At 40.1% G+C, this 288,358-nt stretch overlaps 3 protein-coding genes and 1 long non-coding RNA gene across 9 annotated transcripts; 3 read left to right on the forward strand and 1 right to left on the reverse strand.

Moving 5' to 3' along the window:
- The first annotated feature begins 26,208 nt into the window (after positions 1–26,208).
- On the forward strand, positions 26,209–30,334 carry pcdh20 (protocadherin 20). The gene is made up of 2 exons (XM_079339699.1): positions 26,209–26,340; positions 26,674–30,334. Exons 1-2 carry the CDS (start codon positions 26,293–26,295, stop codon positions 29,293–29,295), a joined length of 2,670 nt encoding a protein of 889 aa, XP_079195825.1. The 5' UTR covers positions 26,209–26,292; the 3' UTR covers positions 29,296–30,334.
- A 17,260-nt stretch (positions 30,335–47,594) lies between these two features.
- tdrd3 (tudor domain containing 3) lies at positions 47,595–59,876 on the reverse strand. 3 transcript variants are annotated; one of them, XM_079339354.1, is made up of 14 exons: positions 59,643–59,876; positions 58,848–58,932; positions 57,868–57,933; positions 56,354–56,514; positions 55,148–55,289; positions 54,922–54,993; positions 52,307–52,456; positions 51,826–51,978; positions 51,103–51,280; positions 50,332–50,457; positions 48,974–49,902; positions 48,522–48,647; positions 48,218–48,347; positions 47,595–47,934 (listed from the first exon to the last, which is right to left on the reverse strand). In XM_079339354.1, exons 1-13 carry the CDS (start codon positions 59,678–59,680, stop codon positions 48,231–48,233), a joined length of 2,343 nt encoding a protein of 780 aa, XP_079195480.1. In that variant the 5' UTR covers positions 59,681–59,876; the 3' UTR covers positions 47,595–47,934; positions 48,218–48,230. The 3 variants fall into 3 exon arrangements, with proteins under 3 accessions (XP_079195480.1, XP_079195479.1, XP_079195481.1); XM_079339353.1 differs by having other exon boundaries at positions 48,214–48,347; XM_079339355.1 differs by lacking the exon at positions 47,595–47,934 and having other exon boundaries at positions 48,344–48,381.
- A 2,807-nt stretch (positions 59,877–62,683) lies between these two features.
- LOC306821186 (protein diaphanous homolog 3-like) lies at positions 62,684–225,626 on the forward strand. Of its 4 annotated transcripts, none has more exons than XM_079339459.1 (28): positions 62,684–62,786; positions 63,202–63,319; positions 71,679–71,861; positions 72,471–72,575; positions 89,120–89,250; positions 101,153–101,227; positions 101,404–101,473; positions 104,333–104,469; positions 105,217–105,322; positions 107,719–107,829; positions 108,312–108,430; positions 108,682–108,798; positions 112,372–112,490; positions 112,583–112,647; positions 114,121–114,225; positions 115,704–116,030; positions 117,712–117,826; positions 137,598–137,693; positions 139,548–139,642; positions 142,026–142,127; positions 144,892–145,131; positions 148,863–148,992; positions 155,228–155,352; positions 160,153–160,317; positions 170,164–170,299; positions 178,535–178,630; positions 179,293–179,355; positions 224,161–225,626. In XM_079339459.1, exons 2-28 carry the CDS (start codon positions 63,221–63,223, stop codon positions 224,529–224,531), a joined length of 3,603 nt encoding a protein of 1,200 aa, XP_079195585.1. In that variant the 5' UTR covers positions 62,684–62,786; positions 63,202–63,220; the 3' UTR covers positions 224,532–225,626. The 4 variants fall into 4 exon arrangements, with proteins under 4 accessions (XP_079195585.1, XP_079195584.1, XP_079195583.1 ...); XM_079339457.1 differs by having other exon boundaries at positions 62,685–62,996; XM_079339458.1 differs by having other exon boundaries at positions 62,684–63,319.
- LOC306821187 lies at positions 156,014–159,426 on the forward strand. Its single transcript, XR_013778752.1, has 2 exons — positions 156,014–156,811; positions 158,171–159,426. It is a non-coding gene; the product is annotated as an uncharacterized lncRNA (long non-coding RNA).
- Positions 225,627–288,358: the final 62,732 nt, after the last annotated feature.

The raw sequence follows: 288,358 nt of genomic DNA on the forward strand, positions 1-288,358 counted from the left end.
TGTTAATCTAAAAAAATATGCCTTGAAAACATTTTAAGTTGATGAGCTCTTTTAATTTAAAAACTTTTTCAGTCAGAGCAAATGTTTCATTTAAGGGGAAAGCAAGTAACAGTGTGCGTGTGCATCTTTGTTTGTGTATGTGTATTTTATGTCACACAGTGAACGTGAAAAACAACTTCATGTGTACTTCTCCTACACAGACTGAGTCATATGATGCTTATGTTTTAGGCTTAAAGTGATACATCCTTTAAAGAATATTATATTGGTGTACCAAAGTACATGTCAGGCACATTGTTGGTTAAGTTTACTGTATGAAACCCCATAGATATGATAAAGCAACAAAAAACAATGTTTCAATCGGCCCCTACTTTTTAGTTTGTGCATTCAAATTTGTAATATTGCCTCAGGGCATCGAGGAAAACAAGGCCTGTTAAGAGACTGTGTCCAGACGGCCTTCTGACTCTGCAGGAAAGCAGATGGTTTTTAATAATGCCCTACTCTCAGCTTCATGCCCCCCAGCTAGCCAGCCGCACAAATGCACAAACATTACGTACGAGCCCTCTCTCTTCCTCCCTCTATTTTTCACATACACACACATGGACACACACACAAATCCTTTACTAGTGTTGCCAGGTTTACAGCTTTCCTGCCAAATTAGGCTTAAGGAGAAAAATTCCATCATGGATAAAAGTAGTATAGGTATTGCCATGTTTCCTAGAGCTTAAAAGAAAAAAGGTCAAGCTGAAACATCATAACTAACATGGCACTTTGACTCAGGAGTTAGGTATCTGGTAACCCAAGGACGGTGCAAACAGGGCCTGTTCCACGAGGGCATCACAGTGCTGAAAGAATCTGCAGTCACAACATGCAGTCAGACACAGAATAAGAGAAAGAGAGGACATGAGAGAACAAGTGAGTAGTTGACATCATCTCTGTCAGAAAATGCCTACCAGATCTAAGTTTCTAAATACAGCAAATGTATTTTAACATAGAATGTTGTTGTTGTTTATTAATGAATAACTATTTGATAGAAAGCATATTTTATAGTAAACATAATGTGTAAAACATTGACATTGTCTTAATGACGTCACCTATTGGTTTCTGAAGAGGGGTTATGAAGACCAATAATTATTGATACGATTTGTATTGGTAATGCTATATCATTCTTACTTTTGGCCTCCACAACAGCCATATTTTTAACAACAGAGGTTGCTGCTTCTTTGTTTTCCTGATTAACAAATGCAGTGCTGTGCAAACAGAATGGCTCTTGAACTTCTCTTTTTTTTTTACTTTGTTTTTCGACGCAAGTGTCCTGTTTACTTTTTTGGTGCATGTGTGACAAACCCAATTTTAGTGTCTAAAGTCCATGTGGACCCTTGCAGATGATAACATTTAGGCTACATCATGCACCCATTCAGAAGCAGAAACCATGGATTGGCCTAAATGTGTCATTTTTTTGACACCATTTTCAAGATTACTAAAGGTATGAATGTGTCAAGTTTGAAACAAGTGCTCAAGGGAGTTTGAGCTTTCAACCTTGCAATGTATTTTTGGCTGAATGTCATAGTTTCTGACTGCTACTTCATCTTGTTTTACCTGCTAAATAAACAATTAAAACCTGTGCATTGTGCATACTTGGATTTAGCTGTGAAGAAAATACGTTTTATTTGGAGATAAGAATATCTAAGCTGGAGAACATAATTGGTGAAGATTGGTTAATTCAATATCATTATCTGCAGTGCAGTTTGTACTTAACTCTTATCTGAATGAAAGAGTGAATAACATGTCTTCTGTGCCATCTCCTTGGTATTTGTTAATAAAAGTAAATGAGAAAATACAGTTTGAAGTGGCAAGTGAATACAATCAGCACCATGCAGAGTTTTAATAGCAGCACTTAGAACACCAAGGACGACATCAAGTAGTCCAGGCCCAACAAAACACCAAGAAACGAAGGCTGACATGGGATACTGCTTTGAAGAAATAAATACTCCCGTGTCTACCTCCCACATTCATTTACATACAGAACCTTGTCTCTACCTATCTAGATGACAGCCAAATGTTGTCCCAGGCGATAGACGGCTCCCATGTGTTGATCCTAAAATAAGCGAATCCATCATCATGGCTGCTGGAGAAGGACGTTTCAAAATGCTCTTGAGATGACTCCTCTCCTAAATTAAAACTCTTTGACTAATGTTTCTGTTAATTGCTTTACCTCACCAGGATGACATTTAGACTTATGAGGACATGCTGATCATTCATGTGAGAGCAATACGTTTATTAAAGATTAAAATCAAGGATATATAAGAGAAAATCATTCTTCAACATAATCTTCCTCAAGCTTGTCTGCTTGCTGTCCTGAGGGGAAGGGTGTGAACATGTAATGAATATAGTCCTGTTAGGCTGTGAAGTCTTTTGTGCAAAAATGTCTCCTGCTTAAGTTTAAAAAAAAAAAAAGTCAAACTTCTCTGTGAGTGATGGCTCCAAAAGTGTTGGCTTCACAAGTTTGGTCACGAACAGCCAGCGTACGGTCACTGTCACAACCATATGAAAGTATTTCATTTTGTTTTTGAGGGCAGAAATTTTCTAGAGTCATCGCAGAAAAAGCACAGGTGTAATTAATAGCTCAATTTAGTTCAGATGTTCCAGTTTCCTAGCATGCTGGCTCAGTGGCATTACTTACTGGGACACTTTCATTGGATAGAACCATCATCAACGTTATTACTTACACCTGTGCTGTCCCTGCACAGTCAAACCGTTTTTATTGTGGGAAATAGGCCTATTGTATGGTGATAAATCAGGGGCTGGGCCTGCCAAAAGCAAACTTACCAAAGCATCCAAAGTAACCACAGTACTAAAATTCTTTTTTGGGTCAGCAAAGCTTTTTACTGCTTGGAAAACATGTTTCTCAAATACAAAATGCTACTGCAGGGATTCAGCCTTTCAACATCAGAGATAGAACAGCATAGGTCTCATTATACCATATACATAATGAGTCCTAAGTGCTACAAATCCTGTACTGGACTACTACACAGTTCTTGCACAACATGTATCCAATTATTTGGAAAATTTACTTTAAGTCATCCTGTCTTCTCACACTAAAACTCTCCTGTCAACAGTCAATAACCAAAGCCGGTCGAATAAACTAGCGACGGACACGACATACTGGAGACAGTATAGCAGTTTGTGTTGAAGTAACTTCAGTCCAATCACAAACCAGAGCATGGGCATGCCCTCTCCGGTTTGTGAAATATATTTCGCAGCAGGTGAAATATATTTGCTGCAAGTGAAATAATAGGACAGTTGACCTTCAGGGCCACTGTACCAAAGCACACAACAGCATCATGATAAATAATATAAATGACAAAAATGCTCATGTTGCTTTGTGATCTCAAACAGATCTGTCTATATTTCCATAGCTGAACTACAGACTATGTACCCCCACATACAAAGCTACAGAGATAGCAATCACTTTCATCTGTTGTGTGAACAAAGTGTCATCCTCTAAACAATGACGACAGCAACCACCGCAGAGTGCTTTGAAATAAAAGAGTGTCATAAACTCAGGAGGTCGACCATTTAGTGAAATCCTTCTCGTTGATTTGATACTCACTGACAATGACTGTTTTTATGCCCTTTAACCGCAACTTACAAAGATGTCAGAATAATGTCACCATCATCTATGAGCTTTTACTAAGTAAATTGTAGTTTTCCGAGCAGGTTTTCATTCATTCTCGAGGTAGAAGACATTTCCTCTGCCATAGCGACTCAGTGTCAGGCTGGAATTTGGCAGAACCTGGTGATTCTTTTCAGCCTGCATCTGCTGCAATGTTTGTTGTCAAACAGCCAATCAGACGAGACAGAGCATTCAAAAGATGAAAGTGGGGAGAAAACAGCCATTCTTTGTCACTGCCCCTGACTTCTCAAAACTCCACTTGACTACACTATGGAAGTAGAAGCGCCTGGGTGGCAACAATTGTTGCCTGTCCAAACATGCCTTTTTTACTTCTTTTTTTTCAGCTGGAGATGACTGACAACCCTCACCACCCACTCTGCACAGTTTCAGCACATAATGATGTGACTGATGTGTGTGGATGAGTGGAGAACGATGTCTGGTGCTGGGCTGTCAATCATGCACAGATGAGCTAAACCCAGAATGGAATGGGCAGTTCTTTGCCTCCGAGTTACATTTGATGTTCTTATTATTAACAATTCTAACCTGTTGATTGCTACATATGCACATATTTTTACACATGTTAAGATAGAAAGTTATAAGTTTAGATGCATTGAGAGCATAGGCCCACTTTGCAGGTGTAACATTAAAAAAATCATAAATGGTGAAAATGAAGTTTGTCTTGTGATCTTGTTTCCAATAGTTATACTTGACAAATAGACAAAAATGATTCTTCAATTAAATGCATTCTGAATTGATATTATAAATGGATATATTTGATATGTGTGTTATTCTTAAAGATTACTGTTACAAACCAAATATTCATGAATAAAGGCAAACATTACTGGACGAGGAGGGATGACTGGAATGAGCTGAATGAAAAAGAAAAGGAACTCAGGAGAGAACATGCAGTAAAAGAATAATGCGAGCGCTGAGCCTTTAGCGTGTTGAGGGTGGGGACAGTGAAGTTGATGAAGGCAGTAAACAGACAGACAGATTCAAAGTAAAATAAGAGAGAACAGAAACTGAAAAAAAAAATGAAGGAGGAAGGAAGGAACAGCTTAAACCCATCTGCTGTCTGCCGCCTTGTCATTTCTAATCGGTAAACCAGTACCACAGGTGGCGAATGGAGGACTGCAACATTTAAGCATTCATCAGAAAGAGTCCTCAACTATCACCAAACGCAAATGCACACCCATGCATGCACACGGTAAAACACAAAGAATAACACAAAGATGCACATAACTTGAGAGTTTATAGCCTTTCATTTCATTAAATACGCAATAGAAGTGTTGTAAGTTATATGAGATGAAAAGTACAAATCTTCATTAAAAAAAAATCTGCATGATTAATTTGCATCATGTTATGAAACTAACATTGCATAAATGTCTCGTGAGGGGCTTTTACCTCATTAAAATGAATGACTTCATGCAACATTCTCTTAAACACCTTCATTATCCACAACATTAACATCCTTTATAAGGGTCTTAAAGCCACCATAAATAACAAGAGAAACAGCACTGACATTCAGCAGTAATGTTGCTTACAATATCAAGTGGCTTGCTCTTGTGAATCGACTTGAATTGCTGTGGCTAGTGGCCATGTGGACACAGAGACAGTCCGTTAACCAGATCATCTTGGTTCAAGCTCTTTGCGTTGGCAGGTAGACTCTTGGCTAAAGGATGGCCCAAAGGAGCCATAATTTCACTGATGCCTGCCTCCACCAGCCTCTTGTCTGGTGATTCAAGCCATTACTCTGCCATTCTTAATCAGCATATTCCTGCTGGCCACAGACTTGAACAAGTTATAGCCCATTGTATTTCTGTGTTACTCACACACACAAATTATTAAGAGGAACATCTTGTATCCTGGAGCTAGAAGGATGTCTAAGTAGGAATCTTTCTAATCAACAGTGGCAAAAGCATTTGTCCAGAAGGCCATTTGACTTAACTCTCATGTTATAATGAGAAATGGAGGACACAGAGAGGTCTCCTGCTATGTCCCGTAGGGGCAGCAGTACCACCAGTCAGGCTTCGAATTTTAACAAGAGAGTACACCAGAAATAAAATTAGGTTGGGATGCCAAAAGTCTGGTAATGGCTTGGATTCATTTCACTTGGAGCAGTGTGGAGACATGGTTAACTATGTGTCACAACAGGATATCAATAAAAAAGTAGGAAACATTTGGGTCCACCTGGGCTTTGTTTTGGATGGAAACATGATCCTCTTTTTGAGCAAGAAAGTGTTGGACCCTTTCTCATCCTTAAGGAAAAGGCTTAAGTCTGCCAGTGCTTTGCTGGAGGGATTTGGACAGCAACAAGATTCTCAGAGTCCTGTCTCCATGGACCGGACGTTTTTAGCTACCGTTAAACAAACATTTCAGTGTCTAATTTAAGGTGAGACTCGTTTTTTAACCCAACAGCCACTAACTTACTCTTCAAATGTTCAACTTTGGTCAAGGAATTGTTAAAAACAAGCACTGGTAAAACAGACAAGGAGGAATGTAAAACTTTAAAACTAGTTGGTGAAGCTGGGTTTCCTCCATACATCATTCATTATCATTAGATAAAGTTAATTTAGTTTTAAGTATTGACCCTAACATTCTGAAAAGGCATGTCGAGTCAGCTATTTTCCTCGATTTCTGTCAAAGCATGGCATTATGCAAAATCAGGTTCATCAGCTTCATGGGTTCACTTAGGGGTACTGCAATACAAACGTAAGTACCAGCCATCTGTGAGGCTGTAGAGGAGCTTGGTGTCCTCTAAAGTGTTGAGCTTCAGTTGTAAGACAAAGGGAGGGGGAACGGGGAGATGTGAGGGAGCAGAACCTCGGTGCTCCGTCCAACTGGTCAACACAGCTGGAGTGCTGGCTGGTGGTGGCCAAAGACTTTTCTTCATACGACCTTTAACCAGGTGGCCACTGAAATAAACATCTCTTTGAAGAGGTATCTCAAAATGTAAATGAAAATACAGCACTTTAAATACTAGCTGCAAAGTAAATCATGCCAAAGAGTCCATTTTTTTTATTTCAAGTAGCCTAATTCAATTCAACCAAATAACAATATAACAAATAAACTATAATGTATTATTCCTTACTAGATTTTCTGGACCTCCCTTTCAGGAAAACAGGCATTCTGTTAAATTCTTAGTCGATATCAATTTCTGTGTGTTTCCTTCTTTGCATGGTTTACCTCTTATATGTTCTCACTTCCCTACTAATGGGTGCTTATATGGCTTTGCCATGCAACAAATGGAAAATAACATTGATGTTACTTGCTGTCGCTCTGAGTTATTAAAAACGGAAAGTGACGTATACTATGTGGAAGAAGATCAAATGTATGTAACCCATACTAAAACACTGGATAAGAAAAAAATGCAATTTTGTTACAATGACCTATCTTCATCATCTTTTTTTCAAACAAAAGAATGAAAGGGAGTGGAAAAAGAGACAGAAAAGAAAGCATTGGGGGGCACAGTGATAATGGGCTGCATTAGCCACATCTGCTGGGAATAGGCCTGCAGAGAGGCTACTTGCTCAGTGAAGTGTAATCTTCAGTGGCCTGGCCGGGCCGGTGACAGGCGGCACAGTGAGTGGTTTGGGTGGGGCCAGTGGGGCCTTACACAAAGCAATGAGTTTTACTATGGCAGGTGGGGGATACAAATAACACACATACAGCATAAACACAGGGGGAGGGCATCGGAGCATGTAGGAGCCCAGCATGAAAGGTAGATCAGCGGTGATATAGAGAGAAAACTAGATGTTGGAAAGGGGACTGTGGGGAAATTGGCTAGAGGGCGTGAAGGGATGAGAGGGAGAAGATAGAAACTCGGCAGCGCTGGTAAATAGAACAGAGCTGTGGATGCGGAAATGCAATACGAAAAAAAAGGTTGGGCAGAATGATGACGAGGATAACGATAGTTTAAGGAGAGAGAATTGTAAGGACAAAAAAACGACACAAGTCAATGGGGGGATGTATGGTATAGATAAAAATAGAGAGATCCTGGGAAATGGGGTATAACACAGGCACACAGATGTACATGCCATAGGGTTCTAACTGCTGAGAAGTATTTACATTGTCTAAGTGACAGCAAAAAGGGACACATATTACTAATACATGTTGATTTTGGTGTTATTGTCTCATTGATTTGACAACAAACACTATCGAACAATAGAGTGCCAGTTCCATCTCTTTGTTTTGAGTGACGCGTTGGTCTAGCACTTGTGCCATCTCTTTTTAGTGATCAGCTCTTGTTTGAAATTCCTTTTACTTTTTTTCTCCATCTTTCATTCTTTAATACACAGCAGGCTTGGCCACAGGCAGACCTAGTGCTTGGTCGAATAACATTCATGTTAAAATAGTGTTATTCTGGGAATTACAGTTTACAGTATAGTAATACTATTAATTATTCCAACTAATTACTTGTGCAAGTATCAATCATAGGTTCAAACACTGCTAATTTTGGCTGATTCCATGAAGCCAAAATTATAAGAAATGAATAACTGTTTGGGGGCTAAAATGAGCTGGATCACTTTTATCACTGAGCTGAGATAAAGGCTCTGGATTACTAAACAGCCGTAATTACTTCGATATCTCTTACATTCTCATTTCAATGGACAAAGTAACTACTGTATGTTTCGTCTCATACAAAGGCATATGATAGCCTCTCTAGTGCTTCCTGTCTGGTTACCATTAGTTAAGTAAGGTTTAACCAAAAAACTAAGGCTATAAGGGTCATAAAATTATGTTACAACAATGGCATTTATTTAAGATTCTCCCAAGCAAAGTTACGCTGTTGTTTAGAGCATTCACTGGTCTTAACCTTTGTTTCTAGCAGCTTTTGTTGGCCTTTGTACTTAGTCAAGTCAATAGACTTTGCCTAGCATCAAATACTTTCTCTGATGGACTTACATTACAAGTAGCTTCTGACATTTTCTGGCCCTTTCAAACATCCCAGACAGCGGGGTATTGTTTGCATCTGGCACTTTCTCAACTACTGGATATACTCTTTGATTTATTTGCAACCATGGTGCAGCATGCTGAGTGTTTGAGGATTCTTCCATTGTGGTGAGTTTGTTTGGGTATGTATTAGACCAACATGTATGGGGGTGTATCTGCAATACAAATACAGCTGTTGAAAGCTACATAACCAAGTTCTCATTGTTCGCTGTCCTCACAGTTATTTTCTGCAGTAACACATCAACTCACTTGGACAATACGTAATGTTGTTTTTGGGGTCTTGCAAGTCAAACTATGTTATATGTCTGGATAAAGGGAGACATTTCAGTCCTCACACGCAGCCCTCCTGCTGCCAGGGGAATGCCAGGTCGTTGTCAGGATTGCAGTGCACATTTAAAAGAAGGATACTAAACAGAGTTTCCTCCAACAAATGTCAGTTGAACATTGAACTAAAGATGATGTCTGAAAAATGTTACATAAGGTGAGATTACCTGTACAGTGATTGTATTGCATTTCTCTCCATTTTATATACATTTCTATTTTAGTACAAATTATTGTCATGTCCTTTGTACAGAAATAGTACTCAGTGTACAACATATATGCATCACAAGTTGAGCCAATCATTCATCCCATGCATGCATGCTGCTGTAAATGTATTTTAGTCGATGAAAGCCATGCTAAACGTATTTAACCCATTGGCTTGACCGTAATATCATTTGTCCTTCATGTGGCAATTGGGCTGTTTACGAGTTGCAGGTACGACTTCATCCCTCTTTTCACCTCCCTCAATCTTTACGGCCCCGTAGGTATCTGACCTTTAAGAAAGTGTCTGCTGAAACGAAACAGGGAGAGGAATAGAGAGAGGCTGGGGAGATGTGCGTACACCCCCTAGGGAGATGGACAGACTCGTAGACATAGGACGTAGTGGCACTTGAAAGCAAATGGGAGTCTAGATGGAAATAGAAACACATCAGCAACTGTTTCCTGCAGGGTAGGGAGAAGTTGTTTGGTGTGCACCACTGAGGTGGAAATGTGAGGATGGCTCTGACATGGTGGGTGGGTTATCGCTTCTTTTTTCAATGGAATGAATTAGAAAATTGCCATGGCGATTGGCTTTTAAGTCCTGAATGGCACTCTTATTTGTCTCGACTCACAAGGACTTACGGCCATAAGGAAATAAAAGGACATACAGTAATTACACTTTGAAAGGCATGTATATTGGGACTGTATTCACGCTAAATAAAAGTTATTAAATTACTTTTTTTTTGTAATAGGGCTACTATCAAAAGAACGTGAAAAAAAGAAATACCAAAGGGAGGTGTTTCTTTCTATCTGGTAGAGATGTCTGCTACACTGTTTCTGTGTAGCTCATATGCAGAGGAGTTCACAAGGTATCCTCATCAGTAACTGGAATCTTAATTGTTGTATGTTCTAACATTCCTTTTCTCTACCATTGTAAAAAGCGTTACATGTAAATCAATATGTTAATATGTGACTGGATGGCTCAGTGATGTACATATGAAAGATTCATACCATGTAAACTTCTTATCTAAATAAATTAAAAATAAATCAAACAAAATAAATCTTAAACTGCCCAACAAGGTAAAACATGTGATGAAAGATTTTGAGAGAAATTTTCTGCAGCAACAATGGAAACATGCTTCAAAAGATAGGTGCAGAAATAAATGCTTTTAGAGCACACACACACATAGCAAATGAATAGAAGATGTAATGTCAAAACACACAGAAACCTAAAAAAAACCAAATGTGACGGATAAACATTTCTGTTTTTTCCTTGTTTTGGATTATTGTTTGTTTTAACTTCCATTGTTTCAAACTTGCAAGCAATTTCTAGGTTTGAAAATCCTTAGGGCTGTTGCAGCACGTTTGCCCTTGTTGGTCACTATAAATATTTTTGAAAAATAGTGGCTATTTAAAGAAGTGTTTCGCTCTGTTCTCACAGGCTCATGCCTATATGCTTAGCCTGAACCAACATAGACATTTAATATGTATTGCTTGTAAACATCTGATTAACACTGCTTGGCCTCTACCAAAACCGCAATAGGAGACAAATTTGCATACAACCAAATACATCATGTGAGTAAGAAACAATCCTTTCCCGAGAAGGCAGTGCACAAACAGCAACAATTGTACGGCTGTAGGTAATAGAGCGAGGAAGGCGACAGCTGAAAAAGCACTCTAACTACACACATGGCCGGATACCCAGCAGAGAGGAGTATACATCTTCAGCAGTAGGTGACACACACATTAAGCACACACTCTGTGTTTTTCACCTGGTCATGTGTAGTATATCTCTGTCTGTCTCTGAAGCACACACTTTCACAGGCACATAATGACAAAAGCTGATGACAGTGGAGTTGGTGTAAAAAGATGGGGGAGGGGGGGGGGGGGCTGTTTTCCTTGTTGAGGAAATCTAAAGTTGTCGTTATTAAATTCTAATTTCAGCACAGCCTGTTCCCATCAGCAGCATTACTCTCCATCTCCAAAGGGGTTATTGATTTTGGGCCCTAATCTACAAATAAATATATTGTCTGAGTTTATTTTTTCCAGGCTGTCAGCAATGTTAAAAAGGACACAGCTCATCTGGCTGATGGATGGGAGCAAATGTAGCCAAGGGCCTAAGGGTGCACTGCAAGAGAAATGTACCTTATAACAAACACAAACATACACACATAGACATCCCCTCCAGATGGGTCCCCCCTTGTGAGCAGTGTGTAGGATCCAATTATATGAGTGTGCCTGTGTTTGTGTGAATGTGTGTGTGTGGGTTGGGGTTAGAACAATGTGAATCTTAACAGTTTTTTGTGCTGCTTTTTTTACAGCTTTTTTTGTGATTGCTTTGGCCTAATTTTTTTCTATTAAAGTTATAAAAGCCTTTTTGTCAAAGTGTGTTTGGCTTGTAAGAACAAATTGTTTCAATACTACTTTTTAAAATTACAACACAATGTGAAGCATTGGCCTGTCCATTTAACTCAAATGTTTATGTGCGGGCATACATATTACCAATAACGCAGCTTTACATGAAAGGGGAAATCACTGTAACAGCCAATGAAGGTGTAGGTCAAGGCTGCAGGATATTGGTACCATAAAACAGCCTACAGTCCAGCCTTATGACATCACATTACAGTTGTTTTATATTGTACATTTATTTTGATGTTTTTTACTTATGATTTTTAATGCTCTGATTTTAATTGCAGCCCTAAAATGTTCACATCTTGGTTCAAGCATGACGCTGTCTTTTGAGAAATGTTGTATAAATAAACTGTATTAGCAGTCTTATTGTATTACATGTAACCACAGGTTTATAGTCAGGTAGATGAAGAGCAGAGAGCGGGTTGGCCGTTGCTATAAATGAAGGCCATAAAGCACGAACCACCAAATACGTCCCCTGCTTTTATCTGCAGAGCTTTTAGTGTCGTTCTTGCATCGCAGAGGACACCGCTGCATTTATGATGCCTGCTAGTGCTGTTTGCTGCAAGTTTGCTGGGGTTTGATGTAAACCATTTTAGCCTCTATGGTGAAAGCTTATAGTTCAGAGGACGGCTATATCAGTCGCTCAGTTGGTTCAAACCAGTTGGGTACAGAGCTGCAGGACAACAGAATAAGGCCAGCAGTCAAGCTTTCAGACTCCAATTTTTAATTCTTTGGGAACACTGGGAAGATAAAACCTGAAAGTCATTGAATATTGGGGAAAAACTATAAATATTTGATCCCAAAAGTGTAAAACAAAAAGAGTCATTAGTCAAATTAATGAGCAACACTAAATAAATAATCAACAATATTTTTCTGCTGCCTTGTTGAGCGCCTTCTCCCGGCAGCCACACTGCCACGAAGCACACAGCGGTCAAAACAGAGCAGAAGTCCCTGTGGGAGCTTTCTTTGCTCTTCGACCTTTAGGTGCTCATCCCTGATGTTCAATTCCCAAGAGGTGTCAGATGAAGACTAACCCAAGTGGTGTTGTATGCAAAGGCGAGAAAGGAGAAGTGTGTGGGAAGGCAGGGACGAGGAACTTGAGAAGGTGAAAAAGGACAGAAAGTGCTGCGAAGAGTGTTGGGAAAGGAGAGAGTCAAGGAGAAGAAAGGGGGGGGCAGAGTATGACCAGAGTGGAGGTATATTGGGTGAGCAGACAGGAGAGAAAGGGGGAGGAGAAGTAGTGCTTGAAGAAAGAATACAATGAAGATGAGGCTGCATTAGCGGCACGTCTCGGGCCAATTACTCTGCTGCTGCTGCCCTCTCTCTTCTCCTCTGCCTTCTCTCTCTCCTCTGTCCTCTACTCTCACTTTCCTCTTCTCTCACTTTCTCTATCTGTGCTCTAACTATCCTTGTGCTGTCAGCAGCAACAGATCCCTAAATGATACCGGTCTCCACTGGCGGGTTTTATCTTCCTGTGCTACAATGGGAAAGAAGGATCTGAGGGAAGATAAGATAGGACCAACCAACAGTGACAACAGCAAACACATAATGGGCGATGTAAATACAGTGCTTCACTGCCATCTAGTGGTGGATGGCTCAGCAGGAGCTCCAGAAAAGGAGGCTGATCATTCGTTACAGGCAATTGCATTACAGCAATGTGATGAAAAAAAAAGCACATCTGAGAAGATGTTTCACAGATGAGTGCAATGAAAGGTGTAAGGTTGTGAAATATGCAGTGCACCTGTGCTCTGCAGGAGTTTCTGTGCGGGTTGTTTGATTTCACCACTCTTTCTGAATTGTGGAAAACCGTCTCTGCTCTGACGCTAAGTGAGACCCATTAGAAATCTGGAAGAGTCTTGGTGATGTTATCCTGATTAGGGCTGTCAGTGTAACCACAAAAATGAGTTATTGTGATATCAACAAGCCACCCGAGGAGCATGGAGGCAACTGTCACAACAGCACATGATGTCGCCTCAACCTATCTTATGTTCAGACGGAAACAATAGAAACTGCAATGGTACATTAACTGAATGTAACTTTGTCACATTCATTTGGCTATCAGCTGTTTACAAATCTTTTCACTCAAAAAGGAAGGTCTGGACATTATCAATTTCCTTGAAGTGCATCAACTTTCTTTATCTGTCTCTCTCACATGATGTATTCTGTATCCAAATCATACCTACACGTAAAGTGAATTGAGCACCAGAATTTGTCAAACTTGGATTTCGAGGTGGTTTGTGGTTTATTTGTGCACTGATATGCAGATACACTTCTTGTTTAACTTTTACGTTGACAACCCATTTCTTCAATTCTCTTTTTTTTTTGTGTCATTAGTGACCTTAAAACGTTTTAAGCTGGATTTAAATGTATTACATTTTAATGCTATGACCTTTCCACTTACCAAAAATTATACAAATTTAACTTTCAAAATCTTCAAGCAAAGAATTCAATTGTCTATTCAATTTAAGGGGGAAATCAATATATAAGGGCATCATGCTTTCAACAAGTTTTTGCTTAGTTTGTTTCTTGTCATTTACTGAACAGCCTGGATCAAAATGAAAATGCATGCCCATAATGTTACACAAAAAATTTTGGCATTTCATCCCATTGAAGTGAAGGAAAAGACATTTTTGGGTCATATTGTCCATTCTTGCAAAAAGCATACAATGCTGAAAAACCGACAACACTGAGGGATTTTAAGACATGAGAATATTTTTCTACAGGTATAGCACAGATTGTTGACAGAAGGCTGCAGGAATTAGACACCAATCTCTATAGTGATGCATAGACTTTTGCTTGGACATTGAGTCCACAAGCTGGTGGCTTATCAGACAAAAGTGACACTGCACGCAGCATCGATGACAAAAATAAGTTTTCAAACTACCAAAACACACAAAATAACTTTTTATTGGTATTTTATTTGTATATTGTTTGTTATGGTTTAATTTTCACCAACACAGTTTAACTCAATCAAAACCAAGTTCACTGACATTTACTGGACAGTGAGTTTATGTCAGAGCACCAGTGTTGCTGCTGGGGGAGTCAAAAATAGTACCGCATGTGCAAAAGGATTTGTTGCCCCAATAGAACAGGTATACTCCATATTAAGCAATAAATGTTAAATGTAACTGAAAGTATTGATTACTGATAAACACATCTGATGTTGCCTCAGGTTTTCATCAAGCTTGAAGTGAATAGGGTATAATTACTCACTTAACTTAAAGTTTAGAAAAGAACATATTGGGAAATAAGCTGGTCAATAATGTGAACACTGCTTTCCCTTGTTCACTTTTAATTAGATGGGTTTTTCATCAACACTTAATCGTGGGATAATCCCAAAAGGATGTTTTAGTCATTGAAACTATTTGCATACCTTTGTATCCAGCACTATTCTGGTATGTGTTTGTGTGAGGGTAGGTGTGCACGTGTGCGCGTGGAAGCCGGGGTTAGTAAAAGGTGCAAAGAGCTGGAAACAGATAAAAATAAAATCACAGGACCAGTGCAGAAATAATGGGACATCTGGTACAGACATCTGGAGCCAGAGGACTTATAGGAGCTTCCCTGCACCGTCTCACCTTGCGGGCAAATTAGCAAAGTGAGAAAATATGGCAGGGGTAAACGATGCTGACAATCACACAGAGGGAGGACAGTTGAGACAGGTGACTGGGGAATTCATCATTTGGAGGTCTTTTTTTGTCTCACATTTACAAAGGGTAATAAAGGAATGACAGTTTGGGAGAAGAAAGAGGAATTTGAGTGATGTTTGGATAAAGATGAAGATGTCTATCATGTATTTCTTTGGCAAGAATTTATTCTAACTCTTAATATCATATCATATAGAAATATAGATTTCTGTACTGAATTAAGTGATCATGTAACCTATTAATATTAGGTTGTTTTTTGTTGCAACAGGTTTGGAAAATGTATGTCACACATTAGTGTCCTAAAAACCCCAGGGTCACTTTTACTAATATGCACTTGCTTGCCACAGAAATTTTTGAAGATACAATAAATGGTTGACATCTCCTCTCTGCACTGAGACATCAATGGACATTTTTCCTACACCTGACAGGCAGAAATAATCACTCACTGCCACTGGCCTTTAACAATTGTCTCTTGAATTAGAGAGATACGTTTATGAAATGACGCTGAGGGTAGTGTGCATTTAGTGCCATGCAGTTGCTGCCTCGTGGTTCATTTTATAGATTTAACACGTGGTAGTGCATGAGGCTGTGAAGTCGAAGAGCCCAATCAGACAGAGAGAGAGACAGAGAGAGATGGTGTCAGATGTGATATTGATGACAAGCCTGTGTACTCGTCTCTTGTTTCCCCTTGGCTTAATGTAAGGTCACAGTGGAAAGGTGGGACAACAAATGCCACCAAGTCGCAGTGACAGCCTGACCCTTGGGAGAGAAAAAATACCCTTTTAAATCAGATTCCCCCCCCCCCCCCCCCCCCCTCCTCCCAAGTGCCTCATTCCTACCTGGCTCCTTTTTCCTCTTCCTTTCTGCCTTCTTTCTTTTCGTCATGTCCAATTTATCTTTACTTAACCTTTGCTTTTCTCCATATATCGTCTCTGGTACCACCAACTGCTTTGCACTCTTCGTTCCCTTTCTCCTTAGAATCATACACATAGACACAGACACACATAAAGACACTGAAACGGACGCTCAGACTTCTCATCCCTGGCAGTTTCCTTGGGCTTTCGATCTGATGTCACAAATAGGTAATAAAGATGCCATCAAAAGGACACCAGAGGATCCACATTGTGCCTCGGTTCCATCCCACTCGTAACTCTCCAGAGGTTTGAAGGACATACATCACCTGGAGAGCCTTCTGGCATAGAATTGTGTTTCTGAAGGCAGGCTGTTCGCATTCTGATCCAAATGCATAACAACCGTGTGCAAGGAGGATGACCAGGAAGCATACTGTGCAAATACAGATGCCAGCTTACTGAGGCGCAAATGTTTGCCAGTAAGTGCAGACCATTAAGTAATCAGAAATATAAAGAAAAATGTATCTCAGAAGGCCCTACTCAGCATGCTTACCACAGAGGAGGTGGAATAAACGAGGCAGGAATGAGGACGGGATGCACATACTGTATTTATTCCACTCTGTGCCTCCATCGACCCCCCTCCTCAGACAGTCAGATGGGTTGTGCCCATAATGTCTCGTCTGATATGACCTTGAGCGAGTCCATTGTCTCCCAGGATCTTCACTCATACTGTCACATCAGACCACTTCAGCGTTCTCAATAAAAACAACACAACAACGGCATTCCAATGATGTATTGCTGCACATCAGCAGCATTAGCAAACAGCTGGGGCAGCTTTGTCATTTCCAATTATCAGAACAGCGCAGTAAAGTGGCCTCAAATGTCTTCCCTGTGAAATCTTTATGATTCAGCCTGTATTGTTCTTGTCTTTGGTTTTACTGGAAATGACATTATACAACAACTGTCTCTATAAACCCATTAACCCATGAATCCCTGAGACAGGCAGATAACAATGCCTGTACGTGTATCATTAAATGGCAGCTTACAGGATTTTTGTATCAATTTGTTTTAGAAGAACAGTCTTATGCGCCCTGATTTTAAAACATTCACACATAATACACAATGCAGGACTTGAATATATTCCTTTTATCTATTGTCGAAGCCCAGCTAGTATTATCCACACCAAAAATATGTGAGGAATTGCAGTGATGACCTTTGGCACGTGTGTGCAGTGCGCATTATGTGGCTTTTACCTGACAACTTTAGTTCTGTGCCTGCAGGAATTATCTCACCTCCAGGAGTGCAGTTTGTTCCACAGCACATGATGGGACCTGGTTCTGCCTCAGCAAAGAGGCACACACTCTGTCTTCATCTTTGGCCTTTTGGTATTTCAGTGAGTCACTCACTGAGAGACTCAGTTGGCTGCACCTTTAAGTGAAGAGGGGCTCGACAGCAGTGTGAAACAGTTCAAGTTGTGATAATCCTGAACAATTTAGTGTGTGCAATGTCCTTGTATTATTCATCATAGTCAAATACTTACTCTATGCTCCAGAAAGATATTTAATGATCCCACTTTTATTGTTTGGTAGATCTTATTTTTCCATTTTACATTGCAAAGGAGTGATTAGGATTGGTGTGGTTTTCCCCAATGAGTCCGGGATAATTGGCGTAAAAAACTGTAATTGAAATATTTGAAAAGTACACACAAACTATAATACAAAAGCTTGTTACGTACAAATATCTATAGTCTCCATATATAAATGAATGTAATCTACACCTCATATATTCAGAAAATAAGTAAAATTGAAAGACACCATTGGAAAAATTGTCAATTTTGTTCACAGATATATTTTTTGGATGGGGTTTTAGTTTTGTCAAAGTTGCAAAGCTGTGAAATAGAAGCAGAATGTCCTGTGCACGAGGGCATGACAAGTTCCAGGTCTCCAAATTGTTGCTGTAACTGGGGTCTGAATCCCTGATTGGTTTTTCACTGTCATAAGAAGAGACCCATAGGATCAAATGGATGTCACATGTGACATGTTACAGGAATGGAAGAGCCAACAGAGACTCCCAGGGTAAGATTTGAAACCCCTGGAAACCTCTGAATATGTACCTAGGAAGAGATTGTATGACTGTATTTCATTTTACTCTTGTTGTTTCATGTTTTAAACATCGTTTCCAAAAAGCCATTCATGGGTGTCAAGGAGGGTAAATGCTCATAAATGCTGTTTACCCACCTTTCAACATCTGAAGTAGCATTTATGCAGATCCCCCGGTGCGTTTATGCATAGCTTACATGGGTTAGTACACTCTTTCACACTTTGTCTCTTGTGATCTCTTATTTTGTCCTTCTTTAGATATTTTCACACCAGAGCAGAGCTGCCATTAACCCACTATCTTCCCACAGTGGGTGGTGATTTCAAGCAAAAACCCATCTCAGCACTGCAGCACACCAGAATCGAGAAAAAAAATGTGTTTTGGGTGGCAAACGAGACTGACAGTGTCACATATGCTTACATTGAACACTGATATCACTGAAATATATGGGTAACAGATATTCATTAAATGTACAGTATCTGAAAGTGATATAATCCCCATTATTAACTTACATTATTTTCATCTGTTGTTTGATTTTTGGGCGAATTGGAGCCGTCTGTGTTTATATTTGAGTCAGGTTTTGTTGTTTTGACAAGATCCCCTTTCTGTTCTGGCGTGGATCGAACCAATGTGTATTTTACAGCTCCCTGTTTTTACACTTGAATAGATTTTATTTGTCACTGCTGTTTGAATTCATTCACCTTGTCTGGTGGAGACTTCTTTTCTTGTTGCAGGAATTCAATACAACATTTCAGTGTTCCTGCTCAGTGTTCTTGTGAGGTGAACTTATCCAGCAGACATTGTTCAGGGCTGATAAACCCAAAAGACCAGAGACAGAATGAACATCAGACTGAAGGAGGGAAAAAAATTCAATTCAATTTAATTAATCTGTAGAGACACAACTTTTCAAAAAGCCAAAAAAAAATCCCTCCAAACTTTACTGTCGGCCTACAGTGGGTGGGAAAGGTTTGTGGAAAAATGCATACACTCATTTCCACGCAGTTTAAACCAACTTTACCATGCACACTGTGGTTTATGCTGAAACTATCACAAAGCATGTTGCGGTCTCAGTGCCTCTATCAGGGTATGTGCCTTTCAGGGCCATCAAGTGCCACTAGTCCATCAACCACACCATGAAAGCCACACAAGTGGGTCTGTGCCCACTGTCTCTTTCATCACTGCAATTCATCATTATTTGAAGGTCCAAGTTCTTCCTCGACCTCTGACACACTCTTCTTTATATGACAACTAAGAGTGCCACATCATTAATCATTTCGCAGTAGTGTAGCGTCATCTTTCTCAGTTATGGCTGGTGCAATATCAACGATTATTTGTTTAGTTAAAGGTTTATTAAATTTATGTTAACGATATAACTGATTCGCCTCAAGTTGCCCTGCCCACCTCTGCTGCTAACTTGTTTTCATTAATTACATAGTTTCCGATAAACCCAGCACTCCTCAAGGTTTATCTAGTTAACAGTAATCCTTGTTTACTCTTAATGCGTGATTGACCTAATAAGGGATAAAAGCTGTTATAAAGTCATGCTGCCAGCCTGGTATTATTACCATGCATCCCAGCAAGCTTTGCTCAGAGATGCACAATAAATGGGGCAGATTTTCTGGTCACATATAGTGGGTGATTGTGGTGGCTCATCGGACGCAGCCATCTTTTTTAGATGAAAACAAATGTATAAAAAGTGCGTCTTAAGGAAGGGACAACCTCTAGCATTGAGAAATGAAGCCAATGTGGTTGTGCAAAAACTGCAGTTCCTCGAGTGTCTACTTGAGACTGGCTCTAAAAGCCTTGGAAGTCACATAGCCACCCCATGTTTCAATGTTCATTTTGGCAGCAGAAATAAGTTTAATGTTTTAAGCACACCCTGAACAGAGAAAATAAATTATCTGTTTTGATTTTATGAAGGACAAGCGTTATACATAATTAGAAGTGTGACTGACATGATTGCAAGCTGGTGCATTGTACTTCTTTGCTCAACGCCCATGTCAGTTTAGATTGACCGAAAGTTAAGTTGAGACATCATTTTCAAAAAGTCAAACGACATCGTTGAGCTTCAAAATACCATTTAAGAAACCAATGAGTGCAACACTGAGACTACAACCATGTTTTTGGATGGTCTATGTTTCCACACACTGGATTTTTACAGTAAACAGTTTGCTTATAAATATAATATGAGGCTGTTTAAGGCCATCTCCAGCTAGTTTGTAATGATTTTTTTTACTGACAAAATAGTTCCCCCAATATGATGTCCCACCCATTCTCAAATATACTAATAAGAATCATCTTCTTGCTGTATTACACACATTTGCTTTTCTTTTTCTTCTTCATTAAATCCACCTTTTGATGTTGTTGCAGCATGCAAGGAATATCTATAGTTCATTCGAAACAAATGTGAGTCTTGTTCCTTTTTCCTTTTTTCTGTTCTTAATTTCACTCTAATTTCCATAGACATCCTCAATAATCCTTGTGCATGATCATAGGGGAAATTAATATAATTACTGCCACATAAATTAAAATTGATGCTCACTGGGGCCTATCCCCTCTTATGTGAAGTGTATATTTGTTGTAACATTTGTGTTCATTACTATGCTCTTTTTTTGTTTGGCATCACCTTGATGTTGTTTCTTTCCACCGCTATGGTTTAGAAATACTTTGCAGTAAATCTATGATAATGCATGTTGATATACTTGAATGAAAGAATTTACTGCATTTAGGTGTTGGGGTTTTTTTTGTTGTTTTTTTTTATATCAAAAAACACATTTTGTGTGTCTTCACAAGGAGGTGTTTGCACCACTCGTCACAGATACAAGAACACAGAAGGGAAAAACATCAATGTGAAGTGTTGCTTGTGAGGAATTCAAGAGCAAAAATTGATTTTCTCTAACACTGATGGAGCACAATTTCAGTGAAGTTTTGAGTTATGGAAGCGGAAGAAGTTGCTATAAGATTATTCTCCATTTTCCAGCACATCTTTCCCTCCTGGAAACCTCATTTTATACCCTAATTGATGTACTCAAAAAACCTCAAATTGAGGCTTTGAAATAGTCACACTGTTAGCAGGCTGAAACAAGAACCTGTGGTGGGCCAATCGATAGAAACTTCATTACTGGGAAGCCAGACTAGTAATCTCCTTGGCTGCAGCTGTGAGGGGCATACATTCTAGCACAGCACCTGTTCTCAATGATATATCCAGCCTGCACCTGCAGAGGTATTAAAGCAACACTCACCACACTGAGCTTTAACGCTCTCGTTCTATTTTATCATCTCTTTCTTGGTAGGTCTGTCGATCAAGTTCAAGCTCACAAGGTTTTCATGTTATTTTAAGCTCTGTGCCTGATTCCGTTTTACCCCTCCAGATGAGCTTTCTTGCGTTCATGCCAGGACGCATCTTTAGCAGCTGATACAAGCAGGAGGGGATACAAATCTGAAGGGAGAAAACAGTGGGGGAGAACTAGTATGGGAGGAGGGAGGAAGAGGGAAAAAAAGAGAGAGTTGAGTGTTTCTTTAGTTGATAAAAAGAGACCTTTTGGGGTTTAGAAAGTGTATTATGTTAGGACAGCTCCAATTTGCACTCAAATTGGTTTCATGATGGGTAGCCATGGAGACATTTTTAAGCATTTTTTTTTTCCTTTGTACCCTTTCCTCTTTTTGAAAATTGGGTCTCCACAGGAAACATGACAAACCAGGTACCTATCATGTATAAGTACTCTTACAAGTTTCTAGCCTTGGACTGAACTCACCCATTTGCACTAATCTAATCCTGCAGAACAAAAGGCCAATGGGAACAAAACCAATGTTGTCCTGAATTTCATTTTGGAACCAACCAGAAACAGGAAGGAATAGCAGTCTAGATATGGATGAGTAATGTGACACACTGACACAGCACTATATTGTACTTGCTGCGTGTCTTTTGTGGCAATTCATCCAGTAGATGGCAGTGACAGAGCAAGAACACCCATGGCTGACTTCACAGATTACAGTAAACCAGTACACACATTAAACTGAGAAAAGTGCATTATTTCTGTTCAGAGATGTAGAAAATACTGGCCCTGTAACACACTGTCACATTTTTTTATTTGCCTTACTTTAAAATCCTTCTTTGCCCCCTTTATACTGAGGGGTGCAGCTACAGTGTGGCTCATGCACAGCAAAGTGCAACGGGCTGGAAAATGTTGTTCCAAAGCCAGAGTAAAGAAGGTGGATCAGTTATTTATAGTCTTATATCCTCTTATATAAGTGCATCTTGGTGCTAAAAGTAAATACTGGGATTTTTCAAGATAGAATATATTTTTGTAAAATAATGCCTCTTGTGCAGGTACTGCAAGGCCTAACTTAAAAGTGGTTAAAGAAAAACATTTAACATTGCGCACACAATAATAGGCATATTCAAACACTGGAATTAAGTGTATTTGTGCGCATTTTTATTTACAAAGAGCCACACACACATGCACTGTTGGAGTCTTGTGCAAATTTACATTTTAATGATTGTTTTACACATAATTTTAAAATAACAATTTATACCGTAACAATAATAAGTATAAAAGAAATCTATAAATTCTATTTTTTGGAAGGCATCTGTCGACCACGGTCTCAGTGTCTTACGAACCCTCACGGGGTCCCAACCCCCACCTTGGGAACCACTGCCTAAGTCTACTCTCAATAATCTGAGAATCAAATGAGGTTTCTGCTCTGAAAAGCCTCACTGAACAGTGTGCTGTGTAGTACCCCATTAAATCGAAATCTGTGGCTGATTTGAGGCAATTATTGTTTGTGATAAACAGGAAATGCAGGTTTGATTAATTAGATTCTATAAAACAAGAATTTCTGATTGAACTACATTGATTTGCCAAAAAGGCAATTCTACAGACATTTCATTAAGACTAATAACACAGCTGCAATGAATATTTCTGGAACTGTAAAGATTCCAGCTGGCTCGATAACTGACTGTAATTTTGAAAATGCCAAAACCACGAGCCATTAAATTCAGTTAAAGGAGAGTGCATTTTTTAGAACATTTTGCTCATTTGTACTGAATGTCACATACAATTGATCACATATCCGGCTTTTAAAAATTAAGAGAACAGAGCAGCTCCCCAGTGTTCTGAAACATTTACATAATTATATTAATGGGCAGATTTGAGAGTGACCAAGGCCAAGTCAAAAAAGCTTCCCAAAATTCTCACACATTTATTTAAAGCTGTTAAGCAAACTCTACTGATAAATGAGTAATCACATTGTTTTTGCCTATTGTTTTTTTTTTTTGCAATTTTGAAAAAAAAGTTTAAGGCCATTATGTTGAAAACATGACCCCCCCCCCCCCACCAAGTCAGGTTTTTCTTTATTTTCTTGGAAAAATCTGATGTTCAATATGTAAAATTAGCATATTTCCACAAAAAGTACATTGTACCACGTCTGTTAAGGCAACAACTAATCAGAGGAAACACAGGCTAACTGGTTAGTCAGTGGTGTCAAACTACAGTTTTCTACTGTGTCTCTTGACACGACACTTCTGTGTAGAAATATCGCTCTTACATAACGGCTCTGGAGCTGTTTCACAGCTATCAAGACAGCTTAGAAGCACTTTGATTAAAAGAAAAAACGGAGGTTAACAGTACATCTGTTAGGAGATCTGGGCATGGATTACCCAGCATCATCTCACACACACTCAGAGGAGCAAATGATGTAATAAAGAACAAAGTGATCCTGCCTCTTGTCCTCATCCAACCTTTGTATGGCCTTCTTGTCCTGCAAAGACAATTTACACATACTAATGTATCAAAATGAAGAATTCAAAACAAAATAACAAATTAAGCAATTTTATACATTTTGACAAGTTACAGAGCTGTTAAAGGAGCAATATATCACGTATGTTTTTAAAATTGGTGATTTACTTGGCATTTCCTTCATTGCAACACCTGTTGATTTGCTGTAATAACTGGTCTCATATCTGGTTAACTGAGGGTAATCCAAAACGACCGTATGGGGGTACCTTCAATCAGGCTACCTTCTCCGGTCAAAACAAAGACCGCCTCTGAATGGTCATCAAATGTATAGACATACTAGTTTAGGGAGATAAACACATTTGTCAGATTTGCAAGAAAAAGGTCACATTAAATATTTAAAACGCAGAAAAGGAAAATCATGTTGTACAAGAAATAAGTTTATATTTGACAAATAATATTATCAACGCATTTGTTTCTGACCTCCAGCATAATGTGGATGACACTTTAACATGTTGGGAGTTCGCAATTTGATACTGAATAGACATAGAACTCCTGGGGACTTAGCAGACAAAGAGGTCATGGTATCAGGTGGACAAAACATGACATCACTGGCCTTTATGTTAAAACTCCTTGTAAAGGAACTGCTGCCGAATTAATAATGTAGAGCAAAAAATATCCTGTAACATTTGACATGGGCAAAAGTTCTAGACCCCTATAAAACTAAATCAGCAACTTTACATAATTACTTGTTGGTAATTATGACACATTTACCCAATCAAAATAAAAGAAACTTAAATCATGTGCGGGGAGATTTTTAAGGCCTTAAAGTTTTGAACGGCAATGACATCAGAAAACACAATCAATTAACATATTGTAACAACAACAATCATTTTCAACAACATAGTAATGAACTTACATATAATGCCTTTCAGACGTATTCCTAAAATGCTTATTTTGTGTATTCTGAAGCAATGGTCTTCAACTGGTCTCATCTCAGGACCCATTACCAACAGTTTTTTTTTCCACGCAGACATTCGTGACCTACTGTAACCAAGTCCTCAACCCACCAGTTGAGAACACCTGATCTAAACTTTCTGGCCAAATTCTCACTGATGATCTATAGACGAACACTTCAGACTCTGCACCTGAAGGCAGCTCTCAAATGACTCTCATTCCACTCATCTCCCACGCTCGCCAACTTTCAAGCCCATTCTCACTGATGTCTGTTGTCAGAAAATATTTCTGAACCAAGAACATACATTAAAAACTCTAAATAATGTATGCATAACAGGTTTAGGGATGATCCAAAGTAAAATATTGTTTAGCTCTGTCACTAAAAAATACAGTTCACACGTTACGGTAGTCTATCATATAAAATAGGGATTTTGTCTGTTAATATGATCTGACCATGAGTTAAAGGAAAGGCATAATGCTCCGATGCTGTTATCTTTTCCAACAGGCACTTGTTATGCAGTGTGAGACAAAATGAGAGAATTTGAGCGACTCAATCCGCCCTTTACCAGAGAACTTCAATCACTCAATTTCTCTGAGCAGTATGCTTCCAATCCCCACAAACAGCTGGCCCGGCATTTAGAACACATGAGGATTAGGGGGTTGATTTAGTTAAAGGCTCAATCCAGAACCAGACCATCGCACCACTTATGATGCCAAGATCACCTCTGTGCCACGTTTATTATATTTTCACACATTTTCAATTATTGTTATGCATTTAAACAACTGTATGCAGAGACTAAACATAAAATGAATTTCAGTTTTGTTAGTGTTACAATGACTGCAAACTGAGTAAAACCTGATTTGAACTGCACTGAAACAACTAATCAACCCATGCATTACAAAAATTTAAATACAAAAAAGGCAATGTTTATCATCATCATTATATCATAACATATTTGCTTTAATTCATTATGCACTGTTTTTTTTCCAGCAGTGTTTTTTAACTAATGCTGGATTAAAGTAATCCCTCTGCTGTGGATATTTAACATCTTGCTTAGTCTCTCGTGTCATCATAAGCTCAGTTGGTAATCATATGTTTTCACTCTGCTGCAGGAATAGAAGGAATGCAGCTGCTCGAGAAAACATGGGTGTGAAAGAAAGATGCAGGTGTGGGTAGATGTGTACATGGGCACGTGCAAAAAAGGAACCTGTTAACTAAAGTAGATTTCCCTGTGGCCAAGGGCTCTTATTGGTTAACATGAGGAGCTCATTTGCATATGGTGGGAGTGTCCTGAGCCAGCACTGGGATGAATGACTTGCTCAAGTCAGATAGCAATAAGGCATAGCACTCAGCAGAGGTCTGCGCTGCTCAACTCTCAAAATGCCTGCGTTACTTAGGCTGCTGTTCTTCCTGCTCTGAGTGGAAAGTGCCTGACTCGGACATAAACATGTTCAACAGCAAACACCCCAGTCTTAGACAAAAAGGAGGAATTTGGGTAAGTTTTATGAAAAATTTATTTTCCAGACACAATTTACTTTAACTTTAAATCAGGTGGGGGGGGGTTGTTTTGTTTTTTTGTGCAGAAATATTATAAGGCCCTTTTTCTATACTTTCTTGTTTTTTCTCTGAAACTGTTATCATCTTGTTTTTATAGTCTAAAGTGAAAATGGTGGTAGTAAAGTGTAATTATAGTTCAAATCAGTGGTGCAGATTTAAAGGAGATCTTGTAGCTAACTTGACAAGTAAATAACTTGTAAAACTACATTTGTAATATTTAGTATACTATCATGCAACTCTTTAATTAAACTTTAATCATCTTGTATTACAGGGATTGTGCATCCTCTTGCTTTACACCAGCCCTCTTTCCTGTTTTGCAAATTTCAGCCAAGCAAAAGAGCTCATCTATAAAATAAAGGAGGGATTACCGAGGGGGACCTTCATAGGGGCCATTGCAGTAGACCTAAATTTGGACTTCACTGTTGAGCCCCCCTTTATATTCAATCTGCCGCAAAAGAAGGTCAGTGATCAGTACGTGAACCTGAATAATACCACGGGAGAGCTTTACACATCTGCCACTGAAATTGACAGGGAGACGCTCTGTCCTGATAACTCTGGGGGAAGGGGATGTATCCTCTCACTGGATGTGTTTCTTTTGCCTCAGCAGTACTTCCAGCTTATCAAAGTTAAAATATACGTTGAGGATGTCAATGACAACAGGCCAAAGTTTCCCGTTGATGAGATTTGTATATCTGTTCCAGAAAATACACCCATCAATGCTCGTTATGCTGTGGAGCACTCAGCAGTTGATCCAGACCTGGGTCTTCATGGAGTGCAGACATACTGGCTTGTTAATGACTTTGGCATGTTCACACTGGATGTTGAAGAGAATGAGGGGGGTGAGCGGACACCCTTCCTTATCGTCACAGAGGCTTTGGACAGGGAGACCCAGGCTGAATACATCACAGATATCATCGCAGAGGATGGAGGGACCCCTCCGCTGCTTGGTGCAGCTACTTTAAAAATTGTAATCACAGATGTAAACGATAACTGCCCCCGATTCACGGAGTCACAAACTAATGTCACTCTGCATGGGAATACAACCAAAGGGGCACATTTGGCACGTCTGCATGCTTTTGACCCTGACCTTGGTGCTAATGCTCAGATCAGCTATGCTTACAGCGAACGTGTGCCAAGGGAGACCAGGACCTTGTTCCATTTGGACAGAATCACAGGGGTGATCAAGCTAGCCGGGAAAATAGACACTGGCACAAACACATTTTACAAACTCACCATTCTAGCAAATGGACCTGGTTGTATCCCTGCTGTTGCCACTGTTGCTGTCCATATCATCAAAGTTGTCACAGGACCCCCTGCAGTCATGCCAAGGTACATTGCATCAGAAAAGGATGGTGTGGTGACTATAAAAGAGTCTGAGCCAGCGTTTTCTCCTATTGCTTTTTTTACTGTCAAAAACATTGACATGAACCAGAGGGTGGACTGTCATTTGGAAGGGACTGGTCCATTCAGACTTGTCCCCTACCAGCTTTTCAAAAATGAATACCTGCTGGAGACCACAGAGCCCTTGGATTATGAGAAAACACAGGAGTATGAGCTTATCGTGGTTGTAAAGAATCAAGGAGACCTTGTCATTAAGACTTTTGTCAAGGTGCAAATATTGGATGAGAATGACAATGCACCAGTGTTTCAGCAGTCTTTGGTGAAATTGTCTTTGGAGGAGAACAATTCACCAAACACCTTTCTGATCCAGCTCCAAGCCTTAGACCCAGACAGTGAAAGCCGAGGAGATGTCATCTATCTCCTTGGAGGAGACGCACCAGGGATATTTGATGTTGATCGTGTGACTGGTGTCCTGACTGTGACCACATCACTGGACCGAGAGGAGAAGGAGACATACCGCTTCATTGTAAGAGCAGTTGACCAGGGAACACCAAGAAGAGAGTCGATTGCAACTGTGGTACTGACTGTGGAGGACCGCAATGACAACAGTCCACGCTTCATCAACAAAGACTTCACATTCTTTGTTCCAGAGAACTTCCCAGGGTACGGTGAGATTGGGGTTCTTTCTGTAATGGATGCTGATGCTGGGGAAAACGGTTGGGTGGCCCTTTCAATTCTCAACGGCAGTGACATTTTTATGATAGATACAGGCAGAGGGGCACTAAGGGCCAAGACTTCTCTGGACCGAGAGCAACAAGGGACATACCAGCTGTGGATTGAGGCCATCGATGGTGGGGAGCCTGCACTTTCGAGTGTTACTATGGTAACTGTACTATTGTTGGATGTAAATGACAACCCACCTATTGTCCTCTTTCCCCAGTCAAATCAATCTTACATGCTAGTACTTCCAAACACAGTACCAGGAACATCAATCACAGAGGTTTATGCTGTAGATAAGGATACAGGCATGAATGCTGTGATTGCTTACAGTATCATTAAGAGGAAAGGTGGCGAACCAGGGTCGTTTGCCATTGACTCCGAAACAGGAAATATCACCTTAAAGAGGGAGCTTATCAACCGGGGTCTATACAGCCTTTTGGTGAAAGTCAGTGATCATGGTCAGCCTGAGCCCCTTTATTCAACAGTTATGGTTAACTTCTTTGTCAATGAAACTGTGAGCAATGAGAGCTATATCCAGAGTCTTCTGACCAGAGAGGCTGACATAGAGGTAGAGGAAAGGCCCTGGTATGTTGGACAGATGACAGATGGACCTGAGCGGTATGAGTTGTTCCCATGTCAGCCTGTACTCATTGCTCTTTCAGTGACATGTCTAGGGCTTTTCTTCTCAGTTGTCACACTGACATCTTACATATGCTGTAAGAGATATAAAAAGCAGCGAAAGAAAAGATCAGAAGTGGAGATACCATTAAAAATGAAGAATGACTCAATGCAGGTTGTAAACAAGAGGCTCAGGCAGATCTCAAATATCTGATTTCGAGTTGTCCACACATCAAACATCACTGTTTACATGAATGTTTACAAGACTCACTGTGAGAACTGTAATTCTCAAATGAAGTTGCTTTTTCTGCCTTTGTCATATGATTGTTGTTACTGCAATATAAACAAAGGCAAAACATGTCCAATTCTACCTTTGATTATTTTTACGGCCCATGACACATGATATTTGGCATCAAAAGACCAAAGTAAAGAAGTTTTTGATACTGCTTCAAGGTAATAACAGCTTTATTACATGGTCATAGAAGCAACTCATTGACGATTACTCAATCTAAGGTCCTATGTATAAATATATTTTATTGAATGTTTTACAAGTTTATATAAAATGTTTTGCATTGGTATGAATTACAACAAACAACAGTTTAAGGCACAACAAATATTTCTTTCCTCTTATTTTTTAATTAATGTGCATCTCTATACTATCTGCCACAGTAACAGTATGGAAAGTGATTGCATACGTAGTCAGTTCACACTTAGCAATATTTATTTAAAGTATTTCTAAAATTCATATGGAGAGTTCACTGCATCAATACCCTTCCCTTTCTAGACTTGTGTTGTATATATGCTAACATATTATGCACAGATGCCCTGTGTTCTGTTTAAGGAGTATGACAATCTTTTTTATATATGGAAAACAACAGACCAGCCTTAAAAAACGTACTGTTTGCTTCAAAGCTTTTGATTGCTTATTGTTGTCTTTTGTAGCTTGGTTTTAAAGGACTGAAATGAGTGTAATACAATCGATGAGATAAAGAACCATGGAAAAGCCAATAAATGAGCCCATGGTTCACTTCTTTTCAAAGTATTGCACGATGTGTGAAAGCCATGTTTAATATCCAGATGTAATACGCTCTGTTAAGGCTTTTAGTAGTTACATATCACGTTTGTGAAGCCTTTCAAGGCCATGTTGCTCAGCAAAAAGATTCTTACACTACAAACAAGTCACATTTTGTCCAAACTTCTGTCTCATAAAACTGCTTCAGGATGATGCATCACACACTTTTATACAACCATGCAACTCTCAATGTGTCTGTGAAATTCTGTTTGTGAAAGAAATCAAAGTAACTATTAAAGATGTTTTATTTTTTTAACATTTCTCTTGTACAACTGTGTTAGTTAAAGAATAGTTGTAGTTCATGAGGATTGAAGGGGATGATTCTTAGACTGAGTCGAAGTTATACATTACAGAACCAAACAAGACATAGAGGTGTATATAATTACCGAAATTCTATTTATATCAACAACAGCCGACGAACAGACCAATATGAGACAGTGATGGCCTGGTGGTTGTGTTTAATGCCCTATATGTGCAGGGTCTGTAATCCTACTGTGTGTGGGTCCCTACTGCCTCCTCCCTGCACTTCCTGCCTCTCCTCAGCTGTCCTGTCAAATACAAGCAAAAACGCCCCAAAACAGGCCAATATTTTAAACTTAAAACCTGACAACCCCCCAAGAACAGATTTCATGTGATTCAAACTCAACAATAATGGCCATGAGTAAACCTCAAATGTGCTGTGTCTGACCAAGGGAGAAGCGATGAATTGACATTAATAGAAAAAAAACCAATCAGGGCCTTTTTTTTCAAGTGCATGATTATGTATCATTTAGTCAAATCAAGTCTAGTTTTGATTAGATCATCTTTAGACAAGATTAAATGTGTTGTTATAAATGAACAGCTGCATTGTACCTCAGAGATGAAAGAGTTACAGATGAAAAGCCTGAGAGCCTGTTTGGTTGTTGTGATCGCCCACACAGGCCAGAGCTGGTGAGGTAACACCTGAGAGTCACACTTTGAAGGAAACACACTGTGCTGACTCGTAGCTACAGCTGCTCCTGTCTGTAACATTTGAAGATCAATCAATTTAGTCCAAGTGACATCTCTCACTTTACTTGAGTATTATTAGCAATCACTGCACGATCAAACCACCCCACTACAACACTGCAAAGTAACGCCTAAGAAACGTAACAGCAGTTTTTTTAACAACAATGTACTGTTGTGCCCTCTGTTTGACATAGCTGTTGTTGTTGTTGGAATGCTCAATATGAAGGTTGTATGGACAGTATGCTTTCAGGAATGTTATGGTTTGTTTTCTTGTTAACAATGCACACTCCCATATGAGGAACTCAGTTGTATTATGTACCCTCCTAAACCTGTTTGGGTGAGGTCTTGACGAAATAGGAAACATGCAAACAAACCTGCTGACAATGTATTCACACAGGCGTCTTAAGTTATAATCAGCATTTCAGGACGGAAGCCCGTCGTGTAAGCACAGAGCACATCAGGGCCTATAAACAGCTCAGTGTAATCCTCAGTAATCACCGCTGGCCAAACAGTGCATTCTACAAATAAGCAGGAAGATCATCATTTACACATACTGTACATGCACACATAATGTTCTCAAGACAAGTGACAAAATAGGATTCAGAAGTATAAATGCATTGTATCTGCCTTATATAATAGAACAAGTGTCACTTGATTTTGATTTTGTTGTTGATTTAGGATTGCTAACAGAACTAACTTTGAAAAACAGATGGCCATGCAATATGGTTAACATCTTGAGTAGGTTCAAAAGGGCTCTGTTTTGTCAAAATGTTTCAGATCAATAGAAGAAGCCAAGTAAGTATGCTCATGCCTACAATATGTGTGATTGGGAGAGAGGCTTGCCTGAATTGTCATGATTAGATACCTTGAATATGCAGCATGAAATACAGAAATACTTTGCTTTATATAATGAAATCGCAATAGAATTTCTCAAAGTGAAAATGGGACTTTAGGCTCATAAGCTTCACCATTAGTAAGCCATAAACAATGTTGTGATCAAACTTTTCAGGCAGAATTAGTATTGAATCAATAATATGTTGGTGCATTCCCTATCTGCCAACTTTGAATAACTCGGCTGTCCAGGCAATGGTCCTTTGCCAAGTGACACAAAATTTAAGACTTTTTCTGTACAATTCTACCTTTTTTTTTTACTCTAAGCAAACAATGGAAGTTTAAGATTAATGGCTGCAATAACAGTGCATGGTTCATTTCACTGTATTACCTTTCTCACTTTTAAATGAGTCATCTCCCTTAGCTTGTTGAAATAAAAAACAAACAAAAAATGGGTCATATTACAGGCCCTTAAGGTCTATTACAGCTTTGACTCTGTTATGAAGATATGGTACACTCATATGGGCAATAACAAACACTAGTTCTGGTTTACATATGAACTAGCAACCCAGCCCTCCAGCCATCTGCTATGTTTCTCATTCATTGTAGGGATTAGGCAATTTGGTGTGCGCCTACTTTTTAACACCAGTTGTAATCCAAATCGAACGGAGAGGATTAATGTGCTAGACTAGATACAACATCATAAACTATACACCTTCAAAATAACACAACACTAAGCAGCGCTTATACACGTGACCACAAGCAGTTGGGAAGTAACTCTGTCAAATGGTAATTGAGGCAATTTTCGGGTGTCATTTAGCAAACAATCAAAATGTTAACACATGTATGTTTATCAGGTTTGTTGACATATTTATTGTCTTAGTTTAATGAGTTGACATCATAACATTTCTACTGGGCCATTGAAACAAAAGGGAGTGTTACCATTTTTGTTCAAATTTAAATGCTGACCATATTGATGGTAGCCTACCAGAGGTTCAAACAAGGGATTACTCAAGTGAAAACAAATGTATAAAATAAAATGAGAAGACGAACAATGGAATGGCAATCTATGAAATTGTTTCGAAGGTAAACGAGTCAAACTTTAATATCATGGTTTTATTGGAGCAAAATTCAGTGGTTCCCAAAATGCATTAGATGATCAATTTTGTAATTCAAAGCAACCATGACCAAAAACTTCCTGCTATTGATGGTTGTGCAAGGAGATGAGACCGATCCAATAAAATATCAGTATCGGGTCAGATGTTGACTTAATTTATGGATTCTTGTCATACTGACAGTGCCAAGCCATTTCACTGATAAAGAAAGATAGTTTTGTAGGGGCACCAGTAGCCCATTGGCTAGTGAGTGGGCCCCATGTACAGGGGCCATAGTCTTTCAAGCGAGTGGCCTGGGTTCAAACCCAAACTTTGGCTTCTTTCCCACATATCATTCACACTGACTGTCTCTCTCTGATTTCCACTTCTGTCCACTGTACCATCTCCACAATATAGGCAAAAAAATCCATAAAACAAATCTTAAGAGAAAGAAAGATCATTGGACACTTTAAAACATTCTCAACATGCACACGTTTGCTTTAGAGCCATTCAAACTAAACTGCAAGTGCTCAGAAATCATCTAAATCAAGACATTCAGACAAGACAATGTATTTTAGAAATGCTCTGCTGGGTTTATCACAGATTTGTGTATCCTTGTGCATAATGCTGAAATTAAAATAATAATAATCAGGATAAAAAATTTGGATTCAATATTGGTTTTGTTACAAATGTCAATCAGATCAGAACTAAAAACAGCAGATCGGTGCATCTCTAAATCAAATGATTAGATATAAAATCATGTTTATGGCATGAATACAATCCAGATATAGTATCTGAAATACAAATCAAACGATTGTGTCAGCATCATCAGCAATCTGTTCTACATTTGGTGAATCAAGATCCCTCTGTACAGTATCCAGTGGCTCTTGGTTCTGTACAGCCTACTCCTTGACATTATCCTCCCTATGAACTTCAACCCAGACATTAATTGTTTTTAACCTTCAATGGTTTCATTAAGTTATCTCTGTCTCCTAGTCAGGGTTAAACTTGGCTGGAAACAGCTGGAGAGGAGGCCGAGACAGCCCATAGCTTTTCCACATGACTGATCAACTCATGTTGCTGTAATCCTGCTCACAGCCAGGCTGTCTTCTTCACAACAGGGCAGAATGGACAGTGTAGGGGTGACCTGGCTTAAATCAGGTTCTTGAACTCTTTGTGACCCATGGGGGATTAGTATTCTGTCATTTGAACTATATTTAAAGAGTGATCATTTCAGAGACAGATAAACTTGTTAAGACCGCCTGGTCAGAAAGAAAGGGCTACACACATTTAGTGGTTAGTAAAACTTACAAGTACATTATTGTTGTCTTCTATGTTTTCTAAAATGTACCATAAACATCTAAAACGCAGATAAACCTACAGTATGCCGCTATAAACTCTCTCTCTCTCTCTCTCTCTCTCTCTCTCTCTCTCTCTCTCTCTCTCTCTCTCTCTCTCTCTCTCTCTCTCTCTAGGAAAGTCTATCTGAAATTACATTAAATTCTTAATGGTGTAGACAGCAAGTAATTACCATCAGTCACAGCCCGATCCCATTTCCAGATTGGCTTTATTGTAATGTCCTGGCCTTGAAATCAAACAAATAAAGACACAATGAAAGGCCCAGGTCAGGTTACGCAGTACTGCTGAATAGGAGAGGGTACATTTCCCAAGTTATGACATCAAATACACCCACACACAACACACACACACACACACACACACACACACACACACACTTTGTTCACCGACTTCAATAATGCATCTCCATATTTTCCTGCTGAAAATCTCTGCCTTTGATCTTAAAACATAATTTTTTTTCAAAATACAATCGAATAGCACTCTTTTGATCTTGCTTTGGATTACTAATTTGCTTCATTCCTTTGTCACTTTTTCTCTCAGTACCATCTCTGCAAAATACAGACGGCTTTCAAGGGAATTAACAGCTGCAAAGTCTTTGTGAGCGACACATTCTTCCCCACTACTGCTAACAGTTTAAAAGCATCATATCCCGTCACTGTATTTATCCCTGAATTCAACCCGAAGGAAATTCAGTGGGACTTTGAGCAAGAAATCTAAAGGTTTTGAATGACATATATCAATCGATAATTGAAATTTTTGAATTTGCAGCAAAGAACAGTAAAGACTTCATGGAGTAGTGAAATACTGCCTGGAATGTCTGTTGCTGATCTTAGTGCAGACAGCCTTCACTCTACAGAATCGTTTGGATTAACAGCCACTTCATCCAAATGCCATCATTAAACATCTTCAAAGACTTGTTTCTGACAGTGACATTAAGCAGGAACCCAATCATTTACAATACAGCACTGTTCAAAGACCTCTCCATCAACTACGGCTTCCAGCAACATGCTTACTGAGCGATGCCACTGTGGGTCTGACGTCACTGTGACACTTAGAGGTGTTCTATGATTAAAGATGACAGTCATGTTATTAGATCAGATATAGTTTATCCCAAGCTTGGGTTCAAATCAACATCATTTTAAGCGTCATTTGATTCAAAAACAACTCTAGGAGAAAATGTAAAGGACTTAATGCTTGATCATTAGCAATAAGTGTACATCTTAGACCAAAGTACTGATTGTGAGAATGCCATTTTCACAGCTTATCCGCAACTAGACCTTGATTTACAGTCAGGGGGAGTGTCTTTAATGGCTATAATGGATTGTGGCTGTAGTAAAAGCTCTTACGTCTTTAATTGTCTAACATTTATGATTTGATTTAGAGTTGAAATAAAAGTCACTTAACTGTTGAAAGCTTCTTTGTTTTGAACAAAGTTGAAATGGAATGCAGCCGATGTGGAATGCTGCTCTTCTGCATCTGTTTTGGCATCTTATGGATGGGCCATGGCCTAGTTAGCAGATGCAGTAGTATCAGTTTATTTTGAGCTCTGTGTTGTGTTAAACAACATAAGAACAACAACTCTGAGACAAACTTGTTTTGACTTTATTTTTTATAAACGTGCTGAAATGTGCCAACCAGATTCTCTGCATGATACAATGTTTCACCTGCAACATCGAGGACCTCATCCACAGGGGAGTTTTTTTTTTTTTTTTTTACAAATGTATTTAAGATTTGCACTGATATACATATTTAACTGTTACACCTGCAGGCTGCACAAATACTATGATGAAAGTCTAATGCAATTGCTTGAATTAACACAAACGTTGTACGTTAACACTAATCTAAAAATGGCCCAAGTGACCACAGGATATGACTAACCTCTAGATTCATGTTGGAGTCATGAAAAAAAAAGTCTTATAATGGAAGATTTGAACAGGCCTTGTGCCATTATCAGTTACAAAATATTTCTTCCTAGTGCATTTTTCCTTCTTTCTCCAAGCATTTTTAGCAACAGACATAAACATATTGCCCCAATAGTAAGAAGAACTGTCACTCTATTTTTAAAATGAGCATTTTAGGAAAAAAATAATCTTTAATCTGAAAGAAGTGTTTGGTTTAAATTTTGGAAAAATGAGACCTGGAAGTTGAAAATCTTCTATTTAAAGTTCGTCGAGGAGTATGAATGTAATAAGGATGATGAAACAGTCTGGAAATCCCCCCTTCGACATATTGCATGCACAAATGTGCACAAATCCTCAGCAAGTCAGGCAATTCGCTGCAAGCCGTTATGCCCTTATACATCCTCAACACTAATAAATCCCTCATTTTCACAAACAGGGACACAGAAAACTGGTATGGCCAATATTTTGTTTTTGCAAGCCTTGAATGTCTAAACTTTTTATCAAATGACATGAAAACAAGAGTCTTTCTACTTCTTGGGGTTTAAATGTTATTCAGTCAAAAATGACAAGTTTATTACAGACAGTTTCACCATTTGCACAGCAAATATTACCTTTATGGTCATAGTGCATTCTGAAAGGCGAGAAACTTATGAAGCAACCCTCATTTTGTCAAATTCTATGGTTTTGTGTATGCCCAAGCTGCTTTAAATATAACTCCAACAGCATTAGACAATAAAAAAAGAAAAGCACTGTACAAGCTTAAGTCCCTTTACCATTGTCTAGATTTAGAGACCACTGAGAACCTCTCGTCTTGCTTGCTCTATCCCAGCTGACTTATATTCCTCTATTGTCTCTTGGGGCCACATTGATGGAAAAATAAGAGCCACAGTCCAAAATTAATTTCCCCTCTAAAAACAGTAAACATTTTTTGAAATAGAAACCATAGTTTTGCTTTATTAAGCGATGAAAAGCAATGGAGCAGTGACACATCACAACTGTCATCATAAACTAAAAGTGCATGATATATTGGCCGCACTGCAAGTGGCTGCAGAGAAATCTGGAAACAAAGGATATGATAAGCTTCAGTTTCAACAAGAGGCATCCACACCTCAATCAGTGCATTTAGTGGAGTGACAAACAAGTGGATTTTTTTCCTCAATCTTTCTCTTGAAAACAGATTGATGTGCTTTGCAATTATTCCTGCTTATTCCTACAATGTTTCCCTTTTTGAATTTTTAAAAGTATATAAAGCCACAACAAGTCACAAAAGAGGGGGCTCAGCTTTTCTTTGATTAAAGTATGGGTGCTTCAAGAGAAAAGAATGTTCAGAACCACTGCTTTATCTCATACCTTATGTTTCTCTTTCACTCTCTATCTTCTTCTGCCAGGATGGAATCAAGAAGGGAAAGTAATTATTAAATCATGTTTGAATTGCACAGTAATTATCTTTGGGTCTATCAAAAGTAAATAAGAAACATCAAATAGCTTCATGTTATTCATATGAATCATATTTCTCCCGTTTATTACTTTGTTTCATGGACTTCATTTTGTGGAAGTCATAGTTTTAATATCCGCAAAAGTAGAAAATACAAGAAATCAAAATGAGACTTTGACTCCTCATGCAAAGTCAAGAAATGAGTGTCTTATCGGTTTGTAGGTTTGCCCAAGTAAAGTGTCTCTTGGAAGTATAAAAGGCTTTAAAGGGAGCTGCCCTACATGGTCTGACAGCCTAGCTGCCTGTCCGAGCTGCGGCATCACACTGAGTTAATGAAGTGCCAGTTGAGCGCTCCTTGTTAATATCAGCCACTGATGCATTTTAGGAAGCTGTTCCTTCTTTCAAGAGGAACTAAGTCTGCTAACCAAATTTGGAGAAGAAATTGTGCAACAGTTTTCTTGGAGGAAAAAAAATTAAATATGGCTCATCATTTCTCTCATTTGCGCTCTTTGATCGATTACTGATCTACTATATGGTAATTTAACGGCCTCCCAGAATTATGCACTCCCACCAACACTATGCATTACCTTTTCTCCCTGTGTTAATTCGGCATACTTTAAATCTCATGGTAATCTTTCATCATTTTAAGAAGTAAAAAGAGAGAAAAGAGGCCTTACAGACAGTTGCAATGAAAGGGCAATGGGAAAAGAACGCATTAATCTCTATGCACTCTACTTGTGGTTTTGAACCTGACAGATACAGAAAGACAGGTAGAAAGGTGTGGAAGTATAGAGAGGGCTTTGATTAAAGGGCACAGAGACACAAATAGGAACAGGTGGGCAGAAAGATAAGGGCACATGACGTGGCTCATTTGGTGTAACGTTTTCCTATTAGCAAGAGCCAACACTCATCTGCCTATGGTACTAGTTCATCCAACTCTGTGTTCAATGGTGAAATATAAAAAAGCTGTAAGGATTTGTTTAATCTTTGTTTTCCTCAAAGGGGAAAAAAAAGGAAAATGTAAAATATTTCACCTTTTTATCTGAGCATGTCCTTGTCAAATCCCTGAAATTTAAAGTCAAACTATTCTGTTGTTTTCCCTGCACAGTTAAAAGCACTTTGATTCAGTGTTTTGTGAGGGTGCACGCACAAAATTGGGGCAATTACTTTCTGTTAGGATTCCCAGTGCAGGCAAAACTGGGTGCAGCAAAAAAGAAAATCTCCGGAATAACTACAAACTCATTGGCTAGAGGCAGTATGAACAGTACTAACATGATGTCACTTGCTTTGTATGCAAACCCATAACCCTTCCTCATCTCTAACCTTTCATGTGTCAGTTTAATACTAGCTGACATGGCCCCAACCTTGGAAATCGTGAAAGAACAATCACTACCCACAGATCCACAAGAGGTGCTTGTCCAGACAACTTAAGTCCTTCAAAGTATTCAATAAAACTACAAACACTGCTTTTTCCTCTCGGGAAGACAATCCTGCTCTCATGCATTTCAATCTTCGTTTTGCATTTTACTCTCTCGGTGTTAAAGCATTTGCCTTTTAATCTACAAGACAAATGTTTAACTGTATGCTTCTTAGATTGTAAAATAAGGATATCTTAAGCACAACCTCATCCTGCAGCATATCAACAATCCGATCAGACCAAACAAAATGTTGAAAGAACAAACAATATTAAAGGCCTGACTGTGTACAAACTTGGGCAGCACATATTCACTTTCGAAGAATACAGTATGACAGGAGCATCGCACACTGTGCATATTACTTTATAATAACATGACAAGAGCACCACACACTGCTGTATTCTCATATCACAGCAGCTTCATAACAGGCTATAAAAAAGAGCACTTTGCACAGACAAGGCACATAATGGGAGAAAATGAAAAGTGCAATGCCAAACAGTTACAGAGCATAGCACAGTAACTTTATAAGAATGAGACAGAACAAGACAGAGCTGCAGTGCTTCTTACAAGAACTTAGAAATAGGACAGAGCAATGCACACAGTGATATTACATTCACCTCCAAATATGAGAAGAGAAAAGAGTTAAACAGTTACATTTACTAATCAGCTTTCCCTTTACCAAAATAATAAACAGCACTGCACATAGGAACAATGTGTTACGCCTTGGAAGAAGAAGGAAGAAAACAAATAGAGCATGTGTACACAGCCAGGTGCACATAAACACTTCTTCAGAATATCAATGTACATACTGTTCTTATAATGGTTAGGCCTACTTCATAAGAATAATGCATTACACAGCCACGGTAATAATAGATTGATAGATCTTATTTTTATGTGTAAGACAAGTTGGAAGGCTGCAAACCTTGTCAAGCACATCATTCCAGTATTAGAGCCCAGTTGTTTGAGGATTTGTTTCTCTCTCCTCATCATGATTAGAGCCTCTGAATCAGGGAAAATTCTCCTCTCGAGGCAATGCTTGCAACATTTCAGCATGGAAAAAGTTTTCACAAGCCATTTGGGTGAAAGACGGGATCTTAAGGTTGTGTTTCTGTTTTTATGCACTGCCTGTAAAGCACTTTGATCAGCTAAACCTGCTTATAAATGTGTTAAACAAATGCATTTGAAACATTATCAGCTATGCTCTGTCTGGTTACAATAGAATCTCTGGAAGCAACAGCTAACTTTTCAGGGCCATTAAAGACTTCTGGCTTTACCTGTGCATTGGTTATTGTTTTATGCTAAGTGACAAGTAATAAACATGGGAGCAAGAATGGAGTTGGATTTGAAGGCGACATAAGAGCAGATTACGAGCTGTGTTTCATTGTGAATATATTTTTTGTAGAAATTAGCCTACTAAAAGCTTTATTGTCGATGACTGTTAGTTAAGGCTGTTGCCTTGTTAGCTCTCCACCTCCATTCTTTCCCAGTACAAAGCCAACTTCCAATGAAGGCTTGTGCACACAGCGCACACTCGGACTGCAATGATATGCACATAAATGCACTTTAAAATATTTACTTTTCTTGAGTTACAACAATATTTTCCCTACATTTATGCAAACAGCCTACAGGAAACTGATTTCGATTTCATGTCACTTATAGAATTAATGTAAAATTATTGCAAACCATTAGTTAGAAAAACTTTCTTTTCCCTTAAATTAGCATGTAAGAGGCATTGCACTCATCTTCACCTTTTGTCTCTGTTTAACAATCTTACACATTCCTGATTAGCAAAAAAAGGTTAAGTGACCTTTTAGGCTTGAGTGTAAACATGTGCCCAAGGTCTGAAGAACATGTGACAGTTTTAAACTCATTGCTGTCACTAATTAGACTGTTGGTCTGCAGAAAGTCACTTTTTGCTGACAATTTCCAAAGCCAAAGTGTTTTGATCTCTGAGTTATTTTTATTTATCCCGTTTTATAGTTTTTATGCCTCCATACTCATGTGTAAGATAGGCTGCTGCCAAAAATATGTTTCAAATATATTTCAATTTGAATGGCTTTATAATACATTATCCCTAACATGTGCTTTGCTTTTTTTTCATCAGAAATACTGTAATAAAACTGTAAGTCCCACATTACAATTTTCTATTTGCCCACTAAAAACCTTTGCCCTTCACCAAATGCTTTACACTGTAATATATATATATATCCAGACTGATGAAGAAATGAATAACCTGCATGATATACAGTATAAGCCTCTTAGAGGGGGGAGAAGACTTATAGCACTCATCATCTCAGTTGATCATGGATGTTTTGCTGCAATGCAAATCTCAATTGTCCACAGGTTAATCCCTGGATTTGAGGGATTTGAGGTATTTCATCGGACAAATTAAGCGGCAATGAGCACCAATGACAAACTTGCTGCTCATGCATGTGTTATGCTGGAAGGGTTAAATGTATTTAAGTTAAACAGATTCCTTTTCTTTTAAACTTGGTTTTTGGGTTCTGTGTTTTGGAGGTGGAATCATGGGACAAAAGAGAAATTGTAGATGTTAGAGCTACAACTTGCTTGCAGTATCTGAATCTGAATAAATTGCACAGACCGCAGTTGTGTTCTTTGTTGATTGTTTTTATGTCCAGTCAATTCTCACACAAATTAACTCAACACCTCTCAAAAACAATATAACAGCCTTCATGCAAGTTTAGGTGCATAAATGTTACAAAAGCATATCAGAAATACCTGGAACACCATAAATAAATCCTAAAAAATTATGTGGAATTGTCACCTCTATTATAGATCAATGAGGGATATTGATGAAGGACTGATACATTATGTTGCATGACGAATCTACTGTATGTGGTCAGTTTTAAGTATCATCTTTGTACTGTCTTACTCCTTACAGGATCAAATGTTATCTGTGCCCTTAATGCAGTACATTTAGGAAAAGGGCATCTGAACAAAGCTCAATGATCATTGATTTATTTTCAAACTGAAAACCAATATTGACAAAGTTTTTGCACTTTGACCTTTCAGAGTTGATTAGTCAGCCATTTAGACTCCCTCTTTTAAAATGTCAGAAAGCTTATCAGTAAAGACAGGCCTGCTACTGATGTCTAAGTGTCTCTTTATTGATTGAGGTATGTCTGTGTCATTTATTCTGCTTCGTTGCCTTGTGAAGTATTTTGAACAAAGGCACTACGTAAATAAACTTCAACACAAGACAAACAAACGGCTTGATTGATTAAATCTTTCTCCTGTGATCTGTTAAAGAACTTTGAGGCTGAGACACATTGTATCCTAAATAAGAAGTGACATGCCTGTGCTAAATTGGCTCAAAGCTTATGGAACTCAATCTAATCATTTTTTAGGTTTTATGTGGTTTACGGCCCTCTTTTTCTGTATTTCTTCAAAAAAGGAGCTTTCCTGATAGAAGATCCTTCAAAAATGAAGTTTCTAGCAGTGAAAATAACATCACAGATGACGTGCAGGTTAGAGACTTTTGCTAAGCAGGAGGCACATAGCCAAACACTTCCTTTACCCTCAGGGTCAAAAGGAGATCTGAGCTTCACATCTCAGTGCCTTCACAACATACAGTAATTGCCTAATTAGGAAAGTTATGGAACCAGAGGCTTAAGACATAACTCAAGGCCAAGGAGCAGTTTGGCATCAGCCCAGTCTGACAGACTGGACAGTGTTCTGTTACACGGTAAATATATAGACATTTTTTAAATCTCTTGATATAAGTCCAATTTCAAGGGCAACTGACTAGAAGGTGGAAAGATTAATCCGTACTGAGTTTATGTTTTAATGAATACCATTGAGTTTTAAGTTGGTCAAAGTCTTTTTTTGGGGGGGCGACCTTCCTAAATTCTTAAATGTTACACAGCTCATATAACCTTAGTAGATGAGTTGATAATCCTGCTGAGTGGATGATTTGTGTTTATGGCCATTTATTTGGCCTGACACAAAAGTGACAAACCCTGCTCTTTGCAAAACCAAGAACTAAATTCCAAAGTGCTTTTTATCAGAAAATGCAGTCTCCAGCCAGTGAAGCCTTGTATGTAGCTCTGTGGTGTTTACCAGGCCAGATTCGAATATTGGAAGCTCTATTCTTTGAAGTGTGTTGCTTTGTGGACAGCGTAACCAAAACTATTAGCCCTGGATGAAGCAGAAATCCGGTCAAGGCGTGAACCTTGTACCCATTAAAGAAGCTCACATGTGGAAACAATCATACATGAAGACTCACTGCTCTTGTAGCCTGCAGTCGCCTGCTGAAATAATTACTGACTTTACGGTCCACTTTAGCCGAAGAGAAAACATGTACAAACTAGTGAATGCCAAAAGGCGTAGGTTTGCATTTATTATCCAAGGAACACATATGACCTAAAGAAAACATGAACCTTCAGGTCTTGCTTTTAAGTGGCAATCGAAAAGCTAGAATACAAGAAAAAGAAAGAAAGGCTGCCTCACTAAGCTCAGCTCTTCCTCGTGTTGCATGTAGCCATTAAGTGCAACTGGACAAGGTCCATAAAAGTGACTGAGAGGTACTTTGGTCCACGTTTGCTCTGCTGTGTAAACCCATCTGTGGTAATGGTAAGGATCAATAACCAGCCGCTGATTCATCATACACCCTCAGTCCATACTGTCTTTGGTCAAGCTAACTGGCCCCATTTGACCATCACTGTGTCATGGGTTATGAGTAACACATTGGGTGCTTGGCAACAAATGTTGGCAGGATGTTTGAAGAATGGCCCGAGTAGACCACGGTCTACTGCACAGTGAAAACAGCCATTACCACTGACAAGCAGCACCTATCTCGCTCATTAAGTGTTGAGCCTCTCAGCTGCACTTCAAGTAATAACGCTGAACGTTGAGCTTTTGCAACAACAACCATGTGTCATACGCTGGAAAAAGAGATGCACATTCACAACTCAATAAAATTGAGGCAACCGATTGCACACCTTCTTATTAATTAAATCTAACTTTGTTGAAATTTGATAACGTCTGTCTTTTTGGAAAACCTTTCAACAAGATCAACATATGTAATTTTCTCGGGCGACCTCACGTGAGTCCCGACTGCTTCCCACTCTCACCATCAGAGAGCCAGGAGGGATGATACAAGAGGCCACGAGGAGAGACGTGAACCCAAAATACACGGACATATACTGTTAATCATCCTTCTGTAAAATGAAGGTAAAGAGCTGGCAGCAGAGACGCCACAAATATATCATGCAATATGGAAAAAGATGTCAACCGGTTGATGGATGATTGTGGCAATAATGATGTTACCCCTCTGACGACGGAGGGTCGGCGGGGGAGGTCAGAGGTCACGGCGACCTCCGCTGTAAGAAATAGAAACTATAAATATGTATGTTTTTAAAACACAAAGACTACCAAGTCTTAAACAAATTTCTGATTCAGTATGCTGAACCGCTCCGTGTCGAGCAACAGGGTGGTGGATTGTATGCAAAGTCTGAAAGGGTCTGTTCCAACACAACGGCTGTCGTGATTTCACCCGAGTGAGTAGGTGCTATGCTTTGCATTTCAAATTATATTTTCCTACAGATCACAACAAAGCATGCATATGATGGCACTAGTTTTGAATGTTAGTGGTGTTGCCATCTACCAGATGATGGTTTGACTTTAAATTCTTTGATTCACATGCAAACATCAACCCAAAACCTTCAACATCTTCAAAAAAAGAGAGAACAATCATCATGCACAAACATCCATTGAAGGAACTTGAACTCCTTCGGTGTCCATTGTTGACAATTTTATGAGATTTAATCTTTTTAAGGGATGATAAAGCTGCCATTTCCTCTATTTGTTTGTTTTGTGAGGCAACCAAGCACTTGAATCAAGAGAGACTTGGAGTTCTTTCATTCACAGAGATTACAAAAAAAAGAATACAAGAGTATGCATTTTACCTCAACCAACTATGAACTTGCTTAAATTACTCTATATAATGGGTAGAGCTGAAACATGAAATACAAAGGCTCTTTTTTACTTAAAAGTAGTTTTATTTCTGCAGCATCCCTTTCGCTCTGTGCAAGCAATGACTAAATGCACAAGCAAGGAAATTCATTCTTACTCATGTTGTTTTTGTCCCTCATTCAAGTTCTCCTTTTTCACCAGTCTACAACAGGTAGAGAAAGGATTTCGTTGTTGAGGCTGATGACAAAATTATGTAAGAAAGGATGCATTTAACAGGATCACAGGGTTCAGGTGTCACTGCCACAAAGGTACCATGGAGGAAAGATGGAGGTTGAGGGGTCAGGTACGCAAAAAGAGAATGGCAAACAGCTGTGAATCGGGATACGAAGGAGAGGCAAGCATGTGGGAAATGAACGGGCAGTGCAAAAGGGACGTTAATGTGGGAGAGAGGGTTGTTCCCCGTAGTCGACATAAAAGCATTCTTCTGTTGCTAAAGGTTATCAAGTTGCAGTTTTGGAGAGGCCTAGACGAGGCACTGCAGAAAGAAGTAAGCTTGTTTTCAATGATTCAGTTACATTGCTTATTCTAACATGCTGGCTGCATGGTTCCTGCTATGTCAGATTGGCCGTCTGTCAACTGCTGAACAGTTGAAGCTAGCCCACCTTTTTAACTCCGGATTGCAAAATAATTGTGAATAAATTCTCATTGTACCCAGGAGGAAAACACTGACTTTGGTTTGGCTTTCGCTTAAAATGGCCTTTTTCTTTAAATCCATAGACTCGTACTAACAAATCATTTGAGACCACATAGGTGATTGTAGTCTAATCAGGCCGAGTTATCCAGTTCTTTATTTTTCAGACATCAGCTTAACAAAACTGATGATGTTCTCAGCAATAGCTGTGCTTAGTGTGTTTACTGTTGCATTATGTTAGCATGCCTACCCAAATAAGACAAAGTGTTCAAATTATGCTAGCATCAGCAAGGGCGAGTTCTTATTGTTAGCATGTTCTGAACTTTACGTGTTCAACCAAAACACTGGTATATTAAACCAGATGAACCTGTTTCAGTAAGATACCCAGTTGGCTGAAGCACAGAAATACAAGAGGAGGAGACATCAAGAAGCCATAAATTATTTTTGAGTCATCGCTGAAGAGTCTCCTGGGTATTTGTGATTATGTTTTTGTTGAGTAAACTTGTTCTGACCTTTCTAAACTAACTTACCGTCCTAATGCATTTTATAAAAGAGATTACTTATCACAAAGGTGATATAAATACTGCAGATCGCAGTATTTCAGGATTCTGATTCATTCTGAGCATCACGTCACCAACATTGCATCGACACTAAAGTTGCATTAACCTGGAAAAACAAGATCTTATCCTTAGTTAACCCAGTCCTCAACCATCCACCAAATTTATGTGGGAACCAAAAAAGCATCTAGATTCATTTTAATTCATTCATTTTAAATCTTGATCAACATGTTGAAAAAAATTTAATATTTTCTCAAGAAAAACCGCATAAAGGGGTATTGTATACATTGAATGCTTATTATTCTTAAACTTTAACATATTCCTAAAGCCACGTTGTAGGGAGAATTGATGTCTTTCATGCAACAGCTACACAAGCTTTTTCTATGGATCAGTTAACACTTTTCCAATAATAATTATCTAAGTGAATACAAAAACACGTTCTCACATAATGACAGAGTCTGGTGTGTGCCTCATATTTGTCATGCCTGACATTTCCCAGGCCGGAGGGAAATATTCAATATGAAACGGGTTTCTTTCTCTACCAAAATAACAAGTTTATCTGATTGAAAATCAATCTTTATGATTGTCTTGCCAATGTGTCACAGTCAGCTCCAGAGAACACTTCCAAGAGCTTCACTTTCAGTTCCTCTCTAATGGATAGGTTTCCATATTACCAGTTGTTAATTATTCATCTCTGCTCGCTGGCGTCTCAGTTGGAAAATAAAGCAAATCCTTTGCACCAATGATACAGAATAGCTCTGTGACCTCTCCAATGAACCCTGCAGCATTGTCCATTTGTCTCCTGCTGTTGGTACGAGTGAAACTGGAGCCAAAGTGGACATTATTTCCTGATGTGTAAAACTTGTCCCTCACACAGCAGTAGTCCATGAACGGCCAGCTCTGCGGTGTGTATGCAATGCTTCAAGAGCTGGGTACAGTCCCTTTTGTAATGTGCAAAATGATATCTCTGCAATGTAATCTTCTCTATTACAGGGGGGAGAGATTGTCTTACCCTTTGGTTTTGCTTCACAGAACAGGACAAATGAGCTTAAGCTACCTGCTGTAGAGTCCTGTGCTAGTGCCTATCTAAAAGAGGAGAAATGACAGAGGTGGGCTAGAAGACAAGAATGAGTAATAAGGTAGAGAAGATCTTAAAACATTGCCATTTCATATAAGTTCTGATTGAATTGTGATGACGTTAAAACTACTGTCATGAATCGTTCAATAAGACCAAGCCTTCTGTTCCTTCTTTTGATTTCTTTATCATTTCAATCATCTGGTTCACAATAAAACCCCTTTAAAACAACAAATCCGCTACATATCATAATAACTGTTTATTTTTATGCATCCATTTAATAAATCTACACAACATATACAGTAGATATGTTCTTAACAAAATCCACAGGTGGTCATGTCAGGTTTTTTTTTCCCGTTCAGTTTTGCATCATGTCCGAGCCCTTTGAAACGGTATGCTGTGTCCTGACAAATTGGACACGCAGAAATTGAGGAAGCACTCTGGATTGTTGCAGAAAGTGATGAAATCTCTGTCATGGGTAGGAGGAGGAGAGCCAAGCACACTGATTGATGGAGAAAAGAGAAAAAAATAAATAAAAATTAACCACTTTTTTATAGACTTGAAACATTTGAAATTGTTTGAAAACAAGACATTCAGCCAAATAGACCAGCAAAACTTGAAATATGGATTTAAAATTGTTTACAATATAAAACAGATTGCTGGGGCTAGATGCACATTATGTATAATCTCCAGTAAATAAGATGCAAAAGAGTCTTAGCACAGTGATTAAAAAAAAAGTAGAAACATGGCTGTTTACTGATAAGAAATGATAACCATTTACCTACAAACACAGACACATCAATCCCGTGCCCTGGGAGGTTGGTAATACTGCTGTGTTGGTCTTGTGCGTCTTGGCTGTCCATCTCCCCCACGACGAAACTCTAATGAACTGTCGTAGTAACCGTCATCTTCCTCCTGCCATTGTACATTTGATATGGTTGTGATGTTACTGTGGGTAATCAGATTAGATGTCATTCATATTTCATCACTTCCGTCAGCCCACTTAATGACAATTCAAACCAGTAACTTTCACAAAGTATCAACAATGTACTGTGATGTTACGAAGAATGACTCAAATGTTTTTCTTACCAAAAAATCAGTGGGAACAGGTTTGATGTTGTGCAGCAGGACTTCTTCACAGTTTCCATAATCACTGAAAACAACCACAGCCGTGGAGCCCGATGAATGCACAGCGTCTATTCTGGCGTGGTAAAACTTTGTGGGAAGGCACACACAAACAAACACAGGAACAAATGAAAATCTCATCATCTAAATACAAACATTTTCACGTGTCAGATCAAGACAATTAATTATAACAAGACAATCATATCTAAGACTCTGTCGACAGCATGACAGAGATTTGTTGGCACTAAACATGCATGTAAAATACGATGGGACTCTTAAGAAATAACTATTGACATTTCCATAATCACACAGACTGTGTCAGAATAATCAGTGGAACAAATTTAGTTCATTTCAAATGTCAGAACCGATTGTGTGTGTTTTTTAAGACAATAATCAACAATCTAAAAGTGACATACCTTGCTGTCTTCCCAGTACAGTGCCAGGCACTGGTCTCCAGGTTTCCAAGCCTGTTCCACAAAGTGACTCTTCTCTGGCCCTCGAGGACCTTGGCCCCTGCCCTGTCCTGCCCTCCTTTTAGATCCCGGGTTATTAGAGGGGTTTTTCTTTGGATGCTGCTCCCTGTTGGGGGGGCAAGATGAATTTGATGGCTTGATAGGCCCAGTTCTTTTATGTTCCACGTCTCCATTTTGGAAAAGAGTAGGATCCCCCATCATGATTCGAGAATCCTGTGGTAGCCCTTCTTGGGACCTTAAGTTAAAGTCTGCTGGTCCACCATCCCTTTGTCGCTCAAAGTGGCCCGAGTTTGGCCGCTCAGTTTTCCCCATCCTCCGGCTGTTGTTGGGTTCTTCAGTTCTGTCTGTACGTTTATTATTTCCTCTTCCATCCTGTTCACCGCCTGTAGAATTACTAAATTTAGAAGTGGGGCCATTATCTTTTGGCCCTCTCTTATTAGACTGCCCAGGAATGTTCCCCCCACCACCATCTCCATTTCTGGATTGTTGGTGGTACGATGCACTCGAATCCATCAGCTGATCTTTTGAACGTGTGAAAGTACTTCGGAAGGATGAGGGGAAGTTCTGCTCGTCCCGCATCTCTCTCCTGTCAGTTTGGGATCTATCTGGTGCGCCTCGCGACCATCTCTCCTGGCCCTTCCAATGCTGGCCTTGAGCCGACGTTTGGGAGGTTGTACAGTTAGAAAGAGGCTCCTGGCCAGGTTTGGGGAAATCAGTGTCCCTGTGAAAGCGAGGTGGTCTGTCGTTCCTTTGTTGCCTATGCTCATTATGAGATGAATACTTCGTGTGAGATGCGTCTTTGGAGTGATACTCTGAGTTGGAGAAGTTTGCTTTGCTCTCATTATGTCGCTGAGGAGCCTGACTCTTTGGCTCTGAGAAAACAAATTGGAAAAAGGACCATGAGATGTTGGCAAAACAATCAAGGGGGGACTTTAAACTGCACATTTGTCGGAGTTCATCAAAGAAACCACTAAACCATTTCATTGTTGGTCAGACAAAATCAAATATCCTGTAAAGTCTGCCTCCTTTCAACTATAACCCAGTGCGGCAAAAGTTTTGAACACTCGAGCTCCTTTCAGGCGTTTGGAAAACACTTTACTCCCCTGATGCACGATAGCCAGCTAGCCATCTGTTTTTATTCAACCATGACGCTTCTTTAGTCAAAGTACAGCTCTTAACACCAAGAACGAGCACATTCAAAAGCATCTTCTTAAACATTCTGTAATGTGCGTTTCTTAAATCTAAAAGATAAGAGCATTTTGGGTATGTTTTTAAGATGAAATCCACACCAGGACACTGACCATCAATGGAGAAAACTCCCATCTTGGATTCCAGAAAATCAAACAGAGTACTTGGTCCGGATGGCCTTCCTCCAGCTCCCTCCTCCTCGTCCTCATTTCTGGACCTGCCTCTTCCCCGTCCTCTGGCTGATGGAAACAGAGAGATGAGACTGAAGTTGACCCAATGAAGAACATTTGGATCAATGGAACTGGGTTTCCTCATCAAGACATTTGGGACATGCTCTTTGTGACTGGCCATGTGCACAAGTCTGTTGTTTTTAATTGAAAACCATGAGGAATCAGAAATGTACCTTTTGCATGACAAGGACTTAAGTAAGTGAATGCTCAAGCTGACTTAGTGGATCCATGTATGCATCAGCAAAAAAAAAAAAAAAAGTCCCTGCTCCTGCTGTAACTGTGGTAACAATATCTTACACATGCAGGATGCATCATTTCAGAATGATGGAACAAGTTTAAAGTTACTGCATGTGGATTTTTAAGAACATAACAATACAACAAACACAATAAAAACAAAAATATGACTGCGGGTATCAGTATCCATCTACAACCTAAAAAGGTATACTTGGAAAAATAGCCAACAGTAGAGTCTGTGTACAATTTGATGTAAATAGAATCAAACAAGCTAAACCGCCACTGTGGACCTTCACTTAGCTTGAGGCAATCCTTACTCTCCCAATCTCAATCTTACTCGAAACAAATGAGGTGTCAGGCTTTGGGGAGTTCTTTGAAGCAGCAGCTGTGTTTCTGTGTTTGAGTGAGTGTGTTATGGACCTCTGGGTGGGGGCCGGCTGGATTCAGCTATCACAGGACCAGGTCTGCTTCCTGAAGATCCAGTCAGCAGGCAGTTTAGTGCTACTTCAAGGTTGTTGTTATTATCCATCAAAGCCTGCCGGGCGGCCTCTCTGTTGAAGCCCATCTCCATGATGTCTCTCAGAGCACGTTCATCCACCTACAGACGAGACAAAACAAGACTGTATAGAGAACAGACGTGGATAAGGAATGAAAATATGACCATAGATCAACTGGATGGAAAATGGCGAGAGAGAAAAAAAAAAAAAAAAAAGGTACTCCTCCCGTTTTAAGTGGGCCGGACATGGGCAACACTGAGTTTTGGTTTAGGTTGGATTAATAGGCATTCAAGTTTCAAACAATGATTAACATATTCCCAAGCCAACGCTGTAATATCCTGTTCCATCCAATTAATGAGCTCAGCCAAAAGCTGGCCGAGTTCTGCTGGAAACTGGTGTGTCACTACATAAAAGCCAGACAAATGAACGGCCACTTGATTGGAAAACCTGACCAAGCCTCGAATTCATTTAGATTTCTAAAATATCATAATCAATGCCTCATGCAGTCCATGAGCCATGAAATAAGACTCTAATCCAGACCGAAGAAAGAACACAGAACAAGCTCCAGCCTTTAAATTGCTTTGTTACAGTGAATGGTGGCTTCAGTAATGAGAGGTCTGAGTTTGGACCAAGTTTGTCTCCTCACCAGCTCTCGATAGTTTCCATCCTGTCTGCTGTCTGGTCGTTCCGCCCTGTCTTCTCGTCTCCTCTGCTGGTATGAGTCTCGGCTCCGGAAGGAGGAAGCGGTGCTGGATAAATTACTCCCGGCATTTCCTCCACCACCAAACGCGCGAGGACCCTAACAGGCAGAGAAATGGATGACAAATAGAGCGGCACAGATGGACAAAACAAAGCCGACACACCAAAGAAAACATAGCATGTTAAAATAAGAAATTTAAGGAGTTACTTTAACATTAAAGTCAGTCATAACAACTTTTAAATGTGGGGAAATCAAACCATTTACACATACGTAATGTAATCAATAGCAGAAACAAAATGAGTAGTTAACACAACTAAAGAAGTGATACTGAAAGCCGAATGTCAAGCTCCTCCAGCTCTTAAAAATGATTACACACCGTTTATACAACAACTGTAGGATGTAATGAGGATATACGTAGAGTACATACCTCCTTGTTCTTAGCCACCTCAGCGATAGCTGCAGTCCGCTGCTTCTCAAACTCATCATTCTCCTCAGAACTTTTGATCACATTCTGAGTCTGCAGGGTCTTCCTCTGGTCTAGTTCTCTGCTGTCTACTTCATCCCTCCTTGCACACTTCTACAGGGAGCAAATTGAGAGAGAATATATTATCAAAGATCTTCATCAATCATGTATAGCTCCTTAAGAAAAGAATCAATGCGCCTGACAATCTCCACATTTTTATTTTTATTTTTTTTTTTTGGGGGGGGGGGGGGATATCAGATCCAGACTGTAAGTAACCTGCAGTGTTTGAGTTATAACTCAAAGTTTTTTTTTGAGGCACCCAAAAGTAACAAATCCCATCGCCGCCTCCAAGCTCACTCCTATTTGGGAAATGAAAACACGAAGTCAAGTCTTGGAAAGGAAGGAGACGGAAACTAAGCACTTTCTGTAGCTGCATGAAGACTACAGGAAGTAAGAGGATGGATCGTTGACCAGTGCTTGCAGGTAGGTTAGTAAGTTGCAGGCAGTCTGACTATAAATCCAAAGATGACATGTTTTCAAAGAAAGAAAGCCGATGGTTAGAAAAGTTAACAATAAAGAGAATTTGCCCAGCTTTGAGAAAGTGCACCAACCTGCACTAACTACATTGACCTAGATATTTTCAAACAGGTTCTTTAAGACGCAAAGATGTTTTGCTATTACATAGATTCAGAATCTTTGTCTCAAGCATAATGTATTGCATCTGACTATCAAATATAGCCTCATTTTTTTTCTATCAGTTTCAATGCCCTGTGCAACATAAAAAGTGTTTATTTGAATTGAGTGGAAATTCTTCTGCATTAAAGACACACTTAACGTGATTGGTTGTGACTTTCACTGTTTCCACAGCTGCTTTGCACTGTATGGAAAGCTTCCTCTAGTTCATTAAACCCTTGCAGCCGTCTGACAGCAGCAGGACAGATAAGTTGATAAATCTGCAGCCTCCGCTTTGAGAAGTGCCGAGCCCGATGCCATCATGCGTGACTGTCTTCACATATAAACCTTCATTTAATCACATGCACATCGCGCCAGGCGGCTAGAAAACTGACCAAATAGAGTTCAGCACTGAGCAGACGCTCAAGCTTCACATGACGTTGTTTTTAATTGGTTCATGTTTTAATCTTGAAAGAAATGACGGTACATGAACACAACTGTACCTCATGATAAGATCAGTGACATTATTGGATACTATACAGTTATGTATAGATACTAATGGTAGTATACAGTACTGGATTGATGCAATCGAAGTAAGGCTAGCCAAGGCATTAGCACAAGGATGAACGCAGATACAACGTCTGCATGCCCAAAGGTTAATAGGTAATTAAAGTAAAAAAAATAATGACCCACTCTTGCGGAATGCTAAATTATTTCATTGCTGTGAAGCATGTCAATGTGAAAATGTTGAAAACTCAACGGATGTGGCAAATACTTCTGAGGTGTAAATGAGTTTAATCATTCAGGTGAAACACATATCACAATGTGGATTCGTGAAAACCTACCGAGCCTATGCATCTCCCCTTTAAAGCGCTGCAGTGAAGCGTGGTGACAGCGTCATACTGTAACAACGCCTCTCAGAAGCTGTAAATTGGAGATGTAGAACGGGCTGACTGAATATGCAGCCAGTCAAAGTGCTGCCACAGAATAGAAGACTATCTTTTCCTCAGGGTGCACATTTTCCTTGGAGCGAGATCATGTTTGTATTTAACAACGAGAAGAAGAAACAGAAGGTGACGCGGTGACCCTGCACTAACAGGAAATCGAAAGAATGCTGAATGATAAATCTCAAGTGCTTCTCATCCAACTTCACAAAGCCTGATCAGATCTGGAATGAAGAGTGGGTGAAAATCCCACAATCCCTGTGTCAAGCTGATACAGCTGTATCCCAGACTGAAGCTGTGATCCTTATAAGGCAGGACTGACTCAGGCTCAGTGGTTTTAAAAAGAGACATGTCTGAATAGAACACTCTAAAGACCAGATCTGCAGAATCAAAACATTAGGTAATATTTAAGTAAAAAAAACAAACAAACCTAAACTGTAATATTGTGTAAAGACACCTCTGTGATGGCAGTGCATGTGTGCTGAATTTTCTTAAAGGCGCACTTTTCCGCCTTTCTTCTACAACAAAATAAATCTGTTTTCCTTTACTAAAAAAAAAGAGAGACCATTGTGCCTTTATTTGAATACAAATGCAACACCAGCCCCATGTGCATTTTTAGAAAGGGGAAAACTGTCATTGTTTTTTTTTAAATATGTAGGTAGGAAAACAAAAGCACATTTAAAATTCAGTCATACATTTTAAAGATTCATGAAGACTCTGATTAGTTAAAAATAAAGATCACAGCACACGAAACCAAAAGAAATGGACATCAAGGCCAACTCCTGGAGCCAGGCCCCTCTGATCTCTTTTAAATGAATGCTGTATTCATCCTTTGTTAGAAATGTGCATCTGCCGATTGTGCTGTTTTGCAATGGTTTAAAATGTTTTTGTTTGTTTCAGTGTTACAGATTATGTCTTGAAATAAATATTTTCTCTAATAGTCTAATTCACTTTCAGCCTCACCTGACCGAATGGCACAAAGGGAGGAGGTCCACCTTCTGCTCCGATGTTACTCCTGCTGTGTTTGGCCAGACTCTGCAGGTTGAACAGTAAAAAGGGAGACAAAATAAATAAATACAATCCTCTGGAGAGTAATGCCATACTGAAAGGTTTAAAAGGATCACTGATGTATGAGTTCAATATTTTTGAGTTTAAAGTAGCTGAGTCATCATTATAAATTCAACCTCACCCTTTGTAGTTCCCACTTCTCCACCATGTGGTCAACCTCGCCTCCAAGGACAGAGATCTTTGAGTCATCGAGCAGCAAAAGACCATTTTTAACCTGGACTGTACCGAGGAGCTTCACCTTTGTTCCAGGGGGAGTATTGAGACTGAAACACAACAACAAACACGTTCACATGAATAAATGCTTCATTTATTAAATGGTTGACCAGCAGATTCAGTCCAATACGTTCAAATGTTTAAGATATTATAACTACTTTTCCCAAGCCCTGCACCCAACTGCCACCACTTTATAAATGACATGGAGCAGTGCCAGGGGAGGGGTGGCGAGGCTAGGAGAGACTATCAATAATCCCAGCTGCTCACCCGTCCTCATGGTAAATTAAAAGCCCCTCTATCTCATCAGGCCTGATAAGGCCTCTGCCTCTCTCATTAAAAAAAGCACTGGGACTTAGAGGGATTTCCAGCTACTGATGCCGGATGCAGAAGCAACAATTAGGGATTTCACTCCAAACCTCTGGGACGGATGCTGTTCTCATGATAGTGGCCGGCACAGAACGAGGCCCTGTCTATCCTCGATTTAATCACATACACAAAAATCCCACGTACACACTATTAACCCGCTGATTTATGTTGCTCATAATGCTTAATTGTCATCGCTCTGTATCACTTCCTCGCACACTGAACAGTCCTGTAATCCATCCCATTCTCTTTGACACCTACTTATAGCCTCACGTACATTAAAGTGAGCACTTTCATCGGACACACTAACCACCGCTGTTGGTGGCCACTGTGTGTGTGTGTGTGTGTGTGTGGCTCATAAAGAGGGATTTGTTCTGTTTTCTCCTCCCTCCCATCAGGAAGTCAAGGCCCACATTCTGGCCACTCCACCTGTACAGACTGGCTAGTCACCATGGCAGCCGTCACCAAGGCCACTGTTGCTGGGATGGAGATGTAATTAAGGCTGGATATTGTTAGATTGCCGCTGCCTCATGGAAAATGCAGATAAAGGGAAAACGTAGACGTGCTGAAGTGAGAGTGTTGACAAGGGGATGATGGAGAGAGAGTGTGTGCAGAATTGTACACATTTGCTTTGAATAAAAAGAAAATCTAGTTCATTGAGATCCTTCTTTTTATTTTACAGTCATCTATTTCACTTCATTTGCTATGAGGCCAACAGATTTCTCAAGACACAAAACCAAAAATATGGTACCTGATCTTGGACAGGTGTTTAAACTCCAATCCAACACAGGTGGTATGTCCATCTGTCATTTGAAGTCGCAGCATTCGCGGCGCACCCTGGGACTCCTCGTGGTCTTTAGATGCAGAGATGTTCCTCACCTTCTGCACCTGGAGAACACATGGTCCTTCCAACTGTGCAGCAGACAAATTAAAAAGCAAATCAGCGGCATGCGGGGAAGGATTTACAAAAGCATATACAAGCCAAAGACTGGAGGTATACAGGTCTATATTGACGGCTTGTCAATGCAAGCAAAGTTTATTTGTCGAGCACATTTAAGCAACAAGGAAATTCAAAGCGCGACTAATTTCTCAAGTATAATGAATATAACATCATTTTAGCACATAAGTGTATTTCTACAGACACACTGCATTTCCATTCAGATTGGCATTAACCGTTTAATGTTACACAATACTGAACAAGGCTGAGTGTCAAAGTGACCAGGGCGACATAACTGCTCCTCTTTTTCTTAAGAGATAGTTAAAAGAGGATTTAATCGCTCTGAACTACATGTTTTATTCTTTTCATAATACTTTGAACATTTTTTATTTCTAGACTTGCAGGAGATGCAGCAGTGTTTTGCATCTTGATTGTTGGTGTGTTGGGGCCATCTAGTGGCACACATGAAACCTGCAACAGGGCCTGCACTGACTTTGAGCGCATGAGCACTTTTTCTATAACATTGTTTCATGTCTAATCAGTGTAAGGTTAAATTTGCCGTTTAAGGCCCTGTGTCCACCTAGCATTTTTTTTCCTCAGCGCCAGCGTCTTTTTTTGTCTTTAATGGGTAGAGAGCGTTTTCAGCAGAAAGCAGCCGTCTGGATGAAAAGCGCAGTGCCCAGCGTCTTTGTAAAAAGCGCTCAGCCATTTTCGTGCGGCTGCTTCAAGCGCTCGAGTTAAAAATCGTTCAACCTTTCAAAAAGGCACCGCTGACGTCACCAGTGCTTTTCTTAACAAACCAATCACAAGGTTGAAAGGCAGGTACTCGTTACCTGGACAACCAATAAACAATGGAAGGAGAGGTTGCTCTTGGCCATTTCAGTTTATCCTGAACAGTATGATATGTCAGTCAGATAAAAATGATCATGACAAAGATAGAATGTTCCATTTGGGGGAGCAGATTGGGCAGACACTTGATGTTGCTGGTTAATGTTTCGGTGATATTCTCTGTATTTTGGTCTCCTACGTATCGTGTTGTACCCACATCATCTGCGTGTCTGACCTGAGCCGTCCTTATGAAGCTCATCATCCGGACAAAGTAGGAGGGCAAGAATATTCTGATTAAAGCTCATAGTTAAGGGAAAAAAACAATCCCAATATAATGAAACTTGCAGTAAAAAGTAACAGAGCCGTGTCGTTCATACAGCGGCCGCTGCGCTTTTTCTCTCAGCACACAAAATGCTCATGTGAGCGCTTCTGAGCACACAGCCAGCGCTTTTCTGCCTGCAAAGGTGGAAATGGGGCCTAAGACATTCACTGTCACTCACCTTCTCAGTCCTTCCACTGTTGATATCAGCTGGTAGATATTTCCTCCCAATAGGCCTGAGGTCACTCTGCAATTAAGAATGTATATGAATAGAAAATAAAGAGCAAGTAGAACTAAACATGAATTACTCAAAGTCAATACAATCTACATTATCTGGAAACCTTGTTCACAGTCGTGGTAGCAGTTTTACAGTACCTCCAGTATCACCAGGTAAATCACACGGTATAATAAAACATTGAGTACAATCTACTTCAAATAAAGTAATCATTTACCGGTAATTGATTCCAATGTAACACATTTTTAAAGACTAAATCACCTCTATTACATTATGTATTAACATGTATTAGAAACATCTTCCCATTGTCAGCCATCCTTTTTTTTTTCTTCAACACTGCTGACAGCCTTTTACTGCTGCATTCAGTTTTTTTATCCAGGTCGACAGCAACGAGTCAAAAAGCAGCCTAAGACCGTCACCGTCATCATCTCCAGGCCAAACTGTTAAAGTCAAGGCCTTTGCTGTAAATGCAAACACTGGATATTCCGGTCAGATAAAGAGGATCATTGTATTATACTAAAACCTATTGAAAAAAACCCTTTATATCTCACCCTTGTTCCTCTTTTTATGTTTGACTTAATTTTTTCTTTTTTTTTGTCTAACTTTATTTATTATTTAATTAGCCTGTCATTGTAGGTCACCATGCCTCAGATATGAATAGATCAAATTTCTAGTGAACAATAGACTGGCGTTTACAAGTTCATCAGAGAGAGAACAGGTGAATGTGAAAGTGAAAGATAATCTCGTACTAAGAGCAACTGTAGACGGACAAAGCCATCGCCGTCTGCCAACAGCAGGGTTAATCTTTCAAATGAAATAATCCTCAACATCTTCTTTAAAACTCCTTCAACTATATTTTAAAACACTTAGGAAGTAATACATGTTTAATAAATGACACAGCACTCTATAGCCAGTTTCACACTTACATTGAGTGCAATACGAATGATGTCACTATGCGTTACTTTCTCTGCAGATCCTTTTAGTTCTGCTATGCCTTCATCGGTAAGGTACCTGAGGAAGGACAGACGACATGATGAGGGAGCGGGAGGTGGATCGAGATGCTATAGTTTCATGAAGGGGAAAGCCAAACTACATTCATGAGAAGGCAGTAACATCTTCAAAAGATAATCTCCTAAAACAACATGCGTTGATTTCTTTAAGTTTAAAACAGATCAGTAGCATTGCCTCTGCCTATTGAGACGGAAACATATATTATTGATGATTAGTTTTCAGGTAGGATGCATCATACTGGTATAACAGATTTTAACATTGCAATAAGGAAACATAATTCACAAAAATACAAATCAGGAAAGTAGTACGTGTTAATTAGCTAACGCTCTTGCACTATCAGGTGTTTTGTATGCCAATGTGAAATCATATGTCAGGTTGATCTGCGCTCTAATAGATAAGGTTACATCAAAGCGAAGCGTCAACAGTGTCTCAGCGTGACGTTAATGCTAACGACAAGTGTAACAGCTAGCTAACCTTTTAGTGTTTACCTCACTGCTACCTCTTCGTTCAGTTAAGTGTATTCATCTTCACACGAACGAATAGTGCTACCATAATGTACACAATTTTAAAACAACGCGTGATAGGACAAACTTGGTTTCTCTCCCACACAACTTTAATGAGGAGATATTGCTAATGTAGCTATTTGTGTGAGCTATCTGTCACCTCAGTTTGTTAGCAGGCTAACTAGGGTTAGCTGCCGTGCTACCTACCAGCCCTCTTTGGTCAGGGACTCTGCCAAGTCGGTCATTTTCGTCCAAAAGGGAGCTGTGCAAGAAGCGATACCAGTTGATTTTTAAAGTAAGCACAATAAAATAACGACTATCTTATTTGGCTAAGCATTATTCTTCTCCTAGCGGTGACCAAGCTCGCTAACGTGAGTGTTGAACGACTCTACGTAACATACGTCATCGACCATGACGCGTTCCACGAGTACGGAGTACCGCGAGGGCACAAAATATTTCGCATAATGCTCATTTGAAATCGTTGGTTACCAGTAAGTGGAAGTGCACTTGAATGATTATCGCAGATAATGTCCGTCGTCTTCTTTACTCGACGTGTATTATTTAATTACATTAATTAATAGCCATATCACACAATGCGTAAAACGTGAAGTTAAAGAGCGCCTCTGATGTGTAGGCTGTTACAGAAGTCAGGTCAAGCACCTAAAATGGTCGGTTATTTGATGAAACATCACGATTCACCCACATTTATCAATGAACATGCACGAAATCACAAGCTCAACTCTCCATTATTTTCGATGTTCTGCCCCTCTTGTGTTGGGAGTTGACTCGTTGACTTGAAATAGCGGTGGCTGTTTTAAAACAAGTAACACTCAGGTTGGGAACCGGAGAGCATAGTGGTTCAAGTCCCGTTGTGGACCAAAATATGGAAGTTGGTCTGGTAGCTGGAGGATATGAATATTTTCAAATAGAACTGATTCTCGAGCACTGCCGCGGTGCCCTTCAGCAAGGCATCAACCCCCCACCAGCTCAGAAGGCGCCTCCAGTGGAGGGCAGGGCAGCCATCCCAACTGACATCTGCATTTCCACAGGCCCTGCTTGTGAATGTGTGTGATTCAGGCCTGTGTGTGTGTGAGAAGCATGTCTCAAACCAGAATTCCCCCCAAGGATTAAGAAAGTATAATAAAAACACAAAATAGGATTCAGTTATACCATTTCAGCCAGGGCCACAAGATGGCAGTACATGTACACTGAATAGTTAGAGAAAGTTCCTGTTACCAATAGATATGGACCCTGACGTCATGTAAGCTTCACTGTGAGCCTATCAGTTTTATTCTAACCCTTTTCAAATATACTATAAAATAGGTGTTTTAATCAATATTTGTGCATGCTAAGTCAGTCCTGACTGAAGATATTTATCTGAATCCAAGGTGAAAAAATAGTAGACCCTATTCACTGCTCCACATGTGGACATACACAATACAGGAAAACTGAAATAATTTTATGTGAATGTTTCTGTGTTTTTTGTGTTTCCCTTGTGTTATTACTTTACTGATTTTCAAAGGAAGATAATTAATTGCCTGAGAGCATTCACTAGGCTGTTATTTGGCTCAAGGATAAAATTGAATATAAAGCTGGCATGCCATGCAGGCCTTCAAGGGACTGGAGAAATAAAGGGTTTTTGTAAAGATAACAAGAGATGAAGGCTGAAGAATTAAACTTTTTTTTTTATTTCATAACTCAAGCTTTTACTGATAGTGAAATTATATGTATAGTTTTGCTTTGAAATACAACAAGAGTCAACTGAAACAGTGTTTAAAAAGTAGATGCCACATGTTTTATAACAATACACAGTAATCCGTGTACACATGTTTATTGAATGCCAGTTTACAATTCAAACATATCCTATGCAATATTCCATGCAATGCTATTTTTTTTTAGTATCAATGGACGCAAACATATGAAACCACAAAGACTGTTGCTGAAGATAAAACTATTAAGCAAATTATTCCTGCTCAAGGTGAGTTGGAATCAGGGGCTCTGTACCTGTTGCCTGTTACCAAGTGGACCCACTTTCTTTTTTGGCAGAAAACAAATCAATCAAACTTACAACCAACTGTTATTAAAGTTGTAACTGTCAGCTATACCTACACATGTCTAATTATCATTTGACATGTGTGCCCTGGTTCCTGAAGGGATTGGCATGATCCCAACTTTCTAAAAGCACAAAGGCCACAGAAGGTTAGTACTACTTTTGGCTTTCTATCCTATCATAGGTTACGTAAACTTCATTGTCCTCAAGAGAGGGACAACAACATCAACTCTTGCTCAGGTAACAGTACCCACCTGTAGAAATCACTTATAGTATCAACTTTATCATCAATGTATTATCCTATAATTTTTTATCATATAGGTTTTGTTATCTTTTTCATTTTCTGTAGTCCAATATCTTTTGGAAGCAGAGCAGGTTTTGAGCACATCAGAAGGATCTTCCTCAGGTTTCATTTTGTTGCATCACATGGACTTGTTGGTGTTTGTATCAGGCAAGGTGTTTGGGATTTTACATAGATTGCAGCTTCAGGCTACCTTTTTAATGGCCAAACAAAGCTTAAAAAACAGTTTCAAGTACTTTCAGTACAACAATCTGATCTAAATAGGGGGACAGCATCATCATCTTGCGTTTCCTTAAGCTTCACATGACATCCTACCTGAAAAGAAAAGGTCTCGTCAGGTCATGTAACAGGATGGGACCAATACTTTTACAGTGGACACAGGTTATAATATGCATATTGATAAGTGATTAACATCTTTTTGGTAAAATTACCTATAAATTATGTGACTGAAAATTTTAAAAGATTAGTGCAAAGTTCATTATAGCTAACATGAGTCATGCAAAAACATTTCACCTTTGAGGGAAACATGTTGGTTTCGTTTCCCACATGTTTGATCAGTGCAAAATTCAACGTTTTTAAGGGCTTGAGGCACGATTGGACTACTACAGCCTACTCCGATATAGCTAAATGGTGCATTTATTATTGCCAACTTGTAAGGTAAGTCATTTACTCGTTGGTGGTTCATACGGTTAAAATTACAGCGTTAAAAATATAATACGGTGAATGAAACAAACTGTGTAACTTCATCCAATAAGACATGAATATTGAAGAGGTGGCAACATATCTTCAATAAAATAACCTTGTTCCGAAATGAGATTCGGATCTTCTATAAATAACACCCCCAGACGAAGTACAACTGATTGGCAGCACAGTTTGACCAATCAAATGTATTTCTAGCTGTAAACATAGGGAGCTGAACCAATCACGATCCAGTTGTGTACCGCTTAGTTGCTACTATTGGTTGGATTAAACATGCGGAACTGATATCATCATTGCGCGGGTCTGTCAAAAAGTATCTGCCGTTTACATTTATGTTGCCAGACTTCAACTCCTGCTTTAAAAAAACAACTGTGTATATTTCAAGTGACGGCTGGTTATTATACGCATCTGAAGAAGTCGTGAAGTTGTTTGCCGTATTGCTTTTGTCAGCGGAAACCTGCAGTGTTACGTGACAGTCCACAAATTGGATTAGCGCTTGGTAAAGCCAACAGTGAGTGATAGTTTAGCAAAGTTGCTAGCTAGCAAAACGCTCTGTCGAGATTGAAGCCTGGAAAATATTTGTTTTGACACCTTTAGTTTGAACGAACCATTAAATGCTTTAACCAGCACCAGCGGCGAATTTGAAACAAATGGTAATGTAAATATTCAGCTCGTGTCTTCATCGGATGTGCCTGCTGCGATTCACTCATTAGTAGGTTAACGTGGTTAGCTGACATGGAGAGTTATGTTCAGTCCGGACGAGACGGCAAACCCCAGAAGAAGAAAGGTGTGAGCACTTCAAGTTATGAAGAAGGAGAGCGTAAGCCAAAGTTTGTAAGTATTACACGTTTTTCTAAATTATTTTTTAGTTGTATTGTGCAAAAAAAAAAAAAAATCAACAACAGTTTACAATTTGGCTACATGTTATTCTATTTAATTTTTCCTAATGTCCCTTTTTCAAGTTCCTGTCAAAGTGAGTCTCTCTCTCTCTCTCTCTCTCTCTCTCTCTCTCTCTCCCTCCCACTCTCTCTCTCTCTCACTCTCTCTCTCTCTCTCTCTCTCTCTCTCTCTCTCTCTCTCTCAATTAAATTAAATTCAAAAGGCTTTATTATCATGGAAAACATACATTAACATTGCTAAAGCTCATTAAAAAATACTCACAAAAGTAAGGACAATATAAGAGATTATAAAAGATAGCTCTCTCTCTCTGTCACTCTCTCTCTCTCTCTCTCTCTCTCTCTCTCATACAGACATGGAAGTGGAAAAATCCCATCAGGAAACGTGTCAACGTAACCTTTTCCATATTTTTTGTGTGTGAACAAGAACATATATGGAAAATGTTATGCTGATGTTTTCTTATTCCATTTCCACGTTTGTGCACTTACCTCTACCTCTCTTGGAAGATGTGTTAATGCACCATTGGTTGAATTAACTCTATTCTTACAGTAACTAAGACTGTTTTAAAGTGGCTTTTCAGACTTATCACACCTTACACAGCAGTTTACTTACTCTACACATTTTCAGTTTTTTTTGTATGTGCTGAAAAATACCCTTTCCTTATCTCCCTCATGGTTAAGAAAGCTCTTACACATTAACATGTTGTAGGTTTTTTTTGTGAACTGTGACCTTGACAAGTTGTTTGTTTGCAAGAAGGAAATCAAAAGGTTAAAATTAGCACAGGGGTTTAGCCCTTAACCTAATCCATGAGCTTTCTACGAAGCAACCGACATTGTGTCTGCCTTCAATTTATCTGCTGTATTGTTCCCAGAATCTAAACTTCAGTCAAAAAAGTAGCATCATAGTTTTTCTCAATCAGAGGTCAAATCTTCAAAACACTCGGGTGTCTGTAAATACCACACACACACACACACACACACACACACACACACACACACACACACACACACACACACACACACACACACACACAGACTAGCACATCCTCCTTTCAGACAGGAGACGTGTGTGACACAGATCTTCTTAAGGAATCCTCAACCTGCATTTAACCCCATTTTTATGGGACTTCTCTTCCCAGTTGTTTCCTAGTTGGTGACTTTCAACTATACTCGTCGACTACTCGGTACATTTCTGGGTAGAAATGATTCCAAGACTGAACCTTTCCCCGATGAGCTGTTGTCTAAATGTCAAACATTTAATAACCAAAACAGAAACACCTTTCACCTACTAAGATGGGTGTTAAGTACTTGGCTTCATCAGAGCACAGTGTCATTCTGAAAGGATTAAGACACACACTCACAGATTATATACAAAGTAAACAATCTAATGAGCTTTTGATCATACAAATTAAGAGAATGATAGCATTTATTTGGTAAATGTTTTCATTATTTCTTTCTGATAACAAACCTGTATTATTTGATACTTTTGCTTGACAAACTTGTAAAACATTACTCATCCCTTCCCTTGAAAAAAATCCCAAATTTATTGAAAATGACGTTGTAATAGTAATGTTAAAATGCTTGTTTTATGGTAATGTGAGTTGATAAAGTACTTAAGATGCAAACCAGTTTGAAATGACGATGACAAATAACGGGTGACACGAGAGTAGATGCAGTTTGTCAAGAGTCTCGTGCTAAAAAACAGACATCCGAGTACTGATCAGGGGATGATGTCTGTGCTGCTGCCGTGCTCATTGTTCAGTCGGTGTCATGAACCTGATAAGAGGATGTTAAATGTTGGGAGCATCACCCCTCTCCATTTATAAGTATCGTCTATGTATGCAGTCCATGCACATATCCTCCCCAAATCCCTCCTCCTTCATTTGTAAGAGCCCATATATGAGATTCAAGTTCAGCATGTCTGCACTGATACGAGAGTGGTGCATGATAATAAAATGCAGTTTTCTTATTGTGATTAGGGAGGCTTTTGCTTTGGGTTTTATCTCGCATGGTCTGAAATGTGATGACAGTGAAAATACAATTAATTGTGCAGCCTAGTAAATGAACCTCAAGTTTAGAGATGGGCTGTAACACTGATAAATAAGGCCCGACTGATATGAGATTCTTGGGTCCAAAATCAGATACGATATATTAGCCAATCCCTTTAGATGTGTACAGATCAATATATAGATATACGTACACGTTATTGTATTGATCCCTCAAATGCCCTTCCCAAACGCTTCAGATATACAATGAAGAAAAGGGTTTGAAACTGGAAAGTAACAATGACACTGTGGAGTGATGATGCTTGTTGTATTCCACAGAACTTCTGATGACAAACTACAAGTGGGAAACTGAAATAGCGTGCTTTGACTGGTCAATAAATCTAGCAATAGGAACATATCTGCGCTAACAGTAGCTGATACCGATAGGCTCATATTGGCAGATTTTGTCATCTGGCTCTTTAATTGGTTGGACTCTAGTGATATGTCATCGTCTCACATCCAACACTGGTCTCGGGTCATGTGGACCTCGCTGAGAGTATTTCTAAAATCCAACCTTTTTTAATACCTAGTCATCTAAACTGAGGTACTTTTAGTAGCAGACACTCAGGACTTGTTTTCTTGGTTCAAAATAAATGTTTTACAATCATTTTTAGTTACGATAGCGATGAAGGAATGGAAATTACAGAAGTAACCTTTTTTTTCTGCTGACTTTTCTTAGTGTTATGAACATCTAAAATGTTTCTTTACATGAGCTGAACATTTTCATTTTTTTTTTTCTTTAATACGATGTGTTTAAAAGACAGCAAAGTACACTGAGGGCATCATGCCTCCAGAAAAAAACAAACTGTGAATTGAAAAAAAAAAAAGCTCTACTAACACTTTTGTTTAACAGTCAGAGAAGGAAAAGAACATCTTGTTATTTATTCAGGCTGAGAGATCCTGTGACAGTAGCCTCGTCTTGACACCTTCAGTCCCACTCTTTCATCAGAGCATATTTAAAAAAAAAAAAAAAACATTTATTACATGTAACAGGAAAAAAAGCAGTGAATAGCACTAGTATAATATGTGACCTTAACTTTCTGCTCAGTAGGTGGCACTGTAATACCACAATACGGTAAAGGCCATTTTTTATTTCTGAGGCTTTTTAGAGCTGAACTCTTCAATGAAATAATGGAAGGGAAGATGTTCATGCACTGTCCTACCTTCTGTTCAGAGTCCAACATATAGGTTGGTAATAAGATAAAAGGGATGCACTTTTTCACTTCCCCAACTCATTTGGTTGTCTGTGTAAGCTCTAAATAGGTTTTTTAGGATCTCATTAATGTAATGGATGTTTAATTTCTTCTCTTTTGAATCCCTGATTGTGTACAGTGTCTTAGTGTTAATGGGCAAGGAAACTAAATGAGGAACTGTGAATGAGTTGAGGATAAATAAGCATTTCATTTATCTGCCATATAAACCTCAAAGCCTTTAGGCTGCCAGGAACCCCCCCCCCCCCCCCAAACCAACACAAACAAAAAAACAACCACACTGCAACACTTAAATTCCCTAGAAGCTTGACTAAAATAAAAAAGAAACAAAATCCACCAGAACTGTCAGGAAAAAATCTGTCATTTCAGAGCTGCAATTTCAAATCAAGACTGATGTAATACGCAGAGCTGGCGGGGGCGGTGTCAATCATTAATGAAGGGTATTTTATTAGCATCAAATCTGGTTGACATCTGTTTTTTTTCTTTGGCATGACAAATACTTATTCTTAAGTTTGAACTGTTGAAGTTACTTTGCTTGGTGGCTTTTCAGTCGGGGCCTGTGATACTCTCTGTGAGGTAGAGCTGAAATGAGAAGGTGATGATTTCTGCGGGACATGTTTATGTCGCAGTAAAAGAAAATCTGACATACAAAAACAAAAACAAATTAGCTTTCATACAAACCTCTCATTAAGAAGTCTGAAAAAAAAAAATCAGCCTTCATTAGTTAAGGTGATCTCTGTGTAAGAGTTAATTTTCTGTCAGGCTTATTCAGGTGCTGTGTGTCCGAAAAGAAAAAGAAATATGCAAAACAGTTAGGAGCTGTGTTCATGGATGACATTTCCTAATCTGATGCTTTCTTGGTTTGGGCTGGGTCTTAAAGTATTCAACTGATGCTTTTCCTCACCTCCATGACGCAGTCTCTTTCATTGTTTACCCCACACATTTATTTCTGTTGTTGATTATGTGTGCAGTGTTTTACAAATCAACCGCCCCTCCGAGTTGTGGGTTACTTGTCTCAGTTAATTGAAAAAGATGTTATCAGAGTTTAATTAAATGAGCAGAGTGATAGCGGAAAGTAAAATGAATCCCCCAACATTGACAAATGACTATTGTCAGGGCTTCTATTTTGTCCATTCAAACGAAAGATTTGTATTAGTGAGATCCTGAAAGAAACACAAAGCTTCACTGGGTGACATACCTCAGCTTGATGGCAGACAGTGTTGTTGTTTGTCGTTTAGTCAACAATAGAGGCAACCAGCTATCCCAACACTCGTGAGTCGAGAGGATAATGCGTTTGATTCAGCACAAAAACAGCATTGAAAAGTGAAAAAGGCGAATGAACAAGAAAGACTGTGTACATGTTATTTTAGTCAAGGAACTACACATCCCACAACCCAACGATATCGCTTCTTCTTAGATGTAACTTTTGTCATTGTTATAGAGTTTACATCACAAGGGTTGTTATATCTTGTAGTTTGTGTCACTGCAGCATAACAAGGCTATCAGCTCACTTATTAGCTAGCCTGTTAGCATAACTATCCATTCACATGCGACACTGTAGGGAAAACGTTGCCATGATTACAGCAAGCTCCACCAGTCAGAGACGTTGACGGACACTCCATGCTCATGGGCAGTGTAGTTCTTTTGTTATTCTGAAAACGAGGTTGATATCATACACAGTTGGGTGTTCTAACCCCAGTTTCACACTCGCATAGTTTGCGGTTATGACGATAGATAGATAGATAGATAGATAGATAGATAGATAGACAGATAGACAGATAGATAGATACTGTATTAATCCCGAGGGAAATGTAAGCACTCTACATAACGGCCTATAATTAAATCTGCTTTACTAGTCCACTTTACTAGCCCCATGACTTGCGTCTTGTCTGAAGCACTTTGAGGGCCCTTTATCAAACTTCATCCTGTGCAGTTAATAGCTGTGCCCGTCTTCTTTTATTCAGTTATCTTTGTCGCCTTGAAAATGTACTGAACAGTGGTGAGGCCGTGTCCTCGCCTACATTTCTAATTGAGAATAGATGGCTCGTCAGAGACAACCTTGAATAGTTACTGCTTACGACTTTTCTGCCCAAATCTCCATTTTCTAAGGCGCAGGGCTTTAGATCATGCATTTTTTAATCATTGCTTAATTTGATAGTAATTTTCTTGAGCAATGTGTTAGCTGTTTAATTAATAGATGTCCAACATCCTGACGTTTATCTTCAGATTCACTCCTGGTCCAACACAGTCATGCAAAGAACAAATTCACTTCTGAACAGTCTTAATGATAACATTTGTTTTCAGATTGACTTATTGATTTAACATATAACATTCCCCACTCCTCCTTGGTGCCCACATTTAATTGGTATTCAAACACTATAAGTAATTCTTATACAGCTGCGAGGCTTTTTTCATGTTGACATTATCAGTTTATTATTATTTTTTTATTCCAGCAAGCTGCTCACAGTATGAATCTCTTGCAAAACAGGATGTGTTCTCAGCATGCTTTTTTTATTTTGCCTCTAGCTGAGCCCAATCTCGTCTGTAGACGTGTCATGTGTACACGCTGTCCTGTTTTGGAGGTTTTCTCTCGCGCTCCGACAGTGTAAGCGCTATCAACAATTACGCTGCATGCATCCTGCTAAAGCCACCTGTGGATTTGTTCTCTTTGGAGGCAGCAGTGAGACTTAGTGGATACAGTCTGAACATCTTGGTGTTTGTTTTAGCCTTTATAATATGTCCTATATTAGGCCCACACTGGGAACAAGCTGCTCAGGCATACTTAATTCCTGAGATGTGTTATTGCTGTGCATTAGAGTGCAACAGCTGGGACAAAGAGCTGCTATAAGGTCCTGCTGGATGGGATAAAACATGCAGTAACATTTTAGAATGTCAGATTTAATAAATGATGAAAAAGAGCAGGAGGTGGCATAATGTCTATTCATTCATTTTATATTTGCCATTTTGGTTGTTTCATTCCATTAATTCTGCAGGGACGAAGCAGGAGGACTCGGCTGCTGCTGGATCTCTTCTTCTGCTGTTCAGGGCGAATAGTGTGCAGAAGAAGAACCGTACATCAGAGAACTAGATCACAAGTAGCAATTATTTCCCTCCTCTTTAAGTGGGATTTTGTTCACAATGGTTTTGACTATTAATTATTAAACACGATGACTCAATGATTTAGGGTTGAGTCACATTTGTTTATTAAATGTAAACTCTTTTAACACCGTGTCCTAAAGGTGCAGAACTGTTAGATATCACATTACACTTTTTTTTTTCTTTGATGACTGAAAGTCATCAATAGGGATATTGAATTATTATTACTTCACTACTATATCCATGCTGAGTGAAGAAAAGAGAGGGACGGTGCTTTGTAAAGCTCCTTCCTTTCTCATTCTTTGTCCATCAGCACGATCGACGGGAAGGCGTCGGGGTAAAAAAGGCGCACGGCGGCGAGCAGCAAGGACACAGCGATAGGGAACGATGGAATCGAGCTGATTTAGACAGATGTACTTTATTGATCCCAAGCTGGGAATTTTTTTTTTTTTAATAGATAGAATAGAATAGAATAGTCACTTTGTGTGCTGTAAGGACAAGCTGTAACACTGTTACATTCTTTGAAAAACAACAATAAAATGAAAGGAAACAAGTGACAAAATACAAATAGATGAACTAATATTGTGTTTTGAACTCCATCAGAATAAAAATAAATGTTTTTTAGGTAGTGATGATGTACTTTTGTTGCCAAAGTACAACAACACTTTGAATTGTTTCCCACTCATGACAAACAGCACGGGGATCAGTTCTCATTTCACCTCGATGATGGTTCTTTGAAAGGTGAATCTACTTCATTCCAGGGGATTCAGATTTTAACACTGACGCGTGTTCAATTATTCATCTAAATATCTGTACAGGCGAACCACTTTGAGCGTGAACATAATCTGAACTTTAATCTGAACTTTTCATGTGCTGACTTCTCATTCCATATTTGGGTCACATTTCTTTCGGACCTTTTGTGAAGTACACATGGCAACTTCCCCCCCCAAAAAAACCCAACAAAAAAAAACAAAAACAAAAGATCCGCTAGAGCAGGAGACCAAACTTAGTCAGCAGACATCGAATGAGGTAGCTGGAAGTGGCAGATAATACCAGGCAGACTGCCAGTGTCCTCTCTCACTGCACAAGTGGATCCTTTATAATTTATAGAGGGGGCTTTCTGGATGAGATGTATTCTTTAGGCGCAAGTTTATTGCTTAAAGGGTGCTGTCGATGTCAACTGAAACACCCCTTATGTTTTAACTTTTTATTATGGGCTTAATAATCAGTTGAACTGCACCACGGGGTGCCCCAAAAAAAGGATTTCCTGGTTGGAGAGAAAGTCTGTTAGCACCCAGCGACTGTGCTTGGTCAAACTGTAAATGAGTTCATTCAGCTAACGCACACATGCTATGTTTTTACCTCAGGTCCATGATAGCCGCTGCATAGCTCAACATAGGCTGCTCTAGGGTTAACAGATATCATCATAGGCGTTGTTGCTTCATATTTCCTGATTTATTTTCTTTGTTTCCCTCATGTAGCACTTTAAAACCATGACAGATGATGTGGTAAGATTCCGGGACGTTCCGTGTTCTCTCTTTTTTCTTTTTTTTCCTGGTTGTTGATCTCTGCAACATCTAATACCTCTTCACTTTAAGTCGTCCCATCTTCTTATTTGGATTTCAAGGCGTCGTGTTCATTCACATCGCAGAGCATGACACCTCTCTTTCCTGACTAATGTCTTTGTCCCTTCATGTTTCCTACATAGTGAAACAGATAGAATGTCTTTGCACTTTGTTAACATTAGTTTTCTCACTAATGGTAGTGTGTTTCTAACCCATTAACAGGCTAATTCTGTGTTTGAACTGTTTATATGTAGACTCATAATCTAACTCATCACTTTTGTATTTCAACTTGTTCGGCTTTGATCTTGAGAATGTGTCTCTGTTTTTAAGGTGCTTCTTTCTGTCTCTCTTTTTTCTTTTGTGTGTGTGTGTGTGTACAGCTGGACAGATTCGCCAGTATTCGGATCCCGGGTAGTAAAAAGGAGCGACCGCCCTTGTTGCAGTCGAAACATAACACCAATGATTGGTCCATTTCTTCATCGTCCTCGTCGAATCAGTTGGAAGAGGTTTCTTCGAAGATCACCTCGGAAAAAGAGATCCTGGCTCTCTTTGAAAAGATGATGGTACGGTCGTGAACATGGAAAGATTTTCTATGACAAAAAAATCATTACATCATACTGTTCAGCTGCTTGATGTATGACTGTGTTCACTTGGATTTACCTTCCATGGAAGCAAAACACTTAACACGAGCTGGTTCATGAGTACATCATGTTGGCGCTGACTACCAGCAGACATTCTTTATGAGGATGGGTAGACTGACGGCTATCTTGCTTCAAAAAGCCATTTTAAGCATCACTCTTAAAGCAACAGGCTTACTTTCTAACACAATTGATTTCTATCTAAGTGAGAAAAAAAAAAGCCTTTAATTATGAGTTCAATACTGTCAATTCTTGTAGAATTGGGATCCCATTGATCCCGAGTTTTCAGAATTAAATGTGTTGAATACGGCAAATAAATAATTCAAACTAAGTTAAAGGTTAATGGGGGAAAGATAAATCTGGTGAAAGATTACAACCGTCTGTGCAAACAAGACTAACAACCCCAAAGTATTGTATTGATTAATACAGTGAGAGAAACGCAGCAAAGCCAGAGGTTGAATCAAAGAAACAAGAATATGAAGGATTACATTCTGAACACGAGTTCTCCTCTGTTGTCTTTGTTTGTTTGAACAGGAGGATATGAACCTGAGTGAAGAGAAAAAGACTCCTTTGAGAGAAAAGGACCTCAACACCAAGAGAGAAATGGTCATCCAGTATATTTTCACAGCCTCTAAAACCGTAAGTGTTTGAATGCATACATTGCTTCTTATGTTATGCTGTGTGTGTTTTTATACGACTTAAGGTTTCAAATTGAATTTTAACGGCATGTATTTTTAGGAGCTCGTCATTTTGCACACCCTGAGGTCATGCTTGATAATATTCCACGTATTTGTTGATGACAATTCATGTCTCACACGGGACCTGGCCTGAGAAAGAATGGGGAGTGTTATTGGATTACAAACCAGTGCAATCTCATTTATTTAGACATCTCCATATCTCTGGGCGATATTGTTACACTTGCACATGGGGCACATTTGTAAAACTACTGTTTGAGTATTGAAATATTTTACTGAGGTTGTGCGTATTTAGCCCCGACTATACACTCATAATCTCTCTCCGGTTTGTTTAGCCTATCCCACAAGGTGACTCAAACATATTTCTATGCTATATAACCTGCCGTGCCTTGTCTTTTATTCATTTTTACAATTCTGAATCTATTCATAGTGTAAGTCAATTTTCACCAGCAACCAGTTGCATTTTCAGTAACGTGTGGATGTGCCCGACATACTTATGTTTTGCTGTTGAGTTGTAAGGCATTCAGTCGGTCCTCTTTTCCATTGATTCCATTTATTAGAGCACCCTGAGCGAAGGGAGACCGTTCCATTTTGAAATCAAATTTCGAAACATTTGCAAACGCCGTCGTCCTACGTAGCCGTACTCTTTGCTGATTTCTCATCTTCCTTTAACACTGTTCTTGCACATCGATTGGCTGTGAGGCAGTATCGGAGTTCAACCACACTCTGATACAGTGAATTTAATTTCCCTCCTCAGAGGCAGCACTTTGTTAACAACCATCACTACTCAGCACTTGCATTGGTGTGCCACAAGGTTGCGTCCTTTCACCTTTATTGTTCAGTGGACGTCAATGACTGTATTAGTCGTCAGAATAACTGAACACTATCTGAAAGATGTCGCTCTGTAAGGGCTCCTAATCAAATCAGACACGTGTCCTAAAAACACATTGACTTTAAACACAAAGAAAACAACAGAAATGATTATTGATTTCAGAAGACATTCACTCTCTTCCGTCATTATGAACAACACTGCTTTTGAAACAGTACAGGACTTAAAGTACCTCGGCATGATTACTGACGACAAATGTACTCTCAACAACGTCTTATTCCTTTTATAAGGAAGCTGAGAAGTGTAATCGTTGACGGCACCATGCTTACATTGTTGTTTTACAAAAGCTTTATTGAAAGTGTTTAAACCTGTATTCAGTGCGAGGACGGAGCGTTGTCTTTACATAATAAGAACCAAGTGCACATGGTTGGTAAACTAGGGAGCAAGATTATTGGAAAGCACATTTGCAGAATTTCTTAGCTGACTGACTGGTACACTGACTCTAGTGAAGTACATCACAGCAGACCCGCTGGGCCCAGGTTCAGAAGGCTCGGATGAGGACACTCTGCACTTTATTGTAACCTATTTGTATAGCCTACTAATTATGCATGTGCACACACACACCTCTGCACTTCTCATAGGGTCTCCGCAATATTTTGTAGCTTAATTTCTTTGTGTGTCTAAGTTCGTTTGAGCTCATCCATTAGTAGAAGGCTCACATAGGATTGCTCGCGTTTTGAAAGGTTTCACTCGATATTCCGTTATCTCATGAGGTGATCCCAGTAGGAGGAGGCTTATTGATGATGACACGTATCACAACAAGCATCCTAAACTAAGACTGCATGACAGCATTGTCAACGAGCAGCTGCAGAAAAATATTGAAACTAGTCATGGGAAGCTTCAGTTTTGACACAAGCATTGCATCTCAATCAGTGCTTTTACGGGAGGGACATACTCTCATGTCTTCTCTGGCTCGCTCTCGCTGTCACTCTGCTGTCTCTTACTCGCTATTTCTCTTGTGCATGGGATAATGTATGAATAAAAAAAAAAAAAAAAAAAAATGGTCGGAAATACATTTTGGCAGCCATAAATAGACCTGGGCGGACCCCGTCCATGTATTGTCTGTGTGTCAAGCACTGATTTTGTGTCCATTTTTCAAAACTATTTCAGGTCCGAGAAGATAATTGATTAGATTTAGTGTATCCAGGGTCATTATCATGGTTGATTCGTCCTCCTTCAAAGTTTCAGCAACGAGCCCTGAGCTTTTCCTTTCCTCTGAATTTTGATAGAGGGTGATAAAACCGACAGTGTTCAGAGAAAAACGATTAAATCTCCAAAGAAACGGAAGCTATGGATCGCTCTTTCTCTCTGCGATCAAACCAGGCCATGCTATACATTGATTTCTCTTACCCTCGAGAAAAAGTCCCAGTGTGAGACTACAATTTACAGGTAAGGCTCCATTAAAATCTACCCAGGAGCATGGTCATACTTCATATGAATTCAGTCTGTGTACTTAGTTTGAAAAATGATGAATATGCAGCACGCCTGAGGTGTTTTTTGTTGATTTCATATTAAACGCTCATTCTAATGACACCTTCTGCTTTAATTTAACTATGGAAAATATCATTGATATTAACAGTGCTAGATTTACTTAACAGTGCACTGCAGACAGCTCACATTTTCCTTTACATATTTGTAATTTAAAGGTGCTCTGATTTACAAGTTTGCACCGTGTCTGGAAAAAGAAGTGTTGCATTATTTAACTTTGCTTTAACCAGACATCCCTCCAAATTTGCCTCAGGCTGGGAATGTTAAGCTACCGAGGGGGCCAGCTTGTTTATATGCCTGTCTTTTTTTTCTCTTTTTTTTTACCTGCATGTTAAGATAATGCAGCCACTGGCTAAACCGCAACAAATCTAAAATACTTCAAAAGGCGAGTTTTATCAAACACCACATTTACATAAGGTGTGGTAAATTGCATCTTTAGAGAGTGGTGTGCGCATGTTGATGTGTAGTGATGCTTTCATGCCTGTAATTATTGTGTTACGATTTATGGGAAGTGATGTAAGAGACTCAGTAGGCTGGATTTAATTCTGCGTTCAGTTCTTAAATCACCCTCTAGACCATGATGTGTTCACATTATGACCGTTATTTTACGAGTCTGGTCAGGCTCTCTTGTCATCATTTGCCCTCTCAGACCAATACCAGGCCCTTAAGCAATAATGCACTCAAGGTAATGATATACTGTAGTGGTGTGTGGATAAAAGCTGCATGATGCTTCGGACCTTCACTGTCAATAAAAAAAAAAAGGAAAGCTTTTGGCTTCAAATTCAACAAGTAGAGTGACGTGTAGGCCAAAGCATGAAAGCATCTCTGTAATATTTAGTCTCAGTGGCATGCTTGCAAGAAAGGTGGAGTAAAGCTTCGTGATACTCCAGAAGTGATCAGAGGCCATTCGAGTTTCGACGTGTACTACTTTTACAATCCAAATTAAGACTGACTCTGTAAGTACCTTGATCATGTTAAGAATATATCACGGCGGTCAGCCAAACTTCCAGCTCAGCAGCATTTAGCACAACCATGATGTAGTAGTAGATTGTAATTAGGTTGTCATTAGGATGTCACTGAGCAATACAGGCTCATTTAGTTTGTTCAGCCAGTTATGTAATATACTTACCATGTGTGCTGAGCAAACAAGCTGCATTCAAACATCCTTTCAGAGAAGTGTGCGCACTGCATACAAAGGTTGTTTTTGTGCATTTATTATCTCTCGACTTAATTAAAAACAATTGAATTCACTGTGCAACTCGAAGGCTTGCTGCAACTTTACTTGTTGAGAGTTTGGAGTGTTTGCTAAATAAATGTATAACTAACACATGTTAAGATGATTGACATTGACAATTCCATTTGTTTCATGTGATCAATGGATCAATAAGCGTTCACAAGCATCGAATTATCGATTAAGTACAAACATCCTCTGAGATCGGAGTGTCATTTCCTGTGTGCTTCAGAAGCACCCCAAACACACTTTCCTGTGATTTAGGCAGAGTTGCTGGATGCACGGCGAGTGACCCACACCATTACACTGTCTATTCAAAACTTGAACGTCCCATACAGTCGATGCAGGAAGCAAACCTGACAACAGCGCTGCAACATTACAAACTGCATTTGGTTGATCTATCTGTATTTGCTGCTGAGAAACCATTTCCTGTTGAAGCTGATATAAGGCTGCAACAGTGCAATTTTGCCCAACCAAATGGGTGTCTTTCAAACTTTCTTTATCTTGAAAAATGTAATGGGAACCTTTCAGTTGGGTTCTGGGTTCACCTCTCACTGCGTCAGGGGAAACGGGTCAGTAACCTTCCTTCGCCAGACTCTAAATTTAAAGAGGTAGGCACAGGGATCACTGTCCGAACATTGATCAAACACAAACTGTGGGCTACCAGTTTTCTTCTTCCAATTGTAGCTAAGACCTCAATTAAAGTGATGGATTGTTGAAGACACGGATCATTAAAAGAGAAAACAAACATTCTGTTCGGTAAATGTATGTGCAATGAACTTACACGTGTAAAGTAAACGGAGCATGTTCAACACAAAGTTATTACATGTCATTAGGGTGAAGTCATCCTCACCCTGTTTAACATCAGGAAGATCAGACGCTATGGCTTTATACAGACTGCCGTCCAAATCTTTTTCTTTTTTTTTCTTTTTCCCCCAAATCTGATCAGAATCCGGTCTAACTGACTTGATTGTCCACATTACAAATTTTAAGCGACCATATCCGATCTGCCTGTTCATATTGACTTGGTCTGATCCACATTGATTTCTATGGTAACAGCTTACGCCCAGCAAAAACAACAGCAAAGACCCTACAGATGTTCCCAAACGCAGCTGCATGACTCGTTTTCAACCTTCCCCAAAAACAGCACGTCTCTCTGCTGTTCATATCCCTCACTGGATCCTTGCTGCCCCCCCCCCCTCCCCCCCCCCCCCCCCCCCCCCCCCCCCCACACACACACACACACACACACACACACATTTACAACCCTGCTGTTCACTTACAAAACAGTGACAAAAACTGCTCCTCCTTCACCCACCTGTTTTTTTGCAAGGGAGCGCCACAGTGTGTGACCAAGCAGCCTCGCGTTCAGAAGGCTGTTAAACTGAATCGCCTTTCTGGAACCTGAACTCTCCCATCAAGGTGTAGACTCCCTCCTGCCCCCTCCTCTCTGCCAATGAAGGGTCCAACCTTCACATCAGGGCCTTGAGTCTCGAGCTAGACTCTTCTCTTAATGTCACCCTGCGATGATGGAATAAATTACCAACCTCTGTTCCATATGAATCCTTTTCCACCTTCAAGAAAAAGTTCTTCCATGAACACCTACACAGGTATTGAAAAAAAAAAAGCTTAATCTTTTCTGCCTTTATTCTCATTGTGTCATTATTTACCATGCAGATATCAGCTGGTGGCTGTGTATAATAATCAGAAAGCTAATGTTAGTGATGTTACAGCCTGTTGTACACTGCAGCTGTCAACTTGGCAAAACTAACCACCCCCCCCCCCCCCCCCCATCCCACCTGTGTGTGTTTTGTCTGACTCCCGCACGCAGCCAGTGCAGACAAACAAACAATCACTAAATGAAGGAAATGTGCCTGTTGCGTCTTGAAAGCTGTCAAGAACACAAAAAGGGGGGTTCTGTAGATTACAGCAATCTTGTTCTTCACAGAGAGATTTCTATCTTGTGTTCAGGTAGATGTCCCTGATGGGGATAACAAATACTGTTATTCAAATGATGCAGCTTTTTGTATTGCAGTCTGGCGTTCTCCGATTCTTAAAGCACTCTGTAAATAAAAAAAAGAGACGGCAGTGACATTCATTCACAAGAAGATTTTTGGTTGGAAAAACATGCGGAATGCTCCACTGACGATGGCGTGGAATCTGTCTAATGGTTTTTTGTTGTGGACTGCAGGGACAGCCAAATATTCAGACCATGCTGGATTTTGCAAGGGCACAAGGAAAAGACATATGTCGCTTGTTGTTGGACTGGCTGCAGAGTTAGTTATCACTGTCGGCTGCCATCTCCGAATCCTCATCCCAGTGTCTGATCTAGCAGAGAGGAGGGGCGGGGGCTCCGAACTTAGCACATGCAGTGTAAGTGCTCTGAGAGTGAATGCGCAGTCAGATGGGGATAGAGGCATTGCGGCTCTGCTCTAATCCTCTGTCCTGTTGTGAAGACTTAGAGAGCCCCGATGAGAGGGGAGTTGAGATAGGGAAGCAATGGGTGAAAATATCTGAACTATTAGATTGTGTGAAAATCACTGTGGCTGAATGAAGAGACAGGATTCCTCCCACGGGGTTGCAGATGGACATGATGAGAGGACAGAGATTTTGTTCAAGAATCCTCTTTGACCAGATCCCACTGCTGTCGACAACAATGGTGCAATGCAGTGCAAGTTTGTTTTTTTTCACCTTTTGTAAAGAGTTCTGTTGGATACAAAGTGTGGAGGGGGGAGACACACAATCGATTTCATTGCAGGCCTCATTAGATTTTTAAAATAATCCCAAATTAAAAAGTAAATCTACCGCACTGCACTCTAAAGCTAGAAACAAGTGGCTTTGTCTGATTCGATTTAATCCCCATTGGTTGGCGCTGAATTGAGTTGCATAGCGATTCTGAAGTATTGAGATACAACAGGTTTTGCAGTTCTGTCGTATTAATTATTCCAACATTGTTTTCCTTTTTTAAGAAAGAATGCAATCATATAAAAGAAGAGGAAGTAGGATATATCATGAGTTGCATTTCCCCTAAAAAGGAAACCTCATGTTAGGAAATCAGTCTTTTATCATGTACCGTAAATTCCGTACTATTGAGCGCACCTGGATATTAGCCGCACCGGCTAAAAATAAGTAAATAAATGTATTTGTACATATATAAGCCGCACTTGATTATAAGCCGCAGGTGTCCACGCTATAACAAGAGCTATTTACACAGACGTAGGCTACCGGTAACATCCGCAAATACTGTAGCGTCCGTACGGACGTTAAAGGACGACGAGAGCGTTCAAATAATAACTTTTAATAACCCGATCACTGTCGGCCGTGACCACGCCGTTTACAGCAGAGAGCAACACATAACTTGCCGTAACAATCCAACTCTCTCCCCCAGCGTTCTCTCATACAGCCACTCAACACGTTCTCGCTGGTGCATTCACTGACTCTCCACATAATCGGAATTATGAACACATTATCAACTACTGACTTTACAACATGAACCGTTACAATACGAAGCCTAGCCGACGGTGTCTGTAACACGGCTGATGAAAAAGATGACCGTAATATATTTCACAAGAAAAAGTCCATCCATTCACTGCCTCAGAATGACTTCATTACTCACTTCCTCAGTCTCTGTTGTCGCTGTCAGTGTCATCTTAACGTGCAGCAGCTCTGTTAGCTTCTTTTACAGCCAGGTGGATCGCCTTTAACTTGAAAGCTGCATCATATGTATTTCTCCGTGTGTTTTCCATGATGAGGGTGTGTGCATGAAGCGCAAAATGACTGATATTAAGATCCGACGTGACGAAGTCAAATGTTTTTGCGGCAGAAGCTCATTGTCCCCCATAAAAAATCCATGCATTAGCCGCACCGGAGTAGAAGCCGCAGTGCTCGAAGTGTGAGAAAAAGTAGCGGCTTATAGTCCGGAATTTACGGTAGTTTTTTGTTCCCATCTATCAAATACTGAACCCTCAGGCAACTCCCTCTCCTGTCGCTGCGTTATAGCGACTTGGGGAGCACACCGAGTTATAGCTTCATGAACAACCTGAAAGACTTTTGAGAAAATAAGGCATGCGCTTTTCTGCATATTTTTTCTCTTTCGGCAGCTCTCGGTTCATGACAGCTGTTTTTCTGTGAAAGGATATGACATCACAATTATTGATCCCAGGGGCAGCACTTTTTTTTTTTATATATATCATCCAATAAAATATCTCTGTACTTTAGTGATTACATCTTATTTGTCTCACCCCTACATTACACTACGTAACTTGAACATTGACAGCTTTGTGAAATGAAAGGGCCAAAGGGTCACACGGGGAATCCTCCTGGGCTGCTCCTACTGCAAATGATGGCGCTGGGGTTGCAGGTCCACAGCTCCTCTGATACCAGCAGCGGGAAAACATGCTGTCACAACTCCTCCGTTAGCAGAGAGAGAGAGAGATAGAGAGAGAGAGAGAGAGAGAGGCCCAGCAAGATGTTGCCGGTTGCTGTCATGAGCAGCACTCATGGTTCTCTGGACTGCTTAATGCCTTAGAGATCCCAGGAAACAAACAGGCTTGTCATCATCTTGTCTCTCCAGGACAGAAGAGGCGTTTGACCATTGAGCCAAAAGAGGAAAAAGGCACAGAGGCACACACTCGCTGTATCGCTGATGGGCTGTTGTGCTGCCAGTGAGTGGGTGGAATTGGTGAAATTGGGCCTGTTGTTCCAGTTACTCACGACAGGGCAAGAGACAAAAGAGGCAGGAATCAGTGAAGGCTGACAAAGGACGAGTCACAGCCTTTTTTTTTCTTTTTTTTTTTTTTCTTTCTTTATAGCCATGATGATAACAACCGTGAAGGGTATTGTTGTCGTCGTTGCAAAGTGCAAGATTCATAGGACTGGTTGATAGGGAGGGAGTGAATTGATATTTCTCGTGGTGTTGAGGCACAGTCCTGTTTGGGTAAACCTTTTGGAGATTCAATAGAGGTTGGAGCACTTACTGAATGGAACGACTTATTAAAGAAGATAGAGAGTGGATACATATGAACCTATTCAGTTGTGACTTTGTCTTCAAATCTTCATGATGCCTCTGTTTTGTACTGTGGGTGTATGTGGGTTTTCTTCTGGATTTATTGGATTGGTAGGTTTCCCTTTACGTTGAATATAAAACACATCATTGATTCAAATTCACCCACACCTATTACCTGTATTTGATATATAAATAATTATTGACTTGATGGTTGGAGATTAGCAGTTTTTTTTAAAGAGTTGTTGATGCCATTTTTTAATTTTTAAAAAAATATATAATAAATGGAGACTAATATTGTAGAGCGAGGCAGGAAGTGTTCAGGGAGAGACCGACTGGCTGCTTTCACGGGTGAGGGATTACTTACTCCTGCTGCTCGTGGAAGAGGCTCATTTCTGAAGGCTTTTGATGACTCAAAATATTACCCAAGGATGTGCGATGGTTTGGCTCAAGTGCAGTCTCGATAAACCAAATGTAGCTTTTTTCTCTTTTTTTTTTCTCCACACCACCTCATCCACGCACAAACCCAGCAAAGCTTTCCAAGGCTTTACACACTTTACAACAACTCTATGTGGGTCTAGTTGTGACGGAGCGGCTCCATCACGGAGTGTAGACGCACACACCAACACACACGCGGACACGTACACTGCCACACACACACGCGCACCAAACTTTCCCCTCTGCCAATGCTCCTTATCACGCAATTAAACATATCATCTTCCTCCTTTCCCTTCCCGTTCCATAGCGCGACCAAGGGTCTCATACATTTAAATCACCATTCAGGGCGTTGGATGCACGCTCCGTGGCGTCCCGTTCGGATGAAACAGAGGCGGTACATTTCCGCCAGGTAAATAGGTGGACGTGGCGCCCAATCACAACCACGTGATTTAGAAATATACGAATCATAATGCCCGGTGGGAGGGGTTTTTTCCTTTAAAAGGAAGGCTGTGTGGGACCTTCAGGACAGAGAAGGCAAGTTACAGAGAAGGTAACATCTCGTGGACGAATGTTTTTTTTTGAACTACTCATGTTGGAGATTTGTGCTGTAAATATTGTTTTTGTAAATATTTTTTTTTCTATTTTTTTTTGTTTTGGATTTTTCACATTTTTTTGTAAATATTGTGCACTTGTGGAGGCCGGTGAAGAATAAATCCACCAAACACAGTCTTCGACTACGCCTGTGTGTTTTTTCAAACTTTCTTTTCGGGTGTGTAATAAGAGAACCCCGCCACATATGGTGTCAGAAGTGGGATGGCTAGTCGCAAGAAGCTTGTCCGGCCCCAAAAACAGCGCACAGGACTGCGGTCCCAGCGGCGAGAGCAGTTTGAAGAGGTAACTGCCAAGACAGACCCGGCTTGGGACACAGTGCCAACGTCCTCAGAGGAGGACAGTGAGGAGTACCGGTCCTGGAAGGCTCCAGCAGCTCCTAAAGGACCTGCAGATGCAGGGGGTGAACTGGTGGCGATGATGAGAGACTTTTTGGCAGCACAGCAAAGGAGAGAGGAGGGTCTGTTGACAGAGATCCAAGGTCTAAGGGCTTCTCTCCCAGGGGCTGAGCAGCCATGTCGACCTGTGCCCCAGACCCGACAGACGGTGGCACCACAGGGGCAGAGCAGGCCGGCCCAGGTCACTTCTCCAAATACGGCCATGGCGAGCAGTCCAAGATTTGAACTGCCCACCCCAGCACCCCGCCGAGGACAGCGAGATTCAACATCGGAGGCTCCCACTTTTCAGTCTCAGGAGGCCAGTAGTAGACCTGACCAGCCGAGGCCAGAGTGGAGGCACTACCAAGACCCCAAAATTCCACAATATCAGATGGGGGAAGACATTGAGAACTTTTTACTGAGATTTGAACGAATAGCCAAGACCTGGAAATGGCCAGAGTGTGAATGGGCCTGTCGTCTCGTGCCACTGCTAACTGGTAAGGCACTGGAGGCCTACATAGCGATGGATGAAGAGAGGGCTCACTGCTACACTGACCTGAGAGCAGCTCTGCTCTTAAAATTCGACATCTCTCCAGAGACGTACCGGCAGCAGTTCCGTTCCACCGCTGTTCCCCCTGGTGAGAACCCCACCGAGACCTACCATCGACTGAAGGGGCTCTACCGACGCTGGATCCGGCCCGAGCAGCACACCAAGGAGGAGATTGGGGAAGCCATCGTCTTGGAGCAGCTACTCCGGGTACTTCCAACGGAGGTGAGGACCTGGGTGAAGGAGCACGAACCAGTTGAGGGACTCTCAGCTGCCAGGCTTGCGCTACAGTACCTCAACGCCCGGAGAGGTGGACCAGTGTCACGTCCTACCAGTGCTACACACCGACCAGCTTTCCAACAGCAACCATCACGGCCTGCAAGGGGGGAGAGATACCAGGAACCTGCACGTGACCCCATCTCTGCCCCAAACCAGCAAGAGTTGGGTAAGGACTTTGTTTGCTTTTATTGCCAGCAGCCAGGCCACAAAGCTTCTGTGTGTCCCGTACGCAAAGCTAAGGTCACCGGCGCTTGTTACGCACCCCGGTCAGAAGTGGGCCCTGAGGCTGACATGGAGGTGAAGACGCAACACAAAACTGTTACCATCAGTGGTCAAAAGGTGACAGCCCTGTTAGACTCCGGTAGTTACATGTCCCTGGTTAAAAGTACTCTGGTGCCAGTCGGTGCGGTGGACTACCGCAGACAGGCGGACATCACGTGTATTCATGGAGACAGACATTTGTACCCAAAAACGGATGTAATTGTGATTATTGATGAACAATCTTACCTGCTGACTGTTGGGGTGGTAGAGAACTTACCTGTTGACGCCATCTTGGGTTGGGATTTACCTGTGCTAACAGACTTGTTGCAGAAGAAAGAACTGTCCGAGCAAAGTGACTCTGGGAAGGTGGGAGATATGAATGTAAATGTTTCTTGTCCGGTAATCACCAGAGCCCAAGCAAAAGCTGGTGTCCAACCGCTACCAGACCTCGACAGTAGTCTGTGTGAGGGTGGCACTAAGGGGCCGAGAAAATCACGTCGACAACGACGCTTTGAGAAGCAGCTAAGGCTCGATTCTCCAAACAAACCAAGTTTGGTGGGGGATGATATTTGGGATGTGCCTGACAATATTTCAGGATTGCAAAAGGAAGATGCTACTTTGAAGCCATTGTTCTCCAAAGTAGTGAAGGACACCAGTGGGGATTGTGTGGGGAAAGAGATGTTCATTGTTGACAATGATGTGCTTTATGGTGTGTGTAATGAAGACAAACGCCTTGTTATCCCAGCTAGTTGTAGAGCCCTTGTCATGCACCTAGCACACACACTCCCATGGGCTGGACACCTTGGCCGCCATAAAACCTACCTTCGTGTTAGTTCCCGGTTTTATTGGCCTTCTATGTACACTGACATTCAGAAATATTGCGCCACATGCCCTACATGCCAGAAAACATGCACTGCCCGCAAATCTGACCGAGCTTTTCTGCAGCCTCTTCCTGTAATCTCCACACCATTTCGCAGGATCGCCATGGACATCGTGGGCCCTCTGGTGAGAAGCAGCGGAGGTCATCAGTATATCCTAGTTATCTGCGACTATGCAACACGGTTTCCAGAGGCTTTTCCCCTGCGCACCATCACTGCTCCAGCAGTAGTGCGTGCGTTGGTCCAGCTATTCTCCAGGGTGGGGATACCAGACGAGATACTCACCGATCAGGGAACCAACTTTACCTCCAGACTCATGCAGCTCCTCTATAAGCAGTTGGGCATCAAGGCTATCAAGACCACCCCATACCACCCACAAACTGACGGTCTGGTCGAGCGGTTTAACCAAACACTGAAGAGGATGCTCCAGAAGTTTGTGGATGATACTGGAAAGGACTGGGATCGCTGGTTGCCATTCCTGCTGTTTGCCTACAGGGAGGTACCTCAAGCTTCAACAGGCTTCTCTCCATTTGAGCTCCTGTATGGTTGGGATGTACAGGGACCATTGGATCTGCTCCGTAAGGGTTGGGAAACTCCGTCAACCACTGCTGACGACAGAGGGGTGATCCAGTTTGTGCTGGAGATGAGGAATCGGCTTGTTAAGTACCAGGAGGAGGCAGAGGTCAACCTGCGAGAGGCCCAGAAGAGCCAGAAGACGTGGTACGACCAACAGGCTCGACATCGGGAGTTCCAGCCTGACCAGAAAGTCCTACTGCTTCTTCCTTCCTCCAACAGCAAGCTCCTAGCAAAATGGCAAGGCCCATACACCATCACCCGGAAAATGGGCCCAGTCACCTATGAGGTTTACCATCCGGAGAAGAAACGGCAAAAACAGACCTACCATGTAAACCTTCTCAAAGAGTGGAAGGAGCGCCAAGTGGATTCTCCAGGGATGGCTCTGCTGGCAAGAAAGGTGAATCTTGAGGAAGAAGAGGAGATGGGTCCAACGCTTCCAGTAACGTCTGTTTCTCCTGTGTTGGTACATCTGACTCCCGAACGAGCATCAGAGCTTCTGAAGGTCTTCAAGGAGACGTCTTCACTTTTCACTGCTAATCCAGGGAAAACCACAGTGGTTGAGCACGTCATTCGGCTGAAAGAGGGACAAGCCATTCGTCAACGTCCCTACAGAGTCCCGCAAAATCTGGTGACAAAACTGAAGCAGGAGGTAGAGGAAATGTTACGACTGGGAGTGATTGAGCCATCCAACTCAGAGTGGTGCAGTCCGGTGGTCATTGTTTTCAAAAAGGACGGGTCTCTCCGCATCTGCATTGACTTCAGGAAACTCAATGCAATTTCCCAGTTTGATGCCTACCCAATGCCAAGGATCGATGATCTGCTGGAACAAATTGGAGCAGCAAAGTTCATCACCACCTTGGACTTGTGTAAAGGATACTGGCAAGTGCCCCTTGAAGAGTCAAGCCGACCCTACACCGCATTCCGAACACCAGCTGGTCTCTTCCAATTCACTGTGATGCCCTTTGGTCTTCATGGAGCTCCAGCCACGTTCCAGAGACTGATGGACCGAGTCCTCCAGGATTGTGGACACTGCAGCGCTGCCTATCTAGACGACGTGGTCATCTACAGCCATACTTGGGAGGATCATATGCAACATTTGTCGTTGGTTCTTGGGAAAATCCAGCAGGCTGGGCTGACCCTCAACCCCGCAAAGTGTGAGTGGGCACAGCAAGAAACAAGGTACCTTGGTTACCTACTGGGTCGAGGGGAGGTGCGGCCGCAAGTGGATAAGGTTGAAGCTATCCAGAATTGCCCTCGACCTCGCACCAAGAAGGAGGTACGGTCTTTTCTTGGACTGGTTGGCTGGTACAGGAGGTTTGTGCCCCAGTTCGCAACAATCGCTGCACCAATCACAGCACTGACCAGAAAGGACCAGAGGAATCCGGTTACGTGGACGGATGATTGTGAGACAGCATTCAACACCCTCAAAGCCCACCTGTGCTCGTCCCCTGTCCTCAAAAGCCCCGACTTCAATCGACGATTTCTGGTACAGGTGGATGCCTCTGCAGTCGGCCTTGGAGCAGTTCTGGCTCAGGGAGATCTGGGAGAAGAGCATCCAATTCTGTATCTGAGCCGCAAGTTACAGCCACGTGAGACCAGGTATTCCACGGTGGAGAAGGAGGGCCTGGCCATTAAGTGGGCACTGGAGAGCCTACGATACTACCTACTTGGACGGGAGTTTGATCTTGAAACAGACCACAGAGCTCTAACATGGATCAACTCAATGAAGGACCACAACAGTCGCCTGACCAGATGGTATCTTTCACTCCAGCCATTCAAGTTCACCATCCGACACCGATCAGGAAAATCCAATGTGGTGGCTGACTACCTTTCCAGGTTGCCGCACATCGTCAACCTCCAGGAGGAGGGGGATGATGTGACGGAGCGGCTCCATCACGGAGTGTAGACGCACACACCAACACACACGCGGACACGTACACTGCCACACACACACGCGCACCAAACTTTCCCCTCTGCCAATGCTCCTTATCACGCAATTAAACATATCATCTTCCTCCTTTCCCTTCCCGTTCCATAGCGCGACCAAGGGTCTCATACATTTAAATCACCATTCAGGGCGTTGGATGCACGCTCCGTGGCGTCCCGTTCGGATGAAACAGAGGCGGTACATTTCCGCCAGGTAAATAGGTGGACGTGGCGCCCAATCACAACCACGTGATTTAGAAATATACGAATCATAATGCCCGGTGGGAGGGGTTTTTTCCTTTAAAAGGAAGGCTGTGTGGGACCTTCAGGACAGAGAAGGCAAGTTACAGAGAAGGTAACATCTCGTGGACGAATGTTTTTTTTTGAACTACTCATGTTGGAGATTTGTGCTGTAAATATTGTTTTTGTAAATATTTTTTTTTCTATTTTTTTTTGTTTTGGATTTTTCACATTTTTTTGTAAATATTGTGCACTTGTGGAGGCCGGTGAAGAATAAATCCACCAAACACAGTCTTCGACTACGCCTGTGTGTTTTTTCAAACTTTCTTTTCGGGTGTGTAATAAGAGAACCCCGCCACACTAGTATTCACTAATGTACAGATGCATGCACCCACAGATTGTTATTAGACCTCTGGGATACATTGGCTGGTTGAGAGACTGGGCCTTATGTTGACGGCGTGTAGTGTGTTGTCTAAAACTCGTTGTGCAGAACTATTTGTGGCGTGTCTGTCTGTGTTGGATATTTATGCAGTGAACATTCTGGGCTCAGAGCCAATTAAGTCTGTTAATTATACTGAAGGTGTGTTTTGGGTGCGACTTAAATCTAACCAATCAGAGTGTCAGCTCTCATTCCCTCTCAGAGGGTGCTTTGCCTGCAGGTAGGTGTGTTGCTTGTTACCTGGCTGTGTTATGTCTGTATTCTTCAATAGAGCCAGATCATTTCCTTCCTTTCATCATCCACCTGAACAAATTAAACACACAGGACACTGAATGAAATACTGAGGTCATGTTTCTCTGAATTATTAACTCGACATGGGAAACGATCAGAAAGACTCGGTGAATATTTCCACATGAGGCACAAAAGCCTATCTCCCTTAATTATTCAAATCCAATGACACTCGGACACGATCTATGGGAATCACATTTCTGATTAAAAATACACAAGCTACTGTTTAGTCCACGCCCCTCTCAAATTAAGAGAACAGATGCCATTAAAAGTCTGGGCTTGCTTTATTAGCAGCCATTGATCTCATTTGTCAGTGGATGAATGAAGGCGCACAGTCCAAGTATTGACGAGAGTTTTTCCTCTTCACTGCCTTTAAACTAAAGTTTAAAAAAAGCTTAGGCAGTTTGAACTCATACAGCATCTATATGACATGCTGGCCTCTAGTATGTATTCATATACTGTATTGTACTTGAGTTACAATTGATGAACTCAATCAACATCAACATCCTCTTCTTCAAATGTAAAGCAATGTGAAGTTTGCATCTAATCTAATGAACTGAAACCCCCCCCCAAAAAAAACAGTTTCTTCTTCTGCCTGATACAATATACATCCCATCATAGACTCACTGATCTTTGTGTTTTTCTTTTTGTATTTTAAAACATATATTATCCGCCTTGTTTTTTTACTTACTGTATTGTTAAGATGCTGTGAGTTTCCGTTTGGAATGTGAGGGGGAAACGGGTTCAAAGGAGACATTCTTGGAAAGGTTTCGTCTTTTTTTTCTTCTTTTTTTCTTCTCCTTTGGCAGCACTTTGTTATCTTTACAAAGTGCTCTTTGAGTGAATTGAACAGAATGCTGCACCTCTAATGAAGAAAACAAATTAGAGCGAAGGGAAAAGTGCACCGACGGAGAAACAGTACTTTCCTTCTTTTAGTGAGCAAACTTCTTCTTCAGTATCTGATTTTATTTTGATCACTTTTTTTCCCCTGACAATGTTTTCTTCTTCTCTTCTTTCCAGGGTAACTTGAGAAGCAGCCATCAAATATCTCCCCAGGAATTCCTGGGAGAGCTGAAGTGCGGGGTGATGGACGAACGCCTGGTTGCCTGTCTAGACTCTTTGCGAGTGTCCCTAACCAGCAACCCAGTCAGGTACACAACACAATTCTGACAGTGGTTATCTATTTGAATGATTCATTTTAGCTGCACACTAGATGGCCTGTTCTTTACATAACAAGCTCCTTCATTCATATCATAAATAAGAATCATTTTAAGCTTTCCGGTGACATGGCTTTAATATTATACAGTGAGAGGGTTAATAAATGCTATTATCATAAACTTTGATAATATTGAGTCTACTCAGAATAGAGCGAGACGCAGAGTGTTTCAAACGGATCAACCTACACACAGTTTAATTTCACATTTTGCTTCAGCAGACAAAACGGTGAGTTTGTGATTCTCTTGGTCTTCTTTCTTTGGATTTTTTTATTTATTTATTTTTTTCTAAAAGTCTTTGGTTGTGTTTATATTTTGCAGTTAACGTTTCGTACATTTCAACACAGATCTGCATGATTTGTCCAGATCATTGAATGAAATGTTCTGTTTAAGCCTCAGAGGGGCTCCAGCTGTCCGCTACTTGAGTTGTGTGTGAGAATAAATGAACAGATCTTCCAGAACTCTGGATACTACTATAACCCATTAAACTTCCCCACGGTTCTACACAGGCAAGTAGTTTAAATGAAAACATAATGAGGGGTGCGAACATTATCATGAACTTTGATTGACCGTAATAAAATCAAATGCTGGAGCTCAGTAATAAGCACTGCCTTTTTAAAGTCTCAAATGTGGCACTTTTGATCTGTCTGTCGGTGAGGTGTTATGCTTTTTCAGTTAAGGGTGTTCCTGAGATAAAATGACATTCTCAAATGCCCAATAAGATCTGATGATAATGTGATTTAAATGTAACATTCTTAATGTCTCTTTGTAAAGTAACTTAGCTCCCCGATCAGTTTTAAAGCCATGAATGCTGTCAGCTTCCCCCGGCTCATAGTGATTGGCTATTAACCTGGGTGGGGGTGGTGGTTCATATTTCAGCTCATGAATCCACAGCCACACACAACCAAAGCCAGTAGAGAGAAACACATTGCATTGAACCGCAATTCACAAGCGTGTTTATGGTATAAACCTGGTAGCCGTACTGAACGCTTTCATATTATACAAAAGGTCAAACGACCTCGGAGGAAATTGAATTTTCTTTTTCTTTTTCTTTTTAAAAAAAAAAAACGATTCTCAAACAATTCCATCTTTGTCGATTATCAATACCTTTTGAAAAGTAGTGAATGCGTTAGTCATATATATATATATATACTTTTCTTCAAAATCCCAGATGTATTCCTGATAAACATTTCATAGCCACATGCTGTTGTTCTTGGTAGTTGTATGCATGAGTCCTGAGTAATCAATCGTCTTTTTGGATGGCAAATTTCATTTCCAAAATTTTGAATCACAGCATGTTTTGCCAACACACAGTGAATTTGAATCTGAGAGAAGGGAGGGAGGGGGAGGGGGGTATTCCTGGGGTTCTTTCTAAGCCCCATTGACAGGCAGATCCCTGGCAGTCTCGTCCTGGTTGTCGTCCTCGCTTAGACTTTGATTGCCGCTTTGGGCTCTCTGGCTAAGGTTGGGGATAAGCAAATTTGTTTCAGATTAGCACACATTGTGCCAGAACCATTTAAGACAACAGAAAAACCTAAGCGTTGCATAAAGTCTTCACTGGTTTTCTTTCCCTCTATGTCACACACAGACACACTAACATATATGATAACTGTAAGCTTAGGCAGAAAACAATTCACCCCTGCAAATTATGGAAATTAGAATTCATTGTCAAGCCCAGACACATGGATAAAATAAATAAATAGGTTTCACAATAACATACACCATATTTTATTCAATTAAGATGGTATGCGGAAAGCTTTTATTGTTAAGAGTCTCAACAGTAAATCCTCTTTGTTATTGAAAATCCCTTTAGCGCTGGAAGTGTAAGCACTTAAGTTTGTTAACTGCTGTAGTTCGAGCACAGGTAGTGTTGCTATATACGAGCCAGCTGTTTCAAGTCTTTTTCCCCTGAAGCCAGATGGCAGACAGATTCTCACTGCAGTGCTCATACAGAATATATACAGAACAGTGAGGCATTTTATCGAAAGAAAGTCCAACACACTACAGAAGGCCAAAAAAGATAAACAGGCAGAAGAGTATAAAGGGCAACAAGGCCATTTGGAAAATGAGAAGAACTTGATCTCAGGGTTGGATTATTTGAATTCAGGTCTGCTGTACTGAAAGACGTATTGAAATACTCCATGGATGAAAGCAGCTGGATGCAGTATTGCATATGCTTTAGTTCTGCAGATACCTATGGATTAACGATGTTTGGGTACTATTCTTCCAGCTGAAGCCACCTTTAAAGGTGCACTATTTATCCAACTCAGGTCATCCACAAAATGTCAAAACATTTCAGAGAGCTAGACACTGAAGATGAAGATTGTCTGCAACATACTCTTGATCACACTACTTGAGATGTTTGCTAAAAAAAGAAGCAAGTGCATCACCCATTAGTCAAGTCAACTTTATTTAGTGAGAAGCGTGCAGTGCTTCAATCACAGATCCTTGGCTGAGTATTCGCTATGATTGCCTCTAATTAAAAATTTTGCACATATTTTTTTCCAAGCCAAACATTAAAATAGGGCAGTGTGTAATCATTCTCGGGTTCAGGGAGTTTTGTTAATTGGCTTCTTCAAAGGGCAAATTCAGAGAATGTGACAAAGCTAGCCAAATAAAAATTTCCAGAGTGGGAGCCATGGTGATGATTCTCATGGACATGCCAGTTGGTAGGAGGATTTTTCTCGAATAGAAGTAAAGACTGAAGAAAGCCGAGAAGCTCAGGGACTCCTTGTTGACTATGTCAGGTCTGTTGGGGGGCAAGACCAGGGTAGGCATCACCAAAAAGCTACTCCATTTTTCCCGCAGACTTCAGGAACCGTTGCTACCTGGATGATGGGACGAGAAAGCAAGAACAGCAAGTTGTTGACCTGTAGAGAAAGGCCTTCACAGATGAGCTGTATAATTTGAAATAGCAGAAGGCTAGGACGGAGGCTGACATTTATGCCCTGGAGAACTCTGTGGATGAAAACGCTCAGAAATCAGAAGCTGCGAGCAAGCTGACCTTCATCACTACATTCTCCACACTAGAAAAGAATGAGTCTTTTAGAGATTGAAAGTATGATTTATGAGATGCTTTTAGAGATGGGAAATATAAACTGTTATTATTTCCACAGGTTCATATAGGATCGGCTCTTTTCTGGTAGATACACTCCGGAAGATAATTAGTTTCTACCTGATAGTGCTGCTGCAAATGCTTTGCTGATGCAACATGTGTCATGTGCTACTACTGTACTATTACCTTTACATACTAAGGAGTATCTGTTGATTAAAGATGTAATTACTTTTAAATCAAACAACATTGCTCAAGATAAAAATAAAGAAACTTATTTTGGTTAATTTCAATGATGCTTCATTTTGGTATCTCATGGCAGAGTGTAATGGTCCTAAACTATTTAGCTCCAGTGTTATGGAAAGTTATTGTTAAAATCTGTATGGATCCTGATAACAAAGCTCTCTCTTTACACTCCCACACAATTCCCTTCTTTTTGTAAAACAGATCTGGCATGCATCCGTCTCAGTTCATCGAGGATGACAGTGGTCTTGCATCATCTTCTGGAACCTTGCTTTGTAGTGTATACCTAATCGTTTCTGTTGGCACTCGGCGATGAGTCATATAAGGTGTGTGTGTTTTTTTAAAAGAATGCTGCTCTCCAGTCTGATCACATAATGAACTGAAAAGGGCAACATTGTTCTTTAACACATGCACAAGGAGCAAATTCTCCGATTATCCACTGTCACAAAGCTCCAACAGAGAATTGGATTGCACACCATGTTGCGTCATATTTCCATTCAAAGCAGAAAGCATCAACTGGAAAACGTACACCATAGACAGACTCGTTCGTTTATGGCTCAAGACATTAACAGATATTCACACAAATAGGTTTTGCATTAGCCGTTGTTTCTCTTTAGTTTGGTCAATGATGGTTCCTGTGAGGTATCATTTCATCACAATTTTATTGAAAGAATGGACCTGGACTGTACAACTACCTGTCTTACTTCTCTCCCACCTTGCCTCTTAACTGAAGCAGCATCAGTGATTGAATAACACGTTTGATGTTAAAGCAGCTGGAATCTCCCATTGGATAAAGACGGTTTCAGCACTTTCATAGCTCCTAAAAGTTTCTTTCAGCCCAGCTCACAGTTTGGTGTTCACATGTGAGTACTGAGTAGCACTCACTCCCACCAGTGCTCTCTCCCACCCACTTACACTATAATGCATGAGTGATGGTGAATGGGTGGAGTATAGGAACATGGATTTAGCCTAACAGTTTTTTGTTGAACCTCTTGAGCATGAAAGGCTTTTTAAGATGGCCATGAAGAGATGATCAGTTTGAAGAGCTTTAAACCACGAAGGAGCCACTTTTTGTGGATTTTTGTGCAACTGATGAGAATTATTCATTTGATTAAAAAAAAAAGAAAAAAAATGATGCAAAATAACTATTGTGGATAATTCAATTAAACAACTTATGAACTAACTGACCAAGTGTTACATATTCATAAAAACAAGGAAAGCAGAAAATTAAATGGCTATTTGGAATGTTTTATTTTCTAAATAGTTGTATTATTATTGTATTAGAAATGGTGGTGCTGTGTGACTAAATGGTTGTCTTAGAGTTATTCAAAAACACAGACTCGGTTTTATTCTGCTCAAACACATATGCTGTATACAGGAAAGGTGTAGATAAAGTAAATATGTGGATTGTTTAGCTGTCGTAAATGCACAGTATGTAAAATACGCTGCAGGGGACTCTCAATTGAAACAATAAAAGATGACATCGAGGCTGGTGGGGAATCATGGGAGTGATTCTCTCTGCTATACCAGTCCCATGAACTGTAGTACTTCCAGTGCTTACTTAGAGATGTTACTGGGATCATCACCAGTTTGATCCTCAAGGAAAATGTGTCCTACAATAACACACTTTTATTGAAGTCCTCATTATGAGACTGAAAGTCATGGCTTGTGTATGATGACACATTTCTTGTTAAGAAACGGCAATCGCGTCACAGCACATCATCTTGTACCACCGTCACAACCTTGAGTTTTGTGACAGATTTAGCAGTGAAGTACTTAGTCTGACACTGTTTTTGGATGCGTCTCACCTTCACTTTCTTGGCACTGTTGTTGCAAAATGTCTGATTCTAAGCCTCCATCCAGTTTCAGGTGTTTTTTTTTTATTCTGCAGGTATAGGCTGATAGGATTATATGCTCCCTCATCAGGTTTCTTCTGGCAATGCAGACAGACTTAGAAGTAATTTTCTTCTTCCCGAAGCTCCATAGTTTCACCCTCTGACTTGCCTCTGACCCCTGTATGCACTACTTACCTCAGCTATTTTCTCTCTCCCTCCCCCCTTCTGAATAGACAGACCACAGTTCTAACCCACAGGACCATCAAGGCTACAGGAAGTAATCGTGTTAAAGAATTTGATAAATGGATCTGACAAACGAGTGGAAATTGTTTTTTTTTATATTATATTAAAACTGACCCTCGGGTTTGAGAGTGCAGATTTATTGTTTTTCAGTTTAGCTCTGAAGTTTAGCATCCCTCCTCTTCTTCTTCTTTTTTGTTTTTAACACCGCATTTTATAAACCTTGGATGATTCTCTGGCTCTCGTAAATCAGTTCCCCAAGTATTGCACACAAAGATACACAACTCCTTGAAGTGATCAGTGCTCATGTTGTGTTCTACTTTAGACATTTTTATCTTCTCATACACTCAAGTGGTCACTTGATTAGGAAATGAAAAATGTGTAAATTGTAACGCATCAAATGCAACATCCTCATGAATTCTATCTGAAGAAACATAATCATTTCCGACTGACACTGTCACAGAGGTTTTTATTTTAGCAGTAAATACTGTATATCATTGAGGTTGTAATTTAGAGTGGGGTCGAGCTGCTGGTAGAAAGGGGGAGTATTCCAACATTAATATTTGAAGTCACAGAAAATGTGAATTGTATTCTAATTCAAGCAGAATTAGAGCAGTATATGAATGACAGTGCAGCTATACTAAGAAGCAAAAAGTAAATTTTAAAGGTTCCATGTGAAATTTAAACATGATAAAGACATTTTAAATGTTATTGTAGCTATTGATTGTTTTTGAATTCTTAGTGTTTACTCATTATTATTTGGATGATTCTGGAAGATGTCTTCACTGCACATGTTTTCGTCAAACAAGAAGTGCTATGCACAGTGTTACCCCTCTTCCAAACTCAAATCTGCATATAAACACCCCGAGTATCATGCTTCCTGGTTTAATAAACCTTCCTTTTGAGACACAGTGTAGAAACTGTGGCTTTTTCACAAGCGCTGTTGTTCATGGCAGTCTGCCACAGTGATGTCGCTTAATCCCAACTGAATAAAAAGACCGTCTATTATTTCACATGTTCCACATTTCTGTGACTTCAGTCTCCTTCCCTCCGTCCCTGGAGAAGCCTCTTACAGTATAGTCGGTTAACTCGCGCTGCTCGGGACAACGTTGTGAAGTTAATTTATTTGTGGTTGGTATCCGCCTTGGTGTGCTGCACTGTCTGGAAACCTTGGAGGCACTCTCCTGAGACTCTGTTAGAAGTCAAGCTACCTTAGCTGTGAAGTTAGCCAGATAAGGAGCCTCATTTTTCTCTTTGATTTATGACTGTTTTTGTTTCCCAGGGATTGGGATGATGAATTTGTTTTCCTTTTATTTCTTTAATGCTATCTCCCTCAGTGTGGTTCGTGGTGTCTTTCTGAAACGATAGCCTTCAATCCAGTTTCTGTTCTCGATGATGAGGTGTGGTGACAGTATGCGTCTGGTCACGTTGAGGAACTAAATGACTGCATACAGTATCAGAAAGTAAACTTTAAAGTACCCCAGTTATTTTGAGAGACTGAAAAATGACATCAGATAATTTCCCTATCGAGTCCTACTAAATGTGTTTTATACTCTACTCAATGTGTTAGGATTCATATAATAACCTGTGCTCTTATGTAAATACAAATGAAGAAGACTTCCTCCTGTCATATTGACTCAGGAGCTCGAGCTGATTGTCCAATTTTGAAAGATCGGTGCTTTGAAGCCTGACTCTGACACTCCTCGTCCTAGAAACTGAACCCCATATTTATGTTCTGCCTTCTGTGTTAGTTTGGGAATTGCAATAAGTCTGAGAACGTGAAGAGCCTCCGTCATCCCCTTTTGTACGTTGTTGTGTAAATCATTGAGCTTTGACACCCTGTAAAGCCTTTTGAGTGTGCGGCAGACGAGAAAAAGAACCATAAAGAAGAAGTTTATCTACCATTCAGCATAAAGCTGTGGAAAATGTTTTCAAATGATTTTTTTTTTTAGCAAAACAACTGCTGCTGATGCAGAGGACATGCAGGCAGAGAGAATGATTGAAGTTTCTCATTTGGGAAGTGGGAGGGGTGCCAGATGTTTGGAACTAATGAAACCCAAGGGCTGCCAGAGCAGGCTAGATTAGCAAACAGAATTTAAAATACTAATTACTTTAGAGGCCAGACAGATAACATGTCAAATACAAACTACGTGAAGGGGGAAAAAGGAGGAAAACTATGTGAATTTCACCTCAGATCCCCTTGAATAAAAAACACCTGGTAACCATAGTCATGAGGACGACGTGGATAAAAGACAGCTGACAGGGCATTTATTAAAGGACAAATGCCCCCAACGCTGTGGGTACCTCCACTGGAAATGTGAAAGTTGGCCGGCACGTTAAGGATTTGACCTCTATTGATCAGCCCCGAGAGTTTTCAAATCGGGCTGAATTTATTGCAGATCCTCAACAGTTTGACGTACACTCTGAGGGAGGTCAAAATACCAGATCGAATGAGAATCGATCGGCCTCGTCGGCCATCATGGATCCCTGGTAATTTTAATTTGAGGTTCCGTGTTGTGATTTCTGACACAACTGCTGTGCTGTTGAGAAATCTGTTGTTAACTGGAGTGAGCTTTTTAAAGGATAAGCCACATTTAGCAGAATTACATTCCTTGGGCTTTAGTCTTGAGACTGCTGGAAAAAACTGGAAGTAAAATCCAGCATGTTTTAAGTTTGCTGCAGTGCACGTTGTGAGTGCAGGCTCTGGCTGTGCAATATCTGTAAAATCCTCCCCAATTCAAAGAAAAGAATTTCAGCTGAATACGGAAGAATAAGGTGTGAGATAAGACAACAGACGAGATCCTCTCCCACTCCCTGACCTTCAACTATGACACTAAGACACACCCCTCTGATACATTCTTGCCTCAGCCTGATTGTTCTTGCTCTGGAGATGAGACTTTGCTCGAGCTGTTATGGAAAGCCATTAGATTGTCTCTCTCTGGTCTCTGAGATGTCTGCTTTTGCCCCGTCCTGTATTAGAGGCATTTCAAAGCTGACACATGTCACTAGTATCCGCTTCCACCCTTCCCTCGTGTTTCATAGCACATGTCTGTCAAATTTGTTGCAGCAGACCTTGACTGACAGAGCAGCCCTGTTGGCTTCTTGTACAATAATTCCTGCTATAGATCAAATGATGCTTTTTTTTTTTTTGGGCTCAGTGCTTTGTCTGCCGATGACGAGAAACTAGCATGCAATCATCCTACGCTCCTTCTTCAACTTTCTGTCCTGCTTTTTGAAATGTGACATTTTCTAGAAATGTCACATCTAGAGAGAATCAACAATAAAATGAAATCCACTTTTATTGCATGTGCTTAAATCACCGTCTGTAATTCAGTACAGTTTATACTTTGATTGATGGTTAATATTGGAGCCGATGAATACATGTAACTTGTTATTTTTACATTACAGAGCACAGATTATGGAAGGTTTTTTAAACAATTTACACAATTGGAGGCTGGAATTCATAAAAAGGGATGTCCCCTCCAAGATGGCTTGCATTGTCATATTTTATTGATCCCCCAATGGGGGAAATTCGGGTGTTACAGCAGCCCCAAAAAACAGTAAAACAGGTCATATAAACAACATCAATAACATTTTTTTTTTTAAAAAAGCAGCTATGAGCAAGTTTACATTAATTAAATATAGGAGTTAAAAATATAACTCACATGGTATAGTTCAGAAAGCAAAATGCTACCTTCCAGTATGAGCTTGTTTGTATAAGACGGATCAACAAGAGGTAATCTAGACTTCTAAACAAAGAAGGAGTAAATTCAGCGTACTGAAAGTGCAGGCATAGTAACACACCAAGCTTTACATGCTAAGTTAGCTGACTGAAGCTAACAGTCTGCAGTGGTCCTTTGGTGAATTCTCAATCTAAATTAAGAAACTTCCCTCCAAATGTATTCCATGCACATTCAGAGTTGCTGCTGTACCTTTTTGAAACCGCTACCAGTACGCATAGATTGAGTCAACCAAAGCAAGGACACTGAAATCATGACTAGAACAACTATTTTATTTATGTTTTCCAAAAAGGTTGATTTGAAAATCACCCGTCATCAGTCGGCTATCAAAGTCTGCCAAGTGTGCTAGTAAGTTCAAAAACCAGAAAATTAAACATCTACTGTTTGTTAGAGGTGTCCACTCCACCCGCCAAATACAGAGCATGTCACTCTTTTCTTTTCCATGGCAATAGATAAATGAGCTCCCGTCATCTCCCCACTTCCACATGCGACCATTCAAGAAATTAAATTCAGATAACAGCATCCCATTTCATGTTGTCACCCTGAGAATTTCTGTCGACTTGATGCTGAGAGGCACGCAGTTTGTTGATGAGAAGTGTACAAACACTGAATGCTAATGTTCATAGAAGAGTTTTTCAGTTCCAATCAGGAGGGAAAATACGCTTTCTCACATTTCACTCTTGCTGTCTTTTCCTCTCTCACCGAAAGGCTTTTGCCTAAACATGGAAGAACTCCTCTGTTCTTTTCAAGTCGTCGCTGCTCTTTGTCTCGTTCCCTACTGTCACTCGTGGGTGAAAACCTTGGATCTCGAGTATAGGGTTTGTCAGTAACAAGGAAAAGTAACACTGTTTTCATCCTGATTGTCACCCTGTTTTGATCAGATCACAGAAGCCTGTGTTCTATAGAGCACGTTGCGTCTGTAATGCTATACACCTCTGTTACACACACACACACAGGCTTGTTCCTTCATCCGAGTTAAATGCAGGGTTAACAATGATTGTTATCCAGTAGAGGAAACAAAAAAGAAAGTCTTCAGTGTTCTTAAATAAATGCTCTATTTCTGCATCGTTTGAAAAGTTCTCCCACAAAATATGACTCCCTCCAGCTGTGAAGCCATATTTGTTCACGTTTTTTATTAACTCAAAATCACCTGAAATAAGTAAAAGCCTACTTATTAAGATGTAAATAAGTGTTAACAGAAAATAGACATTTCTTGTGGATTGTTTTTATTTTACAGTGCGCACCGTTACGACCGCAAGAAGCTTGAGTCAGACCAACGGCCGATGATCTCCTCTGTGTGTCAGGGCATGTCGAGGACTATCGCCTCCGTACACGGAGTGCAGACACTAATCACTTTCCCTGCACCATTATTTGAGATTTCAATCCAGAAATTCAGAGTGGGAATAACTTAATTGGTGTGATGTCTTTTTTTTTTCACTTTATTAACAGAATTGTGCCTGAATAATGTAAAATAAATCTATATAATGTGCTCGTCCCAGGAGAAACACCCAGTTATCCATCAAAAGCCCCTTTTCTTTAAAGTCAGAAAATTAGCTTTCAAACAAAGAGCAGCAGGAACATTTCGATCCGTCTGTAACGGATCTGCCGAAGCCGCGTGAACTCGCTTCACCTCCTCCTTCGCTGAAAAATGTCACTTGCTTCATAAAAATATAACTTCAATAACAATCAAATTGTGTCCCCCCTGCCCTCAAGCTCCTCCTTCTGCATTGTGATTGCTTTTTTGTTTCTCTCGTGTTTGTTTCTCCCCTCAGAAGATCAATGGCAGTGTATCAAGACCTTTAACAAGTTTTTTTTTTTTTGTTCACTTGAGCTTTTCTGCATCGTTTTCACTGAGTGGACTGTACACGTGCGTCTCTGAAGCCCTCTGATGTTTTCAGTCTGAAACTTTTGGAAGTCTTTACAGATTGAGCCAAGTGCTGCCTTTATGAGAGACAACGTGTTCTCTTTTTTTTATCTGTCCAGTCACTTTCAGGGACAGACTTGAATTTACATTTCACTGGCTGTGTTGAGGATTGGTCTCATTTGGTCTCTTGTAAACAAGATGGAAAATACCGATTAAATGGAGAAAGCTGCAAGAGTTGTGGAAAGAACGACACATGGCTTGGTTCAGAAGGACTTTGACTGAAACGAATCCGAACTGATGATTATCATCTTAAACGGCAGAAAGTTGGACTTTAATAAAGACATAATAATAGTCGATCCATCAAAGCTTATTCCAGATTTCTTGATACTTCATGTCAAAGCTAGTCGCAGTTAATCAAACATGTATCTTAGTTTAGTCTGATTCTGTGAAGAAGTCAATGACTTCTTTCTATTAATCATCTGAAGTTCACCTAAGACGTAACTGGGAGCCACCTCACTCTGAAATAATGAATAAAGTATATTTTGTGTTTTATCAGCTTTTTGTAATGTCAACAGATTTGAGTTCTTCAGAGTGTTTGTATTTAAATCAACATCATGTGTAGAAATATGTGATGTTATACTGTAGTGGCGCTCCCTAAGTACTTTCATGTACTGCAGGTCAAGCAGAAATTCAGAATGAAATTTTTCCATTGTTTCCTACTGCAGCCTGTCTCCTGTTGCATACTGAAGTACTGAATTCTACATGTGTTTTTTTTTTCTTTCTGTCTGCACACAATACCTGATGAGTATGGAAGTGCTGTCAGTCGTCCTCTGTTGGGATATTGATTTCTTGTGTTTTGTTGCAGTTGGGTACAGAGCTTCGGGCATGAAGGTCTTGGATTGCTGCTGGACATTCTGGAAAGGTTGCTGTTCAAGAAACAGTAAGCATGTGCATTTATGTATTCATTTTCAAATTATGCATTCATACAATCAAGACTAACACACACACACACACACAAAACAAACAAAAAGTTTTCAGACACTGTGTTAACCAGTTGTAATTTTAGTGTTGTATGTGTGAGATGAACTGCTTCTCATCACTCTCTCGTGTCCCCAGGCAAGAGAAGATTGACAAAAAGAACCAACATAAAGTCGTCCAGTGTCTCAAAGCCTTCATGAACAATAAGGTAATGAGAACTGACATTTTTTTTCTTCGGTGTTGTCTTGTTTGCTTTATGACGCATCATTTTTGTCGAACCTCATATCTCTCATTTTATTCCACCTCAACAAGGCGTGTCATTCTTTACAAGTGAAAGGAGATACGGATTTCAATCAATCACTCAGTTTAAACAACAATAAAAGACTCACAATCCTCAGAGTAAAGTGTGTCTCTTGGCTTGACTGCCAAGTTGATCTTTGTTTTGAGATTTCATGGTGTGGCTGTCACAGACGTTGACAGGGACAAAGGGACAATAAAGGGACAGATATGTTGGAGAGTGCCCAGCCCCACTGCGTCAGTGTTGAACTCTTCTCATGTGAATAGCTTTAGAAAATCCATCCAAAAATGCACATGCCAGTTGTCCTCTTAACACGGGGGGGGGGGGGGGAGTATATATGAAACAACGTCCTGCATTTCATGTTGTGTCAGCTCTCCAAGGTTAATTATAATCTCATCCACATCGACATCTGGTGTTTTCATTCAATTACCAAATTAGACATTTGGGGTTTCAATTAGAAGGGGCTTATCACCAGTGAAGGAGAATAGCAACATCACAACAATATGGAGCACATTGAGTGGAGTTATACTAATCTCCTGATGCAATCTGCAACACTCTGTTAGAAACTTTTCCTGATTTAGGGACTAAAAATCTTCCCCTCTAGAGGTTGTGGATGGTACTGCCCCTAGAGGACAGTGTAAAATAATGTATTAAAAAAAAAATAAAACAATCGGTCCAAATTACAGAACAGTGGCTTGTTCCCAGCTTCGTGGCTCTTCAGACATAAAGCGATAAACGTGCTCAGGACACGGTAAATTACAGATTTTAGTTCTCTGTGTCTTTTCTTCGCGTCGCGTCTCTCACACACCACATTTCAGTCGTTATGTCTCTTAGTAAATACATTTCCCTCTGAAAAGCTGTCAGCTGACAATCTGAGGAATCACTGTCAGTCAGTGTGTAAGTTTAGTTCTTCCTTAAACTTGATTATTTCGTCTCAGTTTGCCTTCTTACAAAAGTAAGTATTACATTAAGCAAAACCATACCCCCGTGATTACTGTGGGAGGAAATGATTCTACCTAAGGTTCATCGTAATATTGAAGTTTGGTCATTTGCCAAGGCCGAAGGAATTTTCACTATAAAAATGTGATGTTAAATTTGTTTTCTTCCACAATGCCTCGGCTTCCCTCTTTGTGTGCTGTTAGCTTACCGTAGAGACAGAGGAAAGAAAAGGATCTTGCCACATGGAGCTAAAACCCAGCGGAGACAGATATACAGCCACTCTGGCACAAAGTGTGCTGTAAGGTCTCATGTAATCCTGCGTCTCGACAGGCGCCAGACGCCAGCATTTACCCGTAGGCCTCTCTGTCAGCCCAGACCTTTCCCTGGCTAGAGAGGCATCTTGGGATGGGATGTACCCACAATGCCAAGAAGACAGGTGTTCTCTGCCAGCTGTCATAGCAGCCTTTTTTTTTTTGTCTCTTCTGCCTTCTTGCATCAAGTCACACAGTTTCAAATGTTCTATTGTCTCTCACCAATGGTTTTGAAAATGTCATACAAAAATGTAGCACACACTGAAACTTTGCTAAAAGTTTTTCCTTGATACAGTTGAGATTTTTAAAGCATTTTGACTTGCATGTCTGATAACTTGAGGGCCAAGCTTTTATGTCAAACTATGAGATTTTCATTTCTGGTAATAAATTATAATTTGTCCAACCTGCTTTAAAGGTGCGGCGTGGACAAACAGCCCATCCTTTAATTGGTTGTTGAGTTTGTTCTTAAGTAAGTAAGTTAACGCAACCCTGACCCCGATGAAGGCCACAAGCCGAAAACACGTAACTTTTTAATAAAGTCGATCTTCTTACGACAAGCAAACCTGGAGCATTTTGACCTCTTCAGAGCCTTTCTCTCTTCATGAACCTTGAAATTCCTCTCCCTCTTCATGAAGTCTGTTTGTAAAGGAAATGGTTGAAGGAAAGAAAGACTTCAGGCGTCTTCACACCTTGTATTCAAAGAAAAGCATGCATTTAGCAACGATGTTCACACACTTGTTGAGACACAAGAACATAATCTGTATGTTAAAACACTTTGTTAACCGTCTCCCTCTTCAAATGCACATAGCCTACATTATTCAGACAAAGAGAAAAACAAGCTGTTAGTGCTCTCAGTGATGGTTGGTATTTGTTCCAGGTCGACAAAAGTGTGCCTGAAATTGTTTCTCAGAATCTCTCAAGAAAAGCTGAAAAAACAGGGGGGGGGGAACAGCCTTCCTTGGTCACATTAGAGCTCCTTTCTTTGGTGCACAAAGGATGTCTTCATGTTAATGTTTTAATTTGAATGAAATGTAATTTTCTAACAATAGGACATCAATGAATTGACTTGTTTTACACGTGCCACAAGCAATACATGTCCCTGAGTGAACTGTCATTGTTCAGGAATAATTGCAGTTCTGAGTACTGCACATAAACTTTTCTTCATTGTACTTACGAGGTTTCTATTGACATTGACACATAAAATATTGTTTTATATAACAATGGTGTTTTTGCAGTTATTTGTGTGGACATGGAGGAGTAAAACAAATCACTTCTTTAAAGTCAGTTTACCTTGCCTTATGATTTCTCTATAGTATTATAGAACATTCTGCTACTGTACCTTTCACTCACTTTTGAGTTGAATATAAATTAATCTGGGGGGTGGCGGGGGGGGGGGGGGGGTTGTTTTTCACAAGACTTTGCTTTGCAGATTCACATGAAATGGTATGCATGTTATTCTGAATGGGCAGAATTACAGAGAATCTGGGTAATCATGCTTTGTCTTCGTGTTTCCCCGCAGTATGGCTTGGATCGAATCCTGGGGGAGGAGAAAAGTCTTGCCTTACTGGCAAGAGCCATTGATCCCAGCCAGTCTGCCATGATGACTGACGTGGTAAAGCTGCTTTCAGCCATCTGCATTGTGGGCGAAGAGAACACGTACGTTCTGCCTGCAGTCATTCTGTCAAAATATCTGTGTTACTGCTCCTCTTTTGTCCAATGTTGAGTTAACGCAATTTAGAATCTCCCTCAGCTCGGGCTGTAAATTCAATTATACTCCAGTTGCTAACTTTATTTACTTGTTGTTGTTTATTATTGAAAAGCACAGGTGCAGTTTAGGGCTTTTGGTGGTCAGCTTAAAACATTAAACGGCCATTTGCGAAAAGCTGGCCTGTCACATTTCCTCTGAAAAACTGTGATGGGATCTAGCCAATTGTGGGAGCCATTTTCAGGCTCAATATGGGAGCTAGCGTGTTTTGAAGTGAGGCTGTGTCGTAGCGAGTCGTGCCTTTAAGTAGGTAAGGTATTCGGATTGTTTTACGAGAGGTATCGGCAGGGAAACGGGTTCAGACATTTCAAGTGAGTGTCGAGTGGTATTTTATAACAGGTGAGAGAGAGAACATGTGAGGAACACAATCCGTTTGCATTTTGAAGTCCAGGCTTTGAGTATGAAAGGCATTTTTAAAAATGTCTTAAAAAATGGGATTGATATCATGAAGTCATTTCTTCTAGTGAAGGTGATGCAATCCCCAGGAAAAGCCCATCCATTTTGGTGAAATTGAGGAGAATAAGAAGCCCTGATGCAGTAAAATAGGAGAGGCCTCATGTTCAAAATCCCCTTCAAATGAATGTATTTCCTCATTTCTTCCTCCAATTGTCACTCATGCATTTCATGTTCTCATTTAGTTTGGAAAAGGTCCTTGAAGCCATCACCACAGCAGGGGAGTGGCGAGCCATCGAGAGGTTCAGTCCCATTGTGCAGGGACTACGAGTTCGCTCGGTTCAATTACAGGTAAGTACAGCCGCTGACACCGTGTTATTTCCCTCCGAATTCTCTGAAATGAAATGGAAAAAAGCCTCTGGGAAGGCCATTTTGACAGATCCCGACCACCTGTTCTGAGGGTTTGTTAATCACCTCCACGTTATTCACTCTGCCTTTGATCTTATTACGTATTTTATTTTTACTTATACTCTTCATTTCTGTCCAAACTGGCTGAGGGTTGTAAATCCAAGAAGCAGCCACACAGGAGCCATGACGCCCCTTCATACTGCTTGTATTTATCACAGCTCCCAAAAGAAGTACTATGTTTTCTCTAAACATTGTATTCTGCTGTTTTACTGATTCTAACATGGATTCATGAAGTGATGCTGGTCAAGTTTCTAGTTCAGATCGTTTAACTTCAAATCTGCAGGTTATCAAGAACTTGTTTCCAGGATTATTATTTGGATCATCGGCTGGTGTTCTTCATTGTTCTAATTCAATAATTATCCTCCCGAGATGTTTGCATTAAAACCATGACTAATGTTACTGTTAGCAATATATCTATTAAGAAGCTGTATTGAAAGTCCACTCGAGGAAAAACCCATCCGATGTCTTCTGTGAAGATTGAGAACCATCTGACCATTAACAGAAGCTCTCTTTGTGGACTAAATGGTCCAGATGCATATTCATCTCCCCGCTGACACCGACACTTGAGATAGTTCAGACTCTTTTAAACAGAGACAACATCGCTCGGTTTGAATGAATGCAACTCATGATGAAAATATGTTGTCTGCATTTTTAATTGGTAGCTGAGGGATGTGAAGAGAGTGATCATTCATCCAAGACCTACCACACACAATATGAAAATCCTATGTGTATTATCATTTGCTCCTCGGGTTCTTTCCTATTGACCAATGGTTAACTTAATTAAAAGAACCCCCCCCAGTACTATCTGTTGCATTTTGCATTCAGTTCTCTGTTGCCATGTTTGACAGTTGTAAAACTGCAGGGACAATCATAGCAAGCGAGTTTTCTTTTTATTATAAATGACAACAATTATTTCTTGTTGCACAGAACACTTCTGGGGATATACAGGCATCACATTTCTAACTGTTTCATCGGCCTTAGTTGTGTTTAATTGATGCTTTGTTCCAACTTCTGCGCAACACAGTTTCCTTTGAACCCTCTGCATTATTAAAAAAGTTAGCAGCTCTTATCGTGACTGTGGCGGTGTGCAGCCAGAGTCTCTCCGTCCTCCTGGACTACATTTATACTCGCTCTCCCCTGGCACCCTTTGGCTGAGGAAAAGGGTCCACTTCCTCTCAGTGTAAATAGACACACAGGGGACCAACCACAATCAAAGCAGCCCAGATTCTTTTCTTCAACAGTGTCTTAATGTCTCGCTAATAGGCCGACAGACTATTCTGAATAAAAGGCTGGCTTGAATGTGGATCATCTTTTTGTGATTTATGAACTTTTTTTGCGATGAGCTGCAATCTAATCGCAGGCTTGAAAAACACGTCATCTGTTTGAGATGTTTTAATAACTTCAAATGATGAACAGCATTGCAGTAATCCCACCATTTGACTTGTTTATCTTCTACAGGTTTCATCTCTCTTGCTGTTGATTTGAGTTAAAAAAAAAAAAAAAGAGAGTCATGTTTATGCAGGCAAAGAGGATGAGAAGGAAAGAAACCATTCCAGAAATGATCAAAGAGTCATAAGAAGGATATTAGCAAGAACGATTACGTCCCAATAACATTTCTCAAACCCAGATTTGGTGACTCGTTGTTATGCTAACTACCTGTGTGGAATGATCTAAATGGTTCTCTCAAGAAAAGTAATTAAAAGTTTGAGTGTCAAGGCAAGAGAAAAGAGCGTGCAATCAAATTGGAAATGGACTGTACCGACATCTGAATATCCTCCTGGAACTCTAGCATTGCTGTACCCTCTTTTCACACATGAGTGGATCGCTTTACTGATCAATAATAGATTTCTGTGTCTGTGTTTGCCTGCCGAGTTGAAGAGTCACAGAATGCGGCGGTCCCTGAGCAGTAAACCAAACTCAGAGGGGAATAAAAAAAAAAAAAAAAACAGCTTCCAAAAGAACGAGTTTGCCCTTAAATTGACTGTTAGTTAGTTTTGTGTGTATGGGTCTGCAGTTGTTGCATTAATATTAAAATCAGCCCACCCCCCAAGTTGGTGACTGAAGAAAATAGACATGCATTAGTTATGGTCCTCTGCTTCCAAGGGACAGAGCTCATTTAGAATGCATGCCGGCATGCTTTTCATCAACTTCTAGAGGAAGTCCATCCTCACTCACTCACTCACTTCTCTCTCTCTCTCTCTCTCTCTCTCTCTCTCTCTCTCTCTCTTTCTCTCTATGTTTCTTTGTTCTGTCAACCCTCTCCGCCAACCCTGTTTTAGGTGGCATGCATGCAGCTCATCAATGCACTTGTAACGTCTCCTGATGAGTTGGACTTCAGGCTGCACATCAGAAATGAATTTGTGCGCTGTGGCCTGAAAGAGATATTGCCGGTAAGCACACACACACACACACGTAGACACACAATGTAAAGTCACACTCACCTTGTATTAATATTTAAATGAGTTGCCCACTTCAGTGAAATATTGTAGGTTTGCTGCGGCAAATTCATGAAACACAGCAGAGAGATTGCACGTCCTCTGCCAGCTCCCAGAAACCAATAAAACGTGGAGTGCCCAGGCTAATAATCTTCCTACTGGCTTTTATACCCTCCACCTAACGTGTTTATCTCTTGTAAACAATGTTGCTGTGGCTGCCAAGACAACACATTTAGAGTCGGTCTCCACACCTGTTAATCACGTTGAGTAATAGCGTTTAGAATATGCCCCCTGTTTTAATTTGAGCCCGATTCTTCCCTCACGCCAAAGACAGTTTCAACACGCTGTGATTTATTCTGTTTAATTAATCATCCACGAATGAAGTTTTACCTCTTTGCTCTTTTTTTTTTTTTTTTCCTACCGTAATCCATCTCCAGCAACTGACAGCCATCAGGAATGAGGCGCTTGATATTCAGCTGAAGGTATTCGAGGAGCACAAAGAAGAGGACATGATCGAGTTCTCTCATCGGCTGGAAGACATCAGAAGCGAGTTGGAATATCCTTTACCTCGTTAACTCAGAGGTCTACTTCAAGTGTCTGTATCTGTAAACATGACTACGACAAGTTAGACACACTAAGTGAATGATTATGAACAATGTGTTGACTCCAGTTTGGGTTAATTGTTCCTAAAGTCACTCCTTCTTGATTCATTTTTTTTGAACTTCCAGTAGCTGCTTCTTTTTTTTTTTTTTTTTAATGTGATCATGCAGTGTCTTGTGTTACGTGTGAGTCCTTGACTCTCTGCACTGATGCGGGGGACGTGTTCAGTATTGTGCAGAGCATGGTGAAGGACAGCAATGCAGAGCCCTATTTCCTGTCCATACTTCAGCACCTGATGCTTATACGCAATGACTACTTGGTCAGGTAAAAATGAACAGCGCAATTATCTTCAGCCCCTCAAATTTAGTATACCCACAATGCCTTCCTCTTTTCACTTTCTGCGAATCCTTTTACTTTCTACAAGCTCTATTCACCAGATTTATAATTTTCCTTTCAGAACAGCTCTTTGGCTTTTGTCAGAAGTGTCAAAAGCGCTAAATCATCAAGTCCCAGTGAGGATGACGGACGTATAGTGTTTTAATCTCACATCTTAGCTGAATACGCACACAAGCAAAGGCCCTTACCTCCTTTCGAAAACTGCTAATGATGTACACTAGTGGAGAGCTCATGTTTTGTGGAGGTCTCACTCTTTTCGCCTTAAATCCTTTCAATGACATTGGCTAACAAAGAGAATGCCGTCTCTTTCATCTCAAAGCCATGTATAGCAGCCGCGGCTCCAGAGAGTTTCTCATCTCCTTTTAATGGTATTTTTTCAAAGGCTTATTTTATGTTGGTTCTCTCACAGCTGGGTGTTGAGTTAAACCTCGGCTTGATCAAAAGATAGAGCTTTAATCCGAAGAATATCTAATGCATCACCTGTAGATTCTCCCACCTCTAAATCAACACCTGAAGTGTCACTCTGTTCTCACTCTGTCTGATGAATTTCCTTCATTGAAGATTATTATGAAATATTGACTTTTTAGTTGAAATCACTTCTGGATTAGCATGGTGCATACTGTCCACTTTATGCGTAATCTGACAGAAACCCACAGGAGTATGAGTTTGAGTCATGTATTTAATCTTGTCGTTTATGTGTGGAACGTGTAAAAAAAGAAGTTTATTGACCATTCAGTGCCTGTGCCCTACAGAAAACCTAACACTAGCTATTAAACAACAGACTATCAATCTTAACTAGGCTTGGCAGGCCTGGCCAGCTTGTAATTCCTTTTCATGTCGAGGCGGTGTGCATGGAGCCCTGTGCTGGTGGAGCCAGTGATTTTCCCCCCCCTCCAATGTGTGAAGAGATTTTCAGGAATGAATTCCAGAGTGTTTGTCTGATGTCATGGTGCGAACCAAAGCAACAAATACATATTTATAACCAAAACAGCATCACAGACACCAGACGTGTTGTTTGTCCTAAAGGAAAGCCCGTTTTGGGGAAAAAAAAAAAAAAAAAAGAGTCCAATACAAAAGTCAAACCCTTTGTCTTGTTTGTCCCAGTTAATCTGCTCAACAGACTTCTATTAAAAGATATTTATCTAACCTTGTCCTCCATCATTCGAAGGATACTTGGACTGCCTTATTCTAAATTGCTGCACTTATGCTTTGTTTTGTTTTTTCCGTCTTCAGCCCGAGACGTGCAGCATGAAATCGGGGAGGTTTGACTTCTAGAAGCGTATAACCTCTTATTAAACGGAGCTGAGCTCAGAGTGTGAGGACGCAGGCCGATAGCTTTGATCTACGACAGTTTTCAGGCTTTAGGTTGTTTTTGGTCACTTCCTCCTTCTGTTATGTGGAACTCTTTGATTCAGAGCTGAATGTGGGCCTGAGATTGTAATGGCCTCAGCCACAGTCCGGGGACTATTAGCTAGTATTTGTTCACATAAACTTATAATGAAAGCTTCATTACATCACCATGAAACATACTCAGTTTGTATTTGTTCTGCATGTCAAAGGCACGACATGAGAACTCTTCACAATCTACATCCATCAGTTGGTATTAAAAATGGGTAGACTTCAATTAATGGTGTGATTGATTGCATGTTTTTCCCTTTCATACCCCGACCATATGGTGTTGCTCTTTAGAGTGTTTTTGTTGGCTTCAGATTTATTTTTAGAATTTTCCCTCCGGCAGTTCCAAACTCTTGATTTGATTAATTTCCATCATTAATACATAGGGCATATGAATGTGATCCTTTTAATGCCCTGCATCTCTCATAGCTGACTGCTGTAGTGATCCTCAGTCCTTTCGTTTTTAGGTTCCTTCGATAGCAGGATTTAAGAGTCCTCGTTTACAAAGGAGGGCTGAAAAGTCAAAAGAGTAATTAGAGTGACACGAGACACTTAAACGACAGCCGACTCGATCGGATTGTTGACACATTGTCTTTCAAACTGTGACTCCATCCTGCTTCTAATCCGTTTAATGATTAAAAAAAAAAATGGTATTGATACTATCAGACTGAGTCCCTTTATTGTTTTAAGAAGAGGTGGGAGGTTTATCTCGGCCCATCAGAGCTTTAGTAAAGATTCAGTGTAGAGAGGATTTGAACTCTCGGTGGCGTTGTTGTAAGATAATGAGCAGATCAAACAGACACTTGTGATTGTGATAGCTTTGTGGCTCCAAGGCTCGACTGACTGTCATCTGTTGTTGCGTCCTTTTATCTCCTCTGTTATCGTGCTTTAAATGCATTCAATGAAACCATTTGTAACAACTTGACTCCAGAACTGAGAAAATGCTAATAGGTTGGTGTTAATTTACTCATTATTCAGTGCCATCAAAGCAGTTCTTTTATCAGAATCAGCTTTATGGGGATGTGAGGGGGGGTGGAGGTCGACACGATGGTCTTTTCTGCAGTCCTGATTGTACATCCTCTGCTGTGCCTTCTTTCTGATTGCGTCTATGTGGGAGGTCCACTTCAGGTCCCGTGAGATTGTGGATCCCAGGAACCTGTACGAGACCACAGTAGACACTGTGTTGTTCAGAGTTTGGGGGGGGGGGGGGGGTGAGGTACTGAGGTACTGAGGTACTGAAACCCCCGTCATCTCCACAGTCTCCAGCTGATTATCCGGATGCTGGATGTGATGCTCCCCAGCCTCACCTGCTGCCTCCTGTCAGTCAGGAAGTTGGTGACCCACTGACAGGTGTGCTGGGTGAGTTTCTGGTGAAGGATATCCGGGCTGATGGTGTTAAACGCAGAGCTGAAGTCCACAAACTGGATCCCCGCGTAGGTCCCTGAGGAGTCGAGGTGATGCAGGGTGTAGTTCAGTCCCATGTTGACTGCATCCTCCACTGACCTGTTTGCCTGGTAGGCAAACTGCAGGGGGCCTGTGATGTCCTTCAGCTGGCTCAACACCAGTCTCTCAAAGGACTTCATGTTTATCAAGGTGTAAATTGTGATTTAGCATCTTTACATTTCAAATGAAGAAAAAGACCCTTCACTGAAGTAACAACATAATGTGTCTCATTATTATAAAACAATCCAGAAAGTTCCATTTTCTATGCATCTGTTTATTTCAACTTGCTACATTCTCCCCGGAAGGACATTTTTACTGTCCTGCAGTTACAAGATTAAACCCCCCCCCCCCCCCCCCAAAAAAAAAAAAACCCATTACAAACCCTGTCATGTCAAAGGTGTCAGCTTTTTCTTCTTCTGCTTGGTTGGCATTGTGGTGGCGTAAGATAAGGTGTGCAGGTTGTATCGTCATGTTTTTGTTTGGACCAGATTAATGCGTTTACTTTTTCAGCATATCAAATGTTTCCATATGCTGTGAGCTTCAGGTTCCCTCATATAAGATTTTTTTTTATTTTTTGCCTTTTGTGGTTTGCTCACTGGATCTTTTGACTTTCTTGTCCGACTCATCTTGATATTTTTTTTTTACATGTTTTTTTTTTTTTAGGCCTCAGTACTTTAAGGTCATCGAGGAGTGTGTGTCTCAGATTGTGCTCCACCGTAGTGGCACAGATCCAGACTTCAGTTACCGCAAGCGCCTCGACGTGGACTTCAGCCACCTCTTGGGCAAGTCTCACACTCCTCACATTTGATTCGCATTGCAGGTTTTTGTAATAATTCGGCAGTGAATTGAGTTTTGTGTTTGTTTTTGTTTTCAGAGGTGTGTGTAGATAAAGCTCGCAGTGATGAGTATGAACAGAGAGCCTCCGAACTGGCACAGAAGGCAAGTATAGACAAAGACAGCAACTGACATTTTAATCCTCCTTCATATCACCTACACCAAGTGGCAAAACAACAACACCCGCTTTCCTTATTTATTCTATACAATAACATCTGCTAAGATAATAAAACTAACACTTTAGAGCAAACAAAACACTGGCAATCCCGGAGAGTGTGTATAATAAAAACATATTAGAGCGAGATCATAGCAGGGAATTGAAAGCCAAGTATAACGTAAAAACTGCTGCTATCAGGGAGCAAATTTCGGATTCTTTTTCCAGGAGTAAAAAGGGATCCTTCTGGAAGTGAGCATGAAAGGATTGTCACTGACTGCAGGCATTGCAGACACAGCGATATGACAGCTTGCGATGACATAACTATGAGACGGATAACTTCAAAATGCTCCCATCTGGTTTTTAAATCCAAGAAAGCAAACATGAAGTAAACGGAGGTACTGCTGTCAATAAAACATAATATCCCAGAGGACAGGAAACAGACAGGAAGTTTTGAAGGTCCCATTTTATACCCCTTTTTGGGGTTCATGTATCAAATGTATGTGCCTCATAAAGTACGTTCACAATCGCTTTTGTTTGACAAAAGTGTCTGTTGTCATGTACTGCCACTCCATGATCTCATCTGTCTGCGTTTCTGACGCTCAGAATATTCCACGGAGGAGAAAAAAAAAAGGCAGGCTTCCCACGTTTGTCAGGTCCGGTCTACTCTCTCGTTATTGGTCAGTCGTTCGGCCATGTTCTCTGATTTTCCCCCGCCCCTTTTACAATATTGGGAATACTACAGTCAGTCCCAGGGGAGCTTTTGCTTGTTTCAAAGAGCCAGTGAGCTTGGATCAGTGCCATCATGGGTTTGTGATGACACAAACTCATTTTCCACGAGGGGGGCTAGGGACCGAGCGTTTCATGCAGCTATTGCTACTGCTGACAGGAAGACGTAGGAGCTTTTCAGCGAAATTGTAGTTTTTGCAAATAGATGTGCCTAACTATGCGCGAGACACCTGGAAAACACACTAAAGCAGAAAAATAAAACAAAACAGAAAAAGCAGAGTATGGGGGACCCTTCAAGGTATCGATGACAATAGACCAAAAGTTTTTTTTTGTGTTTTTTTGGCATTATTCAAACAGTGACACACCTATGCTTGTTGAAGTGTGTGAGATCAGATACATTGGCTGCTCTGATTGGACTCGCAGGAGCAGCAGGTTGTGGATCGTGATTACATGGATGGGGCTCACTGATTGGCATTTGTGTATGGCTAACTAGTTTTATTAATGGATGTGTGTTTGACAAAAGATTAAAATTCAATCAGATGACGATAATCAAGGTAGATTGAATGATAATTACGCGTCATCATTACTTCATTAAACTTAAATAACATGAATGAACACTGCTTATTTTTGATTCTCAGTGTCATTATTGTAAAATCAGCGTGTGATCAATGTGGACATAATGTTTCTGTGTTCAGTTTGATGAGGAGTTTCTCAGCAGACAGGAGGCTCAAGCTCAGCTGCTGCAGTGTGAAGACAAAATAGCCGAACTCCAAACAGAGCTGCAGGCCTTCAGGTCTCAGGTAAAAGAACGCTTTATCTTTGTTGTTAATGTTCAAATTTTGTGGATTGTGTATATTCTTCGAAGTTTGTCAAATAAATGAAAACACCCAATTTAATTGCTTAACAACCCGACCTAACCTGGAAAATGAACTTAAGCTTCCTCCCTTCTTTTTTTGCCCCTTTATGACATTTTTCTTATTTATTTTCTGGGTGCTTTGTATGAATGGGCTGGGAGTTTTATCCACCGGAGCCTGTATTTAGGTTTGACATGGAGGTTGCTTCACTGGCTGGCTGACACTAAGTCTAATGAGAATACTGACCAGTCCTCCATGTTGGCTGTTTCTGATTCTCTGATCTTTATCCCAAAAGACGAAATTGTTCTAAAAGCAATTTATTTTGACAACCCCCTTCAACCTCACTACTGGGCCACTCCTCAGCCCCCCCCCCCCCCCCCCCCCGACACCTCTGAGAGTTGCTCCCCCACCCTGGCACAGCGTAGATAACTCCACGTTCAGAGAAGGGAGGAAAGCTTCCTTTTTATTTTCCTGATAATTTTTCAATTTGAAAGCGCAAACACAGAATGAATACTCAAATAGTACAGTGGTTCAAATGGTGACGGTCAAGGTACAGGTACACGCACACGCACACTCTCTGTCTGTCTGTCTGTCTGTCTGTCTGTCTGTCTGTCTGTCTGTCTGTCTGTCTGTCTGTCTGTCTGTCTGTCTGTCTGTCTGTCTGTCTGTCTGTCTGTCTGTCTGTCTGTCTGTCTGTCTGTCTGTCTGTCTGTGTTCATCCCTCACTAACACACACACACACACACACACACACACACACACACACACACACACACACACACACACACACACATACACACACACAATAATTCAACAAAGGTGTTCTTTTCTCTGGAGGCAGTGGCCGAGTAAGGGCCCTTTGCTGACCTTTGGTGTGCGTCTTTAATCTAAAACTGGTGCATGGATCAATAAGCCATTTGCTCTGTATGATACAATTTGCCAAGCTTTGTAGGCCAGGTTATAACATTTGATTTTTAGCTTTGGCAAAAACAAATTATTGTGGGTATTTTTTGGGACAGATTCTTGGCTCTTTAGAAGCATTTGGCCCATGCTGGATGGTTGAGAGAACACGCCTCCATTACCCACAGTGGTGTTAGAAAGGCACACAATCGTTTTTCAGATTTCACCCCCCCCCCCCCTTTTTTTTTGTCCTGGGTTTGATTTATTTTTGTTTAGCACAATTACATTCTCTGGAAAATTCCCTCCTTAGCAGAAACAATGAAATAGTTTCCATGAAGGAAATATTAGTAGAATCTACCTCTTCATAACTAATAGCTACAGCAAACTAATCCGACAGGTGAAAAAAAAAAAATCCAATTCACATTTGACATAGTTCAATCGATTACATATTTCTGTCAGGGTGAACTTCTGGGGTCACACTTTCAAACTGAAAAAATGTGTATCCATTCCTCCATCCAATCCAGTTTGGAGCTGTACCTGTGGCTCTGTCCTCTGCCAATGCCGGACCAGCACCCTCATCGTCAGCCTTACCCTCTGGACCTCCACATACAGCTGCAGCACCTGGAGCTCCACCTCCCCCTCCTCCGCCTCCACCTCCCCCTCCTTTACCAGGCTGTCCTGCCCCACCTCCTCCACCTGGAGTGCCTCCTCCATTTGGTGCCCCCCCACCTCCTCCTCTCGGCTTTGGTGGTGGACTAGGCTCCCCGACCCACCACGCTCTGCCTTACGGCCTCAGGCCTAAGAAGGACTTTAAGCCTGAGACCTCCATGAAGCGCCTCAACTGGTCCAAGGTAAGTCTCTGCAGGGGCTTTCTGACGCCAAATGAAATCCAGGCATTTATCCCCCAAATGATTTCACTGCCTTGGCATTCAGTGTATGAGAAGAATAGTGAATGATTAGTGGTATACTCACATGTTATTATTTATTTATTTATTTTTTACATGATTTTAGTTTTAGAGATTCTTGGGAGATGTTTTCAACTTTACTTGGTTATCGTCAACAAAGAGTTTGGCCATCGAACTTCAAATGTAGGCCATGTATTTCTAATGTCTTCCTTTGCTCTTTGTTCCCCCTTTCCTGATGTTCACCGGCAGCGACTGAATCGTACAGATGTTTTTCTAAGGATTAAACAACAACTTTCTACTTTTGTGCCAAGCCCGAAAGAATTGAAAATAACAGATGATCAGCCGCTTCTGTCCGCGTAGCCGTAGCCTCTGCAGATGTTGTTCACTGCACGGCAATATTAGTTCACACACCACAAGTGATATTAGTTTGTGGTTTGATTAATTATTAACACTCAGTTGAACATCTGTACAGGTGTTCAGCAAACTGAGCCATATGCTTGGATTTTCAAGCAAACCTTTTAGTAGGAAATGAGTCGGACTTGTGGCACAGCTGTATAAGAACCCCAGAGCATATGGTTCTGTTTGGGACAAAGCTGTTCTGAAACTTCCTCACTACAAAGATGTTCGACTTCACATTATTGTTGAAGTGATAAACCAGTTTAAAAGTTTTATTTGGTTCAAAGACAAGAAGCTCATGAACAAAGTTCCAGTAAATCCTTCACATGTTGTTGACTTGTCACCTTCTCAATAATACTGTTAGCAAAGAGTTTTCAGCGGACACCTCCATCAGAGTGAACTTTATAATCTTTCCATACAGAGGTGCAATCAATCAAATTACATTCCTCTGTGTAGGAAAAAAAATAATGATAATATCACAACTGTAAAACAATAAATAATAATAATAAATAAAGTCAAAAGAGCAGTAGAGATAAAATAGAGCTGTTGTCCTACTTTTCACCTTGTTCTCGGTTGGTGCTCACAATAACGGCTTCCTGTTTCATTTCCGACACATCAGCAGTGTTAGCTTCTTCATCATGTTACAGGAAGTGTTCTATTTAGTCGCCAGGGGGGTCTACAATTAACGATACGGAGCAGTTTTAGTGCACGATATATAAACTCAGCAGAGATTTCTTTACAGCTAATGAGCATGTTCAAACCTAAGAGACAACACGAGGCCAGTCACTAAAGCAGAGTGACTACAAAGTCTAAACCCAGTTACAGCCAATACCTTTACGTTACTGTGTTTTAATGACCGAAACGAGGCAAACTGCTTCAGTCTGCCTCCCTCTTGAATGTCTTCAACATGTTCCCAGATTGTGTTCATTATCATGAAATGCCATGAACTTAAACCGCCTGACCGCAGCGCTTCAGAACAAAGTCTGCTTGTTAGTTAGTACAGCTTCATGTCAACAAGTGAAAAACCTAATAGAAAGTCACACAAGCAATGGTAACATAGCAACTGCTTACATATGGCCCCCCTCCAAAAAAAAAAAAAAAAGGAGGAATGAGAGGAATGATGTTTTTGTTCTGATTCAGATATTTCCATCTGTGGCCTCTATAAACTGTCAAAATAAAACAGAACTGTTTGTTAACTCCATGTGCCGCTCTGTGGATGTGTGTTTTGCAGATTCGTCCTCAGGAAATGTCAGAGGGCTGTTTCTGGGTACTGGCTGACGAGGTCCAGTACGCCAAACCAGAATTACTCAGCAAAGTTGCTCTCACTTTTTGCTCCCAAAGAACAGGTCAGATATTACATCATACATTTCATTGTTGCTTCCAAGTTTTTTTTTTCTTTTTCTTTTTCTTCAACTTCTGTTCCATCTTCAACTCTTTCTCCGTGTTATTTTCTACTCTTTATTTCTCTCACCTCACTTTCTCTTCCGTCTGCGTGCTCTCTGACTCATCGCTGTCGCACGTAGGCTGAAATCATCAGCGTTTCTCAGAAAGCCTGGAAGTAGTGAAACGAGGAGGAGGAGAAATGTGAATGAATTTCTGCCTTTGTGTTGCACATCTGTGCATGTGAGTAATTGGCTATGTGTCTTCATTTAGGAGGAATTGTATGACAAAGATACAGCACAGTGCTCGTACCCCCCCCCCCCCCCCACACACACACACACACACCCCAGGCTCCTGTTGGTAAACAAACTCACTTTCAGTAAATGGATCTCTGTGTGACAAAAATCATTCCTTATTTGTAGAAGCTCAATTTGCTCCAATTCCATGTGCTGATTCAAGCATAGATGGAGGTCTGAACCCAAAATGGACTAGAATGCTGATTTCATTTCAATGCCTCATTTGTTTCAAAGTTGTCTCGGCCAATATCATCCCTGATGTGCTTTTCTAATGTACTGCTGTGAGATGAGGACAAAAAGAAAACAACCCAGCACAGCGTCTCTCATCATATATATTCTTTGCATTCACACATTTTTAAAACTAGATGCATACTCATCTCAGTGAGGCAAACTATTAGCATGATATGTTGATATCCATGGATTTGGGGATATTTCATGTATCTGGTGACTCCGACGCCCAACAGTTTCTCGTGCTGTTTGGGATTTCCTTTTAGCTCCTCTTACGTTATCCGGGTTATCCTAACGCGGCTCAATAGCGACGACATCCTTACACATTTGTAAGGATGGCGAGAGCTGTAATATTCATGTCCAAGGTTGTTGGGCTGATCAAAGGGAGCGCAGGAGGAAACATGAGATGTTATCAGTCTTGTACTCTCCTGTGCTTGCTCTATTAGTCCCCTCCCTGATGATTTATTCACACGTCGCCTGTTTTTCTCTCTCGTCTCCGTCTCGGCTAGCTTACGTCACGTTGAATTATTCATCCAGGTGTTATCTACCTGTCACAACTCTATGCTGCTCATCTCAAGAAACACACACACACACACACATGCGTCGCACACACTCAAGTGCACTGTTGTTCCCAATCGAATGAATGTGCTGAATAATGGAGGCCCATTTAAATAGCAAACAGGTAGACACACAGTCAAGCAGGTGAAGTCTAGAGAGGGCAAAGGAAGGATATCCATCAGCTGACAATTTCTATTAGGGTAATGACTCATAGCCTTTTACATGCTCACATTCAATAATTCTATTTTACGGTCTTCATAAAAAACAACAACTTTTCATCAGCCGAGGACGCACTCAACAGCACTGCAGGTTTGTCTGCTCATTGCTAATGGGTTTCACATTCAGCGGTAAAGACGTGAAATATTAGGCTAAATTTCAACCTCTCTCATGTTTTCAGTCTGTTCTCGTAGTGTGGCTGCTCTCGTTTCCTCCCGTCCCAGTGGAGGTTGTAAGAGCAGCATGGTTGATGAGTTCAGCTGTTGGACCCAGTTGCTGCCGCTGACGCGTCTCAGTGAGCGTGGGTGCGTGCGTGCCAACGTGCGTGCGGGCCTGTCGTCTTATTAACAAAGCCGTGTAGCATCATGTTTCATCTCACTTAAGAGCAGCAGCATCTGGATCAGCATTAAACATTTAACAGGACACGCTATGAAACAGTATTCACACAGTTTTTTTCTTATGAAATATTCATTTATTTCCCTTGGAACTTTTTTTCTCTCTATTGTCGTGTTTGTGCCTCTCACTCTTGTTTTCTAACACAATCCTCTACATGCTGTACACAAACCACTGGCATTGGATGGGGACTTGGAACTGTTTGTTTAGAGACCACCACTGTTGTCTTTTTGAAGACCTCAGTTTAATCGGGTGTGTAACTAGAAAAAAAAAAACATTGTTTTTTTAAAATGGTTGTTCCAAGTCAAAGCAGGAGGCTGTAATGACACATTCAAACTGAATTTAAATGACTACATTTGGAGGAGCCAAACACATTTTTTATTTGTCAAAATAGACATCATGTTTGTAGTGGTAATAAGGCTTTATGGCTCTTCTGTTTGTCTATTCAGAGGCGGGCTGTGGTTTTTGGCCTCACTTTAACACACATCCTTATGAGCAAATAGCGATAAATGGGTGTTTTTACTTTTAGCTAAAGGTCAGAGCAAATCAAATTGAATTAGAGCACAGTGAATATGTGAGTTGATTTCTTTGCTCGTTTTTCAAGTCTCGGCTCATTAGCTGTAAACCTTTGATACAAATGCCCTTTTCTAAACCATACAAATAAATGGAACCTTTCAATTAGGGAGACGCGGTGAAGGGTTGTCATTCTTTAACGTTTGAAAGTTATAATAGAGCAATTAGAGAAAAGCATTAAGCCCAGGGGATCTGACAGCTCGTACAGCGGGGCGCTGAAGGGAACGACCTTCGTTTTTACCTTTTACCTAAGACGACTTTGACTTTTCTTCTCTTTGCTTGTGTTTTACAATTCAACATGTCAAACACAGTGGGTGGGTTCTCTTTGCTGAACTTTTTTTTTTTTTAAATTTAAGATTATTCTCCCACAGAGTTCACGGCCAAATCTTTTTGGTAAGGTAGTTTTATACTAAGCAGGCCAAAATGACCTTTAATCATTCGGAAGGAAAAGAGCAGCACAGATCTATGGATTTTTCCCCCTGGTTAAACATTCAACGATCCAAAGGAACCTTTAAGACAGGAAGATATGTGGTTAGTAACTCTAAACTTACATGAAGAATTACAGAAAGCAGGGAAAAAAACAGGGACATGCAGTAATATGATGTGAATGCATACACACAGAGAGAGAGAGAGAGAGAGAGAGGGACTGGTCATTTCTGTCTCCTGTCTGTTTGCCTCCATTTCTACCACCTCTCTTTAGTTGGCTTTCTTGCTCTTTTTTGGCTTTATAGAAATTGTGTTCCAGTTAACTCCTCTCAACGTATGTATCACTGTGACCGAGGAGTTTTATTGAAGGAGCTTCTATTAGTTGGTTTCTTGTTAAAGTCTTGGTCGTGCCGCGTGCTTCAGTGACAACAATGCTACCCGGGTGTTAAGGCTTTCTGTTTAGCAGTGAAGGTCAACTGAAAGTCCATGACTTAAACAATTTACTCTTACCTAGAACAGTCCTTTAGAAGTCACACAATCATCACTCAATTGTCTGAGCTTATCTCTTTTATAACCAAGTACAATTACCTCCAGGCTAAACCTCCAATGATTTCTACTCCTCGTCACTGGATTGAATGTGCTTGGACTCATTAACAAAGTTACCATCACCCATACTAAAAGATCTATGCCCGTAATTAAAGCGCCCATCAGCCGCGGCCTTGTTTTTGTACTTTCCAAACACTAGACAACCATGTTATGGGTTTTCAGACACGGAAACAAGAAATAAAAGTCCAGTCTGATTTTTTACACGACAGAAAATAAGGACAGACTACATCGTCAGCTGCTTTCAGTTTTAACACAACCTCTTTGGATGATGAGTATAGCTTTAAATGCTGCAGCATTTTGTGAAGTGCTTTAGTGTCATATGCTTTTTTTTTTTTTTTTTTTGTCCAAGCGTCCATGAAAGAGCTTTGGTACACGGCTCACGTTAAATGTCAGATCATGAACACGTGTAAGAACAGGTATGAACGACAGGAATAAGCTGAATCAACTGAGTTTAATGTGAATCTCCAAGTTGAAAAACAATTCAATGTTCTGCCAGCTTATCTGAGGGACTGCACAGGAAACGGTAAAATCACTGATGGCACATTATCCCAAAAAGCTTTAGTAGGAAATATGGAACACTTTGAAATGTTTACTCGACACACTTTTAATGTATTTGATAACTACAGCTGTTTCGAACAGCGATAACATCAAAGGAATAAAGTTGTGAAAGCTGAGCTCGGTGGTGTTAGGCTTGAACGCTGTCAGGAGAAGCGCTGCAGGAGAGACAGGGGAATATGCAGGAAGTTTAATGGTGACCTTCGACAGTGAATCCGTGTGGGTGGAAGGTGAAGGAGGTAAGCTGCAGCAGGACATTGTTGATGACCTATTTCTTTATGTGTTGAAAATTAAGGAACTCTTCCTCTGATTTTCATTACGATACCCGTCGTTTAGAAACAACAAGGTTGTTGTATATTCATTATATGATTACTAAAAGAAATAATATCAGTTTAGCTTCTACGCAAAGAATATAGATGAACACAGTTTAGACAAAACAGGTGTGGAATTTAAAGCCAGGGCCACAATCTAAGAGATTATAGGTGAGTATCTGTCTGCTCATATACATTTGCAGTTAAGATGGAGAAGCTAACACTTGCCCTGTTGTTCTTTTGTAAGACTCTCTGTGTTTCCTTCCTCACAGCACAGAGGCTATTCTGAAAGAGTCAGTGCGTGCAGGTGGACAGCTTGCTTTGTGTTAGATGACGCAGCTGCACACTAGTATCTGTCTCCTTTTAAGGCTCACCAAAAAAAAAAAAAAAAACCTTCCCATCAAAGCGGGAAAAATAGGAGGTGTGTGGAGAGTCTGTGTATAGTTGAGGGAATGTCTGAAACTCAGCCAGCCCCTCGATTTCTCATGCTTGCCTTCAGAGGTGAACCATTTCAGGGGAATTGGAAGGAACAGGTTGAAGAATACTTTTTTTCCCCTAGAGGGGAGTCAGACAAGGGAATGAAACCAGGGTTTGATAAAGCCACTTGTACTCCTGGTTTGTACTATATCGTCCACTATCTGTGCAAGCAAAGTGAAAAAAATAAATAAAAAATAAAAAAACGGCTTCTCCTGCTGCAGATGCTGTGAACACCAGGTTAGGTCTTGTCATGGCATTTCCAGACACACATCTAAAATGTTAGATTCCTTTATTGCCCACAGATTAATTTGCATATCATCGGCAGTGCCGTTTTTTCTAGGAACATATTGAATGGGACTTGTAAACATGTTCTTAAATTGCTGTTTAGTACCTTTTATTGTATTTAATAGCTGTCATGGAATCACTTACACATACTGTGTCCACTCTGGCTTTTCTAAGATCAACCTCTTTAGAAAATAAACAAAAGGTGCTTGTGTGGATTCCCAATGTTTTTTGTGTTATATCAGACTAAATTTGATTAAAGATGGATGCTTTGATTGGTTGATTTTTAAACCATTCAATATCCAAATCTCTTCTCTACACAAATAAAACCTGCCGCTCAAGTACTTGTACAAGCTCAAATTACAATATTTCCTTCAATATTTTAGTTTTCAATCCTTTAATTGCATGGTGTGCTTATTAGGCTATGTAATAATCAAACGTTTAATATAAAATAATAAAATAGTGTCTTTCAATGCGTTTTTACTTCGCAAGGAACACATCTGCCCGCTACCTGTCGGATGTTACGACGGCGCAAAACTTCAACAAACAAACAACAAACTTGTCTCTTTTATTAGGGCATGCTCCCATGTTGACATTGTCAGCCTCTGTCTCTACGGTCTCTATGGTCTTTTGAGACACATTTCCAGGGGAGAGAGTGCTAGTATGGACTACTGGAGCCCAGAGAAGCAGCAGACGTTGTTTACCGTAATTATCGTTGTTGACGTAAAAAACGATTTTCATTTGATTTAAAAAAAGAAGAAAAAAATGGATTCATCACCCAGCACTCCTAAGAATGTCTTTACACTTTTACTCATAAGACTTTTATTGGAAATGTAGAGTTAAAGCCAAAAACCTAAAGCACACCGACCTCACTCTGCTCACCAGCTTCACCATCTCTGCTGTAATAAAGTTAGTGTTCAAGTTGTGCGATGTTCTTCGAGCACGAGTTCAGATCCAGAGTTGTTATAAGACAGAAGTCGTTCAGACAGCTTCCAGGTACGATATGGAAAATGAAAGGTTAACTAAAGTTAATCAGTAGATCCACTAGCTGGAGCGATCTCATTGTGTTTAATAAGCACAGATTATGAGTCATGTACTGCTATTGAGACGACGGTGCCAGCCTCTGAACTCTAAGCTTAAAGATGTTCCTCAGACATGTGAAGGTTTTAATTGGTGTCTTTGTGGTTACTGTCCTCTGTGCTGATGGATGAAGACTGTGAGGGGAGAGAGAGCTGCTACTCGGAGCTTCAAAAGACAGAGAGCGGTGAAAGTGGAATAAGCCATAGCACTTTTTAAATTCATTATAACATAATGTCTGTTGACCTGTGGAAAGAGTCAAAGTGAACTTCACCGCAGAAATCTGCATTTTTATGGAGATCTCTCAACTTTTATGAATACACACATACCATCTGGGATTTGTGCTCAGTATTATGGATGTTTTTTAATTTTTTTCCCCCTTTGTTGAACCACGAGTACTTAGATGGTGGAATTGATTATACAAGATATTCAGAAACACATGAAATAACTTTCTGACTGTGGGGAAAAAAAGTGACATACTCAAAGCTCGTCGATGATCTTTTCTTTCCCAAACACTTCTCAAAATGTGTCATAGAAGCCTTCCACATGCCTTTTTCTGCACATCACAGAGGTTTTTCCTCCGACCTCTGCTGCGAATGTGGCTGAAAAGAAATTACACTTTTGTTACAAATGCCAAAGACGAGATCGTCACTGACAGAAAGTCAGTATGTTATGCATGCAATGGGAGCATCTAATCTGTATAGCATAATGTGCTGTTGAAGTGAGAGATCTCAGGCTTTGACCTGTGATGTCTGCTGCTATTACCAGACTGTCATCATTGACTATTGATGTCCTTGGTGTCTCAAATTATGCACCATTGCTATCTCCATAAATTGACAGCTCTTGAGATGTTGTAATTCTCTGTGATAACGAGAAAATGGCGACCCTGACCCGTTTCCTTCTTTTTTTTTTGACAAGTCTGGTGTTTTAAAGTTCACAACAGTTGCACTTTTTTTTCTGTCCTGCCTCTCGACTTACACTGTAACTTCGCTCTTTACTCAGTGAAATGGTTTCTGTTGCCTGTGCTTGCCATTTATTTGCTGAAGTAATGCTTGCTTCAAACATCACTAACTAGCTTCTTTTTTTCTCTTGTTTGTGCTTTCTCTGTTTCTCTTCAACTCCCGTCTGCTTGTTCTCGACTCTATTTTTCGCTATTTCTACTCGGCTGCATGACCTTCCTTCACGCTGGGCTGGAACAGAAACTAAAGGTTAGTTTTTTTTCTTCTTTTTTTTCTTCACTTCATTATTTTTTTCCATCATATTATTAGCACCACTTGTTATTGTTACAAACTTCATTCAGATGTTAATGTTGTTAAATGTATCATGAAAATGTATTTCTAATCTCTGGTGACCACTTGAGGTCTGATTTACCAAAAAAAAAAAAGAAAAAAAAAACCCTTCAAAGTTTGACTCATACAGGTTCTCAGTTTGAGCACATATCCCGACTGCAAATAAACATAGTTATCCAATCAGTATGTCGCAAACGTAGAGACCGTAAATATAGATTTCACAAGGTCATTGTTGAGGGCAAATATCAACACAACAGAACAACAATTAAAACGCTGAATTCCACCTTTAGTAATCGCTGGGGCCATTTAAAAAAAAAAATCCCAAATCTAAATGTTGTTTAATAACCCGTTTAGACTCAGTGAGATTTTCATTAACAGTGACATTTTGTGCAGGTTTTGGGATTTTGATATCAAGCTTCGGCGTCCTCGAGTCCAATTGGGTTGAGAGAAAATACGCAGTTAACAGACGTGTGGTTTTCAATTCAGTATAAGTGAATCAAAACCACTCAGTCAATGCAGAGGAACACGTGCCCTCTCATCACACTGGATCAACGTCCGTGATCGTTTAATCGACTGTCTCAAACTAGCATGTTGGTCCAGTCGTGCATTGATTAACTGCATGACAAACAATGCTTCTACACTTTTCTCTTTCTTCTCCCATTCAGTGTTTTGCTCTTTCCTTTATTTGTGAATGTTTGTGTTAAATGTAAGAACCTGTGAGTTAGGAATGCTTTACTAAATAGGTGATTGTGTGTTAGGCCTTTGTGCTCTTAGAGTTGAAATGTCATCTGTTAAAGAGCTCCCCCGAACTCTTTTGAATTTGATCATCTTCATTTTTAATTGTCTGGTACTTTTTGAAAAGGTTGTCATATGAAAACAGTTTTTTTTTTTTTTTTTTCTTTGTTTAAACAACAATGGGTGCAACGAGGAGAGGAATCTTATTTTCCGTTTAGTTTGCTGAAGCTCATCTGCTTCAAGTTTATGACTGCAGGTCTCCTGGTCCATCCTCTTCCTGTTCAGCAATGTAGGCCATGGTCCATATTTCGCCATAGCAACATTAGCTGTGTAAGGTTATAGTGTGACGTGTTTAGGTTCTTTCAGAGGTCGGTCCCTTTTTATTTATGTGGAGTTTAATTCTGGTACGTGAACACAAACTGATAAACACTGATTATCCATCTGATTGATGCTTGACTGAGACTGCTGTGGTTTCCATCTGATTTGATTCTCTCTGGATTTTATAAACAGAATTACTTCATGCTCTTAAAATGGTTTGACCCCTTTTATTAAAATGTACTTTAATGAAAGAGAACAGTAATTCCCTTTGGTAAAATCAAAAGACTATTATTATTTCTTTGAAATCCATGTTTGAGTCTCTTGATAAAAAAAAAAAAGCAAACATGTAAGAGATAGACACCACTGCTCTTTTACTCAGCCTTTACTCTTATTGGAACAGAGAAAAAGGAAAAAAAAAGAGAAGACCGAAAAACAACAAGCAAAGGCAGTGAGTGGACGCCCAGAGAGAATGCCGACAGCTCTCAGAAATGTCTGCACTTTCTGTGATTTCCCAGATAGCCCCTGGAGAAGCTCTTCAGATGATCAGTGTCAATAGACGGAGATAAAACATGTATATCGGTCTATCCTGTGGGTGTAAGGAAGAAGAGAGGCCGAACAATCACTGAGTGTTTTAGAGACACTGGCAGGTGGGAATTGAGGGATGTGTGGAACCTTGTTCCCCTTTCAACATACAACCAAAGACATATTCAGTGTTTATTCAGTTCTACCAGAAGTAAGGTTACCTTATTTCTATTCAACATTCAGGCACATCCGGAGAGTGTCGCCTCTCTCCTTTTCTTTTTATTTGAATAGAAATAGAATGTTGCTCCCTGTTGAAAACATTGGCTTGAGTTGATGATGATGATCGGTTTTCTCTCGTATCATGATGAGCAATAAAGGGACAAAATATGTGTTGTATTTCATCCCGACACGTTGTCACATCCTTAAACTCTGAGTAACAGAGTCATACTTGTAAATGACACATAAACACTCTGCCTGTTTGTTTTAACAGAGACACTTTCTTTAAAGCTAAAGCAGGCCCCGTTTGTTTGTTTGTTTGTTTCCTTTGTGTCATTCTGACAAATCACATCTTGTTATAGGGTGTTAGTGGGGAGTTTAAGGTAAGGAGTTAGAGAAACCTGACGTGCTGTTTGAGCACACAAGTTCGATGGTTAGCTGATTTTGTAACCACTTCAAAGACCTGCGAGTGTAGGGCAATTAATCAAAAATAAATCGACTCGTTAACTTGCTGATGTTGATTATTTTCAAGGCAGAGTCACGTGACGAAACGTCCAACAAGAAATGTCCGTTGTTGGGACACAATTTGTCTTTAAGGAAGATGACCCCGAACAAAACGTAGTCAAATGTAAAAACTGCAGAAAAAAAAGTTATTTATTTTCTGTTGTTATAGAAAAGATTTTTTACTTTATAACTAAAATGCATCGATTTCATTTCAAGCCATGCTTTGATTTCAGTTCAAAGTAGTCAATGAATAACCACAATATAGTTCATCAGAAATGCACTCCGTCATTAGAAAGCATATCAATTTATTGTGATATGGATTTGAGGTGGTATGTCAGCCCTATGTGAGTGCACATTTAAATGTAAAGTTTCTCAAATTGGCTTCTATTCACCAATCATTAACAGCTTTTTCGACGCCTTTATTCATGATAAGTGATTTGACAGAATCACTATTTCAATTCCTCTTTAAAAGTCTTAACAATAGGTGCATTGTGCAGCACCCTATCCTCAGACATCTACATTTGAACTCCCCCGTCTAAACTCGTTGATCCTTTAAATATTCATGCAGTTTTGTGATTATTCTTTTTAAGCCCTAAGCTAATCTAAGCATGCAGATCATTTTTTTTCCTCGCAATATTCATACCCACCGATTGTTTTTGTTTTTTCACCCGATGTAGATACATTGTCTTGTTCTACTTCCATGTTACTAGATTGAAAGATTTTTGGTTATCCTTGCCTTCCTGGTCTAGGTAGATAAATCTTAATTGGCTCTTTCCACCTGTGTTTGTGTGTCAGGAGAGGGCAGAGATAGCTCCCTGGCCAAAGTGTTAAAAAGTGAGCAAGAGTAAGAAGAGAGCTGCCCTTTCCTGGAGCTTTCTCTTCTGCTAATAAATAACACTCAATTAGACCGAACCCTCAAAGATCACAAAATCAGTTTGCCATTTCTCTCTAGGATACCGGCATCCGCTAATAACCTGCCTCTACTCCAGAACCACAGCACTGCAATTTGAAAGACAGAAAAAAAAAAAACCAAGCTAAAATGAAAGGGTGCACAGTAGATTTGTTAAGAGAGTTATGCTAATATTAGTTTAACTACGCTTTATTGACTGTCTTTTTCATTTTGTTTGTCTTCTGCCCCAGAGACACTTATCATGGATAATCAAAACACGTTTTATTTTCAACTTTTATTTGTTCATTAAAAGCAAAAAGAGAACTAGAAGGACTCTACCTTCAATGTAATTGTACTCACTGCTAAGTCATCCCTGAAGGCCTTTCAGAAGTCTTTGGAACAACATCCAAAAACGATGTGAAGTAACTAGATGTGCATTGAAATAGATGAAATAAATAAATTACAAGTCAATATAAATAAAAAGACGTGTTTTACAAACACAAAACAAGCAGGTCACACCTGGCTAATTAGCTGTCTGCTGATTGAAAAACTGAGACCAAGCGCTGCAGTTAAAGAAATGTAAAAAAGGTGTGGAGCGCTCTTCTCATATTCAGTCAGTAACATTGACAGTGATGGCCTTCCTCCTCCACTGCTGTGCACTCGCTCACTGTGTTCAACATGTAGCAGGCATTACAAAGCAGTTGTAGCACACGGCTTTTTAGTGTTGAGCGATGCAGAAGCTGGGTTGTTACATTGTTTGCTTTTAATCTGTAGACCAGTTATTAAATGTATTTATGCTCTGGGTATGCAGAGAAATTACTTTACTTTGATCCATGAAAACATTCTAATCACAGTCTTGCCTTAAGCTGATTGTTAGTAATCATTTTTCCGTTGCCCTAATGTGCACTGTGTAATTTTGACAAATACAGTTCAGGTTAATAACTTATAAAAACTGTTAATTAGTGGATTTTGAGTTTGACAACCAATTTGTCATTGTACATGTGTTTTGATTCGGCGTTAAGAATCCCACACAGCGATGATGAAGTTTTAATTGAATTTTAATGAATTGTTCAAAGTGAGGGCAAACCTCTAACAAGATGCTTCTGGAGTGTCGTCTCTTCCCCCCCCCTTTTTTTTTTGTGATTGCACGACAGCTCTGTTCTAAGTGCTTATCAGGCCCTTCAGATCAATGTAGGCTGTCAAGGAGAAAGAGAAAGTCAAGGGAAGACACTGCTGGCGTGCTGTAGGAGATAATTAGACACCCGATTTCCATGGGATCGACCATGGCGTTCTTTAAGAGGCCGTTGTGTGGGTTTTGTTTGCGTGAGCACATTTGGAGGGACTACTCAATGGGTGCTTTGAAGGGGCAAAAGCTTAGATATAGGGCTTTCATGTGGAGGGCCAGACCACCGTCAGAGATGACTGCTGGTGGTGACCCGCCATATCAGGATTGATGTGACACATTAGACAGTCATGATCAGTCAGAGCCATGCTTCATCTCTGTGATTCTCCCTTCAGTAAGCTTCACACTGCCTTTAATTTGGATCCTCTTAATATATCCATACAGTCAGTGACTGCTAATCGGCCCCTCGGATGCAAGGTGGGTGTATTTCTTAGAAAAGCGAAGGCTTTTGAGCTCCTCTGTGCAGTGAATATGGTAAGCTTTGAATTACAATGATACAATAGGAGCTGAAGAGGTTTGTTGGCACCATCAAAGTGGATTTCTAAAGGCATCGAGGACTAGAGGAGGAGGGGATAAAAGTTGGTAGGTGGTCATTTTGTAAAAGAAAATACCTACAGGAGGCTAAAAATAACCGAAGTATGCAATTCTTAATGAACCCTGTGTTTTTCAGCTCAGAATGAGCCCTTAGTTTAACCTTCATTTTCTCGTTGATGGGTATGGCAAACACGTAAGATGGATTATATGTGATGCCTTCAAAGGTTTGTGGAGTCCAGTTGAGAGCATAGCAGTCAGAATTAACACCTTAAGTGACTTCAAACGCTTTAAATATAGTTTGTTTTGAACCACTCAGAACATCTGAGGAAAGCAGCAGGATGTCCATCTGATGCTGCGTCGTAGTTAGCATTGCTTTCCACGGGTATATGTGTTTACTTTAAATTGACTTTTTTTCCTCCTCTCTCTCACTCACTCACTCACTCGCCCCGCCTCCTCTTTTCTGCTTTTCTCCCTCTCTTTATGTTGCCGTGACATTTTGAAGAACACCATTAGTTCTATAATGACTTTTCATGTGGCTGCAGAAAATTTGTGCCATTACAAGAGCTCTCATCAAATGCATAATCATTAAAGGCTCTTTTCATTGTGTTTGAAAGGGAAGGTCTGGATACGTGGTACACACAACAAATGGCCTTTTTCCCCCTTTTCTTTGCTATTGTGTCCAAGCTACTATTCATACACTTATTCAAATTTGCAGAATTGAGCGAGCTCATCCCGGTCTGAGATGGCTGATATGTTACCGTAACCCTGGCACGTGAGCACCCTACTTCAACGAAAACACACACACACACACACACACACACACACAATCTTTGACTTTGTCTTGAAATGCTTAAAATTCCACGTTTGCAACAAAAACACACTCGCACAAAAACATACTCACACACAGAAGGGCGTCACTGGTGCTTTTCCTCCCTCCCTGCCTTTTACTTTTTCTGTAAAGTAGATCTTTTTTTTTCTTCTTCTTTTTTCCTATTCCAACTCTATTGTTTCCTCCTGTCTTTCCTTTGTCTCAGTTTCTCAAGCATCAGCACATCAATTTATTCCCAATTTGTGTTTTTATGTTCTCTTATCACCAGAGTAATGGGCTGGCTCGTTAAAAGCATATTTGCTTTCGCGACTTTATTTTTTCCGCTGTAATTTTTCATCCTCTTGTGTAGGGGATTGTGTACGTACGAGGAGGAGGAGGAGGGGATGGGGAAGGGGGGGGGGGTTGATGCCGACGTGTCTGCGACATCTCAGCGAGGAAAACAGAAAAAAATGGCAAATGACTTCAGAGATGAATGATTTGGGCTGCCATCAATCCAGTGAATGACTTCGGCAATGTGAGGTGGGGCTTAACAACTGGTTCAGATCGGCGCCGTCACGTAGTGAAATGAAATGGAGATAATAACGCTTCATACCTGATCTGACAGAGTCGTCAGAAAATACTCATTTTAAAAACACACACACATTCAAAGATGGAAAGGTAGAGGCCCTCGGTAGGTCTGTGAGAGGCCTTTAGAGGGCACTACTCCACTGAGAATAGAGCTGCTGGTAAATACACCCCTACAGGCCAGCACATACTGATTAACACAAGCTCATAATCAATTATCAATCCTTTGATGTAGCGTCTATAATCTCAGTCCAGATGTACAGATATATAAGTGTAAGGCTGCACTTTCATAGTCTTTGTGCAGTTTCTTCCTGAGGACTGCTGGGAACACTGATGCTCATGCAGGGGACATTTGTAATGGTTTGCATTTCGAAGCCAATTCATGGTAAAAGGAGGAAAATAGGGGGAATGGAGAGGAGAGAGAAGCCTAATGAAGTCTGTTAATTTGCTGCTATCCGAATGAAAGTCTCAGACTAATTATGGCCCTGGGTCATCTAGTGTGGATCAGAGAGAGAGGTGGCCCTGCATGGTTCACTTTGATTAGCTCACTCACAACACAGCTCCTCACTTCATTACTCTGATCTCCCTCCCTCTGTCTCGCACTTTCTCGGTGGGGGGGGGGGTGGTTTCGTGAGTCGCAGAGTCCGTGCGCAAACAGACCAGTCAAGGCGCCGTTGTCAGTTTAAGTCAGGATGGCGGAGTGTGAAAAGGTGAGGTTGGGGGGGGGGGGGGGTAGAGGTGCGTACCTTCAAAGAATCTGCCAGTTGATGCTCTGCTTGTCTCCAGCGCTTCCTGTCAGGCTGTTGAGGACTTAGCTGGATTCAAACCAAACAGTGAGTCAACAGTCAAAGCGTGCGGCTGGTTTGACTGTTCGTCTCCTCTCTGTTGACTATAGACTTGACAGATGTGTCGGAATGGTGGATTTGTTCACTTGCTGCAGACAGCCCCCCTCCTGTGCATCAGATGTCTCATAGTGGATTTGGCTTGAGGCACTGGTCTGTGTGTTTCATATATATACACGTGTGTAACTTGTGTTAGCACGTTGAATTAAGACCCCTGAATTATCCCTGCTACAAAATCGTCCCCTAATGGTAGGGATTTCAATTTTTACCTGCGTGGCTGCCTTGATAGTCCGTTGGAAACAACGCAGTGATTTAATTACCCTTCGGAGACAGCCGCCCTCTCACCTCTCCCTCCGTCGCCGTGTGCCGAAGTATCGGCTTTCTCAAGGTGGAGCGAGGCGGAAGTATCACTCCAACATCCCATAAATAATGAAGCCTCATCAAGAGTAGCGCGTGTGGGTACGTGATACCTCTGAATCCAACGGTAAATCAGCGCACACCCACATTGTATATCCCACGTTCTCATTCACACTGCTGTCAGTGCTTTACCCTTGGGTATATGTACGTTTGTTTTCACATGGTTAGGGTTAGGTGTGTGTGTGTGTGTGTGTGTGTGTGTTGGGGGGTGCAAAAATAGACTGCAGTTCCAGTAAGACATTTTTTCTGATTAGAAATCTATCCTGATAAGATGAAGTGCTAGTGAGTGAATAGGACAGACGAGCAGGAAGAGATTTTTTTTTTGGGGGGGGTTGTGTGTGTGTGGGGGGGGGTGGAGGGGGGGTGGGGGGGGGATTTGAGGTGTTACTCGCCTGTCTCTGAGGCCTGCCTGTCATGTAGAGCATCAGTCATGCTCTTTTGCAGCAGTTTTATTTCATCCACCATTCCCTTTAGTGCTTTGACGGCGCGATCCACTGATACTGCCTTGTGGGAAGTGCCACTGTTTGAGAGGGGTGTGTGTGTGTGTGTGTGTGTGTGTGTGTGTGTGTGTGTGTGTGTGTGTGTGTGCGTGCGCGCAGAGTTACACATTGTCATATTTTTGTCAAGTGCCTTGAAACTGTGGCGCAGAGATTGGATCAAAACGCTTCAGTAGAATTATCACAAGTGAAAGGAATTGATGACTCTTTTAAATTCTGAGTGTTTCAACCTGAAAACTAAACTATTTTTCTTCTTCTTCTTCTGGGGAAAAGAAATAAAACTTTTACAACCTTTAAATCCATTTTTAAAAAAATGAAATAGACACAAAACTGACATATTTAGTAAGTTTTGGTATCCCTCAAATCATCTACAATACTGCTCAAGAGAACATTGATTGTTTTTCCTTCGAGTTCGCCTTCATCACTTTGTCCAAAGTTCCACCATCAGTTTGACTTTCATCACAGGCCTCCATTGAGAGGTCTTTAAGTGCTCAAATGTAAGACAGCTCGTTGTGTGTGTGTGTGTGTGTGTGTGTGTGTGACGGAGCAGAGTAGAGAAAGCCTTTCAGCTCGGACAACTCATCGTTGCTTTCTGTCTGTCTCTAATGCACTGAACCCTCTTGTTTTGTGGCAGCCCCTTGCCTTCCCTTCTTTTCGTGGTATCTGATCTCGGCGTCTGATGTTTACTCCGGTTTAAATCAATAGCTTTGTTTGCGATGAACTTGCCTCCTTTTTGTATTCCAATACCTCGACCTGAGAGTCTCTCATCGAAAGGCCTGGAACGTTTTCGTTGCACCATTCCCGTTTGAACTGCTGAACTGCTGCTGTGGCCCTCTCGCTTCTCTTCCTGAACCTGTGATGTGACGCGGACTCCCCACGGCTCTGCACACACGAGTGTGTCTTTATCTCGTCCACTTCCTGGGCGATAACGCAATCTGCTAACTACAACAGTCGCCACTGCCTCTGATTGATTAACCAGTGACCCCTGACCCCCTGTGGGGGATTTTAATTGGCTCATGGATAATAAGCGGGATTCCCCGAATAAGAGATGTTTTAGAGCCAGAGAGGGGGTGGGGGGGAGTGATGCTGGAGGGGAGCGATCTAATTAGCTGATTTAACCGATAACACCTGAGGCAACCCAGGGTGAGAGAGAGAGAGAGAGAGAGCGTGTTTGTGTGTTGGTGCATCCGCTATATGATTCCTATCTTATCACCATCTCTTGTGTGCTAGAGATGGATGCAGCCTTTGCAGTATAACATTGGGATGATTCATGGATTATGTGACCCAGCCAACTATGTTTATATGCACTGAAACAAGGTGCTTAATACTCTGGTCGAGCGCGTGCCTGTTGGAGAGAGAGTTGGGCTGCGTTGGTGTAATAAATGAGATTATGTGCAGCTATAAGTTATGAAGAGTAGATCAATACAACATCTCAATGCAATAGGCTGGAGGCTTTAAGGGCTGACTCTCTATATTGCATTCAAATACCTCATGACATCAGATTGAAGATCCCATTAGAAGAAGTACTAAAGTTCTTCGCTCTGGTTTTTAAGATAATTATTGGATTTTTTTTTTTTTATTGATTGATTTCATTCTTTCCTTACAATTCAACATGGTGGATTTGTGCTCCTCATATGCACTGGATATATTTATGGAGACAATCTGTGTGAAGGTAACTACACTACATTATGACTCGCTTAGTCGTGTTTAGACAAAGTGTCGTTTTGGCAGATAATTTAGACCAGTGTGATTTTTTTTTCCGGAACAATTTCAGCAGTGTTGTATCTGTAGCGTGGCCTCTGGAACTTTCATTTCTCTGTTAACAAGCATTCAAGTTAGACAATTTTAACCTTGTATGAAAAGATTACAGAAACTGTTTTAAGGAAAATACCGGCAGGTCGCGAGGCTAACTGCTCGCTGGAGAACGTTGAGAACGCATATTGAACGTCACTTCCTGCAGCTTTTGTGGAAAATCGAACCCGGGTTCATCAAAAAATAAAAAAGTTGTACAGACAACACGGATAGACTTTGTCATCAGTTAACTGTTTTCTTAGTAATGGGCGATAAAACATGATTTAATTAAGTGAGTAAGTCACATAAAGCACTTTGAATCTTTTTATGGGAACAGTTGAAAAAAAGAACTAGTGATGAATCGTTTTAAACCAAGTCATGGCTCCTTTTTTGTGTGCATTTGTTTTTATTGTTAGTTTTTGTCACGACCCGGCTCTTAAGGAGAAAACAAATAACAAATCATGATAAGTGATAACAAATATGTCCAAAAAAAGAATCACCATTTGCAAAGAGGGACGAGGTGTGTTCGTCAGTGTGTCGGCTGTTGTGTGAGTGTTTGGTGTCAAACTAAAGCACTGTAAGCAAACTACAACAAAACACGGTGCAAAGAGGAGCTGTGGTGACGCTGGGAGTGTGTGTGAGAGAGAATGAGAGGATGACTGCCTTTTAAAAAGCCTCCAACTGAGAGACAGGTGACCAGTGACCTGCGGGGACACAAACACCCTCAGAAAGACCAAAACACAAGAGCAGGCCCTGCTGGTGAGACTGCCGTCACAATGTTGTTTTAAAAAACATTTGCCTTCAATTCAACCTTCAAACAATAACAGTTCAGTCACAGTTCATCATACAGAGTCTTTTTTAATGTATAAATATTCCCAACTTATTGTTCCTTTTTTTTTTTGTCCTTTTCTCTCTCTTTAGAAAATGTTACATTTTCGTTGACTAAGTAATATGATTCCATTTTAATGGTTCTTAAAACAATCTATGCCAACACTGAAAATACAGTATTGAAGTGTGTTTATTGTTTTTCATTTAGTTATATAAGATTTCAAAGCAGAGGTCATTGCTTCATGTATATATGTTTGTTTGGTTTCTCATGAGCTCTTTCTGTGTTCTGTTTCCTTTCCTTCGTTCAAGTCTCCTTACCGTGTGTTTTTACTCAACAGTGTGCAGCATGCATTCCTGTGCAATTTTTTATCTCGTTATTTTCTCTCCTCTTCTTCCATGGTCCGCATTACCCTTCATTCTCCTTGTCTACCCTTTCCTTTTTCCACTCTCTCGCACAATGAAAGACTGTGAGGAGAGTGTACCAACAGAGGAGCCACGTAAGTCCAAGCATAGCTCAGTGTGTGGCTGTGTTCGTGCATCCCTGTGTGTGGTGGACCGAGCTGTGCAGTAGATGTGCATCTTTTTGGACATGCCAACTTTTTTTTTTTTTTTTTTTGAGCTTGAGCTCCTAGCATACCTCCTCACTTTTTAATGAGAAACAGGACCCAAGAAGAAAAGACAAGGAACATGTTAAAAAGGAGAAATACCTCTCCTGTCCTTTCCTTTCCTTTCCTTTCCCCTCCTCTTCTCTCCTTTCCTTTCCTTTCCTTTCCTCTCCTGTCCTGTCCTCTCCTCTCCTCTCCTCCCTTCTCCTTTCCTTTCCTTTCCTTTCCTCTTCTCTCCTCTCCTTTCCTCTCCTCTTCTCCTCCCTTCTCCTTTTCTCCCTTCTCCTTTCCTTTCCTCTCCTCTCCTTTCCTCCCTTCTCCTTTCCTCTCCTCTCCTCTCTAATTACAGCACTAGACAATTACCCAGCATACTCCTGGGATGCACATTTTGTTCTCTTAATCTGGTGTCTTAAATAATTAAAACCAACCATGAACTCCTCTTTGTGAGTGTGGCTCAAGAGGGTTGTGCGCGCGTGTGTGTGCGTGTACGTACCTCCGTGTGTGTGTGTGTGTGTGTGTGTGTGTGTGTGTGTGTGTGTGTGTGTGTGTGTGTGTGTGTGTGTGTGTGTGTGTGTGTGTGTGTGTGTGTGTGTGTGTGTGTGTGTGTGTGTGTGTGTGTGTGTGTGTGTGTGTGTGTGTGTGTGTGTGTGTCTCAGTATTGGTTTTTCTTGTTTTCTTGTTTGCAATCCTGATCTCATGTCTTTTCAATTGAGCAACAACACTATGACAATCCAGCCTACCTGACCCAGAACAGGCTCACCTTCACCTTTAACCTGATTATTATTTATGGAACAGCATTGGCTCACTCAGACCTTTTCTTTGTCAGTGGTATGATCTCAACACTTCCCCGTAATCCTTTTTCTCCATGCTTGTCGAGCAGCATTACATTCAGCCTTGTCTGACTGTTATTGTTCATGAAATATACCAACAACCAAAATCATGTTTGTTCAGGAAATCTGGAGGTCTCAAAAATCAGTAAATGAACAATGTGTACATCTCAGTTCCTGCCTTCCCTTTAACTGTACTTGGACACTGTAAATCCATGTAAATCTCATAATCTCACTGTATCTGAAATTGTGCGGATCATACATATGTCAGCAACGCAGTAAGTGTATGCTTCAGGGTACATTTTCTGTTTGTGTGTGGATATTAATCCTGTGTCTCTATCTTCATCAGCCAAAAAGGAAGAGGAGGATCAGGAGGATAAGAAATCCATAAAGAAGAGAATTAAAGAGCTCAAGGTGCTCGATCCAAAGATTGCACAGAATCTATGTAAGTATTTGCTTCCTCTCAGCCCACTCCTCCTCCTCCTCCTCCTCCTCCTCCTCCTCCTCCTCCTCCTCCTCCTCACGACTGGATTTATACACCTGCATACATCTTGATGTCACACTGTTGCTTTACCAGCTGCTCACTCATTGTTACTCACTTTTACACTTCATCTCACTAAAGTCAGCTTCAGATTCTTTTTATGTTCTTTTGACTCCATAAAGTGGCCCCCAAGAGAACTTTGGTAGGGAACGTGTGAGCAATTAAAGCAAGTGGACACATGAATTGTGAATGTGGCTTCCTGTGACTCGTTAAGGAGAAAAGAAACAGGAGGGGTCTCTCTCTCTTTCTCTTTCTCCTTCTCTTTCTCTCTCACTCTCTCACTCACTCACTCACTCTCACACACACACACACACACACACACACACACTTTCACACGCATGCTTGCTTTTAAAAGGGCCGTTTTAAAAGCACCCGGCAGTAATCAGGATCCAGCTGATCTCTTAAGCGCACCTCATTGGCTTATATCAAGGGGAGCTGTGACCTTTGTTTCATGTATTAAAAGAAAATGAGACTAATCAGCCCAGTAACAGTGATAAATCACGCAGCGGAAATTATACAGCGAGGAGAGGGGAAAAGGAGAGTGGGAGGTTTATGTTTTTTTGCCATAGGAGGCGGAGAGTCTTAAAGCTTTGCTTGAAGTTGAAACTTAGTGCGACACATTTTTTTATTTTTTTTTCTCCTGCTGCTTGATTTATAGAGTCACTGTTCAGATGCAGAGCAAATGTATTCCACATCCTGAGCTTTATAATGTGTTCGGTTCCACCACTTTTTTCACCAACAGAAACAAATACGAGTGAGCCTTTCTTCAACTGTGCAGCTTTTCATCATTTGTTAAAGAGCGTCTCTTCTGTACGTCTCGTATATCTGACGTCTTTGAATCCTTTTGGTGTCATTTGAAACACGAGGATATTAAAGGATGCTCATCTCATCGCCCTTATTTTTAAATCACCTTTAGTTTTGGAGACTGGCCACGCTCTTTTCGGCTGTCAGGCTTTTTTTCCCTGATGATTCTGATGGCCTGGCTAATGACTTATCCTGACGAGGCATTTTTACCATTCCGTCCCCGCTGATTCTACTCCTTTTAAGGATCTCACTCTTGCTAAACCGGCGTCATTTTTCAAATGGATGTTTCAGAAAAAACTGTTTTCTGTCTGGCTGATTTAGATTTTTATTTCCCCTTCGGTTCCATCCTCACGTCCTTCACTTGTCCTCACGCTGTTTTTTCCATAATTCTTTAATATATTTTCCTTTTTAGAATAGAATAACATGTCTTTACTGTCATGACCTTGTGTTGTAGTCAAGACAACAGAAACTGAAGCCCAAAACATACCTGAGATCAGAGTGCTCTGAGAGCGAGACAAGACCAAGACGGAGGCAGGACTTTAAATACCAGTGAAAAAATGTCGCTTTAAAAAGGCTTGTTTTCCTCATCTCAGTACAATAAAAACTAATATCTGACATTCTGAAAATAGCTGGTGGTCTTGACGCGTCATAAATATCAATCCAGAGTTTGCCCAGTCTGAGATCCAGACGAGACCGAGGAACAATGCTTTAGATTCTGAGACTAGGATGAGCACGAGACCTTAAGAAAATTGGAACTCAAGACTGATCTCAAGTACTACAACACTAACAGGACCTCTGTAGAGTAACCACCGTCCACTGGGATAAAAAAAAAACAAAGTGCACGACATTGGCTTGAATTGAGAGTTTCCTGAATGACAGGGATGCTGGTCATCAGTCAGTCTTGTTTTTATTTGAATGAACAGCATTTGTTGCCTCTCTTTTGTGCCCGTGCAGCCATCTTCCTGGGTTCCTTCCGTATGCCTTATCAGGAAATCCGTCGGATGGTTGTGGAGGTGGACGAGGAGCAACTCACAGAACCTATGATTCAGGTAGATCGACACAGTCCTTCAAATGTGAAGACCTTTGGTAACCACGTGACTAACCAGCTTTAACTCAGACTCAGCCGTCAACTCTCGTGCTCTTCGGTGGAAAAGTGAACAAGTGATCCTGCAGTGTACAACTCTTTTTTTATCTTGAGGCTGTGGATGTATGTTTCTCATCTCTCAGTTCAAACTTTTTCTGTGGTCTTGATTAGTTGTCGCTTTTGAATCTGCCTGCAGCCTGAGGCGGAAGAATCGGACATCTGTAAAACCCTCAGTACAACAGATGTTGAAGCAGTTGTTAAGCACAGGACATCTGTGATGAAGAAAAAAAAAAAACAAGTGGGAAGCTGGATCTTGAGCAGCCTTTTTTTTTCTTTTTTTTTTTTCTTTTCTACTTCTCCTTCTTTTGGAAGTGCTTTAAAACTTTGGGACCACTCTACACCCACTTTTTGAATAAATGCCTGATATTAAACACTAACTTTGTGAGACAAAACATGTCAGTCATCCAGATGGAACATCAAGATACAGATCAAAACGGCAGATGTGCAGATGGGTTTGTGTTTGACAGATTCAGTCCGTCTTTCTTCGTCTGTTTTTCCTCCTTTTAAGGTCTAAATGAGCCTTTTTCAGTATCAATTAATTTTTCCTACAATAAATGATCTTACCTGCTGCTTCTTGACCTGTATAGTTTATATGTAAGGGAAATGTGCAGACCTTTTTGAGTGTGCTCCTTTTGCCTTGGTTGTTTGATGTGATCCTCAGGTCAATGAAAGATTTATCATTACGGTGATGAATATATTTATTTACATGAGTGGAGAACGAGTGCAGACGTAACTGCTGCAGATGACGGATTTTCTTTTTTTTTGTTTTCTTTCTTTTTTAACAACACAAATAAATTATTCATTTCTGTCAGGACCTAAATCTTAAAAAAGTGTATCTCGAGAACTGACCAACCCTGCCTTTAACTCTCAGTTTGGATATTTTGGACAATAATTTATTCTTCTGTTTTGCCTCGGTGCCGCTGGGGCATTATGTTCTCAAACATTTATCTGCGTCGGGTTCATCGCCCTCGTAGCCTCTGCCTCAAGCTCAGTTCTTGTAACAGTCAGAAAATCTGGTCAGCTGACCTCAGGTTACTTCCAGGAGATGAGGAAAGACAAGGTCAACGCTGAAGGGAAGTTCCAAACAAACCATCCAACTTTAAATTCATTTCTAAAGGACACAGGTAACAAGTGCATGTACGCTCGGATAAGGACTTGTCCTTGTGAGTCCTTGAACAGTATGCACATCAGCAGCTGTATTTCCACAGACTGTCTGCCTTTAATTGTTTGTATGGGCAGTCTGACAGACAAGGAGTCACTGCAGCTTTAATGGCAGGAATCAAAGTCACTAAAAGCCTTCTTTGAAAATCGTTCAAGTCAAATGCACAAGACTATTACAAAAAGTTGTCACCAAATAATTCAGCTTCGAGTTTCTGCAGCAGAACTCCAGGAAGTGCAGAAGTACATTAAAGCCTTTTAGACCAATTAATTAATCAACGAAGGTGTGGGTGATCAGCATTCAAGAAAAACAAAAAACAGAAACAAACTTTGTCTATGGATGTACATTTTCAACTGTTCCTTTGATCGATAATTGTTAATTATACTGCTCAAAGAATTAATAGTCATTAAGGCAAATTCCATTCCATTGCATCAATAAAAACTAATGTAATGGAAGAAGCAATATTTGTTCTTACTCTAGGCATTGGGAACAGATTTCCGACCCAATTTAAATGCATTAGACCGACATATTTACCACACACAGTAGCAGTATTTGTGGAGTTGGCTGTTAGATTCAAATGAAAAGGCAATGCAATCACATTGGCTTTAATTATTTCACATGTATCCCTCATGGCTGTTTAAATAATACAATCACTTTTTGCACCTATATATACACATACACACACAATACATGTAGCCCTTAGGTTTTCTATGTTTGATAATAAACATTTTATTGTAAGCTGTGGAATCTTATTTTTTACTGCCGCTCAGCATCATGGCTGAAAGTGAAGCCCGAACACACAGCAAATAAAACAGCAGCAGGTTAGATTACAGTCCGAGTCCTGAGGCTCATTCTGAATGAAATTCACACAAAAACACAAAACCTCTCCCCGAGCGTGGACCGTGGGAAACTATATTACTGTTTCAACCCGGATACAGAGAAATCCACCTGCTGCAAATGTAAATGGTGGAGCAAAAGGATGGAAGCATGGAAATGTGTCGCACAGAGTCCAATTAATGAAGAGGTTCAGAAACCAATACACGATCTCAAAGCCTGACTTTGATGAATACACACCGCTGTCTTCTCTCCATGCTGCTCTTAACTTCTTCTCTCTCGCTCTTCCTTGTAGAACCTTGTGAAGCACCTACCAGAGCAGGAGCAGCTTAACGCACTGGCCAAGTATAAAAATGAGTACACGTATTTGTCCGAGCCTGAGCAGTTTGGGGTTGTGGTGAGTACACGCATATACACACACACACACACACACACACACACACACACACACACACACACACACACACACAAAAATTATACAAAGATGAATAATATTATAATATTTTCTTGTTGGAATGTTGCACTCTTACTCTTACAGCCCGCTAATACAAAGCACCAGCCTTCGATGAGTCTCCCTTCAATTCAGAAGCACCACATTGTTTGAATGTTTGCGAGGGGAGACTGAAATACACAGAGCAGAGGATTAATGGGACAGCGAGTGTGCACAATACGACGTCCAACGCTCGCACAGGCAGGCCACATCAGGGCACCACAGCTCCCTGACAATGACGGGATCGTTTTCAACAAGACTCTTCAAAGGCTGGAGGAGTACAAACCTTTGTTAGGAAGCTTCTGACAAAGTCATATAATAATAATAATCTCAGGCCTTCGCTCCATGCACCTACCTGTTTGGATCGGAGCCACGCAGGAGAAGAGAGAGCGGCTTGATTGGGTGGAGAGATAAAACATACCGCATGCTCAGCTGTTGTGTATAGTTCATCAGGGAGGAATACAACAAAGACCACCCTGCTTATATAATGTTGTTTCAGTGCTGTGCATGCGTGGGCCCTAGGATGCCTGTGTGCTTTCACCTATCAGAAAAACGCTCAAGTTCACAGGGAATTTTTAATCCGCCGATGTGCAAACACAGGCATTTTATCCTTCCTTTTTACAGGTCCGCCATTCCTGCACTTGATTTGAACTACCCTGTGTGTGGCGGTGTGTAGTAGCAGTGTATTTGAATAACAAAACCTCAAAGTTCCTCGGACAAGAGGGAAATCTAATCATTAAACGCTTCTTTGTGCAGCTCCATGAAGAAGTTAATGTTTCCCCTTATCAGGAAGTCCAAAGACAAGAGCAGCTTTTCCTACAGAGTATTTATTTTATTTGTTAAAGTCAGCTCTCTGCAGTAGAGCTGTAAGTGTTACTTAAAACTGTCTTTTCAGTCCTTCATAACTTTAAAATCATTCTGTTCATCAGCATGTGCATCACAGTCCTTGCATAAGGATAAGCTTTATTGATCGTCCAATGGGGGAAATCTGGGTGTTACAACAGCTCCAAAAAACAGTAAAACAGGGAATATAAACCGCATCAATAGCAAAAAAAGAAAGAAAGAACAGCTCTGAGCACAGCTATTCTTTAAGTTCAAGTCTTTCATCTTGGATTGAAATTATTTTTGACTCTGCACAGTCTATAAAAAGTTGCCTACATACTTACTCACACACATCTCTGCCCTGCTGTATGAAGTGACATTTCTTTAAATCACTTCGACATAGTCATTCGACAAAATCCAGGATATATCAAGAGGCCCATTTCCTTTGCTGTCCCTTCTGCTATGTCAGCACTCGTCCTCTTATTTTGTTAACGCTTCCTTATTTCAGGAGAACACTTTTATACCAGGCTGATTTCCTGCCCAATTTAAAATTTGTATTCAGTTTTAATATGTGTAATGTTTACAATGCGATATCGTGTTGTGTGGGGAGAAACAAATGTGATTACACACGTAGATTGAAACGACGGCCAATTGGGGAGCAAGCTGACCGGAGTGGGAGGCCCAACAGCAGCATATTCATTTTTACCTGAGTCCAGCTTGCGCTCTTATCACATGCAGCCCATTTTCATTCTGCTTCGGTGCATTGTTTTTTTTAGTTTTTTTTTTATATATGTTTATTTTGTCAGTTTTACGTAAGACTTCGAACGCCAATTCTTTTGGCCCGTCTTCCCGTCTGTTTACTGGAAAGTCGCGTTTGACAAGAGATTTTGTGAGATTCCAAGTTTTTTGGAGCCGGGACTCCAAACGTTTGTGAATGTTGAGATGTCAGATCATTGTTTGTCATCATGTGTGGCGGTCTCTCACATTGTCAACATCTGTTTGGATAAGTTAAACATTTTAGTGTGAGCCAGATCATCAGACGCTCTCTCTGTGTCTTATGGAGAAACAGGTTGACTGTGCATGCACACTTTATATATTTCTTTCTTCCTCTGATCATATACCCCTCTTTCAACAACAATAGCAATTTCGCATACATTATAACATCTATTAGCTTCATTTCATTTCAGTATTATGTTTGCTTCTTGTACACCTTAATATTTTCTAATTTTTTTTTTTCCCTCTCCCCTTTCCTCTGGTACAAAAACACCCAGAATGCACGCACACACACACACGCTCACTCACTGACTGAAATAGTCATTTGATAACATTACAGTAGCTATAATTAAACCCTTGATGGAGGACATCAAACTGCACAGCCAGCTGTTGTGTGAAACAGACAATTGGAACCTGCACCCCTCCCCTCCACCCGGCACACGTACACACTCAGTGTTGTGGCCGAGCCCTGGGCCCAGTGCAATATTTTCCAATTTTCTCTAATTGTGTGAGAGTGGTAATCCAAGGCAGCCTATTGTATATTCCACCCCCTCCATTCTTCGCCCTATATGGACACTAACTCCGCAATTAACTTACCAGACCTGGGTCCCAAATCAAATCACTGCCAGCATCTATTACTACTGCCTAGCAACACTTTTACAGTGCTGCTTGCATAAATGTCTTTTAAATTAGACGGGCTGAATGTGTGTGCAAAAAGTGCCATTCTAGTAATTTAAAGTACAACTGTGTTCTCTGACTTTGTTCTCTCTTTGACATATTTTCCTTATCACCCACTTAATCCTTTTGCATCTTTCTCCTTTTCTCCTTCATGCAACCTCGCTCCCTCCGTTCCCAGATGAGCAGTGTGAAGCGGCTGCGTCCTCGCCTCAGCCACATCCTCTTTCGGCTGCAGTTTGAGGAGCAGGTAAACAACCTGCGTCCAGACATCCTGGCCGTAAACGCCGCCTGTGACGAGGTCAGGAAGAGCCGGTCCTTCGGCCGCTTGCTGGAGCTGGTGCTGCTGCTCGGGAACTACATGAACGCAGGCTCTCGGAACGCCCAGTCATATGGTTTTGACCTCAGTTCACTCTGCAAGGTAAGGCTTCAAAACCTTACCCATCAACCGTTTACATCCAAAAAGTAGTCCAGTATCCCTACACTGGTGATTTAAAAGAAATGAAAGATGCTTAAACAAATATGGTTAGCTCAACCAAAGCTATATATAGATCGCAGCTTCCCAAAATATACCAGCCACAGCATGAAATCAGGTGGAATTGAGATCAAGCTACAAAACGAACACAATATTCCTGAAACGCAGATGCTTGATTCTAGTTGTGTTATTCAAGTAGTCAAAACATCATTTGTTAAAAAAGCCTGTATGGATTAGGCTCATATTGTGTTTCCATTTAATGAATACAGACCCTTTCTCAAAAGCAGTCAACCAATCAAACCTTCTCCTCAGAGTTTATAAGGGCACATTTAATGACCTTAGAAGACACTCAGTTTTCAGAATGACTTGTCACGCACACATGTAGGCGTTTTGTGTGCGTGTGTGTGTGGTAGTCTCAGTACTTGCATGGCTTCCCATTTCATAGCAGTGTTGGTTATTCGAATGTCATTATGGGGTTGCTATTTGATGTCACATCTGCTGAGCCCTATCAGAGAAGGGATCTGAAGTGGCTGCTGTGATTAGACATTTCGTTTGAAACTATTTCATTTGATTGAACGCTATCAGCCCCACAAGACAAGATGATTTTTTTTTTTCTTCTCTATCTGCTGGCCCTCTATGAAAGCAGCCCCAACCCAGGGACTTCTTTATTCTGTTTCTCCTGCTCGGAATAGATAACCGAGGCCATCGCACCCCTTGAAAAGTTTTCACACCCCACAGCACTAAAGGCACAACAAATATCTATACTCTACCTTTGAATTCCTATTGCATGACAACAGAAAAGTCTGTGTCCCTTGATGATAGCGATGCTTAGAACAGAGTGTGATCCCCGAGTAGGAGACTACAGCGGTTACATTACAGCTGTTGGCACACTCGCTGCATTTTCCACAGTAGCAACCACTGCAGCCATTTATCACTGCCACCTCCCTGCCCTGTTAGACATGGGTGCTTATGTTCATATACACCATAAACACTTTTGTGCGGCGTACACGAACATGGATTTGTACATAAATGATGGATTACTTTCATTAACGTGACAATAACGTAATCGATTTATAAATGCCTTCGACAGAGGGCGTTGTGTGTTTCGCACATTTGTAATGCCTCTCTTCAAGTGTCTCTGCAGCTCCATGCCTCGTGCGATGAGGTGCAAAGGTGTGAGTCGATGTCAGACGCAGGATATACGCAGGAAGACATCACCGACGTGCCTGCCCCCCCCCCCTGAGTTTGACAACTTAATTCCATGGCACACTCCACAGCACAGGAAAATTGCACCCAGCCTGACTGGCAAAGCAAAATGTTTACATTGTCAACTATGATTATCATCCATCTAAATTCAAAGAGGGACCTTTTGTGAGCAAGCACTTGAAGCTTTTGAAAAAATAGGAAAACAGAAATGAAAAGAGAGATGAGAATGTTTGATTAGAGTTGATAATACAAACATGATTAAACCCAGCGGGGCTGAGCACACTGCTGTCTACCAATAGATCACCTAGAGAGATACATAGCAACGCACTCCACAGGAGGGATGTTTGGCGGGGGTACTGAGAGACATCTTGGAATTAGACTGTAAAAGAGCTATGATGGAAATTTATCAGAGAAATTGAAAAATGTTTGTGTGTGTGTGTGGGGGGGGGGGGGGGGGAGGCACATAGCACAGAAAAGGTCATCGCATTGTGAATATGAGTCTGCTGCATGAGTGCGAGGCTTGAAGTCCTCTCTAGGGCTTTCAACACTGAGAATGTATAAAGCTACTGAATGGCCTTACAATATTGCTGATTGAAAGACACTTTTTTTTTCATCCTACAGATGTGATTATAAAAAAATCTGTTTTTAGTTCACTTTTGAAGCAACAAAAGTCCAATTGATGGTGCGATTGTTTTCTCCAGTTTTTTCTTTTTTCTCACTTTTATACCCCTATTAAAAAAAGCCAGAAAGGACAAATCTGTTTTCGAGAGTTTTGGTAATATAACGGCACTTCTTATATTTCCTCTTTTTATATGTTTCCATGTAAGGGGAAAGAGTTGTCTTACTTTAATGAAAATATTGTATGAAGCAGTGACATCATTTATCTGTCTTGGGACAAGACATTAGCCTGCTACTAAACAAAAGAGCCAGACTTTGAACAACAACCTACATTAGTTTTTGTCTGTCTGTCCGTCTGTCTATCGTGTTGAAGAAAGGACGAAAAGGTCCAATATGTGAGATCTCTTCTGATCATAAAATTACCTTACTATGTCATCCGACATTAAGGAAACATTCTATGTTCTCTGTGGACAATACAGCAGCCGGTATGTTGTCGAGAATGGATGGTATTTTGTTTTGACCAGAGAAGTAGGTGGCAGTCCCACACAACAGTTCACATCTTGGTCTTCCAGGCAAACAGCAAGTGATGAAAGTAGGCGTGCAACCTGATTCTGATAGAACTGATTCTACCCGACTTAAAAAAGCCTTGTCATTTTTCTAAAATGCTCCACGACCAGGAGATGCTTTGGAAAAATAGAGAGAGGTTAGAATGCAGGAAGATATCAATACCGATGAGGAGTTGGCTAAACACTGAAGCTTCAATGTGTCTACAACATAGTGACCTGGGGGAAACAGCTCTCTCCAATGTTTTGAATTTGGGTTGCATTACCCCTTTAGAAGGAATACATATTGGTCCTTTGACAAACATATAAAGTAAAAGAAGGTTATGTTAACAATAAACAAATACCAGTACTGACACTGGTATCAAATGGTGTAAACTTGGATTTTTGCCATACAGTCACCACCGGTTTAAATACACACGTTTGGTTGTGGTGCACCCATGAGGCAACCTAATTTACCAAATTATAACCTATATTGTGTTATGGAAATCCTTATCATTTGTAGGAGAAATATTGTGAAGTTGTCAGTTTTCAGCAGGAGTAACTTGACAATACTCTGCAGAAGAGAAACACAATTTCAAACCACACAGGTTCAGTTACAAACACACAAGTGAACACAGTCACTTAGAAAAACATCTTTCTCTGATCTCATTCCCAGAAATGACTTGAGAATCACATCCAACAGGCTTTTTTGAGGAGGGTTGTAGTATGTGAATATATGCATCCCCTTCAGTACTCTTAAACCACAATGTAATTCTTTTACCATAAACAAACAGAGCATGTTATTATTCTTCGTTCATATTGCTCACATCAGTTTGCTGTCTAAGTTGCATGTTAGCGTCTCTGCAATTGTCTCCTAAGTCTGTTCTCTTCACTTCGACTTTACAACTCATTGATATTTAGGCCAAATGTTATTTTACCTTGTTGTTAATCTCCAAGGTTTGCTGCGAACTTTACCAGAGATCACTCAACAATGCCCGTTTTTCATCCGATAAATAATAAAAAGGCTAAAAGCAATACGATAAAGGAATATTGACCTCATTTTGAACTAAAAAATGGGTGTCTAAAGTAAGATGAATATCATATGAAAATGGTGTCCTCTTTTCTGTGAAAGCGAGATAACTGACTGTACAAAAACATCAATACTGTTGAATGTTGAAAATAGCCATCACCCTCTTCCAAATCTATTTAGAAAATAGCTAGAATCTAAAAACGCTAAACTAAAATAAATTGTTTATTTTCTTGAGTCGTTGCTCTACATTTATACTTGTGTGTATTTGTGTTTGCCTCCAGCTAAAGGACACTAAGTCAGCCGACCAAAAGACCACGCTACTCCACTTCCTGGCGCAAGTGTGTGAGGAGGAATTTCCAGAGGTGATCAAGTTTGTTGAAGACCTGGAGCATGTGGACCGAGCAAGCAGAGGTAGTTTATTTTCTCACATATATACATTATATATTCAAACACAAGCATACAATGAGTCATAAAGCCACAGGAGTTGGAATCTGCTCTTAAAGGACACAAAAGGCATCGTTGTTTCCCTGGAACTTTTTACTGAACATTTGTTATTTTTCCTCCTTTGAGGATGCCTTTTCTAATTATCAAATAACAGCTACTTCTCTACATGATCCTTCTAACTCTTAATCTACCTCCCACTCGCTCTGCGACGATTTAACAGCATGATTATTTCTGTTATTTTGGAAGTTCTTACACTCGCCTATTGCACAGGAAACTTCGGCCTGTACCCTTCAAATCAACATCCCTCACAGTGACTTTTCGTTCTTAAGCAAACAAACTCGAGATCTCTATGTGACAGTCGGCGTGAAACTCAAAAAGAGTCGGGCTGTTTAGCTTTGAGTGACATGAGAAAGGCCTTTCATGTCCTCTTCACTTCAACGTGTTTCTGAACGAACTGAAAGGCTGAAGCCTGAAATAATATTTTAGAAACTTCGAACCCTTGATGGGGGGCCGTGAGGTGTCATCACTTTACAGAAACAAATGTGACGGTATGGACAGTAAGTGTGGTAAACGATTTGAAAGGTGAGCCTAATGAAAAGATAATGAGCTTTGTCCAGCCGTATTAACTACTGGTATCATGAACCCTCATTTGGTATTATTGTGTCATTTCAAATCAGCGTAGGAACACACGAGACAAATGATTACTACCTGGAAAGAGAGATTGGATCAAGTTCACTGCACAACCCAGAGATAATATCTAATTCGACATGTTTGTTACATTACATGTCAACATATTCATGTTACACATTAGCTTGACTGCATTTGAACTAGGGATGTGTAAAACTAGCCAGCTATACGGTTAAACATTGGCACCCTGCCAACTTCACCCTGGAATTACAAGTATGTTAAACAAATTATTAATTTATTTTAATGTTGGTCCTTTTGACGGTCACATTCTGTGCTCAAATTGTGGGCGGCCACCCACCACTAGCTGTAGCCAAGTTTTAGCCCTTGGCAGGCTGTAACTCGGCTAGTGGGCCTTCACCTCTTACCCTGTTGCCCTCCACTGATGTAAACAAACAGTGAACTGATAGAATCGCTAACGGGCAGCGCAGTCTGTCAGTATTCCGATCTAGGAAGTTGAGGGGGGGAAAAAAAACCATATGTAGGCTGTGTCATGTTAAAATATCACGTCAGTGGTGACAGTGAACTTGCTGTTAGTTTGCCTGCCCAGCGTACAGAAGCTGTCGTATTCCAAGTGGGCAGCCCAAGCTCCAATCCAACCTGTGGTTCCTGTCCTGCAAAAAAAATAAAATAATAATAATCAAAAGAAATGAGCACATATGTGAATTTTAACCTGCAAGGAAAACCAAAGGCTGGCTGTGTTTGGCCTGCTAGCAGGGGACAGGGTCTCTGCTGACACAGTCACTACCACACATGTATGAAGGCCCATGTTGTGATGATCATCACTTTTGTCTGAGTCTGTATTTTATTTTTTCAGGAAAGAGGAACCGACTCTGTGTTTAAAGAGCGTTACATAAATAAGTGGAACATCCATCTCAGAGTGTACACAACCCAGAGCAATGACGGCAACATTCCTATTGTCTTTTCTTGTTTTCACTTTTAGCTTTACCTGCACCCGTTTTACTTTGGTAATTCTCTGGAGAGTATTCAGGCATTAGATGCTTGTTGATTCAGTAAACATGCATTTGTTTGATCCATGCTACACTCGGTGCTCCTATGCACTGCTGTTTGATACTTACATTAGTCTTCTGCTGTCGCACATCCACAAGAGTTATAGGCTTCTTTTCCAAGAGCATATTTCAAGTTTTTCTTGGAAGAGGAACTATAAATTGTTTGCAAGTAGTTAAAGTCTTTCATTCGGTTCAAACCAATTTTATTCAGAGAGATGCACACAACCACATGTACGCACAAACACTCGTCCCTGAGTTTGGCCAGGGTATCAAGAGGATGGTAAAGGTCAGAAGCAGGGAGGGACAGACTGAGTGGTCAGAGGAGACTGCCATGTTTTTTTTTGTTTTTTTTATCATATTGCCAAGGGCAACTCTCAGGAGGAAGCTCGCAGTCTGTGTACAGCCTGTCTTTGTGTGTCTGTGTGTTTGCATCTATATATTCCTGGACAGTTCTACTGTCACAGCGTGTTTCTTGCTGCTTCAAAGAAGATTTTACCTGCTGCTCCATTCCCAGCAGGAGGGAGTGAAGGAAAGGTTTCGTCGAAGAAAAACCGAACAGGGATGAAATGTGTGCCTTTTATTGTTTGGACTCTTCCTCGTAAGGACCCCTCAAGGTTTGGTTGGCGCTTTAATAATCTGTGGATAACGATGCTCCTGTTGAGTGTGTCATTTCTCCCTACTGTGCTGCGTGCCCACAAGCCCTTAGCCTGGACTCACAGGTACAAGGTTGAGATCAATGGAAAGCTCTATCCTTGGATCTCTCTTCGTGCTTGGTCAACCTCCTTTACTTCACAGAGCTTTTTTTTTTGTTGTTTTTTTTTACATTTGCATATACTGCACATGTACAGTACGTTATTTTTCTCTGCTACCATATTTCTCCGGTTCTCTACCATATTCAGATGCATGCACTAAGTGTCTAATCACGCCATATCTAGTATTCAGATGCACAAATCCCATTTCGTCTTTGTAAACCACGCTCTTGAACGTCTTCCTTTTCATCACGGCTGACAGCCATTCAGGAGGCCCTGAAGACGCACTCAAAGGCGGCGATCCATTCGTCGACGACAACCAAAGGGCTTACTTGAGCATGAAAACGGGGTTGGAAAGAGGTAGCAGTAATGATCTGGCTGCTAATGTGAACGTCACTGTATTTGAGGCAGCTTTCGTCCGTCGTCCCCCCCCCACACACACACACACACACACAAGCAAAACTGCGGCTTAGTTCCGGGTTCCTTTGTGACGGCCGTCTTATTTCTGCCCCACTATCTGCTTCTCAGCTCTACAGTCATTATTTCTCCTGACATGAAGAAGTAGTCCTTGTGTGTTGTCTTTTTCGGTGTATCTCTGTATGTACCAGTATTTATCAGTCCGTCAGTATATCTCAGTATGGGTCTGAATAGCTTTCTGCTTTGCCTCTGTTTGCGGTAGGTCTATTAAAGTGGCTCTCCACCCCTTTCCTCCCCTGTCCCTGTTTATCTTGTTCCTCATTAAAATCAAACACAAACAAAAGTTTCAGCAGTTATGTTTGTTTGTCGCTTGGTGCCGAGTTTGATGTCGGTTATCAGGCAAACACTGAGACGTTCATGTTCTCATTCAGGCTCCTTGAGCTTGTAGCTCTCCGAAAGTGGCTGCCAGCAGGAGAGACGCGGCTTACTTAAAAAGCTCTCCGTGACGCTAAATAGAAATGTCTGCATACATTTTATTTTGCAGCAAAGACAGAAAAGCAGATTTGGTTCAGTTTGTGTTTGTGGCTGCGAGGAGTCATTAAGGAATAATGTGAGGATTCAGCCTTATTGAGATGCCTCTCTTATATCCAGCTTAAGATTAGTTTCATGCGTTGGCTGCGTGCAGTGTGGAAGAGTTAACAATGAGCAGTCTTTTCTCCGCTGAGTTTTCGCCACTCGCTGACCTTCATCCTCTTTTTGTGTGTAGTCGATGCTCGGTGAGTTCCTGCATCACAAGTCTCCAGCTCCCAGCCTCAGGCACCATCAGTCTAGTTGCACTTGTCAGGCTTTGGCCTCAGTAGGCAGATCGGCGTTTTCCAGTCCCTTCATTTCCATACATCACAGGATGATCTATAGTGGAGCGCTGTGCAGCAGCCGCTGTTTGTGAGCAAGTATGCATGCTTGTGTGCTCCACTCTGTCTCGTTTATAGCACAGCAGGCTCAGGCTGGCAGGGTAATAAAAGGATGTCAATGGGGGATTTGACCTCTGCAAATATTCCAATTATTATTCTTCTAAAACATCCTATATCTGTCTACAACCCCTCTGGACCACAGCAGCGTTCAGGCCCCACTGCTCTTTTTTTTCATTTATGTGTTAAGGCACACAGAGAGAAGGCAACAGCAGTGTGTCCAGAGAGAACAAAGAAGGCTTTGAACAGATTCTGAGACCTGTTCGTCACCAAACCAGTGAGTTAGACTGCACCATAAAATCATTTTCACCTGTCCTCGTGATATAAAAAAAACACACTTTAAACGCTTTGTAAAATACTTTCTCTAACACCAGCTCGGGTGTTTCAAGGAGCTCAGCTTGTTAAAGTTGGCTTTCATTCAACATTCATCCTTCCAAAGTGTTTTTTTTTTTTTATTAGGAGCTGATTTATCCACAGAGATCTCCTCATCTCCATAACAAACTAAAGCAACTACTTAAAATAGTGAGGGGGGGGGGGATACAAATCAGAGAACAAAAAAGTGCCAAAGTAAGTCAGAAGTGTTTGACTGTCACAGCGGCTTTTGTGCCCCTTCAAGTACCTCTGGCTTTTAGAAAAGACGGGCTCTCTTTAGCTGCCGCTCTTTTTCTCTGGTGTGTACTTAATGTTTCAGCTCAAACCTTCAGACTAACCTCTTGCTGTTCTTTCAACTGTGTGCTGTTTCGCACATTTCTATCATCTCTGTTGAAGCAAATGTGATTGCAATCCACTTCCCAGGGCTGCGATTTCCTTTTAACATTTGATTTTGTCAGGCTTTAAGTGTGAGCTTTGTGTTATTGTTTTAATAAACCTTAAGCTCCTCGTGTGTCTTTGTTATCTCTCCTCATCAGACTTCCTCGACCTGAGGATATGAATCCGTGCTTTCACAGGTGTCTGTATTTTCAGCGTGTAGATGGCTCTGCATTTTTCTCGGTGGGTCAGTGCCGAGCGGCTGCTCTGTGATTGAGACGTCATTGCTCACAGCGTGGTCTGTCACCGGACTTTTAAAGGAATGGTGTGCTGTGTCATTTCCATCGTCTTCAACTGACTGTTAACTATTCGTGTCAGCGCTAACCATGTGACACCGGGGGGGGGGGGAGTCGAGCATGCAATCATTTTAAACCCACTAAATAGACATGATCATAATCAATCATAGACGTAGGTCAGGTAGACGTGCATTGGATGCACTTAAGTCAGCGTTATATTGGATTATGTCTCCCTACTTCTCGCCTCTTTTTTATTTATTTTTTTCTCTTCGTGTTCAGCCTTCATTCTCAATCATGAGTGACGGCAGAATAAGAAAATCTGTCCTGCATTCCCTCCACACCTGGCTGAATCAGAGCACACAACATGTGTGTATGTGCGCGCTCTGTACGCGGTCTCCATAAAACCAGAACGTTTAAAAAAAATAAAATGGACAAATTCCACAGCTGCAGACTTTTAGAATCTTTGTAGCTCAGATGTCGGATTGAATATAAGTGTACGTGTCTAAGGCAGAGTGTTCAAATCACTAAATATATGTTATAAACTCAGTGAGAAGCTACATTGCACTCCCCCCCTCCTTTCTTTAAGCATGTATTAGGATCAAGAGACATTTGAAACTACTTAAAAATAAGCTGCTTATGCCTTTTTGTCAAGCAGGGTCTAATCAGGGTAATTTAAGCCACATGATATATTCAGGGACTAGCTTAAAGTGTCAGCCATGACCAACTTAACAGAAAGTTAGGCTCAGCTTCCCCTCGCTCCCCCACCTGCGTGAACTGTGCACCTGTTGGAAAGACTGAAGACAAAGGATGGCGGGTGTAGAAGGATTTCTTCTTCAGTTTCAGTCCTCCGTTTGTCTGCCTGAACCGCCACACGTACAGTTTGAAAATATGAGCAAACACAGTTGGGACTTCATACATTCGCTTCAGTTTGAGTGTCAGTAAGGGCATTGTATAATTTAGTTGTTTACGACAAACGCATGAGCATATAAGAGGCGGAGAATAATGAGCTGTGTCTTCAACACACCTTTGCTTGATGTTTTTTTTTTTTTACTTTAGTCATTGTTTATTCCCATGATGGCTCTGGCACAGTGTGAACCCATAACAACCATCCTATGCAATTGAACTCCTCTCTTATTTTCCCTGTTATTTTTCAGCATTGTGATTCTCTGAGAACGTCACAACAATAATGAATTTGATTGTACCTGTAATTTAGTTGCCCTCTCACTGTTTCTTCCTTCATCTTTCCTTTGCACACGGGAGTCTTGCTGTGTGCTTTTGTGAATGCATGTGCGTCTCGATATATAATCTGTTCGTATGTGGGTGTGTTTCAGTGTCTGCAGAGAACCTGGAAAAGAGCCTGCGGCAGATGGAGCGGCAGCTGCTGCAGCTGGAGAGAGACCTGGAGACTTTCTCCTCCCCTGATGACCCCAACGACATGTTCTTGACTAAAATGGCTATATCCTTTACACATGCATGGATTATTCACTCAGCAGGCCGTGTAATGAGTCAAACGGACCAAAAGTTTGCAGAATGTTGCTCGAACTTGAAATTGTGTGTTTAATTTAAGACGTGTGGGGACACGCTGGTTGGTAAAGGAGCACGTTTTCATACCTTAATCTGCTGAACTTGTGTTCCAAAGGGAATGGACTCTCAAGGCTTTGGCCAATCAAACATCCACAACTCATGTGAACACTTTTTTAAAATTATTATTATTTGACCCTCAGTAAATACATATTGATTCCTGCTCCGTGAAAAAAGTTTAAAAAAAAGGTAACTTCATCTGTTTCAAAGATACACTATTGACGCTGAGCTCAAGTCATTTACAACAATCTTCACATCTAGTACTTTGTATCGAAAGTCCTCTCAGCTCTGTTTCAAAAAGTCTTTCACTCTCTTGTCAACTCAAAGGCCTCATATATTCAGCTTTTACTGGTTTGAAAAGATCTTTAGTCTGTTTTTTTTTTTAGTTGTCTTTTGCACATTTAGGCACATCTATTTGCAAAAATTCAAAGTCCACTGAAACGCGGCTTCTCCAACGTCCTCCTGTTATAATGCCGTATTATTAATTATTATAATGAACTCAGTATTATTATTATTAGCCGTATGAAACGCTCGGTCACAAGCCCCCCTCACTGAAAATGTGTGTAGTCACATAACAAGATAGAGACATCACTGATCCAAGCCCATTGGCTCGTTGTAGCAAGTACAAGCTCCCCAATATGGTAAAAGGGGCGGGAAATATCCGAGACAAAAGCCCAACGACTGACCGATTACGAGAGAGCAGATCGGCCGACCAATCAGATCAGACTTCACACACGAGGGGAGCCTTTTCTTTTTTTTTTCTCTTTGCAGGACATTCTAAGCGTTAGATGTAGAGGCAGAAGAGAGAGTCTGCATGGAGCAGCGGTACTTGACAGCAGACACTTGTGAACACACTTTAGTAGATGTATGAACCTCAAAAAGGGCATAATATGGAACCTTTAAGGGTTGAGTATGTTTGCAAAGCTTGCTTTTTGTTGCGTTCGATATACTCACTCAGAGGAAAAGACCAACAGCTTCGAAAAGGAAAACAGGGCCTGCGGAGAATGTGTGCAATAGTGTGCAAAGAGAAGCAGCATGGGAATAGGTTATTTCATATGAAAGACATGATGTTGTATACCTCTCTACATGTTCATTTAAAGCAGCTGTCTTGGATATAAGACGAGCAAGTTATTTTAACGAAATCTCAATTTTAACAAAACCACACATTTTAAAAACGCACAAAGACACATTTCTGTATTTATTGTTACACCACCGTTTGGATGTGCAGGTCTGTTGCTGACAGCCGTCCATTCCTTCTTGGCAGCATAGTTAATTATTCACTGTTCTCTCAGGTAGTTCCAGTGGATCAAGTTGACGGGCATGTCTCAAACCAGGTGTGTAAGTGTGTGTTCAATAATACACCCTGTACCTAGCCTCCTTCATGTAGTTTTGATCAATAGCCTGGGGGCTCGGCCACTCTCGGCCTGTGCTGTGCTAGTTGGCAGAGAACTTGAGTGCAATCCAGAAAGGTTCACTGGGAATGGATTTGACAGCTCTGTCTTTCACTGCTTTGCTTTCCAATTAAGGTGACGTGTCACAAAATGTCTAAACTTTGCAAGAACAATTTTAAATCCCATCAGACGGGAAAAAAAGAGAGAGAAAAACAGAAGTCATCTGAACTCACTGTTGGCTTTCAGAAATGAAAGATAAAGTTTCACCCTGAGTGTTTTAAGGCAAGGCCAGAAAAACAAAAGTCAACTAGAAGTGCAGTCATGTAGCGACAAACTCTATAGAGCTTGACTGTTTTCACCAACAAACGTTTGATCAAAATGACTTAACCAAAGCAGCTCGCACGTCAAGCTCTCTCCAATCTGTTTTTGAAATCCACACTTTGCTCACACAATTGCAACTGAAGTCAAACGCACGTATTTAAACAGGAACCAAACTTCTGTTTCATAAAAGACAGCTTATCTTATACAAGTAGAACCAGGAGATTCAATGAAGCATGCATTTATTTATTTATTTATATTTATTTTAAACTATCTGAGATGTGTGACTTTCTTTAACCTTTACGTTACCAAATGAGGAATACTTTAAGTAAACAACAGATGCATTGAGGTGTTGTAAGGGGCTGTACATTGTTGAGAACGTGTCATTTAAACCGATTATACAAAAAAAAGTTGTTTTTTTTACGTTATTGATTTATTTCTTTTTTATCAATATTTCTGAATGTAAAATAATTTTCATAACTTTTACATGAGACCATTACAGAAGATTAGCGTTTCATTTTTAGAATGTAACACAGCCATCAAGGCTACAAGATATGTTTTAAGTACCATTGCAAAGGCAAAAAAAAAAAAAAAAGCTGTTCAATTCTTAGCTCAAGTTAAAACTACTCATCCTCAAGTAGGCTCTTGAAATGTGCACAGAATCCGTCACCTGACGGCCTGATGGAGGGAGCAGCCGTTATTTTCCACTCGTGAACTCTACATTCCCCAGCTGAACATTATAAAGCACAACACGACTCTTTTCTTGCTCATCTGACCGTGAGCCAGGTTTGAAAAGGTGGTTGATTCAAACCTGGAAAAACAGAAAGATATACATATGTACAGTACACAAATGAAAAAATAATGGGAGTCACAACTGGAATAGGGTAGGAGTCGGGAGCAATATTTTCCACCCCACGACACTTATCAACCATGGCTCTCAGCTATATCTCCTTTTTTCCTACCTCTCTCGCTTTCTATCACCAGCTCCAGCTTTCCTCAGGCCTCTTCTCACCCCCCTCCAGCTCCTGGCTTGGAAAGACATTACTGACAAGTCAATCTGAGAGCAGGGCCTATTGAACAGCATTTACCCAGCTGAGAATAGGTAGTCCCATCCCCAGCCAGATTCAACGGACGCCAGCCATCAAATAGGTCCATCAATTGAGCCATAATGAAGGGGCACGATAGGAGCCAGAGAGCCACCTCACAGAAGAGTGATAGCACATAGACACACAGAGACACCACTGCTTCTCATCTACCTTGAGAGAAAGGGTCACGGTGTGAAGGATTTCTTTTTTCTTTTTCTTTTTTTCTGTGTTGATTTTCTCACATTTTTGTATTGAGATTCTATTTAACATACGTCAAAAGCTTGGACATGTGGTTGTCATGTGAACTGCAAAGGATATTCTTTTGCTAAGAGAGTCTTTGATATAGCAGATACATGTGGTTACATTTGTCCAGCAAATTCTTCCTTGTGGGTTTCTATATTGAAAGAGTTATTTTTTTTCTTTGTGGGGCCTTACATCAGACTTACTACGCTCTGGTAGGAGACAGGTGCTTTATTAATGCTCTAACTTCTCCTCTCACTTTGCTTTGACACTGACACCCCTCCAGCTTATGTTGACACTGCCATTATCCATTTGTCCTCATCCACACTCACACACACAAATGATCCTGCAGAGCCGAGCTGTCATTTGCTTTGCTTGGTTTAACCAGCAGGACCTGCTTAATGCGCTTCAATCTTCCATTCTCGTCAGCATGGGCACAGACAGCAGTGCCTCATGAAATGCTAAATATTAACTAAATCTTTCTGTGTTGAAGGATATATCAAAACAATTATTCCTGTCAGTAGGTTTATAAAAATAGACAAATAATCCGAAAAGAAGCCTGATCAGAATAAAAATGCTAACCCGTAAACACGTTCATCGAAAGAGACCGATCTGATCTGGCTCATTAGGAAATGTCTTTCTGTACAAATAGGTGAGGGGTGATTGTTTGGATTAATATCCATGAACACACCAGGTCTGATCAAGTCTTCCTAGTTGGGGTCCAATGATGTACCGCTGAACTTGCAGTTTTATTAGGAAGAGAAGAAGAACAAAAGTAAGGTAAAGTTTACATGCAGATGTTCAAGGTCCGGGACACGAGAGGAGAATTAGGTCTTTGTCGCACAGTGAAGAGGGGAGAGGAGGACATCTGCGGATGCTCAGAAAAAGCACTGTTTAGAGCACAGGCGATAGAAACCCAGCAGGGCTTTAGTTCAGCTTAAAACTCCGGAGAAAAACTTCAAGATGTACCAAAGAACAGAGATCAGTTTCTCACAAATTACAGCACCTTTTTTATGTTGATAAAGAGGATTACAGATAGATAACAGCAGCAGGACAGCTCTGTGTATGCCAAAACGGTTTTATTCTGATTAAATATTTGATGCATTTATACCCAAATCTTCATCCTATTTTCTTATTTAGCGTGTTCGCGAGTGTTCTGAGGTACAAAGGTCGATAAAGCTAATTGTTACAGTTCACACTCTGTTATTGAGAGACATGCTTCTCACAAGGCTGCAGATTTTAGTCTTATTAATTTGAGAGTAGAATTACTTGTTCTTCTTCTTCTTTTATGTTTTTACATGCTGTTAAAAATTGTGCCTTTCAAATAACCCGGCACACTTTGCCATCAGCCAGACATGAGTCACAGATTGCTGGAGGCTGCGGGGGGGGGGGGTCATAGCCGTGAACACAGTGTAGTAGTAACCTGACTGACAGTATCAGAGCTCTGAATGCAAACATCACAGTCACCACTGACGCTTTGTTTTCCAGCTTGTCTTCCCCCTTTATGGCAACAAATGTGACGATGTGTTTTTTATAGTTTGGCTGTTTTCTTCATTGCTCTCAAAGAAGGGAGCTGACTGTCGGAACATTTAATTAACCCTGTAATCTCTCAAGAAGTCGACCTTGACCACAGCCCTTCACAGCTTCAGCAAGGTTGCGCGGGAGCAGTACGGCAAGCTGGTGATCATGCACAGCAATATGGAGACCCTGTATCAGAACATGCTGGAGTACTTTGCAGTCGATCCCAAGAAGACGTCTGTGGAGGAGCTGTTCACTGACCTCAGCAACTTCCGCTCCATGTTTACTGTGAGTATCCTGACGCATGAAATCTTGATTTCCTGAACACGTCGCGGCGAAGCAGAACATGTCGATGATTGATGGGCGGATATTTAAATATTAGAAGAAGGCATGTCATATGCAACATAAATCACATGGTTTTACTCAATGTTTGTCAGAATAGTTTTTGGTAGGTTGTCCATCTGATTTACTTTAAGCTCCTGTGAGGAGTTTCAGCGAACTGTAAAACAAACTAAAATAATAAAGAATACTGATGCCTCTCAATAACTTACAAATCCAGAACCTTTAGCACAAGAGGAAAGCTATTTTCAATGTGTGCAGATCTGAGCAACTGCCTTGATTCCAAAGCACCCTGATTCATAATAAAGTACACAATGGATAATGCATTTCCAGGGAGACATCTGTCCACCTGATGAGCTTAAACAAGCACCTTTAATAAACTCTTAGCCACCAGCAGGACACAGCTGATGTTAGCATCGAGCCACTTGATACGATACAGTAGGAAAGCTTTTTATTACTCCTCCTCCACTATTCTGTATTCATAAATATTACTCGTGTGAGGAAACCTTAATTAGCATGAAAACTTACTTAGCTGCATTTTTTTGTTTTCTGCCATTGGTGCATGCAGAAGGAGAAGAAACAGTGGCTGTGTGGAGTGTTTACTGGTTCCATTCGGGAGTTTAATTGTTTTGAAATGTGGTGGGCGATGCTGTATTTAGTTGTAAACAGCACTGAATAGCAGAAACACAAAGACATTTTAGCTGTGGTGTTGTGTCTGGGTTGGAGAAGAGCTGCAGTAAACGGTGAGTGGATGTTTGGAATCTCTCTGAAACTTATGACTTATTTGTATGCGTTGGCTGTATCAAGACAGAGCCTTAAATTCTCATATCAGTGTCCTGTCGTATAATGCAAATCAGAACAGCGCCAGTCCTGTGTAGTCCAATCCCACCAAGACATTTATGTCATCACTGAGCTCTGTGGCCTTATCAGTCCGCTGCTGCTGTGAGCTGTGGAGCTGTGGAGACCCACTGTGTTTAATCAGTGGGATTAGTGGCACAGGCCACTGGGCGCGACAGATAATAGTAGCTAATTAGCCTAGTAAAGTTCCAGCCCTGCCCTCATCTTAACATCTACCTCACACACACAAATGGATTTCATGCCTTTTTTGCTTTTTTTCCCCCTCTGCAGCCATTAGTTAGCCTTTAGATTTTCTTTTACTCCGATGCTTTGTCTACATCGGTGTTTTGTTTTTTTTATTCAGCGAGAGTAGGGGTCATGTTTTGGGTTTGTCTTAATTGTATTCCTCCAATTGTAAGGGTCTGTAAGACAACAGTAGATCTTTTTTTAATTATTTTTCAGACCTGACATCCCATATCAAATGAAGTTGTTTTCACTAACGGCTGTATTAGCTCTTCATTAGAGCTTCCACAACTGATCGACAAAGATGAAAGAAGTGTTTTGATCTTCTACTCATTATGTTGTGACCCTATTCCAGCGCTCGCCGTGCCATGGAACAATGTATGTCACACTCGTACAGTTTAGTGGAGTGTTGCTCTGCTTCAGCTGTGTTGAAATGTGCTGTACACATTCACTTTGCTTTATTTCATGACAATGATCTTGACAAGTTAATGATCATCACATACTGATGGGTTGAATAATATAAATGTCCCTAAAACTGAATCTATCAACAGACTGGATAATATTAACGCAGCATATCACGACCGTGGTTCTAATCTAACAGACAACACTGATACTCTGTGCAGGCTGAAAGATAGACAATTTAATGTTCCGTGTGGAGCCATTATAGACTGGTGTAGTTTTGAGTCCTAAAACCAGGAAGTGAGTTAGCATTTTAGCGCCATGGGTTCCTAACTAAGTCAATGGGGATTTTGAATGGGTTTGTGTTTAGACGCCTGAAATAAGGTCTGTGGTTAACACAAGCTGAAGAGATGTTGACGTTTTGTTAGACGAGAAAAACTACGTTACCTATGACCCCACTTGTGACTTTTAAAGTTTTTACGCGAACTTTAAACGGCGGTAGCTAATGAGTAGCTAACTGAAACTACAGTGGTTGTCACAGACATTAAACGTCATCACGCCGGGAACTCTCTCCCTAATCCTCCTTACAGCCTCTAGTCATGTTTTTCAGTGCTCTTGCAAATATTAGGTTAATAAACAACTTATTAAGCTAACGTTTAGCTATCTTGTCAAATCCACTGATTAGATCGATGAGGCCTAACAGTCGTGACATCATTATAAATCGACCGCGGTGTAGTTCGCTAGCGCATAACGTTAGCTTTTTACTTCTCTCGGCTGCATTAACTCTTCAAACTTCACATAAATGGTGTTCATCTGTAAAGATTATCCCGCTAAACAAAACAACAACGCGTCAGAAACGTGTGTTTGACACGGAGCTTATTTTCTGCAATGATCCAAAATCCAATGCAAAAATCCCATAGGCGAATTTTCGTAGGAACCACCGGCGCCATTTTTTCGAGTTGGCCTACAAAAATACGTCATTACTATACCAGTCTATATACCGTTCAACAGATGTCATAAATTCCTTCCCACTTTGGATATTTCTATACATGGTCTGGAGAATCACATCACCTTTACTCTTTCAATGTCAAACCTCTATTAGAAGAACAATTCTACTGTCAACTGAGGCCATACATTATGCTTTTGGAATACCTCATATGACATTCTTCTCTTCAAATATGGTCATAGCTTCTCAGAATAGAACTTAGTCTGCTAACAGTAAAGTCACCTCTACAAAGTGTAACCAAACTGAACGTATTCACAGAAATTCGTACTATCACATACTCTAGGAAGAAATGTGCATCAATGACTGATTTTTCATTGGGGAGCTAAAAATACATCTTTGCTAATAAGAACTCCAGGGAGATCAGTTTTTTTTCAGTTACGAGACTAGACAGGATACAAACATAAGTGGTTGGCTGTCGGACATTTAACATCCAGATTTGATCCCATTACTGTGCGTCTAAGTCTGTCAAAATACAAGCAAGAGAGACTGAAGCTGTGTGTGCTGCAGTCATAACAGGAGAGGCTGTTGTGTTTGTGCGCATCAGTAAATAAGAGCGACGGAGAGATGAGGAGCCGACACGGCACTGATCCTTAACGAGCTAACGACAGCCTGACCAATCAGCAGTGAGTGACATTAAAGGCTAAGATTTCTCTTTATAAAGAGTTAAGCTGCTCGAGAGGTGAAATCTATAACTCTTCTGGTCTAAATGTCGGCTTTTCCACAGGTGGCCGTTGTAAACTCCACAACTGCTCTTACCACTCTGACAGCATAATGAAAAAGACAAGCCGGGGGGACAGGGTTTGCAAATTAGCCACACCTCGAAACCTGTACGCTTGGCATCTACTTTGTTTTTCACAAATGAAGCAAAGTTCATTGCATGTGTCCCTGTTCAATAAATGAATATATGTAATGTTAGTCCATGACCTGTTTAACTTTTTAAACAGAGCCTGTTAACGTAATTTAATTTGTTTTGAATATTTATAAATGATTTCACACTTTTCATAAAACAGCAGCAGGACATTTAGCAAACAACTTGTTGCGTGTTTGTGGGCGTGTTTGTTTTTATTATTATTCATTCATTAAAATATATATTTTTTAATAAATAATTTAATTTAATAATAATTTTTTGGAACATGAACTAAAATCAGTAATATAAATACATTAGGCACCACTTAAACACCGTCTTCTTTTCACTGAGACTAACAACTGCCTGAGCCTAACACAGAGATCTACTGTGTACTGCGTTATGTAAAGTCTACACCAAACTGTTTACAATTAGTCCAGAGTTATGTCTCCTCCCCACTGTTGTTGATGATCACACAATGACGGTGAAAGAGTTTATGTTAACCTTTCAGTGCTGATGAAACGCGTCACAGGCTTTCATTTAAATGTGTCAGTGTTAAACGCTGCACAAAATGTAAACCTGAAGTCAAATAAGAACAGAAAACTGCTGCCCACTAGATCAACACAACAAAAGTACTCTTGACCTGTAGAGTGGTAGAGAAGTGAAACAAATAGCAGTCTAAGGCCTGAGAGACAAAACAGCCAAGAGTGGGTTCGTTTTGAAGCGGCAAGAAATGTTGCATAATAAGGCAAACTATGAAAAGGTAAAAATATTTTTTTTTACTTTCTACCCACTTCAGATAAACGACAACTCTCATCTGGTTACTTCTCTTGGTCAAAAATCAAGCTGTTCTACTTTGCACTCCCCCTTGGGGCCTCAATAACATCCGCAGGGTTGACTGAATATGCAATTTTTGTCTGTTGCACTTGTTGTTTTTCTTTTTGCCAATTCTCCTTTTGTTTTTTTTTTCCAATATGCTTGCTGTTCATTCATTTGTTTTGGTGTTCTCCGGCCTTTTTGAAGCACTCTTAACAGTTTGAGTTCTCGCGCTCCAGCACACGAGTCGTCATAGGCTACAATAGTTCAACTAAGCATAAAGTGTGTAACTGAGCTTTCTGGGTTTGCCTAACTAAATATACTTAGTGGAAAAATAAGGACGGTACACAGAAGTATAACTTGTCCAGCCACAGCTTCCTCTTGATCTAATATACAGACACGTGCACAGCGAGCCGAATCATGGTCACATCTATAGTAGCACAGGATGCAACAAGAGTGAAAATGTGGAGATGGACAGGGCAGCAAATTGTGCAGAACTGTGCCGTGTAACTACAGACTGGTGGAAAGCCGTTACCAAGGAGTCATGTGTTACCATCACATGTCATTTCATTCAGAACTGGGACTTGAAGGCTGCTGTCCTCCAGACACCCAGTGCTGATAAGCAGCTCACTGCAGAAAACATAAGACCACCTGGAGGTGGAGGTCACATGATATTATTTTCCTGATTCTCTGCGCTTGTTGATGTCTTGTGTGAAGCTCTTTGAATTACCTGGTTGTTGAGATGTGCTATATAGATAAACTGGCTTTGCCTTTTTTTAATGGTAAATTAGTAGAAATCCTAATTAAGTTTGATACCTATACTTTGAAGTCAACTGTTTCAACTTTTCACCTTTACCTAAGTGTGAATTTCAAGTGTGTTCATGTTATTGTGGACCATGTGCCCTGCTCTGAAGGACCGACAGCGTCTACACCTTCTCCTCAGGCTCAAAGTAACACACAGGCAGTGAAAAAAGAAAAGGCTCCCACATGCTTTGCTTTTAGCCTTGCTGTTCCTTTTTTTTTGTGTTTTTTTCACCTTCACTATTGATCCCTTGTGCTGGGATTCTTTTGCTCACTCCGATGGCATATACCCCATTTTCTACTGGCTGTGTTCGGACATGTATGAAAACCAGAGTGGGGCTGATAAAAAGACCTCAGTATGTTTCATGCATTCATTTAATGCCAGTTAAGTATTATGAAAAAATATATATATATATACCACATGATAGGGGCATGATAGGGTTTGATATCATGGCCGGAATCTGTTTCATTTCGTCTTCCTGGGTCATTTGGAGTTTTGTAGCAGCTTTTATGTTCCCACCAAATATAACAGTTAATGACTCAGCCAGTGAAAGGTGAACAAGCCAAGTGTTATAAAGACCTGCGTTATATGGTCAAAACTCCCAAGGTAGCTATTTATTCCCCTGTGATAGGTCAAAGTGTAAGCAGCTTACACCCTCAGCAATTCGTTCAAATGGTCACATCACGCCGACATATCTAGGGAGAAGCCAAGGCTAGGTCAATGAACGTAGGCATACAGTAAATCTCAGCTGTGTAACCTCTCGGTCAAATCTGTGTCAGCATTTACCCTGCTGTGCCAAGGCCCGTGCTAATACTAGCGTGCTGTCTCCAGACCTCTGCCTGAAGCCAACTGAGCCTTGAACCGTGTGTACTGTATTTTGCGCGTGTACTGTACTGTGTGTATGTTTGTTTGTGTGCGTATGTCATTTTGTATTGGAGATTTATTTTTTTTTTAAATAGAGGAAGCTGCTTGGCTTTTTCCACACACACGAAAAATAGGTACACACACACACACACGCACACACGCACTCGTACCCACACATACAGCATGCTCAGTCACCCGTAGGAAGGAGACCCAGGGCGAGGCCGCACATCTGACAGGAATCCAATTGAGCGTGTCTAATGGCGGACATCCAGGAGAGGAGGAGGGGGAAGCAGACCTGCAGTGATGAAGGAGAGCGGAGGGCAATTTCCTCTGAGAGCTGGTTCTCAACCTCACTCTTGCTCACTCACACTCTCTCTACCTCTCTCTCTCTCTCTCCACTTCTCTCTCTCTCTCTCTCTATCTCTCTCTCTCTCTCTCTCTACCTTTTTCTCTCCTTTAGCTAGACATCACAGTAAAAATGAATGCTTTGTCAGATTGCAAAAAAAAGTCACGTGACTCTTCATCTTTTTGCCGTTTCAGGCTTTCCGTCACTTGCTCTCAAAATCAATGCTCCCTCGGTTTTCACGACTTTTTTTTTTTAGAACAAAAATAATGATTTCCTAGAAGTTGAATTGAGATGAAAAAACATTTGTAACACTCAGAATGACCTTTTTTTTTGAGTTACTGCACTCAGTTAATGTCAGACACACCGACCTCTTTCTTCTTGTATTATGAGTTGGCTAATTGGTTCTGCAATATAAGTCGACAGTGTGGCCTTTAGCACTTGCTGTGATCATATCATTTTCAACTGAACAAGAACGTTGGGATGTTCTGTTCTTAAAGCTGCTCTCTTCTCTTTGTGAAGTTTAAGACTGATCTTCTCTTAAACAGGCCCACTTGTTGTATTGACCCATTATTGACGAACCAATGTTTTCCCGCGGCTGCTGGCAGCAGTGAGGGGTCTGGTTCAAGATAAGATGTAATTTTCCCTTTTTTTAAACTTCCTCTTTGGGTCTGAATAGCTATATTGTTAAAACCACCTACCATTCATTGAATGACATTCAAGGTTTACATCAGTTTTGTTTGCCTTGTTTTTTTGTTTTTTTTTGTTTATAAAACAACAAAACCAATCATGCACGTAAGTAAACTTTTCAAATGAGTCTGTGAGCAGCTGTAACAACTTGTACTCGATTAGTTTCTGTATGAGATTAGTCTTCGTAAAGCGCAGTAACAGCTTTGTGTTGTTGTTGTTTACATTTTTTACTTTGGTAATTGAATTTGATGAGAGGGGCGCTTGATTGAGAGGAGTGGAGGGAGTGTCAGAGTTTGACTGAGTTCACATTAGGCATCCATCACGGCTGTCTAACTTGTAACGTGGGATCACTTAATTATTGAAAATGTATTACGTGTCAGTACTCTTGCTTGTGCCTTTTCTTTTTCCTCATTCCGTCTGCCTGTAATTTACCAGATTGGACACCCATTAGCTATATAGTCATTTGTGAATCAGTGCTCGCCTGAAGCAACTGACATTTTCATCCCATCACATCCCAGTTAATTTTGTGGAGGAGTTGGTTTCATTTAAAAGTCGAACTCGGGGGAAAAAAAGCTTCAGTTTGTCTCTCAACATGTGGCATACGTCCACCTCTCTCTTCCCCTTGTAAATTTTCTGTCAGCATGCTGCACTGGACACATCATTGTTATTTTTTATCTTTTAAGTGAGAGTTAAAAGATACGTTATGTTTGCCTGCTGCTCTGTTTATGAATACGTAAACGTGCTTTTCTGCAGTCATAGATAAAGGTCAGAGTGTGCAGATGAAGAGCAGCCATTGTGCAGTCAGAAAGAGTAGAAGTGTTTTCAATGATAAAGGCTGCTCAGCTTGGCCAGAGAGAAAACGCTGGAATATCTTATTTAAGATGGAGCCAAATGGTCAATGTTGTATACTGTTACACCCTACTATTAGTCATTATTTCTGTTGCTGTTTTTTTCAAGAGGCTTGTTTATGTTCAATCAGCAGCACCAATATGTTATGACTATCAGTTCATTTCCAACAATGGTCACTCATATTCAGACATGATTACAGGCTGTCGGTGGGGCCTTGATAGGTGGCTGCCCCTCTTTATTATGCCATTGTAGTTTTCCCTATACTACACTTGTAGAGTGTCTGTCCCAGTGTGTCCTTTGGTGTTGGTTTTATTAGTATTCAGTTACTGAGCTGCCTGTCAAGCTGCGCTGTGTGAGTAACATAAGAGAAGAGGAGACGAGGAGGAGGAGCCGGCCGTTTGATAAAAGCCCTGGCTCGCTTGCTTTAAGTGACTGGCTATTGATCAGGATGGCAATCATGCTAGCACTCTGTTAAATCATATGCTGTTTGTCTCTTCGCTGGGGCATTATTGAGCTATAGACACTATTGTATGAGTTAACAACACTATGACACTATGATTAAAGGCCTTTTCACACACTGGTTAATATACAAAATAAAGTCGACTTAATAGATCCTCCTCAACATACAGGTAAAATAGGATGACTCGTGCTTTTTGATAAGTTTAGAGGTTGGTTATTTGACTGCATATATAAGTAATACTGAGAGATATCCTGTTTTTTAGGACCTGATAGAAACCCTGTAGATGTTTTACAAGCTCTTTAACTCTTAAAGAGTCTTTTGTCTAAAACCATTGATAGTGTGCAATGCTTCACGCTACATCCTCCCCTTTATTGCACCATCACAGTGTTATTAACTAGGAAAGAAACAATAACCCAGCTCCTTAAACTGGAAGTCAGAGCCCGGTGGTCAAAAACAGCACCAGCGTTTTTCGTTAGCAGCCTGTAAATTGTTTTTTGTTTTGTAGTCCACTGGATTTCTATCTGTCTGCATTCATGCCATTTTCACCAGTTATTATTGTTGTACTCTATGAACAGACATAGAAGAACAAATGACTGTTAGTTTTGTTAAATTAGGCTGACCATCACAACACAATGTCAAGAAAAGGCAAAACATAAGGAGTTGTTTTCAATTCATTCTAGCAGGATTTCCCCCCCCCCCAAAAAAAATAAATGAAATCCTGAAATTTGATATATAAAAGCCAACTGTATGTCAAGTTTATTTCTCATGGAGTTCGAGGAATTTGTTTAACGTCGGTGTTAACTTTGCTTTCACCTAAGCAGATGTCTGACAAGCTGGCATGTTGTTAAATGTGCACTTTGTTTGTAGTTCAGCAGCTAGTAGTGATGTCGATGTCAACAACATCCACCCACAGTGTCACCTGTAAGCTGACAGCTCCACTTCCACTGCAGCTTACAGTACAAGTGAACTGTGGGGTTGTTCAAACCGGACTGCATAGCTGTTAACATTGCCATTGAGATCACCTGCAGCTAAGTGACTGGAAAACATCATAGAAGCCACGGAGCGATCGCTGACGCCGTCACGCTGACCCGCACACCTACACACACTGACACTAACTGGGACTGGATGCGTTACTACTTTTTCATGCTTTGTGTGAGAAAGCAACATTTTTTTTCAAAGGAAGTCCTACATGGGATGTTATTAGCTTCTGAATAAGAGTATAAAGGAGAAAAAAAATAAGTTTATATTAACTATAATTATAAATAATTATTCTCATTTTTCAAATGTGCTGGAAAAAGTGCAAAAAGTTAAGAAAATCGGAAGTTTCTATCAATGTCTGACGGTCATTCTCCCATCGCTCTGGTGGAACTGTCTCTCATTCGTGTGTTTGAAGTTAAAACCAAGCTGGCAGTGCACCTCAGAAGTGTCATCTGACTTAAATGGTGCTTGATAAAGACATCTGTGGGGTTTGACAGCTGCCTCTGCCTTTGACAGGCTCTACACTTCTGTAATTAACCCCACTTAGCAATCCGTCTCATTTTCTCTTTCTTTCTGCCTTCCTCACACACACTCTCTCTCTCTCTCTCTCTCTCTCTCTCTCTCTCTCTCTCTCTCTCTCTCTCTCTCTCTCTCTCCCCCACAGCAAGCACTGAAGGAGAACCTGAGGCGGAGGGAGTCGGAGGAGAAGCAGAGGAGGGCACGGGCGGCGAAGGAGAAGGCTGAGCGGGAGAAGCAGGAGAGGCAGCAGAAGAAGAGGAGGCTGCTGGAAGTCAACGCAGGTAGAGCTTGTTCAATCTGCTCTGCCTGTCAATGCTTGCATTGTTAAGCTCTTGACAGGGAGCCGCGTGCTTAATCAATTTGGGATCAAATGGTGTAAGAGATCATTGAAAGACAAAGACACCCATTTATCAAGTAAACACAAGTCCCATTTAAATGGATTAAAGGAGAGCCCTATTTTCTCCCAGCTCACTATCGGTCTGTATAAAGAAACCTCCACGAGGAAAGCATTTTTATTGATGGAGACGTTAGTAAGAGACAACACTGAAATGCAAAGACATTTAAAATTGAAATGACCCATTGTGTAATCCTGAAAGAGGATTTGAAATGTCGCTCAGTCACCTCCGTTAAAATGATAGACCTTTATTATTCCTTTACACTTCATCTATCACACACAGAGTTTCTAAGATCACACTGGTCAATACACAACATCCTAGCAGCCTCTGTGTTGTGTTACTGTGGCACAGTTACTGTTGATGTGCCCTCTTAGATTATTGAGGTCATATTAGGACAAAATGAGGGTTTGTACAGTATTTAGAAAGGCACCTCTGGTTTGACCTCTTCTTTGACCTGACTCCGGAACAGCTCTCGTCAGGAGCGTACAAAACACTTTGAAAGGATAGCTGATTGCTTAAATGACCTCTAGCTCAGGTCAGTTTTAGTTTGTCATGAATGACTCCACGATCACATTTCAGGATTGAAAAGTGAGTATTTTCTCGTCTGTAAAAGTTGTACTCGCTGTATCTACCAGTGCCTGCTGTGCAGATGCAGCATAAAAATAAAGTTGTGAGAAGAGGATCATGGCGGACCGCAATAAGCCATCAAAGGTTTGGCTAAAACTAAAAAGATTAATAATAATAAAGTGCAACACATGGAGTAAAAACACCTCGCGCAGGGAAAGGAAGCACACCCAATATGATGAAGCATTGACGTCAACACTGCATGAATTTGACGGCATGCTCTTTATCCGATGTGTTTTGATCTCCCATCCACAATAACACCCTGGCACCAGCTAGCAGTTACAGCCCAAGTATGAAACCCAGCTTTGCTCACATTTGCATAATTTCTATTGAGTTACACTAATCACATCTACAATTCTTTTAAAGATCGTGTAGAGAGCCCTCCACCCTCAGTTCCTACAAAGACAGCCTGTAGTGCAGAAACACTTTTTTTTTCTCACTTTTGCGATGAATAAACTCTTGTCACCGTGCAGCGCCATGATTTGTTGTGAAGGGGTTTAACTCCTTACTCACTGTTGAGTCAGCAGCGTTAAGATATGCAATGCATCATTGGTATCTGCAAATAATATTCACCGATTTTAGATTTTTGTCATCATGGTACATCAGAAACAGTTAACAGAACTCAAATCCGACATGAGGGAAAAAAAGGGTTTCAATGTGTATCCATGTTTTATTCGAGAAATGTTAATTTTCACAAATGATAGTGGAAAAGTCCCCGTCAAAGTTCACAGTTTGTATTCCCCCATTCAACCAGAAACAGAGCTGGAATCAATAAAACATAAACAGTACCCATCGCTATATCTGAGGAGGCAAGACATGGCATAAAAAGAATCTGCACAGATCAAAGATGGCAGACAAACCGAGAGGTTCTGACACCATGATGACAGTTTTTATATCCTTTATATCAATGCAAAGTGCCATTGGACATTTTCACAGTATCAGCCAGCTGAACGTGGTGGAAAAAATCTCAGGAGTTTTGAGCAGAAAAAAACCCCCCATTTGTGTGGCATTTTATCAACACTTCGCTTTCTAACAACAGTAAGAGTTTGACTGCTATGTGTCAGACTTCAACTGGCCAACCCCAAAACTCCCTTTGAAAATGTCACATTTTCATTTAAAAACATGTTGAGTCTCTTTTGATGTTCTTCAGGGCTGAATACATGGTTTCCTCTTTACATCCGGCCTTGATAGACAGAGCTGGGATTTTAACTCTGCCTATGCAGCTGCAGGGCGTTAGGTGCTTTGAAACTTGGTGGCTGAACGCACGCTTGCATATTGTCAATTGATGTTAAAGAAGTTTTTTATAAAGACCTCTACTTATAACCATTTTCAAACGCTTTTCTGCCGTGGCCCTCGGGTGCACTGGAGCTAGAATGATAAAACTATTTACCAAGCAGGTTCAGACTTCAATGTGAAGAAGGCAATGTTTACCTTATGCCAGAGCATCTGGCACCAACCAGTTGTTGTTGTTTTTTCCCTACCTCTTTTTAAGCAGCTCTGGTGCCAGAAACGTGTTCAACAGTGCAGCCTGCAGACCCAATTCTATTGCCAAAGCCGAGGCTGGCAAAGCACTTGAGCTTGGCACTTCAAGCACTGCTCCAGCATCTATGGTGAACATGACTATGCCAGCCACTGCAGCACTCCTGTAGATGTTAAAGTGCAAATAGAGAAGCACCATGCTCCATCCAGGCCAGAGCACTGCTGTGGGCGTCCTGTTTCGCCAAAGCAAGACCTCACTTGCGCTCAAGGCGCATAATAAAAGCCTTTGTAAGCCCTTTGCCATGGCCTGGACCTTCTCACTTTTTACCATTTGCCACACATGACCCAAAGTTTCACAAGTATGCCCTCATCCAAAGTGAAGGGTCATATCAACTGGAAACAAATTGACTTTATTCATGGGTAGCTTAAGAGTTGACACTTTGTCTTTAAGTGGTTATCTGAGAATATCTGAAACAGGGCTTGGAAAAAAGAAAAAAGAAATTAAAGCTGGGCACCATGCATATGATGTGTGTATTATTCCGAAGTGTGCGTGTTTGCATGAGAAGGTAAGACACAATGCCAAAGTCCACACATGAGCTGAAGCGTTCCAATTCACAGCCTGACGCACATCGCACATTGGTGGCAGCATTGCGCTGGAGGGTTGCTTCTCAGCAGAAGGTTCTTGAAGGCTTCTGAACAAGGAGGGTAAAAATCAATGCAGAGTGTAAAGAAAACATAACAACATATTTCGCTCGAAGTGGCAAATCAGAATTCAGGCGATCAAAATCAAGCATGTATGGTAGGACATGCTGTTCATGGCTCACAGATGACATGGAACAGACATTAAAGTGTTCCGATAGTCATAATTCATCAGTGTATTCTAAAAGCTGGGATTGCTGCCTGGAACTTTCCATTAGTGGTGTTGATTTTTTATTCAATCAAGAATTTAGAGTTTCACGTTATATCTGGATTTTGATGAGCTTGTTTTTCCACCAACTAAGTAAATGCTTTATTTGGAACGAAATGTTTATGTTCAGTTTGAAAGACTGTTACATGTTTTGACAGCTCGGACACACATGCGTGCGTGTGTGTGTTCTGCACTGTAAGTGTGGAGTTGTGTTTTACTGCAAACTTTTTTTTTTCTATTTTCAGAAAAGTAGTACAGAAATAAGAAAATCCTAACAACAAACATCAGCCAAATTTTGTCAGAAAGGCTTAAACAAATGTGCCCAGAGCTTGAAATTTATTTAGCTACGCTCAAATTAAGATAAAGCTAAAGGCAAACTCAGTGACACCCCCAAGAAATGATGTTTCTGCCAATGAATGACAAACACACACGCGCACACACACACACTGATTGTTGGGATGAAATGAATATGTGATAGATATTTGGCATTGTGCTGCCAACCCAGGACAGGATTTATTCACTCTCTCTCACTCTGTCTGTCTCTCAGCCTATTTATTAACTAAAGAGCTTTCTCTTTGTTTGTCAGGGAGGATTGTCCTCGATGGAGATTTTCTGTGTAATCATCTGATTATCCATCAATTCCCTAAAAAGCCCCAGAGAGGCTGCACATCCACATTATGCTGAAGGGCACAGCAATGAGAGACACGGGGAGAAAGGGGGAGGGAGGGACTCCTGGAGGAGATGATCAAATTGAGTTTTAGTTTCTTTACCTTCCACAGGTATCTGCATCGGGCTTCTAGCTTACCTGTTTACGTATTCTGGAATTGTAAGATACTTCCAGTTTCCCTCTCATTTCCCTGTCTCTTTACCTTCCACAGACTAGGCTTCTACCCATAATATAACATGCAGCCCGGTTTCATCAGCTGCTCTGTGCTTTCTGGCAGTCAGAGAGAAAGAGAGCATCAGCTTGCATGCATTTGCATACCGCCCTATGGAGATTGAAATTCAGATTGAATAGGTGTTTTTTTTTTTTTCGTTTTTTTTTTTTTCTTCCTCCTAGTGTCGCTGTGCCTGGCTGGTGTATGACAAATCTTTTGCATTAACTCCCAGGGTAGGCCGGGAGCGAGAATGTTTGTGGAGCGACAAATTACACATCAGAGCTTTATTTAACATTCCCTACATGGCTACAAGCAATAAACTATTAAGACGTCAAATAGAAGAACAGCAAGAGATACAACTCTGCATGCAAAGATGCTAAAAACATAGGAGGGGCATGAGAGAGAGAGAGAGAGATCATTTGTCTAAGCGTTAGCTCATATGAGATACCTCATGTTCTTAGATGCTGAGGGTGAACTTGCCCTGCCTATGCAGTGTAATGTCCTCAGTGCTTCCAGATGGTTTGGATTTGATGCTAATTTGTTCTTTAAACGGGTAGATGCTTTATTATTACTTATCAGTGCTAAATGTCGTGATTTCACTCTCATATCTAGTGTGTATGACCAGCTTGTATCATGGAGCCACCAAAGCTCAAATTTTAAGCGATTTTTCAAAACGTGCTTAAATCAGTGTCAACATTACATACTGTGTACTTCAACTAACCACTATTTCTCGTTGCTGGCTACGATGTGTGTTATATAGGGCTGTACCAAAGGCCCTTCTGGCCCTATTCATCCATCTTGGCAGGCTTTCCTTGGACTGAATGAAATCACAGACTTTACTCCATTCTGTTACACTTTCATTTGCCCATCGTGACTGATTCATGCTACAAAAGCGTTTCATCCTGATTTTGTAAGCCAGGATATCACGCAATGGACCTCAAAACCTTGAATTGGTCAAATCTAGTGTGACTGCCCTGGTCTGATTGCTGATATGAACTGAGTCACCACCTTTTTCCACATTTGACTTCCTGCTGGAAAGCAAAGTGATCATGTGACCCCACATCTTCACATGCCCATGAGCGGAATTTTTCCAAGACTAGCTGACTTTTTTTTTTAATTAGCAATATTTGTTTTTACATTTTTCAACTATATGTCAAGTCATGTAAGAAAAGGGAACTTATATATTATAAGAACATTATCAATGAAAACAACAGTGAGGTGATTTCCTCCACACACCTTCAGCTGTGTCCAAATCAAAAACGCCCCACAGCAATATTTATCAGCTGGTGATGATACGTTGCTGTCATCTGTCCATCCCTCTTCATCTTCCAGTAAATGGCTTGGCTGTTTGCCTGTCAATGTATCAGTAAAGTGGAACACGATGTATTCAATAGAGATAGAAGGGGCTGGCTGGCCTTATTGCACTGTTTGCCTTCTGAGTGTCCAAGGGAACACAGTGGTCGACCTGCATTCACCGTACTCAGGCATGTGATTTACTCTCCTCAGCTTTTTCTATCCCAGTTCAATTGACCCTATTTCTTGCCATACCCCAGCCCACCTCTGCTACACACTGACTCAGACTGGGTCATTGCCCTGATGATAAGTGCCACATCCTGTTGAGTGAAGTGGCGGGAGGCATTACTGTGGGTCTGAATAGAGGGGAGACATCCAAACACAGATAGGCTGCACGTCCAGACAATGAAAAATGCCAGGCTGAACAGGCTCTGATTAAATAGATGGTGATTGAAGTTTCACTACAGACCATGCGGATTACTATAGTTGTTTCACTGTGATGGAAGTTCAACTCTGTCTTGATTCCCCTGCCAGAGTTTATATCTTCTTTTCTTCTTTTCTTTTTTTTTTGGGGGGGGGGGGGGGGGGGGGGGTAGAGTAAACATCTTTCTGATGATCTTACTTGCACGCCTGTTTGTCATCATTTGAACATCTAATACATAATTCCACACATTTTCTGTCCTTTTTTCCCCCCATCTAAAGGGACCTCTAATTTTAACCTTGCACAGTAGAGGACATTGGGCTGAGTTCCCGTTTTCTTTTTTACTACTAAACTGTTGCATTTGGAGCTTACTGTGGAGCTGCTTTAAAAAAAAAAGATGTGAACACATGGTAGACACTTTTGCTTTTCTTAAAATAGACATCAGTAAGGCCTAGACTAGCGTGTTAGAGTGTCTTCTTTTTTTCCTCTTTTTTTTGTGGAAGTTGAAGGGGAAAAAAAAAAAGCCTCTGTGCACATTGCACACCTGTCATGAGAGCTCTGATGCCAGATGCAGCCGAATAGAAATAGGCAGGCGAATTGTGCACATCAAAGCAACCAATCAGCAGCTCTACTGCCAAAGCTGGGATACCACTCCTCACTGTCCCGTTCCTCTCGCTGGTCTTTGTTCTCTCGCCACATCCTCCTCAACACCACCTTTCACAAAGCTGAATGACTGTCTCAAACCCATTTCACAGTTACTGGCTTGACTAATATTCTACTGCCATGTGTTCCTCCTCCATTACTAACCATGTGACATGTCTGTGATCTCTCTTTCTCAAAGTTTGCGAGTACGTGGGTGTCAGTATATAAATATGTGTTATGATTTTCAGTGTTCGGCTGTCGGAAAGCACCTCTTGTCTACATTCTATAAAGCTGGATTTATTTCTTTTTTATTTTTCGTCTTGTCCTGTCTGAGTCTCCCCTGATTGATGTGTAAAATTGGACTGTTTTTGCTACCACATATTCCTGAGGCATGAGATCTGAGTGGGTTTCTTTTTCCTCTCCTCCTGAGGCACCCAAACTGTTTCATGTTTTCGTGAGTTGGAGTCAAACGTAGCTCTACACATGAAGGCACACACTGCAGGTTGTGATAGATTTATCGGGTTGTTTTGACTTGTTTTCCTGCGTTCTATCTGTATTTGTGTGTGTGTGTGTGTGTGTGTGTGTGTGTGTGTGTTGTGGAGAATGTAAAGCTTGCAACCTATGATGAATTGCCGTAGCAGAGCAGACAAAGTTGAGCGTCGAGGAGCATTGGTAATGCTCAGGAATTCTTGCTGCCTCTCCGCTCGGCGTAATGATGACGAACTGGGCACATATCAGCCAGAGGAGGAGTGCAAAGCAAAACAAATGTAAACATAGATCCAGGCAGTCAAGGAAGTGGGCCATGATGTCTCCAATTTCTTGTAAATGTCTGGCTTTGCCGCTGCCGTTTGGCAAGTAGAGGATTGGTTCCAACCACGGCCCACCGCCCTGGGGACCCTCTGCCCTCGATATGAAGCTCCACAGTAGACGAGTGTTTGCTGCAAAGGGACCCGATACTGTGGAGCCAATCGGCAGTTTTGATTAGTTTAAAGACGATCCCTCGTGGAGCTGCGTGGAACCGTGTGAGTGAAAGAGGATGATGGTACCATGATGCAGTGGTGGACTGTTCTAGTTAGTGGCTAATGACGGACTGTGAGATGGAAAGAGAGACGAGGAAAAGAAAGGACAAGCTGCAGAGGTGGATCAGTGAGTGTGTTCACAGTCCAACGCTGTCTTTGTTAGTACGTGTTTAAATAAAAGCAATAAAACTTGTTCTTAAATGAGGTTTTTTTTTTAACACAGGTCACTTCGACTTAATTCGAAATCTTACGGGAAAAACTGCAAACGTGGGGGGGGGGGGAAGAAAAACACCCACACACAGACATTAGCATGAGAAGCACAGGATGAACTTTTATCCACAGTATGTATTCTCCCTGACATCCCCATATACCTGCTTCTCTTTCTGCCTTTCCATCCACTGGAGGCTGTTTTCACGACAAATCACCAGCCTGCTCCATCACTCTGCCACAGGTGTCAGGGCCAAGCGGCTTTCTGTTGTGCCAACTCAGGCCGTGATTAACATGTCATATCTGCAAAGCTTCCCCCTTTCTCCCTTCAATCTGCATTCTGATATGTCCTCTGCTTCTACACTAAAGGAATTGTTATTTAGAGTCGAATATATTCTGCAATAAATATTCCCAGGTTTGAGTATTTGACAGTGTAGTGTCTATTCGTGACATAGAATGTGCTTGTTAGAGCCTTGTTATTGAACATGATTACATTATTATATAGCGCCTTGCTTTTGTAAGTTCTGAATCTGTATGCCAAACCTTAACGCTAAACAAAACTTTTTTCTGATTTAGTTTCTTTACCTCTCCTCGGTCTTCCAGCACCCTCTCATTCTCTGTCTTTTGTTGGTTGTTGTTTTTTTTTTTCAGAGAATGATGAGACGGGTGTGATGGATAGTTTGCTGGAAGCCCTTCAGTCAGGTGCTGCATTCAGAGACCGCAGGAAGAGAGCGCCAAGACCCAGAGGTGAGTCTTATAACCTTTACTTACAGTTAGACAGAAACAAGGTCGCAACACATCGAAAGGAAATATCACGTTTGTCTGGAAAGAGAGGAACAAAAATTGTGGACATTTTCTGATTTGGTTCAGATGTTGAAAAAAATCACCATGACTCCTGTTTATAACCTGCCAGTTTCCTTGTTTTGTGTGAACACTGAGTGAATTAAATCCATCCTCGGTTTTTCATGCCTTGGCTCCATACTCAGTCACTTGCAAAATACACTAATTTGTTGTTTGAACACATGCTTGCTAGCAGCACAATGCCAGAGAATCCTCCGCCTGACAACATTACTACAACTGTTTGATGTTGGGATCTCAGTCAAAGAAAATACAAACTTATTTTCTTCTCTGGCAATCTTCAATCCATATCCAGGAAATGGAAAAATTAAACAAGCACATGTTGAAAATTCAAAATGTGATCACTACGTATTATTTAACTGATTGTATATTGAGCTTCAGGGGCGATGAATAGCATATTCTTTCTTGTTTATTAACTTCCCTTCACAGCCTTTCTTCAGCAAGAGAATGCCTCCTTGTGATTTTTTTTTTTTTATTATTATTATTATTTTTTTTATTGCTGTTGATTTTTCTACTGTGCTGGAAATATTTGTTCACCACCCTCCTTACAGATCACCAGCAGCAGACGATCAGCCCAGGTTCATTCCGGCAGGTCCTCAGGCCTGTTAACCATGGTAAAGCTGAACATGAACAACCTGCCAAGCTTAAGCCACAAGCATGCTCAGCTCTGTCTCCGATCTGTTCTTTGAAATCAGTGGAAAACTTCTCTTGCAAATTCACCTTGACAGTTCATGTCCTGCTTTTTTTTGTGTGTGTGTGTGTGTGTGTGTGTGTGTGTGTGTGTGACCTTTTCAGTCCAGGACTTTTGTCTTCTTGTGACCTTGTGTGCACTGTATGAAAGTGTGAAAGGCCATAGTTGAAATAGTTTGAGGCAGAGCAATCTTTGAACAATGTAGGGTTTGGTCCTTGAAGGAAGTGTGTGTGGGTGCGTGTGGCCATGAATGATAAGGTTCCTAAACTGCTCAGTAACTAAATCATTGGAGTTCAATCTTTTGCTTTTAAATGCAATTTGAATCTTACATTTTTAAGATACTGCTGTTGATGTTTCACAACATTTTGTACTGTAAAATAGTTTGGCAAGTTTGGGGGAGACTATTTTTATTTTTTTTATTATTTTTTTTGTATTCTCTCACTGCAGAGCCTATGGGGTGAATTGTGTGTTTGTCAAACACAGTGAAGCATTTACACCACAATTAAACATCCTCAACATGCCAAAAGCTGTGGTAGCCTACAGCCCTTCAAGTCTTGCGTTAATATAAACAAAATACTTCAGGAATTTAAATGTGTATTAAGGCAAGGGCTATTTGTTACTATAACTATAACTATATAATATGTAGAGATTTGACATGATAATAGTTACACCAAATCGAGTTATTCTATATCGTTCAAGCCTGTGAGCACATGTTGTGCTTTAGGCTGAGAAAAAAACAACAACAGCTCTCTTTCCTTGTCAAAGGTTTTCTACAATCATTACCGAGGCACTTAAAAAATTACACTGTAACCCTATTACCTCTTATTGCTTGTAATTAGAATCCCAGTGGGCTAGGCACAGGCACACATGAATAAAATTATTCACGCTCAATCCACCCACATCATTGATGGCAATGATAAAGGGCCTTGCTCTGTTGTTCTGCTATGACTTATCTGAAATTAGATTGGAAAGGGACGAGGGGGAGGGAGATATACGGGGTGGGTGGAAAGAGACGGATAGAGGTGGTTGCGGCAGAAGAAATGGAGAGAAATGGTGTGAGGAAGAGAGATGGATCCAGTTTGTAAGGATGAAACTAAGGAATAATGTGGGAGAAATTGAAAATTGGACTCAGATGCTATTTGGTGTGTTTGGATTTGAGTGTGTGTGTGTGTGTGTGAGAGAGAGAGAGAGAGAGAGAGAGATGGAGTCAACAAGCCAGTACTGCGTTGTATTAACAGGGGATTAGAGAAAAAAGGAAATTGTTAGGCTGCTGCTCAGTGTCCATGTTGTGAAGAGAAAAAAAAAAACCTCATGGCGTGTTGAACAGGTAAGAAGGTCCTGGAAGGTTTCTGGCCCTGTTGCCCCCTGCTGGCAACATCAGACATGACTTTGTTGACTAATACAGCTCATGGCTTTACCCTGTCACTGCAGGCATCATACTCACTGCCAGCCTCCCAGAGCAAACACAGCTAATTACTTTTCTCTGCCCAGCCCCGGCACCAGCTCAGCCCTCTCAGTACCCATTCATCTTAATTTCCCCCTCTCTGCCATCTGCCTCCTAAATAATACTCCTCCTCATTTCCCTACCATCCCATATCCCTGCTGTCTTCTTCTATACTCTCATGGCCTGACGACGGCCCTCCCTAAACATAATTGCCTGTTATTGGTAAGGAGTCTCCACCTCCTCCGCCTCAACTCTTCTCGCCCATTCCTTTTCTTCCCTACTTTTCTTCTACGCTCTTGTAGGCATGAATTTCCCCGGGTTTTAGGAGCTGGAGTGATCAGAACCCGCAGGACGCTCTCTATTTATGTGGGAGGTGATGAAGTTTAGACCACAGCGCGAGCACTTAACCAGCTGCTTTCACTTTCACACCACCGTGCCACCTCCTTTTCACACACTTTTAAATACCCTTAAATAATTGATCTCTAGGGTGCTGCCGCAGTCCACTGGAGCAGCAAAGAGAATTAAAACTGAAACATCTGCGGGAGAAGACACCGTAATTAGTGGTGAAAGGGAGAGATTTGAATGGTCAATGTGGAAATGTGTGGCGCCATTAAGCTTTCACACCAGGGGATCCTGAAGCAGCAGTCTGTTGTCTGCAGAAACAAAACAAATGGCAGGATGGATTGTGCTCTCCAAGACTTTGGTGAGACCGCGGTGTCGTTCGATTATGACTGTAGTGCTCGGTGGTCGTGATGAGAGTGATTGCAACGCATCAGAAAATGGGTTTAAAAGTTTCCTTGCAGTCTACTCCAGTTTTCTGTCATCAATGGATGCAAATGGTTCCCTCCTTTTTCTCATCTTTCTCCTACTCTCTTTTTTTAATGTTAGCACCCCGGCCTTGGTTGCTTTCATTTTCTCAAGATCCCCCCCGACAACGAAATTGGCTCAACACACTTTAACATGAGCCAGCAGCTCAGGTGTTGAGCCTGGGCTGCAGTCTCCCTCATCGCACACAAACTACATAGAGGTATACAGACACATGGGCAGACTTCAGGGGATGACGGTAAGCAGGCTTTGTGGCGGCTGTGGCCTGGGTTAGGATAAGGCTGCAGGGCTCTTGGGCTCCTTGACACTCTAAATTGGATTGGGCTCCACAGAATGATGGATCGATGGTGGTTAGCCACACAGGTGTAAGAGACTAGAATCTGCAAATTGAATCTATAAAGCATCCATAGCTTTTTAAATGTGTCCCACTGAAAACATCTCTCCAGGCACTGTCTGGTCATTTCAGCTTTTTGTTTTTTTTGTGTTTTTTCTCGGCGAGCCCTCGCCACAGCCTCTCTCGTGTGTGTGTGTGTGTGTGTGTGTGTGTGTGTGTGTGTGTGTGTGTGTGTGTGTGTGTGTGTGTGTGTGTGTGTGTGTGTGTGTGTGTGTGTGTGTGTGTGTGTGTGTGTGTGTGTGTGTGTGTGTGTGTGTGTGTGTGTGTGTGTGTGTGTGTGTGTGTGTGTGTGTGTGTGTGTGTGTGTGTGTGTGTGTGTGTGTGTGTTGAGGGGGCAAAACAAAACTACACCCACATGTTTAATTTTCCTTGTTTCACTTTGTTTGACAGAAAAGAGCTACCGTGTGTGTGCGAGCCTGCAGAAGCCAGAAGTTGCTCTTTGAGAGTACAGTCTGTATTGAACACAGCGACCTTGATCGATTATGGGAGAGAGTGCAGAGCAACAGGATCTGCAAAGTCTCTGTCTTTAGGAGCCATTACCCCAGATGTCTTTAGTAAAACTGACCTAACAATTGTCAGGGATGCTAAAGCTATGAGCTAGTGCTTGAAGTGGATGTAAAGGTCACTTCACAAAGTCATTGAACCCCTTTACCAAATGGAAACAGTTTTTTTCTGACTTGCTCTTGAAGTATTAAAGCTCCAGTCAGTGGATTTGTTCTGTGCTCAGTTTTTTTTACCAACTTAAAGATGGTATTGGAATAACGGTGTGAATCGCGGAAGGAGCTGGAGAACAGACTTCATAAGAGAGACAGCCCACTGTTTCTTTCAGATGCCGAGCTGCAGAAGATCATTAGGATCAAATTGGGGAAAGTTTGAAGTTGGAGTCAAAGTCAAAAAAAGTTATATTAAAAAAAAAAAAGAGAGAAAGTGAGATTGTTTCCTACCATCGCTGTTTTTTTGTGTGCTCACATGTGAGACGTTGTTGGGAGAGAGAAAAAAGCAGCATTGAGAGTCAGCCACTGTATCTTCCTCAGGCTGGGATACTCTGGTGGAATGTGCCGTTAGATGCTCGCCCTTTTTGGTGGGCGTCTTATAGACTGTGATATGAGGATTTTTCTGGAGGCTACTGCATCCTGCACGTTGCGTGTGTGCTTCTCATCCCTCTTCAACATTTCTGTCTCTTCATATCAATGTCAATTATGGGAGAAAGCTTCCCATCTTTCCAAAGCTCCTCAGTCTGCTTCTTTTTTCTTTTTTTTTTCTTGTACTTTTTGACTTTGTTTTGCTTCTACTTTATTTCCTCCCTTCGCCTCGTTACTTTTCCCCCAGACATGTCATAAGCAAAAAAAAAAGGAGAGAAAAAGGGTTATTAAATCATTTCAGTGGGCCCAAGACAAAAAGAGGAGCTCAGACACGCTCCTCCCAAGATCTTTGTGAATTAATGCCACACGTCATTGTTTCAAAATTGAGTTGCTGATTTATCTGCATTTGGTCATAATATATCATCCAGCCATCAGGTACGGCCCGTGCGTTTTTCATTAAAGTGACAGATTATTGCCAGAGAGCTTCTGTTCCTGGACACTGAGTGTTCACTCTCCCCACTTTCACGCATACACGCTCATGCATACATGCATAGAAATTGTCAGCTTAAACCCTGTGTTCTAATGATGTTCAGGGTACAGGTTAAAGGTCACTCCCGGGTCAGGAAATTAGCCCGCGTGTAAGACCTAGACAGGTGGACCTCTCTCTGTATTCATGTAGACAGTCGTCAGAGTCACCGTGTCTCTTATCGCCTCACTTGATTGGTGGTTTAGATGTTTAACCCTTCATGTAGACAAAGCCACATCCAGATGGAAACGTGTACCTTGACCTGTCTTTGTCTATCTGTCTGTCTGTATGTGTGAGTGCACATGCATTTTTCAGCCAGTGTAAGCATGCATTGAACAGATGGAGCAAGAGGGCACCTAGACAAAGTGGCTGGTGTAATTAGGGGCAGCCTGTGCAGCGAGACTTGTGGAATAGTAATTGAGTTATGTAGAGAGCAATGAAGGCACTTTTCTTTTTTTTTTCTTTTTTATAACCTTTATGTTTTCACTGAGAACAATGCTGTCATTGTCCTAGAATTCCCCGGAGCATGATTTCACAGTTACATTGAGTCACACATGGAAGCTGCCCAGTAAAATACTCTCTGATCTGTTGGCTACTAAGCAGTTCTTTTCAAAGAAGCTCGTAGCTCGTGATTAATTGCAGCAGATTCATTCTACTGGTCTGGCGAGTTAATCAGAGAATATCCAGGCACAAGGTCCTACCTGATGACCAAGGGTAGAATATACAGTTCAGAGTACAGAGTGTTTGTGTCCATCCAAGGATAACACAATCACATGTATGTGCACTGTAAATAGACACCATATGTGATACAGACTTTCTCCTGAAGATTCTGTTCTTATTTAATGCATCATAATGAGTCATAATGCATGCACATATCGAGTTGTGGTTAAACTAATAAAGCCTGTATTAGCCTCTGCTAAGAGAGGAAATTGAAGCCCCTCTAGACTTTAACCCGTGTTCCTAAAAATGTAATCTGTATAATCCATGCCAAGTCCAAAAATGTAGGAAGATGAGAAAGTGAAATAGTGTCCTGTATATTCACTTGACTCCATGGGAGAGGTCAGTGTAATGGATGAGAGCAGAGTGGCCAGTGGACACACACACACACACACACACACACAATGGCAGCTCCACTGTGCCCACTCAGTCCTAAATAGAAAACAGATGATAACCAACACCTCTGCACTCTGCTCAATGTCGCTCTGTTGTACATCCTATCATTTTAACCAAGTCCTAAGCCGATCAGGCTCGTCAGATATCCACTTTTAGCTGGATTATGAGGAGGCTGGGCTGTAATAAGGGCTGTGGATCGTGAAATAGAAAGTGGCGTTCAGCATGTCGAGCCAAGGACCCTAATCAGCCCATTCACACCAGCTCAGGCCCCAAACAGAAGGTACGGCTGCTAATGTAGGATTGCTATTCAGCTGGCTTCTGTGATCCTTTTCTTTTTATTCCTTCTCACGGTCACACCGCCTCCTTCTCTGCCTGCCTTAAATAATACACACATCATAGGGATAGAAGCAGAAAAGAGATGAAAGTACACAGATTTATCAGGATAAACATCTTGGTTATACTTTCAAATCACATGTGATTGTTTTCTCATCCTTTTAATCATCTCCCTGTCTTTCTGTCTCTCTTCTGCTCTCCGTCCCTTTCTCCTCTGAACCTGTTCTGTACGTTGATTAAGACTCGGCTCTTACAAAGTACTCTAGTTAATAATGCAGTGAGAAATGAAGTCATTTTCACCATGGCTTTGTGCTAATTAAATTTTACAGCAGCCTTATCGGCCAGCCACACACATTCCTGGTCCTCCCACATTTACCAGCGCCAGCAGCCATATCACGCAGCCATCAGGAGGGGAAGAGCTTGGGAGATGATTATATGAACTTCTGTTGTTATGGGCGGGAAATGAGCACTATCTACCATTTCTATCAACACCCTCTACAAAGAGAAGTGCTTGACTTCTGTGTGCGTGCTAATACCTCTGGTTAAGAAACGATAAAAGTGCTATAGCACCGTTCCACCCCTCACTCGTCTAAGTACTCTGCTTCCAGTTTGTCCCAGATTTCTGTTACTCCTTAGCATATTTATCGTTTGTGCAGGCTGCCTGTATAGGATTAACGGGTTAACATTGGTAGCCAGTCACACAGTGTGCTGTGTCTCTTTGCAGAAAGATATCCATTTCAGTTTGCATGTGCACCAGTTGTTTCCACTGAGCAGTTTCGACTCAGAGGTAAAGCAGAGAGTTTAGTGGGGGTGATAAAACAGCATAATGTGCGGTTTACAATTCTGCTCACCTTCCCTTCCATATCCCATCTGCAAACAGCCCCATATCCAGGTATCATTCTCTAGTGCACCATCCTCGCACAGAGGTAGGATCGAGCACCAAGGCTCCTGTTGTTGATGATTCCCGGGGCCGCTCTAGTCTGCGGTGATAAAATGCTCACATTCGTCCAAACTGTCTCATCTCTCTGTCTCTTTTTCTGGCTGTCACGCTGCCAGTCCACCTCCTTTCTGTCTCCCCACTGATCCAGAAGCTGTAAGTGGAGCGACACACGTTTCCAAGCTGACAGAGCAGGGAAGGCCAGCCCTCAGGCAGCAGGGTCTGTTTGATGCTGGATTCCCCATACACAGTGGGATTTTGGCTCTGCTGGTCTTCCACTCTTCCATGCCCAAACCCTTACTCCCCTATTCACATTTTAGACTGTTAAAAGCCACATAAATTTACTTCTTCACGACATGCATGTCCTTGTAGACACTCCGCCTTGAGCCACAGGGCCATGTATGTGTCTCTGGCCTCTGGGCTAAAGAGCTTCATTAGTCTGGTGCTAGCTTTGATTAGCATCCTCTGAGGTACAAATTACCAAACAAGCTTACTCTGGGACTTTTTCTTGCAACACTTCACAAGCCTGTGATTTTCTACTGAAATTCAAGAGAGGGTGGTTTTAACATGAACCTAGTATTGTAAAGTTGTTTCAAGAATTCAAACATCGGGGGGAAATATTGAAAGTGAGCTTTAAAGGCTCGCTACACCTATAGCATACAGGATACAGCCGTTTTTTTGTTCCCTTTGAAACGAAAGGAAAACACATACATCAAAGCCTACGCAATTATTTTCTATGCGTCAGTGTTGTTGTGTTCATGTGTTCTCGAGCTGCCAGAGTACACATGTACTCACCCCCGAACATGCATCTGGAAATGAATGTGTTCATTCCCAGGCTCAGTAAAGGTATTAATGTGTTAAGATGTAGCTCGCACATGTTTATTGTCCAAGACGCTTTTACATTCAGGTGGAAATTCCTGGAGCTGCACCCTGCTCTATAATAACCGTACTTGACATTTTCTCCGTTCTTCAGCCTGTGGAGACTAGCGGATGCTTTCCATTCCAGCTGAAGCCATTAAGGCCTTCTCTTTTCTACTGAATCCACTGGCCTGTCCTTTGGCAGGGCCCCTCTGAATGTCAAAACTCACTGTTTAGCATCACAATAAAGCAGATATGGGGGAGAGAAGTAAAAAGGAAGGAAATGGCTGCTGGCTAGTAAAGGGCATGGGCAAAAACATTATTTTAAAATCATGGCAAACTCTGAGCTCTACAGCCAGGTTGTTTTTATTCTTCTTCTGCATTTCTAATTTCTAAACACCAGTTACAGTATAGTTAACCTGCATTAACAGTCAGAGTACCAACTGGTAGATTGTTAGAATAAATGTAAATCTATTTTTTTTTTTTAAAGCGGTCAGCTTTTATGTTTCCTGAATTGTCCAAATTGCATTCCATCGTGTCCCGTTGAGCATATTGCTTATATGCCTATTGGACAGCTGACTCTAGCTGTAAATGTTGGCATTGTTTGAAGTGTCAAGAACTGAATTCTTTATTGAACCCTGCCACAGAGCGTTAGAGTTTAAATAACAAGATGAACCAGGTCAGTTTTTGGAAGTTCCATCGAGGTTAAAGGATATTCTTTGCATACATTTTAATTTTGGATCTTTTTGTTTGTTCACAAACATTTCATCACATAAGTAGAACCAATACTGCGAAATGAAAGGGATGCCTTGCATTTTATTAGCTGAAAGAAGCTTGGGCCTGTGGAGAGGCTTTAAATGATTAAATGTCTGGCATACAAGCCTCACAGAACCTCCCCTTTGAAAAAAAAAAAAAAAAATCTAAATTCCATTCAATTTTACTAATGAGGCAGAAATTGTGAGGGGACAGTAAAACATATTTTGTAAACAAACTGTATTAATTACCCATAATTAAGGAATAACATTAGTGTCCATGTGGGAGTAAGGGTTAGAATTTGTCACAATCTCAAATAAAACAAAAACATTGATTGACAGGATATAATGAATAATTTAGAGATTTAACCAATAATCTTTTGGAGAAAAAAAAAAAAAGAATAGATAGAATAATTGATCACTTTAAATCTCAATGCAAGTTTTGATTAAATGGACAATGTAATAAGCATGCCCAGCAGACTTGATTATAGTTGGGTTTTCAGGCCGTGGCGGCTGTGGCTAGTCTTGATTTGTGTACAAACCTGATTATTTTTCTTAACAGGGAGGTAATTAGCTTGGCTAGTTTGAATGGTAATTACAACGTCAGACAAAGAGGAAAGAGTCTGTCTGAATGCATTTCACTAAGAGTTCTGCGCTCGTCCACACAAGCCACCCGTAGATCCTCTCACCCAAACGCATACAGACTCTGTTTTGCATGCGGGGAAAAAATTCTGCCAAACGCAATTATTTCTAACATTTGTTTTGATAAATTGTACCTCATATTTGAAAGCTAAAATAAAAGAAAATTGCTTATTTGTTTCTTCAGTGCAGAAATCTCTGATACTTCCAAAGCGACAGAGCAGGTTGAGCAGGGATGTTGGGATGTAGCCGGCTGTACTGTTTAGATTTCCCCTCATTACTCTCACTTTGAGTTCTCTTCATAAAGCTGTTTCTGCAGTTGTTCCACACAGAGGGGAGCTTCTAAGTGCTGCCAGAAGCAAGTCATTTAATTGTCTTCAAAAGCACAAACAAAGACAACCTGCATATGTGGCTTTTTTCCCACATAAATCTTGCTTCATGTTTTTTTTTTTTCTTCTCAGTTTTAATATTTCTTTTTGCCTGGATCGAAAGTGAATAAATTAGATACAGCTTGTTGTTCTCCTCAAGCACAAACCAAACACCAATTACTTACACAGCATGACTCTAAGCCCTCGTGGACGAACGTCTGGGACACTTTGCTTCACAAATTTGCAAACAATATTGATCCAAAAAGGTTCATTCTTGAGGTGCTAAGATGGTATTACTGCTGAGGCTCATCCTCTCTTGATGACAATGGCACTTTTGTAGCACGTGCACAGGCCAAGTGCATTTTGACAAAAACCGTAAGCATTCAAGTCTGAGAGTGCTCTGACTACACATAGTAGATTTTTGTTTGTTGTGTGTTCCCAGAGTACATCTTTTATTGCTTCTTTTTTCTCCACGTTCTCCTTCCATCCATTCTTAACCGTCCTTTTTTCAAAGTTAGAACTCAGGGATCTTCGCTAGAACAACCACAAAATGCTGCTGTGCCAAACGCTTGTAAACAGTGTTTTGTCATCTCAGCCTCCATTAAATAAAAATGATCCTGATAAAATGTACATAAGGACTGTAACATATTTCAATCTCAGCTTAAATCCACTTTTCAATAGACGTGCACCTTCTACAGAATCGATATATCAATAACATGTTACAGATCATATTGTATACCTGTGTGCTGTAACAGCTACACAAAAAGAAACCGCTCTTTTTAGTGTTTTCTTAAAAGAACGAAAAAAACATCCTATGGGATACCAAAGAGAAGAATGGCACATATGTAAGCTTAAACAAGTGCACACGTTGTTTCTGCATACAGAGGATGAATACATACAGTACGCTCAGTCATTATTGAAACACACCTGCAGTAAGAAGAATGGATCAGCACATGACACCATGTACATGAGTTTCATTATGCACAGAAGTCCTGCCATTAATTACACTGGACAAACAACGATTGTATTTTTTAACTTTGGATTTTAGCACTAAAGCGTGAAAACACAATGTGTGTATAGCAGTTACAATTACAATATTGCCAAAATATGCAGTTTTAAAGACTACTGCGTTGCAATCCATTTATATTCACATGGCTTCAAACTGTACTTAAGGATAGAGGGAACATCGCTACCATATCAACAGTGATAGTTATTGTTGTTGTTGTTTTTTTTCTTGGATTAAACAGAGATCTGCATCAGCAAAACAGTACATGCTAGCATTCCGAGTTGAGCTAATGTGTGGAGTGGATGTGGGTTCTTAGCCCTGATGCTTGGTGATAAACTGTTTTGATGAGGTGTAAGGAAGTTATGTCCTGTTCCTGGATAGACCTACAGTACACAGGTTATGTAGAAATGCTCAAATGCTTTGGCATCATTTCTTAGCAGTCTGGCCCTACTACTTTATACCAAGCATTAGGTAAGTGGTCTTGTCAAAAGAAACCTTTCCTGATGGATTATAAAGGGGATGAGGTCAGAGCAGGAGGGTCTTACATGAAGTCCTATGGAGGATTCAGCTTTGGCTTCTTAACTAAAAGTTTCAAGTAGATATTGCCAAAACCCTTATGTGCCCTTTCAGCACACCTTGAAGTGGCCTCTGCATCTTCTTACGACACAAAGAGTGAGAGCGGACAGTCTGCATGGGCTCAGCAGTGTGAGAGGGTTAATGAACAAGGCTTATCCACAGAGGAAGGTTTTAGACAGAAGAGGCTGGCTGCTTATAAATCATCCTTCAGCCTCTCCAGTGAGCTAAGCCTGAGCTCTGACAATGTAAGGTGTTTGGGCTACAGCAGAGGGGACATGATTTATCAAGGAGGTGACTGATTATATGGAGCCTCCGTATGCGAGAGACGGGCAGAACTAAAAGATGACCCCATAGCGTTTCATGAAACATGCAAAGAATAGTCAACGGGTGCCTGTGAAGAATAGCCACATAAAGACACTGCGGATAAATGAACAGAGGGTGTCTTCAAGTTTGAATAGAGAACTTTGTAAAGGCTCCAACCTCCAAATGAACTGTTTCTTCTAAAATAAATATATAATATCCAATCTTAGCTATTCCCAATGACTTCATGTCATTTTCTTGCTAATGACTATAATCATTGCCCTTCCGCTTGTCACTCTGCTGTGTCACATTTCAAAACATCGCGCTTAGGAAGAAATGGCGAAATGAAGGCCCTTTTTACTTTTTTTATGGATAATTATCTGTCTCAGGTGTTAGAGAGGGGAAAAATGATGAGCACGAAAATAGATCAGGGAAAGAGAAACGTCTCAGATCTTCGTCTGGCAGTGTAGTGGAATTAAATAATAAAACACTTAACGTTAAACCACTGTGCTTTTATGTGCAAATTCAACTTCACACATTGACAGTTCACTCTGGCTCCGCAGATGACTGGTTTGGATCTTACTTATGTCATCTTTTTTTTTTTTTTTTTTTTTTTTTTTTTCATTACATGTAAGCTATTATCTTTTGTTTTGTCCCAGTTCTCAAGACTGTGAAGGCTTCAAACTTTCATGAAAGGGGGGGGTTAAGGAGTTGACATCCACTTTAGTTTGCTTAAGTGATGCATTTGATGAATCAAATGGAGATAAACAAATATCAACAAACAATAACTACAGACCAACTCACCTCTGTTTGTGCTTTACAGAGATGGTTAAAAGATGCCACCGAGAGGGAGAGCAAAAGAGAGAGAGTGAGAGTATAGAAATACATCTGAGTCTTCCGACTGTAAGTTTGAGTCGTTCTGCATAGAACCTTTTCCACAATTTGTTACCGGTCTGTTTTTCCTGGTTTGTCAAATGAAGGAGGACTAGTGCTATACATTCTGTTTACCCTTCCAGCTTCAGGCATAGCTCAAAGCGTAGAGCAGGGGTGTCCAAAGTGCGGCCCGGGGGCCATTTGTGGCCCTTGAGTGTATTGTTTGTGGCCCTTGACTTCGTTCGAAGAATCAGAAGATTTTGACCCCAGGCCTCATCAGATGGCATATTTCGTTCTTTTTCTTTTTCATGTTAGCGAGGGAGACCTATAAAAGCCTGACTATTCTTTCCAAAAAAATTAGAACACAACAGTTTCCCACTGTATTTGTGTATTTACATTATTTTTTGAAGTGGTCAAAATACAAAAAGTTCCTTCCAATATTTAAAAAAAACCAAACAAACAAAAAACCCTGTGGCCCGTGAGCGATTCTAACTTGACAATTTTGGCCCGCAAGAAAAAAAGTTTGGACACCACTGGCGTAGAGCTTCCCATGTTATTAAGTAGCACAAAAATGGTGAATTTCTCTTTTTTTTCAAACACACTTCTGAACATTTCAAGATAACAAGCGGAGAACAGTATAAAGTTGCTCTGTTACTTGCACGAGCACTGCCCACTGATGAGATGATATTAGCGCGCTTCCCCCCCCCCCCCCCCCACTGAATAGCTCTCTTAAAATGTGCCTGAATGTTTCCTGTTGTGTTCACACGTCGGCTCACCTTGACTTCAAACGATCATTTTATTACAGGGCAGGCATGAAAAAAGATAGGGTACGATCATGCTGAAGAAATGTGGTCGTTATGGTTACACATCCAGCCCAACGGAAATTGTTGTACGTCTCTTTTCACACATACAATACTATACATGACAGCTGTACTCGAGGACCAGCACCTTTAGTATCTCGATATGATTTCCATGGTGGTAGTACATGGAGCCATTAAAATCTGGATTTTTGAAGCAATTTTTTTTAAAGGGTGAAATGACTGAATGTAGGGGCAGTTGTAAATGTAGGTTGTTTATGAAATGATGTAGTCAGGGGAGCCTTCTCAGTGTTAGCTGTGCTTTGCTTTTGAATCGTACATTATTGTAATATTTAGACATACTTCCCAACTCTCACTCCTTTTAATGGTGTTGACCGTAGCTCTCAGAACTGTGCCCTGTACTATGAAACTAAGTCATACCATGTGAATTTCAACACGCGCATATTTAAAAAAAAAAAAAACGTATCAGGATCAAGGACTTCTATCTGACCTGCTCACATTTACTGTAAATTCCCGGAACAGGTGGGGAAGAAAAGTGGTCTTGCCAATTTGTCAGGGAGCGATAAATCCTGGCTTTTGTCATAAAGAGTGCACCCAGCTTTAGTGTTAGGCATAAAATAGGAACACCAGGGAAGCTAAAGTGTAGAATCAGCGTTGTCATCAATAATGTATATATTTGTAGGCGTACTAATCGCCCTTGACAAGAAAGCTTGCATGAAGGGTAGTTTTACAGCTTCAACTAATCAAATGCACACATCAATGCATGTGCCCTACTGTGGCAAAAAGCTCTTCTTTACCATTCATCTTTCCACTCAAGGGTCAAAGGACCGGTTTTGGCCAAGTCACACAAAATTCCCCTTGCAATCTTTTTATTTGTGGAGCAGCAGGAATCTGAGAGACAGATCCGTCTGATCCCAGGAGATAAAACTGAAACTGTCTGCATGGCTATATATCACTGGAGGTAAGTGGAAAGATAAGTATTTTTTGGTAATGTGTGTGGACTGACCCTTCAAGGTGATTTAGAGCCCAATCCTTTTCTGAGTCGTCTTTTGTCCTGACCTTATGCTTTGTGATATGATGATGTCAGCCCGTAACACAAACATGTGAGCCCCACAGCTAAACTTTAGTTGGCCTATTCTTTGATCGAATGAAAAGTCAGACCCTTCTGTCCAGGCTTTGATGTTCTTATGTTTCAAATACATGGGCCAGACACGGCCATCGAACTTCAATGAAATAGTCCTAAATCAGTCTGAGCTGCTTCAAGTATTGCTGATACATGGTAATAATCCCGAAGATTAAAATAAAATAATAAAATACCAGTTTAACGTTATCATTTAGAACAACTTCTCCCAACTGAAAACAGACATGTCACTCGGAGAGAGAGAGAGAGAGAGAGAGAGAGAGAGAGAGAGATAAACACAGTTATTCTACACTCTACTCCTCAGTTGATTTGGAGCGATTATTGTGAATGCTCCAGGGTGCCTGAGGCTCTGTGCACTTTTGATATATTCCGTGACTTTTTTTAGTCTCCTCCTGCCCCTTCGGAACAACACTCCCTGTGTGTTCTGGAACCTCAGGATTTACAAATCAACCACTGTGTGTGGGCGCGTGCGCGTATCTGACAAGCACGGGCAGGGCTCTTGGTGGCTGTGGGGGTATACTTTACGGCCCAGGACTCTGTTGCTGCAAAGCCGAGAGGGGTTTCCGGGCAAAAGAAGAGCAAGACTGAAAAGGGAAGGGACATGGAGGCTGAGCTGACATAGGAAATAAACAATGTTAAGAAACAGGCTTTCTATGTGCCTCCTTTTATTTCTCTCTCTCTCTCTGTGTTTTGTCTGTCTCTCACTCTCGTCTGATGAAATTGCCGATGATTTATAACAAATGTCACTGGCAGCCGCTGCAGACTGCTGTTTTGTCCCTGTCAGAGCCAAGTAGAGCCTGAGGTAGGCAGCTTCACTTATCAATCAACACCTCTCCTCTCTCTTCCTCTGCCACTGTCAGTATAAAGATTACTGGATCACCACATTTCTAAAACCCAGGGCCACCATTGTTGTCATGGAGATGGTGGTGTATGGAAGCTCAAACAAACACTCTCTGTTTGATAAGCACTTTGTAAGGTCAGTCTTGGTGCCTATTCTGCTTTGCCAAATACTTCAACCAACTCAACCTGTTATTCGATCATCTTTCATTCATTCACATACGGCTGATCACAGGTGATCATGCTTCCTCTTAATCCACAGGGAGTAGGGTACCCTAACCCTTGATATTGTTCTTATGCACATCAGTTTAATTGATTCTCCCTCTCTAATTCAAACCCCATTGTTCGCTTAGGACGAGGTCTTGCTGCTTAATTATTTTAAAGGTCTTTGTGAGGCAAGCGCTACTTTGTGAGGCTGTTTTGTCAGATGGAAGACAGCAGGCTGAAGTTGGTGTCTTTTGTTCTGAGTCACCAAAGAAACCGTCTGAAGCGTAAAAGTAACCTGAACCGAGAAGGTTGTGAACCATGAGAGGCTGTCAAGCGTGTGCTGAGGAAGTGATGATACTGTAGATTTCTCATTCTACGCTCTACAGATATCAAGCTTCTGGTTGATTTCTGCAGGATTGATGGTAACTCTTTGGTTCCTTTTATTTGAACCTGATGGTGAACATGTGGTCGTTCTTTCTTTTTATATAAGCACTGGTATCCAACAGAAACTGACAGTAATCATAAATGTTCTGAATTTCCCTGAACAACAGTAGAAAGTTGTTCTGTGGGGAAAAAAATGATTTCTGTAAAAAAAAAATAGATTTTTGTATTATGAGATGTGAAATAGAAATAGAAACTTCCAAAAATTGTTTTTTTCTGTCACTCCCTGCCAAGTGCTCAGTAACTCAGTAGAACGCCAAATGGAGCAGCAAGTAATTCAGTCAGTCTGACAGATGACTGGGGTAGATCCTGAAGTATGTACTCGTTCATAAATAGACTTTGAATCAATTAATCCAGAATCATTCTGAGTCTAAAATACATTCTGAATCAATTCATGAACCCAAGAATTGAAATCGAGAGACACAATCGTGAGACATTCAAAGATTACCAGCCCTGGAAAGGGATTAGTTTTTTGTTTTTTTTAAAGTCTGATTCACAAAACTTGCATTGAACTTTTTAAACCCTATGTATAATATGTTTTTAATTCTAAAGAATGCAGCACGGATCAAAAAACGACCAATGATTTCATACTTCATTACATTTTTTCCTCACCATTCTGATGAAATTGCTGCAAACAATAACAAACATCAAAAACAATAAAGACAGGAGCCTTATGACTAATAATAAGAATTATAACAACTTCTACAGTCTTGTACATTTTTAAATCTAAAATACTGATTAGCATTAACTGTTTGTTGTTGAACAGCTGAGACGAAGCCCTCTGATTTGTATAACTCTTTTTTTACTTAACTTGCTTGACTCAACATTTTCCAGTCATTTCTGATTTCCAGAAAGTCACAAGTAAAGTCTAAATGACTTGAAATAGTATCACCAAAGACAGCTTAGGTAATCAATGTTGATTTCTTGTGAATCATTTCTCAATCTAAATGGACATGCACACAGCACCAACAGCTATCTTTCTCTTTGCCTTCACGGGGCACTCATCAGGACGTCTGCATCTGCAAGTCCACTGTTGCTCTCTTGCCAATAGGTGGCATGGGATGGCTTTGAAGTGCAGCTCTTACACTGCTTGATTCCAGAGAGAATATGGCCTTGTTTACAATTCAAGATTCACATGTCAAATCCTTTCATTTAAATATAGAAAAATTAAATGTTGGGTCACAGAAGCACTGGTGGTGTAACTGTTGTGCATTAAGTATTCTAAATTGCAGAGTAAACAGCTGAGATGTATGACAGATGCACTCACTTAATGTGCAAGAGTATTATCCAACAACATCCTCTTTTACAGTGTGCTACAACCATGCAGCTTGTTCTCTTCCCTCTCCTTTCCCAGCCAGTAATACAGAATGTTCTCTGAAAGCGGATTAATTGGATAATGGCTTTTTTTCCTTTTTCCGTTTCTCTTCTTACTTGCTGTCAACAATTACTGGTTCTGTCAAGGTCAATTGTTCTTTTTTGCCGTACCTTGGGAAGAGTTTTAGAAGACTCAACTAAGTTTTTTTTAACAACTCCAGTTTTGAAGCTGCGTCTTTTAATTGTGCTGCAGTGTCTGATTCTCATTTAGTTTCATTTAGACCCTAACTTTCCATTGTCCCTGCTCCTCTGATTTAACATTATCATTTGTTGTTGATTGTAACTTAATTGTCAGTGATTTCTTAGGTGTTGTCATCCTCTTGCAGAGACCTAATCTGTCGACGAGTGATCATTTCTGTTCTTCGATAAACTATTTACATACAGTATAAAATATGATGCAAATATTTGGTTCATTGTGTCTCCCAAAAGCGCCATCTCTTGATGATCTGAGAATCCACATTCCATTTAACCCTTTACTCCTGAGAAGACGCCCGCCTTGGTATGAGATCAGTGCAAGTGCTTTTGAAACAGCTTGGCCTACACTGGCATAATTCTTGATTTACATTTTTCCATTTAACTGTAAAATAATCTTTCTTTTAAAACATTGTGCTGTGCATTACTTAGACAGAGTAGACAAGTTTACTTTTGTATACTTTAAAAGTGTCTTTGGGTATTTACTCACTGACCCATGTTCAATTACTCTTCTCTGAAATCTGCTCATACATGACTCTAAGAATTCAGTTGTCATTGTCAGAGACGCTGCTTGCTTGGGGCCCCAGACCAGTAGGGGGCCCCAAAGCAGCAGCCTGAAGTGTGCACATTTTGCAATGAATTCACGAAACCTCCCTGTTGGGGCCTAGCGCCCCAACAGGCCCTAAAATCACCACTGACCATTAATGCCTGTGACCTTCTGTCTCTAGTTTTCAGCCATTGTGTTGCATCGTAAGATAAACAATATTTACATTTGTTTAAAACAAGAGGATTTTCAAGTCTAGTATTGTGGCTTTCAACATTGTTCAAACAGAAGGGATTAAAAACTTAGCGGCAAAAGAAACATTTATTAAACCAAAGAGACCAGCACTGATCATCGAGAATGTACATAGATTTCCAACTTATTGTGGCTGTAATAAAGGTGCACTGCTAAGGAGCAGATCGATGTGGCTTTTTTCATTCTGTGTTCAGTGGTCATTTATGTTTTACTCTCAGGACTGCTTGATCCCTAATGCTGAGCCCAGATATTTTATCTCTAGCATTGCCGGTATTTTTTCTTCAAAGAAGCTGAGCTAATCTTTTCAGATAATAGTTTGTTTTCCGTGTGTGTGTGTGTGTGTGCGCACTATAAGGTAAATTAGCTAAAACATGAGTGGTTGAAGACAGACTGAAGATAGAAAAAATTAAGAACACTATAGAAGCAATAGAAAGTGTGCAGAAAAAAAGGAAATGATGGTCAATAATAGAGGCATTAGAAAGCTCTTACTGCTGTGTGGTGTACCTCACTGTGGTTCATTGTTTTTGGTTTTATCACTTATGACGGCACTGGTTAATATAAATCTATTACAGATCTAATGAGAATCTCTTGGTGCTCGGCTTAAGATGAATAACTCAAAGCATCCTGTGGCTAGGTTTTAGTGAGCCAACACGGACAGACTCTTGAACCTCCTAATCTCTCCTTATTCAAACCATATCTAGTGCTATGTGTGTTCTGCCCAGCTGGCCGCCTCTTCAAGCCTTTGTTAACTGTTTTTCCCCTCCAAGATTCCTCTGCTCAAATACGTTGCACAGTTTTAAATAAATAAGTCACAGTAAAGCAGAAGAAAAGAATCAAGGAAATACCAGCAAGTGTATATAGGACATTTTCAGCATATTTCATCACTTACCAATCTTTGGATGTAACACATCCACAGAGCTGTTTGTACCTTTTTTTATTTCATTTCATTTTGACACCAGGGTGAAATCATTCACGCAGCTCACTGTTAAACAACGACAAGGGTGCACCTGTCAAAGTTATCATAATGTTTATTTCAAAGTCGTTTCTGACAGAAAACACTGATGTATTGTGCAAAGTGGATGAATTAAATGTTTAGCTATGGGGATCCCTGGGACAAATGTGTCTCTTATTTTTATACTTTGCAGACTGATGCAGCATTTAGCACATTTGGTACCAACTTATACCAGAGATTTCCAGTCATGTATCACCCGACTCGAGATGCTGCTAATTAAAACCATTACTCTACTGTTGTGATATTAATATAATGACTTATATTTGTGTATCTTCAGAAAGTCTTATAAGTTGCAAAAGTAGCATTGTTGATGCACAGGCTATGAGAAATACAACCAGTATTAGTGAGGCTGTAGAAAGTGCACGCTTGAGTCAAGCCACCTGTTTATGACGATGCTAGAGGCCAAAGTGATGAGGATCATGAACGTTCTGTAACAGCTAGCAAGGAGAATTATAATTACTTGAACACAGTGTAAGCCTGTCCTTCTCTGATCTGGCTGTGTTAGAAACTACAAAGAAAGAAATAGCCTCTTTTAAATACAAATGTTTTATTTTAAACAGCTTTTCATGGCGTTTCTGATTGGGTCATTTCTTTTATTTGTGGCTATATACATTTGTAACCATAGTATAAAGACAGTCGTAAGCTTAGTTTTAGTACCTGACCAAGGTTGACTTGTATAATCACACTCTATAACTGTCCATTTCTCCGGACTCTTATATGCTTTTTGTCTCTTTGCTGATCCTTACCTTCACCTGTTTGATATATTATCAACAAAAAAAAAAGTTTCCTCTTGTATGCTTTCAACTGGCTTTTGTACACCTGTGAACTTTACGCATACACAGTCTTCAGTCTGCAAGCCAACTTGCTCCGTCAGACTCTGATTCTTACAGCAGTGAAATAATTGAAGATAACTGAGTGAGAATTGGTGGACTCGTTTGCTTTTCTCGGTTGTAAAGACACATTATTAAACGGAGGCTGTTTCATAACATTCATCACTACTCAAATGTATTGCATTTGGGTAGTGATGCAGCGATATTTCTGTACTTAGTACTTCCCAGCATGTGTTAAATAAATGTTGCTTGTTTTACAATGTTCCTTTGGCGTTAACAGGTCAAGTAGTAATTGCTTTCATGCTTTGCTTAGTGACCGAGCAATAAGCAAAAAACGAATGACATCTCCATCATTATTTGTTGGCAGTTTATGTACAAACACTATTAACCTTAATTGTTGAACTTGATAACTGTGTTATGTTATTTCTGCCGTTATGAGAATTATAACAGGATGTGCAGTCTCATAAAGCTGCTAGTATAGCAGTAGCTTTGTGCAAAGTTCACATAAGGACATGATTGTTCATAACCTGCGTCGTTGAGTCCTTGTATGAATTACAATTAGAGGCATTTAAAAGACTTGAATGAACCCCTGTGAGACTCAGCTGTATTTGTATATGAGAGCCTCTGTACCCTTTTATTATTTGTTACCACAAAAGAGATTACTTTTTCTCTGCTGGGAAAAAAAAAGCCTCTATGTCTGGCTGTCACAGTTGACTAGTCGCTGTCTGTCACAGGAAAAATAATGACAATGGAAGAGGATGGCATTGACATATTTGTCAGAGGTAGAAAGAAAGGCAATATTAAAAAAACGTAACGTGAGAATGTGTGGATAGATGTCAGGAGAAAAAAAGAATTGAGATATGTGAGACAACAATAACAAGAAGCGAGACGCAAATTCATGTTCAGAGGTTATGAAAGAAGGATGGGTTTCATAGAGGAAATGACAGCTGCAAAGAAATTGGACAAATCACTTTTATTTACTTGCGTGTTTGAGGAGTATTCCTATTATTGGCTACACGTATACTAAATGCACTGTCTTCATTTTCTCCACAGACATTGATTCAAAATGTGTGTTTGTGCGTGTATCCCCATGTAGCTAATCATCAAACAGTGGAGTGGGCCAGAGTTTGCTTGTGATCGTCTGCCAGCTGATGTTCATTAAACATTTGGCACATGACTGGCTGTCTGGACACAGATGTGTGTCTGTGCATTTATATATGCATGTGTTTGAGATACTTTTTAATTTTTCGACATATTTATTTTCGATGCTATCAAGGGCGATCACCAGAACCTTATGAGCATTCAGAACTGTGACTTATACTCTAAATATGCTAATATCAACGTAGAGTTTCCAATATTGCATTTTTATATGCAATATAAACATATGGACTGGTGTTCTCTGCCACTGGGGGGAGGCTCAAAATCAAGCTATGAACACAAAATTGACATATTTTAATGATAATACTGTGGGCTTGTTTGCAAATCGAATGACATGACGTTTTTTCGTCATTTTTATGTCACAAACTTAACTTTGTTCTCTTTTAGCTGTTAACTGTTTCTGCCTGCTTTATGGTGCTAAGCAGGTAGTGTACAATGGGTCTTAACATCTTTCCCGTACCGTTACTAACCCTAAACAGTGTGAACAGAGTTTTAAGAGTTAGCCTCAGTCGGTGCAGAACACATGACAGAAGAAAGAAACAAAACAAAAATGTTTAAAAAGTGCTTTAAAGACTAGTTTTTTCTAGGCACTCATTCCCATCCCTCCTGTGGGTCCTGGCCCACCAGTTAAGAACCACTGCTTTCAAACTGACACAGTTTAGAGATGTAAACATGTCGTCACTTGGAAATCACATTTCCTTTAGACATGCTTTTGAGCGTCCCTGTACAATATTTTTTTTGTGTATCCAATTTTCCAGGGAAAATTTTTTCTGCCAAAGTATTTATTCCTGTACAACAGATAAGCAGAACTTGGAAAGTGCATTGCCACTGCATCAGTCCCAGTATGAGAGAGCTCCTCATACTTCAAACTGCAGGCTTAAATAGACACGGGTGATGAATTTAGTCCAAAAAAATATATATATCAGCTCACAATCAAAGTCCATAAACAAAGAATATGTCCTGGTAGTCAACCTCTTGGTGCTTAGGATTTGTCAATGTTCTGTGAGGGAGACATTTAGATCTCTACTTGATAATCAATTCCAAGCCCTAAATATCCAGAGTGGCTTTTCTCTTTTTCATGTTAATGCAATAAGGTGTGCATCAGTCCTGCCTCAAGTATCATCATATGCATAAGATGCATTCATTAGTGTGTTCATTATCCCTTTCCACTTTTCACTTCAAAGTCTGACACCTTGTTATGTTTTCCACTCAGCCAACTTCGTGACTAACATCTACTGAATCATTAATCATGATTGTGTCTGTGATATTTTGCATTTATTGTATTATAACAAAGATGTGAAATGTAAGGGCTCACTGTTGTGTGCCATCTCTTTTTGAATAATTTCAAACGCAGACGTGTGTATTAACTGTCCCACTTGTGATTCTGAGAATAAAGAATTGGATCTGGGTCAATGGGACAATATAACACTTGGCATCCTCACACCGCGTTCACAACACACTTGCATGCACGCACAAAAAACAACAAGCTCCTCTTCCTTAATTGTCCATCTGAATAGTATCCACCTCTGGTTATCTTACAGGATGATGCAGTGCACTCTGTAGACTCAAGCATCCACACACAGCATTTATGCGTTATTATTCTTACATACATGTGACAGCCTCTCGCTTTCAAATCACCTTCTGTATCGTTTTATATATTTATTTAACCTTTAGTCTCACTGAGATCAGAGATCTCTTTTTCAAAGGAGATCTGGCCAAGATTAAGAACAACACAAAGTTTCAACATGACAACCATTAAAACTCATACAGTAGACCTAACAAGAAAATCATCAGCGAGAGCAGTTGGATGCAAAAGGTTTGGATTCAGGACCTTTTCACTAAGGATTTAAGTTTTGCAGTTCAAAGTTAGACAGCAAGTTTTTCTTCCCAAAAGGTTCAGGAAACTCAAAATCTTTCTTCCCTAACCCGGTTCTAATTTGGGAGCAACACATTGCACAAAGTCCAATGAACAAAGGTTGTAGATTGCATCCTTTTAAATTGAAAGATCGGAAAGGTAGCCTGGAATCATTCAGAATAGCTTTGTGAATGAAGCCTTACCAATGTCTGAGCCTGCAGTAACGTTGACTTTAGAATATAAAGTGGGTATGGAATCCACAGTTTCTGATGCATCTTAGTGCACCATGATACACATACCTTGACGATGCAAAAAGCATGAGTTTTGTTTTGTCTGCATGTTGTTACATGAGTTGTAGTGGCAAAGCTGCTCTTGTGCTAGATCAAATGTATGTTGAAGATTTCTGAATTCCTGTACAGGAGGGGCACAAAACTTAATGGCAGTGTCATCCACCTAAAACTTTATAAAGGAGTTTGGAATGTTTTGTCCCAGAAAATTGATATACAGTAAATAAAAGTTGGCCCAGAACCAAACCTTGAGGTACTCCCTTGTGGATTTGTAATGCATCAGAGGAAACGCCAACGTGGAACAGCCTGGGTTCTACCAGTAAGGTAGTTGGCAAACCACCATAATGTTCCGAGAACCCAGTAGCTTTAAGACTATTTAATGTAAGGTGTTGTTATCAACAGCAACCGTTTTTTTTTTGGTTTTTTTTAAACAAAATACACGTACTTTTCTCACACACACACACACACACACTCAGTTCTCTCTCCATCCTGCTTTTATTCCCATGTTGACAGAGATGACAGTTGAAACCACTCCCTAACAGGTTGGCAGTCAAGTACTATTTTACCCCTGTCATTCAAATGTCTTCACCTGACTCCATCTATGTCAAGCCATCTCAAATCATTACGTCAGGGTGAGAGCTGTTCCGTTTCAATTTCACTATGTCTGTGTTTTTTAGAACATCACTTTCTTAATATGCAATGACTAAGAAGAAAATGAGACAAAATGTTCCGTTCGCCAAAAAGGTTCCCCTTCAAAACTAATTTAAAGAAAACTGAAATCTTATAAGCCTTTACATAGTGAAAGAAAGGAGCACTGTCAAAAGCACACAGTACAAAGAAAATCACGTTGCTTTAAAGGAAAAAAAGAAAGAAAATTAATGAAAAAAAGAATAAATAGTTCAGGGATAGCTCTTTGATGTATGCTTTAATTTGTTGTAGTTGAAAGTTAAGGGGAACATCTTAGCTGTAAGAGCCATGATGGGGGGGGGGGCAGATATCAAACAGAGAGGTAAGAGTCAGGTTGCAGCTCTCTCCCTCCCTCTTCTGTGTATCAGTGCACAGCAGGCTTTAACAGTCTTCTTAGGCACCAACTTGTGTTCTGTTGGCTCTGTGCTTGTTGGCACAGATGATTGGCTGAAACTCTGTCCACTCAAGGCCTTAAGCCACTGCCACGAAACACACCAGGCAGTCATTATTTGTTTGTTTGTTTGTATTTTTTATTAACTCAGAGGAAGCCATTCTCTTTATTAACATAGCACTTCAAATACTGTACCAAAATAAACTACATCATTTGATATAATAACTAATATTATGTGTCTCCTTAAACTGGCTACACATTTTTCTGAAATTGATCAGCCTGAAGGACATTTCTCTTGCAGATTATTATTATGCGTTTTTTTAGGTTTTCCGATTAAAAACAAATTCAAGGACATTTATTTCACCAGCGTCCAATGGTCATCCTTCTTCTGCATGGATTTTATAACATGTTTTTTTTTTTGTATAACCTGAAAAACAGGCTGCTTTGCCTCGAGGTACACTTTTTCAGTCTTGTTTTCCGCACTGTATGAAATACTATCAAGACTCCTTGCTGGATGAGATTAACAGGAGTAATGTGAGGGGATACATGTTTCCATAAGTCTCTAAAAAAATTAAAGCAACGGCCAAACTGCTTTCAAACAGAAAGGCAAAAGGAGGAAAAGGGAAGTGAAGGAGAGTTAGATTGATAAATTAGAGATGACAGGAAGGACGAGGAGAGACGGAGAATAAAGTAACAGGGCCAATCACGCCCCAGTGGTTCTACTAATCATGCAAACAAGGTCACTGTCCGCCAGAGCCAAACTGGCAGGCTATATGCATGCATTTGAGGCATTGCTCGCACACACTTTCTTTAAATATCTCTCTCTTTCTCCCTCTGCAGTATTTTCTCTTTCTGTTTTAGTCACTCAGTGAATCTGTCCGACATGCAGGCAGCTGCCCACACACAGGCTCAGTGGAACACCAGACTTATCAGCGAAACACAGTGTAAGTTAAAAGTGACCAACATAACAAAAAAATCTGCGGGAGCGTTGCGCTCTCAATTTGATAAGTGTACCAGCTTCCTAGAATTTATACTTTATCTTGTTTTTAGTCTGAGACTGTTGGTCAAAAAGAACTAGCAACTTATGTCGCCCTGTCTTGGGGCGTCTGGCCACTTTCAGACAAATCTATCAAGGAACTAACTGGCACATTTTATAGACAACCTAAGTACTTGTAGGTGGCAGCCTTATTGTAACAGTTCAGTGAGCACCCATTCGGTTGACATTCTATAGACATATACATCATTTTCACTTGTTTGGATCCACGGTTGGATTTTTTTTAATCATTCTTAAGGCAGTCGTGTGAGCAAAAGTTATTTTTCTAAGGGAGATTTGGAGTCTTAATTTATTACTGCTTAACCGCAGCTTTTATTCCAGTCAGAGAGTAACTCAAAACTGACTCAGGATTTGCATAATGTTCATTACTCCCAGCATAAATACATGTTTTACTTGCCACTGCAGATGACAAATGATATGAAACACCTGCAGTTTCAGTTTCATTTTCTCAAACATGCTTGCAATCCTCAAATCTCTCTCTCTCTCTCTCTCTCTCTCTCTCTCTCTCTGTCGCTCTCTTTCTTCTGTCTCTCTCTCTCTCTCTGTCTCTCTCTTTCTTCTGTCTCTCTCTCTCTCTCTCTCTCTCTCTCTCTCTCTCTCTCTCTCTCTCTGTCGCTCTCTGTTGCTCTCTTTCTTCTGTCTCTCTCTCTCTCTCTCTCTCTCTCTCTCTCTCTCTCTCGTTCTCTCGTTCTCTCTCTGCACTCTCTCTCTCGTTCTCTCTCTGCACTCTCTCTCTCGTTCTCTCTCTGCACTCTCTCTTACTCACACAAGCACACGCAGTTACTGCTCTCTTGACAGAAAATCGCATGTTTCCCTGCTGCTCTTAATTGGCCACATTGAGAGGGGAAGACAACGTTGCAGTTTTCTCATGTAAGTTGCCGTTTTTGAGTGGAGACCAGTAGAAAATATAACAAGAGAGTAACTGGAGACTCATAAGGCTCAGCCATCACGTAAAGCCATCACCTTGTTTTTTGTTTTGTTTTTTAAATCCAGGGCACAGGCACTAATTAAAGAAAATGTGCTTTTTGGTCCATAATAAGGCTAAGCATGGTTTGAACACAAAGCCTTCATGGAGACTTCTATAAAGGTTATACCTCAATCTAATTTAATGAGTAAGTTTTGGCGAATGATCCTCTGATTTTTATTGGTCGTAGAGGAGCGCACATACCGCCAGAAACGGTTACCTTAGCACCAGCGTCATAGCGGTAAATCCAAATGTGTGATTTTTAAGGAGGATTAGATTCATCGCTGGTCCTGACATGTTAAAAACCATGATGACAAACAACATAAAAGTCAAGAATCAGCCATCACACACAAACTCATTCACCAACCAATATTGTCAGAACACTCTGGGGCACAAGCTTTGTATGTGTTTATGCCCTTAAGTGCAGTAGACAGGTGAAAATAAATCCCACTCTCCTTTTTTCCTTCCCTGTGTCTTTCCTAGCTTTTCTTCCCGTCCACTATCCTCCCCCAGTCATTAGTTTCCATCATTCATACGACCCTGCGTTCCCACTTGTCAATTTTATCCGCCTGCTGTCACTATTTCATGTTTTCATTTAAGTGTATGTCTTCCTGTCCTTTCTCTGTGATAGCCTGATGGCAAGTGCTATATGCTAAAACACACTAGATTTCTAGTACAACATTTTAACTTGAGCTGGGGGAATCTGCACTCAATACCTGAGAAATTAGGATCTTGACTTAGTGCTGTCAATTAAGACCCTAATAACTATATCATGACATATTAAAAGGATTCCACTCCCTCAAAATTTCCCTTTGTATTTTTAATGTGGAAGAATCATTTAGCCGGCCTGTGATAGGTTACTTTCTTCTTATCCATCTGCACTTCCGAGACAGATAAAGACTTAATGTTCTGCTCCTTCTTCACACTGTACAAATGCCAAAGCCCCTGCCATTAAGCTTGCTTTGTCCGTTTGCCACTGAAACATCTTCTACATGAGAAAAGGGGTGAGGGACGGACGATGTAGGGAGTGGCGACAAGGGAGATGTCAGGATTTGTCACAGTCTGCCTGTATGAAATGTCACCAGTATTTTGAAATGGGAGCCACAGTGGAGGAGACATTAGCGTGATTTATGTCTGCATATATGCTTCTCTGTGTCTTGGGGCCATATGACTAATAATGCACACATGCACAGCTGTTTTCAAACTAGCCATCTAACTGGGTTATAATGAGATCCAGGTAGTTAGGTATAAAGCTGCAAAGCAGGCAATGGATGTCTTGTCCCTGTTGCTATGGTGAGTAAAATAATCGATGTACAGTACATACTTGGGAAAAAAATGAATGCGCCTTTACATTTACATGTGCAATCAAGCATCATTAGCCACAGGGTTTCCCTTGTTGAGAGTTCCTTATTGTTCTCACAGAGGGGGGAAAAACGTTTCCGTGGATCTTACTTTTTTTTTTCTTCTGCTCTGTTTCTTTTGTGTTTTATTTACAGCCCTGACTGAACATGCTGTGTAGAAAACATGAGCTCTACAAAGATCATCTCTCTCTCTTTTTTCTCCTCCACCCACCTATGGCAGTCAACCATTAGTAGTCACCATCCAGCACCAACACAGCAGCCGGTTCCAGTGGGTGTCCGCGTTGATTGCATTGGTTCTGTTCCAGGTACACCTGGCTGTGTGTGCCTGTAAGTTTACCTCGGCTGACTGTTTGTGTTAGACCTTGGTGATTACAACCTGTTTAATTCAGAATTAGATATTTGTACAAAACCCTTTAAATAGACAGAGACTGAGAAAGAGAGATGTCATTTCTGAAGCCTCAAACATCATGAAAGACGAGATCTGTGTTGAAACATAGTGTCACTGCTTGATCGTTTTAGAATCCACACCTGTCATTTAGTCGTGATCAAAGCCATACACACAGTGAAGTTCAGATATCATCAGCAAAGAAAGCCGGCCTCGGAGAATATTCTGTGTCACACTTACAATATGTAATCCTTTGAGTTATTTATCCAAATAGAAACTAATATTTATTTTCTCAGTGTGGTGTGTATGGTTCTATTTGAGTACCAAAAGCTGATTAGATTGTTGCTAAAGAAAAAAAAAACCTGTTGCACACAGAATGAAAAAAGAAAGACAGGAAACTTGTACTTTATATAAGTACTCTGCCTCTGGCTTTGATGCACACGTGAAGTGAGTAGCCAGCATACTTTACTGCCATTGTGATCATTCAGAATGCTCTCTAGGATTACACATTTAAAAAAAAAAGTCTGCATGACTTCTTGCAGAGAAAGAGAGAAGTAGCAGAAAGACATAGGTTGTCTAAAAACACTTGGAATGATATGGTTTTGTTTCTACATGCAATTCTTAGTGCAACAGTTGTTTTCAGGAATTCACTGTTTCACCCTTCGATTAGAAAATTCTGTATCCAAGATGGAGAACAAATTCACCATCAAATGTGTGTTAATAAAAGTAACTGAACAACATTTTTTAATACTACAATTTGAATTGTGTATCCCCCAATCCAGACCCAATCCTTTTAGATTTTGTTCTCAAAGCAGTGCCCAGTGGGGAAGCATTTGCCCAGCAAAGATATTTGCTACTCAATTTAATTTACTCACTGGCATGTCTAAAATATAGACTTTCTGTTTGGCATTATAAATTCTATAATCATTAGCCAAATTATATCAAATCTAGCATCTCTCATCATCTTCCATCCACAGTTGCTGAACAGGATTATTGTTACAGACTAGTGCTTAGTGTGTGCATGTTGTAAAAGCAGATAATACCCGGAGTCTTACCGGATATGTAAGCTGGTTTTCCTCCAGTTATCTTCCTTCTGGGTTTAGAGATGTCTGATTGTGTCCAGAATGAAGCAATGCCAATAACTATGTCAGCTTGGCATCCTCGCCAAGTGGTTTGGCAGATATGAAATTAGTGCAAACAAAATGTGATTTGTGCATGCCCAGAGCTATAGAATAGCATCACTGAGCTGACTACTCCAATTACATGGATGCACACGCAGACAGGTTGTCTGTGTTTACTTCGGACTCTTGTAATGGCCTAGTTCACTCTCTGCACATGCTGCCCTCTTCATTATTTTAAGGCATGTCTTCTGTGTACTGAATTGAGATGTGTGTGATGCTACAGTAGGGCTGGGTGTTTACAATTAATCTTTATTTTTATAGCATCAATTCATAACAGGTGTTATCTCGAGACACTTTACAAAAAGCAGGTAGAGGACCTCACTCTTTGTCTGTTAACATTACTAAAGTGCAGGTAACGGACCTTACTTATTGCTATATTACAAGAGCCCAGCTTAATCCGTCACAACTTCCCAATGACCTCACACAATAAGAAATGACTGCACATGTATCATGTATTGATGCGTAAGCGAGGTGTCAGTCTGACAGTGGCATACCTGCTGCAGTGGCTCCTCTGTCTGTCTACTCAGTCATAATGAGACAGCTTTATCTCATATCTGCCATTGAACTGACTTTCCACAGCACGCACACAGCCTTGCTCTCGGCTCCCGTTTTAATTCACCTGTGTGATCAATGCAAGCAACGAACAACAGCACCAAAGCTTCCCTGAAAGTTCTCTGAGACAGGGTGTTACATGCTATCATGGTGTTTTGTCTTTTTTTTTTTTCCCCTCTCCTTTTCTACTTTGTTCCTGTTTGTCTTTTGTGTGTTTGCTGATTGGTGTTTTGATAATTACTTGTAGGATTGTGCCGCAGGCGCTTCTGCGTGCTCAGATGTCTCACACTGAGCCATTGTTCTTTTCATTGGCTGATTAAAGAAAACAAACACACAGCTAGGTGTTATTGTGCACATCTTATTGCACTGAATAAATACAAGTGTGCTAGCTTGTGATACGGGAGTGTGTCTCGTGTGCTGACGCTGGTTAATTGAGCATGTTGTGCAATGTTTCATATAGTAAAGTATTTTTTTCTGGAATGGAATGTTTCAACACAATTTGCTCCGAGCTCCGTGTGATACAGCATGACACAACCTTGTGGCGTCTCCTAGAATTGATTATTTAAAGCTGAAAGTTCATGAGAGGACTATCGATTTTGTCCCAATTTATTCTGGTTTTAAAACTTGAACATAAATATTCAAACTCTGTCTTTCCAAGGGTTGTTTTTTTTTCTGTCCGGAAAACCAGACAACAATGGCATGTAGGGCAGCAAAGAGCAAGCTTCTTGTTTTTTTTTGTTGTTGTTTTTCTGCTCCGCTTTTGAGCGAGAGGTGGTCAACATGATCTGAACTTTCACTAAGCTGACATACTGGCAGGTACAAGAGAGGGAAACAGACTTTAAGACATTATTAGCTGTTCATAAAAAATAAAAAAAAGATATGCCTGTCATATCAGGCTTTTCTGATACTGAAATGTCGGCATTGATTCAGCTGCGATTCCCTCCCAGCTTTGCTCCGATTCAAGCAGCTTCAATCGATGCGGCTGTATCTTAGACATTAAGCCCAGCACATTGATTCCAACTGGTGAATCGTGACACCCTCTGTGCGTGTATGTGTTTGTGTGTTAAGGCACATGTGTGTCTCCGCTTTGATTTCTTTCAAGGTTTTCATCCAAAGGAAAGCTGTGAATGTGGACTTTAACCATGACCATGTACAAAGAGGTAAATTACTCAGGCACCTCCTGTTCCACATCTGCTCCACATGTTTCTGTAGGTCAGGGCTATCATGAGCAATGAACTAGCAAAGCAGTTCACTTTGTGTGTAAGGCAACTACTTTGTCAGCAGGACCTTTTCATGATTGTCTAGTTGTTGGCGCAGTCATGTAGAGATGCACATTTTCATTCGCAGACTCTTTTTCTCGTAGTCGATGCTTTCAACGTGTTCAGCCTCTCTTTTTTTTGTTTTCTTTTATTTATTTATTTTATACAGTATACCTCAGCCTGCCATTTCTGGCGTTAACCCATTCTATTGTCCACTGACTGTTGTAGAGGACATTGAACATATCGGAGGGGAACATGGATTGCTATGGGTCCCATGGGTGCTCTCAGAAGGAATGAGATGGATGACACACTTACAGTAAAGCCATGCACTCTCCCTGAGGCCAGATCTGTTAAGAATGCTTTTGTACTAAACCATCAATACATGCACAGATATTACACACATCTGCTATAGCAGTGATGGGATTTTTGTACACACTTGGAAGTGGACTCAGATAATCATTTATTGTACATACACACACATGCATACACAGACGCACACACACACTAGGGTCACTGCTTCACGTCCCTTGGGTGTTTGCTCACAACTGGCTACAAAATGGAGCTGCACGATATCCATGTGTTTCCTCATCTGGAGAGGGCATGCACCTCTGTTCGGCCTTCTATTGATTTAAATCAATATGGTCCAATTTCATCAACAGCCTTGTCCTTGGCCTACTAATGTATGTTCTGTAGAGGACTCCGGGTTTGCATGATGAACTACAGCTCTCTTTGGGCGGATCCATACCTTTCGAGGTGATTGGGTTAATGTGTTCCCCTGAGCCGTGATGTGTACAACCTCCTATTCCGCGACATCATTTGTCTGCTGCATTGATTAGACGTTCATTGAATTGAAAAGCCTGGCCGGTCATCAGTTCTAAGTGCATGAGGAATATGGAGTGAGGTACACATTTGGCTGCACACTGTGGCCAATGCCTGTGTCCGTTTACAAGTGTTTGGTTTGTGTAAATGTATCATGATATGTTCCTCAGTGAGTTGCGTGGCCCACTGATGCATGTATTTTTAATTGCCGGGCCTGTGTGAGAGGCAGAGGCCCCTGGACAGAGGCCGAGCTAAACTCAGCCATGCCGCCCTGTCACTTAATTTGTTTCCCCTCCGACTGCTCTCCGCACTCTCTCCCTGTCTTTCTGTTTCTCTCCCTGTGTTAGTCTGAGTGGTGCATGCTGACCTTCACTGGGACACAGCCATGATTCTAATTGCATTGATAGGTCAGTGAGCTCCGATGGTTGCAGGAAAGCATAGCAATATTACCCCAAAGCTCTGCGGTGGAGATATGGGAATTTTGCTTTCTTTCCTCTTATGACTCAGAGTGGAACTGATGAAAAGAAGGAGGCAGACCAACATATTGCTATTTCAGGCTATTCTTATGAGCAACATTATGCCGCAGCAGTGCAAAACTTAGTTATATTTAGGCACTGACCGTGTAACTAACAGCTCTATGGACATATAGCGCATTGTTGGAAAAGAACACGCAGCGTCTCCGACATGACCCACAAGTTTCTCATGTGCCGTTTTGCGATCCTCCACTTTCAGCTGTCTTCGCTAATTAGTGAAACCAGAGAAACTAATTTGTCCTCATTTAACTACTTCACTTTGTTTCCCAGAAAAGCCACAAACAAGTCTGCGACAGAGTTTACTTTGAAGCAGCTGCAGGAAGTGTTTGGTTTGCACAAACAGTGTGTCAACATGGAGCACATGCTGGCCTCTGCATGCACAAGCTTTCGGTGGTTCTGCTACTCTTTGTTCACTTGTGCTGTTTTCTCCCCTGGTAGTTCATGCGTGAAGAAGGTATTTCTTTTATTTGTCTTCTAAAACCAAGTTTTTGTTGATGATATAAACTGCATCCTACCCTTACTTCCCTGCGTGACGAAGCACCATATATTTATATCTGCCAATCATGTGTTGATTGTATTTATATTTTTAACAGCAACATCACCCTATAATGCTCCAGCTCGGCTTGATCTTTCCTGTCTCTTAATTTGAAGTCTGCTATGATTTGATCTCATTTCTTCCTGCCAACTGGTGGGTGGGTGTCTGCACACGCTCCTGCCCACGGGCCTCTGCATGTGTGCGTCATGTTCATTCATCAGAGATTATATCTGAAATCAAGTGGTAGTGAAAAAAATTAGCATATTGTAAAAAATCAGCAAGTAGAGAACTATAAAGCCCTTTATTTTGGGTTCTGTGTCAGTAGACATGCCTTCAGTGCTCATACGTGTTGCCACGTTAACGTACATGTTGGATTCATTCACTGTGAAGAACGATCACATTCTGTGGAAATGGAGCCAAACTCTTGGCAGTGGAGATTTATCTTTAGTTTTCTTTCATGGGGATATTGTTTCTTTTTCATGCTCATTATAATGTTGGTTTTTTTTTTAGATATATTTTTACTGAACGATAAGTCGATTTCATTTATTTAATTTTGCCCAAAGTCAGTAGCATGGCCTTACCAGTTGTAGATTTCTGATGTAACATTGCATAAGTAACTGAGGGGTATGCTGTTTTTTTTTTTGTTGTTGTTTGTTTTTGTAAGGATGAACCTCTTGTAAGTCCTTACTGTAGGTAAGGTTCTCTATTATAGTAATAATAATTATTTTGGGTTAATACGTGGTAAAGGTTACACAACAAGCTTGTATGAGTTGTTGAATAAGAGATGCAATGTGACAAGCAGGTTCCTCAGTAGGAGTTTTACAGTTTCTAACTATAGTGTTGAAATAGACCCTGACTCACATCCCCCCGGTCTGACTACTGTCGTTACACAACAAACAGGAATCTAAATGTATATACTGTGTATTCAGGAGATAGGAAATCTGACAAGGTCCTTGACTTGAAGCAAGCCAACACTAGTCTTTTTAAAATTCAGATAATTATAACTGAGGATACTGCAAACAATGTTTTCTTAAGTAATCTACTGAAACTGTTCCAGAGCTCAAAGTAAAATCTCCTCGTGTGTTTTGTTTTTCATCCCAACAAGAGTCCAAAATCCAAAGAAAGAGGTAATACTTACATAAATGACAACGAAAAGGAACAATAGATTTTAGAAGCTAAACAAGCACACTGTATGTTTGACACATTCACTGATCATCAAGACAACCTGAAGTTTATCCTCCAGCAACAGACCCTTTAATGTTTGCAGTTTAACAATTTAGACCTGATGCCGTCTAATATTTCACTTCATTCACTGTGAGTACAGTCTTATTAAAATAATGTTTAAGACATAATTATAATGATAATTAAAGGCTCTTATGTCAGCATATTGGAGTGAAACTCTTCCCGTTCACACAGTCTCTCTCGCACTTTCCGTTTCTTACATAATTAGTTGGATTTATTTCTATTTATTTTATTTTCCTTTACTTGCATCTGGACTACTTTCATGTTTTTGACACTGAGCTGTCAGAGGGAGGCTGCATTCCAGTCTGTCTCTGCTAATTTTGCGGCATCTTGTCAAATCTCATGTTTTTGGGGTTTTTTTTGGTTTGCTCTTAGTCTGAAATGAGAAACCGGGCCCATTACGCTGGAGGAAGGAAACGGAGAACAATGCCTTCTTTTCTGGTGGTCCGTGTGACTCCCGAGAAGAGATGGACAGCTCCAGGCGGAGAGTTACAGTACAAATAAACGGGGGGGGGGGGGAGTAAGCTCCAGACAGTGAGGGAGACGAGAAGAGGCAAATGAGATAAAGGAGGCAGGAAAAGTGTGCAGTTCTCTGAAAGAGAGAGAGAGAGAGAGCAAAACCTGTGTTGATGGAGACAGGCTGGTTACCAGATGGGTTTTGTCAGGGAGAGAGGGGAACAGAGAGAGGGAAATGGTTAAGAGATGGAGGCTGATGTGGCTGTCTGTAATGCGATATGGCAGATGCGATTTTATTTTTAGGACACAAGGCCCCAGAACGATAGGTTTTATAGGGTTTTGAGTGGGTTGATCTTTTTAAATATTCAACTTCAATGAAATATGGAGCATGACTTGGGGCTGTTTGGAATTCATAAGACTGTTTGGCAGGACTGGCCCTGCATATTGAGAGCTGTCAGAGTCGGCCTGAGTGTTAAACACAAGCCCTCAGCTGGCAGCAGAAACAATGACAAAAGGAAACACCTCAGAGGGGACTACAAAAGAGACAAAAGATGGAAGTCTTCCATCCGAGTTTTAAATATTTCAGTACTTTTTGATGCCATGACATTGGGTGATGCTATCTGGAGTTGCATTGTGGGTGTGAAATGATTAACCTCAGCGAGGCAGAAATCATCCCTGAAGTGACTTTCAAGCCATGGTTTGACTTTCATCTACCTTCCAAGGGATTCTACTTTCATTTCATCCTTCCGAAACATGCTCTTTTCCACTAAATACTGTTCTTCCATTTAACAAAAGAGGTTAGTGTAGTATATTTGAATGTTGTTTAATGAATGTCTTATCATCGGCAATTGAAAGTTGACTTGTAGAAAGTTTCAGTTCTTAATAAATGACATTTAGGGTAAATCTCCTTCCTACTTGTGCAAACTTCAACATGCAACAATTTATTCTTTATTTGAACCTCTGATGGCAAAAATGATTGAGTTTTGTTTTTCGTTTTTTCAGGAATGACTTGCGATCAAGCACAATGTCTTTTTAATTACAGAGGCATTTGTCACCGTGCTGACATCGTCTCCTGGATACAGATGTCTTATTCAGGTTATCAACTATGTTCTCCGTAATCCACTGCAGTGTGTGTGTGTGTGTGTGTGTGTGTGTGTGTGTGTGTGTGTGTGTGTGTGTGTGTGTGTGTGTGTGTGTGTGTGTGTGTGTGTGTGTGTGTGTGTGTGTGTGTGTGTGTGTGTGTGTGTGTGTGTGTGTGTGTGTGTGTGTGTGTGTGTGTGTGTGTGTGTGTGTGTGTGTGTGTGTGTGTGTGTGTGTGTGTGTGTGTGTGTCACAGAGGTGTCGTGCTCTTCATCTATCATATAAACTTCCCTTCACTCATCCAGTTCATTAATCCATGTTACAAAGCGATCGGAGACTCACAGAGAAATGTGCGCCTGTGTCTGTTTGTCTGTCTGCAGACGTGAGTGTGTTGGAGCTTCGTGTCTGAAGGCGTGTGATGGATCAATATTTTACTCTCAGTGTGACAGGTGTACACTGCTGGAGAAAGAAGCTGATAGAAACCCTTAGTTAGTGTGGAGCCACTAAGGGGGAATACATATGCATTAGACTCTGACTGCTGGGGATATTTACCAGCAGTAACCACACAAACAACAACAGGTAGCAGAGCCTGAAACCAAGACATGTTTAATTCATGCCAGAGACTGCAGAGTACACTGGCTGTACACCTGAAGAAGCAAAATAGCCCACGCTTATTAGAATCTGTGTGTGTGTGTGTGTTTGCCTCAACCCATGATGTGTGTCTGTTAGGCTGTCTCGCTGTGTTTGTGTCTGATGTCTGCTGTTATTAGAATTTGTTTGTGAGCGTGTATGTGGGAGACGCAGAGAAGAAGAAGAGAGACTGAGACCCCAGGAAGTGTTGCTGTCCCTGTTTGAGGAAACATTCTCAGTCCATTACCCTGCATGTAGATATAATTAGAGTAAAGCAGGAGTAAGAGCACGGGCGGCTGCAACCATCTGCCAGGTGTGTCTTCTCTTTGTAATACAGGCGGGCATATTTCTTTAGATTTGAAAGTATCAGACCTCTTACTTTCTTTCTTTTTTTATTTCATCTTTCACCACATTTATTAAAGATTGCATATTTGTTGAATCATTGACCGTGGCCTTGAAGACAGAAGGATGCATTTTAAGAGGTTTCAGAGATATGACACGAGCCTCGGATGGATAATTCACAACACGAAACAACATGTTGCTTCGTTCCTCTTTAGAGTTATGTGAACACAAGGAAAGTCATTATTTCAGGAATAAAATGACTATGCGCTGATTAGAAACCTTTATTTAACTTTCATGTGTCTCTTTCAAAGCCCAGTGCAGCTTTTCAAATCTGCTTTCTTTTTTACATCAGTAGCCGTCATGTTGCTCCCTGAAAAAGGGTAATATGAATACAAGCGGCTGAGGCTCAGTTTAGGCTCTCAACAAGAAGGCCGGGGGTTTGATCCCCAGCTCCTGCAGCAACATGTCCGATGTGTCCATGGGCAAGACTCTAAACCCCAAGTTGCTCCTGCTGCTTTGTAGGTGGTGAATAAATGTGTATGAATGGGATTAGCTAATACTGATGGATACTTTACGTAGCAGCCTCTGTCATCAGTGTGTGAATGTGTAGCTGTGACCTGCACAGTAAAAAGTACTTTGAGTAGACTTCAAAGGTGTTCAAGCTCACGTCCATTTCTCACTGACTCAGACACAATGTTTCCACCCTGGCAGCTTAATGGAAAATTGAATTTCTGTTTTCGAACGTGTTTTCATAGTTACAAATATGATGATGTTGTCGGTATACTTTCACATTTTTGTGAAACGTTACCGCGTTGGTTGCATTTTATTTTCTTCTTTTGGTTAAATAATAAGTTTGTTTGTTTTTACGGCATATCAATAAAATCTTGTTGGGTTTTTTTTTAAGTTTAACTCTTCAGAATAACTTTTTTTAACACTTGCTTCTCTAAAACACATTTTCAATCTTACATGTAGTTTTTTTCACAATTGATATTTATACCTTTATAACTTGTTCTTTTAATAAATGACTTCACATTGACTGTTTACTGTGACATTGGACATGCATGCAACATTCAAACTGTCAATTAAGCTTAATTTACTGTCTTTATTTAGTTTAATGAATCTGAGCTTGTCACCTCCTGAAGATTCTGCTGGAATGAAGTTGTCATGACAACAATGGCATTTTTAAGGTGACAGTCTGGGTAAACATGTTATTGCCTGCATGACAGATCAGAGGTGGACTAATATTGTCCATAAAAACTAAAGCCTTTGTTCTGTTTATTTTAATTGTGTTCTCAGTAGAACTTCCTGCGCGGTGTGAGACAGCGGTGTGCAGAGGGTAACGGTACTTGTGGCAGCCAACCAGGCTCACTTCTGAGGCATTGTTAGACGCACCAAGGCGTGCTAACGCAATGTCACGCTTGGCTGCTGCTCACAGTGACTGGGGTTCACACTGAGGGGCAGAAGACTTGAGGGACATCCCCTTCAGTCCTTTCATATCCTCCACATCGCCCTTTTTGGTTTTAAGTAGCAAACTGCCCAGACAACCCCTCCCGACCTACCCTCTGCTCACTCGGTCACCCACACTTGATTTTAATTTGACGCAATCACGTCTGCTTAAGCATCTCAGGTGAAATGTGTTGACATGTCTTTATGAGTGTGTCTCCTCTGAACACATTTGCTCTTTGACGATTGCCATGTTGAGTTAAAGAATATTTATGAGGTTTACTTTGGATTTGTTTGTCAATGAGTCATACTGTGTGACCTATAAATGTCAAGGTAGTGCCCCCATTCTCTCTTTTCAGCCAGTCTGGTTTCCCTTCAGGCGACACAGACTATGTTCATAGATTACCTCTGTGGATGTGTTTTCCACCTTGGTGCTGGTTTTATTTTTAAGTCATCGACTTAACACTTGAAATAACAGAAGAAGAAAGAAAAAACTCTACAGTCTCTTTTAAAATCATATTTTGCTGATAATTTGCTTTTACATTTGATCAACATCCACGTGAAGATTGTTGGGAGCCAACACTGTTGGACTCTTGTCCTTTAAATCAAAAATGTGTGCAAAATCCAAAGACGTCAAGAAAAAACTGAAGTGCTTCTCAATTCTTACACAGGCCAGCAAACGAGAAAACCCAACAAATAGCTGATAGTTTATTTTTTTTAGTAATTGATAAATTATTCAATATTATTTACTTGTCAAAAGTAGCTGTTATCCTTTCCAAAGATTTTTTTTTAAATGAACCTCTTTTTAGCCACAAAAATGTGTCAGAAAAGGATACATGAAATAGGTGAGAGAGAGAAAAGAGCCAAACACAGTCATAAATACACAGGGCCACTCAAAAGCCTCAAAATGATGCTGCTTTTCCACTAATACTGTGATCCATTCTTCCACTGTTCAACAAAGACGTTTGGGCTTGTTGAATATGAGAGAAGAGAGACAGAAGAGGAGGGAGACAAATCACAGCCCAACAATGGAAAACACTTTGATATGCATTAGAGCAGGACAGGCCTCAGTTACCTATAACAGTGCTGGTTTTCACTTTACCCACAGCGACTGTTATGGTGCTCCGTCAGCAATCCATCCCCATACCTCCTCCTCTCTCTCCTCTCCTTATCCCTCTCTTTTTTTTGTGCTCTGTTTAACTCTGCTGCAAATCACAATCATTGCCTCCAATTCATGCCACAGTCTTGAGGTTGTTTATTTTGCCCGTCTTGTCATCTTCTCCCTAAACGTCCACTTTCTTCCACCCTTCCACTCTCCTTTCCTTTGCGTGTTGCCTCTCCTCGTTCTCGTCCTCTCTGCCGTTTCTTTTTTTTCTCTCTCTGTGACGACAATGTACAAGCAAGGGACAAACCTTCAATGACTGGTGTGTTGCCAAGTAATGATCTTTAATTACAGTCGGCCTAATGCACAGAGGCAAGCTAACAAGCTGTCTGCTGTTACATTTTACAAGACCCGCTTGGGGACTTTTGGGGCATCACACACATTTATGACACCATACTTTTTCTACTCTTAAATATAGCATCACTCTGCCGGCCTCTTGGTCGTCCTCTGAAAGTACAAACACAAGCACATTAAACAGTTTTCCACACCAGAGAGCGCACAGTCTCCAGCTCACATGGACCAAATGATGAGGTTGTTTTACATCAGCTGTCTGGCCTCAGTGGCGACACACAGCTGTCCATTGAAGGACAGGATGTTCTGAGAGCTGTTTGTCATCTCCTCTTGTACCTTCCAAACCTCCGCTCGGACTGCTGATGTTGTTTTATCCCCATTTCACCTGTTTTATTGCTTTACAGTCAGATGTTCTATTCTAGAGTAAAAACATGGCAGGAAAGCCTTGGAGAGCTGTCACACTCACAGATAAATATGGTCATCATACGTTTGATTCTGGTATATTAATGAAACTAATTCACTTTTCGATATTAATTTCAAGGTGGTGGAAGGACCACTTTGTAAGAGGCGAGCTTACTGTAAATCAGAATACTGTGATCATTCCAGGGCCGTCTCTGTTCTTTCTCATTCTTGCTGTAGATTATTTGTCACATGTACTTACACCAAGGAACTCTCAGGGTTCTGAACGTCTTTAAAAAGTCCGAAGACATCTTCAATTTCACTTGGAGAATAGTGTGGTTATCCTGGTATAAACAGGGACAAACAGACTCTCAAATGTAGTCTTCAGCATTGAGTGACATTCTTCAACCAGTCAATAAACCGATCCGTTATTTGTGTTATCTCGAGGCACTTAACAAAAGAGCAGGTAAAAGATCATACTCATCGTTAAGAAATCAGAAGGACAGGGGGAGATGGGTTAATATGCAGGAAGGACTTCTGCTTGGTATTCCTCAGGTTCCTGTTGTCCACACTTCCTCGCCACTGAGGTGGAGGTCGAAGACGGCCGTGTGTGACGGAGGACAGTGGCGGTTGTGGGGACCAGACGATTCACGGCCCTTCTTGATAGTTAGAAGATGTGAGATGCCACTATTCCCTGGCCTTTCATCGCCTAAAGCTTTCATCTGAATGAATACTCAAGTACTGATCATGAATTAGCGTAATCATTAGTGTTGCATTTTTAGTTGAAAACATTGCACTGTGATAGCACATTTCTTTTCAAACCATGTTTTGGACCTGACCCACGGGCTTCCAACTGTCCCCAGATGTTCCACTTGTAGATGCAAAAACAGGGCAAACAGTAATCATTAAACAGAACATGCAGCGAACTGCCAAGCTAGCCAGCTGTGTTGTGATTTTTGGCGTGTGCGTTTGATCTCGCTAACTTCTACTTGTTGTGTCACTCCGGAGAGAGAGAGAGAGAGAGAAGTCACTTCAATGTGTGCATTTTTGTGAGGCTGCACGACTGCTCTCTTCTTAAAGTGATCAAATACTACAAACTTCATAAGAGCGAGGGAGAAGGGGGAGGCAGTGAGAGATGAGAGGAAAGGCTCATCTGCATCTGTATTTGAAGTGGCAAATGCAAATGGACCAAATGATCTGACAAGAGGAAAATGTGAATTCCTCTCTGCAGCTATTTGCTGATAGAAAAAATAAACTCTCCGTTTCTTCAATTGGAATGGGCCTTTTGGATTTCGACAAAATGTCAGTCTATCAGATGTTTAATAAGCCACCATGGGTCCATCACGGAATTCTTGATATTTTCAGAAGTGTTCAGAGCAGCGATTAGTCTTTTGGTTTCGATTTGGTTTTATGCTGCAACAGGACGGTCTCTGCATTTTTTTTTTCCAGCACATGAGACAAAACAAGCGCAGTGAGCCAGCTCTTTTATCATTGTTTTCGAGCTGCGTCTCTTTCCCATTCTCTCTTCCAATGATGCAAAGGAGAGCGGCAGACTGTGGACTGTAATGGACTAGTTGTCTAGCAAGGCCGCATTGTGTTTATCTTTTAAAGGCGCTGGAAAATACCATCCTTCAAGCTTTCTCGTGTGCAGATTGTTGTCCAATCTCTTAACAGCTCTTCATGTTGATGGGTTCATTTTCACCACAATGGTGGCAGGCAGTGTAGATTGAAGAGGCATGCAAAGATAGAGACAGGCAAACACTGCTGCAGTCCAGCCTTCATTTTCTGTCTCTTTGCTGAGGCTCCCTGTCTCAGTCTGTCTGCCTTCCATCTACTCAAAAACTTCCAAGAAAGCCGAAGGAGCGGAGGGGAGATGAGAGGAAGCTCATCTGCATCAGTCAAAAGCAGCAAGCAGAAGTGGAGAAAGTGATCTAACATGGTGACATGTTAGATCATGTCCCGCTCTTTACACCCTTCTACCCGGAAAGTTTCACTTTCAACCGCTATCAAAACGAGGTGCAAAGATGAAATGCGACGTATCTGAAAATCAATACGAGAGCAAGACGTCGCTACACTGATTCTCAGGTCCAAATATAATCTGTACAGAAATGTCTTCCTTCCATCGATGGTGAAAAAGAAAGGTTAAATATAGTTTGCTATCCTGCTAGAAATCTTAAGAGGAGATTGTTGCTTGCAACATATGACACCAAAAAAAAAGCATCTTAAAAGAACAACCCAGTGCTTTGGAACATTTTTTTGTGTGAGCAGTCAACCCAAGGCAAGCCAAGTAGAAAGCTAGTAGAAATACTTTCATACTGTGTTTGCCCCCAACTCCTCCTGGGTAAAAAGCAATAACCTGTTTTATTTACAAGGACATGTTACCGTTTAGTGTTTTTCAAAAGACGACATTTAAATGGATTACAATGATCCTCAACAACACCCAGAGGTCAACACTCAAGGTCCTTTTTAGGGACCACACACACGCACACACACCTTCTTTTTCTCAGTGTTTGTTGTTAAAGGAGAACACTGGAGATTGGACTGAAAGTACAAAAAAGTAGCTGTGGACGAAGAGGCGAATCTAATGTGTGATCATCACTCGATATTTAGACGCTGTTGTGAGAGTACGTAGATTAATTAGTGAAGTACTTTTAATGATGTGAGAGTTTCTATGAGAGCTTTGGTGCTTACGACATACATGTTCAATATTATGTATATATATATATATATATATATATATATATATATATATATATATATATATTTAACTAGCCTACAACTTGGGTTAGGCAAACAGAATCTATTTCTAATGTTTACATCAGGTATTGAAAAATTTGTTCTAGAAAATCCTGGAATGGGGTAAAAAAGTGTGTGTGTGTGTGTGTGTGTTATAAAAGAAAATGATGTCCTTAAATTTTACTTGACTTGTTCTCCTCTAACCAGTGTCAGTTGTTGGGTAAAGGAGGCCAACCTGTGAGAAAAGACGTGTTTTACATCTCTCAGATGTGTTTTACAGCTCAGATGAAGGTGCATGTTGAGAATCTAGCGAGGCTTCAAAGGAAGGGGCAGCTCGGTGTCACAGGCAGGCAGAGTGAGGAGAAACTGGACTTGCCAGCACTTTGATCATGTGCACCACTAAAGGCCAGGGCCTATTAGTAAGAAAAGAAATGCACTTCTGGATAAGAGGTCATATTGAAGTGTGTGTGTGTTTATTTATTTATTTATTAAATCAGTTGTTCATACTTATTTTTCATACATAATAATTTCATAATTTTTCATACATAATAATTTCAGATTCAAACTGAGCAGAAAATGGTTTCCAAGATAATTCATGCTAATAAATGCCAAATTCAACGACACGCATGTTTGAACTCAGTCCAGAACTGATGTTTGATATTAACAGCTCGCCATGTTCTTTTTTTTTTCTCGAAGAAGAAGAAGACAGACACGGCATCATTTTAAAATTTCCACCAAAGTGTAAACAAGGTATTAAAATGCAAATTGCTGATACCACGATTGATAATTTTTCTAACATTTGCCCTGAATCTCTGAAAGCTTTATTTCGGGAGGATACGGGTGTTTGCAGTCTATTTTAGAAGAAGGAAACACACGTGGGGGGGGGGGGGGGGGGGGGGGCATAGATGACAGGTTTTTAAAGAGCGAAAAGAGAAACAGGACAGGAAGGGGGAGTGTGGTGCAAGAGGACTGACAGCGGGGAATAATTGTCGTGTTTTACAATTGCGACTGCAACAACAGGAAGAGAGAGGGATAATGAGAGGAGACTTAGATATTCAGCTGTGGTAAATGTTCAGTCACAGCAGCACACTCTCCTTTTAGAATCCCCCCCTTCTTTTGTCTTGTTTGCCTAACCAGTTTTTGTGTGGATGTGGATCTGAGAGCGTGTGATCGTTGACTTTCTTTGCTTAATTTTTTCAGTCAGTTCCTTCTCGGCTCCTCTCTTTCCTCCCTTTATCCTTATTTATTTGTCAGAGGTTGTGTTCAGGGACGTTCCTTGTCATTCGTCAGCGCGGCCCATAAAACACACTGTCATGACTGACTGGCCACGCTCCAAACTCATTACCGATTGGCTGACAGAGCGGGTCGCTCTGTTCTGCTCTGCTGTGTTTGACTCCTGTTTGCCAGACGTTTAATGCTCAGGAAACTTTAAATGCGCTGGTGTCTTTTCCTCGTGCCACTCCTCTCAGCCTCACACTCAAGGTCACATGAATATGGATTTCCCCCCTCTCCTTCCATACCGATGATGAAGTCTGAGATGTACTCAGAGGGATTATAATTCAGAACGCAGGTCTGATCTGGGCCGTGGCTCTGTTCCACTGTCTGTCTGGGTGCGCGTTTTAAGTCGGAAACCAGAGGGGAGGGCGCGAGGCTGAGCGAGAGGAAAGGGGCGACGGTTGAGAGAAATAAGAAAGATGAAGAGGGACTTCTGCAGGAGCAGAAAGCTGAGATGAAGAGCGGAGGAAGGAGAATGGATGATAATGGTGGAATCAGGTGGGTGGGAGGTTGTCGTGTAAGAGAAAAGGGAAAGAGACCGGGAGATTGGAAAAGGGCGACGCACACTGTTATTGAGTTTCTGCTGCAGTTGATCAGCCATATCCATTTCATCATATCGAGCTTGCTGCATGCCACAGTCTGCTGCAGAAGATGTGTCCTCATCAGAGTTTGTGTGCATGGTGTGTGTTTGTGTGTATTCATCCAGACCCAGCGTGTAAGGTGAGTTCATGTATACATACAGCTTATACCAGCATGTGCATACGCGTACTGAATTGTGTGGCTTTGCTGCCGAATGACTGACGCCACATTTTCAATTCTCTTGCTTTTATTAACCTCTCTGCTGCTCTCTTTCTTGCTTGTAATTCAATCTGTAGTCTCATTAACCCCTTGCTTCCACTCATGTAATGAGTCAGTTGGCCAGTCCCTTGCTCTCGAGGTTGTTCTCACTGCTTTTTTTCTTTGTTTTTCACTCACAGAAAACAACAAGGCACCTCTACAAAGGTCTCGCTCTAGGCAGAATATTAATGCGGGCTCAGCGGCGGTCAAAGCTCACGCTTCCAAGGAGGCCCATAACGAGTCCGAAGGCCATCCGTCTGCCGCCCGGGACAAGGCTGCTGCAGGAACGGAGTCGGGCCGCAGGTACAGAAACAACGCTGCGAACAGCTGCTGGATGGACAGAGAGAGGGTGGTGCCGAGAGACGTGATTAAACCGACTGATAAAGAGGTGGAGGTTGAACCTGAGTCTCTGGCCTTTCAGCCAGCCTCCACCAATGCTGCAATAAGCAGCTTTAGCACCAATGGAGAGTCAGATGTAGAGGCTCTCCTGGCCAAACTCAGGGCTTTGTGAGGTTCATTTTCACATTAACTCTGAGAAAACAAGGATTGTAACAAAGAAAATCATAACTCTTTAACCTTAATTAGATTAGATTTTCCTTTGACAATAAAAAAAAGTTAGTTTATTAGAAAATATGTTGTTACACATTAAAAGCATAAAAGAAAACAACAATAGAATTGAGGACCATGTCTTCTCTATATAAAGAGCATCATCACGCAGGTACAGAACAGAAAGCTGGTCACATTCATGAAGTGTTACTCCATGAAATAGACTGATTTACAGAAGTTCAAAGGAAACTCTTGTGTTAGGTAGAGACTCTGCTGAATACATTTTGCTTTATTTTTGCAAATCCTGTAAAGTATATCCAAAAAAAAGTCTCATTTATACTTTCCTGACAAAGGCAACATAACAGCTTTTCTCTGCAAGAGAAATCAACAATGCCAAGCACTTTCTTTATAATCCTGAAATATGCAATATTAAAAAAAAAAGTGATATGATTGTCTCCTCTTACTTTTGCTTTGTCCAAAATTCTCTTAGTATTTCAAAGCTTTGGGATATCATTTGGACCTAGCTTTGTTTTAGTTTTTAATCACACATCTTCTTTTTCATATCTATGTCATGAGTCATATTCTATTCATCTTATATTTTGGTATTTAATTATTTTCTTTTCCTTTTCCTTCCTTATGAGCTGTGTTTTAGATTTAAAGCATCAGATTGATTGTACGGATATCTGTATAAAACAATACATATGGTAACATAACCAAACGCTATTATTGTACTGTCACAGCTTAGAAAAGGAGCTGGATGTCAATCGACATGTTGGTTTTGGTTGAAGCTGGACTGTTCTCTCTATATCATTGTAAGCTAGAATATTCGATGAGACACGGTGAGGAGGGGTTTACATAAAGGGACCAATGTCACGTCTACAATATGACACAAACAAAACAAAAGAGTTCATCCAAAATCTACCAGACTTTCTGTGTTTTTCCTTGTCTTTTATTCCCACTGAATGGACTGACTGTACATCTTAAGCATATTTGTTGTGTCTTTGTTTCTATGGCTCACTTTTATAGACCGGTTTATAATAAAATAAAGCTGAAAAAAGTGTTTTCTTGTTGTGTGAATTGATCTTATTTATGAAATAAATACATGAGTCGAGAATGTATCTGTAAGTAAGCTTTTTTTTTTTTTTTTTTTTTAAATTAAATGTGTCTTTGGTTGTCATTGTAGTTAGGGTTATATCTTCACAATGACCCATTAGTGACAGATCACGTTAATACTTTCTAAATTAGAAAATATCCCAAATTATTGAAGAAGCCACAAATTAAATTTCAACAGGCCCTCTCTTCCTGATATAAAAAGCATTGTTACACTGAGGCAACCACCTCAGTTACTCAGTTAACAGTTTTATAGGGCTTTCACACAACTCCTGAAAAGCTCCTGATATTTCCAAGAAGAGCTGTAAGTGTGAACGCAAACAGACAGATTTTTCACTCAGTCTTCACCCGGGGTTTCTCCTGCCGGACCCCTGGTGTTTTTTCCACAGCGAGTCCAATTGAGCTGATGTGAGAACGCTGCAGGATATCCTCCAAAGAATTCCTGGTGCATAGTGTATGCACATGACCGGTGATATCAGTGCATGTCATTAAATGGCTGCATTATGTTTTCTGTCGGGGTGCTCTTAGCTCTATTTGAACTAAATGTACATGTAGCTGATTGATAGAAAGGCAAACATTGTCATGATAGCATCCTAGCAGAATCTGTTTTGTCGTCGGCTACTTCTGTGTCTTTTCTTCTAACATCACCTTTTACCTCAGGAGACCCCCACCCACCAACCAACCCCCCTCCTGCTAAATTTTACAGATATTTTCAGGAGTGCACGTGAGCAAATAGCTGTAGTGATCACTTGTATACGGGGTTGGTTTCAGTTTGGCTAGGTCAAGGCACAAAATGAAGAGTTTACCACTAAAATATTTTGAACTGTTCCATTCATATAGAACTTAACTGACCGCAGTAAATTTGTTTGCAGCTGAGCTAAAAATATACACTCAGTAAAAACAATTATTACCCAAAACTCCTGTGTATCCATTAAGCATGGGACAGTCTGATGTCATGCAATGGCCATTACTTGCCTGACATTTCCTGTGTGTTTAAGTGTAGACGATGCAGACAGCGATTGCATTACAAGCAAAAACGTTTCTCTTTTTTTTTTTTCCTGCAAAATCAATGCATTTAATGGAATAATGTGCTTTTATTGACTCCTTCTTTAGATGTGAAAAAAAAATCAACCGCTGCAAGCTTTTTAGAGCTACGGTCTCTGAATAATGTCTATTTTCAAGAATCTGATAAAAGGTCTCTAATAAAACTGAATGTCTTGCTTGAACATCAGATTGAAAAAGAGACTTGTATGCAGTGTCCTTGTAGAAGTTTTTTTTTTTGTAGTGTACAGTTTTCTTATGATTTATGTGTTCATAAAAACCTTCCTAATAATGTGCACATAGTAAAAATCCATGTAATCACAGTCTGCATCTGCATTGTTAAATAGTCTGAATAAAAGTCACACCTGACTCACAGTTTGTGAAGAGCATGTGTACTTTTATCACTCAATTTATTAAATAAACGAGACATTAACGGGCACACTGCTGAACATATGCCTCCTTTAAAACATAAATCAGCTGTATTTACAGTGAATAAAGTCATTAGCGCTGAGATGTAGCGAGGGAGAGAGAGATCTGTCGACCAGTTAACCCTCTATCCGACAAGGTCTGCTGGCTCTGGCCTGTCAGCTGGTAAATATCTTCCTCACCGGGAGCAAAACAACTGTCCCCATCTGGAGCCGAGCCAGAGACAAACACCTGCCCGGTGATGCACGCAGCGCTTTGGTTGAGCTGAGCTGCTGCTGGTGTTGTTGCTTATTCGGTGAATCAACCTGATCTGGCCGCAGTGTGGTGAAACACTTTAAGATCAGCCGTCTGTCTTGGAAGTCTTTTCGTAGCTCCAAGTGTGGACGTTGTGTAAAGTCAACAAGTCAGCTTTCTGGTAAACCTCAAATTATTTGTGTGTTTTTCTTTCCACTGCTACAGAATCTTGCCTCCACGTTTGTATCATTAAAATGTCTTTATCCTAGCTCCCCAAGTGTTTTATTTTTTGTCTATGAAATTAAGTGTGGGTGTTCTACTTTGCCTAATATGACATGTCTTATGGCATGCCATGATGGTGCAACATACTAATTAATGTGGTGTAAACATGCTTCACATTTGAAATCGATTAGATTCTCAAACAACAGAAAATGGTTGTTCCCAATTGTTTTATGACTTAACCTTTAGCCTGGCAAGCATTTTTACAGAAGAATGCATTGTAGTGCAAGTTACAAGAATCCTAGCACATAGGTGTGTGTGTGTGTATGCGCGCGTGCATGTGTGCCAGCCAAGGACACTGTGTCTAATTGGTAATATAGTATGATTAGCTAGAATACATTTTGTCCACATCAGGAATAAGAACCTGTACACGCATAGATATTGTCAATCCACTCATTTTAATTGCCTCCATGCTTTCAAGAACTAAAAAATAATTACATTTGGTTCCAGCATCTGTGCGTCCGACCTGCTTCTGTGAAAGGCATGCAGGGAAAATGACCGGCTAAACTCATCCAAGGAACAAATTGAGAGGAGACGAGAGCATAAGGAGGGTAGGATCTTGTTATGCTGAGGGAGCCTTCATTACTCACAGGCCTGTGTTCCAGCCATGAGGTTTATCTATGGGCCTAATAAAGTGGAGCAAAACATATTGTGTAGCAGATTGCAATCTGGGCTACTTTGATTGGAGATGAAGTTAAAAATGCGTCTGAGGATTGTGTGTGTGTGGGGGGGTACGAAGCAGATTAAAATATTTGTCACAATTTCTTTCCCCCATGAGTCACTGCTGTGTTTAGAACTGCCTGTACACATTCTGGTGCAAAAAAAAAAAAAGTCTTTCTATTTGAGGTTGTTTGGCAGAATCACTTTGTAATTCACTGCTGATGATGTCAGTCACAGCTGTAGAGAGCGCTGAGGAAGGAACCAGCCACCCGTCTCTGTCTCCAACAAAACGTGATGAAAAGCTATTAATTTGATTCGCCAAATACGTTTTGGTGGAAACGTAATTGCTGCCTGGATTAGGGCTGACTGGCACCCGCTTTTTATAATCCTGAAAGTATGATGTTCTTAGACAGTGTTGACACAGTCTACACAGTGAAAGTCAGGGGCTGTAGCTCTGTTTACAAATCTACTCTAGAAGGTCTTTTTCAGCCACTGTTCAGTGCACGGCAGCTCTCACAGCAAATATTCACAATAGTTAGGTTTGAACGCCTGAGCTGAAAAGACCTGTAGCGTTATAGGATGCTTTATGGACAAAAAAAAAAAAAAAGGCTTTAATCATTCTGTGAAGTTATATGCCACGCTTTCCTCATGGGCTGACATTTCAGTTTTTTTCGATACCCTTATATGCTTCTATTCTAATAGGAAAAAGGTAAATAAATGCAGAAATGCTTGAGCTGCAAAACTGAGCTCTCCAAATATAATCAGTTATTTTATTTTCCTTATCTGGGGTTGTGTGATGTACTCATCCTAACAGCTTTACTTACAGTAAATCAACGTTTTCTACAGTTAAAAAAGAATAAGTTGTGTATGGCAAAGTAATGAATATGATGAATATGTTTAAAGTGTTCTTTTTATTGCCTATAGTATATGTTTAAACCCTGTCACATCAATACTTCAGTATTTTTTTCTCCTTGCTACACATTGACTTTAACCTAAACCCTGATGTCCCTCCTCTACAACTGAACTCACCCAGCTGCCCATATGCACTGATGTTGTTCCTCCGTACAACCCCACTCAAAATAAATGACCCCTTTAAATTACTGAGTCTAATATTTTTATAGCATGTGCTTTTCTCTGAAAGCCAAACAGCTCATCCCCCACACACACCTCTCTTCTTTTTTTATTTTTTTTATTTTTTAAAGTGAAGCTTCAACCTAGAGCGTCCCTGTGTGGCAGAACCTGTGAGATTATCGTGCACAGAGTGCCGAGTCACCTTGTTGTCGGGCTCAGATCCAGGAGGAGACAGTCGCGGTGGTAAACCTAAACCCTAATGGTGTCACCAAGGGACGAGTCTGCCTCTCGTTGTTCTTTCCTGTTTATAGATCAAACCCAGACGGGTCTCAGATGAAATGTTCACGACTTTGCAAAGTGCTTGTGCTGTGCTTGCGGTTGAACACTTACTTAAATCAACAACAGCGTCTTCCCACCTCCTTTATTATTCCACACTTATTCCTCTTCACCAGTTTCTCTCAGCGCTGTGTTGCCCTCTCCCTTCTGTACTGGGGCTACCTCCATCTGTCACTGCAGGTGTGTTTTTCAGTCTCTTGTTGGTTTTTCTTTGATCACTGCTGCATTCCATTGTTGTACATGTTCGCCCTCTGTCTGTTCTTTGTCTTTGTTGTTCTGTCTTGCAAAGACGTCTGTTGATGTTTTTGTTGTTAAAAGCGAGCCTGAAAAACGAGAACTCATCCCTCGACGCTTTTTCAAACAAATCGCTCACATTTGGCAATCATGCAAAGTATCACAGCAGATTCAATATCTCGCTATTTGTCGCAAAACACTGATTTATTCCCTCTTCAAACAGCTGAGTGGTATCCTGTGGTTTGAACTTTCTGCATGTTCATTCACTGCAGTCACAACAAATTAGTCAGGTTTGCTTCGCCGCTGTATTTTTTCAGCAGCAGCTGATCTTCTTTGTTTGGTTTCCTGATAGTATAATAAGTTTGACATGCCGGAGTGGAGACAAACGTCAACCCAGCGTGAGATTACAAATGTGCTAAAAATAGGAGGGGCCGTTAAACCAACCCAGACACTCGTTCTGCAGAGGGGGAAGAACAAAAGCCATGAAGAGGGAAGCATGTGTGCATGTTTCAGGGATAATGAGTGAGTAAGTAAGCAAGTATGAAGTTGTTTTTGTTTTTGAAAATCTGTAAAAAAAAAAAAAAAAGGGAATAATTTTATGGATAAAGCTTTGACTTCCTTGTTTTATGTTACAATAAAATAATTAGCTGATATTCACCTGTCAATTTATTATAATCCCTTATTTCAGCTGAATGATGTGACGTTCCTGGAGAATGAAGCTTGGAGTGTTTTTAGGTTCGTCTCTTGTTGTTGCAGTACAGACTACATTCCCTAAGGGCTGTGGCAGTGAGCAGAGTGACAACTGTAAAAACAGCAAGTACAGTAGCGTTTTGTTGGCAGCAACAGAAGTGAGCACATCTGGCTTTGATCACCATGGCGATGGCGGTGCGGAGAGTGACAGGGCAAGCGGAGCGATGGAGACATGGTCTCGGGGGAATCATTATCCTGTTTAGTAAGTCTAATCAGAGGAAAGGTGTTGCACCTCAGCTAACTGCTGTCCCTGTTTTTATAACAAAGGACCACACGACAAATACACACTCGCAAGATGTAAGTCAAGACAGGCACAAACCTCATCGCCGACACACATACACCTCCACATTAACAGCACAGACACGCATAATTAATGTGCTATCGCACTACCACAACTAATGAACACTCTGTTAAGAATCAAAACATGAGAAATGTCACCGGGGGGGTCAGAATGTGTTCCTAAAATGCAGTCTGCAATTAAATATCAAAGTTTGAATCTTTTCAAAATGTATCACAACAATCACATAGGCGAGTAATTGCTTAAAATGGGTCTACAAAGAGAGCAGATAAAACTGTGGGGGAGCTGCTGAAGATTAACTGGAAGAATGGTGTTTGATTAAAAGCCACAGAACTGAGTCTGACGTAAATAATGGATCCAATTTTCCTGCAATTTATTCAAAAGACTGGTCAGAGATTGTCAAAATGGGGAAATAATAATTAGGTTTCTTATTAACCAGAACATCAGGACAATTTTAAAAAGGTGTTTGAGCTGTCTTTTCAGCCAAAGATTGGTGTTAAGATGAAACAGAGATCAGGATTCTATACATACAAATGACACAAGACCTTAATGGAGATGATGCTACTAGCAGAAATGTCAAACTAATGGTACATATAGCAACAAACTATTACAAATAAACAGCCATGCGATCTCAAGGGGTGTCTTAGCTTTAATTTGCCTTGCAATGTAAAGAAAGCATCTTTGTTCAGACTTCAAGATGTGAGGAGAAAAAAAGAATATTAAATGTGTGTAGCTGCACAGAAGCATATTTTTAGAAAGGGTCCTGCAGGCTGCAGAGACGGTGTTTTGCCTGCAGTTCCGGTGTCAGCCTGGCATCATTCCTGGTACGCCACAACACTCACCAAAGCTTTATCCTTAAACAGCACAGACTCTTGCTGCAACTGTGCCAAAGAACAGTAATGGCTCCAGGGAGGAGACTGAACTCTGCTGTCAAGAACACATTCCTCAGGTTGATGTTTGGCAACGTAAGATTGACGCTTCAGGACAGCCTGACAATCAATCTGACCTCTTATGAACTTCTTGAAATTATGTGGTTAAAAATTCAATTGAAAAGTTTTTTTTTTTTAAGAAAAAAATTATTTGAATAACACAATATCTCATCTTAAATAATGTGCAACTTTTTGATCCAGTCGATGTCGCCCTTGAGCTCCAGCATTAAACCCAAACAAACTGCTCTTTGGCGAAACCTCCGCTATTATGAAACCTCCGCTCTTCTCCAGCGGCACACCTCCAACCCCTCTCCACCCGCATGGCATGTAGGAGTTATCGATTAGAACACAACATTTTCCTTTGCTCGAGCTACAATGTCCTGTCTCCTGCCTTATTTTTTTTTTTAGCAGGATAATGTTAGCACACTTTGGTTCAGCTTCTTAACGCACACACATTGACACAGAATGACTGTGCTCTAAAGACACTTACATGACATTCAAACAAGCAGCAGGTAGGCTATGTCATTCTTCTTTTCTTTAGTCCTTGGCTGAAACAGCTCCATATGCAAGGCCTTCCCGTCCATGTACACATGATGTAAACACAGTTCTGACAACAACACAGCTGGCCCGACTCACACTTTTCACTCATTGTAGACAGTCAAGACTGATTTCTGCTGTATTTACGTGTACAATACTGCACGTTTTGTCTTTAACAAAAAAAAAAAACATTTATTCCTCGTAAAAAGCATTAATAACTAATTTCAGTTTCAACCTAAGCGCACAGGAAAAAAACAGGATGTGTTTGAAATATCAGCAGAGCATTTATGGACACCTTGAATATGTCTTCAGAAAAGAAACTAAATTATTAAAAAAAAAAAAAAAATAATAATAATAATAGATACACCCATTTAAACAGTTTGAATCTCACACTACCTCTAAGTATGTGTTGATGATACAAATGCTTAGTAGAAAAATATATATACTGTCTCAACCTTTTGTGGAAGAGAGGCAGGAAGTAGTTTTTCCACAACGTCAACCTTTAAATGACATTCACTGCAGGGGACACATCTGAGAGACACACTGGTGGTGCTCTCCTAAGTTTTGGTCCAAACTACAGATAATTGTTTGTTTTTTTAATGACATCAAACTGCATAAAACATCATCAACAAAAAACGGTCATTAACAACGAATGAATATTTAACAACTGAACGTTTAGAAACAAAAAAAAACAAACAAGTGAAACAAAACATTCTGCCCTACAAAAGGTGTGCTTAGAAACGATGCAGGAAAGACCATACAGATTCTAAATGTTGTTGTCTTCTTATCCGCAGTCTTGAATCAACCAGACTTGTCGCTCGTCAAAGGTCCATCTATCAAGCACAATTTGCCCTTTTTCTGCAAGCGGCATCCACACATTTTAATAAATGCACCTGTTGACATTTGTGTTAACATAATTCCACAGCTTTACAAAAACAAACATTTGTGTGTGCAACAGGGGGCCGGACACCATGTGCCATGACTGCTGCCAGAACAAGTGCTGTGGTAAACTGCCAACAACTGTGGCCCGGTACTTGAACAACCATTCAGCCCCAATCCCCCCATAGCAGCAGGCTCGAAAAGAAGATAAGACAACTGAGGCCATCTTCAAATAAGAGAACTGGCATTAGCTTCTGTGCTCACTCAGGCACCTGCTGTTGGTTGATTTTTCCTTCTTTTCTTTCTTTTTTCATTTTCTTTTTACAGGAAGAGTGAGATTAGTCTCCAACAGAAAAGGTAGGTCCCAAGCAGTGACTGTTGCTTAGTGAAGCTTTGGTAAACAGGTAAATGGTGAGAGGAGGTTGGTTTTTTAAACTCTTTTTTAAACAGGGTTGATGAGAATTTGGCTACAGGCTGCTCAAATCATGTTGTGTGCACACAAACAAACATAAACACATACACACTCTAGATGCTGGCACAGAAAAATGAAGGGAAAAATGTGTTTTCTGGAGCAACCTTTAGGGCTAAGCAGCCGCTACAGTCACCTGCATGACTTGGAGCTTTGTCTACACAATCACATACATCTGTTTTCTGGGTCACAGCGTTTGTAGACTTGTAACAGAAAAACAAATGAAAGAAAGAAAAAAAATAAAATACACTTCTCAACAATCGGCCCCAAAGTTCAATGCTTCCCCAGTGGCATTTTTCAACCTCTCAAATCACAGCTGAGTTTACGAAACCTTCCAGCATCGTTCAATACGAGGCAAGTGTCAGTTCGCACAAAACAACACTGCACATTATCCCACTGGGAAAAGTGTAAAATGCTTTTAAAAGTGACTTATACTTTTAGAAAGGTCTAACTGTTTCTATAACTAATAATTAGTGTTGCTTTATGTTGAAGGTCATCTAAAAATCAAAACCTTTCTACTGTCGTTATCACAGCTGGATTGACTTTAACAATAAATACACGTCTTAACCATTACACGCACCAGTGAATCAGACGCCGATCATTAAATCTTTGCATGTTGTGACCAGCAGAGCATGCAATATCCTTTCCAGGGATGTGGAAGTGCAACGGTTCTCTGTGGCCATGACATCTAACACTATTGATGCGATACTTTGCCACTTGTGGATTTGAAGTAGCCAGTGTTGTATTTCCACTGAGAACAGAATACATAACATTATTTCCCTTTCTTTTGAATTTACTCGTCCCTCCTGATCATTTCTCCAGTTACCTCACCTGTTGCAGCCTTGATGTCAATAAAAGCTCTCTTTTATGCAGACAGAGACTCCTCGCTCTATGCGACCCTGTGATCAATATAGCTCATAAGTTTTTTCCTCCGACTGAGCGAGCTTTTGCTCCCTCCCCGCCGAGATTCAAAGAGCGTCAGACAGACCAGACACACTCCTCCTAAAGGTGCCTCCTGTCGCATACAAATCTTCAATGTGTCCTACCTCCTTTGGACTACAGGCACATTCCTCCCTCGAGACAAGAGACGAGCAGACAAGTATAGATAACGTTGTTGTGTGTGCCAACCATGAGAAAGATGAATACTGGGTGCTATTCAGTACATTGTTTTCTGTGCTTACATCCTTATGAATGTGTTTTGTTTTCCGGCTCTATAATGCATGCACTTTCATGAAAAAAATGTTTAATTTTTCATAGGTGTGTTCAACAAATTCCATTAGTGTAGAAGGAACCGCTGTCATACTCGTCTAATGAAGGAATTAAGATTAAAAAAAAAAAAGTTTAGGGCCAAAAGCTACAACATGCCAGAGAAATAAACAGCTTGTCTCATTTAATTTCCAGATCTTGTAAAGTGTTTTGAAATCCCTTTGATTTAGGATCTCTGAGCTCCGCAATGTAAATCAGCTGCTAAATAAATGACTTTATGGCTTCATTAATATGTACGGACACGAAAAGCTCGCCTGCAGTTTGACATCAGCATGAAAAAACTGGACTTGTTTTTGATTGTAAACACAAATTGAGATGGCTAAGATTGTTTGTTGCGTCTGCATCTGGTGTTTAAATTCTCACAACTTCATTACAAAGGATTATGGTAAACATTAGCACATTCAGTGTCAAGAAAGTGAAAGAAACACATGCCAATGCACTTAGGAGTGAAATCCTCATTGGATCTAGATTGTTGGTCCCAAGCATGGGAACACTTCCTCACCATCGTCGCACATCACTGCACCACATATTCACCATATTACCACAGCAGCTTTTTTTCTTAGGACATCATGCAGGGGGCTCAGCTTCAGTCGGTTTAAGGTTGTAGTTCACATTGGTGTTGGGAAATCTGATCAATGTTAACATTTTATCACTTATTGATTTATTAGCAACGTTCCAGGCAAAACCCACAAGACAAAGGAAAACAAGTGAACTCCTTGTTAATACATCAGCTACTATTAGGAATTTGACATATTAACTACCCAGAAGTTACGCTCTTGGTCATTTACACAATTCCTAAAAGTATCTCCACAATATAGTATTTTTACCTTTCAGATGCTTCCAACATTGGCTAAGCTAAGAAGCACGTTTTTTGTGAGCATGTTGTTTGCTAGTAATTAACACCTTCCAATGTAAACCCAACGTTAAGAACAGAACCTTACGAGCAATGATTTTGTAAAGTATAAGTACATTTAGTGTGAAAATTACTTGATGAATGACGTCAATGACGTAATTTACACTTTGTCATACAGGGAAACTAAAACAGGCGCTAACTACTATACTCTGTAGTTGTTGTCTGAAAGTAGCTAATGGGTTACAAATTAGCTTATGGTATTTAGCTTACTTTACCTTGTTTCTTCAGTTGCAGATTATTCATGAAGCAGTGTGATTATAATAGTACCCTTAAGTTGAAGGATGTTTATCCTTCAAAACAACCATGTGATATTTAAGTATTTGAGCTTCCCACCCTGACAACAGAGGAAAATAGCTGCTGTGTGAATATTGTCAATAGGAGCAGTAAAGGTTTTGTATAAATCAGGAGTTAAAATAGATTAAACAGGGGCTGTACAGATATTCAGGTGGGCATGAAGCCCACTGATCCACCCTGAGGTCCAATAGTTAGGTCAAACAAACCAACACCAGCTGTGATAAGAAAAAAAGAAAAAGAAAAACAGCCTACTGTGTAAAAGTCAGAGCTCAGCTTGGTTCAAAGCCAATGATCGAGAGGCCTAATTGCTCTTTCATTATGAGTCAGGCTATCGAGTATTCATGTGCAATTAGTGTATGATTCGACGAATGTGTTCGTGTGCATACGAGGGCCATATCGAAGGCATGCATGTGAGCAACTCCAGAGACGGGTCTTTCATGTGTTTCCTTGATTATATCCTCTGGCAAATCACAGAGTGTCTGAGTCAGCTCCAGCTTAGCTGAGGGAACAGCCCATCTCCCACTCATTTGAAATCGTACAGTCCATCTCAAGAATTCAGACTACCACAGGCATTCCTTAGCACAGTGTTGACTGAGACCTTAATAACACAGAGATACAAAGGTCTGCTGATGCTTTTGATTTCACAGCAGAAATCCATCACTGTGATCACTTTGAACTTCGTAGCAATTTGAATAAAGTTACATTATTATTATTTGAATGTGGCCTACCCTGCTGTGGTCAAAAATCATGAAAAACATGTCTTTATCAGTATGGTCCCTGGGTGTATTATGTCATCAAGGATCTCTCAGTGTTCTGATATTATGCACATATATTATTATATCGCATATATTTTGCTCTGACATTTCTGGAGGTCACTAACAAAGACATTTTGGTTCAAACAAACAGACAGCAGGTGGGAGTTTCAGTTGATGATTCAGCTGACAAACATGCTTTTAAATTCTTACCCAAAAGGTCAATTCCTTATCCTTTTTCTGGAAATAGTAATAGTTCAATAAAATATTGAATACTTATGAGCTGGAGCCGGGATTTTCTGTTTGGTCATTTCTTGTCTGATGCTTTTTTTTCACCTATTCCCATTATTTTGTTATTGTTTTATTCAAAAACTTAATTTGTTTTGGCAAAAAAGTTCAACATCATACACCAATGGATAACAAAATATTTATGTTATTACTTTTTTCTATGAATAATGCATAAAAATAAGAGGGGGTAGGATGAACTATATTATTTGAGTTATATATTTGTTCCTAAGGATCCTGTTTGTTTTTCTTTTGTTTTTCCCCCTTTTTTATTGCTTATACTTTTTAGTTTGTGTTTGTGTCATTTTAAAATGTTCAATAAATTCACTAATGATGAAAAAATGATAGTAAAAAGTTTGCTAATAATTCTTGATGATAAAGTGATCTTATTTTAGGGCACATAACGGTTTAAAATGCAGTAAGAAATGATTTCAATGATCATTGTCCCAAGTGGTTGAATTATTATTATTATTTTTTTATTTGATTTGTTTATTCCGAACATGTAACATAAGACAAAATTAGGATTTCTCTTCTCACTTTTGTAAATAACATGGTATTTTGTGAGCAAGAACTTGTTGTCCTCACTGAATAACGTGTTATTATTCTTCCTGACTTGTTTTGCTGTTCTTTGCTTTGTTTTTGTATCTCACTGTGCTGGACAGCGTGAAATAACTCCATACTGGCCTGTGAGTGGAAACATTTTCACTAAAAAACCCCCCACTATTTTTCCACTATTTTTCTAAGGACGTTCAAGCAGACTAGATGCAAGACTGTTAAACCTACATCCATTCATTTGTGGAATTTATTTATTTGATTCGTGTTGGCAGCACAACATTTTTTTTTTTTAACCTCATAAACAATGATTTATTAACAGAAAAAATGAAAGCCAGATTTGGTAGGGCTTGTATCCAGAAACAAAACCCTTGGCATTTCCTTTGTACATAATCTTATCATTCCAAGGAAGCCTGATCAGAATATTTTTTCTGTATGTTAAAACATGACATGAAAAAAAACAACAACAAATGTATCGGAAATGAAATTGTAAACACTTTGCTGCAGACACTGATGGCTGCGGGCTGACCAACTACAAAGCAGTTCCTCCTGTAAAAACCCAAACAATGACCTCTCCGGAAAGAATATTGAAACTTGTATCAGATAAGGATAGCAAATACCTGGATTATAATTTCCCACTGGTTATCATGGCAATAGCTTCATGGATTGTTAAAAGTGCATGAGACCTCCCTCAAACTGTCTGGTCCTGCTTGCTGTCCGTAGTCTTCTTTAAAAAATACTTTTCATTCCAGCCTTTGTGTCATCTTCATTACTGCAGTGTTGTCAACGTCGCATTTAAACATGATTTAGAAGTGACGGCCAGATGAGGGAAAATGAAGCTCTTTGTGAAATAAAATCCACATATGTAGCCTGGGATAGATAAAGGCGGAGTGACTGCCAGTTTCTTTATTCTTCATAAATGGAGCTCCAATTAAAGCAGGAAGCTTTGTCTTGCTGGAAAGCGGAGCGGGCTCATTTACAGTGCCACTGCCAGTATCTTGAGAAGTCATGACAGATAAGGAACATAGTATTACTGTAAAACACCCAGCCAGTGATTGGGGAGAGACTTGGGGGTAGAAAAAACAATCCCTGACATAGAATTGATGAATATTTTCAGTGCACAAAAGCAATTTAAAGAAGACTGAAGTAGCATAATGGTCTTAGCTTACAATGCATTTCTGTGGTAAGTCCCCAAAGGCTCTATTTTCTAGTCATATGGGGATTTAAGGCTGCTGTGTTTATTGATGAAGGAAAGCTTTTGTGAGTTTCAGATGCTGTGGAGGGCAGGATTTATTCCTCTTCAGCCATCAAGCTTGTATATGTGCAAATGTTATTGTATGTCTGATATTAAAATCGCTCAAGAGGGAGCTGTCTCTGTGTGCTTTTAATTGACACTACGAGTGAGATAGAAAATGTGCCAGAGTTCTTTAATCAAATCCCATGTGAAACACTCATTCCAGAGGAGGATATGCAAGTTCTTATAAGGCCATGTATTCTCATTAGTGTGCAATGCATGTTTGATGTGTACTTACTGTCTTCCAGGTGCTGTCAGACGAGACGAGCAGGGCCACACCAAGTGAGCAGGGTTGAATGGCCCTTTCTCCTGTCGTTAACGCAGCTCGTCTGCCAACACTGTCCCTCATATGGTCAGTGTGCTCCCAGGCGAACAGACCGTGTGCACACACGCGGCACTTAGAACTGCCATTTTCGCCTACGCAGACGAGCCGGAGAAGCCCACGCATATATGCAGGCTGTCTCCTCCCCATCAGTCTGCCCTACATCCCATGATTCCAGTTGACAGCAGCAGACGTGTCACAGCTGGCTCTGAGACAAAACTTGAACAAAGGCAGGTTAAGCCAAGTAGGTCATATGTCTTCTTGGGGGCTTCAAACCCTTTTCTTCCCCACGGGGACATTCAGGATTCTGTCTGTTTGTGTTAAATTTCTGGTGTCATTTACGGCCTGTTTTTTTTTTTTTTACAAGGTAAAACACAGTTATGATATGAACTCTAACAAAACATTTTTTATCATATTTAGTGAAATTGAAAAGGTAAATAGACAAATTTTTGACACCCATGAGCCATCCAGCTTGTCAAAAGCACACATATTCATACACTGATAGCAGAGGCCATGCAAGGTCATCAGGGTAGAAAACTTCACATTCACTCAAATGAAAGGTAAATAGCTTGCCTGAGGAAATTGGGATTGAACTGCTCATCTGCAGACGAGAAAATTCCCTCCATCTGAAAAAAGAGTAAACGATGGTGCTCAGATTTGTGACATGGCTTTATACTTGCATGTCTCAAAACATTCTTGCCATGCACATGCTTCCAGCAAACATAAATGTATGAGGCACTAAAAAGGCTGTTTTTGCACCGGGGCTTTGTTGAGCAAAAAATTGACTTTTAGCTTTCATCATGAGCAACATTTTTCACAGGTGTTAAATGAACACACCCTGTGTTACACTCTATTGCATGTAATTGGTTAGCATTTAAAGCAGGTGCGTCTGAAGCGCTACCGATGTAAAGTGAAGAATAAATCCTTTTAGCTTGATTTGATTAATGTGATAGTTGCAGTGTGCTAAGGTTCAGGCACCAACGGCTATTCGGGAAGTTTAATAAAAAAGAGTTAAAAGAAGCACTTATAGAATCTAGACGTCAAGAGTTTAAAATCTCCCTGGTGTACCAAAATGTTCTTGTCGCTATAAACTGTAGAGATCCTAAATTCTCCCTGAGCATGTGTGGGTTCTCTCAGGGTACCCAGCCAATAGATGGATCTGTCAGCCTGGTCTGAAACACAATAGACTATCTGTATTGATCATTAAGACATTACAATAAATAATACTTAATATTGAAAAAAAAAACTGTATTAGTGAATAATGTAAATGAAATATTTGATCTAGATAGTGCGAAGGCCTTTTAGTTTAATTTCTGTTGAAGCATATCTAGTTGAAGTCTTTCTTAAGCAGATTCATGTCAAATATTTTTCAAAGTAAAATAGAGGGATGAATAATTGCAACAATAAATGGAAAACCCGTGTTATGTAACAGTAACTGTCACTTACAATAAACTCCTCAGTTCTTGAAGTGGCATCAAATATGCATATTCAGTATTACATTGAAAAATGGAGTGGCTAAAATAATTTTAAATAAAAAATGTATTTCACAGTTTTGTTCTGAATGTTATACATTTTTTGCATGAATGGCCGCCTTGCCATTAAACCTGTCGTGAATTGTGTCTTGACTGCCACACGAGGTGCGAGCGCTGGGAGTTGCATTTGCTGGACTGCAAAGCGGTGTCAGATAACACGTGTCACGAGAAATCACAGGAGGGACTTCAGATACAGACAGGACAGGCGGGTTGAGGGGAGAGGAGCTTATCCGAACTGGAATCTATGCTGAACCAAGCACCCCTAACCTCAACACTGATATGGACGAAGATATTTTTTTACAAGCAGGAACAGAAAATGGAGTGCTGCTGGAGGGCTGATGTGTCACCCGCATTTGCTGATAGAAAAAAATACATTTTCTGGTTTTGTCATCATTGTCATTAAAGGTTTACTTGAACTGAATCTAGAGTGCTTATTTTAAAAAACTGCAGCCATTTAGCCTGTCTACGTCAGATATTTATGAAAGATTTTCCCACAGAAATGAGTTTTCTTGTGTATTTTGAAGTACATACCTTGATTCTTTACATTTCCTGCAGCATGTTCAGTCTTCAGGCTCAGTCAAGGCGACCTGTGCATCGTTATTAAGAGGAGCCTTTAGTGGTATTCATTTCAAGTTAACAAATGTAATATCCCTGTATTTGTGTTTGACTTTATTATCTCATTGGTTTTTCTTAAGGTTTCTTAAGGCCCCCTTAAGGTTTGCTATAAGGCTGTGTTTTTCAGTTATTTTTTTCAATTGACCTCCTAATACTCCTCTTTTGGCAGAGTTTTTTTAATTACAAGTTTAATTTAGACATTCAGATTCTGCATAGACCTCCTGAATTGTCTTTCCCTCTGTACCAACATATGTGCTGACCAGCCACACTTATATCCTTTTTTTTGACTTTGAGTTATAACTAAGAGAAAACAAGGGACCACCACTACCTCTTGAGTTCTAAGAAAAGATGCACACAGAAATACTGAGACAACAGACATCTTACTTTTCTTCTTTGACTGACCTACAAGTACACTGACTTCAACACAGGAGCTTTTGAATCTTTTATTGCAGCACCCTCTGTGTTGACCTCAACCACTGGCTGACTCATCCCGCCTGTAAAGGCCCTGTTTCTGTTCTGATCTCTACTTTAAAGTACAATTCTTCCAAGTAAGCCCTGATGTGTTCAAGGAGGCTTACAGTGGAACTCTGTATTTTCTGTTTTACTTTTCCTGTGGGTTTTTTTTTTTTGTCTTTTGGGGGGTTGCAAACAATGTTGGGCTCAGTGAAAGAGCATTTCATGTTGATGACTGCAGCTCTTAATTTCATGCTTATTTGTTAAAGGTTGTCTCAAGATACTAATAAATAATGGTAAGTGATTACTGATTAATCTATAGGAACACAAGTTTAATTTATGAATCAGGATGTTTGTGAATCATTTTCACTTTAAGTGATACATTTACACTAAGAAAATGAGTTGCTTTGTGTGCATATATATATATATAAATCCACTTGAAACAAACAGTATGTAGAGAAAATTGTGTTATGCATCAGAATGTTCTGCCAACATTTAATGAATTCACTGTGATAATAATAAGAAAATAAATGAACATTGCAGATCATTGTTATCTGCAGACTTCTGAGCTCTTATTATAGATATATTGCGCTTCTATGTGCTGGTTTCCAACACTTCTTTCCACGTTTTCCTCGACCCTGCTGATCTACCAATTCTTCAAAACTTTGTCCACACACACTGCTGAGAAAAACAAACACCCATGGGCCTCCCATCATGGGGCGAAAATGACAGCTGCCCTGCTGCCCTCACTCTCGACTACGGAATATTGCACATGTTGTGATGCATGATGGTCTGCACTGAGCTCTGGCCAAACCCCAAGTCACAGCTCTAGGCCGTGTAGTGATTCAGGATTACTGGACGTACTGTGTCTGGCTGAGAAAGACTTGACTTACAACAAAACAAAGTATTCAACAATCATCAAACACTTATAAAAAAAACTACAACTTCTGAAATGGACCCTTTTTAAAAAAAATGTTGGTTTCTCAAAAAACGCCGTGGAAGGTGTGAGAACAGAGGTCCTTGTCCCTTTTAGTGAAGAGCAATCAAAGAGCATTCTAAGTAAGTTAACTCACTATTGTAGGATCTTTTTTAAGTAATAAAGAATTATTGCAGAATTATTTATTTACTATTTATTATAAACATGTCTGTCTGTCTGTCTGTCTGTCTGTCTGCCTGTCTGTCTGTCTGTCTGTCTGTCTGTCTGTCTGTCTGTCTGTCTGTCTGTCTGTCTGTCATGTCACATCTAAATAGAACACATAAAATCAAAGTGTAATCACAAAGTCATGTCATGCTAATTAAACAAAAGTGCCTACAATCACGATGAAGAGAAACAAACAATCTAATTAGTCGAGACTTTTAGTAGAGTTACTTCATGGTGTAACTTCTTCCCCTCACAACAATCAGAGGGGACAGAGTTGTGTTTTTCTTCTGAAAGGACATGAGCGCATCAACGTCTCTCCTCCCTTCCTGTAGTAACTTGTGTCAGTGTGCATATAGTATGCAAGTGGTTAAGTGGAGAGAGAGAGCGAGAGCGAGAGTAGCAAACAGTGAGGAAAAGAGAGTGGGAGAATTTACAACATGAAAGTGAATTTACATTTGACAAAATATTCTGGGATAAATCAAATCAAAAATCATTCAGCCCGCTTGAAGGGTGGCCTTTTGTGAGTCTGTATTGAACCCTTGGGGCAGGAGACACCAGGAAATGGCCTGCCTATCCCAATGGTAAATCCGCCTTGTTTGTTTATATTGTTTGTTGTTGTTGTTGTAAAAATGGTGATTTCAACAAATATTCTTATTAACCCTTGTGTAATGTTCATATTGTTGTTACTCAGCCAGTGTTTGTGGGTCTGATGGACCCGTTGCATTTTGTGGCTTTTAATGCGAGGTAAAAAAAATTGTCGCATGTGATGTTGTGTCCACTGAGTCCCTGAGACATGTCGAGGACAACTCTCATTCCTTGGTTTTTCTCGGAGGCTCCTCCATCAGGTTTCCCTGTGTAGACTTGTAAGTTCCAAGCATATGAGGAAGTGGCATCACAGGCAGCCCAGATCTTTATACCACACTTTGCAGGTTTGCAGGTCTGCTTCTTTTGTGTTTCTGCACCTGTGGTTCCCACACAAAGTTGCAACATTGTTTGTCAACACTGTCTGCTCTCCTTTTCTCGCACATTTGACCCTCTGATGTTCTGTGTACCCACACTTCTATTAGCCCCGGGTCCAGTGGACCCGGACATCTTATATGTAATAGAAATGTGTAGGGGGGGTGTATGGTGTGTGGTCATTAAATATGTATTCTGATATATGTTCTTCACAGAAAATGAGCCAAAGTCAATGAGTCTCAGTTTGAAAAATTAATTCATTGTATCATTTTTCTTGTAATAAAAAAATGAAAACGGGTCCCACAGACCCAAACACCACACAAGGGTTAAAAGCTGACACAATGTTATGTGATGTTTAATTTTTCCTTACATGTGTCTATAATTTAAAGATAGCTGATTTTCCATCTTTATAAATTGTAATATAAGCCAACCAATGATCCGTGCATCGATCTACTCCTTCTATTTGGGGTAGCGGGGGACTGGAGCTGATCCCAGCTGTCATTGGGCAAGATGCAAAGTACACCCAGCACTGGGCTGACATATACAGACAGACAACCAGCCACACCCACATTAACAGCTACAGCCCATATAGAGTCACCAATTGACATAATGAGCATTTCTTTTTTGAAGAGTGGGAGGAAGACATAGTACTCAGAGCGAAGCCATGGATGCATAGTGGAATTTAGCTAAACATCTATGATGTGAGGATTCAAACCAGGAACATTCTTACTGTGTGGCAACAGCGCTAACCACTGCCCCACTGGGCAGCCTACAACCAATCATGTCTTTGTATATTTTTTTTAGGGTTGGTTCTGATTACTAATATGTCAGTCTGAAAAAGGTTCCATCTTGAAACACTTAAAAGATAAATCTCTTAACATCTTCTTGTCTTTTCTGGAGTGCAAATCCTAAAGAAAAAACGTTTTCAATTATGTAGTATGATGGGAGCTAAAAACCTGCAAAAATGAGTTCTGGACATGCATATTTTTCTGTTAAGTGACAACACCTGTCCAACTTGTTCACTTATTCCACTCTGTTGCGGTGTGGCAGAGAGGCGACATGTGCTCCTGAGAACACTTCACAAGTGACTTTATCTGTGTTTGCTCAGGCCGTGCAGACGACAGACTCATGGACAAATGCCTCTCTCTGCTCCACACATACACTCATACTTATCTTATTGTGACAGTGAAGCCCTTGTGTGAACTGCAGAAAAGTATATGCACAATGACAGTGTTGCAGACAGAGAATAAAAAGCTTTAGAGGATTTACAAGTATTTTGACATAAATGTAATATAAAAAGAAAATCATTAAATTCTTGCTTTTGTTGTACCCAAAGCAATGTATCTTCTGATGTAAGTGATTTATTTAAACCTTGTTCTTTGGTCTGTGGACTAAAAAAGCACAAAATGTACTTAAGTATTCAGTCATCACCCATAAAATACTTTGGTTATTTGACCCTCTTGATAAGTCTGAGTGTGTGACTCATTGTGTTTGTGGTTTTTGTATATAATTGCCATCTGAGCCATTGAGCATTTTTAATGATATGTCAAGGTTTCATTTTTCTTTTACCTTTAATTCATTCTCGCAAAATCATTGAGGGCAAGCCCTCATTTACAATGATGTCGAGAGTAAAATAAAAAAATGAAAAATAATTTAATGTCAATCCCTCCCTGAATAATTTTAGCCTTCTTTTGAAAGACTTTTTATTTCATTCTTGACTATACGTCTTAAGGTTTAGACACTCATCTGGATAGTAAAATTATTGAGTAGGTAAGAATAAGTAGACAGACTATTGAAGATGATTCATACACCAAAGAACAAACTCTCTTGCTTTCACCTGAAATGTTATACTGAAAGCATTCATCAACTCTTTGTCAGGAAGCTCCTCATATGGCTCCATTTCATAGTGAAGAGTGATGGTACAGCTGGTTTTATGGCCTTTGTAGCTATGATGCCAAGCCAGACTGTCAGCTACAGCCGCAGACACCAGACATCAATACCAGAAAGATTAAACTGTAACCCCTCATGCTAAAAAAAGAAGAAGCATTATACTCATGTATTTCAATCAAATTTATTGAATTCTGATTTCATGGTGTCCACACTTTGTTCAGTTGACATAATATATATAATACAAATATGTGACCACAATACTTGCACCAATTGCAAGACTGTGTTCTACACAAACATTAAGCAGCAGTGTTTAATACATTAGGAGATATGACATCCTACTGATGGATTCCTTTAGAAAATCTGAAATATGCTTCTGTACACATGCATGATTGCATGCAGGCTATGGGCTACTACGGAGGGATTTGTATGACTCAGTTCAAAATACATAAATATTGTCTTAAAGAGACAATATGCATGGAATTTGGCTTTGGTGCCCACTGAAGCTCCCCCAGTGATACTACACTAGCCCTGCCTACTCCTCTTAGACAATTTGTTTACAAGCAGAGGGTGAGAAGTAAAAAAAAAATAAAAAATCACTGACAAAGGTAAATCATTTTTCAACATGTTTTGCTGTGCAAATTGCTTAAATGTAATATATTAATGGTTGCCATTGTGTCTATGAGCTGTTGCCAAATGGCTACATTAGAGAGTATAAATAATTTATTACATGCTAGTTGAGATAAATTTTGTACATTTCCATTTTTTTTCCCAAACCAAACAACTTTTTGGCATTAGATGGATTTAAGTTGGACTATCTGCACCTGGAAACATAAGACAATGATGACACAGAAAACAATACAGCCCAAAGTTACCTCACAATCTGACATGAGTCAAACAGATTGCTGTACACATCAATTATTGCTGGGTCACTCTCTCATCCGAGCTTCATCAGTCAACTTCCTCTTCCTCAGAGTCATTGTATAGAATCGCAGGTGATTCAGAGTTCTAGGTAAGACCAAGAAAGTGGATCACATCACTTCAGTTCTGAGGTCTTTACACTGGCTCCAAGTCTATCAGAGAATAGATTTTAAAAATACTGCTGCTGGTTTATAAAGCACTGTATGGTTTAGGACCAAAATACATTAGTGACCTTCGGATTAACTGCGAACCATCCAGACTGCACAAGACTGGGACAGGTCTGCTTTCTGTTCCCAGAGTCAGACCCCAACACAGAGAAGCAGCATTCGGTTTGTATGCTTCGTTTTGGAACAAACTCAAAGAAAACGTGAAGGTCTGCTGAAACTCTCAGTTCTTATAAATCAATCTGTTAATAGTTTAGTGCCAAATGTGTGTAGTTGTGCACAGAAAATGTCAGGGATCATAAGTTAATGCAAACCTCACAGGTTTCTACTCCCAAAGATAGAAAAACATTGTTAAAGCCACATTGACAGTTTAGTCTAAACTGTGAGATTCAATTTTGAGTGAAAGTCAAATCTAACAGCATAGTGGAGCCAACCAAAATGTTCATCACTGTAAGGAAGGTAGAGAGCTTTGACTGCCAACATTTGATAATATTAGTTAAAAATGGGAAGAACAAATGTAGTTTCATCCACACAAGTTTGTTATATGACACACTCTTGTTAGTAGTACATTTAAAAACTCTTCCACACAGCCGGCCTGAGCACAGAGTGAAGACTGCTCCAGCTGACCTGCTGAGGCTCAAACTGTAGTTGTGTACACACAGGCTGCTACCAGGAACATCCCCGCTGTGAGGCAACAGTGGTAAACATTGTACCACTGTAGCCCAGATTCTGTATAAATGAAGTTTAAAAAGGAATCAGAAATGGAAAAAAAGAATATAAATATATATATGCAAGCCATCTTTTTTCTAGATGTTCAGCGATTGATCAGCACATGAGCTCGTGCAGACAGTTTGAAGTCTCAAACTTGTAAACATGCACAAAAACTGAAAAGTCCTTTGACCAAAATTCACGACTCAGAGGAAACAGCAGCTTTAAGATATCAATAACTGTTGTTATTTTTCCTGCCAGAGCCTCAACAGTAACTAAAAAAATTAATTTTCATATTACCACGACTGCAAAGATAAAAGACAATAAAAACGGCTATCAGAAATGATGAGTGAAAGGCTTTCTGTCATGATCAGACTGTCGTTCAAACTTAAATGCAACCCTGACCAATTTTTTTTTTCTAAATTGGTCATTTAGTTGGTGTACCTTTTGAATTGTTATGGTTGTTTTTATATACCTTTAATTGCCCCGCGGGGACAAATAAAGTTACTCTTGTTTCTCATATACTCTGACGTTCCTTATAATCTCTGGTATTAGATTAACAAAATATCTGCTTCACACAAGCATATCAGTTTTTCTTGTTTCAGTGGTGCATTCACTGATTTATTTTTAAATTAAGAATAGACCTGGTGTTTAAACAGCGAGGGACGTATTAGACTTTTGATGTGTGGGAGAGACAGAAGTATATAGTTTTTTTCTCTTACAAGAACTTCAGGGTATTGTATGAATTATTCAATGTGTCTTTGCAGTATCAGTAGCAGCTGCCTGGAGTTGGTGGTGACACTACTTTTTCAGTGAAATGAAAAGGAAAGCACACAGGCCACCAACACCTTTCTTCTGTTATTCTGAGTCTTATAACAGACATTCTTTTTCGAGCCGTGAAACATGGTCAAAGTTGACGAGGAGACAAGCAAGCCTGGTCTCTCTAATGAGCACAATTATTTCCACAAGTTCAGTTTTTTTGAAGATGAAATACAAAGTTGACATGGCGCCTGCTTTGTGTCTTTTGTATTCCACATTTGAGAAAAGACACTGTTTATATAGCTTTTAGCATGTTGAAGTAAAATAGACTGCATTGACAGAATGCTGTTTGTCAGTGCAAGAAAAAGATAGAAGAAAAAAGACTTTGAATCAATGTGTGTAAGCTCTGTGGTCAAATAAAACATACTATTTGATAGTGTGTTGGAAAAATTACAGACAAAAACATTCTTGAAAGTTGCTTGATAATATGTTTAACAAGAAGTTTATTTTATATTGCACCTTTCACAAAGCTAGCACACTAAGAGCTTCGCATGGGCTTACAAGTATGAAATTATTCAATGACTTAAAACGGGGTTAATTAGAGGTTCCATGACTTTCATACCAACAGGCTTAATGTTTTCATTCAAATGTACTATTTTTCCACAACTCACACACTCAATACATACGTACATTTAGAATTTTTGGTCTGAGAGTCTTTGGTCTGATGTCATCCGGGTGAACCATTTTGCAGTTGCTGTTTCTGAGGTTTTGCGCGAGTGCAGGTTGATAAAGGACTCGTATTTGGACAGACCAACTCAGAATAAAAGTGAATAAGCAGTCTGGGTACAGACAGGTTGTTCAAACTTAAACGAAGATCAGAGAAGATGAAAGTTTACTTCAGAGAGGAATGTCCAGAATAACATAGTGAAGACAGTTGGGTAAAAATGAACTGCACTACCTTTTTGCTTCAATCTGTTATTTTTAAAGGACAAGGATGTCAAAATAATAAAACACATTCATGAGTGTAAAGGGAGCTGAAGGCTGATATCCACGATAGTAAACCTCACATCAATAAAAACAATTCATCAATAGTATCAATATCTACTCTGCTGCTTGCTGGATATTGGACCCTTTTTAAACAGTATGATAGTTAATGAAGAGCTTTATCTTTGCCATGCTTTAGGCAGATTTTTGATAGCTGTTGTGTTCAACCATTGTAGATGTGTATTGTAACTTATTTTATTTCGTAAAAACTGTCATCAGTAGTGTCTCTCTCTCCTAACTGCTGTTGGACTTCTTAGGTTATTTATCATAGAGGGTATGCATGTGACACCCCAGTGGGCAAAGTCACTGTACTTCAAGCCAACAAATGGCAGAAAGTGTGTACCGGCATTGGGAAACAAGAGGTAAGCAGTAAACGGCTTTAAATCATCTTACAAGATCTCTCTTTTCTTAAATCAGTCCTGTTCAACCCACTGCTGCCAGCGATTATATACATATTGCATCAACGCTCCAATCCAGCGCAGGATATGCAAGGCTGATGTCATGGGTTGCTGTACAAGTAAAAGCATTAGCAAGTATACTCAGGTCTTCACAGTGCACCTTCTCGCTGTTCATACCCATCTGTAAAACAGATACATCTACATGATGATAATGAGCTTGTGTCTTGTAATATATTTATTTTTGGACAGTCGTGCTTCTCAGCGTTGTTGTGTAGTATAATGCTCTTAGATTATTGAACAACTGCACGAGACAAGACTCAGAGGTCCTCAGAGAACCTCTGCAGCCTTTTGGCATTCCTGATAAAAGTGTGGGGCTTCTGAACTACATCCTACAACACCGTGTTTAACTCATCATGAGAATAACACTTACACTGATTATTATCTCAAACTGTTACAAATAGCTGTCTAATATCATCAGTTAAAAATCATGCTAACGTCATCTTCCAGAATTCTGTTTGAATAATATGTGGTAATAAGTCATTACAGGTCATTATTAAATGTGTTGAAAGACATACCCAATCTTGCACCACTGACTATGCAAGGCTGCATTTACAGGTGTAATTGTTCCAGAGTTCGTGAACTGTTCCCTGGCAAAGCTCCATGTTTGATTCTTCCTTTAAAATCACTTAGAATTATAGCCACATGAAGATTATCATCCCAAAGGTCCTTGAAAGTATTAGCAGGAATAAGTTAGCACAAGTGCAATAATGCCATGTGTATTGCATGAGGGCATAGGATCTCTGAGTGCTTGTGTTCCTATCAGCCGGGCTTCCGCCTTGATTGATGAGGCGATAGAGGCTGGGGAGTTTGCTACAAATCAGCAGTGTTGTTATGAAGGCTGGCCTGCCACACTTGGATCTCGACTATGTCTTTACTGCTCTACCCAGGGACGGAGTTTTCACAGCGATGTCTGACATCTACGGTCAAAAGAGAGCTGAGACATATTCTTATTCTGACCACTCAGTATAAAAGCACATCCTTCAGCTTCCACACACATACGTATGTACAACCCTTTTCCAGCTGTACATCTCCCTGCTCGGCCCAACCTTTTTCAAGTCACACAACTCGAGCACACAAACACACACCCTATACTCACTAACACCCTCCTCCCGCTGCCAATAAAAATATGAAGAATGAAGACAGCGAGATGGAGCTTTCCGCGCAGGCACAGGGGGGGTTTGGGTAATATTCGGACAGCTTTGCCTCAAGCGATGAAATCAAACAGAAGCTCCCTACAGAGTTAGATGTCTGTTATTAAAGGCTGTTCTTTCGCTGTCAGGGTCAGCTCAGACCCTCTCATACCCATCCCCAGTAAAAGGGACACACATAAAAACATAACGTAATGGCGCATGTTGAAAAATACAAGGGCAGGGCTGGATGTATGCTCAGTACACAGATATTTCAAAGGCACCCTGTGAAATAAGTTTCTGTCCTTCAACATCTTTAGGTTTTAATGCATTTGCCGTCGCTATGAATTCGGACAATGTAGGTAATAATAAAGGGTTGTGTCATCTCAGTTAAAAGGAAGACACGTGACAAAAACAAATATTTTGTTTAGTGCAAGTAAAAATATATATATTTTTTCATTAGAGAGGTACTTGAACATGATTTTAATCCTTCTTTCTTTTCCCATGGTCACGCAGGGACCAGAGTTAGCAGACTCATGATATCGCTTGTTAGTTTGCCTGTAGCTTCAAACTGCATTCCAATTTACACAAAATGACCACAATCTCCAAAGGCTCACAGTATGTTACGCCCCACCATAAGTTAACAACAATCCACAAATTAACCGATAAAAAACCCACTAACACCTTAACAATGTCAAACAAAGGGATTTATTATGATTACACAAACTTAACGATAAGAATGGTCAACTAAGACTAATATGACAAAACGCAAGCCCTGAGATGAGAGGCACAGAAGCCCCTTCTCCAAATGCCTCCTCTGCTGAAACCAGCACAAGCCTTTTAGGCACTGAGGCCAAGTGAGCATTGTTGGGCAATCAGTGACTACAACTGGGCAGGAGACAAGAGAAAGTGTAGAAGGAACAAAATAGCAAAGGGAACATACTCTTCTTTTCTATAGTCTCAAACAGCTTTTACGCAAGGGGGTGAGCCTGCCTGGCTCAAACCTTGAAACTTCAGTTGTTTTGACATTTTCAACTTAGAAGTTAAAGCTTGTCAAATCAATTGTTGGTAGCTTAAAAGAGCAATGTTGAAGATATCTACTGAATTGGATTATAAAATGACCTTGCTGTCAAAGACATTAAGAAAAGATACTTTGTTGAAGTGCCTTCTCTGACAACAATGCAGCAGCCAGTAGATTCCGATCCAAAATCGTCTGTTTTTGTTTTGATCACAGAGGGTAGGCAGTTTTAAGGTGCTCCCCCACATGACATTTTGGAAACCCCTTGGCTTTCCAGATATGAGCCCAGTTATCACAGCAACGCAACAGTTACAGCAATAAAAGCGGACAAGCCAACTGGTTCAGATAATCGATTCTTCCCAACCTAAAAGCCTCAGCCTTTTTCTAATAAGCTCCACGACCAGAAACGTGGTAAAACTGAAAAAAATATTGGAAATGCTTTTGAAAAATAGTGAGAGGTTAGAACACAGAAAGGTTTCAAGACTGATGCATAGCCGGTTAAACACTGTACAGTAGCTTCCTCATCCACAACATGGCAACCAGCATGCTATAGGGAGAAGTCGCTCTTGAGTTGGACTGCAGAACCCTGTTTAAACAATTGGTGTCAGATTTATGTGTTGCTTCTTTAAGTGAAAACAGCTTTTTTTCCTGTTGTGTAAAATTACATACTTTGTTTTGGGAATGTATATGGTTTTAAAGTAGTAAATATTTGCCGTGAATTGCCCATGAGGCGTACAGATGTGAAAGCAGAGAAACAGTAACCATGGAGCATATAGGGCTTTGTGACAGGAGACTTCATAACTACTTATTTGAAGGTGAAAATTAGAAGTTTCTACCCTGACGTCAGTCCTAAATCTCTGCTAACAGGAATTTAGACAGAAAGTCCTTGAGATACCTCTCGGTCATTCTGGATCTCTTCTGTAAACTGGGCATGTGTGTAGGAAGTCATAGACGTCTCCTCTTCCCTTTTTCAGTCTTTTCCTGATCCCACCCCTTGGTCTTTCAACCCTTTACTGTACATAAAAAAGTAGAAATTTCTGTTGCCATTAACACAATGAATATTTAAAGAATAGCCATATTTTTATAAGAAACAACACATTACATCTGGGACTCATCTTTGACATCACAGTTTCCTCTTCCTCACTACAATTACTCACTTGCATTAAGGATGCACCACTTCAAGAAGATTCTTTTTTTATACTGTCATATGAACCCTTAAATGATCAATCAGCAAACACTTTGAAGATGATACAAATTCCCAGGTTTCAGATCCTTCAAAGTTCACCTAAACAGCTTCATCCGCTGTATAATGGATCTATTTTTGAGCTGATTGTTCAGTAGGATGCAAATTTTAGCACAATCCCACAAGCATTAGAGAAAAGGGTGTTAATATCACTGAAACAGCTCTGTGTCATTATTCTAAGCAAACAACAAGGACAGGGATTTCATATTTCTGGTTGTATGGTGCCACAGATACTATGAAATACCTCAGACTTATTTAAATATACAGCTTGTACAAATAAAGACTGAAATGATAAAACACTGTTCCCTCCATCAAAACCTTTTTGAGAGTCTTGTACTATATCTCATACTGGAACAACTTGATGTCTGAAAACAGCATCTTATGTTAAATTCTCACATGTATTGTCTAATGTATTTTGTGTTTCTGACATTAGATTGGAAAAAAAATATGTCATACACAATGCACAAATTACACAAATGTAGTCTTCTTAAAGTCTCATCCTAAATGATATCATAAGGTGAAACAGCAGCCCCACAAAATAACATTTTGAACAATATACTTAGTTGTTTTCATGCTTTTCACAATATGTTTGAGTTGTAAGTCTGTCTTTATAAAAATCTTAACAATTTGATGAGATGTGCTTTTAATAATCCAGCTGTTCTGTAGAACAAACTGATATTAGCCATGCAGAAAACCGTAAAAAGTTGAACAAGCTAGAAAACATTTTTACCTATCCATCTGTTCATGAACAGCAACATCCACATATTCATTTGAGGTTCTTGTTAGCAACAGGGTAAACTTTACATCCAATTCCCCTCAGCCTGTTCTCTGTAGCTACACTTGTGGGGATCCCCAGGTGCTTTCATGCCAGCTGGGAGATTTAATCCCTCTGCCGTGTCCTTGCTCTTCCCTGAGGTGTCCTTCCATCCAGGTGTTCCTGGATAGCCTCCAAAGGACACAAAAGTGCAGAACTACTCAGTTTGCAGAAACACATGAAAAAAAGAAGTTTCAACAAGCAGCATCCTGGATGTGTTTCCACCTGACTATTGCATGAAATAAAAGACAGCGAGTGGGGGTGAGCAGACTGCATCAGTCATGATGATAATACAAAGAAAGTGGCATCTCATAAAGGTTAGGTTGCAACATGAGCCTCTTGAAGAGGTCAAAGCTGTCAGGTGTGCACTCTGGAAATATGAAAAAAAACAGGGTGTTCATGCAAACTTCTCTAAAAATAAATAGAAGATAAGTGTCTCTGTCAGATAATGCATCTATTAAAATATTAACGTCAGCCCGCTGTCAGATAAAGATTCCTTGGTATGGGTTTTTTTTCTTCTTGCCATATTGTATGATTTTATTTCTCAGCCAACAATAGCTGTCCTGAGTTGTTAATTTTTCTTGTTGTTGCTTCAGACACTTTCACATCAGCATTAATCAAACTCTGTAATTATTTATTACCTAAAAAAAAAAGAACTGACATGCAATACCATAGCCATCAATATTAGGCGAGAGAAGCATATATATATATATATATATATATATATATATATATATATATATATATATATATATATATATATATATATATATATAGTACTGCAAATTTCATTGTACTGGTACAATGACTATGAATTATGAATAAAGACAATTCATTCAAAACCTTTTATATAAACTGCTCTTCAAATGACCCTCCAATGATTCACCATTCAGGAGTTGATGTCTTTGGGTATTTTATAAGAAAACTAACAAAAAAACTACATGAACTATATTTTTAGAAACAAAACACTACTGATTGCGCTCAAAGTTCTCCAGGCAACACCCACTTTTTGCTGTAGTGTCCTGTAATTTAAAACATTAGTATACTGTTCAGGGCCTTTGTCCTGTTGCTTTAAGGTGAGTTTAAAGTTTCTTCACTGGCAGAATGTCACGAGTCGGTTTGGAGGCCCCTTGCTTATGACGACATTGAAAGAAATCTTCAAATTTGGACTCTGATAGAGTGATTGACAAGGTTGCAGAGAAAAACAGCAACTCCAGTAGCTGGTTAACTAAATAAAGGTAAGATGCACGACTACATAGCTTACTGTGGCTTTGTGAAGTGCTCTTGTCATAATTGTTTTTCAAGCTAATATGCACTTTGGCAATGTGTAGTGCTCTTTACGATGTGTTGTGGCTTTACTTTGCTCCTGCATTCTCTTTATATGCACTTTGGTTGTAGTCACTGCTCTTTTCATGAAGTACACTGTAAGCAATTGCTGTTTTGCAATTTTTTAACATTAAAATACTGTTTTGATCAATCAGTTAAAAACTGTAGTTAGCAATGCATTGCAGGATGCTTACCTTGAAGCAGCAGGAAAAGACTAAACAGTAGGCTATAATGATGTATTACAGGTGTTGTGTGGGTGGGATTGAAGAGAGCTTGCCTTTCAGCTTAGCTCCTTCTTCACCAAGACGGGCCCATACAGCAACCGCATGACTGTGGACACCGCACCGATCTGTCTGTCGATCTCATTTTACTTCCTCCTCCCACTCATGAACAAGACCCCGAGATCTTACCACCGCCTCTCACCTCGGGCAACTCGGGCAGAGAAGTGAAGAGCCCAAGCCGTGTATGGAGGTGCGCCCGAGTGTATCTAACCGGTACATCTCGTCCTCCCGCACAAGCTCAGACTCCTTCCTCCCCAGTGAGGTGACATTCCAAAGTCCTAACAGCCAGAAGCTGTCTAGGGTGGGGTCGCAGGGGCCCCTGCGGTTGACTTCCGCCCGATCCACACTGCACCCGATACCTACAGTCTCCTCTATGGGTGGTGGAGGATGGGCCCGCATTGTCTGTTCGGGCTGAGCTCGGCCGAGCCCCATTGGCAAGGGCCTGGCCACCAGGGGCTCTTCATACGGGCCCCAACTCCAGGCCTGGCTCCAGGGTGAGGCCCCAGCTGCGCCATGCCGGGCGATGTCACATTCCTTGTTGTTTTTGAAATGCTTTTAGTCTGACATGTCACCTAGGACCTGTTTGCCTTGGGAGACCCTATGGGGCCACAAAGCTCCCGACAGCATAGCTCCTCGGATCATGCAGGTACTCAAACTCCCCCACCAAGATATGGTAGCAGTTCAGTTGGGAGTACTCATACTGTGAATTAACAGTAAAGAGCTGTTGTCTCTGCTGCCAGCTCTTTACTGTTAGTTTGCAGAAAAATGATGTACAGCTATATATAGCTGTAGGCTACTCTGCACCATGGCTGTGGTTGCTGTTTGTTTCATATGAAGTTTATGTAACATGAACTGTGCCTCTGTTTTACTTGTGTTATTCTTATTAAGTTAGTTCAATTTGCACTGTTGCTGTATTTACTCTTCTTCTTTATAAAGAAGTTACTGCGACATGTGTTGTGGCTGTTTGCAGTGACCTTTTTATTTTTCAGGGAAGTTACTATGATATGCACTCTGGCTTTGAGCAGTGCTCTTTTCACATTTTGTTGAAGCATTGTTAAGCATTATTTTGAATGCCTTTAAGTTGAGCTCAAGTATTTGCAGGCCACTGAATCTGCCTTTAATGGAGAGCATCAATTTGTAGCACCAAACGCTCTTCCTCTCACAGATTGTGTTGAATCGTATGGGCAAACTGTATTAATAACTACTCCTGCATTGAATGTGAGTTCTGTGGTTTGATGGATGGATGGATAGTCTGTCAGACAGACAGACAGACAGACAGACAGACAGACAGACAGACAGACAGACAGACAGACAGACAGACAGACAGACAGACAGACAGACAGACAGACAGACAGACAGACAGACAGACAGACAGACAAACAAATACTTTAATGACCCCAAGGGATATTCAAGTTTTTTTTTTTTTTACTATAGAACACTTTTCATGTTCAGACTTTGGTGGGGTACATTTTGGTTGGGAAAAAAAAACTGTAAAATAATTGGTTTGTTGTAATTGCCAGAAACCGTGCTTTGATCTCAGTCCACCACTGGCTGTGTCCTGGAACAACATACAAAACTTTTATGCTGCGGTATAAGGCTTACTGTTGAGAAGACACAAGAGCAGGTTGCTGGGGATGTGGCTGCTGGTTTAAGATTGCTAAATGTACATTTCTCTTGAGGTTGACCTGGCAAACGTTTTTATTTTCTACAAAATTATTACTCTTGTTGTTTCTCTTACATATGGTATGCTGTAAACAGACATAGTATGGAAATCTTTTTTTTGTTTAACAATGTGATAAAACTCCCACCTAAAGTTCAAATAAAAACAGACACCACAAATTTCACATCTGGTCCCGAAGCTGCTACCTTTTTTGTAGCCATTGCTTCTGATAAAATGTCTGGTAGAGTGGAGATCAGGGCACTGCATAGTCTACACACTCTGGTCAACCACTGCAGCAACTCTGATTGTCTAAACAAGTGTTCATTCTCTGTGTAATATATATCCTCAGCTCTGCTGTGATTCTTAACTGGAATATTTTCCATCTTTGATTTTATTATCAGTATACATTATTTTTTAAAACATACTATGTATCACGTTAGATGTTGTAGCTGGTAATACCACAGAGAGAAACGCTTTAGAATATTTGTTATATTAATTGCTTCCTGACAGTATCAGGCCTTTAAGCTCACCTGCTGTTTTTCAACACTTACAGTAGCTGTGTGAAAACTTGATGCAAAATTTGTTGTTGGAGATTGCCTGTGTTTGTCGTCAGATTAAATGACTTAAAAAACAGAGTGGGGGAAAAAAAAGTAGCCACTGTATTTCAAGCAGACAGAATTTACATCCGCCTTCTACAGAAGCTCAATTTTGGTTTTGGCCACCAGTCAAAGATAACAGCTGTACACTTTGCAGGTTCAGTGAACTCCAGCAGCCCCTGGCAGCAGGTTAGTCCTGTGGGAGAGGATCATAATTAGAAACGTTTTGGGTCATCTCGGGGAAAAAAGGAGAGATTTTAAAAGAAAGAAAGAGGTGTAAAAGATAATATGAGCAAGGAAAGCTACTGTAAGAGCATGAAAAAAAGGAGTTAGTCAAGGCTTGTAGAAATGAAACAAAACATCCATGTGGGTACCATTGCCTCCAGTAATACATTATTTTTCTAAACCACTGCCAGTGAATTTCATCATCGTGTTATGCACAGTGATTCTCTGAGTGACAGATAACCCTGAATGCCTCATGGTCAACCCTACAGGCTTTTTTTTTTTTACTGTAAAAAGACAATTAGAAAATTGTATAAGCATGAATGCATTGCCTTCATCCCTGCCCTTTGTTTCATGGTCTTCTCATGAGGAACTTACAGCCTTAGGCAACATGGACAATTAGGACATAACAATAAGTGTCACCCTCTCCCTTTCTTTTTCAAGCCCTGTCACTCCTTTGGTATTTTCTACATGGCCTCAGGTGATGCAGTTGAGTGACCCATTAGAAAGTCACTTTATACACCAACTAACAGCTTAACTTGCATCAGCAACTCCTAATGCCCCGGGGCGGCGCTGCCACTGCTCTGCTTCTTCAAGAGACGGATGCAAACACTGCAGGGAATTTTGATAGGTTGGTGTCGCATTTGCCAATTATAACTGTTATCCACTCCACGTTACTGTCAAGAATGGTTTTGGAATGGTGTTGAATTGTGACAACAACAAAAACAAAAAAGAATGAACAAGTAAGAAGAAGAAAGCATGGCTTGAAAAACTACAGTATTGGTTCTGATGCAATCAAAACATCTGCACATAAAATTCTTATTTTTCAACAGACAAACTAATAAATGTGCATCTGATTGTTGATTATATTGACACATCTGGAGGCAATAATCGCAAGTCTATCGCAAGTTCTAACATGTTCGTCGAGACTTAAAAAGCTTCTGTGAAACGTCATATAAAAAAACTTCCTGTCTGTAGTTTTCTCTGCACAACACAACTGTTGTTGTTATATGAAGTTAAAAATAAGAAAATGGCTGTTAGAAGCAGGACAAACGTAAAGAACAGAAAAATAGATAAGTCAAAGGAAAATGATAAACGATGCAAAAACAGATCAGAGAGAAAAACGTCATAAATGATGAGGTTGGTCAAAGCATTTTATGTTAAAAACAAACAAACAACACAGGTATAAACAATACAAATATGTAATGACAAGATGAAATACAAGCACATCTATAGACATTGGTGAGATAGAGAATGTGCATGATGATGCATATGTCTTGCATGCTAATCAATGTTGTCATCTAGTTTATAACTTTAGTGATGCTGAGAACTAAACCTGTGCTTAAAAAATGATATGGCAATATATCGTCATGTGTTCCTTGCCAATATGTGTATCGATGCAGATTTTATGAGAAAAAAATCTACAGTTCACCAAGAAAGAATCTGCTTGAGGCTGGCTCCAAGAGCCCGCAAAGTCACATACACCACATTAACGAATGTCCATTTTTACAGTAGATATTAATATTTTTACAGCCTGGAACAAAGAGTTATATTGGTCTGAGTGATTGTCCTCATGGGCACACACTGTAGGGGGAAAGAGTTTGTATAAAACATCTGTTTTAATTGTATTAAATAAACTGAGGTTAGGCAATGCGTGGTTGGGCAAGTGGCTGACCTGATTGACGGGCTGTCTCAATGTAACAGTTTGTCAAGACGCTTAAAACTCACCTCAGCTCCAGCTCTTAGCCTGTCATTAGGTTGACTTAAAGTACATCTGAGACAGGATTGTCAGGATGGCGCCTGCTACCAATGAGCCTCTGGAGCCCCCCTGCAGTGACATCAGTCTGCTCCAACATGTGCATTATTTTCTGTTATAATTTTTGGTCAAGTTTCTGGTAAGCATGCCATAGTCGCTGTGCAAGTTAACTCTGACTGTGCTGTGATTTCATTCTTCTCCACTCTTCTCCAAATCTGCAGGACCTTTAGACCTGCAGTTGAAGACAGGGGCAGACATAGACAAGAGAAGTTTCACACCGACTAACAAGACACTATCTGATCAAGCGTGTTCAAGGATGTTGATCCGAATAACAATCAGCAGAAACCCCCTTTCTTGTACGGAATTAAAATTACTTTCCAAAGGAGTCGGATGAGTTTATTCTCTTCTGGTCGTCTGTCTACATGGTGCATTTTTTTCTTGATCAGTCTTTTATGACTGATGATTTTTTTTTGTCCACGCCGTACCTTTTGATAAGTGCACTTTTGGGGCTGGTAAAGTCTCAGTGTTTTGCTTAAGGACACTTCAGCGGAAAGAATGCTCGTCCCTACTTAGATTTAAAGCTGGGCCCTTAAGTTGGAAAGAGACGTGCCTCCTCATATCACCACCTGCTGCCCTTCATACAATCTCATCCACTACACTAGCTTCATCCATGTTCATTGTAGGGCTAAACAAAAACATACAGCACTGTGGTATAATGTTACAATATCAAAGGCAATTTTAAGATGTTCTTCAAAGATGCAGTTTGAGGGTGATGGAACATTTATTCTTCTCCTATTGGCATAGTGATCTCATGAAGTGATCCTTGAATTGCTTGAAGAGCAGTTTCAGTTTATCAATTTAAAATCACACCTACATATTTGACATTTTGATATGTGTTGCCTTTTTATGCCAAACACATTTTGTTAAATTTATGACAGACATTACATTAATGATGTGGATTTACCTCAAGGTTGATTCTCATTAGTTATTCTAACATGTTTGGTATGACAGTGAGTGCTTGAGAGCATCCTTAATGTGAGTGTGACTGTCAACCTACGCAATTCTTGCACAGCTGTAGAATACTGTATCTTCAGGTACATCAGTCAGTAATATGAGTCTGTTGACTCTGTGGCCAAAACAAAAAGTAAAAGCAAAGAACAGAATAAAATCGCAAAGAAACCAGTTACATTGAAAAAGATGGTAGCAATCAATCAAGTGCTGGTCATTCATGCGTTTCCATTCTCTGGGTCTTCTTGGTCATCACACATCAGTGTGTTTATGTATATGTTTAATTTGAGTAGAGCTTATTAATATAAGGAGGTAACCTGTGCTTTAAAAGGGTTCCTTTGCTTAAAAACTGACAACCCAGGGGACAGTTTTTTTTTAACTGTAAAGATTTAAAATACTTTTAAAATAACTTCAGAACTTATATTTTGTGTAAAATTTTGGCTCAAATCTTGGTTTTCTGATGCTGCAATGTGATAAGTGGGATAACAATGTGAGAGGGTTGTTATACCCTAATGGAACCAACAAGCAGTTCACAATCCTATTGTCAATCAGCGCAGTCGTTTAAATAGTGCTCACCAGATGTCCATTCAATTATTGTAGTCCTCTGTCTCTACCTTCCTCCCTTACAAAAACAGAGCAGATAGACTGCCTGCCTCTAATGTGTTTTACTCAGACACATAACACCCATGCAGCGGGGTGTGGTTTTTGCATCTATTTAGGCAGGAGGCATCAGTGGAAGCGCAGTGCTGCAGTCACAGCAGCAGGTAAATTGGTAATTAGTAATCTTGTCTATTTATCTCCCCTGCAGTGAGGATGGAGCCTCTCTCTTGGTGTTTATATGTACCGGCATCATGAGCCTCTAGTCCCGAGTTGTTTTTGTACAGAGTGGCGTGATGAGCCTCAGTTGTGTTGTTTAAATTTAATAAAAGGACCCAACGTCAACTATTCCCGCGTGCCTGCTTCTGCGACTCTTAAAGACGTCAGACTCTGTTACTCCCTACTGAAGGTGCAATTCACTTCATTTAACGTCCCTTCACTCCGCTGTCCTCGAATGACCCTTTAAAATTGATTGGCCCCGCCATCATAAATGACATCTCAATTTTCTTAATTCCGCTCTGAGGAGGCTTGATTGGAGAAAAGGGATCATCCTAAGTGGAAACCTTTATCAGATAGGCGCATTGGAAATGAATGAATGATTGGATGGAGTAAGTGAACTGATATATAAGCCTGCACTGAAACAGCAATGCCACAACACAGCTTGGACGGAGTAGTCGGGTGGAGCGTTTTGCCAGGTTTGATTTGTTTTTCTAATCAAATTTATTGGTGCTCATGTGTAATTATGGAGCCTTAAAATTAACCATAACTATCTTCCTTGGACCTTCCTTTTTTACAAGCATTTTTTTTTCTTTTAAAATCTCTTCTTAAAAGAATTTGAGCACTGAATGTGCTTCTTTTGTGCATGTATTGACCAACATTATACAAGTAGTTCCTGATGGAGAAAATCCAATTGTTGTGTCTCCTTGAAAATATCTACATATTGATGAGTCACTTCTTGGATTTTTGGTGATCAGAGTTGGACCATGGCTGCAAAAATGCCTTTTTAAATCCATATGCTTTGCCTGGCTGCCTGAAAAGTGACTCTTGTTTTGTTTTTTTGTTTTTTTATAATATTGCAGTGGCATTTGGAGTGAATGAGGTGGAAGCAAAACAAAATCATTTCAAAAAGGCCTCAGGAAAAAATGTTTGAAAACTTGTAAGATTGGGTTAAAGGTATGGGGTTACTCTGTTAGGTTCACAATGAGCAATGGATAAGAACAGTGCTCATGCGTATACATGCACACAAATTTGAGATTTGTAGTGTATCTCAACCAACCCAAACATTTAATTCAAGAGCAAATTACATTTAAAGTTTGGGTTGAATAAACTCAACTTTTGTATTTGTTTTCCACAGTGTCCTATATGTCAGTTAATCATGCAGTTTGTGTGTATATGATTGTGGATAATGCATGCTGTGTTTTTTTTTTCCTGCAAACTGATGCTTAAATACCTTTAACTGTTTCTTCAATATGTTTGTTATGGGAGCAATTGTGAAGTATTCCGTTTCGTTTTGTATCGTTTTTTCACATCACAATTCATAATTTATCTGACAAGTAAACAAATACCTTAAGGTATTGTTTAAAGTGTGTACTTAAAATCTAAATGAAACACTAGAGTAAATGTACGATGTGACATCAAAAAAAAATAATCATAAAGCACACAAACCAACCCATGGATTTGCTAAAATGAAAACCAATCATGTTATGACACTTGTAAAGAAACTTACCGTAAATGATCAAATCTGGAGAAACCATCTAGAGCAGCTTATTCATGTTTGCATTTAAGTAGGGACCTTTTCCAAAGGGCTCATGAGAGAGTGGGGTTAGTTTGATGCATGTGGGTCAAACTTTGATTACAATCCCTTCTTGATCCATTTAACACCAAACATAATCACTTCCCTTTCATTTCCTTTCCCCACATATTGATGTTTACATGTGTCTCCCCCAAGGTGTGACTCTCAGGGGGAACCTAAACAACTCCTTCCATTCCAGCGTGTGTGCGTGCGCGCATGTGAGAGGGAGACATCACTGAATGAGGCAGAGGAATCTCTGGAAGTTCGTAATCGTTCTGCTCAGGTTAAAAGTGTGTGCAAGAAAATAATTGACGTGAAAATGAATTACAACTATTTTGGAATTTTTGTTCTGTGAAATCCTGAAGGAACTGATATAAATGTTTTTGCATGTTTATATTACACAGATCATTTTTACTTGGTCATTTTATAAGTAGCTCCCATGCTAAAAAAGTCTGAGCACCCCTGGGCTATATGTTTCATGCCAATGTGAAATCATACACTATGTATGTATGTATGTATGTGTGTGTGTGTGTGTATGTGTGTGTGTGTGTGTGTGTGTGTGTGTGTGTGTGTGTGTATGTATGTATGTATGTATGTATGTATGTATGTATGTATGTATGTGAAGTGGCAAAAACTCAAAAAATCAGGTTTGTCCTGTAACCTCTCCAGTGTTTTATCGTTTTTACCACTGGAAGAAACGGGCACAGTTCACCAAACGCGCAGACTTGAATCCAAAAAATAAATCCAGTGAGAGATGATGCTTAAAGTTGCTGGTAGTTTTATTGTAAATCAAAGTAAACAAAAGATATATGAACTGAATGCAAGGAAACCAAAAAACAGTGCTGACCCGTCTACACCCAGGTGTTCTCAGCACTCCTCTTTATAAACTCAATTCAATTCGGCTCCTACAGTATGTATATATATATATATATATATATATATATATATATATATATATATATACTGTATGTATATACATGATGTGTTTCATGGCATGAAACATATAGCCCAGGGGTGCTCACACTTTTTTAGCATGGGAGCTACTTATAAAATGACCAAGTAAAAATGATCTATCTAATATAAACATGCAAAAACATTTATACCAGTTCCTCCAGGATTTCACAGAACAAAAATAATATGTGTATATATAGGTCGGATTTTAACCCGGTCGGATTTTAACCTGGGTCTTACCACTTTCGTGGATACAGGCTCTGTTGATTAAGTGTAACTGAATGAGTTTTTTATAGAACCACATTTAGATAGAATCAGTCATTAGATCAGAGTACAAATACTTGGCTCTAAGAGGAGTGCTATTCTATGCAGAATTGCATGCATGTATATATGCTTGTCTTCACTCACGTGCTAAAAAAAATGGGAGGAAAATAATTAAGCTCATTGGCTATTTTTACCCTATAAATGAATAGATTAAGCCTTTACTGCTCCTCTGGGAATTTGTCCTGCACCGAGAGCATAAGACACGAGACAAACAAACATTTACATGACAGCACCGCCTTAGTTAGTGCTTCTATACCTACTGTTTTACTACTCTATAACTAATTTGTATTGATTGGCTCAACCAACACAATAAGTGCAGGATATGTTCTGATGAAAGTTACAGGATTGAGTACACAATATTGATCTTTGTTTTATTTCTTGTTCGCATCTTTCATATCACATTTTTTGAGCACTTTATATTTAGATTCCCCATTTGAAATGTCAACATGCAAGAGAATTTTAATAAGCAATATAACAAAAGTGTGCACAGACTCTGAGTCTTTGGCTGTATTGAGAAAAGTGCATGTCCTTCAGACCTTTCAAAGTTCAATGTCACATAAGCAGAGACATTGGAATCTCAACTGAGTTTTATGGCTGAGGTTTTTTTTTATGGTTTTATGTACCAAGATATCTCTCCTTTAAGTTCTTATTTTGAGAGCATATGACAGAAATAGCCAAATGACATACAATGCCGAACAGTCTTGCTGAACCAAAGGCCTCTGCTCAATAAGTTAGTTAATTATGCATTAACCTCCTGGTACTGTACAACTCTGCAAAACCACTTTAACTGTTCCTGTGCACCTTATGACCTGTAACACCATTTCTAACAAAGGCGGGAAAGTTGAAGAAACATTGATGAGAACACAACTGCCCACACATCTACACATACACATGCACAGTGGTCCAGCAAGACTACCGTCCTGGTTTTAAATTGTCAAGGGAAAGCAAAACTGCACTTGTGTTACACTGGCTTGTTATCCCAACAATCTCTCAACAACGACACATGGTGATGCCTTTTATAATTAAAACTCAAGTGGCTCTATTTCATTCATTTATTCAGGCATGGCTGTTTTCTCCCTTCCAGTTTCTTGCTTGCTCAAATTGATTTAACTTTTGAAATTGTCACGACAAAATAGGTTAGCTGCCGCAATTACAAAAGTCCTAATTAAAAGCAGAATGCAAATATATTCATAATTGTGTTGCTGCCTTATCTGTTTCATGGCTGGTGTTGCTTTAAAGCTAGCAGGCGGAAAATTATCCAGAGAATTGGGGAAAAAACAGAGCGCGCGCGAGAGAGAGGGAAGGGGGACACAAAGCCCTACAATGTGATCTAATTAGCTGTCTTAGACACATGACACGGTATTCTGACATGTTCCTGTCACAGCATCAATTAACTGACTGCACAATCTTCACCAGGGCTTCAGCTCTCCATGACACACAAATATGGACGCACACAGACACTAAGCAAGAAGAGGGCTGTCATTGTGAGACATAAAAGTTAAACACAAAGTTTGGCATCACTATATGTCCCTGTATTGCTGGTGATTGACTTCTTCACGCCTCTTGGTAATTTGATGGAAGGAAGCAGATCGCTGCCAGATGCCCAAATGCTGGTTAAATGCTGGTTCACTTTAAAGGGGCAAAATGTAACCTTCAAAAAATTTTTAGTGACACGGCAGGCTGTTACGCTAACTACATCAGCAACATGTTGCTAGCTCTTGCTGGTGTGCTATTATGTATACAAGAGAGCATCTCCATTGGCCGCGAAATTCACATGGTCTAGAGCAGCGGGGTCCGCAACCCATAGCTTGGGGGTCTGCGGAACAATTGTGTCACAAAAGTGTGCTGTATCATTGAAAAAACATATCTACAAACTGGAACCTCTTGCACCAATAAAATCAACTATTTGTTGAATACCACCATCCACTTTAGTTTTGTGCCAATAGATCAACTCTGATATGATTGTGACATGTCTGTCACTTTATAGTCACAGCAGAAAGATTTCATTTGAGCTTTTCTCTTTGCTCGCCATCTGCAATTATTCTCTTAAAAGTTAAAAAGTGTCTTGAGCTTTAAGACACTGAGTACTGTTTGAATATATACTGTATATAAGCAGCAAAGCCTTAACAAACTCAGTCTTACTTTCTTTTTTTTTCATTCTTACAAATTCAGGGCTACATGGAGTGATTCTCCTGCATCTTTCAAATCAAAATAGTTCACTGATTTGTCTTAGACCTATTATTATTATAGACACAGCTTTACCACTTGGAATACAATATGTGTTACTAGTTTTTTCCCCTATAATTTCAGGAGATATCAATGTACATTGTCTTCTCCTTTTTTTCCAACCCAAATCCTACATCTTCTTGACTCCCCTTCAATGTTATATCACTCAGGTTCAATGATACTTGTCACTGATTACAGTCATAAATCTAAAACAGCATTGCCCTAGAAACCTGATTCCCACATTTCACTCCTCCACGTTTGCCTAGAACATATGCAAAGTATTAAACTAACATTAAATGTAATCAAATAAGCAGTCGGGCATGACAGCTGCGGCAGATAATTTTACATCATCAGTGTTGCCAATCTGTTAGACAAGCTTTATCATTATGCACTTAAGTACTTGAACATCCATTCTTTTTGAAAGATCCGCATGTTGCCAAATGCAATTTCATAACCTATGACCAAATGTGAAACTTTGAAAAATAGACTTAATACTTTTGATATGTTGACTATGGATTAGTGACAGTGAAATGTGGATAATAAACCAGTCCACAATCGAATGATTTGGCTAATTGTTTATTTGTACAACAAGCTTGGTTAGCCCTGGATGTAGACAACATTGCAGTTTGCCAAGATCCAGAAAGTTTTCATTTTTGAATGTTCAAGTGAGTTTAGGTAAAGCAATGATGTCAAAATGTAAACTTATTTTAAACACGTTAACCTTTGAGTTTAAGCCTTTGTTTTTTTCTCATTCGTCTCTTGGCTTAGAAGTTGATGGCACATGATTGCTTTGTTTTGTGTGGCAGAAAGGTTAAAAGAGGCTCAAACTGCCTCTATAACGTGCAAAGAGTCTGTTGAATTTATTCAGCGTATGTCTGTGGCCATGAGTGCGGCAAAAAAACATTTCTGATACATTCAAATATATACTGTAAAATGTAGCATCAGCTACAAACATGTTTACCTGCCAGGACCTATAAGGACTACAGGGCTGGCATTAATTGGTATGATCATCACCCCTACTTATTTGGTCAATACAGTCGCAGTCACTTTTATTAGTCTGGTGCTTTCAACACCGGAGAAATTAGCTGGAAACCTTACTGGTATCTTACATCCTATAAAACAGAAATACCCTTGTATGAGTCAGTAAAACATCTTCAGCTGGTGTTTTCTTCAAGGTAAAGAGCCCCAACCACTGTGGCAGTTACACCTCATTTACACATACTCTGAGCGCTGCAGTCCGTCCACGCCCCGGTTTTGTTTCATCGGCCAGCTGCGCCCATTCACACTGAATCCATTTCTGGAACGTCAGCGCAGTGAAACGCACCCATGAACTGTACACACATCATGGAAGAACTACAAGATCATGCGGGATTAAAGAGAAAAACATGCAGACTTTGTATCAGTTTGTCTTTCTGAGGATCGTTTGGCACCTGTTTTGACTTTGACATTGATAAAGTGATGAACATGTCATCCACAATGGTGAAGTGTAAGCGCCATATCGCTCTTCTGGTGTAGCTCCTCATAACTTGCCTTTATCTGAGGGATGACAAAGAGCCCGGCTCTGAAAGCCCTACGGCTCCCACTGAGGTTGAAGGAGATTTAATATTCTTAGTTATAAATCGTATGTTAAAAGTGAACTCTTGCAGCCTCAGAGATTGACTTGTGGTTTTGAAGCGGGATTTTTCCATGGTTTACCCACAAGTCAAGGGATTGAGGATCCAAAGGCACTATAAAGAGCCACTATAACCAGTTTCCAATGACACTGGTTCCAGCTAAGAATTATACTTCTAAGACTGGAGCTTTGCTCTGTATTCTTGGCCCCATAAAAATACATTACATTGGGTCCCCATCACATCAAACCCTGCACAATCATTACAACTACACACAAGCCCTTTCATGTTTTGAATAAACATATATTTTTGTAATAATCACAGAAACGTCTGCTAAACTTAAAAATGAACATCATGAGATACTGTATATGAATGTGGCTTGGCGACACCCTTTCTCAAATCCTCTCTGCTGCAGCTGCGAGTTAAATCTGTCAGTGTGATGATGAGTAACTCTGAGGCAGAGACAGACTCGAGGTATGTAGCCCAATTTTGTTCATCACTGTTGTTTATTTGGATTGTTTTATTTATTTTTCATTTTATTTTACTGCATTCATCCCAGACGGGACATTAGGCGTTTACACTCTGGTGAACATGCAACACACATAGAGGCAAACAGGATCCCATGGACATTCACTGACGGAGAGACGTCAGAGTGTTTAAAGTTTATTGTAAGTCCTTTTTTATTTTATTTGTGATGTGTTGTGAATCTCTGAACCTCATGAAATACCAGTTTGGTTTATTTTGCTTGTGGATGAGTTGTACATAAATTTGAATAGAGAACTGTATCTCCCTATTTTTATTTTTTGGAAAGTTGATTTGGAAAACATAACACTGGTGAACTTCTGTACGGGTTTGCAACCATATCGGGTACAGATGTTTCCATCATCTGTGGTAAATGACATCCCATGTATTCAGTGTGTTATTTGTAAACTCTCAACAAGGCTGACAAAGAGCGAGGTGAGGACTAAGAGAGCATGACTGTGACAGCTGAGAGTAAGAACTGAAAATCTCTTGAAAAATACTTGAATTTTTATTGAGCCCAATACAAAGTCTAGTAAACAAAATCTATAATCTATCATAATCTTTTTTTTAAAGATTTATTGTGGGAATTTTCAGCCTTTATTATAGAGGAGGACAGTGGATAGGGTCGGAAGCGGGTGAGAAGCAAACTCCGGCCGGTCGCGCGAGGACTATAGCCTCAATACATGGGGACGCACGCTGCGCCCCCCAATCTATCATAATATATCTATGTCGTGTGCCACCTGTAATGAGGCTATAGTCCCCGTCCTGGCCGCTGTGGGTTCTAATCCAACATTGGCCCTTTGCTGCATGTCATCCCCCAATTCTCTCCTCCTGGCATTTACTTTCTCTCTTCAGCTCTTCTATCCAAAGAAGCAAAACATGGCCCGAAACATATAAATACCTTTTAAACATTATTAAGCATTAGAATACCCTAGGATACCTGGACAACAGAGTTTGTTTTCCAATTAACAGACTTTTGGTTTCTTCCTGAATCCATCCAGCTATCCCCTTTATACGTAACCTCATTTTAAACAAAACTATTTTAGCATTAACTTGGAGGATTCATGCTTTTTTCCTGATCAATTACGACTGCAAATCCTCAGCCCACAACAAGTACAGAGTTGAAATCCACAAGCTGCGGGATCTACTTCATCAATCAAGGCCTATAGAAACACACAAATCCCACAGTATTTTAACTTGAGCCATTCCAATTCGAAACAGATATATTTTATGGATAAACCGAAGAAGGTATTTTCTTACAAATTAAAAGCAAGCAAGACACACTGGGCCCCGGGAGTTAGATATTCATTAGAAGACACTATCACCACACTTTAGGCTAGTGAAAGTTGAGACACTGACATACAGAAACTGAAACAGTTGTCCAAACAGATGCTCTGGGAGTCCAATTTAGAGTTCATTAAGCAGCAAACTTGATATAATGCATACATTATTAAATGATTTTTAACGGTGTCTAAATGCTGGTTATCTGGTTTTAATCACAAACCATTCATACATTCTGTACCAGAAACTGCTATTTCTCCCTAATGACATCTACCTCCAGTACGTAGTGCATAAAAGATGGCATATTTAAGTCTTACAAGATTAATAGAAAGATATTGACAATTTAAAGGAGGAGAAACAGAGAGACAGATTGAGATTGATGGCATTTTTTTCAAGGAGCTCATTAATTCGAATTGATCTAGTCTAAGGATGAAGTCTGGCTGCAGGCTGAAGTAGAGAAAATCAAATATTCCTCACAATTTGAGCAAAGTTTAGATTTTTGTCTTCCTGCAGAGGAAGTCGCTTTTTCTTCCATTGTTGCAACTTCTTTTTTTTCTTTTTTTTCAAAACCTCTTTCTGTGACTCACCTTATTCCCATTCCATTTCTCTTATTTCTATTTCTTACCTTTCAATCACATGGCTCCTCATCTGTCCTTTTCTTCACATCTGTCCCACCTTCCTTCTCTTTCTTCTTCTCAGTAATGACTCATTGAACGTGCCCCGACTGTGGAGCACCCTTCATCTGTAAACATGGCATTTTCTGGGCAAGAAGTAAAAAAATGGCTGCCATAAGAGAGGGATGGGAAGGGATGTTGAACCTTTTTTCTCCAATCAGAGATAAGAGATCTGGCAAAACTGTCAGCTACTCCTAAGACTGCTGCAATAAGAGATGATGAAAAACATCCACTGGAGATATTAAGCTGCCCTCCCACTCTTCTTACTAATTTCTATTCTCTCTTCATCCTCCCTCTAGAGTAAATATGTGAAATATAAAAGACAGAGAGATATTCAATTAATAAAATGAAAAGTCCCAGAACCAAATAAAATCGATGGTTGGATGTGAAAATAAAATTGATGTTGGGTGGTTATTTTCACAATACTCGCTGTCTCTGATAGTTTTTCCAATCACTTTAATGTAAATTATTTTGTCACAACTTCTCTCTCTATATACCTTCACTGAACACTATTGTGGATTTCACGTTCCATATACAGGCTGTCACATTAGGCCGCCTTTTGGGTTATGGGAAGTTCAACACTTGACATCCATCTGAGTGAAAAGCATTGTCCTTTGTGGAAATGTGTTTTTTATGTTCCGATGGAAGGGCAAATAATGCATGTAGTTGTTTGGTTGTGCACAGTCATGTGCCAGAGTCAGTTTTTCCCTCTTTTTTTCCTTCAGTTCCTTCTTACTTCTTGTAACTGCTTCACTGACTCGTCTTCTGCACCCTTATCCTTTGTACTCAAGTGCATGTCTCGTTATTTTACCACGCAGCTCCAAAAATTGATGTTTTAAGGTCATGCAGCATGCGATGGAAATGGCCGCGGGCTAAGTTGATTACTCTGGTGCTTCACTGCTTTCGAGCAGCAAACTGTGTATTTGTTGAGTTGTTCGTGATAAATGGCATTTACTTCAATTACGCTGTCCATTTCCTTACCCCCTATCAATCCCATTTATTGTAACGCCTTTATTCATCCCCTAACCTCAAAAATGTCCTGTTGCGAGAAAAATGGGAAGAAATGATTCAATTACTGGCCATAGTCGTTAAAACAATGAAAACGCCACAGTCTGAAGTGTCTGTCTGAATCAGGATGAAGGCCATAAAGACGTTAACAGCTGTGAAAGAAACTGTTCTAGAGTTCAGAGTTCTACCAGGTCATGAGATATGTTATAGATCACAGTGCAAAATATCTGCCCCGAGGTTCATTGATTCATTGGCACTTTCGAACACAATCACCATACAAAAACAAAAAACCCAAACATATAAGTTGTGTTTCAGAGCTGATACTGAGATGGAAACAGCACTCATTTGACTTTCCTTTGCAAAATATCATAAATTGACTGTATTTGGTGCTTCAAAGGATTCTGTTTTGTTCATATGGCTGGTGGTGCAAAAGGGGTGTTTAGATATAAACTCAAGCAGTAGTGGTCCCTATGCACTGAGGCTACAGTAGGGTCCTCTCAGCAGGCAGTCCGGGTTCAGGTCTGACCTGTTGCTCCTTTTGTGTCGTTCCCCACTCTCTTTCCCTGATTTCCAACTCTGTCCTATCTCTACAATAAATCCCCAAAATAAATCTTAAAATAATAATTATAATAATAATAATAATAAAATTTGTCTTTTGTATCATTGTACAGACAATTAGGGAAAAATCTTTCACTTCTAAAACATGTCCTTTCGTATGTATTGTTTGTATACTTTTGTTGCTCTTACATTTCTACACTTCAAAGACAAAAAGATTGTCCTCGCAGTAGAAGATACCCTTCACTATCCGTATGACTCATGGGTCTTTTTATTAGGAAACAGTCTGCTGCATTAAAAAGGTTGAACAGACAATGATGACCATTGTTGAAGTCCGTCCAAACTTCACCTGCTGATGCTCAATTTTTTTAAATACGTGTCTTCAACCTGATTCCAGATTAAGTTGCGCTGTGCTGTGTCCGGACTGGGACTTGGGCCTGTGGTTTTCAAAACTACATAAACTCACCTACAGATGCACTAATTTGAAAGTGCAATATGCAAATGTGACCAAAGGACCATCTGCAAATAGTTTTTTTTCCTGTCATTTTTCGGACTATTTTGAAACAGTTTCTGTTATGGATTTTTTTTTTTTTTTCACGTAACAGAATAAGAAAACCATCATTATTGTGCAGAAATTAATTAAGTTGTTCATGATTTAACATTTAGTCAGGTGCAGCTGCTTCTGAACTAATAATTGTTCTGTTTATTTCAGATTAGTGCATTTACTCAGCCCTCTTACATGCTGGTAGTCTCATTAGCTTCTCTGGATAAATGAATTTCCTAAGGGCCAGATGAATGAGAGGAATTTCTATGATTCCCCTGCGCTTCAGATGGTAACAGTAACTAGTTTGATTTATAAAACGCCTTTTATTTTTATAATTGCACCTCCACTCCGTGAATGCAAACATTCAATAATAACCAAGCCTTTCTTCGTAGGGGTACTTAGAGCTCATTTCCCTCTTTTGTGTCCGACACACTACTTCAACTTGAGTTGTTTCCTTACCAAGTGAGTCAGTGCTACTTGCCATGTATCCCGCAGTGTATAGCTCTTTGTTCTCTTCATCCTATTTCTTTCCTCATCCTATTTTTTCTTTCGCCCTCTGTATCCCTGTCACGTGATGAGACATGTTGTGCTTTGGGTGAATAAGTAGTCAGAGAATAGATGTATTTTCATTTTCAGCGTTCCATTAGCACCTTAGGATGTATAATGACTTGTGGTGTAGATAGCAATGACTTAAATAATTGTTGTAGAAGCTTAGTTCCAGTAATAATTGTATCTTGAAATAAGTAATTGACAAAGAGCCTTAATGGAGAGGATGAATCTGAATAGTTTTTGATAAAGGTGTGGTTGGAATGATTCAACTACAGCTACCTCAATCTCAGGGATATCCCCTGTGGCTTAAAATATACAGCCATCCTTGCAGATCACTGACATAGTAGTTAGAATTTGTGGTGAAAGGAAAAGTGCACAAAGTTGTCTCCAGAATAGTAAGATACTGTGTAATAAACTGTTAATAACTGAACTTTAATCGGTTAACAACATATTGTAAATAAATCAGGTAGATGTTAATACATTTCACAGGTTTAGACCATGCCTGTGTGTTATTTGGGTTCATTTAGAAAGAAATTACCAAAGTCTACAAGATTCAACCTCTGATAACCACAAAGGTGCCTACAAAATGTCATAGCACAGATCGTTGCATTATGAGGGTATTTGTACAAGGCAATCTTTCTTTATTTTTTTCTATTATTGATGGACACCAAACCAATATGATCAACAGTCATAATTAATTCCCACACCAGATCTTTCAAGGTACTAGATTCTAAACACATTTAATGCCAATACTCTGAAATTTGGATGGCAAAAATGTTTTTTTTTGCTCCTGAAACACAGTGTTTCACTTTCTCTATTAGCTGTTAGTCAAATCAACTTTATTTATCAACTTCATTAGTCATAGCAGCTCTACCTTTGGAGTTAAACAGAACAAACAAGACAAACTCTTCACTGAGACTTGAGAAAGATGGCTATACATCAGTTGGCTGGGAAATGCGAGGGGCTGAATAAAGGCGTTGTGTCTAATGGTTAAATGCCATACTTCACAGCCACTTTGAGCATCATAGCTTTTGATCTTTATACTGAACACCCTTGATTTTAAAGCAGATCTTAGGGCTATGTATCTTCTTTCCTTTCAAGTATTACTCTGCTTGCCTTTCTGAAGCCTTCTTAAAAACAGCATGATAGAAGCAATGGCGAGGCCAACACAGCCCTATGCTGTTGAACATATTAGCCTCATTAACTTGCTTCATTATTCAGGTCCTTAAGGCAAACCGACAGACCCATGCCTATTGGCAATACAATGCCCTCAGATCACACTAGCTATACAACATTAACTTGCAGACAATGTCAATTTCTTGAAAATAAAGTAAAATTAAGTTGAGCCCTATATAAGTATTAATTGTACAATAGTGTAAGAATGGAGGGGATATGTTGGAGCATAATGGTATTGGACTGATGAACTGACTGCCAATAACCAATATTTGATTCTGATACTGATAGTGTGTCTTACTCAGTAACTCTAAATTAATCACAAATACCACTGATCAAGTTGTAATTGTTTTTTAAACTGAGGCCAACAACACTGTTGTTACTACTTCAATTTCATGCTTATTTTTCTTGCTTTGTAAATGGACTTTGAAATTAATTGGAAAGAGGCAATACATTTTTATTAGAATAACCATAAAGCTTGGTAAAAGCCAAAAGTTGTTTTAATTTGACAGAAGCAGCATTCATGTTGACATTGCCCTTACAAATAACACTAACTTCATTTCAATTGTTTCTATTGCCTATCTTGTATATCACATTAAAGCATATTGTGTGTGTAGTCTACAGAATAATGAAGGTGTATTCTCAGTTGCACTGATTTTATAAATCTTTAAAATGCTGAATGTAGTTCTTTTATTATCTGTAGTGTATCTATTGTAAACTGTGATAAGTTGAAGTAACATAAAAGTTCTATACAGCCACCGCGACCTCCGACCTCCCCGCCGGCCTTCCATTGTGTGTGTGGGAGGCAGGCGGGTTCAACGAAGGTTGCCCGAAAAAATCAGAGGGGTATCATCATTATTGCCACTATCATCCCTCGACTGGTTGACATCTTTTATCCAGATCAAGACAAGTGCATGATATATTTGTGGCGTCTCTGCTGCTAGCTCTTTAATATTTTGGTTTACATTTTATTAATTTGTTTGTGTGCTTTATTTGAATCTACTCAATTTAAACAGATTACTCTTTAGTAACTGATTTGAGTTATATTAGTACAATTTTATTAAGTAGTTAATGTGTATCCACAAGTTGTCATGTTTGCTTGCTTATCTCTTATTTGCATGGCTCACTTTTCCCACAACAGTAATCCTAACACACTGATTCATAGTTTTCTACTCACTTAAACCTATTTGACCTGCTGTTAAGCCTCTCATTATAAATTCATGCTGTGAAGCTTATTTTTGTTCAGACCCACAGAACTAGTGAAGGTTCAAATGTTTCCAAAAATACCCAATTTGACAAGATGAAGAAACTAAAAGAGAAGGGGAAACCTCAGAAGGCTATTTGATCCTTTGTAGATCAATGTTTTGGCAGACTACTTTCTTCAGGATTAAATACAGCTGTCACCTGAATGACTCTGTCTTCAACTTGGACAGGTGGTAAAAATCATCTTTCACAAATCAACGTAATCAAGAAATCAACAAGCACAAATCAGAAAAAATACTTGACATGAGTTCAAAAGGAAGACGTATATCTACAGAGCTTGTTTTTGTGTTGCAAAATACAAATGAACAGATATGAAAGTTTGGAAGAGAAAAATAGAATAACAACAACTTTTAAAAAGATATATCAAGTTCTCTTTCTTTTTCGTCTTCTGTCTAAACCTCACAGTAATAGGCTAATAAGTATATTTTTGATTGTGTTGGCAAATCAAACATAGAGTTTTGTGTTGGACGTTTCCCTCGGTGGAAACTTGATGCAATTTTAAATGACAGCTGGCACAGGTCAATACAGTGCCTGATACTACCAGCATGCAGTAAGCATCTTAAACTTTCTAAGGGGAAAACTGCTGTAAAACCAATCAACTTTTTTGCTTGCAGTGATGGTCTAATGCATCAATGCATACAAACTAGTGAACATAGTGACAAACTTTTCTCTGTGACTTAGGACATGTTGATCTGTGCCTGTTATTGCTCTGTGTTTTGTGTCTGCCCCTCTTGGCCATGGCACTCTTGTAATTGAGATTCTTAATCTCATTGAGGTTCTCCTGTAAAATAAATGACATATAGGCCCAGGATAGGTTTTTATACAGAGGTTTATACTGTGATTTCTTGAAACAAAACCTTTGCAAATAGAATAACAATGACTGTAGAATAAGATTGAATGGCTTTGCTCTTCACACATTCGAGATAGACAGTACATGTTGTTTTTTTCACACTGTCTCTCTGCCTTTACGTTTATTACATTTCTTACACTGTATTTTGTTGATTGAAGCTCAATAACTGAAGCTGGTAAGTACTGTAGTTCACAGACTGGTAAAAGAATATATAAGTTAATTACCGGTACTACAATGCTTATAACACAGACAAGATGGCTATCATGTGTTTGAAAAATGTAACTATCACCAATGAACCAAACAAAGTAGCTCTATCGGATTAGATATAATAACTGCTTTATTAATATTTCAGACTTGGAACTTAGTTTGTGCTTAGTTTTGTTTCTTTTTTCTGCCATAAAAATTTTAGAGCAGAGTAATCAAATTATGGTTACACAATACTGCAGGTTTCAGTTAACTGGCTACTTCAATACATTTTGTCTTGAAAGTATTGCTGGGACGTTTTTTAAGTATCAGTAAGAGCAATTGGCAGAAGATTTTGGAGTATGTCATACACAAAGTTAGGAAAGGGGCAAGGCGGTGGAAAGCTTCAGAGCTTACAATACATTGTAAGAGAGAACAACAGCACAAGTATTCAGCCCAGAGGTTATTTAAGATGAGAAGGGAGCAGAATAAACAAACTGGAGAGACGCAAGATAACAAAGGGAAAAGATAAAAGCAAAAAAAAAAAAAAAATGCCAGTGAAAGAAAGAGGTTTCAAAGGATCAAGAGGTAAGAAATCACTCTAAGTCAGTAGATGTGAAAAATGAAAGGACATAAGAGAGTTTCCTCGATATCTGAATGCAAAACAAGAAGTAGAAATGGCAGAAAATATCATCAGAGTTGAGAGAGTTAGAAAATTGTGAAGATGAGGATTCAATCCATTCTTTTGGCTGACAAAAACATAGGGGGAAAAAAAGGCTTTTTGGAGCTAGAAATTAGAATTCATAAGTTTAGTATCATAAAGGTGGAAAATGCAGCCTCTCTGTAGAAATGTCTGGATGGTACTTGACACAAACAGTGGAGCAGAAGAAATGTCCCATTCTTCAGTTAGACAAGGAGATTAAAAGGAGATGGAGGAAAAGGAGTGCTTTGACTCTCATTTCCTCCTTTTTACAGCGGTTTTAAATTTGACAAAATTTCCAGCACAGGAGGCCAAAAGTTTCATTTTTGTAAGTTTTATGCACACGTATGCAAAAGCAAAAGATAATGCATACATATTTGCTGACTTACTCTTGTGATGCAACTATGTTCAACCAACACAGTGGTCAATGTGTTGATGTTAAAGTTACATTAATCTTCAATCTGAATTCATTTGAAGAGGGGCTATATGATACCCCCTACTATTTAATTGATTGGGCTCAGTATTGGAAAGCTCTATGAGTTGTTTGTGTGGTTCAAAACTCTTGAATTCAAAATGTCCATTTTGATATATTAGAAGATGTTTCCACAATACCAGAAGTTGACTCTCAGTTTGATTCTAGGAAAATGAAACAATCAATACAGTTTTTGATACCATGGCAACATAAATATTAGTCGTGCCTACACACAACACTGATTTATCAACCTGAACAGGATGCTGGTACCCATAAAATCCGCACATAAACAGTACAACCTGTCAAATAGAGGAGGACTTTTCCCAAAATAGGATGGACCTCAAAATATTCCTTTTGTTTGGGACAGTCCTGTGTGCCAGTCATTGCACAAGTGTAACCACAAACAGCCTGGGATTTCCAGGTGAAATCGTTGTCTCTCTCCTGTGTCACTCACTCAGACACTAACACAACTTGCAGTACCTGACAAGGTGTCATAATACAAAAAGACACAAAAGATAACCTGTGTTTTCAAAAAAATCTTCCATCAGTCTAACTGACAAACGGCCACAATTTTCCAATTTCAGTAGCGTTATCTAAAGCAGCACTCACAGGCAAGGTTAAGGCATGAGGAATACCAGATTAGTCCATTTAAATTCCTAGTGCAAGATATATAATTACCCAGTTCTTCTCCATGGGCTCTGTCAGTGGCAGTAAAGGTATTTCAACTGAATCAGCAAATAGAGACAAACAGTACAGTACCTGTCACAATCATAAACATTGTATATACTATAACAGTCAGGTAGGCAAAGCTTAAGACCCCCTCATCAAAGACTGCAGACAAGAGTAAAGAAGATTATTTTCTTAAATGGTTCCTACGTTACTCTGGCTTTATTCAAGTGTTGAGCTAACATGGAAATTGGGTAACTTCTATTAGCAAACGGCAGGTCTTACATTAGTGTTTCTGAGAAACTAGGCTTTCATTGGCTGCTAACAGTATTATTAACCATTTTACTTGTTGAACCCCCTTTCCAAAGTTAAGTCAATGTTCTATTTCATTTAGGAGAAACCATTACCATAACCACTATAAATGAGTTTCTCCTCGTGTTTTCTGAGGATCTATTGAAATGAATAGTGATGAAAAAAGAAGGAATATGCGTCAGTACCCTTCTCTATGGGAATAATCACATCAGCAATGATAAAACATTTAGGATGTCAGTCATACATATTTTACAGGAAAGCATAGTAACACCATTGAACTCATGTTTGACTGTTTAAAAACAATTTCACATCCAGAGATTTGACATATTACTTTAAGCTTTTATGGAATTGTTTTATTGTGGAGTAGGGAACTGTGGCAAATATTACCCAGAATGCAACTTCACATCATCACAGTTAAATCACCATTGCTTCCACTGTGATTTTATTTTTTGAACCTGTATGACCTTACAAAACCTGAAAAGTTGAACTGAAATGGTGATTCAAAATGTCCTTTTTTGTTTCTCCCCTTTCAAATGTTTTCTGCTCAAACATTTTTGTTTTGTTTGGCTAATGGTTAAAAAGTCATGATGTGTTACCAGTAGGGGAACAGTCAAGGTCATAGGAAGTTAGGAGATCCTTCGTACGGAATACTGTGGTTACAATTAAGCATACCATCGGGAACATGGTTTTAAGTATTATGAAAGCTATGATAAAGGCCTTTGTTATTTTATTTGTCAGGACCTCACATTTCACAGCATTAACTATGCTGAAGCCAGATCAAGATGGACTTCTGAGAACTCCCTGTTTTAAAGTGGAAGTAAAGCAATACTGCTGTTATCTAGAGCTTTTTCCAAAGCAAACATCAACAGACAGTCACATAAAACCAAGTTAAAACGTTCCTGGTTTCTGCATGCATGCCTCTATGTCCTACTTCAACATGAAATAAATTCAACAAGCATTATTGTTTTTAATCTGAAATGTACATATTGTTCAGTCATTTACATTTTCAGCTGGATCTAAATGTTGCTTTTGTTTCTTCATCTTAAAAAAAACTTAAATAAGAGACAAACTGTCACATCAGGCAGGGTAAAGGGGCACTCTCTCCTGCCTTTCTAATGGGTTTGTTTGATGCACTGGGTGCTGTGTTCCTTGTTCACCATGGCAACTGATGATAGGTAAATTTGACTCCTCTAAATGTTCGTATTTGCCACTTTTTGTTTTTTTTCTGGATAAGCAGGGATTCTATTTCATCAGTCTTTATCATAGTTTTAAAACCAGGAGAAAGTAAATGTCACTGTGTAAGATTAAATTGTTAAATAATGCTTGTTATGCTGGGTACAGACAGTACAATTTCTGGCTGTCCCAGACGAAAGATGATTAATCATAGGAATATTTATGGTCATGGCTCCAAGACGGTGGTTGTAGGTCACAGTGAGAGAGGATCATTGATGACCTATTTACCAGTTTTGCAATCAAAGACAGTCTGTGACTAATATTGGAAAATGTCAGAAATTTAGGATAATCATCTCATCATCTTAAAGTTATAGACCAGTTTACCAACCAATAGAGATGCAGCATAAAACAATGCACAAATTAATGCAACCAAACAGGTGCCAAAGTTGTCGAAAGTGTATGCTAAAAATAAGATGACCATCATCTTTTGTTTTATACATGTCATCTCTGACTATTCTGTATCCGCATACAAAGCGAAGCCCTATGAGTCTGCCTTCTCACTGTAATCATTTAGACAAGTTGCGAGAAAGCCCAAGCCACCCAAGCCCTTCTAGAGGGGCGTGGTCAAACACAGCTAATTTATATTTAAAGCTATAGAAACAGAAAAGGCAGGGCTAAAATGGAGGTGTTTATAGGCATGCTAAAATACAGGATAGAAGAGGAGTTCAAGCAAGAAACTTCATTAATAAGATTATAGCCAAGCAAACAAAATAATGTGTAACATAAGGGTGTAACGCAGCAAGCTTGACAATAAATGAGACACAGAGGTTGCTTTGGGTTTATAAAAACAGAAAACCTGGGTGAACTATTCTAATGTGTGTTCAGAATAAAACGTTCCTTTGAAAAAGTTGCTGTTAATGAGGAAAAAAAAACATTCAAACTATTGCAACATTTTCAAAATCTAGCCTTTCATCTCTTTTCTCACTTGTGCTCTCTCTCCATATGCGACTGCCAATGACTCATGAAATGATATTGTTACGGACAAAATAACAACAGCAGTTTTTTTTTCGTCACACTAAAATTTTAAGACTTCTGTCTTTTAAGATTTTTGAATTATCTTATCAAGTTTAATTTAGTCTGTCTGTCATTCAAGTTTAAGGTCTCTATGGAGTGGTGATTAGGCAGCTTCTGAGTTTTAAAAAATGTTGGTACATCTAAGAGACAATTTAGAATAACAAAAGTTAGTTCTATATTTAGTAACTGGTCTGAGCTATTTTCTATTATTTCAACATACTAACTTCTTACGAGGAGGTTTTTTTTAATGTCCTTTAGGCATCTCATCTGGATACAAAAATCCCTTCATGTTGTGATTTTTGCCAATTTCTGCCAGAAAGCTTTTTTATCGCCTGTTTTATTCACAAGACAGGACACATTCACATATACATATTTGCATATGGTTTATACATAAATGTTTCAGCAGAGGGATATGTTGTCTTCACGAATTTTTGGTAAAAGTAAATGTACATTTTATTAAAAAAAAAAATCACAGTCCAATACTATAATATCTAGCTTGAAGTACAAGAAAGAGCTCCCTAGTGGTTAGTATGCATGCCCCAATGTATGGAGGCTGTGGTCCTGTGGCTCCTTCCATTAATGTTCTTCCTCACTTTCTCTCACTTATGTCTGACTATCCACTGTCCTATTTCTAAATAAAGGCTTAACCCCCACCAAAAAAAACTAAAATAAGGAAATCACAAATTTAATTTTTATGTCATGTGCATTGGAGCGCTTATAGCCTAGTTGTTATATGGCGCCACCTATGCACTAAGGCTATAGTTTTCATCACAGCTGCTGTGGGTTTGAATCGGACATGTCATCCCCCTATCTCTCCTCCCAAAAATGTCCCGTCTCTCTTCAACAGTCCTATATAAAGAAATAAAAGCCCCCCAAAAGGTGCCTGGCAAAATAAGGAAAGTGATTTTCTGCCCCAGCCTGTTGTTACAGTGCTTGCAACAAATGTATTTTTAATTTTATTCTTCTTCATAACCTTTCTTCTTCTCTTGTTCTTTTTTACTTTCTTTCTTGTGTCTTCAAAAGGAAGGAAATTGAAATGGTACATTTCATCTGAGTTTCATCAGACCAGCTGACTTGTAACATTCAAAAATATTGTTACCAGTCTAAAGAAAGATTGCAGGATTGTACTTGTATTGCAAAGGGGATATCTTATGTGTCAGTCAGTTTTACATTCACTGTCCTTTGAATTAACCCAAGGAGAAACATGGTTCCAAGTCAAATCTCAACATCACTCTATCAAATGGAAGCTGACCGCTTCCCTGAGGCAACCACCATACCTGCACTGCAATACCAACACAGAACACCTGCACACAGTTTGAAAGAAACATATCAGAACATTCAGATTTTTGTCTTGCTATGAACTTGGATGGTTCTAAAACTAGAGCCACAGTGAAAGTGAGGCCTCTCTTTAAAATTCTCATTACAGACACACTAATCTGCTATGTGTCTTATTGTCACTGCTTAAAGAACATTGTGCTTATGTACTGTGCAACCTTTGAACAATATATTCTAAAGGAACAATGACATGTCAGGTGTTTCACAAACACTCTTAAGCTAAGTGATAAATTGTGCGGCTTAATTAGGCAGATCTCCTCCGTTTGTGCAGAAACATGTCCTTTATTTAACTTCGAAATACATTTTTACTTGTGTTTCGATTGACATGACAGTTCTTGTAGGTCTTACCACTAATGAGTTTGTTCTAATGTGTGAGTTAATTGCCATGCCCGTGCTGGGAGTAGTGGTTTTACGGTATTATCATGGGTTAATGAGCCTGGCATTACACTGGGTGGATTTTTTGCTCCCCTGCTAATAATGTTGTGCTAATAGTGTAGCACTACTGTGTGGTGTCAATTAGAGTTCAACCTTCAATTAAAAGTTCAACTATTGCTGTTCAGTCTTATAGTAACACTTGCTGCATGAGCTTCATTCATGCAGTCTAACTGCCTGGTTGTTGTACAGCATTTTTTTTATACATGAAGGATAAGGATTTATTGATCCCCCAATGGGGGAAATTGAGTCTTTACAGCAGATCCAAAACAGGAAAATAAATAGCTTTAATAACAAAAAGCGAAAAAAACAAGAGCTATGAGCATGTTTACATTAATCAAATAAAAGAAGAAATACAATAGAATAGAATTTAATGATACAAGGCATAAACATTATGTACACATTCACTTTTGGAAAGACAGATCAGATATTATTAAACACACACAGTTAATGTTATTGATGATTATTATACAGAGATATCTGATATCATGTGGTGGTGATGCTGTCAAACAGTTTGACTGCAGAGGGAAGAAAGGACTTGCTGTAGCACTCAGTATTGCAGTTTGCTGCTGAATGAGCTGCTCAGAGCTCCCACAGTGTCATGCAGGGGGGAAGAGTAAATGTAAATATTCAGGTATTTCCCAGGTCACAGGTTTTCTTCAAAAGTTTATCAAATCACATTCAATTGAACTTTAAAGTCATGCATTGTTGACATATTGGTGTAGTCCATGCCAGCTAGCCATGGAGCTCAGACCGTTTTAAAGGGCTGACACGTGTCTTCAGGTCTGTACCTTTTGGCTGCAAAAATATGGTATGTATGAATGAATTTTATGAAGATATACATTGGATAACTGCACATGTGTTTCAGTACTAGCGCTATTCAGTGCACTTTTCACTGACCCACCATTTTTCATCTCTGAATCAGAACGATTTAAAGACTTCTTTGCAGACAGTTTGAAAAGCTTGGCAGTTCAATGGCATTAATTCAGGAACTGATGGTGGGTGGAGGTCACCAAGCATGAATACAAAGATGACTAAGAAGAAGAGAAAGAGGAAAAAAAAGACCAGTTTAATAATCCTCCGTTTTATTTTTTTTTCTTCTTTTAGTTGGAGGTTAGGAAGTAGAAGGCTGTTGTGTGGGGAGCAGCAGAGGGACAAACGATGGCAGAGAGATGTGAGTGAGGGGCAGGAGACCTGGATCCACTGCTATATGGTATTGTTTCTTGATGAAGGCGTTTGTGCACGACTGATGTACAGCTGTGCTCATCAAACACCTTCAAGAAAACTTGATGCTTGTGTTTACATGGCAACATGTGCGTATTAATGCTGGGATTACATTTCAGAGATTGAACAGCACAGTCGGCGAAAATCAAGTGGAATCCCCCAATAAGTTTTTTTTTTTTTTTCTACTGCACAATATGTTATCATGTTTGGCATAAAGCCAGAGGGATCCTCAATATCATATATATTGATTTAAGGACAGAACCCACAAAATGTCCTGCTACTGTTTACAAGAATGAATCCTCTTTTATTACCGCGACACACTCTATGTACTCATCAAAGCAATCCCAAAATAACCTAATTATTCTGCCAACCACTGACGGATGTGCATTTTAAAGATATCCTTTCCTACAAGAGATAATCCTGTTGTTCTGTTCAAACTACAATGTTTGGACAACGCATCAGAGATAAAAGAAGGCTTTCACATGAGGATGGCTCTGAACCAGAATTTTCTTTTTCGAAAATAAAGGTATAAGTACTGCATATAATTATACATATTAATATGATTTAAGATAAAAAAAATATTGTTGTAGATATTAACGGGTTTAATGCATCTCTTGAATTTACATGAATTACTCAAGAAAGATTGTATTTTGATTGTATTTGTATTTTTAGGAATTAGATGCCAAAAAATTGTTGTTGAAGAGTCTAAAATGACCACTTTCAAACAATGTTACAAATGGGAAGGCTTGGCTTGTTATGAAGAACCAAAAGTAAATGATAATTTATGCTGTTTCTTGTCACACTGGAGTAACCAATTAAATACAAAAAAATATACTCACTATCTATCCTCTACGTTGAATTCTTTGTATCACTTTTACTGCTCTTATAGTTTAATTTTGAGGTGCTGATTTCAGGGGGAAAGCCCTCATACACTACTCGTACATACCAAATGGCAGATTGATACACATTGCAACTAGTTAGAGAACACAGTAAAGCATTTAGCAATTAAGGAGGGACCATTTTTCATCAGAAGACCTGCGATTATCAACACTGCTCCAAAATAATTGGCATATTCCTAAAGCTGTTGATTGCATAAAAAGCAAAGAAATCCTGTCAAATTTCCTTTTAAAGCTTTAAAAGGTGATGATTTGCCTGCCCTGGCTTTATAGAAAGAAATGACGTTTTAACCGAAAGCTAACCAAGCTGAAGCCTGCTAATGTCGTCACATAACTGTAATGTCACTCGCTGACATATACTATGAGCCTCCTTTAAGCCGTTTGCCAGTCTAGTGAAACAGAAAGAAGCTGATATCATACTATAAGAAGGAACATGCCTTTTAACTCAAATGTACAGCTTACTAGAGAGAAAGACATCAGATATGGCACAAGCCTAAAAAATTCCACTGATAACCTTCACACTGCAATGCCCCTGAATAAATGTCAAATACTGTCTGCTGTTGGCTCAGTACAACCATTGCATCCAATCTGCCCATATGGAACTGAAGAGCTGTGAGGGATAGATCCTGAAATCACACAATGAAGTTTCTTAAGTGCAGACAAAACAAAACATGGGACTGTGTCTTTATTTGCATTGGAACACATAATTGTGAGGGAGTATATGCAACATATTCTGTGCATTTGAAAGAGAAAAACACTGATAGATAGATAGATAGATAGATAGATAGATAGATAGATAGATAGATAGATAGATAGATAGATAGATAGATAGATAGATAGATAGATAGATAGATAGATAGATAGATAGATAGATAGATAGATAGATAGATAGATAGATAGATAGATAGATAGATAGATACTTTATTGATCCCGAGGGAAATTCAGGGCATCCAGTAGCAGTATACAGACAGGCAGGACACAAGACATTGGTTACAATACACACCCGCAGTCCCCCCCCCCTCTCTATACAATAATCCCCCAAACAAGATTTAGCAGCCCCTATGTGACTGAGAGTTTCTGATCCACACTTGCATTTGTATGTCTGTGTCATCAATGTGTGTGTCTTGAAGACATTAAGAGAGATAAATGAGATCTTCATTATAACACATATGTCCACATGACCAGCACATGATTTCCTACCCAAGGAAACACACACACACACACACACACACACACACACACACACACACACACTGTCAGGTCTATGAATATTCTATTAGTACAAGCTGCACTTTTCCCCCTTTTCACCATGGAAGGCTGTATATCTCTGTAAGCTTGTATTAGGTAAAGAAATAACAGACAATGTGCGCAGGAGATCAAACAAGCTCCTGTCATAAAGTTCTGTTTTATTACATGCAGCCATCTTACATCAACTAGATGACAATCATCCTTGTATTCCCGTCAGTTTTGTCCCTCTGCATTTTAAAACAGAGGTACTGGATATTTTTCTCTAATAAATTGTATTAAATGGATTTGGACATGCATGAAATACCTGCTGCTTAGTGTACACTCTCACGTAAGCTCCAGGCAATTTCCCGTCAGATCTTCCATTTTTATGTTTCTCAGGCTGAGAAAACAATAACTCGTCAAGTGTGACTATTATTTCATTAAACGCTTGCTCTTTGTTTCCAATGTGTTGTCCTTTCTTTCTTTTCTTTTCTTTTTTTTTTTTTACATTCAGTCGCAGTGGGCATCTATGCACGAATGTCAGATCTGTGTAATTATGCTTTTGAAATATAAATGAAGGGGTGAAATTAACCTTTTGTACTGTTCCTCCCACAAGCCTGTTTGAATTCGACGTAAAAAATTAATAAACTCATCACTACATTTTGGAATTATTTAAAGGGTCAAAACCTTCAGTGTGTCTTTCTTTCCCACAATGCTGCTTAGTTTTGGAATGATAAATGTGTTTATTGATGAGATTCATAAGTATATATTTTTTAATATTTTATAAACTTTGGATTTCACAAGTTCATTTGATTTGATTAATTAAAAAAACTAAAACAAAAACAAATTTGGTCTCTTATGCTTTAGGTTAAAGTGTATCCCATCATGTTCATATTGTTTAGTTGTAAGAGATGGCTGGAGACTTAGTAAAATAAGAACAAAATAATACTTATTATATGTTTAAAAAATAGCATTATTTGTCATTCAACCCAGCTTAATAGCTTAAAAAGAGGTTATTAAAACCAAGATGAAAAAAAAAAACTGTGGAAAGATGAAAGAATTAAACACACAGTTCTTGATATGTTAGTGGAAACACTGTAATACAATTCTACATATACCTTTGAGGTAGTAAATGTTTAAAATCTGAAAATCAACAGAACTCACATATCAAATCTAATTTCGACCGTTGTTCAAAAGTTTCTAAGTACAATCAGTGAGAACACTTTTCCCTCTGCTTCGCTCTGGGTTACATTTGGGGGTAACTAGTTTGTGTCACAAGGAATTCAGTAGACCAGCTGGTGCATTTCTTTCTTTTACTCAGCCCTGTGCTCCTGATTGAACAGTATAACCTTGATTTAAAATCTTGACCCTTAACTCTAAAGTTGTTTCTGTAGCTTTGTTCCGGTAAACATCTGTTGTTACTATATAGTATGTGGATGCTAAGTGACTGATATATATGTGTTAGTAAGGCAAGATATGCTGAAAGACTGTTATCCTGCTGCGTGTGCCAGAGAGAAGGTGAAACAAAGAATGGACGGATCTTGCATATTCCCACTCA

Source organism: Symphodus melops (assembly GCF_947650265.1).
Source record: "Symphodus melops genome assembly, chromosome: 3".
Lineage (NCBI taxonomy): Eukaryota > Metazoa > Chordata > Actinopteri > Labriformes > Labridae > Symphodus > Symphodus melops.

Coding starts and splice junctions, on each gene's coding strand:
- pcdh20 (XM_079339699.1), top strand. CDS start 26,293: ATGTTCAACAGCAAACACCCCAGTCTTAGACAAAAAGGAGGAATTTGG. Junction 26,341..26,673: donor GACAAAAAGGAGGAATTTGG/GTAAGTTTTATG, acceptor CTTGTATTACAG/GGATTGTGCATCCTCTTGCT.
- tdrd3 (XM_079339354.1), bottom strand. CDS start 59,680: ATGACCGACTTGGCAGAGTCCCTGACCAAAGAGGGCTG. Junction 52,457..54,921: donor CCTTTGTGCCATTCGGTCAG/GTGAGGCTGAAA, acceptor TGCTCCCTGTAG/AAGTGTGCAAGGAGGGATGA. Junction 48,348..48,521: donor CTGTTCCCACTGATTTTTTG/GTAAGAAAAACA, acceptor GTACAATGGCAG/GAGGAAGATGACGGTTACTA.
- LOC306821186 (XM_079339458.1), top strand. CDS start 63,221: ATGGAGAGTTATGTTCAGTCCGGACGAGACGGCAAACCCCAGAAGAAG. Junction 108,431..108,681: donor GACATCAGAAGCGAGTTGGA/ATATCCTTTACC, acceptor GACTCTCTGCAC/TGATGCGGGGGACGTGTTCA. Junction 137,694..139,547: donor AAAGATTGCACAGAATCTAT/GTAAGTATTTGC, acceptor GTGCCCGTGCAG/CCATCTTCCTGGGTTCCTTC.